General features: G+C 43.4%; 8 protein-coding genes, 1 long non-coding RNA gene and 1 other non-coding gene across 18 annotated transcripts in view; 4 read left to right on the top strand and 6 right to left on the bottom strand.

The window, feature by feature from the left end:
- LOC113833979 overlaps positions 1-7,122 on the bottom strand; it is a 15,080-nt gene extending 7,958 nt beyond the window's left edge. Inside the window, exons 1-3 of the mRNA XM_035438683.1 lie at positions 7,054-7,122; positions 3,261-3,408; positions 945-1,051 (exon numbers count right to left, since the gene is read on the bottom strand). Of these exons, the coding sequence (XP_035294574.1) occupies positions 945-1,051; positions 3,261-3,408; positions 7,054-7,122 (324 nt within the window). The remainder of the gene's footprint in view (positions 1-944; positions 1,052-3,260; positions 3,409-7,053) is intronic.
- Positions 7,123-44,587: 37,465 nt separating this feature from the next.
- Positions 44,588-44,694, bottom strand: LOC113833988. The gene has a single exon (XR_003482219.1). It is a non-coding gene; the product is annotated as a U6 spliceosomal RNA (small nuclear RNA).
- Positions 44,695-67,056: 22,362 nt separating this feature from the next.
- On the top strand, positions 67,057-75,543 carry LOC103163993. The gene is made up of 3 exons (XR_003482211.2): positions 67,057-67,195; positions 67,276-67,377; positions 69,407-75,543. It is a non-coding gene; the product is annotated as an uncharacterized LOC103163993 (long non-coding RNA).
- A 27,696-nt stretch (positions 75,544-103,239) lies between these two features.
- On the top strand, positions 103,240-115,284 carry Slc31a2 (solute carrier family 31 member 2). Its single transcript, XM_027400334.1, has 4 exons — positions 103,240-103,366; positions 109,569-109,635; positions 112,882-113,071; positions 113,898-115,284. Exons 1-4 carry the CDS (start codon positions 103,361-103,363, stop codon positions 114,064-114,066), a joined length of 432 nt encoding a protein of 143 aa, XP_027256135.1. The 5' UTR covers positions 103,240-103,360; the 3' UTR covers positions 114,067-115,284.
- Positions 115,285-115,967: 683 nt separating this feature from the next.
- On the bottom strand, positions 115,968-185,858 carry Fkbp15 (FKBP prolyl isomerase 15). 5 transcript variants are annotated; one of them, XM_027400322.2, is made up of 28 exons: positions 185,667-185,840; positions 181,750-181,865; positions 174,355-174,439; positions 173,788-173,857; positions 161,345-161,419; positions 160,926-161,024; positions 159,220-159,369; positions 157,953-158,021; positions 156,908-157,054; positions 154,384-154,526; positions 153,883-153,940; positions 152,414-152,521; positions 149,206-149,308; positions 148,259-148,365; positions 146,702-146,816; positions 144,775-144,884; positions 143,789-143,896; positions 142,741-142,835; positions 140,959-141,061; positions 133,739-133,910; positions 132,135-132,271; positions 126,368-126,523; positions 125,028-125,180; positions 123,995-124,114; positions 123,128-123,235; positions 121,778-122,490; positions 120,719-120,812; positions 115,968-116,200 (listed from the first exon to the last, which is right to left on the bottom strand). In XM_027400322.2, exons 1-28 carry the CDS (start codon positions 185,717-185,719, stop codon positions 116,186-116,188), a joined length of 3,582 nt encoding a protein of 1,193 aa, XP_027256123.1. In that variant the 5' UTR covers positions 185,720-185,840; the 3' UTR covers positions 115,968-116,185. The 5 variants fall into 5 exon arrangements, with proteins under 5 accessions (XP_027256123.1, XP_027256127.1, XP_027256124.1 ...); XM_027400326.2 differs by lacking the exon at positions 115,968-116,200 and adding an exon at positions 117,290-118,517 and having other exon boundaries at positions 120,716-120,812; positions 185,667-185,858; XM_027400323.2 differs by lacking the exon at positions 115,968-116,200 and adding an exon at positions 117,290-118,366 and having other exon boundaries at positions 185,667-185,839.
- A 25,826-nt stretch (positions 185,859-211,684) lies between these two features.
- Slc31a1 (solute carrier family 31 member 1) lies at positions 211,685-215,161 on the top strand (the record flags this gene model as incomplete). Its single annotated transcript, NM_001244117.1, is given in 4 exon segments — positions 211,685-211,890; positions 212,309-212,381; positions 214,054-214,222; positions 214,924-215,161. Coding segments are annotated over 4 exon segments (591 nt in total). The 3' UTR covers positions 215,126-215,161.
- A 4,943-nt stretch (positions 215,162-220,104) lies between these two features.
- On the bottom strand, positions 220,105-233,056 carry Cdc26 (cell division cycle 26). Of its 2 annotated transcripts, XM_027400332.2 has the most exons (4): positions 232,913-233,056; positions 230,720-230,829; positions 229,321-229,480; positions 220,105-221,383 (listed from the first exon to the last, which is right to left on the bottom strand). In XM_027400332.2, exons 2-4 carry the CDS (start codon positions 230,770-230,772, stop codon positions 221,207-221,209), a joined length of 390 nt encoding a protein of 129 aa, XP_027256133.1. In that variant the 5' UTR covers positions 230,773-230,829; positions 232,913-233,056; the 3' UTR covers positions 220,105-221,206. The 2 variants fall into 2 exon arrangements, with proteins under 2 accessions (XP_027256133.1, XP_027256134.1); XM_027400333.1 differs by lacking the exon at positions 232,913-233,056 and having other exon boundaries at positions 229,321-229,442.
- Positions 233,057-233,114: 58 nt separating this feature from the next.
- Positions 233,115-250,199, top strand: Prpf4 (pre-mRNA processing factor 4). 2 transcript variants are annotated; one of them, XM_027400327.2, is made up of 14 exons: positions 233,115-233,277; positions 233,947-234,124; positions 236,863-237,049; positions 239,298-239,385; positions 239,923-240,002; positions 240,148-240,241; positions 240,913-241,007; positions 242,271-242,329; positions 243,443-243,566; positions 244,895-244,984; positions 247,040-247,162; positions 247,277-247,384; positions 247,465-247,583; positions 248,038-250,199. In XM_027400327.2, exons 1-14 carry the CDS (start codon positions 233,251-233,253, stop codon positions 248,229-248,231), a joined length of 1,566 nt encoding a protein of 521 aa, XP_027256128.1. In that variant the 5' UTR covers positions 233,115-233,250; the 3' UTR covers positions 248,232-250,199. The 2 variants fall into 2 exon arrangements, with proteins under 2 accessions (XP_027256128.1, XP_027256129.1); XM_027400328.2 differs by lacking the exons at positions 233,115-233,277; positions 233,947-234,124; positions 236,863-237,049; ... (1 more) ...; positions 239,923-240,002; positions 240,148-240,241 and having other exon boundaries at positions 242,232-242,329.
- Positions 250,200-252,444: 2,245 nt separating this feature from the next.
- Rnf183 (ring finger protein 183) lies at positions 252,445-259,303 on the bottom strand. The gene is made up of 2 exons (XM_027400329.2): positions 258,973-259,303; positions 252,445-253,603 (listed from the first exon to the last, which is right to left on the bottom strand). Exons 1-2 carry the CDS (start codon positions 259,144-259,146, stop codon positions 252,989-252,991), a joined length of 789 nt encoding a protein of 262 aa, XP_027256130.1. The 5' UTR covers positions 259,147-259,303; the 3' UTR covers positions 252,445-252,988.
- Positions 259,304-269,662: 10,359 nt separating this feature from the next.
- Positions 269,663-288,111, bottom strand: Wdr31 (WD repeat domain 31). Of its 3 annotated transcripts, none has more exons than XM_027400318.2 (12): positions 288,015-288,106; positions 284,064-284,101; positions 283,533-283,628; positions 280,767-280,910; positions 280,238-280,370; positions 278,999-279,073; positions 277,225-277,369; positions 277,022-277,122; positions 275,758-275,825; positions 274,101-274,242; positions 272,671-272,833; positions 269,663-271,025 (listed from the first exon to the last, which is right to left on the bottom strand). In XM_027400318.2, exons 3-12 carry the CDS (start codon positions 283,586-283,588, stop codon positions 270,865-270,867), a joined length of 1,188 nt encoding a protein of 395 aa, XP_027256119.1. In that variant the 5' UTR covers positions 283,589-283,628; positions 284,064-284,101; positions 288,015-288,106; the 3' UTR covers positions 269,663-270,864. The 3 variants fall into 3 exon arrangements, with proteins under 3 accessions (XP_027256119.1, XP_027256121.1, XP_027256120.1); XM_027400320.2 differs by having other exon boundaries at positions 280,238-280,367; XM_027400319.2 differs by lacking the exon at positions 284,064-284,101 and having other exon boundaries at positions 288,015-288,111.
- Between the last annotated feature and the right edge of the window lie 247 nt (positions 288,112-288,358).

Raw genomic sequence — 288,358 nt, 5'->3', positions numbered from 1 at the left:
TGGATAATTCTAATGAGGCATTGTACAGAGCTATTCCCATTGGTCAATGTAAATGAGGCGCTATACAGGGTTATTCAAATGAGGCGAAGTACAGAGTTATTCAAATGAGGTGAAACACAGAGTCTTTCAAATGAGGCGAAATACAGAATCATTTCTATTGGATGGTTCAAATGAGACACAGAGCCATTCCAGATCAGCATATTCTCAAGGTCTGGTGTCTGGTGTCTGGTACAACAGACTCAATTCCCCCCCTCCGCTTCCTGATGGCTGACCTTGGGGGCGGAGACCTTGGGACGGAGTGTTTCTCTTCGGGCGGGGGCTCAGGGGCAGGGCTCCAGGCCGGCTCACTTGGTGTTTGTTCTCGTGCCAGCCCACCTGGTGTTCATTCTCGGGCCGGGCATACGGCGGGTGGCAGGGGAAGTGGAGGCCGCCAGGGGTGGGGATCGGGGAAGCCGCCGACAGGAGGAGGAGGAGACAAACTTGAGAAAGAAAGGGCTAAGGGGCAGGGGTCTTTCAACCGTACGCCACACTTCCAGACAGAAGGTGGAGCAACCAGGACCTCCTACTTCCTCTTTCGAGCAGTAGGGGGGAGGAGCGATAGGGTGGTGCCCTTGCTTTACAGTCGCCATTTTAGGGTGCTGTTTTTCTGATACTTTTAATGAATGTTTTTCCATGAGCTCAATAATATCTTCCTCCTCTTCCTCCATGATGACCTCATCCTCACTTATATCCTGCTCTGATTCTGAATCCTCTCCTGGTTCTTTTAACTCCTTCCTCAACTTTCCTAGAGAAGGATAGACTCGCTTCATATCCCTTTTCTGTTTCTCCTTTGTTTTCTCACTTTTTGACTGTTCTGATCTTTCTTCTTGGAGCATTTCAAGGGCAGCCTGTCCATTTGCTATAGCTTTCTTATTTCCCCCTTTGTCCTCTAAACAGCTGCGCACCAGGCGCCAAACCGGGCGAACACTCGGCTTCAACGTTCCTTGCTCCCAGGCAAAATCCAGGTCTTTCCCTAATTTATCCCAACTATCCACAGTGAGATTGCCCGAGGCTGCGAACCAGGGTGCAATGGTGTCGCATTCATTCAGGAACCTCTGTAATGTGGCTTTAGTTAACCTTAAATTTTTAGAATGAAGCAGCTCTTGAAGAGCCAGAAAAATTGGATGTGATTGTGACGATCCCATTGTGCTTTTGTCTTAGTTAGCGCGCTCCGAAGGTGTGCAAGTCGGATAACACCACCAGAAAACAAAAGCCCACACTGCGATGTTAAAAAGCAGCCAAATCACCACTATAATAGCGGGGTCCATTAACTTACTCTCACTCTGCAAGTTAAAGCAGAAGTGAGGTTTTTTACTTTCGGTTCGCTTTTGTCGTGAACAGTGTTGCTCCTTTCCGGAGACGTTACTGCCTCTTCCCCGAGGGCTTTGGTACTCCTTTACTGGAGACCTATCTCCTCTTTCCTGAGGACCTTGGTGCTCCTTTACCGGAGACCTATCTCCGCATTCACCTCGGACTTTACAGTTCCACTTACCTTGGGAACTTACCGTCGCCGCCCCGACTGTGAGAAGTTCTGATTCCCCGTACGGGCCACCACTTGCGGTGTCCACCCTTGACCAGCAAGAACGACGCCACACCGAGGAATCTTCTTCAACACAGTTTAATCGGGAACCTCTTTGCTTTCACAGTGTATAATGGCGGCGGCCCCGGGTCGAGGGAGACGGGGCCTGATATAGTCTACATCTACCAATCACCTAACCCTACGTGGCGCGCCAGGATAGGTTGTCTCCAAGCAGAATTAAGAGGATACATGACCTTTACCAAATTTGGAGGTGTTTACCACAGAGAGCGCTCGCCGTCGGGCTGGCGGAGGGCGGAAACCGGCGCCATCTTTTGGGTGCGGTATTCTGCAGCTCCCTACAGTATCATACTTGGTTCTTTCCTAAAATGCTTTCTAGAATCCATATGGCATTTATGCACCATGAAGACTATTGTTTTAAAATAAGGGTTTAATATTTAGGCTGGTGAGACAGGTAGGTGCAACCATAGTAATGGTTCCTTCTGCCATAGAACAGATGTCCGACTACGTTTTGTGGGGAGCACATAAGATTCCCATGGTTTTGTATAGTCAATATATCTGATGATGCTGAATAGTCTCCTCTAATTATAGAACTTGTCTACCTTCTTAGTTAGCGGTTTGGGTACATCTGGATCATTATCTCCTTATAGAATCTTACTTAAAGGATTTAAATCATCATTAGATGTTCCAAAAAAGGTACTTAACCAATGAATATTTTATAACAATTTCTAAAAAACTCATTTAAAGATTTTTAAACTATCTTTTCCAATTGCTATTAAGCATTAATTTCTTTAGAATATAACAAATGTCCTTAACAATTTTTCAGACTTATTTAAAGTCTCTGAGTAGCCTTTTCTAATCTAACCTTCGAAGCTGACAAGCTGATAAGACCTCATTTGCATCTTAGCTGACCTGGCTTAAATTGCATTTGCAAAGACAGATTCAGGCTGTGATTCTTAAAGGATGGCTATCTCCTGAGGCTTTTCATAAACCCTTTTTATAATCATGTATCAACTTTTATTTCCTAGATTTTCCTTTTTAACCATAAAAATTTAGTAAGACCTGTATCCTCTCATCAGCCAAATTTTATAGAATCATCCATAGATTCCTCATGTCTCTAAGCCAATGATATAGACTTCTGCTATCAGTTTTATTGACTATCTCCTAGGGCTTAACTCATTAATTTTTCCTCTTAAGATATTGACTGACTGACTGACTGACTGACTGACTGACTGACTGACTGGATGCTCTTTTTGACTAGGTTAAACTGATTTTGATATTTTTTATACTATATCCAAGGCAATGTAAATATCTCTCTAATCATATCCAAGGCAATTTAGGCATTTTCATTCATCTGCATTCATAAATTCACAATCACATCACACATCCAGGTGTGGCCACACCGTTCATTCATAACTTGCATACATCTCACATTTCTCCTTGTTTCTAGGTTATGATCAGTTTGTTGAAAAGAAAAATCCCTAATTGAAATTTCTCCTAACACAGCAGCTAAAGTTAATCCTTAAAATATGAGAATCCAAAATTTGAACAGATCGAAGCTTAAATATGTTGCCCTTTCTTCTCTGTAAGTCTCAAAAACAGTTTTTGTCTGGCTGTATCAATAGCATTTATATACATTGACTAGCCATCAGCCATGGCAGCATCTCTCAAGGCTGTAACTTACCCCCAGTTGGCGGGCTGTCCGCCGTCCCGTCAACATTTTTGTCTAGCCTGCCACAGACACCAGTAGGAGGTGGCACCAAGCTGCTGGCTGAGGGGCAGCAGACTGAGGCCACTGTCACGGCTGGCCTTGGTCTTGGCTCGACTATGCCCTATGGGCGGCTGAAAAATCTACGGCTGTATTTTGGGCACAAGCTTGATCCCCTATTTTCTCTTTTGTTGGGACTCTGTCTGACCTGGTGCCCTTCCTGAACATGTCCAAAACAACCTCTAGCAGGCCCTGTGTATTTCTTCCTCCCTATGCCTTGCTTCCTGAGTAGGAATAACATATTTTTAACTGAAGTTCCTGTAAGGCAGCCACCATCACTAATCCCTGAGTATAAGCTAGGTCCATATCTGAAAAAATCGTAATGAACTCGCCACATCAATCCTCATCCTGTGAGGCCTTAGCGTGGTCTGGCATGCAGTACCAGCATTCACATAAGCTAGCTGTTTTACCATCTAAGTTTTAACACCTGTGTCTCTAACTTTTTTGTATAATGTCCACACAGGCCTAGAAACCAATTCTGAACTAACTCCCTAGGTCCTTGTCTGCTCTCTATAACAAATATCCTCTTCCTGACCAGCAGGCCTTGGTTACCCGCTTTCAGTTTCCTAGGGGTGAGGCTTCTACAGCAATATTCCTTATCAGTCTCTGGGTAAAAATTGCAGTTGGTCCATACTGGACACAAGACATTTTCAGTTCCTTGAGCTTTTTGAATGGTATTGGCACATGTATCCTGCTATGTTCCCCTGAGCCTCTCTCTGTCTGATCCAAGGAAACCTGTAAATTTCTTTTCTCCTGTAAGCAATTTCACTAAAATTTCCAAGTCTCTTAGCTCTTGCTGAATTTTACCTTTGATTATTTGTCTTTGTGTATTCCCAGTTTAAAATGATGGAGGTGAAGGCTCCCTCCATCTTGGTACTTATTAATTCTCTCTCCCTGCTGATCCCAATCATTGGTCCTGTATATTCTTTAGCATCCTGCTGCCCCAAGTTAGGCACGGAGTTTTCTGTACTCCATTACATTCCTAGATATCTCCCGAGGTCTTGTGTGTATGCAAGGCTGCACCTATGTCTCCCAAGCCCCTGCAAAACTCGAAATGCTGCATCATGGCATGGCTTTTGCAAGCAGGAAGGATCCTTTTAAAACTTTTAAACTCTAAAATCTCCTGTACTTGCTTTCACTTTGTTTTAGCTCTCCTGGCTATTAAACTATACCCAAGTAAATAAATATACAATCATCTGACTAACAATTACCTGCCTGATTTCTCTAACTATATACATTTTACTTTCAGGGCTAACTTACTTCTCATTGCCATCTGGCTAATATTCCTGTTTCATATTTACAATTACCTGCACTTTTCATTCCAGAGTTAACACATTACATTTTACTACTTTATCACTTGACTGACATTTCAGTCTTGCATCTTCTTTGTGCATTTTCTCTTACTTTAAGGGTTAAATAATCCACTTTACCTATTTTTGTCAGCTGCTGGCTGACATTTTCCTATTTGTGTACATTTCTGCTTTAAGGGTTGAATAACCCGATTTAACTTTTTTTGTCAGCTACTGGCTGACGTCTTCCTATTTTATACTACATATATCTTTTTCCTATTTCTACAATTATATACAGATTTATTCCTGACTTAATGCTGTTCACTCACCACATTAGGCCACTTCTTTCTTCCTTTTCCTGTGTGAGCTTCTTCTCCAACCAGTTCGAGCGCACGCAATGACTATCTCTTTGAAGTGTCCAAGCCTCTGCTTTGTCCGTTTTTCATGGTGTCCATGGATTCTTCCCCTGTTCTCAGGTCTGGAGTTCGGGTGCCATTTTGTCGTGACCCAGCATGTCTCAGCCTTAATCCATGAGGTTCTACCTGAGTGAGGGTGTGTGGAATTGGAAGCTCCTAGCCACCCACCAGCGATAAATACCAAATACTGGCATCTTGTCATCTTCAGAAAGCTCTCAGTTCCATGTTGTAGAACTAGAGTCATTTCTTTATTAGCAATCTTTTCTGATGTTTCTTAACCATCTTGTCATAACCACTAGGGAACCATCTCCCTTGTTTCTCCTCTCTGCTCTTCCTGCTCCTACCTAACTCTCTTCTTCCCTGGTCATCCTTACACCAAGCATCTCAGCCCAGGTGAGGTCTTATTCAGATGCTTAGGCCCACAGAGATGCAAATAGGAGGCATTTTACCATGAGGATACAGTAAACAATAGTACCCTAGTGGCAATTAACAATATAATGGTGAGCTTTCCAGTGCCCCATGTATACAGGAGCTGGAGGCTGGGCCCCAAAATATTCTATAAGAGAATTTTTTGGTCCCCCACAAAGAAAGAAGGAGAAAAGGCTAGAAGGGAGGTCTATAGTTCCAGAAGATCATTTTGTCTGACCAGGTCTTTCCTCTCAGCACTCAGGAGTCAGAGGCACAACGAAGTATATGAGTAAGAGCCAGACTCATGTACATATCAAATTCCAGGCCCAGCAGAGTCACCTACCGAGACCCAGTCTCTAACATAGTAACAACAAAGTCTACTGAGCCTGATTACCTGATGTCAAGTCTCAGAACACACATGGAGGAAGGAAGAAAATGACACTCAGAACATGGGAAATAGCCCCTATATTGCAAGCATTTAGAATGCACTTCACTCAGCACACCCCCTGCAGTGCATGCTCTTTTCTCTCTCTCTCTCTCTCTCTCTCTCTCTCTCTCTCTCTCTCTCTCTCTCTCTCTCTCTCTCTCTGTCTTTCAGACACACACACACACAAACACCCTCAGACCCTCACACAGACACACACAGATACATACATGCATACCTTCATAACTACAGCACACATACAGAGAAATGAATGAAATGAAATATCGCACATTTTACTTGTAGTTAATCCACACTGACAAATAGTGTACAACCATAAACACTTTATTGCGTGATGAATGTACACCTCAATCTTGCCATGTTGACCAATGAAATCTTGATAAAAACAACCAAAAACCGATGTATGAAGAAGCGTTACAAAATGGAAATGCTTGTGCATCTTCAACATAGCAACAACATAGAGCTCTAATGAGTGGCAGATTTAACACATCACAGATCTAAAAACTACAAGGATTGACTCTCTCCCAAAGGAATATGTAGTGAAGTATGTGCGAGTGTTGGCCTGAATCTCCTCAATAACCCTGACAATATGTAGAAGTTAGGTGGCAATGCATTTGCTAGTGTGATGCATTCTGGATTTCAGGCAGTGTCTAAGAGCCCAGCAGAAAGAAAGCAAGTTCCACCCCCACTTGGCACGAGTGACCCTGTCCGAAGGAGTGGGAGGGTGCCTGTAAGATGTCCCCAGGCTCCATTGGCCCATTACATTCTAAGAGTTGGTCCTTTTCCAGAACATCCGCTAAGCTCTTGCAGGTGGAAATGTAGTTGCCATCAACGAAGGCTCTCACAGTCCAAGTCCCAGGGAGTCTCCCTTCCAGGAGATGGTGCAGAGACAGGCCATGCGTGATTGAGCCAGGCTCAAGGCGCTGATGTGGAGTCCCTCGGCTGCTCAGCTGGGCTCAAGATATGCTGGTCTCTGCTCTGCTCTGCTCTGCTCTACAATGGCTGACTGTCCTAAGGCCATGGGTGTCTGGGCATCCGGGCCTGGTTCACCAAGATGGTATTGACTGTGTGCAGCGCCCAGTGCAGTGCGGCCCCGGTGTGTGAAAGCTCCAAGAGAGCCAAACGCACTGTGAGACCCTGGGTTCTGTGCTGACCAAGGGCTCAGGCAGGAAGGCCTCTCCGGGGCCCCGCAGTTCTTCCAGGGCCACCTCCAAGGCACCCATGTGGGCCCTGACTCTGGACAGCAGTGAGAGCTCCCTGGAGCAGCGGGCTTCTGCAGAATCTTGTCTGGTCCTCTTCGGAGTGTTGCTTGGAGCTGCACGGGTGTCTTCACACCTTTTGCGCTTGATGGGCCTCACAAGAGATCGTGGGTGGGGCCTTCTGTTCTTCGACTTGTGGTTTGATTGCCCGGATTGGGAATCTGTGGCAGAGCGCTCGTCAATTACTCACTTTGGAGACCGGATTGCACTCAGCACCCACCGCTGCACCCGCACACCCACGCCAGAGGCTCCCTTTGGTTAACCCTCCCCAATGCAGGGCACATCCACCACCCTGTCTGTGCTCTCAGCTCATTAGCACTTGAAGCCCCATGGAGCCAGTGAGGAGCTGCCCCGCCCTCCCTCTAAAGTGTTTGCTCATGTCCTGAGGCTCTGGGGCCCTCACTGGCCAGCCAGGACCTACCTCTTGCCCAGTGTTGTTTTGTTGGGGTAGACTGGGACTTGGGCCTTCCTCTGTCTCTGGCGGGAGGTTGGCTTGCCCTGCTCTTGTCTTCAAGGTGACCCGTGGCGCGTCGGTGGTGCGGTCTGCAGAAGAAGCCACCCGAACTTTGCCTAGGTCTCTTCTGTCTGGGTTCCTTGTCCTCTCGACTCTGCCTTTTGTTTTCTGAGGGGAGAAGAGGTGATCAGTACCTGGTTCCTAAGCTTTCTCCTCAAGCAAGTCTGAGATGCCACTTGACAAGGCCGTGCTCCAAGACTGGCTTGAAGATCGCTCTGTTCCTCTGATAGTCCCCATTGCCTGTTTGCCAAGGCCTACAAAAGCTGGAGCTACATGGCATGTTCGCGAGCTAACTCTCCTGAACCTGCAGATGCCAAGGAAATCTCAGCAGCCAGCACAGCCACGGGCAAAGGACCAGAGACTCACCGCCGCCCCACCTCCACACCAACCCGGCCCACCAACAACCCTGGGTCGGACACCAACCTAGTTTGGAATTCCCCAGGGCACCCACAGTGCAGCCTTCCTCTTTCCTCGCCTCCCCCAGACCCGTCCCTTCTGTTTCCCTAGCCCATCAGTCTGTCAAAACACTAATACCATCCAAACCCTACCTTCTCCCCCTGGAGAGACCTCAGAGCTCCTGTCGGCGTTTTCCCCACTTTCTTCTCCAATCTGCTTTACTGGCTGCTTTGTGTCGATTAGAGAAGGGCTGAGGGTATCTGGAAACTTGGATACAGACTGCCCGACTTCTGTTTCAGCCATGTCTCTTGGTCACCAGAGCCTCACCGCTATCTGCCTCTGTCTTGCTGGGAGGGCTCTGGGAAAGGATCCTGATGGCACAGTTCACTCAATTTATAGTCTGAGCCAAGGACTTCCAGGAGCTTTGGCCACGCCTATCTACAGGCCACACCCACTGAAACCATTCAATGTCAATCAGGACTGTTCTTTCTGTTTCCTGAATTGTTTATCTCTCTCTGCCTTTCTCTCTCTTTCTCTCTCTCTGTCTGTCTCTCTCTGTCTCTCTCTCTCTGTCTCTCTCTCTGTCTCTCTCTCTCTGTCTCTCTCTCTGTCTCTCTCTCTCTCTCTCTCTCTCTCTCTCTCACACACACACACACACACAAACACACAGGCAGACTCACACACACTCACACCTGCTTGCAAGGACACACTCAGATACAAATATTGAAACCCACATAATTACAGCACACATACACTGAGAGAACTAATGAATGAAATGAATACTCTATGATTTATTTGTAGTTTATCCACACAGACAACAGTGTATAACCATAAATAGTTTATTGAGTGATGAATGTACACCTTAATCATGCTATGTTGGTCAATGATATCGAGTAAAAAATAAAACAAAAAACACTGAAACACCGATGGATGATGAGGCATTACAAAATGGAAATGCTTGTACATCTTCAAAATAGCAACAACAAAATGAGTAGCCAGACTTAACACATCACTGATCTAAAAACTACAGGAATTGACTTTTCACAAAGGAAAATGTAGAGAGGTGAGTGTGGGTGTTGGCTTGAATTTCATCAATAACCAAGAAAACATGGAACAGTTAGTGCACTTTGCTAATCTGATGCAGTCTGGATTTCAAGCAGTTTCTAAGTGCCCAGCAGAAAGAAAAAGGAAAGACAGAAAGAAAGAAAGAAAGAAAGAAAGAAAGAAAGAAAGAAAGAAAGAAAGAAATTTCAACCCACTGCTTGGCATCAGTGACCCTGTCCAAAGTAGTGGAAGGGTGCCTTTTGGATATCCCCAGGCTCCATTGGCCAATTTAATTCAAAGAGTCTGTCCTTTTCCAGAATATCCTGAAATCTCGTGCACTGGAAATGTAGTTGCCATCAGCCAAGGCTCTCTTTTCACAGTCGAAGTCCCCAGTGAGTCTTTCTTCAAGGGGTTGGTGCAGAGACAGGCCATGCATGATTGAACCATGCTCAAGGTACTGAGGTGGAGTCCCTCGGGTGCTCAGCTGGGCTCAAGACATGCTGGTCTCTGCTCTGCTCTGCAATGCCTGACTGTCTTAAGATCATGGTGTCCTGGCAGCTGGGTCTTGTTGAGGAAGATGGCATTGACTGGTGCATTGCCCAATGCAGTGTAGCCCTGGTGTTGGACTGCTATCAAGATGATCCCTATCTTACACAGAAAATCAGTTTCACTATATTGATAGAATTTTGCTGATTTGTCCAAGTAAGCAGGAAGTTGCAACCATTTTGAAGTCATTGGTAACACTTATGCATATCAGAATATGGAAAATAAATCCAACCTAAATTCAAGGTCCTTCTACCAAATGAAGTTCTTAGGAGTCCATTGGTGTGGGCCTTGCAGAGATATGTCTTCTAAGATCAAGGATAAATTACTGTACCTGGCTCTCTACTCCAAGAAAGAAGCACAACATTTAGTGGGCCTATTTGGATTCTGGAGTTAGCACATTCCTCACTTGTGTGTGTTTCTTTAACACTTACACCAATGGACTGAAAAAATTGTAACTTTCTGTAGGGCCTAGAACAAAAGAAGGCTCTTCAACAGGTTTAGGCAGCTGTTTCGGCTGTCCTGCCACTGGGACCATATGATCCAGCAGACCATATAGTACTTGAGGTGTCAGTGGCAGAGATGCTGTTGTGAGCCTTTTCAGACCACATTGATTAATTAGAGAAGAGATCTTTGGGATTTGGGGCAAGGCTCTGCCATCATCTCCAGACAAATATTCTCCCTTTGAGAGGCACCTCTTGGCCTGATATTGGTCCTCGGAGGAAACTGAACATTTGACAATGGGCTACCAAGTTACCATGAGACCAGAACTGCCCATCATGAAATTGGGTGTTACTGGACCCAAAAACTCATAAAGTGGGATGTGCACACTGTTATCAAGTGGAAGTGTTATATATGAAATTTTACATAAGCAGGTTCTAAAGGCACAAGCAAATTACATGAAGAATTTGCCCAAATGCCTGTTTTCTTCCTCTGTTACAATGCTGTCTGCTGCCAAACATGTACTGATAACCTCGTTGGGTGTTCCCTATGTTCAGGTGACTGAAGAAGAGAAGACTAGGGCCGGTTTACTGATGATTCTGCACATTATACAGGCACCACCAGGAAGTGGACACCTGCATCATTACAACTCCTTTCTGGAATAACTGAGAGATACTGGTAAAGGGAAATCTTCACAATGGGCAGAACTTCTGAAAGAACACATGGTATTACATTTGTTTTGAAAGAGAAATGTCCAGATGTGCGATATTTCACTGATTCATGGGATGTAGCCAATGGATTGGCTGGATGGTCAGGGACTAGGAAAGAGCATGATTAGAAAATAGGTGAAAAAAAAATCTGGGAATTAATTAATGTGAATAGATACCTCCAGATGAGCAGCAGATGTGAAGGTTCTTATGTCTCATGTAAATGATTGTCAGAAGATGTGACTCAGCTGAGGTTGGAGCTCAGTACTCAAGGAGATAGAATGGCCCATTGTGTGGACAGCCAACCTCTTTCCCCAGCCATTCCTGTCATTGCACAATGGGCCCATGAACAAAGTAGCCCTGGTGGCAGAGATGAGGATTATGCATGGGGCTCAAAAACATGGACTTCCACTCACCAAGGCTGACCTGGTGACAGCTACTGCTGAGTGTCATACCTGCCAACAATCAAGACCAATGGTGAGCCTCTCATATGACAATATTTCCTTGGGTGATCAGCTAATGACCTAGTGGCAGGTTGACTACATTGGACCACTTCCCCTGTGGATAGGACAACACCTTCTTACTCAAATTGACAGTCATTCTGGTCATGGATTTGCCTTTCCTGCACATAATACTTCTACCAAGACCACCATCTGTGGACTTACAGAATGCCTTCTCCACTGTCATGTTATTTCACTCAGTACTGCTTCTGACCAAGGAACTCACTTCACAGCAAGAGAAGTGCACCAGTTGGCCCACAACCATGGAGTCCACTGGTCTTACCGTGCTCCCCACCATCCTGAAGCAACTGGAAAGACCTTCTTTTTAAGATCTATTTATTTATTTAGCATGTATACAGTGCATGCCAGAAGAGGACACCAGATCACATTACAGATGGTTGTGAGTCACCACGTGGTTGCTGGGAATTGAACTCAGAACCTCTGGAAGAACAGTCAGTGCTCTTAACCCCTGAGCCATATCTCCAGCCCTAGCTGGAAAGACCTTTGAAGATGCAGTCACAGCACCAATTAGGTAGCAGCTGCCTGGAGGGCTGGATAGGGTTCTCTGAAAGGCATCTATGCTTTGAATCAGCATCCAATATATGGTACTGTTTCTTGCATAACCATGATCCGCAGGTCCAGGAATCAAGGTGTGGAAAGAGAATATTTCCACTCACAATTACCCCTAGTGACCCACTAGGAAAGTTTTGCTTCCTGTTCTCATGACCTTAATTTCTGCTGACTTAGTTTTTTTTCTAATGGGGGAAGAACTCCTGCCAGGAGCCACAAGAAACATCCCATTGCACTAGAAGCTCTTACATCCCCCTGACCACTTTGGGCTTCTTATGCCCTTGGCCAAGACTTAGAAAGGAATAACAGTGTTAGGATGAGTGACTGAAACAGATTACCAAGGGGAATGGGATTACCTCTCCACATGGAGGTAAGAAAGATTATGTCCGGAGTACAGAAGATCCTTTAGGGCATCTCTTGGTCCTATCATGAACTGTGATTGAAGTCTATGGGAAACTACAACATCCTAATCCAGGCAGGATGAAAAAGGGCACAGACCTTTGAGAAATGAAGGTGTGGGTCACTCCTCCAGGAAAAGAGCCAAGACCTGCTGAGGTGCTTTGCTGAGGGTGGAGGAAATACAAAATTGATAGTATAGGAAGGTAGTTAATAAATACCAGCTAAGGTCTCATGACCAGTGTTTCTGTCGTATTTTGTTAAGAATGTGCTTGTACAGATATTTGTGCTATCTTTCCTCAATTTCTTTGTTATGTAATAGAACAAAAATTAAGTGAATATCAGTGGTTATCATGTTTAAGCTTTGATATACCAAAAGAATGCCCCTCAAGGGATATTACCACCTATTCTAAAATTTATAATGCATTTGTGATTGTACAAGGGATAGTTCTATCATGTTAAGCACAATAATGTCCCTGTTAAATACATAATGCTTTTGCATTTGCAAATGAGAAAGTTATATAGGTTGAATTATGACCTGGCTATTATTTCCAATTGGAAATTAAGTATGACACAAGGAAATAGATTGTTTCTCAAGTTGACAAGGGATGGACTTGTGATGGCTAGTCTTGGTTGTCAACTGACTACATCAGAAATTAAAACCCCAGCTTGACACAACTGTGAAGGATTTTTTTTTCCTAATTAAATCATTTAAAGCTGAAAAACTCCTTGTAATCCTGACCTTTTGAGGTGGGAGGACCACCCCTTCTGCCTGTGGGGCTGCCATGGAGGAAGTAAGTTCCCTCTCTGCCTGCTTGCTCTGCTCTCACTGGCAAGTCACTGACATTGCAGCCTACTTCTTCAGGACTCCAGGTGAGACAGTCAGCCTCGTGGAATCCATTGCTGGATTCTTGAACTTTCTGTTGGTAGATAGCCATTGCAGGACTAACTGGACCGCAGCCTATAAACCATTCTAATAAATCCATATATATAAATATATATATATATATATGGATTTATTAATTACATAGAGAACACAGAATATGTATACAGAATATACACACTATATACAGAATATGCATATATATTCTGTAAGTTTTCTTCCTCTAGAGAACTCCAGCTAATGCAATACCATAAAAGCATTTACATTATATTTGTATTGAGGAAGAAGGAATAAAAATATTTGGAAAGAAACTGGAACAGAAAAAATCTTGTAAAGTCATATAAGGAAAGATAAATTGTCTAACACAAAAGGACCAAGAATGAGCCCCTATGGAGAAAGAATCCAGACTATCTAAAATAACTTCAGTAGAAGAATATAACTTCAGAGATAGGGGTATAGCTTGCTGGTGGCAAACACTGAGTTAGCAACCCTGACACCTTGAGTTCAATCCTTGGCACTCAATGAACAAAAAGAAAGAATATAACTCAAAGATTAAAAGAATAGTAAGCAAGTCTTTTAGTTATAAGCTTGAAACTTTTCTAAAGAGATATGAGACTAATATTTAAAAGTGGATTAAAATTGGATCCTCTGGAACTGGAGTTGTGGGTGGTTGTGAACCACCCTGTGGGTGCTGGGAATTGAATCCAGGTCCTCTGCAAGAACAGCCTGTGCTCTTAACTGCTGACCCATCTCTCCAAACCCCAATTTGTCTATTTATAAAATTCTTGAGATTTACTTTATGTGTATAGGTGTTTTGGCTGCATGCATGCCTGTTCACCTCATGCATGACTGATGCCTGAGGAGATCAGAAAAGGGTGTGTGATCTTCTGGAACCGGAATTAGAGATGCTGTGAGTTATCTATCACATGTATGCTGGAAACTGAACTTGGGTCCTCTTCAAGGTCATCAAGTTGTCTTAACCACTGAGCAATCTCTCCAGTCTCAATTTTTCTATTTTTTAAATGACAATAATGAACACAAGTTTTGTGCTCTAGCTTCAAATTATACATTATCAACATAAGTATATATTATGTATACACCAAGCACAAACACTTGGACAGTAGGGGGAAACCCTGCACCTTGCTGCACTTGGCCTCCCAATCTCTTGAGCATCACCAGAGTCCAGGTGGCTGCTGGGAAATGTAGTTAAGATTCTTATTCTTTCATCTGTGGATGAGCCTAACAAAGCATTCTTAATTACAGAAACTGTGGCGGGTTTGGTGTGTCTTCCCTATTATCTCCAGAGTGTTAAGTCAAATGGGCCCCTTTTCAGTGCTTGTTTGGTTTGTCAGTAGCATTTGACCAGCCCCCTCCATGTTTTTATACATCTAGTTACAATTTTATTGCTTATCAGATGGATTTAACTTCATGCAATTAAGCTGAGCACCAGTTATTTAACACTGAATGTCACACAGATTGGTGCATCTCTGCACAATAAAACTTACTTAGTTGTTCCATAATAAATAGATGTCTGACGCTACATTTGGAAACAGTATATTTAAAGATAGGAGTATTTTTAAATATGCATTTCAAGTAGGTCCATTCTCTGTAGTCATTCAAAACCTAAATTTCTTTTGCATCTAAATAAAATCAAAGTGGCAACATAAAAACTGACCTTTCTTTTCAGAAAACCAATTCTCAATCTTACAATGATGTTTATCAAATGAATAAGAACAACAAAGCCAGGGATTGCCATATTATCCATATAGGCACACATAATAACCCTATTTTTAGTAATTTTTGTTACTAAATAATTGTTTTTAGTTTTAAGATTTATTTTAGTGTGTGTGTGTGTGTGTGTGTGTGTGTGTGTGTGTGTGTGTGTATACTGAATGTGTGCAGGTGCATGCAGAAGACTGACAAGGGGTCAGATTTCCTGGAGCTGGGTTACACGTGTCTGTGAGCTGCCTGATGTGGGTGGTAGGAACCTCACTTCGATCCGACCTCTGGAAGCGTCTTTGTAGACACTCGGGCACTGAGGCCTTGCCAGGCTCTTAAGCACACCTCAAAGTATCTAGTTTTACAGTTTTCACATTCATGGCTAAATATTTTTAAATTCTATAATTTAAAACCATTAAATATCCTTTGAGTAAAAAGGAATTATCAACAATAACATCACTACCATTCAGTTAAACCAGATGAACTGCCAACACAATTTATTTTTAGTATATATATATATATATATATATATATATATATATATATATATTCATGTAATCATGAATAGTTTTATGAATTATGCTGGGAACATTCTGAGGGTGAGAGTTCTGAACATAATTCATAAAACTATTCAAGCTAAGACATATAGAAAAGTATGAGTAATGAAGAAAGACGAGGGCAAGAAAGACACAAGCAAGTCTGGCCTACATCAAAAAGGTTCAAATCTTTGTTTGGTATGTGCATTCTAGCACCAACTCTCATTCAGACAGCATCTGTTTATATCAGTCAACAGTATACAAAACACCCTCCATCCACCTGTACAGAACAGCTCTCAAAGCACTGGCAGAAGGGGTTATTTTTATTCTTTTCTCATGTAGACTTTTTGTTATTGTTGTTTGTTTTACCTTCATTAATAACTGTCCTGGTTAGTTTTTTTTGTTTTGTTTCAACTTGATACAAGTCAGAGTTATTTGGAAAAAGGAAACCTCAAGTCAGAAAATGCTTCTATAGAACTGGCATGTAGACAACCCTCTGGGTCTTTTTCAGGAAGGCCCAACTCACTATGGGAGCTCCACCTAGGGCAAGTGGTCCTGCATTATAGAAGAAGTCAGGCTCACAATCCATAGGGGAAAAACCAGGAAGCAATGCTCCTCTATGGCCTCTGCTTTAGTTCCTGGCTCCAGGTTCTCAAATTGACTTCCTGCCCCCGACTTCCTTCATGATGGATGACAATCATTTCTTCTCTAAGCTGCTTTGGTCATAGTGTTTATCACAATAACTCTACATTTTGCTGTCTAGTTTCTTCAGTTCTTTGTATATGTTGGATATCAGAACTCTGACACATGTGGGGTTGGTGAAGATCTTTCCCCATTCTATAGGGAGCCATTTTGTCTTGTTGACCTTGTTCTTTGCTTTACAGAAGCTTCCCAATTTCAGGAGGTCCCATTTATTAATTGTTAATCTCAGTGTCTGTGCTTCTGGTGTTTTAATTAGGAAGTAGTCTCCTGTGCCTATGCCTTCAAGTGCATGTCCCACTTCTCTTCTATGAGGTTCTGTGTGGATGAATTTATTTTGAGGTTTTTGATCCATTTGGACTTGAGTTTTGTGCATAGAAATACATATGGATCTATTTTCATTCTTCTTGGCAGACAGTTATACCAGCACCATTTGTTGAATATGTTTTCTCTTTTCTATTTTATATTTTAAGCTTTGTCAAAAATTAGGTGTTTATAGGTGTGTAGGTTGGTATCAGGGTATTTGATTCAATTCCATTGGTCCACCTGTCTGTTTTTATTCCAATACCAAGCCATTTTTATTACTATAGCTCTATAGTAGAGCTTGAAGTCAGGGATGGTGATCCCTCCAGAAATTCATTTTTGGACAGGATTGTTTTGGTTATCTTGGCTTTTTTAGTTATCAATATAAAGTTGAGTATTGTTTTTTTCAAGGTCTGTGAAGAATTGTGTTGAGATTTGATGGGGATTGCATTGAATCTGTAGATTGCTTTTGGTAGGATTGTCATTTTTACTATGTTGATCCTCCCTGCCCAAGAGCATGGGAGATCTTTCCACTTTCTGATATCTTCTTTAATTTCTTTCTATAAAGGCTTGTAGTTCTTGTCATACAGGTCTTTCACTTATTTGGTTAGAATTACCCCAAGATATTTTATATTATTTGTGGCTAAGGTAAAGGGTGATGTTTCTCTGATTTCTTTCTCAGCCCGTTTATTATCTGTATATAGGGAAGGGCTACTGATTTTTTTTTTGAGTTAATCTGTATCCTGCTACATTACTGAAGACATTTATCAGTTGTAGGAGTTCTCTGGTAGAATTTTTGGGCTCACTTATGTAAACCATCATATCAGCAAATAGCAAGAGTTTCACTTCTTCTTTTCTGAAATGTCTTCCCTTTATCTCCTTTAATTGTCTTAATGCTCTAGCTAGAAATTCCAGTACTATGTTGAATAGTAATGAAGAGAGTGGACAGCCTTGTCTTGTTCCTGATTTCGGTGGGATTGCTTTGAGTTTCTCTATATTTAGTTTGATGTTGACTGTTGGGTTACTTATATTGCCTTTAGTGTGTTTACGTATGTTCCTTGTATCCCTATTCTCTCCAAGATCTTTATCATGAAGGGGTATTGAATTTTGTCATAGACTTTTTTCAGCATCTAATGAGATTATCATGTGGTTTTTTTCTTTAAGTTTATATGGTGGATTACATTGATGGATTTTCATATGTTGAACCATCCCTGCATCTCTGGATGAATCCTACTTGGTCATGGTGAATGATTTTTCTGATGTGTTCTTGGATTTGATTTCTTGGTATTTTATTGAGTATTTTTGCATCTATGTTCATGAGGGAAATTGGTCTGTAATTCTCTTTTTTAGTTGTATCTTTGTGTGGTTTGGGTATCAGGATAACTGTATCCTCGAAAATGAGTTTGGCAATGAACATTCTGCTTCTATTGTGTGGAATAATTTGAGGAGTATTGGTATTAGTTCTTCTTTGAACATCTAGTAGAATTCTGCACTGAAACCATCCGGACCTGAGATTTTTTTAGTTAGGATACTATTGATAACTGTTTCCATTTCCTTGGGGGTTATAGCTATATTTAAGTTGTTTATCTGTTCTTGATAATTTAATTTTTGTATGTGGTATTATCTACAAAATTGTCCATCTCCTTAAAGTTTTACAATTTTTGTGGAGTAAAGGTTTTTGAAGTATGACCTGATGATTCTCTGGATTTCCTCAGTGTCTGTTGTTATGTTCCCCTTTTCATTTCTGATTTTTGTTAATTTGGATATTCTCTCTGTGTCTTTTGGTTAATTTTAATGAAGGCTTGTCTATTTTGTTGAGTTTCTCAAAGAACCAACTCTTTGTCTCATTGATTCTTTGCATTGTTTTCTTTGTTTCTATTTTGTTGATTTCAGCACTGAATTTGACTATTTCTTGATGTCTACTCCTTCTGGGTGAGTTTGCTTCTTTTTGTTCTAGCACTTTCAGTTGTTCTGTTAGTTCACTAGTCTGGGATTTTTCTAGCTTCCTTATGTAGGCATTTAATGCTGTGAGCTTTCTTCTCAGAACTACTTTCATTGTGGCCCATAAGTTTGGGTATGTTGTATGGTCAATTCCATAAAATTTTAGGAAGTCTTTTATTTCTTTCTTTATTCTTCCTTGACCTAGTGGTGGTTTAGTTGATCTTGTTCAATTTCCATGTGTTCGTGGGCTTTCTGAAATTAATGTTGCTGTTGAATTCTAATTTTAAGCTGTGGTGATCTGATAGGGTACAGAGGTTTATTCCAACTTTTTGGTATCTTCTGAGGTTTGTTTTGTTACCGAGTATGTTGTCTATTTTTGAGAAGATTCCAAGAGGTACTGAAGAGAATGTATATTATTTTGTGTTTGGATGGAATGTTCTACAGATGTCTGTCAAACCCATTTGAGTCATAACCTCTGTTAGTTCCCTTATTTCTCTGTTAACCTTCTGTGTGGCAGACTTGTCCAGTGGTGAGAGTGGGGTGTTGATTTGTGATTTAAGCTTTAGTAATGTTTCTTTTACAAATGCAGGAGCCCTTGTGATTGGGGCATAGATGTTCAGAATTGAGATTTCCTCTTGATGGATTTTTCCTGTGATGAATATGAAATGCTCTTCTTTATCTTTTTTGATTGATTTTAGTTTGGAGTCTATTCTTTTAGATATTAGGATAGCTACACCAGCTTATTTCTTAGGTCCATTTGATTGGAAAATTTTTCCCACTCCTTTACTCTGAGGTAATGTCTGTCTGTGAGTTTAAGGTGTACTTCTTGTATGCAGCAGAAGGATGTATTCTGTTTTCATGTTCAATCTATCAGCCTGTTTCTTCATATAGGTAATTCAAGACCATTCATATTAATGGGTATTAATGACCAATGATTGCTGGTTCTTGTTATTTTTGTTTTTGTTGTCAGTGATGGCATTGTGTGTTCAATCTTTGAGATTTGCTGATATAAGGTCATTTATTACCTGTGTTCTTGTGGATGTAGATAATTTCCTTGGGTTGGCATTTTCCTTCTAGTACTTTCTGTAGGGTTGGGTTTGTTGATAGTTATTGCTTAAATTTGGTTTTATCATGGCATATCTTGTTTTCTCTATGGTTATTGAAAGCTTTGCTGGGTAAAATAGTCTGGGCTGGCATCTATGGTCCCTTAGGGTCTACATAATGTCTGACCAGGACCTTCTGGCTTTCATTGTTTCCATTGAGAAGTCAGGTATAGTTCTGATAGGTCTGCCTTTATATGTCACCTGACTTTTCTCTTTTGCAACTCTTAATATTCTTTATTTCGTATGTTTATTGTTTTGATTATTATGTGGCAAGGGGACTTTTTTTTGGTCAGGTCTATTCTATGTTTTGTAAGCCTCTTATATTTTCATAGGCATGTCCTACTTTAGGTTGGGAAAGTTTTCTTCTATGATTTTGTTGACTATATTTTCTGTGCCTATGAGTTGGACTTCTTCTTCTATTCCTATTATTCTTAGGTTCAGTCTTTTTATGGTGTCCCAGATTTCCTGCATGTTTTGTGTTGAGGATTTTTTCGATTTAAATTTTTCTTTAAATGATGAATCTATTTCCTCTATCTCTCTTCTAACTATAATATTCTGTTGTTTATACTTACATTTGTGGCTCCTGATCATTTATCCAGATTTTCCATTTCCAGAATTCCATCTGTTTGTGTTTTCTTTATTGCTTCTATTTCAGATTTCAAGTCCTGAATCATTTCCTTCACTAGTTTGATTTTTCTTGGTTTTCTTTAAGAGATTTTTTGATATCTTCCAATTTTTTGTCTTTCTCTGTTTCTTTAAGGGAATTTTTAATTTCATCTTTAAGGGCTTCAATCATCCTCATAAAGTTATCTTTTAGATCATTTTCTTCTGCTTCATCTGTGTTGGGATGTTCAAGTCTTGCTGCTGTAGAACCACTAGTTTCTAGTGGTGTCATATTGCTCTTTATATTGTTGAGTGTGTTTTCACCTTGTTGTCTACACATCTCTTCCTCTAATGGGTATAGGCAGAGCTTTGTTTTAGGGGGTCTCTCTTTCTCCAATTAGTATGGTTAGGGACTGTGGCTCCATTGACTGCTCCTTCACGCACAAGCAGAGCAGAGCACAGCCTCTGGTGAATGCTCCTCCTAGTGGAAATGGGCCCAAGGCTCAGGTAATCATTCCTTGAGCTCCAGTGGATGTTCCTCCTGTTGGAGGTGTAGGTGGGTCTGAGGGTCCAATGGTCAGTGTGATAGTGGAGTATGTCCATCCAAGAAATGGCACTGGATGCTGGCTGGAACACAGTTGCTCTTTCTCAGAGGAACTTCTTGCAATCGTTTCTGGAAGCTACTGATGGAAACTGCTGCTGTTATCTCACCTGGTGACCACTCCTCGCTCCTGGGCCTGAGACAGGGGCCTCCCTCTGACACTGCTCCCAGGTCTGAAGCTCATGGCTCCCTTCTGACACTGCTCTAGGCCTAAAACTTGGGCCTCTCTCTGCTGCTGCTTCTGGGCTGTGATTCAGGCCTCTGTAAAGAGACCTTTTTACTATCCCAAATTACAGTGGACCCGCTCTCCCTTTTGGGATGTTTCTTCCCTTGGATACCACAGGAGAAGGTATGTCAGAACCACAAGGTGAGTGATATAATGAAGTCAGGTCTTTTGAAAATATAGCTTGTTTGTGGTGTACGTGTGTAGGTGAGTTCCATGTGCCTTAATTTCGTCTTTTGAAATATTTTACTATGAGATAGAGAGGCACATATGTATGGTCAGAGGACTACTTGGCGAAGTCACTTTCCTCCATTCATCAGGTCAGGCTTCTAAAGCATGCACCTTTACCCAATGCACTGTCATGCCAACCCCACTTTAGTTTCAGATGTGTGCTGCTTCAACAATGATTAACCACAGAGGGGCAGCTGGCCATCAAGGGATATAACTCCCAAGATCCATCTTGAATTTTCCTGTTTCTTCATAGCTATCTTCTTGTCTGTGGGGTGGTTATGATGGGGTCCCCGGTGGAATCAGTAGTTTTTCCTACAAAACTTTTCTTACAAGTTAGTCTGTTGCAATTACATTGTTAGAATATGTGAACCTGCAATGATACTTAGCCAGTGTTTCTCAAGAGGGAGGATCCATGTGGCCAATCAGAGTCCACTAAGATGGAGGTCCTCTTTGTCATTTTTTTTTCCTATCAGCCCATTCTTCCTCTTGTCTGATCAGCTTGACTGTCTCATACTCAGCAGCAAGCCCTCTTATTTTTCCTTCCTCAGGGCACTCAATCTGGTTTTAACTCTAATTTTTTTTAAAAAATTGTTTTTATTTCTATGAGTATGGGTGCTTTTCCTGCATTTTTGCACACTACATGGGTGCCAGGTGCCTGGCAAGGCCAAAAGAGGGTGTCAGATCCCCTAAGCCTGGAGTTACAGACAATTGTGAGCCACCATGAAGGTGCTGGGTCATCTGAAAGAGCAGCAAGTGCTTTTAACTGCTGAGGCATCACTCCAGCCCCCCACCCTAACTTTTAATATTCATTTAAAATCTAATATTTGTCTCCAACTATAACACTACCATCAACAACATACATTCATAGAAACAAATTTCAACCTGTTTGGATAACAAACAGTTCATGTTTTTCTGCTGTTCACGCCCCATCCTTCATTCCAGGCTTTAATTTCATCTGATAAAGAAACTTTCAAAAATGCCTAAGAGGCATTCCGCCGACCAACCGAGGAACTAGGTGAGTGAGTCTCTGCCCGCTCCCAACTCCAGCCCAAAACACCATACACCCCGACCACCCCCACCACCACCCTACCCCCCCCACCTGCGCCTGCGGGCTTGGGCCAGACACGCCCAGGCAGGGAGGAGCTCCCTGCGCCCCGAATCTGCTAGCACCCCACTCTTCCATTCCGCCGACCGACCGAGGAACTAGGAACTAGTGAGGAGACTACCAGGAGCGTCAAGACCATCCAGAGTTGTGGACATTGAATTCCTGGCCCCCACACACCACTAGGTCACAAGAGGAGATAGAGAGATTCCACTTGCACCCACTAAAAGAAGATATAGGGAGAAGACAGAATAAGATTTCACCCAACAACAGAAAGACCAATATGACACCACCAGAATCTAGGGACTCCACTCCAGCAAGATCTGAAAAGCCCAACACGGAGCATGAAGATGAGATGGACCTCAAAAATTATCTGAGCAAGATGATAGAGACTTTTAAAGAGGAAACAAGAAAATCCCTTAAAGAAATAGAAGAAAAGGCAAACAAAAAATTAAACGAATTAGAAGAAAAGACAAACCAAAAAATCCAAGAAATAAATAAATCTCTTAAAGAATCTAAAGAAAGCCAAGAAAAAACATCCAAACAAGTGAAGGAAGCTCTTGAAACAGTTCAAAGCATGAAAGCTGAAACAGACACAATAAAGAAAACACAGAATGAGACCATGCTGGAAATGGAAAGGCTGGATAAACGATCAGGAACTAAAGATGTAAGTATATCCAATAGAATTCAAGAGATGGAAGAGAGAATCTCAGCTACTGAAGACTCGCTAGAGGATATACATTCATCAACCAAAGAAAACCTCAAGTCCAACAAATCCCTAACACAAAATATCCAGGAAATATGGGACACCGTAAAAAGGCCAAACCTAAGAATAATAGGTGTAGAAGAAGGTGAAGAAACACTGCTCAAAGGTACAGAAAACATATTCAACAAAATCATAGAAGAAAACTTCCCCAACCTACAGAAGGATATGCCTATGAAAGTACAAGAAGCTTACAGGACACCAAACAGACTGGACCACAAAAAGAAGTCCCCCCGACACATAATAATCAAAACACCAAATCTACAGAATAAAGAGAAAATATTAAGAGCAGCAAAGGAAAAAGGCCAAGTAACATATAAAGGCAAACCAATCAGAATCACACCCGACTTCTCAATGGAAACTCTGAAAGCCAGAAGGTCTTGGATAGATACCCTACAAGCACTAAGGGAGCATGGATGTCAACCCAGACTACTGTACCCAGCAAAACTTTCTGGGTGTACCCATCACTATAGATGGAGAAAACAAGATATTCCACGACAAAAACAGATTTAAACAATACATATCCACAAATCCAACACTACAGAAGGCTCTGGAAGGAAAACCCCAACCCAATGAACATAACTACACTCACAAAAACACTGGCAATAGATAATCTAATTTTACCAAACACAAAAAGAAACAGGAGGGCAAAATCCACACACAATGATACCACCAACAATAAATCCAAAACAAAGAAGAACCAATGAACAATGGACATTAATATCCCTAAATGTCAATGGTCTTAACTTACCCATAAAAAGATATAGGCTAACAGAATGGATACGAAGACAGAATCCATCCTTCTGCTGTTTACACGAAACAGACCACAACTTCAAAGACAGGCGATACCTCAGAGTAAAAGGATGGGAAAATTTTTCCAATCAAATGGGCTCAAGAAACAAGCTGGGGTAGCAATCCTAATATCTAACAAATTAGACTTTAAACTGAAAGCAATCAAAAGAGATGAAGAAGGGCATTTTATACTCATCACAGGAAAAGTCCATCAAGATGAAGTCTCAATCCTGAACATCCATGCCCCTAATATGAAAGCACACACATTTGTAAAAGAAACATTACTAAAGCTCAAACCACACATAAAACCACACACACTTATAGTAGGAGACTTCAACACCCCCTTACACCATTGGACAGAACCACTAGACAGAAACTTAACAAAGAAACAAAGGATCTGACAGAAGTTATGACACAACTGGGTTTAACAGATATCTATAGAACATTCCATCCAAACACAAAAGAATATACCTTCTTCTCAGCGCCACATGGAACCTTCTCAAAAATTGACCACATAGTTGGCAGCAAAGCAAACCTCCACAGTTACAAAAGTATTGAAATAACCCCCTGTATCTTATCAGACCACCATGCATTAAAGCTAGAATTCAACAGCAATACGAATTGCAGAAAACCTACATTTTCGTGGAAAATGAATAACACCCAATTGCACCATTCCTGGGTTGAGGAAGAAATAAAAAAAGAAATTAAAGACTTCCTAGAATTTAATGAGAATGTAGACACAACATACCCGAACTTATGGGACACCCTGAAAGCAGTGCTAAGAGGGAAGTTCATAGCACTAAGTGCTCACATGAAGAAACTGGAGGAAAGTCACATTAGAGAATTGACAGAACAACTGAAAGCTTTAGAGCAAAAAGAAGCAAACACACCAAGGAGGAGTAGACGCCAGGAAATAATCAACCTGAGAGCCAAAATCAACAAAGTAGAAACTAGGAAAACAGTACAAAGAATCAATGAAACAAAGAGTTGGTTCTTTGAGAAGATCAATAAGATAGACAAACCTCTAGCCAAACTAACCAAAAGGCAGAGAGAGAGCATGCTAATTAACAAAATCAGAAATGAAAAGGGGGATATAACAACGGACACTGAGGAAATCCAGAGAATATTTAGGTCATACTTTGAAAACCTGTATTCCACAAAATTGGAAAATCTAAAGGAAATGGACAGCTTTCTGGAAAAATATCACTTACCAAAATTAAATCAAGATCAGATAAACAGTTTAAATCGACCTATAACCCCTAATGAGATAGAAGCAGTAATCAAAAGCCTCCCAACCAAAAAAAGCCCAGGGCCAGATGGCTTCACTGCAGAATTCTACCAGAAATTCAAACAAGAGCTAATTCCAGTACTCCTCAAACTGTTCCACACAATAGAAGCAGATGGGATATTGCCAAACTCTTTCTACGAGGCTACAATCACTTTGATACCCAAGCCACACAAAGATATGACTAAGAAAGAGAACTACAGACCGATATCCCTCATGAACATCGATGCTAAAATACTCAATAAAATATTGGCGAACCGAATCCAAGAACATATCAGAAAAATCATCCACCATGATCAAGTAGGCTTCATCCCAGGGATGCAAGGATGGTTCAACATACAAAAATCCATCAATGTAATCCACTATGTAAACAAACTGAAAAAGAAAAACCACATGATCATCTCACTAGATGCTGAAAAAGCCTTTGACAAAATCCAACATCCCTTCATGATAAAGATCTTGGAGAGAACAGGAATAACAGGAACATATCTAAACATGATAAATGCAATATACACCAAACCAATAGCCAACATCAAAGTAAATGGAGAGAAACTCAAAGTGTTTCTTCTAAAATCAGGAACAAGACAAGGCTGTCCACTCTCTCCATATCTCTTCAATATTGTACTTGAAGTTCTGGCTATAGCAATAAGACAAGAAAAGGGGATCAAAGGGATACAAATTGGAAAGGATGAAGTAAAACTTTCACTATTTGCAGATGACATGATAGTCTACATTAGTGACCCGAAAAACTCTACCAGGGAACTCCTACGGCTGATAAACACCTTCAGCAAGGTAGCAGGATACAAAATTAACTCAAAAAAATCAGTAGCCCTACTATATACAGATGATAAATCCAATGAGAAAGAAATCAGGGAAACATCACCTTTCACAATATCCACAAGCAACATAAAATATCTTGGGGTAACACTAACCAAAAAAGTGAAAGATCTGTACAATAAGAACTTTGAGACTTTAAAGAAAGAAATTAAAGAAGATACCAGAAAATGGAAAGATCTCCCATGCTCTTGGATAGGTAGAATTAACATAGTAAAAATGGCAATCCTGCCAAAAGCAATCTACAGATTCAATGCAATCCCCATCAAAATCCCAACACAGTTTTTCACAGACATTGAAAGAACAATACTCAACTTTATATGGAAAAATAAAAAGCCCAGGATAGCCAAAACAACTCTTTACAATAAAGGATCTTCTGGAGGCATCACCACCTTTTAAGGATAGAGCCATAGTTCTGAAAACAGCTTGGTATTCTGAAAACAGCTTGGTATTGGCACAAAAATAGACTGATAGACCAATGGAATCGAATTGAAAACCCTGATATTGACCCACGCACCTATGGATACCTTATTTTTGACAAAGGTGCTAAATCTATACAATGGAAAAAAGATAGCATCTTCAACAAATGGTGCTGGTACAATTGGATTCGGACATGCAGAAAATTTCAGATAGATCCATACCTGTCACCATGCACAAAACTTAAGTGCAAATGGATCAAAGATCTCAGCATAAATCCAGCCACACTGAATCTTCTAGAAGAGAAAGTGGGAATTACCCTTGAACAAATTGGCACAGGAGACCACTTCCTGAACATTACGCCAGTAGCACAGACACTGAGGTCTGCAATTAATAAATGGGACCTCCTGAAACTGAGAAGCTTCTAAGGCAAAGGAAACAGTCAGTAGGACAAAACGACCACCCACAGAATGGGAAAAGATCTTCACCGATCCCACATCTGACAGAGGACTGATTTCCAAAATATATAAGGAGCTCAAGAAGCTAGCCACCAAAACACCAAACAATGAAATTAAAAAGTGGGGTGCAGAACTAAATAGGGAATTCTCAACAGAGGAATCTGAAATGGCTGAAAGACACTTAAGAAAGTGCTCAAAATCATTGGCCATCAGAGAAATGCAACTCAAAACAACTCTGAGATACCACCTCACACCTGTCAGAATGGCTAAAATAAAAAATACCAATGACAATCTATGCTGGAGAGGATGTGGAGAAAAAGGAACACTCCTCCATTGCTGGTGGGAGTGCGAACTTGTAAGACCACTCTGGAAATCAGTATGGCGGTTGCTCAGAAAAATGGGAATCAGTCTACCTCAAGATCCAGCCATTCCTCTCTTGGGTATATACCCAAATAGGGCATGTACATACAACAAGGACATATGTTCAACCATGTTCATAGCAGCATTGTTTGTAATAGCCAGAACCTGGAAGCAACCTAGATGCCCCTCAACTGAAGAATGGATTGAGAAAATGTGGTACATTTATACAATGGAGTACTACTCAGCAGAAAAAAGCAATGGAATCTTGAAATTCGCAGGCAAATGGATGGAACTAGAGGAAACCATCCTGAGTGAGGTAACCCAGTCACAAAAAGACAAACATGGTATGTACTCACTGATATATGAATTTTAGACATAGAGCAAAGGATTACCAGTCTATAATGCTCTTCACCAAAGAAACTAGGAAACATGAAGGACTCTAAGGAATAAATGGTCCCCAGGAATGGAAGTGGCATGAATTCCCGAACTAATTGGGGGCATGAGGGTAGGGGGGGAAGGAGCTGCTACAATAAGAGCAAGAGAAGAGGAGAAGAGGAGAGGAAATGGAGGGGCAGAAACTTTGAGTTGGGGGAAGAATAGAGGAAAGAGAGCAGGACGAGAGATACCATATCAGAGGGAGCCACTATAGGACCGAGAAGAGATCTGGAACCAGGGAGATCTCCAGAGACCTACAAGGATGACATGATCTGACAATCCAGGCAATGATGGAGAGGATAACCCAAAAGCCCTTCCCCTAAAATGAGATTGATGACTACTCTTTATGCCATCCTAGAGCCCTCACCCAGTGGCTGAAGGAAGCAGAGACAGACATCCAGATATACACTGAGCCGAAATCGGGAATTTAGTTGAAGAGAGGGAAGAATGAAGAACGAAGGGGTCTGTACCAGGTTGGAGAAACCCACAGGAACAGTTGACCTGAACAAGGGAGAGCACATCGACCCCAGATGCTGTCAGGGAGGCCAGTACAAGACTGATCCAGACCCCTGAACATGGATGTCAATAAGGAGGCCTCTGCACTCCAGGGAGCCTCTGGTGGTGGATTAGTATTTTTCCCTGGTGCAAGAAGGGACTTTGAGAGCCCATCCCATGTGAAGGGTTACACTCTGGCCCTGGACACATGGGGAAGGGCCCAGGACCAGCATAGGAAGACTTGGTGGACTTTGCAGAGCCCCAGTTGAGGGCCCTACCTGCCTGGGGAGTGGTGGGTGGATGGGGTGGGGGGACTGGGGGTGGGGAGGAGGGTTGGGGGGTGAGGGGAGGGAGAGGGAGAAAGGACTTGAAATAAGCTTGTTCCCTAACTAGAACTAATAAAATAAAATAAAATAAAATAAAAATGCCTAAGAGAATGAGATAATTAACCCTGTCAACTTGACTAGACACAGAAACACATTTGGATATTGCTATGATGGAGTTTTCAGAAATGTTTACCTGAAAAGAAAGGTCCACTATAAGGACAGCTCCATTATACATCCCTGGAGCCCTGGACTGAAAAGAAGAAAGCGAGCTGTGCAGTGATGGCACACGCCTTTAATCCCAGCACTTGGGAGGCGAAGGCAGGCGGATCTCTGTGAGTTCAAGACCAGCTAGGACAGGCTCCAAAAGTTACACAGAGAAACACGGTCTCTAAAAACAAAAACAAGGAAAAAAAAAAAAAGAAAGCTGTGACCAGCTGCCTCCTGTTGCTCTCACCAAGCCTTCCTCATCAAGATGGCCTGGACCATCCAACTGTGAGCCAAACAAACCCTTTTCCTAAAATTGCTTTTCTCAGATATTTTGCCTCTGCAGCAAGAAAGGTCATTAATACAGGGAGTACTTTGTTGTTGGTTTTGTTTGTTGTGTTTTTGAGATACGGTTTTTATATATAGCCCAAAGCTGGTCTGAAACTTTGTGCCTCAGCCCTCCCAAGTGCTGGGATCACTGATGTGTGTCTTCACCCTCCGCTTGGGAAGCTATTAAGAACACTCGGGAGGCAGAGGCAGGCGGATCTCTGTAAGTTCGAGCCCAGCCTGGTCTACCACGGGGGTGGGGGAGAGGGAAGAGTAGCTATTTTAGGAGGACCTAGAGCCCCCTCCCCTACTCCCAATCTATTTTCCATTAAGTATAAACACGCCCTCCCTCCAGCGAAATGGAGGCGTCGGCGGGTGCCTCCATAGGCGAGCCCTGAAGAGCTTCCCGCTAGTGCGCCTGCCTGTCTGAGGTACCAGTGGCGTTGGGTCGGTGGGGGATCGGGGGTGAATAATGGCGCGACAGGGACACACGCTCGCCGGGGACAGTAGCCCGGGAAGACAAGCACGCAGGGGCACAAAGGGAGCCGAGTGAGCGTGCGCGCCTGGGGAAACCGCCACTAGCCCAGCAGCCGCGGGCACGAGATTCGAGATTCGCAGCGCCAGGACACCCGCGAACGGGCTCAGGAGGGAGCAGGGTGGCTTTCGTGCGCGTGCGCAGAGACGCCTGCCGCCTGCGAAGCGACCAAAGGCAGGGCCCGCGAGGGACGCCCGCGGCGTCAGATCCGCTGCCCCTCCCCACACACTCCACCCACACACAGCAGCCCGGCTCTGGGAGGCATGGCCCAGCTCCTGAGGGCGGGGACCTAGGGCTCCATCCAGCTCGCGCGGGACCTCAGCAGCCAATAGGAGGCAGGAGGAGGCTGCAGCTCTTCCAGCCACAGCCTCAGAATAACGGAGTTGGGGGGGTGGGGGGTGGATGGATGTAAGGTGGGGGTGGGGTGAGGTGGCGAGGCTGGGAAGGAGGGCGCATACCCAGCGAGGGAGCAGATTGGGCAGGGAAAGGGGGCATGGTCATCCGCAGTCCAATCCGAGCCTCGCAGTTGGTCGCCCGGAAGAGTGGGCGGGGACAGAGGGCACATGCTCTTTCCTGGGCGCTGAAGAAACATTCTGTGGGTCTGGCGGGTTGCTGCAGGTTACTGGTGATTTCACCCAGTGCTGAGTCCGGGGAAGAGAGCGGACAGGCCCTGCATTGCAGCATCGGGCAAATGACAGCAAACCACATGTCACTTTGGGTGCTTTGGAGGGACGGGGGTGAGGGGGAGGAAGTGGGGAATGCCGATATGAGAGGGCTCCCCTCTAACCTCCTCTATTCCTCTGGGAGTCCTCCGGAAGGATAGATTATGAAAGATAGGCTTTCCTGGCGCCTGAACTGTGTGTGTGGAATGCATGAAGGAAGCACGTGTCTCCCACTCAACATTGCACTTCTTTCCAGTCTTTTCGTCTGTAAAATGGGACTATAGTATCCAACTCAAAGGGTCTCTGGGAGAATCGAATAAGGTATAATAGCCCCTATGGCCGTGATTCCCAGAGGGGGATCCTCAAAGAACTAGAACCCTGTAAAATGTGGGAGGTTCCCCCTATACGTTAACATCTGTAATGGGGATTACAGCAAGGGATTAACCACAATAATAAAACGACTATGAATATTTTAAAAAGTATAAACACTTAAGAATTTTAACAGGCCCCCAGACCTTAGCTCAACTGATACCATGATGAAAGAAAGTACCATTCAGGCCATAAAAAGCACGTAGACACCACCACCAGCCAAAATGAAGACAAACACCTAATCCATCTAAGTTCATAGTTCTAGGAAAGTCTCTAGATGTACTAAACTTGCTTTTTGACTTCTATAGTTCTGCTTCTGGTTAACTGTTCTTGTTAACTGAAGTGTGTCAACCCAAAACATGGTTTTTGTGCTTAAAGGCTCACCCTGAGGAAGGCTTGGGGTTACACTGGGATCCTGAACACCCAGTGTAGTCACTGGCCAGCTAATAAAGACTTTCTAATGGTGTAAACCTATGTCTGAGTAGTCTTCTTTGGTGGATACCCCACGACAAGAATCCTCATCCAGTAGACTATAAAAATTGCTGTGCACTCCTTTCTTAGAGTGGGGAACCTCATCGTGGTGTTACTGTCTCCACAGGATGCAACCACTATAAAAGAAGATTAATACTAGCCTCTATGCCTCTGCAGAGATGTGGATGCCTTACTCTCCACCTACCTTGTGGAGCTCTCCAATGTGACTCCTGTGAAGAAGGAAACGACATCAACTGAAGGGTATTCTGTAGCAGAATCTAGGCACATTCCCAGGAAACTCATTGGACATTCCTCTTGGATGTGGAACAAAACATTGCATTCCTTGGATCAGTAAGATGCCCTGCCAGTTAAAGCCTGATGACTTGAGTTCTATCCCTGAAACCCACATGACAGAAGAAAAGAATGAAATGACTCCATGTGTGGCGTAGCTTGCAATGCACACATGTACATATTCACACAATAAAAAAGTTGTTACATCTCTTGCATTTTAATTGGAGTCACACGATTGAATTCTTACTAGTATGACAAGAATCTTGTATTTTGGCTTGATGGCTGTTATGATTTGAATCTGACAAGTCCCCCAGAGGTTCCTGTGTTGAATTATTGACTGGTCCCTAGGAAAGCAGTGTACAGAGATGGGGGTGTTAGACTTAACTCTTCTAGGTTCATTGCCTAGGGCTGGGAATGTGGTTCGGTTGGTAGTATCGTCTAACATGCACGAAGTCCTATGTTAGATTCTAGAACTTCAAAGAACCAGGCATGGTGATGCACACCTGTATTCCAAGCATTCGGGAGCTAGAGGCAGAAAGATCAGAAGTTCTAGGCTGTCTTAAGCTACATAGTGTGGTTTGTAGGCAGATTTTTCTGTCCTGCCAGCCAGCTCCCAAATAACCACACAAAGAATTCTTATTAATTATGAAAACTCAGCTGATAGCTTTGCTTTGTCCTATTATTTCTCATAACTTAACCCATTTATGTTTCATCTACATGTTGCCACATGACTCTGGGGTTTACCTGTCCTCCTGCTCCCCCTCCAGCGGGCTGGTGACTCCTTAAGACTCTGCCCTTCTTCCTCCCAGTGTTTTCTGTCCTGAAAATCCTGTCTAGCTATTAGCCAGTTTCCTACCAAACCAATCAGAGTGGCAGATATTCACAGTGTACAAAAAGATTATTCCACAACAGTAACTTGCATGAAGCATTGCCTCAAAAAACCGAAGCCCCCAATTCAATGAGATATTCAGTGATGAGGTGTACTTGGAGAAAGTCTGGGGGAGTATCTTTGAAAAGTATACTTTGACCATGATGCCCTGTCCCCTCTCCTTTGTGGCCACCACTTGAAAGACCCCGAAGAGGCACTTTCGTAGAGGGAGACCCACACACCCAGGAATCAGCGAGGCCACGAACTGGATGTAAAACAAGAGGCTTTATTGGAGACGCAGGTACCTGGGGCGACTTAGCTTCTGTGTGGCTAAGCGCGCCCGCCCCAAGGGAAAGGCGTCCTTATATAGGGAAAAAGGCGCAAGCTAGGAGCAGGGATTCTATTTGATGGTTCAAATGAGGCACAGAGCCATTCCAGATCAGCATATTCTCAAGGTCTGGTGTCTGGTACAACAGACTTGATTCCTCCCTCCGCGCCCAGGTGGCTGACCTTGGGGGCGGAGACCTTGGGACGGAGTGTTTCTCAACGGGGGGGGGCGTGGGGGCGAGGGGTGCTCGGCCCCAGCCCCGGCGCGGTGCCAGGGCAGCCCCGCCTGGGTGAACCGGCGGGGGCAGGGCGGCTCTGCGGGGGCAGGGCGGCTCTGCGGCAGCTCGCCCGCGCTGCATTCTCCAGCCCCTCCCGGGGAAGACAGGGAGGCAGCGGGCCTTTCATTCCCCCATTTCTCTTGTAACTGAATGGAATCTTCCATTCAGAGGTCTCTGGTTAAGTCTTTCTCTAAGCTTGGCCATGCTGTCTCTAACTATTAAAAATAATAAATCTAACCCTCGTCTGTTCTGCAGGACTACCTCAGAGAGTGATGTTAAGGATTTCTCAAGTGCGCTTATTGACTCTTCTAGGGCCTGGATATCGGTATGCATGGCTTGCTGTAGAAGTTTGAAATGACTAGTTTCCTGTAAGGCAACCGTACCAGTTCCTATGCCAGCTGCTATACCTCCCATAGTTATTCCCCCGAATAATAGGGCCACGGTTAAGGACATTGGCTCCCTCTGATGTCGGGTTGACTTCTCTAGTACCCTATAAACACATTCAGGTTGGTGATACGTGACTCTGGGCCAAAGTTCTGTCAATATACGAAAGTCAATGGTGGTGTTGAGAACAGTGGTAGAGACGCAGGGGGTCAAACCAGTACTGCCTATGCATAGCCCCTTTCCTGAGACCTCAGACAATGTGAGCTTGTGCTGCATGGCAGTTTTACAACTGGTAGGCGCTGAGGTCTGGTGACGCCGGACCCAGACAGTGTCCCCGATCTGGTAGGAATGGGGAATGGTAGGATGGTCCCTCTGGGTCTTTATAAGTTTTTTTTTTTTTTTTTTTAAAAAAGATGTGAGCCCATATGGCCTAGGGGTATGCTAGGGGGAGTAGGAGGACCCAGTCTCTAGTGTCCCCATCAGGGAGTGATAGGTACTGGCATCCCCTCGCAAGGAAGTTCCCTTTGACTTAGCATTTCAACCAGGGAGAATGGACGGCGAAATTCTTTTCTAAACTGCTTCCTGCTGACTTTGGGACGAAGTTAAGGACCCCAGAAGGTTGAAATGCTAGTCAAAAACAAAAAGGAATTTAGGCAACGGGGAATCCATCAGGGGCTTCTGGTTAGCAGACACTGTTGCAGAGATAGGGGGTGTCCATATCAGCAGACTAGTTCACATCCATAGCAAGTCTAGGGTTCGCAGTCTACTTAGAACAGTCTGAAGTCAGCAACTGATACTCAGATGTCTGTCAGAAGCAGAAACCTGTTTAAGACATATTTAAACTGGGAACAGAGGTTAAAACTTATTTATTGAAGCCCACAGTGCAGAAAAAGCAGATATCTGGATATCTGTTCAAACAGCAAGAACATATTTATAACTTTGAGTCCTAGCAAGAACTATAGATTTGGGCTATAAGCATGTACATTTCTCCTCTGTCCAGAGAGCCGGGTATGGATTGGACAGGGGTGCCTTTGGCCTGATGAAAAGCCCTTTAAGTTTGTACTTAGATGACAACCAAAATAAACTTAAAAACCTTGAGCTTGTGCCTGAACAGTAGATAGTCATTATTTTATCAGCTAACATACTGACTAGTCTATAGTGGATCTAACTGTCTGATGCTGTCAAGCTGACAACCAGTAATATTTCAGAGATCTGAGAAGGGTATATTTTATCCGAATCTACTAAAAAGGACAGAAGCCAGTCAGAAGCAAGTCCATATACAGTTAGCCAAACCCAAGTTTCTCCATTACCGTTGGAGGCAGCTGTCTCAAAGAACAACAATCTTCGCCAGGCCTATCTGTGAGAGGTTTTATTTTCTCTCTGTGGAAGAGGGACATGGAAAAGACTGACCTTGTTTTGTCTAGGCAAAGGGGTACAATCAATTTTCCAGCGTCCAGCAGCTTTGTCCACAGTCTCGGCCAGGTTCTGGCAGGCGGCAGGTTTCATATCTGAGCATCTGCTCATTGGTCCAGGTGCAGGAACTGAGGTGCCTGTAATCTTCGGGTCATTGTCAGGATCTGGCAGTCTGTCTGACATTATAAACTTTAAAGATAACAATTTAAATGCCATATTCTGAAGATCTCTGAAGCATTAGAGGTCTGTTTGTCTGTTTTAATTACTTGCCTTAAGCACACATTAAGTATACAGGTGGCTAGGTAAGGTCTTATTTCTGTAAATAATTTTTAGTCTGACTGTAACTGGTTTTAACTTAGTAAGATGTTTGAAACAGCACAGCTGAACTTAAAACTGCATAGAGCTACCTTATATTCCTTAAACAGTAGCTTAACTTCTTTCTTAGGCAGGGTTTTTCTGTGACTTTGGAGCCTGTCCTGGAATTCGATCTGCTGGACCAGACAGGCCTTGAACTCATAAAGATCCATCTGCCTCTTACTCCGAGTGCTGGGATTAAAGGCGTGTGCCACCAATGTCTTAAATTTAAAGGCGTGTGCCACCTACACCCTGAGCTTAAAGGTGTGTGTCACCAACATTCTAAACTTAACTTCTGAAAACACAAACTGTACCGTCTTATATAGATCAGCATCTTTCATAAAATAAAAACTTTACATTGTCAGGCTTTGCTCAAAAATAATTTTAAATTGAAGCTCTTTAAGTACAAACATTAATAAAAACAAACATAAAAAAACTGGTTTTAAAAAGAAATTTAAATTCCCTTAAGGTCTTTCTGTAATATATAGAAGCATTAACATTGTAAATCTCAATTGAAAAACTTGTTTCTAAGATGGTACCTCTAATTTCCATGCGGTCATCTTTAGTCAAGATGGCGGTTTAAGTATTCTTTTTTTAATTTTAGCAAAATGGCGACCAGTCAAGTCATATGAACATTTTAAACAAGTATATATAAAACAGAATTAGCTTAATATGGTTAAAATTTTAGACATGAGAAACCATAGCACAGTTTACATTTTTCTCTGACTTATAATAACCTTTTTTCTGACTTTTAACAACTTTCCTCTGACCTTTTGCAACTTGCTTTAACCCTCTGTAACTTTCTGTGACCTTCAACAACTTGCTTTAACCCTCTATAACCTTTTATAACAATCTTTTCTGCTATGACTTGCTTTAATCCTCTATAACCTACTAGTTCATTTCTCTGACTCTCTTAGACATTCTTAGACAAGTTTTCTCTTTTTTTTTTTCTTTCCCTCTTTATTATTTATGTCTCCTATATATTTTTTTTTCTCATTTCTCAGTTAACATCAAAATTTTATCAAAGTCCTTTTTACAGTTCTTAATAACTTTAAGGCCGTTTAGATGTCCGGAACAGGCCAGATAAGTTTATACGCTCGAGCTGAGGAACAAAGAGTAATTCATTTGCGTTTATGCACATCAATTATAAAACAAAGGCCAAACAACACAGAACACAGAACAGGTTTTCGCAGCGCAGTTTTCAAAGTACAAATTCCTCACATTGAGGGCTTCCCAAGTTCAAAATACAAATTCCTCATACAGAGGGCTTCAAACGCTACCAGGACGTCTCCTGGAGCCGCGGTCGGGAGTTCGGACCCGTCAGTCCCTCCTCGGATCCGCCTACAAATGTACACAGCTGTATACTACAAACGCAAGCGCAATTCACAAGACAGACTCAGACCAGACAAGACAAAACAGCGGATCCGCACAACACTTACCTCCCAGACGTGGGTCGGTGGTCCCTGGGCGGGTCTCGATCCCGGACGAGCCCCCAAATGAAAGACCCCGAAGAGGCACTTTCGTAGAGGGAGACCCACACACCCAGGAATCAGCGAGGCCACGAACTGGATGTAAAACAAGAGGCTTTATTGGAGACGCAGGTACCTGGGGCGACTTAGCTTCTGTGTGGCTAAGCGCGCCCGCCCCAAGGGAAAGGCGTCCTTATATAGGGAAAAAGGCGCAAGCTAGGAGCAGGGATTCTATTTGATGGTTCAAATGAGGCACAGAGCCATTCCAGATCAGCATATTCTCAAGGTCTGGTGTCTGGTACAACAGACTTGATTCCTCCCTCCGCGCCCAGGTGGCTGACCTTGGGGGCGGAGACCTTGGGACGGAGTGTTTCTCAACGGGGGGGGGCGTGGGGGCGAGGGGTGCTCGGCCCCAGCCCCGGCGCGGTGCCAGGGCAGCCCCGCCTGGGTGAACCGGCGGGGGCAGGGCGGCTCTGCGGGGGCAGGGCGGCTCTGCGGCAGCTCGCCCGCGCTGCATTCTCCAGCCCCTCCCGGGGAAGACAGGGAGGCAGCGGGCCTTTCACACTGAGACCGCTTGAAGTATTTTGCTAGCGGTTCTTGGACTGAAATTGTGGAAAAGGCAATCTTGTTTGCCCTTCATATGAGCCATCTTGGGCATTTTCTCACAATAACAGATACCATGTGCTGTCCTCATTTTATTCTTACACATCAGTGGCAAAGCTAGAGACCTCATGCTGAACAAACAGTGCTTTCAGATTTTATTTGTTGAGGAGGACTCAGATTATATTATAAATACTACCCAAGTGTATGGCCTAGGAAAAAGACAAGATTGGGAATCCTGTGTTGCAACCTCTGTCTATCAAACCAGGAAAAGTAAACAAAAAACCTCACTCATGAATTTGACTCCAGAAATCCAGAAGCCCAGCTAGTAGCCAGTGAGTATCTACGTTAAAATAAAGATCTTACGTATTTTTTACTTATGCTAAAGCTTGATTGGCTTTTTTGTTGTTGTTTTTGGTTTTTTTTGTTGTTGTTGTTATTTTTAGTTTAAGTGAGGGAGTTCATTTAATGACCTTACGAAGTCCAGTGTCAGTCTAGAATGACAGGTATGCATACTGGCTGCAGAGAACAGTTTTTTGTTTTTGTTTTAATCATCATTATGCAAGCCTCTTCCTCCGTTTCTTCATTGTCTGGTGTCTTGGTTAGGGTTTCTATTGTTGTGATGAAACACTGTCCAAATCAACTGGGGAGGAAAGGGTTTATTTGGTTTATGCTGCCAGTTCATCATCAAAGGAAGACAGGAACTCAAGCAGGGCAGGATCCTGGAGTCAGGAGCTGATGCAGAGGCCATGGAGAGTGCTGCTTACTGGTTTGCTTTCCCTGGCTTGCTCAACCTGCTTTCTTATAGAACCCAGGACCACCAGCCCAGGGATGACACCACTCACAATGGGCTGGGTTTCCCCGCCCCCATCAATCACTAATTAAGAAAATGCCCCACAGCCAGATCTCATGAAGGCATTTTCTCAACTGGAGTTCCCTCCTTTCAAGTTGACATAAGACTAGCCAGCAAGGCTGGTTAATCAGGAAGTGTCCTAATTTGGTTTTCTACTACTGTGATAAACAATGACCCAAAGCAACTTGGGAGGAAGGGGTTTTGTCATACACATCCTGATTACATCCCTTCATGAGGGAAGCCAAGGAAGGAACTCAAGCAGGATAGGAACCTGGAAGCAAGAACTGAAGCAGAGACACAGAGAAGTGCTTCTTACTGAGTCTTCCCTCATTACTTGCTCAACTACCTTTGCTACCCACTGCGGAACCACCTTCCCAGGGCTGGTATTGTCCATAGTGGGATTGGAGCACATCAATCATCCATCAAGAAAAGGCCCAGCACAAACTTGCCCCCAGGCTGATCTGATTGAGTCAGGTCCTCAATGGAGGCTTCCACTCCCCAAATTTATGACGTTTACAAAACAAAGCCGTCCAGCTTAGGAGGGTACACTCTTTTTTATTGACATTTCCTTTCTAATTTTTAATCTTAAAAGATGATATAATAGTTGTAAAATAATTATCATACACATAATCATGAGACAGTTTCTCATTTGTTCCTAAAATTTGTGGCAGTTAATAAGATGTGATTGAATGTGTAGAATGTCCCTTGTCATTCATCAGTACAAAGCTATCATTGCCTTTATTTGAACCTCATTCTTTGGAAATAAATCCTTTTATTTAAAGTACAGTGAACAGCTCCAGGGAAAATCAGGCTTCCTGAAGTTTTAAAATCCAGTGTGGCTTCTAATATGGATTCACACTGATGAATTTTAATTCTTTACTTTTTTCCCACAACACAAACTTCAGATCCCCTTAAACATTCCCTTCAGGGGTACACAATTAAAGACCCAAGACATCACACATAAAAACGTTAATGAATGGTGAGGGCTGGGCTTGCTCTGAGAAGGTACTGCTTATTTGCCTCCTGCAGTTGTACCGTGACCGCCTGCAAACACAGGGAACCCTGTAGAGGAACCCTGCTTCAAAGCTTCAGAGCTGCCGGGATAGAATGGCATTCTGGACCCCAGGCCAGAGACAACCAGAAACACCACTCAGTGCACCCACTATGGCCCAACCATGTCTTTTTCTATTAGCCAAGTATTCACACCCTGATGACTAGATCAGTATGACATTACTCACTCTGACAACACAGGTCTAAGGAATGGTGTGTGCTCTCCCAGTTGCTATGGCAGCAGTACTGATTCCACTCAACCACATGTGTGAAGCACTTGATGCCCCACCAGAAAATAAATGGACTATTTTCCTCTAAGGCCCTTCACATTTTGTCTTAAAATAGGTAAGAAGGCATCATTTTGCCTTTTGTTTTGTCTTAGACTATTTTTTGAGTTTTTGAAACATTTTTAAAATGTTTGAGGAAGTAAGGAAGTTTTACCTCGCTGGGGATTACAGTTGCCACTGAAAAAATACAAAGAGGAGATTCTATCAATTATTTAGGATATAAAATAGGTCTACAAAAATTAGACCACAAAAAGTACTAATCAGGAGAGATCGTTAGCAGACTCGTAATGATCTTCAAAAATTACTAGGAGAGATTTCTCAACTACAGGCTATTATTGGAGTAGAAGGGCATGATTTGAAAAACTTAAAAATGGCCCAAAAAGGGGACAAGGACTTAAATAGTCCACGAATGTTATCAGCTGAAGCTGAAAAAAAAATTGGAATGTGTAGAAAAGAGAATACTAGAAGTACAAGTGGACCATGTGGATTCAAACCTAGACTGTATTCTGGTTATATACCATCTAGAGAATACCCTTCAAGGGATGTTGATGCAGAAGGAAGATGTCATATTAGAATGGATAGTTCTACCACATAAACAGAATAAAAAACTAAAAACATATGTAAAAAAAATCTCTGATTTGACTTTAAAAGGTAAATTAAGACTTTGTCAACTGACAAGAAGGGGCCCAGCAAAACTTATAGTACCTTTAATTAGTGAGGAAATTTCCTCCTTATGGAAAGATAACGAATATTGGCAAAGTGCTTGCAGTAAATTTTTGGGAACATTTAGCAACAATTATCCCAAAAGTTAGAGAATCAAATTCATAAAACAATTTAGATCCCTCCATGAATTGTAAGAAAAACACCAATCTCTGGAGTCCCTACATTCTACACTGATGCAAACAAGTCAGGTAAGGCAGGATATAAATCAGGAAATTAAAGTGAAGTGACCAGCTCCCATTTTGGCAGCCATAACAGCCGAACGCGTGCTTGTCTGACCTTGCCTTAGTCACTAGGAGGTTGATGCCTGCCTCGTGGCAAGGAACCAATCAGAAGTTAGCTGGTGGTGCTATGCTTTACGGCTCTGGGTATGCTTTACGGACAAGTGCACAGCAATGACACACAGAGCATAACAACCACCCTGGGCAGGCCTATGGGCCATAACAACCAGTTGACCAATCAACACAGGGCAAACCCTCCAAGCCTGGAGGCACACCAATCCTGAGCCTGTGCTTACCCCTTATGCTGCCCTATAAGATCCCTATGCAGACACTTCGAGCTGTCTTTCCTAGCCATCCGCCACGGTGGGTGGATGAAAGACCTGAGCTAATGTGGAGTTAGCTCGTTAAACAACTATAATAAAGCCTCGTGCAGTTTGCATCAAGCTTTTGACTCCACCTGGTGATTGGGGTGGCCGAGGTCCTGGGCTGAGATCCTGGAGGCCTGAGCTTGGGGGGGGGGGGCGGCAGTCTTACAAAAGTAGTTCAAAGCCTGCTGGGGCCCAGCTTGTATCAGTCTCATGCTATAGAGGCTATCTATTCCAGACTAATGTCTTTGGGGCTGTGATTGGAGCCAGTCGAATGGTCCCAGGTCCATCCATGAGTCGGGGAGTGCTGGACCGGGAAACTCTTAGCTACCCAATGGCCATAAAGACGAGACACGGGCATCTTGTCATTTCAGGAGGGCTCCCAGTCCATGCTGGAAACTGGAGTCTCTGGTTTATTCAAGCATCCTCTTAAATAGCTTTCCAACAGTGGGGGTGATTGCAGAAGACATCTACTATTATATATAAAGCTGATATCAAAAAAATTCTTCTAATCCTAGCAGCATACCTAAACAGTCCCTAGGCACATAAACAAGCTCTCAGAACAGGTGTGGGGCCTACCTCTGTTGTTCTGCAAACTAGGAGACATTCTCCACTAAGACCAAGCCATCTGATGGTAATTTAGCTGGCATCTGAAAGACAATGGGAGATTCAGGCTCCTGGAAATTGAGGGGAGGTTTGGACCCCAGATCTATATAATCAATAATTTTTGGCCCCGACAATTCCCCCCTCTTAAATTAATAAAAATAAACCCATGCTTCTGCAACAGGACAGATGACTGTGCCTGGCTTAAGTGGCTTTCTTCAACCTACCAGAGGTGCCCATCATCGAATCACGCATTCTGTCATGCATGTTCTGTCTTAGGTTCCCTGGAGGCAAGAAAAACCTTTCCATCTGTGACTAACCAGTCTCTGTAACAAAGAACGTTAAGGGGGATGGGGCATGGTCCAATGCCATATGCTTTTGAACCTGGAAGCTCACCAGGAAGCAACATCTATGCTCTCATGGCTGAAAACGATCTCTTGCAAAAAGGGGAACGGGAATGAACAGAGTTAAAATGGCCTTTTAAAACAGGTATGGGAATGTCTCCCATGCCTAAGTTTGTCCTTCTAAACACACTTTTGCCCTAAGGCTTGTAAGTTACATGTTATATTCCTGCTAGAATGAACTCTGACTTCTTGTTTCCATAAACATTTGCATAGCACATACAGCAAAGGTTACGAACATTAACAATTTCAGTATGAACATACATTAGGGTAAGTTACAATGCAATCAAAAGACAATAAAATGTTCTCACGATTTGTGGAGTGGGAAAAATTCCAAAATTCTAAACCTTTTCCCTGTCTAGAGTTCAATGTCCTGTGAATCTTTTTCTTTTTGTCTAAAGTCCAATGTTCTGCTGGTTGTAAAATTCTGAAATCAGGTTTCCAATATCACGGACCTTGTCCATGTCTCATTCAAACATTGAGAAGGGGCTTTTGTTACTAATCATAGTCTATACTGGTGTCAAATTGTTCTAAATGGGTCATTTTTTCCCCAGTGGGAAAAATGGGCAAAACAGTTCTGTGTCTCACGTTGTGGCAAAAGGCAAGCTGTTTGTCATCTGGTTCTTTGTCGGCTCCGGGATGAGAACTTACAGGTCTGGGGAGGTGGATGTAGCTGGACTGTCAAGAAACTGGAACTCTGGAACTGGGTGTCCCCTTTCCTCCTCTGGCTGTAGATCAGATGGCATCAAGGATCAGGAACACCGGTTCATCGGGTTTCACTCCAGCTGGTTCAGACAGTCTCCCAAGGTCTAAGGTCTGGTTTTTCTCTGCTCCACGCATCTCACCAATCATTCCAGCAGCCAACATGCCTCGTTCTCCTCCTTTGAGAAAACACAAACATGCCCTTGACCCCAGATTATTACAGGGTCTTGTCTCCACCTTTGTCTGGTGCATGGATCTCTCCATTTGACCTGAGAGAAATTTGTTCCAGTTCTGTCATGCCAGAATCTGTCTGCAGCAGATTGCTCACTGGCATCTACAATTAAAATATTTAAAATGAAGAGTAAATGATTTAATGCTTCATGTGGGGACTGGGAACACAGCTCCTCCTTTTTTATCTTTAGAAGTTATGTTTTTGTTTTTTTGTTTTTTGTTTGTTTGTTTGTTTTTTCGAGACAGGGTTTCTCTGTGTAGCTTTGGAGCCTATTCTGGCACTCGCACTGGAGACCAGGGTGGCCTCAAACTCACAGAGATCCACCCGCCTCTGCCTCCCGAGTGCTGGGATTAAAGGCATGCACCACCAACGCTTGGCAGAAGTTATGTTTTTTAAGGAGCCATGAGCATGCTCCACAATCCCTTGTCCTTGGGTATTATAAGGAATACCTGTTTTGTGATCAATTTTCCATTGAGCACAAAATTGTTGGAATGCTTTACTAGTATATACAGATCCACTGTCTATTTTTAATACTTTTGGAACTCCCATGTAAGCAAAACATTTTAAACAGTGACTTATAACATGTTTGGTGGCTTCTCCTGTTTGTGGAGTGGCCATCAAGAAACTTGAATATGTGTCAATTGCCACGTGTACATATTTTAACTTGCCAAACTCTGCAATATGAGTAACATCCATTTGCCATAGATTTTTGGGAAGTAAACCTCTTAGGGTTCACTCCTAAATTAGCCACAGGTAGATACTGCGGGCACACCTCAAACTGTTTGATGATTTGGCAAGCAATCTCTCTAGTTAAGCCAAACTGCTTTCTTAGACTTCTGCTATTTTGATGATTAAAGTTATGAGACTGCTGGGTTCTCTCTACCTTGGACAAAGCAACCAGTTTTGTTAATTTATCTGCAGATTCGTTCCCTTCAGCCAGTGGGCCAGGAAGGTTTGAGTGGGCTCTTTTGAGACCCACACAACATGGCAATTTTGCATTTTGAATTTGCTCAAATAATATTCTAACCTGATTATTACTGGTTCCTATGCACAAAACTGTCTCTATCACCTAAAGAGCCTTAAAGACATAGTGACTGTCAGTGTATAAATTGACTGAATCATTTACTAGGAGCTGAAAGATCACTGCAACAGCTCTTAACTCAACTATTTGAGCTGAAGCCAGAATTGTCTGCTCCACGTATTTCTTTCCGTCAATAACATAAGCTGCTCTCCCATTAGAGGAGCCATCAGTAAAAACTAACATAGCATTTTTTTACAGGACTGCTTTTTACAATTTTGGAGAATATAAATGTAAATTGCAACAGCCTATGAGCTAGAAACTGATTATCAATTTTCCCTGAAAACTGAGCAAAGGCAATTGCCAATGAATCACTGTTCTGAAACAACCAATCAACCTGTTGCTTGGTATAAGGGACATGTATCATACTTGGTTCTCTGCCAAAATACCTCCTAGATTCCACATGGCATTCTGCAACATACAGGCTACTGATTCAAATTAACGATTTAATACTTTGGCTGGTGAGACAGGTAGGTGCACCCACAGTAATGGTCCCCCCTGCCACAGAACAGAAGTCGTACTATGCTTTGTGGGGCGCACATAAGCTTTCCATGGTTTTTCATAGTCAATATAACATATCTGTTGATGTAGAATCGCATCCTCTAATTGCAGAAGGACTTGTCTACCTTTATTTTTGCCTGCTTTTGTTTTTACTGGAGGCTCAGGTGGCACATGACAGTTCATAAAATGGCTTCAGAGGTGTTGGGGGGAGGTCGAAGGGAAACAAAAAATAAATGGGTGGGAAAGAAAAATAATCAGGAGGAGGTTAAGAGCTGGCTGGTTCCTTCTCAGCCTGACTTAGGGGAGGGAGGTGGTGCCTCTGAACAGTAAGGATGGATCCCTTCCTTCAACCCTTGGGCGGGGAGAGGGGGGGAAAAAGAGAAAAAAGCCAAAGCTGTTGCTTTGACCCTCCTGAGTCTCAAGGGAAAAGCCATGTTTTGATGTCATGAATTATGGGATGAGGAGAGGGAGATGCTGGGTAGAGTCAGTTGGAAACTGGCAGATACCAGATGGTAGCTCTGGGTGTCCTCTGAAGTGGAATCATTCCAGCATGGGGGGGGGGGTCCCCACTGTTGATAGGTGCTGAGGTCTAAAGAAAGCGTGGCTAATTAAGACTTGTTACATCCTACTTGCACTTTTCCTTAAAAACTATGGAACCATTCACGAATTTGCATGTCATCCTTGTGCAGGGACCATGCTAATCTTCTCTGTATCGTTCCAATTTTAGTATATGTGCTGCCGAAGCGAGCACAGGACTTGCCTACTGCGGCGTCCACCCTTGACCAGCAAGAAAGACGCCACACCGAGGAATCTTCTTCAACACAGTTTAATCGGGAACCTCTTTGCTTTGTACAGTGTATAATGGCGGCGGCGGCCCCGGGCCGAGGGAGACGGGGCCTGATATAGTCTACATCTACCAATCACCTAACCCTACGTGGCGCGCCAGGATAGGTTGTCTCCAAGCAGAATTAAGAGGATACATGACCTTTACCAAATTTGGAGTTGTTTACCACAGAGAGCGCTCGCCGTCGGGCTGGCGGAGGGCGGAAACCGGCGCCATCTTTTGGGTGCGGTATTCTGCAGCTCCCTACAGTCTACCTTTTTGTTTTAATATTATAGGAGTAGCAGTATCTATCTGTTGTCAGATTCCAGTCATCTCTGTCTTAGGTTCAACCCCAGTGTCCCTATCTTACCCGTCAAAGAGTCACTGTGTCGCCCTCACAGGCTCATGTCTTAGGTTGAAGGGAACACATGTATGCTTATTTGCTCAGCAAGAGGGTAGGTGCCCGTCATTGAGCATGACTGATTCAGATACGCATCACTCACTCAGCAAGGGCGAGACAGACATCTATTTGTCTGTCAGCATGGATAACCATGCTTGAGGGGACTGTCCTGCTTCCACAGCAGCAAAGGCCTGTACCAACATAGCAGCTTGGGATTTTTGCGACTTCCTGATCCTGCATAGGCACCACAGGCAAACAAAAATGGCTAACAGCATCATGGAAAACATAACCCCTACTCCAGCCCATTCCTTAACTAAACTAAAGGCTTGTGCAATCATGGTATTACTTCTCTGCTGTGTGACCCTCATCCTGCAGATACACCATAACGCTATGAAACTAACTAGGATAAGCATTCCTCCCAGGGCACCCATTCCTGCCCACTCTTTCAGATGATTCATGGCTTGAGTGATCCACGCAGACAGTCCTTCCGCAACCGCACTATGGAGAGTCTCAGCTCCTGCATCAGCTTGTCAAAATCCCCAGACCAGTTGCCTAGAAGATACTGTGAAGGTTGTTTAGACATGTTTGCTGCTAAGGAATAATTCTGATAGGAAACAGCTGTTACACACAAACCAGGCATTCTCCATTCACATCCCAACTGTGCCAGTTGCCATAAAGTATCCAATTGTTCCTGTACTAGATCAATGCATTGATTCAAAACCATAATGACCTTTCAATTGAGCATTAAGGATAGATTGGATATCCAAGGCAATCTCCATATGCTAAGTGCAGCAATTTCAACTCCTTACTAGTTAACAGAATGTCATCCATATAGTGGACACATCTCACAGCAGGGTACTTCTCTCTAATAGGAGCAATAGCATGACACACAAAAAGCTGACACATAGTGGGGCTATTGGCCATACCCTGGAGTAAAACCACCCACTCATATAATGGTATGGAGAACAGAAGGTAAAGTAACACTATCCTGCACACATCACAAATCAGGTTCTTCATGATTGGGTAGGGCTGACAGCAACGGTAAACCATGCTGCACAGGCCCCATGACTTGCATCTATTTATTTCCTTCAGCTGTTCTAACGTCTCCTGCCCCTTTTCTACAGCCTTGCAGCATCTTTGATCCTCTAGACAGCTGCGAACCATTTTCCAAATAGGCCTGGTCCCTGGCTTCATCGTTCCCTGTGCCCAGGCAAAATCTAGATATTTTCCAAGCTTGTCCCAGCAACTGGTGGTTAAATTACTGGAATCAGCAAACCAGGGGGCTACCACAATAACCTCTTGGATAAATCTCTCTAAAGTACTTTTCTTTCATTTCAATCCCTTAGACCGTAACAGCTCTTGAAGAGCAATGAAAATTGGTTGCCATGTTGTAGTTCCCATACTTTCACTTTTGGTTACCTCTGCTTTGTCCGAATCCCGGAACTTTGTTGCTCCTCACCGGAGACCTTATTGCTCCTCACCGGAGACCTTATTGCCTCTTTACCGAGGGCTTTGGTACTCCTTTACTGGAGACCTATCTCCTCTTTCCCGAGGACCTTGGTGCTCCTTTACCGGAGACCTATCTCCGCATTCACCGCGGACTTTACAGTTCCACTTACCTTGGGAACTTACCAGCACCGCCCCGACTGTGAGAAGTTCTGATTCCCCGTACGGGCCACCACTTGCAGCGTCCACCCTTGACCAGCAAGAAAGACGCCACACCGAGGAATCTTCTTCAACACAGTTTAATCGGGAACCTCTTTGCTTTTACAGTGTATAATGTCGGCGGCGGCCCCGGGCCGAGGGAGACGGGGCCTGATATAGTCTACATCTACCAATCACCTAACCCTACGTGGCGCGCCAGGATAGGTTGTCTCCAAGCAGAATTAAGAGGATACATGACCTTTACCAAATTTGGAGTTGTTTACCACAGAGAGCACTCGCCGTCGGGCTGGCAGAGGGCGGAAACCGGCGCCATCTTTTGGGTGCGGTATTCTGCAGCTCCCTACAGTCTACCTTTTTCTGTTAACTGTCTAGGTGAATTGGGATCACTCTCTCCCTTTAAAATATCACTCAGAGGTTTCAAATCACCAGTAGGCGCTCCTAGAAAAGGATGTAATCATTGAATACTCCCTATCAATTTCTGAAAATCATTCAAAGACCACAAGCTATCTTTTCTAATTTCTAATTTTTGAGGTCTAATCTCTTTAGGATATAACATATGACCCAAATACTGAAAAGGTGGCTGTCTTTGTACCTTTTTAGGAGCAATCACTAAGCCTGCTCTGGCAAGACTCTGCTGCGGCTGCCCATATGTTGAAAGCAAAACCTCTTCATACTCATGGGCAAGCAAGATATCATCCATATAATGAACAACATAGACTTGTGAGAATTTGTCCCTAACCACTTGTATAGCCTGAGACACAAACTTCTGACACAAAGTTGCACCATTTGCCATGTCGTGGGGCAAAAATCTTCCAATGGTACCTCCTCTTAGGCTCCTTAAAATTAACCGATGGAATGCTAAATGCAAACTTATGACAGTCCTGAAGAGCCAGGGGAATACTATAAAAACAATCTTTCAAGTCTACAATAATCTTATAAGTACCTTTTGGTACAGCTCAGGAATGGGTAATCCTGGCTGCAACACTACCATCAACTGCATGGTTTCATTAACTTTTCTCAAATCTTGTATCAGCCTCCATTTCCCTGATTTCTTTCTAATCACAAAAATAGGAGAGTTCCATGGGGAATTAGAAGGTTCAGTATGACCACTGTCCAGCTGTTCCTGCACTAACTACTGAGCAGCCTGTATTTTTTCTTCTGTTAGAGGCCACTGATCTGTCCATTCTGATTTGTCACTTTTTCATATGATGGGATCTGCATGGAGTGAAGGCTTCTCAGTGACCTCCGCTAAAAATGCCCTAATCCTGCTCTGGGAGGTCTCCCATCAGCTGAAGTGGGATCAACACTCCCCTCATTTTCCTGGCCCCGTCGATGACAATCCTTGCTGAGACACCTGATTAGTAACAACTGTAGTTGGGCTATACAAATACACTCCCATCTGGGCCATAACATCTCAGCCCCACAAGTTTACAGGCAAATGAGGAACAATGAATGGCTGAAATGTGCCTTTATGGCCTTCATCATCTCTCCAATAAAGTTCATAGCTACTCTGCTCAGGATTCTGTGTCTGACCAATTTCCTTGTAACTGCATAATTGTCAGTTTTTGGCCATGTTGAAGGCTATTGACAGGCTGTAATAACTGACCTGTCTGCACCAGTGTCTAAAAGGCTGGAAAAGACCCTACCACTTATATACAAAATAAATCTGGGCGCTGAGGACCGATAGCCTGCAACCAATAAGCATCAGATGAGCCAAACCCAGAATTTTCTCTCTTATCTCTCTTAACCTGGTTGTTTGTTTTTACCTGGGGGAGTAAAATCAATTGAGCAAGCCTCTGACCTGACCTTATCATTGAAATTCCATCCAGAGAATGAATCATAACTTTTATTTCCCCGTCAAAATCAGCATCAATCGCTCCTGGAGCAACAAAACTTCCCTGCATTGTTGTGCTACTCCTCCCCAGCAACAATCCAACCAGTCCACTCGGCAAAGGACCATAAACACCAGTGGGCAGCACTGACATCCCCATTTCTGGTGTTAAAACCGTGTTGGCTGTTGAACAGAGGTCCAGTCTGGCACTTCCTACCATGGCTCTGTAGAGGTCCTGAACAGACTTTCTAGCGTAGGAAACCGAAGCTGAATCGTCCAATAGATTTCTTTTGGGGCCTTAGTTGGGCCTCCTAGGTAGTTTCCCTGCAGGGGACTTCACTGGACATCTCTCTTAGATATACATTTGTATGCCCAATGCCTTCCTCTCATATACCTCGGGCACAAACCCGGTTCCCTGCTCCGCCCGTTACGACACTATCTGACTTGGTGTCCCTTTTGACCACATCCAAAGCAACCTCCAGAAGGCTTCACACCTCTTTTTCTCTATGTCTTGCTTTCTCTGTAGGAATAACATATCCTTAAATGAAGTCCCTAGCAAGGCAGCCACCATCGCTAATCCCTGAATATAAGCTGGTCCAATATCTGAACAAACCTTAATGAACTCATCTATGTCACCCTTCTTCCTGTGAGGTCTTAGCCCAGCCTGGCAGGCGGCTTTAGCATTCTCATAAGCCAGCTGCTTTATGATTAAAAGTCCAGACTCTATCTCCCATTATTATAGATGACACTTGCATTAGTCTAGAGAGCAAAATTCTGAAATAGTTCATCAGGCCCCTGTCTGATTTTTGTTAAGTCCTCCCCTGCGCCCCAGCAGCTGGAAGTCCCAGCTTTCACCCTCACGTTGGACACCATTTTTACTGGACTGCTATCTTTGGGACTTCGAACAGAGCCAGCCATACAGTCCCGGGTCCGATTCTGAGTGGGGGTGGGTGGACCTAGGGAAGCTAATTACCCAATGACGATAAAGATGAGACAGGAAACACCATATCATCTCAGGAGGGCTCCCAGCGGATACCAAGAAGCCACGATTTATTGAAGAGTCCATTTAAATAGTTTAGCAAGAGTGAGGGCAATATCAGAAGACATCTATTATCATGTATAAAGCTGATACCAAGTAATTCTTTTAATTTAAGAGGTACCTAAACAGTCCCTAGGCATGTAAACAAGCTCTCAGAACAGGTGTGGGCACACCCAGGGGTTAGGTCTGTTGTTATGCAGGCTAGGAGGCATTCTCCACTGAGGCCAAGCCATCTGATGGTAATTTAGCCAGCAGCTGAAGGACAATGGGAGATTCAGGCTCCTGGATATTGAGTGGAGGTTTGGACCCCAAAACTTTATAATCTATCACTTTTGGGTCCCAACACTTCTTTCCAGGTCCCACAGGTTCATAGGAGGCGAAGATCCACAGGGAGTCCAAAGCATTAGATTTCAATTCTACCAAGTTGGGGAATGGTTCAAGATAGAAAAATGAGGAATTATAGTGAACTGGCTTGAAAAGAGCTGGGAGAGGGAGGGGGTTCTGCTCCTTGGACCTGGTCAGCTTAAACCACTCAAAAGGCAAGGGACTTCAGACACTAGACACCTCTGCTGAGGACCAAATGGTTTGATGAGACATGCATTCTCTGAGAGGCATCTCACCAAAGACAACAATAAATTAATCTTACTTAGGGTCAGATGAGAGTCCCAGTAATACCACAATCAGTGATGTTCAGGATAGTAGTTAGACTGTGCTTACTTAAGGCTAAAATGATGAATAACCTTCAACTCCCATCACTCCATATTCCTAGACCTTAATAATTCCTTTCATGACTTTGTTAATGGAGAAAAGTTGTTTAAGCTTTGGTACATTCTGGGCCCACCTTCCGGGCCCTGCTGGCACCTTCTGAGGCCTGGGGACTGTGCACTAGGGAAGCCATTCCAGCAGACCAGCCCATCCAGAGACTGCCAGCATCCTAGTCCTGCCTCCACCCACGGGAGGAGGTAAGTGCGGGCCTGTTTCCTGCTAGCCTTCCGGTGTGCTGTTCAGAGCCTCCTGAGGCTTGGGGCCTGCACACGGGGAACCCATCCCAGCAGAACAGCCCATCCAGGGTCTGCCAACATCCTGGTACTAGTTCTGACTCCACCACGGGAAGAGGAGAGCCATCGGAGTATTGGACCTGCTTGCACCCAAAGGAAGAGAAACTAGAACTGCACCCACCAGGAAGAAGGGATGGGAAGAAGACAATTTAAAAACATATTCAACAAGAGAAAAACCAATATGACACCACGAGAGTCTAGGGACTTTACACCAACAATGCACTGAACCTGCCAATGCAGATGAAGCAGAAGAGAATGACCTTAAAAACAACTTCATAAAAATAATAGAGGCCCTCAAATAGTAAAAATCCCTTAAAGAAATGGAAGAAAAAGCAAACAAAAAATGCAAGAAATCAACAAATCTCTTAAAGAAAGCCAAGAAAAAACAAACACATGAAGGAAATAATTCAAAGACCTGAAAACTGAAATAGAGAAAATAAAGAAAACACAAACTGGGGGAATACTGGAAATAGAAAAGCTGGGTCACAGGTGCAAGCATAGCCAACAGAATACAAGAGATGGAAGAGAGAATCTCAGGTGTTGAAGATACACTAGGAGAAATAGGTTTATCAACCAAAGAAAATCTTAAGTCCAACAAATCCCTAACCCAAAATATCCAGGAAATATGGGACACCATGAAAAGACCAAACCTAAGAATAATAGGTGTAGAAGAAGGTGGAGAAACCCACCTCAAGGGTGCAGAAAACATATTCAACAAAATCATAGAAGAAAACTTTCCCAACCTAAAGAAAGATATGCCAATGAAAGAAAAAGAAGCTTACAGAACACCAAATAGAGTGGGCCACAAAAGAAAGTCCACTTGCCACATAATAATCAAAACCCAAACATACAGAATAAAGAAAGAATATTAAGAGCAGCAAAGTAAAAAGTTCAAGTAATTTTTAATGGCAAACCTATCAGAATTACAGAAGGTCCTGGATAGATATTCTACAAACACTAAGAGACCACAGATGCCAGCCCAGACAACTATATACAGCAAAGCTTTCAATCACTAAAAATGAAGAAAACAAGATGTTCCACCAATAAACCAGATTTAAACAATACATATCCACTAATCCAGCCCTACAGAAAGTACTGGAAGGAAAACTCCCACCTGAGGAAGTTAACTGCACCCACAAAAACATAGGCAATACATAATCCCACTTTACCAACAGCCAAAAGAAAAAGAGGGTAGAAATCCACACACAATACCACCAACAACAACAAATCCAAAACAAACAAGAATGAACAATCAATGGTCATTAATATCCCTCTTAACTTACCTATAAAAAAGATACAGGCTAGCAGAATGGATACAAAGACAGAATCCATCCTTCTGCTACATGTAAGAAACACACTTCAACTTCCAGGAACAGATGGTACCTCAGAGTTAAGGGTTGGGAAAAGATTTTTCAATAAAATGAACCCAAGAAACAAATGGGTCTAACAATCATACTATCTAACAAATCAGAGTTTAAACTAAAATCAATCAAAAGAAATAAAGGAGGTTATTTCATATTCATCACAGGAGAAATCCATCAAGATGAAGTCTTAATTCTGACCATCTATGCCTCAAATACAAAAGCATCCCCATTCGTAAAAGAAACATTACTAAAACTCAAATCACACATAAAACCTCACACACTTACAGAGGGAGACTTCAACACCCACTCTCACCACTAGACAGGACCACCAGACAGAAACTTAACAAAGAAACAGAGGAACTAATAGAAGTAATGGCCCAATTGGTTTTAACAGATCTATAGAACATTCCCTCCAAACACAAAAGAATATACCTTCTTCTCAGCACAATGTGGAACCTTTTCTAAAATCAACCACATACTCGGCAATATAGCAAACCTCAATAGGTACAAAAAAATTGGAATAACCCACTTATCTTATCAGACCGCCATGCTTTAAAGTTAAAATTCAACAACACAAACTGCAGAAAACCTACAAATTCATGGAAATTGAACAATGAGCAATTGCACCATTCCTGTGTCAAGGAAGAAATTTAAAAAGAAATCAAAGACTTCCTAGAATCCAATGAAAATGAAGACACAACATTCTCAAACTTATGGGACACTTTCAAGGCAATGCTAAGAGAAAAGTTCATAGCACTAAGTGCCCACATGAAGAAACTGGAGAGTAGTCACACTGGAGAATTAACAGCACAACTGAAAGCTCTAGAACAAAAAGAAGCAAACTCACCCCCAGAGGACTAGACACCAAGAAATAATCAAATTGAGGGCTGAAATCAATAAAGGAGGAACTAGGAAAACAATACAAAGAATTAATGTAATGAAGAGTTGGTTCATCGAGAAAACAAACAAGATAGACAAATCTTTATCCAAACTTATCAAAAAAGGCAGAAAGAGAATATGCAAATTAACAAAATCACCTGGAAGCAACTTAGATGCCCCTCAACTGAAAAATGGATAAAGAAAATGTGGTACATTTACACAATGGGATACTAGTCTAGTCAGCAGAAAAAAAAAATGGAATCTTGAAATTGCAGGCAAACAGATGGAACTAGAAGAAACCACCCTGAGTGAGCTAACCCAGTCACAAAAAGACAAGCATAATATGAACTCACTCATATATGGATTTTAGACATAGAACAAAGATTACCAGCCTACAAGCCACACCTACAGAGAAGCTAGGAAAGAAGGAGGACCCTAAGAGAGACAAACATGGCCCCTTGGAGAAGGGGAAAAGGACAAGATCTCCTGAGCTAATTAGGGGCATAAACGGGAGAGGAGAGGCAGTCAGGAGAAAGAGAAGGGGAGAAGAGGAGGACATGAGGGATCAGGAAGATTGAGTCATGGGAAGAATAGAGGACAGCAAGAAAAGAGATACCATAATAGAGGGAGTCATTGTAAGTTTAAAGAGAAATTTGGCACTAGGAGAATTCCAGAGATCTACAAGGATGACTCCAACTAACAATGTAAGCAATAGTGGAGAGGCTACCTTAAATGCCCTTCTCTGATAATGAGATTGATGGCTACCTTATATGCCATCCTAGAGCCTTCATCCAGTAGCTGATGGAAGCAGAAGCAGACACACACAGCCAAACTCCTGGAATCCAGTTGCAGAGAGGGAGGAGTGATGAGCAAAGGGGTCAAGACCAGGCTGGAGAAACCCACAGAAACAGCTGACCTGAACAAGGGGGAGCTCATGGACCTCAGACTGACATCTGGGAAACCAGCATAGGACTGATCCAGACCCCCTGAACGTGGGTGTCTGTTAGGAGGTCTGGGCAATCTATGGGGCCTCTGGTAGTGGATCATTATTTATCCCTAGTATACAAACGGACTTTGGGAGCCCATTCCGCATAGAGGGATACTCTCTCAGCCTAGACACACGGGGGAGGGTCTAGGTCCTGCTCCAAATGATATGATAGACTTTGAAGGTCCACCGTGGAAGACCTCACCCTCCCTGGGGACCAGAAAGGGAATGGGTAAGGAGGTTGGGGGGAGAGGGGAGGAGGGGAGGGAGAGGGAACTGAGATTGACATGTAAAACAGGCTTGTTTCTTTCTCTTTTTTAAAGATTTTATTTATTATGCATACAGTCTTCTGCCTTCATGCCAGCAGAGGGCACCAGATCTCATTCAAAGGTGGTTGTGAGCCACCATGTGGTTGCCGGAAATTGAACTCAGGACCTCTGGAAGAGCAGTCAGTGCTCTTAACCGCTGAGCCATCTCTCCAGCCCTTTTTTATTTTTTATTTTTTATTTTTTTTGGCTTGTTTCTATTTTAAATAAAAAATATCACAAAAAAAGCTTTGGTACATACTGTATACACTATAAGAAGCCTTGTAAATCAGGGGTGGCTGCTGCTTAGCAACCTTTACAGATGTAACAAGAACTATCAAGATGTCTTAGTTACCCTTCGTAAAGATACTTGACACTCTCTCCACACTTGTCTAGGTGCTCCACTTTACTTTCACTGGAGCACTTTTTACAGTTTATATAAATCCAGCTTCATTTCACATTTGACTCCCCCTGAAATATTTCTCCATCACAACTATGAATCTTGGTTTTGCCTGAGTGGGAGATCTCTAAAAAGAACTTCTCAGGTGGCTGCCCGTGTGGTGTATGTGAAATGCCTCTGTTGCTAGAGACGCTAAGAAAAGCTGGCTGGGGGAATGGGCTGGAGAGGTAGCTCAGCAGCTAAGAGCACGTGCTTCTCCTGCAGAAGACTTCAGTTTGGTTTCCAACTATAGGGTAAAGGGACCAGCCAAAGAAACCCACCCTGACCTTGAAACCAGAGCCAGCGAAAGAAACACACTTGGCCCCTGATGAACTGAGCATGAAACCAACCAATCCCTGAGCAGGAAACCTAGCCAATTTCTAAACTTGTCAAGCTCAGGGGATTGAAATCTGACCGATGCCCTCACTGAAAATCTCCCTGGAAAAACTCTCTCCCTAAGAAGCCCTATGTAAGCCCTATGCATGTTCAGTTGCCCTTTTACACGCTGGGAGAGGCATCCACTTTCCTGGATTCCTCCTTCCCAATAAATCTCTTGAAAGAATTTTGGGTAAAGACCTTCTTTCACTGGAAGGGAGCAGAATCTCTGATGGGAAACTCCGTAGTGGGGCAGAGCAGAGAAACAAAGGACACCTCTGCTGTGAAACTTCCTTAGGGAAGTGGAGCAGAAGTAACAACTTTTTGCTGGAGCCAGAGCAGACTGTTCCATTTCTGCAGGGTTTCCCCCTTAGCAAGGTGAAGCAGAAAAGTAATAACTTGGGCTGGAACTAAGAAGAAATGAACACCTCTGCTGGGTGTCCTCACTTATGGGAGTGGAGCAGAGCTCAGCTGTAAGGGCTCTCTCTTAAATGGAGCATGATTGCACGTCCTGTGAGGAGACCATCAACCACTGGAACCCAGATTCAGGTATAGCCTGACTGAGAGTCAGTATACCTTTCTCTTCAGAGCTGTAGGTATCCGGGATTCCTCCCCTTCACAACTTAAGGTATACCCGTACTTCTCAAAAGTCAGGGTACTTGTCTCCTCACATCTGCAGGTATCCAGGATACCACCCTTTCACAGCTGTAGGAATTACCTGACTTCTGATACTCAGGGTCCCTTTCCCTCCAGAGCTGTAACACTTGCATCAACACCCACATTAAGTGACTGACAACTATCTATAAATCCAGCTCCAGAGACCTGACAAACACTTCTGATCTCAACTGCACATACACATACCTGTACACACACGTACACACACACACACACACACACACACACACACACACACACACACAAATATACGACCTTTGTTAAAACAAAACAAAAAGGACATTTACATTAAAAGATACTCACACTGAAGTACACACTGGTCTCAACCTCATACAACTCTTCCTTCTACACATCAGGGTTCACTTCCTTCTACAAGTGAAACTACCAAAACCATCAAGAACTGGATATTTTTAATATATACTGAATTTTTAAAAAGGAGACATCAGTGTATGACAAACAAGAAAACGCATTACAAGATGTATGGATACATAAACCTTAAATTAAAAAATGTGAGAGAAGCCAGACGTTGGTTGTGCACCCCTTTAATCCCAGCACTCAGGAGGCAGAGGCAAGCAGATCTCTGTGAGTTCAAGGCCAGCCTGGTCTCCAGAGCAAGTGCCAGGATAGGCTCCAAAGCTACACAGAGAAACCCTGTGAAAGTACCAGTTTCTAGAACATCTTAACATGAAACAGACAACTGGGACCTCAAGAGGATCACTGTTCAGCTGAACCGCCTCCACAAAAAACACCCCCATCTAAGCATAATGGAGGGAAGAGTTATAAGTCATGAAATCCTACCTGTCTTCGGCTTCCTCCTGTCCTCTATCAAATGGACAAGAAACAATTCCCCTGACTATATCCTGGGTTCAGCCTGACTTTACGCTGGTCAAGGTGCAGTACTACAATGAGCATCCTCTGAACCCAGAGAGGGAAGGCAGAGGGCCAAGGACAGATGAAAAGGCTGCACACACTGCTGTGAGGAGATTGGAGGCTATGTCGAGTTTCCCAGACATTCACGGTTTCTGTCCCAGCTCAGGACCAAAAGCATTGCTGCTCATCCTGGTTGGACCCAGGCTCAGCATTTGGCAAAGACACATCCATCCCCTTCTCTACTGCCTTCCTCTGTGGCACAGGAAGGACACCCACGATCACCCATGGAGTGACAATCAGTACCTAATGCACCACAGGAGGAGATAATGGGACTGGCAACACAATCTTGCTGAAGGGGCTCGGGGGAGCCACAAAAGTAGTCACAATGACTACATGAGGCTCTAAGTCTTTGGAGGACCGGGTTGTGACAAGAACATGACACAGACCACATTTCTAAGCATGACACTACTGTCCTCCAGTTCTAAGACATTCATAATGTATGCCAGTGCATTAATTTTTGAAAACATGCCTTTTCAAACTGGTATTTTAGGATAGAAAACAGTTCTGGACGAATGTTGAAGCCCCTGTGGGATCAGGTGGAACCCAGGGAGGACTATCCTAGGGAAGACGAGGATCAGTGACCATCTCACTGATGGATTAAACTGTGAGGATGCTGGTGTGTGTGTGCTCGAAGGAGACATTTGCATTTCAAAACTGGTGTGAGGAGTTGGTGGTCCAGTTGTGGAAATGATGAATTATTGTGGGCTGAGGGCCATGGAGTGACTTTCAGATCACGGGGCATTCTTATCCCTTCGGGAATTCTGAACTAGGACTGAACCTCAGGGATGACCCCATGTTTTTTTGCCCATTCAAGAAGACAGAGAAAGACATATGAGGTTGGTGGTTAGAGGTCTGTTGAGGGGGGTCCTAACCTGGGGACTTGGGTCCCTTTCCTTTATTAGACTGTTTGTGTGTGCACTGGGCTCACCTGTCCCTTCACAAAGTCCTGAAGAGGGCAGCAAATGTCCTCTCCTATCACTCTGCACACTCCATCAAAACAGGGTTTCTTTCTGAACCCAGAGTGCACATCTCCACTGGGCAAGAACCAGGAAAGGCCCAGCTAGCCTCTTGTCTCCTAGACCCTGCAGTGGGGCTTCACAACTTCACAACAATGCTCAGCATAGTACACGAGTATGGGCATCTGAGAGCCCCACCTGAGGATAATGATGGAGCAAGCAGCTTTAACCCCTGAGCCATCTCTCCAGCCCTTATCCTGGTTTTACGTTTTCCAGAGGTATAGGCGTCAACTTTCTGCCATGTGACAGAATTCAGTAGCTTCCAATTGGCCGAGCAAGTTGACAACAAGAACCAGACAGTAAGGGAAGCCAGACAAAGGCCAAAGAAGCCAGGGACACAGTCTCGTTGCTTCCTCTCCTCCTCAGAACTTCCAAGAGACTGCTTGCTGGAACTCAGAGACGCTAAGAAAATGTCCCCGGAGACACTGACAGTGGAGAACACAAAAGCAAGCTTGGCAAGACAGAGAGTCCAGGCTCTCGTGCCCAGAGGTCTCGGGACTTGGGATCTGGTGGGAAAGGCTCTGCTGCTCCCTGTCCCTGGAACATGGCCTGACCCCTGTGCAGAGCCGCCCAGAGAGGCTTCAGGAGGAACACTGCCAATACTGTCTGAAGAGCTCAGCAGGCTGGCCCTGCACGTGAGGGCTCCCTCTCCCTGACTGCCTCTGAACACCTCTAGCTCCCAGAGAAGCCTGGCACAAGGCATGAAACCACGAGAAAGGACAATGACAGGCACCTGGGAGGGAGAAGGGAGCATCAGGAAATCTTGGGGCCTGTGCTACCTGGCCCACTACCGTTGTGAGACTGCCTCTGATCTGCTCCCAGCTATAGGGAGTTTCCCAGCTTCTTTGGAAAGTGACTTCAGGAGCAGTAATAGAGCTAAAACCCAAGAGGAGTGAAACACCTGGATGCTCTGTCCTGCAGGTGGCAGAAGAGGAGTCTGCCCCTCCTCCACTCAGTCAGGGCAGTGGCTTTCAATGCTGTCCTGTCTGCTCTAGGGCAAGAGCTGAGGTCCTTGTCACCCCTTCCATATAACTCTGGATTCAGTATGTCAGGGACCACCCCCCTTGCCACACATGCCTTTCCCCATGTCCCAAGGTCACAGACAAAATCTGGAGCCTCTTCTTCCTCAACATGCCACTTTCATTAGGGCATACCATGAGCTGAGAGTTGGTGTCCCTCCAGACTCAGAGGTCACAACCTATCTCTGCAGTGAGAAAGGGACCAGGGTAGCATGTAGGACACACAAAAAATCCCTTCGTGAATGTCACTAGTCTCCTCAGGGATGTAGCCAGATGAGCTCTCCTGACCCTCTTGCCTGTGGAACTCAGCTCTAAGGTGCTGTTCAGGAGTTCGGGACTCGCTCGCACCAGACACTCTGTGAGGACCATGGCCCGGGCCTTCCCAGGTTCAGCGCTATTTTCAAACACTGTCTGCTCTTTATTGAGGATTAACATTTTGTGACAAACCAGTCCTGAGGTTCAACCACGACCCCAGGCAGCACCCACCCTCAGGATCCATCGAGGCACAAATCCTTGCCTATCCCAGGGAACAAAGAGCTAAGAGACAGCTAGACAGGTGAGGGTGAGCCCCTTCCACAGTACTCTAATGTGCTCCCAAGTCCCTCAAGGTGGGAGAAGAGTGACAAAAAAGAAGAATCGATCAGCAACCCGAGAAAAGACCACCGGAGACTTCTCAGAGCCCAAGAGGGAATGAGGCACCCTAACAGGAAAGCGCAAAGTATCCTGGGAGTGAACCCACTGTGGCCTCTGCTTCAGCAGCTTCACCACTGACAAGGAGGAGGGGAAGCAGGAGACCCAGGCCATGAGGCCATTCCAGAACAGAGCTCTGTCTATGGAGGAGAGATGTGACTCAGGAGGGCAGGCCAGTGGCCGAGCACATCACAACTTCTGAGAAGCACAGACAGGGCTTTGCTATGGATAGTAAAAGAACACAGCTAGTCAATGAGAACTGCAAGTCCCAGGCAGGGACCACAGAACCAAGTTCCCACGAGCACAGGGTTATCTGCCCCACAGGAAGGGGGTGAAGTCACATTCTGAAACTCAAGGAGTCCCCAAGGACCAGCACTGTCACCAGCAAGATGAAGGTCATAGCAAGGTCACGAATGCCAAGATACCAAGGCAATCAGGGCAAAAGGCAATGTGTGAGAGGCACCGCCATCCCTGCCACCACCTCCTCTCCTCCTGGTTTAGGAGTCTCCTTGCCTGAGTTAGCACATGACAGGCTAGGAAACGAGGCCAGGGTTTGCTGTGTCTCCATCATAGGAAACAGGAAGAGGCATTGGATTCGAATCCATACGGCCCATAGTGCTTCAGGCTGATGCTGAAGTAGGGGGTCAAAATGAGTCCAACCAGACATTTCATGGGCTGCTAAAGTACTGGTAGCTGGGTGTGGCCCTGCCAGTGTGGTCAGGGGAGCCAGCCCCTGAGGTCAGCCTCTGGAGGCCCTGGTTGCTTGCAGGGCTGCTCTCCATTAGCACCCCAAAAGTTTCTCTCTCCATGACCACCCAGAAGGCAGCTTGTGCAACAGTAGCATGCCACGTCACAGTGACCCTCACCTTGACTAGGCTTTCCAGGATCCTCAGTGGATCCAGAGGAAGGACAGTTCCCCATGCCATTTGCCATCCCTGTGCTGGCTGAGGTCCCCAGTCTACTGGGAGAGCCAGGCTCCACTGCTCCAGGACTCTTTAGTCACAGCCTGCAAGGCCTCCAGCACAGCAGCTCCCAAGACCTGGCTTGGCAACTGCCACCGGACAGTGCTGAGACCAAGGTTTCCTTGAATATCACACTCAGTCTACTTATAGGCTCCTTTGGTGCAGCCCCAGAGGACCAGTTATTAAAACACTTCCCCTTTGCTTGCTGGCTCCCAGGAGAACAAAAGAATTACTAAGCAACACTTAGAAGCTGTATCCTAGGACAATGAACCAAAGACCAGAGACTACGACCTAGACAAAGCAGAGACACTTGCTTCCTCAGCACCTCAGCCCCAGAAGGCAGTGAGAGGTGACCCGGCCCAGGAGCAGTGAGGGCTGATCTCTTAGCAAGTTCCCAGTACCTCCCAGGTGGGGAATTGCTCACCATTTATTTTAAGGACCAGATGGGAGGGGAATTTGGGCTTGAGGATCATGCATTCACAGTGGCAGGACAAAAAGGGCCATTGGTGGCTGACCCTGAAATCCTGGCTGCAGTGACCTTTGGTCATCCTGCCTTGGGCACAAACAACTCCATAGTGTCCCCTGGGGCTCAGTTTCCTCTGTGCCTGGTGTCCACCAGGACAGGAGAGAGGAGCTGGTTCTGGGCTGTATGGTGGAAAGGACTCAGGGATGCTTCTTGGCCACAGAGTGGGCTCCATGGTCCCTTCGATATGCAAGCACTCCCTCTCCAGACCCAAGAGAAGAGAGGGCCTGCCAGGGTGAGGTGAAGGAGTGACACTGATGTGTTTCCCACAGGAAGTCAGCTTTCCGTGGGAGGTCAGCCAGCCAAATGCTGTCAAGACAAACAGGAGGAGAGGGGGCAGTCAAGGAGCCTTTGTCCTTCTTGCCTTTCCAATAGGCAGGCCAAGCCAAGGGAGGGCAGCAAGGATGCCAACCACAAATCAGGAGCAGGAGGAGGAGGAGTGATGACATTATAGCTATGAGCAAGGAATCTCAACACAGTCACACGTGGTATGCAGGGACCCTTCTAACCACTGCTGTGGAGACTGCCTTCCTGGCAGTAACACAACACCAGACCTCTGAATGGGACTTATGTGCCCACCAACCCACACCAGGAGAGGGTCTAAAAAGCACCCAGGTTTGCAGCCTCATGTGTACAAGTGGCCAGTGACCACAGGGTCCTGGGCCTCAGGGTGCAGGTCCAGGAACACATTGGGCACTAAGGATCTGCTAAGCCTGCAGCATAGTGCTTAATGAGGTGGTGAGGCTTCCTACTGAGGCTGTGTGCCCACCAAGGAAAGCTGGTTCTCTAGGATCGCCTTCATGGCTGCAATATCGCATTCTAGCCGACCCAAGGCATCAGCCTGCCCTTGCTGTGTTCACAACTTGAGGCAGAAAAAGCACCTGGGGTAAAGGAGGCAAGAGTGAGCATGGCTGTAAGGAAAAGAGTCACCTGGTGGTCCCCTCAAGGCTCTCTCTTGGGTCCCAGGGGCAAGGCTCTTCTCTTCAGCTAGGAAGATGATGACTGAAGCAGGGGACCTTTCTTTTGGTCTGTGGCTCAAGTCTTCCTCACCTCCAGTACTCACAAGTCACAGAAAATGCTTGTCTTCTGGGCTGATGGTTTTCTTTAAGGTTCCGGAGACTCCTGGCCCCTTCTCCTGCTAGGCAGAGACTCTCCAGGGACAGAGCTCACCAAACACAGGCAGGCCCTGTGTGGACACATCACAGACAGACAGACAGACAGACAGACAGACAGACAGGGGACAGGTCAGTATGACCACTCAGATGGTTCTCTTACTGGGTTTATCCTGTCTACATCAATATCTTTTCTGATGGTCCAGTTTTTCCAAGGTGCCACTTTCACTAGGTGTTTTGCATCCCCTGCCCAAGTTCCCAGCATGTGTGTGTGTGGCCTGACTCTATATTACCTCCCAGGTTTCCACTGCCCATTCCCTGCCATGGCCTATCATCTCTCATTCCTCCCTGGAACCTAGTATTTGACACCAGAATTTCCACAGTAATTGCAGTCATTTCTCTGAGAAAATTCCCCCTGTTGAAAAAGAAAGAAAGAAAGAAAGAAAGAAAGAAAGAAGGAAGGAAAGAAAGAAAGACAGACAGATACAATCCCTTATCTTTGTTTGCTCCAGTTTTGTTTTTGCTTTTGTCTTTAGGCAGGATTTCGTTCAGCCCAGGCTGGCCTTGGGCTCTCTGGGGAGCCAAGGATGACATGGCCCTCCTGATGCTCATGCCTCCATCTCCTGAATGCCCCGGTTACAGGTGTGCCCCATCACATCTGTTTCAAAGTGGCTCTGGGGATGGAACTCAGGGCTTCATGTGTGCTAGCCAAGCAAGCATGCCAGCAGCCAAGCTACAGCTCCTCCCTTCTACCTCAGGAGTGGAGGCCCTTTACCAAAGGGAGTTGCTCCGCAAGGCAGGGCTGGCTTGTCTCTACCTCACAGCAGGCCCCCTGGGTCATGCTCCTGAGAGGTGGGCTAATAGGACCCTGCCACACTGTAGGACTCAGCCTCACTGAGTTAGACCTCTTTTCACCAGAGAGCCCAGGCTCTCCTAAAGTACACAATGCTCTCCTGTCTCAGTCTTTGAGTATCCAGCAGTTCAGTCCTGGGACCCTGGGACCTGGCTTTTAAGGCACTGAGGAATAAGTGTTATTCTGAACAATGAAAATAAGATTGGCGATGGACCTTGGGTCATGGCTGTTTCATCATTTTGAGACCTGGTGTGCAGTCAGCTGAACCCATGCCACCTTCTCAAAACTGTTTCCAGGGCTGTACTGAGAGATCTTAGGGGTGTGCCTAAAAATCACAAGACATTATCCTTTACCTTCCACATGTGGACATATGTTACTTAAAAGGAAGTTAACCGTAACTATTTCAATGTGAGCAAAACATGCACATTTTCAGGGGAGCCACGGCCTTACCCAGTCATCACAATACCCTAAAGGGGTAGGGGTCACCTCTTGGTGGCAGGCAGATTCAGGGAAGTTCCTTTCCCTCTGTAAACTTACTATGCAGCAACAGTTACATTTCCTGCTTGCTATGTCCGGGACACCTCTTTTTTTTTATCATTTATTTTTTAAAAAAATTTAAAACAATCTTTTCTCATTTTACATGCCAACCCCAGTTCCCTTCCCTTTCCTGCTCCCCCATTTTCCCCCACCACACCGCCATCCACTCCTCAGAGAGGGTAAGGCCTCCCACGGGGAGGCAACAAATAGGCACATCTCCTTGAGGCAGGACTGAGGCTCTCCTCCCTATATCTAGGCTGAGCAAGGTAACCCTCCAAAAAGAGAATGGGCTCTGAAAAGCCAATTCAAGCACTAAGGATAAATCCTAGCCCCACAGACTGCCCAAGCCACACAATTGTCATCCACATTCAGGGGACCTATTTTGATCTTAGGCAGGTTCCCCTGCTAACCAGATACCTCTTGCATCTTGCCCAGTAGTGGGTCTTTCTCTCTCCTGCCCGGCTGCTGAGTTTGCACCTTTGCTGCTGCCTTTTCTCTCAACACTAAGGAGTACTTTGGGAAGGTTTGTTTGGCTAATGGCAGAGTGGGAGAAGATGGTCTCTTACAGAAGTGCTCCAGGCTGTTGCCTTTGCTGCTGCCACAGCCAAGGCTCTGCTGGCAGCCTTCCTTCCAGCCCAAGTGTGTGGACAGGAGCCTGTCCCTCAGCTGGACTAAACTGAATTCGTCACTGGACATTGGAGATGGTCTAAATACCCACTTAGCTTGAAGACGATTCCTCCAAAGCGACAACGACCGTTGCAGGTCCACGGGAGTCTGGTAAAGGAAGGACCAGCATCTGCGTTGGTGCTGTCTGTATGTTCTGTGGGTCGGACAGAAAAGTCAGGCAGCCTCAAACCGAAAACTGTTTTGGATATAAGGCTCTCTTTTCACTCACTTTTGACACCACCAGTCTGTTTTTCTATTTGTGACCCATAGTAAAATAGCTGGATATCCCTACTTCTCCCTGGGAATTGAATAGGATGACCCAACCCAAAGACATTTGAGCCAGAAAGGGATCCATGGTAAGTTGAGGCTGGGGCATAAGCGCTCTGCTGACAGTTATGCGTGATGACGCACATGTTTGGTTAACAGCTAATTTTGTCTTAGGGTCACTATTGCTGTGGTGAAACACCATGACCAAATGGGGGAGGACAGGGTTTAAGCTTCCACATCAAAGGAAGTCATGGCAGGCAATCAAGCGGCAGAATTCTGGAAGCAGGAGCTGATGCAGAGGCTGTGGAGGAGAGCTACTTAGTGACTTGCTCCTCACGGCTTGTTCAACCTGCTTCCTTATAGAACCCGGGACCACCAGCCCAGGGATGGCACCTTCCCTGTAATGGGCTGGGCCTTCCCACCTTAATCACTAATCAAGAAAATGCTCTACAGGCTTGCCTACATCCCAACCTTATGGAAGCTTTTTCTCAATTGAGGTTCCGTTGTCTTTGATGACTCTAGCCTGTGTCAGTTGACACAAAGCTAGTCAGGGCAGTTGTTACCTTCAGAATCATGGCTACTCTCTCCACACCTGGTTTTAACTGATGGCCAAGTTTCAGATGCTCTGCTCCATGCATTCCTGGGACCAGTGGGGTGGTGAAGAAGGCAGTCTCTTTGGTTTTAACACATTTGAAAGTGTCCTCTCTCCATCATGTGTGTCTGGCAAGATCTGCTCCAACTTCTCATAGGACACAAGGCATCAAAATGCAGATGCCTTGGGACTCTGGTTTCTATTAGAGTCTTGATCAGTTGCATCTGAAAGTCTTAGGACCTTCTGAATACATCTAGTCTTTATTGAAAACAGGAAGCTTAATATAGAACAGTTGGGCTTGCCTCTCTTTAGGAGTCATTGCTTAGAGGTTCTTAGAACTCTCCCCTCCACATCTGCAGGCAAAGGAATAGAGGCTTTGTACCCCAGAGAGGACCAGATGTGATACTGAAGTATGTTTTGCCCTCCTTTGACATGGTCTTCAGAAAACTATGGGGGACATTTTAAATGTAGCTGATTCACTATCAAGATTGCAGCTTGCCTGACTTTGAAAGTCATCTTGAGGGGCCATTGGACTGCTCAGTGGTTAGGAGCACTTACTGTTCTTGCTGAGAGTTCAGTTATGAGAGTCCATATCAGGTGTCTCACCTGTAATTGTAGTTCCACGGGATCTCATGCACTCTGCTAATATCCGTGAGCACCTGCACCCATGTGGTGGTTATTAACCCATACACACACACACACACACACACACACACACACACACACACAAACATATACATATACATATACATATATATATATATATTAAACCATCTAGACTATTATGTTCAGAAAGGAAATCTGAAGGTACAAAATTCATTGTTCTGTTTTGTATATATATATATATATATACTAGTAATATATATATATATATTATTAATTCAAGTTAGGGAACAGCCTTGTTTCACATGTAAGTCCCTTCTCACTATCCCTTCTCCCTCTCTCTCCCCTCACCCCATCCCCCACCCCCAGCCTACCACCCACCCCATCCACCCACCATTCCCCAGGCAGGGTAGGGCCCTCAACAGGGGCTCTGCAAAGTCCACCAAATCTTCCTGTGCTGGGCCTAGGCCCTTTTAACACCATCTTTTAAAAAGGAGTTATTTTTGTTTTATTTTATATGCAAAAGTGTTCTGTATATGTATATTTCTGTGTACCAGGTGCATGCAGCAGCTGAGGAGACCAGAAGAGGGCGTCAGATCCCCTGAAACTGGAGTTAACAGACATTTGTGAGCTCACATATGAGTAGTAGGAAACCACTGGGAAACAGCAAGCACCCTTACCTGCTGAGTCATCTCTCCAGCCCGAAGCACCATCAAATCATGTAATATATATAATATTATATATAATATATGCTATTTATTATATATATTCATTTATACACATATATACTGTAAATCAAAACTAACAACTACTTCGTTGATCTTAGATATCATTTACTCTTATGTAAATTTGGCTTTTTGCAGTATCTTTTTAAATGGTATTTGTTTAGAGAGGTAGCTGTTGAAAACATAAACAGCAATCAATGGCCTCATCATAACATAATTTTCTGGTTTTATCCTTGATTAGGTCAGGACAGGGATTGTCACCAGGTCGCGTGCAGGTGTGCCTCACTTTGGTCAGCTCTAGAACAGTGATTTGCTCTTATTTTGAGGCTTTGGCAGATTTACCATATACCTAATAGTGTAGCTGTGCTATTAGGGAATTCTGGTACTTTTGTAGGAAGGACAGCATTGTTAAACAGGTAGAAACATGTGTAGCGGTCAATCCAGTTCCAGAAACATCTAGTGGGTCGGGATGCACCGATGAGACACAATCAATACAAAATCTCCCAGAATAGTGTTTTCTTTAATGAGGCGTGGGAAGCAAGTATGAGCGTATGAAAGGGAGGGGGAACCAGAAAAATCTTTGATTTACATAAATTTTATGTACTTCTTCCCCCTTCCTTGAGTTTTGATCACTCATCCCAAAATTACTGTGAACTGTGGGATCTAGGACAGAACGGAAGGAATTCCAAGAGACCAATCAGTAGAAGGACCTTATTAATGCACACCTACGTCGCTTCACGAAAACGGCCAGCAGAGGGCGCGCGTGGCCTTTGACTAACGGTTGATTCCTAGCCCAGGGTCACAAACGAAATGATCCAGGGAGGTGATTTACATTCCTAGCACAGTTCATAGAGAAAACCAAAGGCCAAGCTACATGGAATGAAAATCTCCGATTTGGGCTTATCTCAACGTCACATGTGTGAGTGAAAAGTTCTGAGAACCTTATATCCAAAACAGTTTTCGGTTTGAGGCTGCCTGACTTTTCTGTCCGACCCACAGAACATACAGACAGCACCAACGCAGATGCTGGTCCTTCCTTTACCAGACTCCCGTGGACCTGCAACGGTCGTTGTCGCTTTGGAGGAATCGTCTTCAAGCTAAGTGGGTATTTAGACCATCTCCATTGTCCAGTGACGAATTCAGTTTAGTCCAGCTGAGGGACAGGCTCCTGTCCACACACTTGGGCTGGAAGGAAGGCTGCCAGCAGAGCCTTGGCTGTGGCAGCAGCAAAGGCAACAGCCTGGAGCACTTCTGTAAGAGACCATCTTCTCCCACTCTGCCATTAGCCAAACAAACCTTCCCAAAGTACTCCTTAGTGTTGAGAGAAAAGGCAGCAGCAAAGGTGCAAACTCAGCAGCCGGGCAGGAGAGAGAAAGACCCACTACTGGGCAAGATGCAAGAGGTATCTGGTTAGCAGGGGAACCTGCCTAAGATCAAAATAGGTCCCCTGAATGTGGGTGACAATTGTGTGGCTTGGGCAGTCTGTGGGGCTAGGATTTATCCTTAGTGCTTGAATTGGCTTTTCAGAGCCCATTCTCTTTTTGGAGGGTTACCTTGCTCAGCCTAGATATAGGGAGGAGAGCCTCAGTCCTGCCTCAAGGAGATGTGCCTATTTGTTGCCTCCCCGTGGGAGGCCTTACCCTCTCTGAGGAGTGGATGGCGGTGTGGTGGGGGAAAATGGGGGAGCAGGAAAGGGAAGGGAACTGGGGTTGGCATGTAAAATGAGAAAAGATTGTTTTAAATTTTTTTAAAAAATAAATGATAAAAAAAAGAGGTGTCCCGGACATAGCAAGCAGGAAATGTAACTGTTGCTGCATAGTAAGTTTACAGAGGGAAAGGAACTTCCCTGAATCTGCCTGCCACCAAGAGGTGACCCCTACCCCTTTAGGGTATTGTGATGACTGGGTAAGGCCGTGGCTCCCCTGAAAATGTGCATGTTTTGCTCACATTGAAATAGTTACGGTTAACTTCCTTTTAAGTGACATATGTCCACATGTGGAAGGTAAAGGATAATGTCTTGTGATTTTTAGGCACACCCCTAAGATCTCTCAGTACAGCCCTGGAAACAGTTTTGAGAAGGTGGCATGGGTTCAGCTGACTGCACACCAGGTCTCAAAATGATGAAACAGCCATGACCCAAGGTCCATCGCCAATCTTATTTTCATTGTTCAGAATAACACTTATTCCTCAGTGCCTTAAAAGCCAGGTCCCAGGGTCCCAGGACTGAACTGCTGGATACTCAAAGGCTGAGACAGGAGAGCATTGTGTACTTTAGGAGAGCCTGGGCTCTCTGGTGAAAAGAGGTCTAACTCAGTGAGGCTGAGTCCTACAGTGTGGCAGGGTCCTATTAGCCCACCTCTCAGGAGCATGACCCAGGGGGCCTGCTGTGAGGTAGAGACAAGCCAGCCCTGCCTTGCGGAGCAACTCCCTTTGGTAAAGGGCCTCCACTCCTGAGGTAGAAGGGAGGAGCTGTAGCTTGGCTGCTGGCATGCTTGCTTGGCTAGCACACATGAAGCCCTGAGTTCCATCCCCAGAGCCACTTTGAAACAGATGTGATGGGGCACACCTGTAACCGGGGCATTCAGGAGATGGAGGCATGAGCATCAGGAGGGCCATGTCATCCTTGGCTCCCCAGAGAGCCCAAGGCCAGCCTGGGCTGAACGAAATCCTGCCTAAAGACAAAAGCAAAAACAAAACTGGAGCAAACAAAGATAAGGGATTGTATCTGTCTTTCTTTCTTTCTTTCCTTCCTTCTTTCTTTCTTTCTTTCTTTCTTTCTTTCTTTCTTTTTCAACAGGGGGAATTTTCTCAGAGAAATGACTGCAATTACTGTGGAAATTCTGGTGTCAAATACTAGGTTCCAGGGAGGAATGAGAGATGATAGGCCATGGCAGGGAATGGGCAGTGGAAACCTGGGAGGTAATATAGAGTCAGGCCACACACACACATGCTGGGAACTTGGGCAGGGGATGCAAAACACCTAGTGAAAGTGGCACCTTGGAAAAACTGGACCATCAGAAAAGATATTGATGTAGACAGGATAAACCCAGTAAGAGAACCATCTGAGTGGTCATACTGACCTGTCCCCTGTCTGTCTGTCTGTCTGTCTGTCTGTGATGTGTCCACACAGGGCCTGCCTGTGTTTGGTGAGCTCTGTCCCTGGAGAGTCTCTGCCTAGCAGGAGAAGGGGCCAGGAGTCTCCGGAACCTTAAAGAAAACCATCAGCCCAGAAGACAAGCATTTTCTGTGACTTGTGAGTACTGGAGGTGAGGAAGACTTGAGCCACAGACCAAAAGAAAGGTCCCCTGCTTCAGTCATCATCTTCCTAGCTGAAGAGAAGAGCCTTGCCCCTGGGACCCAAGAGAGAGCCTTGAGGGGACCACCAGGTGACTCTTTTCCTTACAGCCATGCTCACTCTTGCCTCCTTTACCCCAGGTGCTTTTTCTGCCTCAAGTTGTGAACACAGCAAGGGCAGGCTGATGCCTTGGGTCGGCTAGAATGCGATATTGCAGCCATGAAGGCGATCCTAGAGAACCAGCTTTCCTTGGTGGGCACACAGCCTCAGTAGGAAGCCTCACCACCTCATTAAGCACTATGCTGCAGGCTTAGCAGATCCTTAGTGCCCAATGTGTTCCTGGACCTGCACCCTGAGGCCCAGGACCCTGTGGTCACTGGCCACTTGTACACATGAGGCTGCAAACCTGGGTGCTTTTTAGGCCCTCTCCTGGTGTGGGTTGGTGGGCACATAAGTCCCATTCAGAGGTCTGGTGTTGTGTTACTGCCAGGAAGGCAGTCTCCACAGCAGTGGTTAGAAGGGTCCCTGCATACCACGTGTGACTGTGTTGAGATTCCTTGCTCATAGCTATAATGTCATCACTCCTCCTCCTCCTGCTCCTGATTTGTGGTTGGCATCCTTGCTGCCCTCCCTTGGCTTGGCCTGCCTATTGGAAAGGCAAGAAGGACAAAGGCTCCTTGACTGCCCCCTCTCCTCCTGTTTGTCTTGACAGCATTTGGCTGGCTGACCTCCCACGGAAAGCTGACTTCCTGTGGGAAACACATCAGTGTCACTCCTTCACCTCACCCTGGCAGGCCCTCTCTTCTCTTGGGTCTGGAGAGGGAGTGCTTGCATATCGAAGGGACCATGGAGCCCACTCTGTGGCCAAGAAGCATCCCTGAGTCCTTTCCACCATACAGCCCAGAACCAGCTCCTCTCTCCTGTCCTGGTGGACACCAGGCACAGAGGAAACTGAGCCCCAGGGGACACTATGGAGTTGTTTGTGCCCAAGGCAGGATGACCAAAGGTCACTGCAGCCAAGATTTCAGGGTCAGCCACCAATGGCCCTTTTTGTCCTGCCACTGTGAATGCATGATCCTCAAGCCCAAATTCCCCTCCCATCTGGTCCTTAAAATAAATGGTGAGCAATTCCCCACCTGGGAGGTACTGGGAACTTGCTAAGAGATCAGCCCTCACTGCTCCTGGGCCGGGTCACCTCTCACTGCCTTCTGGGGCTGAGGTGCTGAGGAAGCAAGTGTCTCTGCTTTGTCTAGGTCGTAGTCTCTGGTCTTTGGTTCATTGTCCTAGGATACAGCTTCTAAGTGTTGCTTAGTAATTCTTTTGTTCTCCTGGGAGCCAGCAAGCAAAGGGGAAGTGTTTTAATAACTGGTCCTCTGGGGCTGCACCAAAGGAGCCTATAAGTAGACTGAGTGTGATATTCAAGGAAACCTTGGTCTCAGCACTGTCCGGTGGCAGTTGCCAAGCCAGGTCTTGGGAGCTGCTGTGCTGGAGGCCTTGCAGGCTGTGACTAAAGAGTCCTGGAGCAGTGGAGCCTGGCTCTCCCAGTAGACTGGGGACCTCAGCCAGCACAGGGATGGCAAATGGCATGGGGAACTGTCCTTCCTCTGGATCCACTGAGGATCCTGGAAAGCCTAGTCAAGGTGAGGGTCACTGTGACGTGGCATGCTACTGTTGCACAAGCTGCCTTCTGGGTGGTCATGGAGAGAGAAACTTTTGGGGTGCTAATGGAGAGCAGCCCTGCAAGCAACCAGGGCCTCCAGAGGCTGACCTCAGGGGCTGGCTCCCCTGACCACACTGGCAGGGCCACACCCAGCTACCAGTACTTTAGCAGCCCATGAAATGTCTGGTTGGACTCATTTTGACCCCCTACTTCAGCATCAGCCTGAAGCACTATGGGCCGTATGGATTCGAATCCAATGCCTCTTCCTGTTTCCTATGATGGAGACACAGCAAACCCTGGCCTCGTTTCCTAGCCTGTCATGTGCTAACTCAGGCAAGGAGACTCCTAAACCAGGAGGAGAGGAGGTGGTGGCAGGGATGGCGGTGCCTCTCACACATTGCCTTTTGCCCTGATTGCCTTGGTATCTTGGCATTCGTGACCTTGCTATGACCTTCATCTTGCTGGTGACAGTGCTGGTCCTTGGGGACTCCTTGAGTTTCAGAATGTGACTTCACCCCCTTCCTGTGGGGCAGATAACCCTGTGCTCGTGGGAACTTGGTTCTGTGGTCCCTGCCTGGGACTTGCAGTTCTCATTGACTAGCTGTGTTCTTTTACTATCCATAGCAAAGCCCTGTCTGTGCTTCTCAGAAGTTGTGATGTGCTCGGCCACTGGCCTGCCCTCCTGAGTCACATCTCTCCTCCATAGACAGAGCTCTGTTCTGGAATGGCCTCGTGGCCTGGGTCTCCTGCTTCCCCTCCTCCTTGTCAGTGGTGAAGCTGCTGAAGCAGAGGCCACAGTGGGTTCACTCCCAGGATACTTTGCGCTTTCCTGTTAGGGTGCCTCATTCCCTCTTGGGCTCTGTGAAGTCTCCGGTGGTCTTTTCTCGGGTTGCTGATCGATTCTTCTTTTTTGTCACTCTTCTCCCACCTTGAGGGACTTGGGAGCACATTAGAGCACCGTGGAAGGGGCTCACCCTCACCTGTCTAGCTGTCTCTTAGCTCTTTGTTCCCTGGGATAGGCAAGGATTTGTGCCTCGATGGATCCTGAGGGTGGGTGCTGCCTGGGGTCGTGGTTGAACCTCAGGACTGGTTTGTCACAAAATGTTAATCCTCAATAAAGAGCAGACAGTGTTTGAAAATAGCGCTGAACCTGGGAAGGCCCGGGCCATGGTCCTCACAGAGTGTCTGGTGCGAGCGAGTCCCGAACTCCTGAACAGCACCTTAGAGCTGAGTTCCACAGGCAAGAGGGTCAGGAGAGCTCATCTGGCTACATCCCTGAGGAGACTAGTGACATTCACGAAGGGATTTTTTGTGTGTCCTACATGCTACCCTGGTCCCTTTCTCACTGCAGAGATAGGTTGTGACCTCTGAGTCTGGAGGGACACCAACTCTCAGCTCATGGTATGCCCTAATGAAAGTGGCATGTTGAGGAAGAAGAGGCTCCAGATTTTGTCTGTGACCTTGGGACATGGGGAAAGGCATGTGTGGCAAGGGGGGTGGTCCCTGACATACTGAATCCAGAGTTATATGGAAGGGGTGACAAGGACCTCAGCTCTTGCCCTAGAGCAGACAGGACAGCATTGAAAGCCACTGCCCTGACTGAGTGGAGGAGGGGCAGACTCCTCTTCTGCCACCTGCAGGACAGAGCATCCAGGTGTTTCACTCCTCTTGGGTTTTAGCTCTATTACTGCTCCTGAAGTCACTTTCCAAAGAAGCTGGGAAACTCCCTATAGCTGGGAGCAGATCAGAGGCAGTCTCACAACGGTAGTGGGCCAGGTAGCACAGGCCCCAAGATTTCCTGATGCTCCCTTCTCCCTCCCAGGTGCCTGTCATTGTCCTTTCTCGTGGTTTCATGCCTTGTGCCAGGCTTCTCTGGGAGCTAGAGGTGTTCAGAGGCAGTCAGGGAGAGGGAGCCCTCACGTGCAGGGCCAGCCTGCTGAGCTCTTCAGACAGTATTGGCAGTGTTCCTCCTGAAGCCTCTCTGGGCGGCTCTGCACAGGGGTCAGGCCATGTTCCAGGGACAGGGAGCAGCAGAGCCTTTCCCACCAGATCCCAAGTCCCGAGACCTCTGGGCACGAGAGCCTGGACTCTCTGTCTTGCCAAGCTTGCTTTTGTGTTCTCCACTGTCAGTGTCTCCGGGGACATTTTCTTAGCGTCTCTGAGTTCCAGCAAGCAGTCTCTTGGAAGTTCTGAGGAGGAGAGGAAGCAACGAGACTGTGTCCCTGGCTTCTTTGGCCTTTGTCTGGCTTCCCTTACTGTCTGGTTCTTGTTGTCAACTTGCTCGGCCAATTGGAAGCTACTGAATTCTGTCACATGGCAGAAAGTTGACGCCTATACCTCTGGAAAACGTAAAACCAGGATAAGGGCTGGAGAGATGGCTCAGGGGTTAAAGCTGCTTGCTCCATCATTATCCTCAGGTGGGGCTCTCAGATGCCCATACTCGTGTACTATGCTGAGCATTGTTGTGAAGTTGTGAAGCCCCACTGCAGGGTCTAGGAGACAAGAGGCTAGCTGGGCCTTTCCTGGTTCTTGCCCAGTGGAGATGTGCACTCTGGGTTCAGAAAGAAACCCTGTTTTGATGGAGTGTGCAGAGTGATAGGAGAGGACATTTGCTGCCCTCTTCAGGACTTTGTGAAGGGACAGGTGAGCCCAGTGCACACACAAACAGTCTAATAAAGGAAAGGGACCCAAGTCCCCAGGTTAGGACCCCCCTCAACAGACCTCTAACCACCAACCTCATATGTCTTTCTCTGTCTTCTTGAATGGGCAAAAAAACATGGGGTCATCCCTGAGGTTCAGTCCTAGTTCAGAATTCCCGAAGGGATAAGAATGCCCCGTGATCTGAAAGTCACTCCATGGCCCTCAGCCCACAATAATTCATCATTTCCACAACTGGACCACCAACTCCTCACACCAGTTTTGAAATGCAAATGTCTCCTTCGAGCACACACACACACACACACACACACACACACACACACACACACCAGCATCCTCACAGTTTAATCCATCAGTGAGATGGTCACTGATCCTCGTCTTCCCTAGGATAGTCCTCCCTGGGTTCCACCTGATCCCACAGGGGCTTCAACATTCGTCCAGAACTGTTTTCTATCCTAAAATACCAGTTTGAAAAGGCATGTTTTCAAAAATTAATGCACTGGCATACATTATGAATGTCTTAGAACTGGAGGACAGTAGTGTCATGCTTAGAAATGTGGTCTGTGTCATGTTCTTGTCACAACCCGGTCCTCCAAAGACTTAGAGCCTCATGTAGTCATTGTGACTACTTTTGTGGCTCCCCCGAGCCCCTTCAGCAAGATTGTGTTGCCAGTCCCATTATCTCCTCCTGTGGTGTATTAGGTACTGATTGTCACTCCATGGGTGATCGTGGGTGTCCTTCCTGTGCCACAGAGGAAGGCAGTAGAGGAGGGGATGGATGTGTCTTTGCCAAATGCTGAGCCAGGATGAGCAGCAAGAGCTGCTGTTTCTTCATTTGGGCCCTGAGCTGGGACAGAAACCGTGAATGTCTGGGAAACTGGACAGATGAGTGAGTGTGGATGTTTGGACCATAACCTCCAAGCTCCACACAGCACTGTTTGCAGTCCTTTCACTTACCCTTGGTCTTCTGCCTTCCCTCTCTGGGTTCAGATGATGCTCATGGTAGGACTGGGCCTTGGCCAGTGCCCACAGCTCCTAAGTGGCAGAGTCAGCCTGAACCCAGGATATAGTCAGGGGAATTGTTTCTTGTCCATTTGATAGAGGACAGGAGGAAGCTGAAGCCAGGTAGGATTTTATGACTTATAATCTCTTCCCTTTATTAGGCTCAGATGATGGTTTTAGTGTGTGTATGGGGTGTTGTGTTAAACAGTGATAACTCTGAATGTTGCAACTTTATGCTGAATATTGAGATGTGCCTATAGCCCCTGTGCTCTGAGGCTCCCAATGTCTCCTATAGTCAGTCACTGTGACTGGACTCTTGTTTTCCTGAGGCTAACACTTATATCTTCAGCAAGTGTGTGTTACCAGTACAATTGTGCCCTCCTGTGGTTGTATTTGGTGTCAATTGGTACTCTATGGAAGCCCTGGTGTTCATTTCAGATCCTTGTGACCAATTCTGTCATTTGTTTGTATATCCTCATACATATATAGCATATTTACAAAGTGCCATGTATGTTAAGAAGGTTCACTGCTAGTCAGTGGTGAAGAGCTACCTGTAATCCTGGCACTTGGGAAGCTGAGGTGCAAGTTACCATGTGGTATCAGTCTATGGTATCATTCAATAGTAATGAGAATCCAAAAAAGAAATTTTCAATAAACCATGTAAAAAAATCAAAGACTGTAACTAATTTATTTGTTCAATGTCAGGATTTAAAAGTAAGATCTAAAGGATCTAAAGCATGAAACTGAATATGATTTCTTTAGCAATTAAAATGCTTCAGCTGGCTTCAAAAGCATACACACACACACACACACACACACACACACACACACACACACCTACCTCACCTTAACTAAAAACATAGCCCTCGGATTATTTAATTTGGAAGAAGTGAGACACTTATTTTAGGGTTCCTTAAGATGTCATCTGTTCCTGTGTTCCTTGTTCTGGACCTGCATGGTCAGAATCTCCTGGGATCCTTGTGGAAACCCATCAGGGCTCATCCATTACTGCACATTCTCACCCCAAGGCCTTTAGTACCCTGAAAGTCACCATGTAATGTTGCTTCTGCTCCTGAGGCCACACTTCATGGGCTGCTCCCCTTCTTATGTCTGAGAAGCCATGTGTGTCTGTGCTGCTGCTCTGCAGAGAAAAGGAGCCATGTTGGGAGGAGTGTAGCTGCCAGAGGGGCAAGTATCCCAGCTGGCACCCAGCAGGAGGAGGGCAGGTCATTCCTACAGATGTTAGCATCCATCTGCCTACTGTAGCAAAGGAGCAGGGAGCATAATCGAGGTCGTGAGGAGTGAGGTGTATTCTCTATTAATATTAAAAATAGTCCCACATGCATGTATGTATAGTTATTTAATTCTCACAATAACCCTGCAAGACAGAAGCTCTTGTAACTGTATTATAGGTGAGGAATAGCTGTGGGATAGATTCTAAGACACACACATTGCTATTAAATAGCAGGGCTGGGATGCCCTCTCCAGAAATACCGTTTGTCAGGACCAACAGTTTGAGGCAATGGAGTCAGGATTGCTGAAGAACAGCCTCTTGCTCCGTGTATAGATGAAGCCATCTTTGTTTACAGATTCACACAGATTGCCATTTAGGTCCCCTCCTGTCTCAGAACACTGTGGAGGCATGAGAGGCTTTCAGACAGGCACAGAAGGAGCAGGACCGGATTTAGACTCAGGAATGGGTCCACCACATTGTTTCCCAGAGGCCAAGGGATTACTGAGGCCAGGGTTCCTGAGGTAGTAGAGAGAACCTTGTTTCCTTTGGTTTGAGCTGGGTGCTCAGCATGCGGTCCATTTAAAGATTAACCTGCTGGTTACTCTTCCCTTGGCAGTCCTGGCATGCCATGACTTCGAAACAACCCTTCCCAGATACCTCAAAGGCCTGAGGATTCTCTTTTCTCCAAGTCATTGCTCCCAGAAAAGAAAAAGGCCCAGGTTCCATATTAAGGCGCAATTGAGGGAAGGAGCCCACGGCTCCTGCACCGCGCGCTAACGGCCTGCAGAGGGCACTCTGCTCAAGCAGTGTCTCACTGGCTAAAAGCCCAGGCATGGTTTTGTTTTGTAGGTCCTGATCCCGGTGGTCTAAAAGAAATATGCTACTGTAGAGACAAGGTCCTCATACATTAAACAAGAAACTACTACTTTCTGGATTTTCCCATGAATTCTTCGGCTCCTTTTTCCTCGTGTACTATTTCCACAAACCCGAGTTTAAACAAACATCCATCTATTAGGTGTCTGAAGGCTCAAACACACACACACTATGTTCAGTACGGTTTCTGGGGAAAAAAAAATCGCCCACTCAAACTCAGAGGAAAATATATAAAGTTGCAGCCTTCCTGCTGAAGGGGCCCAGTGGGAGGCCGACAGAGGGGGTGGGCATTAGATTGTTATAATGAAATCTGCTGTTTTGTACAAAGAATATACGATTAAGAAGAATGCCATACACGACTAGACAGTGTTGAATGGGACCTACGTTCGAGTCTGAGATGAGGGATAAGAAGCCAGGTGCAGTTGCCAGAGTAGATCTGCACAGAAAGAAGTGGGCATGGGAGCACAGACCCAAAAGCACCTATGCAGGTCTAGGGTTGGAGTCAGAGCTTCAGGATCCAGGAAGGAGATGATGTTCAGAAAAGAAGGGATCCCAGGGTTTCTGAAGAGTTTAAGTAAGAGATGTTGACTGAGAACTCTGTGTGCTGGAATCGGGCTGTAGGCCAGGAACAGACCACATTCCCTTGAAAGAAACTGAACTATTACCATAAAATTTATAAAGTACCTCAAGACCTCAGGAGGGAGGAACTAATAGCATGCCGAGTGGTTGGAGGCAGAGGAGTGAGTGCTGAGATTCAAGGATGCTTCGGCTAAGGACAGACATCATCTGCCCTGTAACCCAAAGAGGAAGTTTGCTAACTCCCAGGACCCCATGGTATTTGTGGGGCTGTGCTGTGCCCCATAGCAGTTTTCACAGGGACGGTCCTTGGTCGATCACGGTGCTAGTGTCTGCACAGAAACTCTCAAGGCCTTCCAATCTGCAGAGGACCTCGGAGTCTGACTGTGGGACCAGTCCTGCCAGGCCATCTTGCCAGTCCTGTTTTACATCTGTCCAGGGTGTGGCAGTCAGATTCCCCTGGACAGGAAGCATGGCTGATGGACTTAGTAAGTGCTTTCCAATGTTTGACCGTATTATGTAAAGTGAAAGAAATCGGGTACAAGAGATCTTACAGGTATTTATATAAGGTTTCCAGCCAAGATAAAATCATTATGAACATCCCCAGAAGCAAGACACAATGTGTACTGAACCATTTTCAAGGCTGATTAACTGATTAGAGCATCAGTGATTATGGAGGGCTTGGAATGTGGCATGTCCAGACTTAATTACAATTAAGTGAGCTGTCTTTATTCCCTAAGTAGCCATTCCTTGCCCACATCTAGTTGGACATAACATCCTTGAGACAGCCTTCTGGATGTGGTATATAACTTTATGACACTGTTTCTGTGTAAAAGATGGAATTTAGAGTCACCTGAATCTGTGTTCCCCAGGTCGTAGTCACTCATATTTGGCTCCAGAATAAGCTCTATTTTACCCCTTTGAGGTGAGAGCTGTGTTTTTGTTTTGTTTTGTTTTGTTTATTGACACCACAAAGACAAAAGGCAGACTAGTAGTTGACAAGGACTTAGGGAAGAAGGAAGTGACTGCTTAATGGACATCAATTTTTCTTTTCAACTGATGAAAAATGTCTTGGAAATAGAGTGATAGTTGAATAACATTATAAATATTTCAAATGCCACAGAACAGTCTCCTTGAAAATGCTTAATGGTTAATCTTATGTTGTTACCGCTCCAAAAAAAAAAAAAATCAATCATCCACCATACACAGGACACATGATCTTGTGATATATATATATATATATATATATATATATATATATATATATATAATTTCACACACATAAATATTTGTTTCCATGTGAGATCCAGATGGAATAAACTCTATTTGTGGGCTTAAAAGAAAAAGTTTGACAAGTATGTTCAATCAGTTACTTTTTTTTTTCTTGCTGTGACAAATTGCCAGAGATGATGAACCACTGAAGGGGGGATGTTTGCTTTAGCTCGTGGCTTCAGGTTTATTCCAAAGTTAACTAATTCCATTGCTTTGGGGCCCAAGGAAAGGAAGAAGACCACAGCAGGCGGTTCACAGAGGAGCCAAGCTGCTCACTTCCGGGCAGCCAGGAAGTAAAGAACAAGGAAGGGGCTTGGCACAGTACACTTCAAAGGCCTCTAACTGCTTCCTCCAACACCCTGAGTTCTACCACCTTCCAATGACACCTTCATATTACAGCCCATCAGTGGGCTGACCCGTTGGTTAGCTGGGAATCTTCATGAGCTGTCTTCCACAAAGCCTCACCTCTGGGTGTAAGCCCTCAAGGCATGATGAGCCTTGGGCTGTAGGGGCTTAAGATGCAAGTCAGAACGCCAGCAGACAGTTAGGGAACCTGAGCAAACCTGCAGCAACAATAAGCTTTGACCTGTGATTCTTGGGTTCTGGGGTTAATGAAAACAGGAACTACAGAGAGGGGGCCCCCCGGGCACAGGAACTCTTCATGGAGAAGCCTCTCAAATAACCTGTGGTCTTTCACTGGAGCAGAGGACGGAGCTATGGGACATTTCACACAAAAGTCCTCCCAGGGGACTCGGGCCGGGGGAGGGGCAGGTGGTAGAGTGGAGAAGACAGAGGACACATAAAGTAAAATTTAAAAGATAATAACAAGATGTGTGTTTTACATTTTTTATAACTATGTTCATCTCGTGTGTTTGGTTTTGTTAGAGACAGAATCTCACTCTGTAGCCCAGGAAGTCCTGGAAGTCACTATGTCGCCCAGCCTGGTCACAAACTCATTACAACATTCCTGCTTCATCCTCTCAAGTGCGGGGGTGGGGGGTAGGGGGGTGTATAAGCATCAGCTACCACCCCTGACTTAATAACTACACTTAAAGGGCCTCTTAGAAGGATACACGTAGGGAACAGGCACTGTGAGCCATGTTTCCTCTACTTTTGACAGTGTTAGCCTTCTTAGCATCTGCAGGAGTATGACTGTGGTGATATGATGAAAATTTCTCTTGTTCCAAGAGACTAGAGCTCTTTGCTGGACCTCACTGCCAGAGTTAATGCACCTCGAGGTCACTTAAGATTTAAGACTGTTATCTTACTGTGTATGTACTCAGCCTATTTGTTTAACCTTCCTTTAAGAGAACAATGAAACAACTAACCTTACTTGTTGGAAAGGTTGTAATCAACTTTTCCAACCTAAGGTAATGCATAGCTGTAATCTTAAATCATGTACTCTTCTATGCCCCTGACCCAGAGCAATGCATGTGTGTCCCAACAGTTGCTTGCTGAAGACAACAAAAATAGAGGCTAAAATCAATCTTATAAAATGAATGGATGCCATAAATACTGAATGCAACATATGGGTACTGCTTGGTAAACAGTGCTTGTTGTCTGGGTCAGTTGGAGTCAGTAGTGTTATGAAAGACCTCAGAAGGAGACCCGCACCCAGGAATCAGCGAAACCACGAACTCTGGATGTAAGAGCAAGAGGCTTTATTAGTAGCGCTGGTACCCCGGGGCTTAGCTTTTGGGTAGGCTAAGCCCCGAGCCAAGGGAGAGGGGTCCTTATATAGCTAAAAAGCACAGTGCAGAAGCGAAAAGCATAGTTACAGGGATTCTATTGGACAATTTAATGAGGTACAGAGTTATCAGTATATTCTCAAGGTCTGCACCTGGTACAACAGACCCAATTCCCCCCTCCGCGTCCAGATGGCTGACCTTGGGACGGAGGTTCCCCATGGGGGGGGGCGTCCTCTCCCCGCTCGGCCCCAGCCCCGGGGCGCGGCGCCAGGCGGGCGGGCCTGGGTCGAGGGCCCCCCGCCTGGGTGAACCGGCTTGGGAGGGAGCCAGCCGCCAGGCGTGTGGGAGTGTGCGCGCGTACGGGAGTGTCACCGAGAGAGAACCAGCCAGGGGGCGGGGTCTTTCAGTTATCCCTTGTAAAACTCTGTTAAAGATGTCTGTGAAGTGCTCCACTCTTTCCCATGTGATGCTTTCTGTGTTGTCCCTTGGTTAGAGACAGGCATACAGAGACAGACACAGAAATAGGTACAGATACACAAAACAGGCTTCAGGAAGGTACAGATTCATATTCATACAAGAGACAAGCATGGACAATGGAAGACAGGGAGAATAAAGCAGAGAATTCAAATCTAGGCTTTCTCTTGGTTAAATGTCACCAAGGAGAAAGGCTTTGATGTCTTTCCTTGATGCAACTTTGGCACATAATAGTGACTGAGCTTACTATTAATGCATTCAAAATGATGCATGTGGCTAGGAAATTTAAGCCATCCCTAAGCTTACCATTGCCAACCTTCAACCCTCGGTAGGATAAAACAAAGAGGTATTTCTGTTTTTGTTTTTTTTTTTTAATGTATACATATGTGTGCAGTATATTGTGATGTGTGTGTGTGTGTGTGTGTGTGTGTGTGTGTGTGTGGCAGGCATGTGGAAGCCAGAAGAGGACTTTAGGTGTCTGGCTCTATTACTCTTTGCCTTATTCCTTTGGCACAGGGTTTCCCACTGAATCTGGAGCAAGCCACAGCAGTCATTTTGAGAAGCCCCTCCCTCTTCATCCCCGATAGCACTGGGCTTACGAATGCATGTTACTATGTCTGCCTTTTTACATGGGTTCTGAGGCTTTGAATTCGGGTCCTCATGTGTGAGCCATGGTGCTCTCACCCACTAAGCCATCTCCCCAGGCCCTGCAGGACAATGAGTATCCCAATCTGGTTCAAGCAGCAGCTTCATCAGCACTTAGTCTAGATAAGCAAAGTACAGATGGGATCTGAACAAGATTTACCTGGGCATTGTCAAGATAACGAAAGGAAAAGGAAGTAAACCATTTTGGTGGTGACATTGCTTAGCATGTGTGTCTTGGGAGTCACTGTGTTCCGATCTGAATGAGTGTGTGTGTGTGTGTGTGTGTGTGTGTGTGTGTGTGTGTGTACACTCAGACAATAGTATGTATGTGGAGGAGGTCAGAGTACAACTTGTAGGAGTCAGTTCTCTCTTTTTAGCATGTGGGACCCAGAGACTGAACTCAGATCATCAAGCACCTTTACCCACCAAGCCATCTCCAGCCACTTTTGTTTGTTTTTTGTATCCCAAGGTGTCCCTTTGCTTTCTTGTCCTGGTTCCCGTATCTTGAACCCTCACTGCCTTCGTTTATTTCCTCCGTTTGTGCAACTGCATCCTTAAGAGCTTCCAGGGTCACAACACATGGGAAATATTTTGAGGTTTTGTGTTTTATTCTAGTCTTGCATTTGATTTTTCAAATTTACCTAAACAGAGAAATCTGAGTTAGATTCATTTCCCCCTGGAATTTGAAAGGCACCCCCATGGTCTTTTAGTTCCCATGTTGCTGTAAAGGATTCCAAAGCTGTCCTGATCCCAAAGCCTTTCCCTGGCAGAGAACACTGGGGAATTTTCACCTAACACCTGACACCTTCCACCGTGCTCCATGTTCTGTTTCTGCCATCGCATGGCTCTCTTAATGGCTTCTTTTAGTAACTTGCGTACTTCATTCAATCCTGGAATTCACTTTGTAGACCAGACTGGGCTTGAATTCATATAAAAATAATTTCAAAAGGATTGCTGCTTCCTTGGGATGGACTTGGCTTTAAGGTGAAGGCATACTTAAACTCAGCCTTCCACAGGGGCCAAGGATGACTCTGCTGTCAACCAAGAGACGGTTTCCTTCTAGTGCAGGGGTTTGATGTGCCGTAGAGAGCCATGCTCCAGCTCCCAGGGCTAGCCAGGCTCCTCTCTCTACAGCATACCTTACACCTCACAAAGATGCTCAGAGTCTCACCCACCTTTTTATATTTTTAGTTTTTTGTTTGATTTTTTTTTTTTTTTTTTTTTTTTTTTTTGCTTTTGAGACAGGGCTCTTGCTCTCTACTTTAGGATAGCCTAGAATTCACTTCATGGCCCAGTCTGGCCTCCTGCTTCTGTCTCCCAAGGCAAGAGACATTGCACACAGCTTTATAACCTTTGTTTTATTATTCTGGAGGATTTTCATCTTTAGTCTTGGAAACACTGAACATTCAACAGCTTGAATTCACTACACGGTCCAGTAGCTTCCATGGTGTCGTTTCAATGTTGTCCTAATAGCCAGTAAGAAACTTGGAAAAAACACTGGCAGTCAATAATCATTTTCTCTGTCTGTTAAGTCATTACTTTAGCTATATTCTTCAAGAATACAATAAAGGGGTTTATAGCCAGGAATTATGGAGCTTTTCTTGCTGATTCTCCTGGCCAGGGTTTGGTCATGGGAAGCTTGTCCCCAGTACTGATTCATGTAGCTCCCCTGAATCTATTCAACACAACTTATTGAGCATCTAATGTGTCAGGTGACAACTTACTAAAGGGGGACAGGTGTCCCACTCTGAATGAGGGCTACAGTATCACAGAAGAAGATGTGGAGAACACACAGTAAGTTGTAGAAGCTGTAGTGGAATGTGTGTGAGATATGGCAGGGAATGAGGGCAGAGGAGAGTGCCAGCTCCGTTGGAGACTGGTTCCAGAACTTTTTCCTGGAGGATGTAATGGTTTAAGCTTTGCCTGGAGGAAATCAATATCCCTGATCCACACTTGACACCCACAGTATTTTTCATTGTGTGACACCTAGCAAAGGAACCTCTGATCTGCTACCATATAGCCAAGTAGTAAAGGCCACTTTGGGGACAAATTTACAGTATTGCCATCACAAGGCACACACTTCACGTCAGAGTAAGGGCAGGGGAAAGGAATTCTGATGCCCACTACCTGTGATGAAAGGGTTCCTTTGACCTGATCTGTTTCTGACTAGCCAGGGTCTTGGGGGCTGTCCATGATACTGATCTCATCAAGGCATGAGCCTTCCAGCATCTGTCTGTGTCCTTGGGCTGGGGTGTGAATCTACTGTCCCTTGCAGTATAACTCAACACATCTCCATCCCTAAATCCTTTTTGAGTATACCCTAGGAACTAACATTCTGTGGTATTACTAATATAAAACAGAAGGGAATACACAGAATACTGAAATGAAAGGAATTAGGAAGAGGACAAATGGTGAGAAGTAAGAAAAGTCACTGCCTTTTACGGTTTGGAACTGGTAGCCCCAGCAGGCTCTTGTGTTTGAACATATTGTCCCCAATCCAGTATCAACCACCATGCCTTCCCCAACACAATTGTCCCTAGATTAGCCTCTCCACCCTGAAATTGCTATAGTTAGGCATTTTGTCATAACAATGAAAAAGGCAACCAGTTGACTACGTGGGTATAATATGCAATTTTATGCAAATATACATACAGGTAAAACATACGTTGTAGATCTTTAAGTGAAGACAGAAGTGGCATGTTCAGTAACAAAGATACAAAACAAATCAAGTCAATGTTCATTGGAATCTCAAGAAACGAATGTTCTGCGATACTCATCTGAACAAACTCCCAATATAGTACTATGACACAATCACAATAAATAAGGCTCTGCTGCTCAGTCAGGTGTTTCTATCATAGTGTAACTGAAGATTAGTTTCACATCTGTAAAAAATCATGGGAACCTAATAATCTAAAAAAAAAAAAAAAATGGTGCTAGATTACCCAGTACCACCACCTTATTTACTAAACAATGAGACAGTGGATTAAATTTGTTTTCAGAATTAGTGATAAGCCCTTTCCATCATATCTTTCCTCTAGCCTCTTAAATATCTTAAGTACCACCTTCAGAGTTAACCCTGGCTGGGGAGCTGTAGAGATTCCAGAAGGAAAGGAGACGCTCCTGGACCATGGGTCCACCCTGCAGGAGAGGAAGGCATAAACCTGTGAGTGCATCTCCTTACTTAGCTGGGATCGGGGAGGAGCTCCAACTGAGACTGTCAGTGTGAATCTTCCTCATTTGCCCTTGAACAAAAGATTCTTTAAAAAAGGAGGAAGAGGTGGAGGAGGAGGAAGAGGAGGGGGAGGAGGTGGAGGAGGAAGTGGAGGAGGAGGAGGAGGAGGAGGAGGAGGAGGAGGAGGAAGAGGAGGAGGAAAGAAGAAGAGAAGAAATTTTTCTTTCAGAAAGCAAAAATGGGAGTTTTCCACCCTGGGTTCGCTGATAAATGCTTGAAGTCCAGTTTAAACATAAAGACAGAGTCACATCCAGAAAACATCTCCAAACTCCTTCCTCTTTCTCCCAATCTGGAATTGGCCTCTATTTCTTAATACTCTAGTCCATTTTTCGTGTCTTGGCAGGTTACAGTATAATTGAGCTTACATGGCACTGCAGAGAAGAAAGCAGCAAGTATGGTTTGGCCAGTTGTGTGCCTGCACTGTCTGGTACAGTACAAGCCACGAAGCACATCTTACTATGCCATTGAATCTCAGTGACTCCCTGCCCCTGTGCATCTGTGTCTGTGTGACTGGGATAGGAACATAAACACTGTTCCTCAGATCAAGGCAAGAAAAAGTTAACCACTGCTAAGTTTTGTGCTAGGCTGGGGTGGAGGTGGAAAGAGAGGATCTTAGATCATACTCTGTGGTGATATTTTGTTTATGATCTAACAATAAAGCTTGCCTGGAGATCAGAGTGCAAAGCTAGCCACACTAATTAGCCATAGAGGCCAGGCAGTGGTGGCACACACCTTTAATCCCAGCACTTGGGAGACAGAGGAAATGGATCTCTATTAGTTCAAGGTCACCCTGGGATACACAAAATTGATCCAGTCTAAAAGATAAACAAAGTTCACACAAAGGTGGTCTCAGCGCTTGAGGTGACATATTTTTAATCTCAGCACTAAGGAGATAGAGACAGGAGTGATATGACTGGGCAGAGAGAGGAATACAGGGCAGGAGGAGACAGAAGCACATGGCAGTATGGGGTCTCATAGAGACAGATGCAATCTAGGCAGTCAGTCTGAGGAGGCAGTCTGAGGACAGGATTGCCCCTTTGGTCTCAGTGTTGTAGAGGTAAGGACTCCCAAGTGGCTGGCTGCTTTGCTTCTCTGATCTTTCCAGCTTCCCCCACCCCACCCCCATATCTGACTCTGAGTTTTTTATTATTATTCATGCTACAGTATTCTCTCTGCTGAGATCCGATGGTCTAGAGAGAAATACAGAGGTTTAAATGAAGTGGCATCTGGAATGGGGTGTGGGTGCAGAGTGGGAAGTAGCCTGTCTTTAAAAATTTTAGATCCTGCTGGGTGTTGGTGGCACACGCCTTTAAGCCCAGCACTCAGGAGGCAGAAGCAGGTGGATCTCTGTGAGTTCGAGGCCAGCCTGGTCTCCAGAGCGAGTGTCAGGATAGGCTCCAAAGCTACACAGAGAAACCCTGCCTCGAAAAACCAAAAAAAAAAAAAAAAAAAAAAAAAAAAAAAAAAATTAGATCCCAAGTATTTCCTTCCCACCTTGTTGTGAAGCTCGTTTTTTCCAAAAGGAAACTGGTAGAATGTCACTCTTCTGTGTCGGTGTTTATTAAAGCCGTTTATCTAAAACACCACGATTATTTGTCTCCTTTTCACAGAAACTTTGGGTAGAGATAATTTTCTTCCCTCAATTTACAGAAACTCTTAAGTTTATTCTCTAGAGAAACATTCCTGTACACATGTATGTAACATTTCCTTTATAATGTCTGTGGTTATTTGATGTCCAGAAAACCATGGACCTGAGGTTTTAACAACTAGAAAAGCAGGGTTTGAACTTCTGAGCATCTCAGAAGCCAAGTTGATGCCTCTCTCCTATCAGCAGGGATGTTCCATTCAGCCCCCACATCAGAGCTAACTATCTGGGGGAATTCATGCTTCTCAGAACCTCCCCTAGACCCTCATTGTACCTCAACTGTTGCAGCTGTGTGGACCCCCAGGCAATGGCCAATGTAGGTGGTAATAAATGCAAAAGAGAACAACTGGAGACAGGTGACCCTTTCCTGGTGATACATTGGGGCTGGCTTGCAGCTAGCCTCGCTAGCAGATGCTTCGGGGTCCTTGACCATCTAAGCCTGGTCTCCAGATTGCAGAACAATGCTCCCCCCTCCCTCTGGTGTGACACAGCAATGGTGCCACCTGCAGTGCAGACTTCTGCCGGGTTGCACTCGAGGAAACAGGCTGGCTCCTGGGAGGGAGTGCAGGCTGACAGCAGGCCACAAGCCACATCAAAGCCATATCAGAGAAGGTAAGTCGTAGGGACTTACCTGGTGACTTCATTCACATATGGTTGCAGGTGTTCTGTTCAGTCCCCATACTGGAAGTGGCCCCCATCAGCTTTTGAAAATTGAGACCCAGGATATCCATCCCCAATGCTCTGGTATCCCAATACAGATACAGATCATATACTGAGTCAGAGCCCAGAAAGTAAGATGCATAAGGAAGGGGTTCTCAACCTGTGGGTCTTAGCCCATTGGTGTTGAACAACCTTTTCACAGGGGTGGCATATCAGATAGCCTGCGTATCAGATATTTACGTATTTACGATTCATAACAGTAGCAAAATTATAGTTATGAAGTAGGTACAAAAATAATTTTACGGTTGGGGTCACCACAGCATAAGGTACTGTATTAAAGGGTCACAGAATTAAGAAGGTTGAGGACCACTGCTTTAAAGAGAACATTTCAACAGATTGAAATGTAAGTACAGTCTATGTCTTCTAACTATTCCATTCAATTCACTTTTTGTGCTACCTATGGAGAGGATATGAATATTCAGAATTTCCACCCATTCACTGTTTTCACATTGTAAAAACAGTGAACTCTTCCGTGGACTGCTCTGTCACCGGGTAAAACTGAGCACACCACATTTAGGGACCAAGGATTCTTACATCTGCAGTACGTTTGTGAAGAGTTTCTGTACCTCTCCACAAGAAAGCAATAAAAAGAATTGCTCTAGTTTGCAAGGCTTGGTTGGGCAAGAATGACTCACAGCTAAAATACCATCTTTTACAGTTGTTTTTTTTTTTTTCAAGGAAACCAGTAGACTTCATGTTTCCTTTCAAAATCCCCTCCTAAGAAGTGGTTCACGGTTGTACATGCTGTCTTCAAATAAAACCGGCAGTATCGGCTGGGCTAGCTAAAGTCCTAGGGACAACTTTGCACAGAAGTTTCCCTCCAGGGAAAGCACCTCTCCGTGTCACCTGGAAGCCTGACAGTTCAAAGGCAGCCGGTTCCATCTGGCATCCCATCCCCTTGTCTGGCTCACACTGCTCCATTGCCCCGGCTACCCATGAGAATCTGAGAAACCACATTTTGTGTTCCAGGAAGTTTGTGTAGGACTCTTTGCAGTACCTTGCAACCAGTCCTCTTGGGGAACAGCGAGTGAGGCAAGAACAGCCTGATGATAATTGCTTGCTTTGGTCTTCCCCTCCCATGTGAGATTTTTCTCAAGTGCAGCTCAGAATGAGCACCAGCTTCACCTAGTGGCCAATTCCCATTTTAAAAAAATGTGGCTTTTCATCAGAGGGGCACTTGACTACCTACTAAGGTAGTCATTAGCTGCATGTGACTCTCTGTTAATGTTACCTTAAATGTGGCTAGCCAAAATTGAGCTATGCCATAAAGGTAAAATGTGTTGTATTTAAAAGGCCTATTATTAAAAATAACCATAACTGTGTTCTCTATAATTTTGTATCAGTTACGTGACTATTTTGGCTACACTACTTATACAATACATTTAATTTCACCTGTGTCCCCTATTGAGAGAGAGAGAGAGAGAGAGAGAGAGAGAGAGAGAGAGAGTGTGTGTGTGTGTATGCTGGTGTTCTCACCCTTGTGGACATATATGGAGGCTAGAGGCTGGCATGGGGATGCCTCCCTCGGTCATTTCTCCATCTTGTTTTTTGAGATGGGGATGTTCATGGAATTGGAAGCTCCTGGCTAGCTGATGAGCCTCCAAGGTCTACCTGTCTCTGACCCCAGCACTGAGGTCACAGACACATGATGACACACGCAACTTTTTTGTTTTTTGCATGGGTGTTAGAGAGCTGAACTGAGGTCACCGTGTTTGTATCTTAACCACTGATCAATCTCCTCAGGACCCCTCCTCTTAGTTTTTAAATGTGACTCTTAAAAAACTTGAAATATGTGTGACTCCAATGTGTGGTTCATGCAGTTGTTTCTATTGGACAGCGCAGCTCAGATAGAGTAAATGTGATTCTGTGTATTTCTAAATATACATAATGTAATCCCCTCTACATCAGGATTAGGGTGAGGAGGTCCACATTTTGCTTATGCTAATCCTTCGGGGGCCCCAGGAATTCCTAGCAAGCCCCACTTCACTCTTAAGCCCCGAAGCTTTATACCCCTCCCTACATGTTGGGGGGGGGCCTGAAATCTTGCAATTCAGAGACTCCTGTGTAATACAACTGTCCAATCCTCAAAGCACAGTTCTCCTTCCCTGTTGAATGTAGCAGAGAAGGACACGGCTGGAAAAGAGGCTGGATCTTTGTGGGAAGGTGAAGGCAGACAGCTCTCCACCTCACGTGGTTCTTTAGCCAAGGCTGCACACCAGAGTCCCCCAGTAACTTAAACAAAGTCCCCATCCCCCTGTAGCATGCCTTTAAATTGCCAGATGTCACTATGTATTTTTAAACACAGTGAGTTATAATTGAAATGCCATAGTTGCCAGCATCTCAAGACTCTAACTTCCTGCATTTGACACACATATACTTCTGTGATTATACATTGCTATACTCAAGACACTTGCACCAAAACAACCTATTTTATGGGTCTAGGACTTTAAGATAGAAAGCAACAGAGACTTCATGCTTTTTGTTTCCTCTTACTCAATTGCAACTGACACTTAACACAGAGGTTGTTTTGTTTTTTTGGTTTTGTTTTGTTTGTTTGGTATTTTTTTTATGCCCACCACTGTTCTATGTACTTCTTCATATCAAAATTCTACAACACTCCCAGGGAGTGTGTGTTCTGTCATCAAACCCATTTTGTTTGTTTGGTTTTTTTTTTTGTTTTGTTTTGTTCTTGTTTTTTGAGACAGGGTTTCTCTGCGGCTTTGGAGGCTGTCCTGGAACTACCTCTTGTAGACCAGGCTGGTCTCGAACTCACAGAGATCCGCCTGCCTCTGCCTCCCGAGTGCTGGGATTAAAGGCATGTGCCACCACCGCCCCCATCAAACCCATTTTATAGTTGAGGAAATAGAGTTTCAGTGGCTCATCACAGTTTGCATAACCAGCAGGCAGAGGAGAAGCAGGATTCAAACCCTGGAAGGGAGTAGTGCCCCAGGAATTATATGGTATGCCCTTCCACACATGGAACCCCTTGATGTCTAGGGAAGAGCTAGCCTAGCATGAGTGAGCCATCTGGCAGTGCAACAGGGCCTCAGACCTCAGCACAACTGACTCCATGATGGAAGTGCCATTCAGGCTGTAAAACGCACTGCCAGCCAAAATGAAAACAAAGACCTAATCTATCAGAGTCCGTTTGGTTATGCAAAAGTCTCTAAATGTACTAATCTTGCTTTTTGACTCCTGTAGTTCCTCTTTGACTAACTGTTCTTGTTAACTGAGCCCACTCCTCACCACTTTCACTTCATATCTGCCTCTGTCCGTAGGACATGAACCATTCTGTCTCTCTTTCTCCCATAGCACACCGTACATTTGTTCATCATAACAGTGCCTCGTCTGCCTGGTGGCTTCTGGATGGGCCCATGTTTTCTCCCTGAAGCCTGAGGGACCTGCTTGAGTGTGGGTCTCTTTGTCCCACTCCCTGCATACACACTGTTTAGAACAAATGGCTTTAGATGGACTTACCTTTGTTTTTTTAAATGTTAAACATTCTCTAATTATAAATGATTTTATAGTTTCTTACTTTAAACAGTATACTCAAATGTGGTAGCATGTGCCTATCATCCCATTACTCAGGAAATGAAGGCAGGAGAATCAAAAGTTCAAGGATATCCTTGGCTACTTGGCAATTTCAAGGCTAGCCCAGGCAACACACATATCTGTATCTGTATCTGTATCTGTATCTGTATCTGTATCTGTATCTGTATATGTATATAAACTTTCTTTCATATACTAAGAACATGAATAACCATAAATTAGATCAGTTTAAAAAAAACAATAGTGTTCATTTGGAAATCAGTGTGACAATTCCTCAAGAAAATGGGAATGAGTCTACCACAAGATCCAGCAATTCCACTCTTAGGCATATACACAAAAGAAACACATTCATACAGCAAGTGAAAGATTTTAGTTTGCTGAGAGAAAAAGTTTTGAAAGATTTTAGTTCACAGAGAGAAAAAGTTTCCCACAGGCCTTGGCCCCAACCCCGGGCTCATCCTATGGTTTAGACGGGGACAATTGCCAAGACAACCCTCTGGGTCACACCTGGCTGGCCAACAGACAATCAAGGACCTTCCAGGGTACATTCTATGGTTTTTCCTTTGTAAAAAAGCAGGTCACACCTGGGTGACCACTCTAACATGAGATCATACTTTGTAATCAATCACTTTGTGCCCCTTGCCTGTATGCTGATCTGTGGTTTTTTCCTATATGAGGAACCTGTAACCCTTGCTGGGGTGTGCAGCTTCCCCGATATTGCTGACACCCGAATGCAATTCGTTCAATAAACCCTCTTGCTTTTGCAGCTCTTGGTCTGGTTTCTGAGTCTTGGGGGCTCCTTGGGATCCTGAGGCCCTTAGGGGTCTGGGGGTCTTTCACAAGGACATCTGTTCAACGATGTTCATAGCAGCACTATTTGTAATAACCAGAAACTGGAAGCAGCCTAGATGCCCCTCAGCCGAAGAATGGATAGAGAAAATGTGGTATATTTACACAATGCAGTACTACTCAGCGGAAAATAAAAAAACAATGGAATCTTGAAATTTGCAGGAAAATGGATGGAACTAGAAAGAAAACATTCTGAGTGAGGTAACCCATCACAAAAAGACAAACATGATATGTACTCACTCATATATGGATTTTAGAGATAGAGTAAAGGATTACCAGCCTACAATCCACACTGCCAGAGAAGCTAGGAAACAAGGAGGACCCTAAAAGAGACAAACTTGATCCCCTGGAGAAGGGGAAAGGGTCAACATCCCCTGAGCAAATTGAGAGAACAGGAAGAGGGGGGAGGGAGCTAGGAGCATGAGAAGGGAAAAAGAGGAAGGATGCAGAGGTCATGAGAGAGCAGAAAGTTTGAGTCAGGGGAAAAATAGAAGAAAGGATATGTGATAGGTGAGTTTTAGTTCGGGGGTGATAGGGGAGGACTTGAGGGAGAAGGGAACTGGGATTGTCATGTAAAACAATCTTGTTTCTAATTCAAATTTAAAAAATCTGGAAAAAAAAGATGTGTTACATTTGTTTATGCTGTGGAACATTTATTTAATGATGCAAAGATGTGTTGCATTCTTTTATGTTGCATTTGTTTTTAATTCTGTGAAGCTGTGTTACTTTGCCTGTCTAAAACATCCGATTGGTCTAATAAAGAGTCAATAGCAAGGCAGGAGAAAGGATAGTTAGGGCTGGCAAGCAAAGAGAGTAAATAGAAGGAGAAAAAGAGAAAGACAGAGGCTGGGTATCGGTGGCGCACGCCTTTAATCCCAGCACTCCTGAGGCAGAGGCAGGCAAATCTCTGTGAGTTAAAGACCAGCCTGGTCTACAGAGCGAGTGCCAGGATAGGCTCCAAAGCTACACAGAGAAACCCTGCCTTGAAAAACCAAAAGGAGAGAGAGAGAGAGAGAGGAGAGAGAGAGAGAGAGAGAGAGAGAGAGAGAGAGAGAGGAGAGAGAGAGAGATCAAGGAGGAGCAAGAGAACAAGGAGAGGAGGACCAGTTACCCAGCTACCCAGCTACACAGCAAGTCACAGAGTAAGAGGGAAAGTAAGATACACAGAAGAAAAGGAAAAAGCCCAGAGGCAAAAGGTAGATGGGATAATTTAAGTTAAGAAAATCTGGCTAGCAACAAGCAAAGCTAAGGCTTGGCATTTATAAGTAAGAAAAAGTCTCTGTGATTTATTTGGGAGCTGAGTGGCTGGCCCCCAAAAGAGCAAAAGAGTAAAAAACAACCAACAACAGTGAGTTCCAGGACATCCAGGGCTACACAGAGAAACACTGTCTCAAAACAACAACAAAGGAACCCAGAAGTCAAGAATCACTAAGATAAGAATGACAAAGAAGCACCACTCAAAAAAGCATATCGTTGGCCCCTGCAATGTCTTCCTGGAGAGTGAGGAAAAGCAAGCATTGAATGGAGTTCACAGACACAGGCAGCATCTGAGTGCAGGGACTGGCTTCTCGTACTGAATGGAAGTGTAACCCTTGCTTCTTGAGCACTTGGGCATGCCTCCTAAGGAAGAGGTAGGCAGACCTCTGAGAAAGTCTTCAGAAACAGAGCACTTGGGGTCTGCTCTTGGGGTGTCTATCAGTACTACCCCACAGTAAAAAAAAAAAAAAAAAAAAAAAAAAAAGAAGAAGAAGAAGAAGAAGAAGGCTATCAGGTGTGGAGAGAACCAGCAAGAAACTTGGAGACAAGAGGACTCTTGCCAGCTTCCAGCTTTATTAAGATAACATGAGCCCTATGTTTAGGGAGGGACCCTGCCTCAAAGGAATAGGTGGACACTGATTGGTGAAGACACCACCTGGCCTCTGAATATGCTTACAGGCACACACACAAACACACACACACACACACACACACACACACACACACACACACACACACACACACACACATCTTTTTCTTAAAGGGGGTCTGGAGAGATGACTCAGATGCTAAGAGAACTGCTCTTCCAGAGGACTAGAGTTTGATTCCCAGCACCCACATGAGGTGGCTCCTAGCCCTTTTCTGCAGCAGTGGGATCTGACAGCCCTCTTTTAGCCTCTGCAGGCACTGCATTCACATGCAACACCCCCCACCCCCCCACCCACACACAACACATGCACACATACATGTAATTAAAAATAAACCGTGAAAACAAAGACGAAAGTCATCGCAGTCTACATCATTGCACCAATAGTAAAAAAACAAGTCACATGAAGTGGCTAACCCAGAATTAGGTTTGAGTAAAGGTTCAATACAGTTAGACAACATCAGTGTGATCCTTAAAATGCCAGAGACTATGTCAAGCCCTGGTTATTCAAAAATAACTCCCTGTTCTGGTAGCAGAGACAGACAGTTGACAGGGCATTGTCATAGGCTGGAAATATGGACATAGAAATACATGTAGAGATTCTATATCATACATTATCTTTATTCTTGATTTCACTCACTTGTTATTATAGAGGCCAGCAGAGGAAAAGTGCCTTCCTGCAGCCTCGGGACAATAAACAGCCCAGTCTGGAGTAAGGCCTCCTGAGTCCCATTCAGGTAAGATGTTCCCGATATTTAGCTCTCTGAAGGAAAGCGTCCTGTATTCTTGCTCCTTCGGGTTTTGTCTCTGATTCTGGCTTTCTGGAAACTATTCTTTATGTCAGTGACTGAAGAGACTGTAAGTGACCTCCTTGTCTGGTTCATGGCTCAACTCATTTCTATGGAGGTGACTGCAGGACGCTTCCGGGAAGCTGTGAGCCCTGCCTTCCTCTCTGTAAAGCAGCAGGGCCTGCAGATGGAGATGGCTATAGAGGAGGGTGTATCACGGCACCAAGAAATGCGAAGAGACTCTTCTAGAGGTGATCTGAGAATAGAAACCCTGTCAGACTAGGCTAGAGAGACTCATTGTCGTCAATACTGCCTCTGAACGGAAGCGGCACCAGCCCTGAGCTCTGCCAAGTGGGGGCTAGGGGTGTGGGTTACCCGTTGACCCTGAAGCAGCCATGCCCTAGATTTGCCTCCCAGGGCTAACCCATGACCAGCAGAGAGAGTGTCTACTTATTTCTCCTTTCCCCCTTCATTGGAAGTGCTGCACCTCCATTCCCAAGCGCTTAGCCATACCCACACCTGGTTCCAGAGCTTACCCACACTCTGCTCACACATCAGTCAGTGTGCACGAATGCAAACGCTCCATCTACTGACTCACAAATACCGAATCATAAACCAGCAAACACATGCAAACGCACATGCACTCACACTTGTTCACACCTGCTCTCACATAAGCACACTCACTCACATCCTTACACAGCAGATGACATCTCACCCACAGCACCTTGCTGGCCCCTCTCTGCCAGTCTCCGAAAGGGAGATGTGAGCATGATTAGAAAGAATGTCTGGACTTCTGGGTACCAAGTTAAAAGTTTCTTCCACTCGATTGCCAACTTCCAGAAAGTTTAGTGTTTTGCAATCCCTGGGACCCAATGACAGCAAGATATCTGTTGTGTAAACAAAATTTCAACTGTTTATCAACGGGCTTTTCATACTTCCCTCTGAGATGCTGCTGTATGTCAATTTAAGTTTGCACCCATCCTTTATCAAGTCAAATAAAGTATTCCTTAATATGAATCCCTGTTTAAAATGCTTATTCTGGGACTGGAGAGATGGCTCAGAGGTTAAGAGCACTGGCTGCTCTTCCAGAGGACCCAAGATTCCCAGCACCCACATGATGGCTCAGAACGGTCTGTAACCCCAGTTCCAGGGGATCCGACGCCCTTTTCTGGCCTCTGTGTGTACAAGGCACACAAGTGGTTCACAGACATAGATGTAGGTAAAACACCCATATACACAAAATAAATTTTGATTTTTAAAATGGCAAATGGGAGGGGGATAAAATAAAGAGGCTTAGTTATCCAGATCTGGTGGTACAGGCCTGCAATTTCAGCTACTCTGAAGCCTAAGAAAGAAAACCAGCAAGTGCAGCACAGCCTGGGCTACAGAGTGAATTCAGTGTCAGCCTGGGTAACCTGATGAGACACAGTCAGTGCATAGGGATGAAGTTTAGTGGTTGAGTCCTTCCTTGTTTAGCACGTAAGAGGACCTGTGTGCAACCTCTAGAACAGAAGAAGTAAAAAGGTCGATCTCTGGGGATTCTCAACCAAGAGTAAAAGGCACAGGTTTAGAATATAACTCAATGATAGTCTGCTTACATTTCCTGGGCAGGGCCTAGGGTTGAACCACCAGTGCCACATAGGAAGGAAAGGAGGGGAGGGAGGAAGAGAAGGAAGGAAGGAGAAAAGTGGAAAGAGAAGGAAAAAGAAAAGACACCCAATGCACTGTCTACCCTATGCCCCAAGTTCTGAGCAGTTTCTGCAGAGTTGGCGAGCATGCTGCCATTTAGGAGTTTGCTGAAAGCAGTCATTACATATGACTTCCTATTGGGCCATCATTTAGCAACTGTAGTCCATCTTCCATATCCAGCAAGAGAACTGTGCACTGTGACTGGAAAGTGGGCTCCTAGTTAGCATAATACTAACCACTGCAGACTTGGACTGAGGCTCACTCAAGCGCTCATCTGATATCCCAGAGTCAAGGCGCATTCAAGGGCTCATCTGGTCCCTCAGAAGAATGCTCTTGCAACCAGGGCTGGACCAGTGCCCCACCCTGCCCCCACCTGCCTCACTCAGATGATTGCTTCAGAGCCAGGGCTTTATTTCTTATCAACTTCCTTCTTCTCAGGCAGGGAAGAAAGGGACTATTTCCAATGCAGGAGAGGGAAGGTCTCTCCCTGCAGGTACTTCAACTCATGCTTGAGCTACATGAAACTGCTATCTTTGAGAGTTAAAGGAATGATCAGCTGTCGGTCATTTCATCTGGTTACTCCTCACACCACCAGAGAACAGGTTTTCCCAGTTGCCTTTGTCCTTCTGCATCAAACAATCACTTGGTTCATGACACACTAGGAGTCAAATCAACCAAGGGGTGCTAGTAAAACACTCCTATTTGGACTTTTCCAGGGCTCTAGGGGGTGAACATCAGTTTTTCTTACCAAGCAGAGAAAAACCTGCCATTGAGCACCATTTCCATTCTTCAGCGGAATCCTGCCTTGACCCATCTTTCCCGGGGGTTGAGAAAGAAAGTCCAGTTGGGCTCAGGGACACATTCTGGAGGCTGTATGCCTCAGGGACTCTGCATAAGGATAGAGCAAGTACTGGCAGTTACAGAAAAAAATTCAGAATATTTTTGAATAAGAACTGGCAGTGCAGAATATATTCTTGATAAAGACTTGCCTTTAGGACACTTGAGTTTTATCCACCTTCATGCACAGCAAATTCATCCACATTAACCAGAAGGTGGAAACAACCCAAAAGTGAACTGACATAGGCGAGTGAGTACAGCAATGGTCGTCCATACAGTAGAATATTATTCAGCCTCAAAGGGTAAGGAAACACCTGCTCCAACTGGGGAAAATCCTGAAGACATTTTGCTAAGTGAAATAAATCACAAAAGGGCAAATGCTATGCAGTTCTCTTTATTTGAGTTATAAAAGTTGTGAGATCCTAAAGATGGAACAGAATGTACAGTGGTAGTTGCCAGGGACTAGGGAAAGGAAGGAATTATGAGTATAGAATTTCGCTTTCACAAGATAAAGAGTTTTGGGGATTGGCTGCACAGTACTATAATTGTATTTGAAGTTGCTGAATTCCATGCTGTGAAATGGTTAACATGGTTAGTTTTATGTGTGTGTGTGTGTGTGTGTGTGTGTGTGTGTGTGTGTGTGTGTGTGTGTGTGTGTGTGATGTGTATTGTGAAGGCATATGTGTTGTGAATGCATACCTGTGCATACATTTGGAGACCACAGGAAGACACTGGATGTCCTGCTCTGTCATTCACCACCTTACTCTCTTGAGACAGGGTCTCTCACTGAATCTGCAGCTAGCCTGATGGCCAGAGAATTCCAGTTATCCTCTTGTTTCTGCTACTCATCACCCAGTGCTTGGTTTTTTTACATGGTTTCTAGGGATTCTAGGAGTTGAACTCAGGTCCTCATGTTTGCATAGCAAGCACTCTTTATCACTAACTCATCCCCTCCAGATCCATTATGTCTATTTTGCTATAATTTAATATTTACTCTATTTTTTTATTTTATTTTATTTTAAATTATGCGAGCATGTGTGGTGGTGCGTGTAGGTGTTTGGAAGCCAGGTATTGGTTCTTCCAGAACTGGAGTTACAGGCAGTTGTTATCGAGCTGCCTGACATGGGTCTCGGAAACCACCTGGGTCCCCTGAAAAGCCAGTAGGCACTCTTAACAACCAAGCCATCCCTGCAGCCCCATAGAATTTTATATTTTTCTTATTTTTTTCTTTGAGACTAGGTCTTACATAGCCAAGGATGACCTTGAGCTTCTAGCCCTCCTGCCTCTACTCCCCATGTGCTGGGATTAGAGGTATATCATCATACCCGGTTCATGTGCTACTGGGGATTGAACCTAGGGCCTCATGTGTGTCACGAGAGCACTCAAACAACTGAGCTATATCCCCGTCCTTCTGTGGTTTTCAAAAGAAGCGTAATTGTGATCTGTTGCTGTTCACTGACTGGGACACGGACAGCTCTGCTCTTCAGGCCAGTCTATCCTACGGATATGTACCACTTTGAGCATCTGGCCTCAGAGCTTGGTGTGGTTTTGGTACGAATGCATGGAATCTCCTCCTCAGGACACAGGCGTGTGAGTCGTTGGTAGCTGCACTGGACAACCTCAGGGTGGGTGTGAAAGGAGTCTGCAAGAAAAGCGCTGGCAGGGAGGGTGCCCACAAGTGCTATCCTTAACCCTGGCCTCAGCAATGAATGGATCCACAGAACTTACTTTTCTCAGCCACACAAAAGCAAAACATTCTGTCTCTCTCCGCTGACTGTAGGCATGATGTTTGCTCTGGCTGAGCTGAAGATTGTTCAGGTGGAAATAAGTTACAGACACTGATGTCCTCTACAGTAGGCTGAACAATGACCCTACAAAAACACCTACACCTAGTTCCTGGAACCAGTGCATACGTGTTAACTCTCAAGTCAAAAGAGGATTTGCACGTGTGCTCCAGGGAAGGATCCTGGGATGGGGAGATGGTCTTAGGTTGTCTGGATAGGTCCAGAAATATTCACAAGGGTTGGAAGGAGGCAGAAGAAGGCTGAGGGAAGGTGTTGTGAATTGCCCCCCCCCAAGTATAACAAACAGTTCATCCACCAGAGCAGCTGAGAATGCTTTCAAGAGAGGGTCAGGACTGAGTCTGTTGAACGTTGATGTACCCTAAAAAAGGGGGTGGGGGTAGAGAGGGTCACTGGACCTTCATCTGAGGTTCTGGCCACATTCCCTCCTATACCTCCCAGGTTGCTCTATATAATTCTGTTCCAATTTCATGGGACTTCATGGCCCTGGGAGGTGCTACAGTAAATACACTGTGGAAGGTTAAATGAAGGGTTGATTTCCATCAATATGGAATGAGACTTCACAGTGATGTAGCTGCTTTGGGGTCCCCCACACTCCTGTAAGTAACTCCTCACCCACACACTGAAGGAAAGCCCAGTAAGAACATTGGCTCCCTAAGTCGGTAGACCATTATTGGTGCACTGAAACAAGGGGGGTGTTTGTTTCTAGCTCTCTGGGGAAAGCGTTCCTGCAACACAAGGCTGTGGGAAAAGTGAAGACGCTGCATTACTGTTAACACTGAAGACAGAGGAAAGCCATTGATCCCCCAAGCCAATGCATGCAAGGAATGTAGCTTTAGAAGCTGGAAAGGGTAGGGACAAGGAACCAGATTCTCCCTAGAGCCTCTAGGGACAATGCAGTCCTGCTGATGGCTTTATTTTACCCCCAATGAATCTGCTTTCAGTCTTCAAATCAACAGAACCCTAAGAGGATAAATACATGTTGCTCTAAGTTGTCAGGAAATCTGTTACAGCAGTTGAAGGAAACTACTACACTACAGAAGGGAAGCTGGCTGGCCCCTGATCTCTCTCATCCCTGCAGACTTCAGAAACTCCAGAGGAAGATGTGTGGACAGTCCAGACTGCCAGGAACACAGACACTTAGGTGCAATCCAAATTCTTTGGTACTCTCTTGAAGCAAGGAGAACAGAAGCCTAGAAGAAGAAGCATGGTGTTTCTCCAGCAAGGAAAGGAACATCAGTCTCTGGCTCCTCATCAACTAGAACATATGCAATAGGGATCCCGAGGAGCTGCCCTTGGGATGCAACCATCCAGGTAAGCAGGGTCATGTTCAGGAGCAAGAAAACACATTGGGGTCCTGATGGTGGCAAAGCCCACACAGAAGATTTGCCTGGAGCTTGGATTCCTGAGCCTCTAGAAAGAGCAAAGTGTCTAGTTGACTGACTCCAGGTGACTCTCCAGGTATACTCTCTGGTGCTGCTGAGAGCCCTCACTGTGACAGTCCTCCACCCTAGCCTAGTGCCCACCCCAGTCTGATCCCCATCCCAGTCTGGTCCCCATCCTACCCCATCCTAACCCTCTCCCTCCCCCACCCCATCATAGCTGCCAATTCCTGAGCACCCACCATGTGCACCATGTCCCTCCCATGGGCTCTTCTGAGTAAACCCCGTTACTTACTTCCCTTCTTTGTTCATTGAGACTTGTTGCCTCACATATGTCACCCTTTTCTCCTTCCTCGACTATCTCTGGGCTGCCTGAAAGGCTTTGTATGAAGCGCGACACTTTAATAAATAAACAAGACCCCAAACATGATGGCTAATGCCTTCAATTTCAGTTCTCAGGAAGGTGGGCAGATGACTGTTGTAAATGCAAGGCCAGCCTGGGCTATACAACAAGAGCCTATCGACAAAAGGCAGGCTGCTGAGGAGATGACCCAGGGAGTAAAGTGTCAGTGTTTGACTGCAATCCTAGTGCCCACAAGAGGAAAAGGAGGCAAAATTCAAAGGCCATCTAGCCTGGAGTGTGAGGCAGTGAACGACAGAGACCCTGCCTCAAACAAAATGGAAACAAAGCAGTTGTCCTCTGATCTCTACATGAACACTCTGACACATATTCCTGCTTCCCCCACCCCCTGTCTCTCTCTCACACAATTAGCAAGAAAGACAATCAAAATGAACAACTTTCTGCAGCTGGGTGTCGGTGGTGCATGCCTCTAATCTTAGCACTCACAAGAGGAATTCAAGTCCACATACACTGAGCCGCATGCCATTGTGTACTGCTGTGCTCTGGGCATGTCATGGCCATTATTATCTTAAAATCAGAGAAGCTGTGGTAAGTCACAAGAGACCTTCACCCTATTGGAACTCCCTAGTAATCCTTCCCGAGGGGGAGGGAGGGCTCACTCCCTCTTGGGGAGAAGGTCATGAGACATCCCATGGAATTCCACCCCTCCACTAAGGAGGATACATGTGGCTAACTATTGGAGGAGTGCAGAGACTGCTCCTCAGTGATGTAGCTGCCCATAAGTAGCTCATGCTCTTGTATTTAACTCCTAACCCATGCTTCTGTAAGTAACCCCAGTTAAACTCACTGGTTCAAGTTGGGCTTGGTTGCAGTCATGTTTTGGGGATTCTATCAGGTGAACACACATTTGTTCATGGTTCCTCAGGAAAGCCAAACCCAGCTGCAGTAGCATGTGTATGTGTGACCCTTCTGTGAGTTCCCGCATTAAACTTCATTATTAAGCAGAGAATAACTAGTCAGATTTCTCCACTGCTAGCTGACTCTGGACAAGCTCAGTGCCCAGTTGAAGGGCCCTTTGCGGCTCTTTGGGAGCTATCATGTTTCCTGCCAAGGGTTTTGTCTCAGGCTCCAGGTGTGTGCTGTGGAGACAGGGAGAAGTGTCCAAAAAGAACCTGGAAAGAATCCTGACATAGATGGAGGTATGGGCAGCTCTGCTGTAATCTTAAGGACTAGATTCTGTGTCTGAGTCAAGTTCCTTTCCCTGGAGCCAGAGAAGGGGCAGCCTCTGGTAGCTCAAAACAAACCAGCAGTGGTAGGACATAGGGTTAAATGCTGTAGCCATAACACCCTCAGGGGAACTAGGACTAAGCATGAAGGTCATCAGATAGTGACAAAGCCAATGAAAACTTTCAAATGAATGAGGCTATGTTGCTAATCTTTCCAGGGGCAGTGAAGGAGGAGGGGCATGCGATGGCACACAAACCTCCTTAGCCTGCTTCAGTGGTTAGGTACAGAGGGGTAAAAAAAAAAAAAAAAATGACCTCGAATCCCCCGACTCCCTCCCCTGCTCAGATGTCCCTCATGTGCCCTGCAGGTATGCTTTCTTTGAGGCTGCACAACCCTCCTTAGCTTTGGCCAGAAGCTGTGTGACCCTGAGCAATGGCTTAACCTTTTGCAGATGGCTTTCTCTCACGGGTAGAAATATCTGTTGTTAATGATGACAATGGCTTCCATTTATCCAGCAAGTTTCCACTGCCAGGTTTAATGCTGAGAATTCAACGCATGTTTTCATTTATGCCTTTCAACACCTCTATGACATAGATTCTATTATTATTTTTTTTTAATCTTAGCAGGAAGCTGAGCCTCATATGTCAAGCTGTTTGTCTGAGGCCCCATGGCTAATACACCAGAACTCAGGATTTGAGGTGAGAGGGCAGACTCCAGTCTCAAGGTCTCAGCTAACCCTTGGTCAGAATTCTTGGAGGAGAATGTATGGGCAGATTGGTCGGCAAAGGATAACCAAGTGTATTTAAGAACTTATATAAAAGATTGTTGATGTTTGGAAAAGAAAGTTTTAATAGTGTTAAAAGTTTGATATACATCCCTAATAAAACTAGGTCAATGAGATGAAAAGGCAGTACATAAAAATGGAAATACTAATAAGAGAAAAAAAAGTCTTTTAACCTGGTAGTAAAACAAATACAAATTGGGATTGTGAGGGGAGAATGAGAAGAAAGTGACCTGAAAGCATAAAGGAGCCATGGGGGACACATGGAATCTGTACCCTGTTTTGGACTGGGAACTGTGGGAAATAAAATCTATAGCTTATAAGCCTTCAATCTTTGATAGTCTGTTAATGAAGCCCAAATGAACTAAGATTTTGTATTACACACAAGGAAGATGAAAAAATGTGCAATATAGAAACATAATCTTAGTGAGCACACAGAAAGAAAATTACAGCTGTGCACTGCTGTCTGCTTATCAGATTGGAGAAGATAAAGTGGCAATAGGAAAGTCGGGGGCGTAATTGACTTAATGTACTCCTAATTTGTTGCTATTGTGTTCCTGGAGTGAACATTTTAATTTTCCACTAACATACGTTAAGCTTCGCTAGGTGTCTGATCAAAAGGAAAAAGCAATAAACATTTTTTTATGATAATTGCCAAGGCAAAGTCAATTGTAGGCGGCCGGGCTTGCTGGGGATTGCGGAGTCCCTGCGTCCGAGTAGCCAGGACCCGAGTGGGCGCGTGGGTCCTCCGCGGGGGGCGTGGCCTGGGTCGTGGGTTGGGGAAGCAAGTGAGAACCACAACTCCCAGGCGCCCGCGCGCCGCCTCTCCCAGGCCACGTGATCCGCGCGACCTGGGCGCGGTAGCCGCAGCAATCCTACCAAGTCCAGTCTCGAACCGCGAGTGGACTGACGCGACCCCGGCGGCCGCCCAGTGCGCACACCATGGCGGTGAGTTCTGAGTTGCTCAGCGGAGGGGACGGAGGTGGGCGACTATGCGGCCCTCCCCGAGATCCTTGCAGCCTCTGGACCCGGGCTGAAGGGGTGGGAGCTATGTCAGCGACGCTGTCACAAGACGAGTAGGGCTGGGGGACTCCGCAAGCGAAGCTGGCTGTAGCTCCGGGAGTTTGTTTGTCCCTTCCTGCCGGGAGTCAGTCACTACAGTCAGGCCAGCCCCAGCTGGGACCGCTGCAAGTGGGTGCTGAGAGTCAGGACAGCTGTCCGCGGGTCCTTCCCGGGAGCTACCCAGATTTGGGGCATAACAGAAAGATTTCCTCCAAGAGGAGGCCCGGCGGGGTTCAGCGCAGCCCACGCGCGCGTGCACTGAGCACACACCCCCGGCTCAGCCTGTCCTGGGCAGGTTCCTGGTTCTGTTTCTTTAAAACTAGCCTGGTAACTTCCCCATCCTTCTTATCCCCGGAATCTGAAAGTATCGTTTCAACAGACGTCTTTTCCTGGCTAGGTTTCCCCCCTTGGATAGAGAATGACAGCTTGCAAGATTGCTCTTTGAGGAAATCCTATCAGTTTCTTCATCTCATTAAGGTTGTCTCGGGATCTAAGACAGGAAGCCTACACAGGCTGTTTAGTGGAGAGGCACTCCGCCTCCCGCGGATCCTACAATACAGGGAAATAGATGGAAACCCCTTGATAAAGGTCCCCAGGCAGTCAAAGACAGCACGCCCGGCCTTCTGAAGTGTCTGGTTAAAACACGAAGGCACTTTTCTTTAAGTTTAACACCTATTTGAGAAAAAAGAAAACAAGTCCTGTGAATGGCTCTGTCTTTGGCCTCGGTCCCTTCTCTGTGAGGTGCTTCCCTTCATAAAGCACAGATAAACTGCCAGAGACACAGATTTATCGCCAGTGGGAACCACTGGGGCCCTGCCCTTAGATATCTCAACACAGACCTGCCAACTGAAAGTTGCGGTCCCTTCCTAAGTCTGGGTGTGCTGGTTTTGGATCTTTTTTTTTTTTTTTTAATTCGAAATACAGAAAGTGTGAGGAAGGCAGGGGCACCAGGGGTTTTGATCTTGGTTGGGAAGTGGAATTGTTCCCTATGGGCACTGCTAGTTGAAGACACCCCGCAGTCTGGCCTCCCAGCTGCCTCCTGCTCCCCAACTGTCCCAGCCACTTGCCTATCCTCCCACAGGTGGCTTTGTCCCCTGCCCAGGTCACCCTGCCTCGATGCTTCTGTCTGCAGTCTCTGTTTGAATATCTATTGTGTCTCCCATTCCCCTGCTAAACAGTTCTAACGCTGCCAGCCTTCTCTCATTCATCTGCATCCTCGGGGTCTACACAATCCTAGCACAAGAAAAGGAGATATTGTTGAGGAAATTTACTGTCTGTAGGGCTTTCCGTGGGCGGCAAAAGGTGTTGGCTGTTTTTTTGCTCCTGAGATAGTTGGCCTGGACCCAAGGATGATAGAATAAAATGAATTGTGGAAACTCCCAGGGTGACTAAATTAGCTACTGGAGACATTCCATTCATGCCTACTGCTTAACTAGTCAGACTGGGTGAAGGAGTGATGGGCACAACCTCCACCTGGCAGAGATGGTTCCAGAGGCCCCTCCAACGGTCTGATGAAGGCAACCTTAGGATACATGGAATTTTGCTCTATTGTTTGCTTCATCATATTATTCTTTTATGAGCATTTTTTCCAGGTCATCAACTATTCTTTTTGAAATTCTAACAAGATGTCTCAGGATGGTGGTACTGTTTTAGCTTTTTATGTTTGCCAACTACCACTTTCCTATTAGGAAGATAAAGTGCTCATTATTCAACATGACTTTGAAGTGACTACTTATTTTCCTTATTGAAGCCGTTATGTAATTTACCTGGCCAGCTAGTAGGCAGGGAACATGGTTGTTCAGACTATTTTTCCAGCCATACCCCTACAGATGCTTGCCCCAGAAATACCCAGAGTGCTTATCAAACATGCTGCAATTTGAAGAGTAGCTCATGCTTTCTAGTAAGTTCTATGACTCTGAACTCATGAGCCTTTAAACAAAGGCTCTGTTAACAGTAGCCGGCAATAGCAGAGATGTTGGGTTGAGGGAGGAGATAAAGAGTAGGAAGTGAACACAGTGCAAGCCTGTGCAGGCCCTCAGAAGACAAAGGGCTGCAGGGCAGTGCTATTCAGTCAGATGAGTTGACTCTCCTCTGGGTCTTCTGAAAGTCAGACCCCTTTCAGAACCGAAAGGTATGTGTGCCAAGTGGGCAGTCATCCCTGTCCCCAGGTCTGGTCGACAGGGTGCATGTCTGCACAGGGGATGAACACCCATGGGTGAGGCATTCCTCTCCACTCACAAATAGAGGCATACTCGTGTTTGGTTTCCTCTTGTCCTTTATTGTGTTTTAGTGTAGGACTGAAGCTCACAATGGGATCCTGTCTGCACCAAGGTCACTGGATCTGAGAAAGTTAAGCCAAACCAGGGAAAAGGCTTCCTCGGGTTCAGTCCCCATTTTACAGCTGGGGAAACTGAGCTCCAGGAAGGGCTTGCTGTGTGGCTTACTCAGGGTCCTAGCAGCAGCAGGAGGCAGATACAGGATGTCCAGCTTCAGAATCTGTTCTGTCCATTAGGCTTCCCTCCTCTGCCCAAACTGTACACACCAAGTGAGCATCAGAACCCTGTCCTCAGATGAGTCTCGTTAAAATCATCTGGCTCTTCCCCTGGGTTCTGATTGACAGGAATAAGGAGGCCAGGCACCTGCATTTTTAGTAAAGCTCTGGGATCTTAAGGGAGCATGATGTCCTTCACTAATCTACTTGGACAGTGTGGGACTTGTTGACAGTCTCTGCACTCAATGGTTCACCTGTAATTCCCTGTGTATGTGGAACCAGGACTATGCACACCTGTGTTCCACTCCAGCATCCTTCCTCCTAACCTCTTCCCACTTGCTTTGCATCCTGTTTTTAGCTGCAGTGCCTTAAACACTGGCTTTTCTTCCCTGTCCTCACATACCATGGCCTTGTTTGCTCCAGTGTGGTTGCATGGAGGTCTTTTCTCCTAATTTTCTCCTTTCCTAGCTTCTTCCCTTCTTTTCTCCCAGTGTGCCTTGTCTTTGCTAGTTTCACATCTTTTTTTGGAATTGTTTGTTGTTGTTGTGATTGTTTTGTTTGTTTTTCTGTAGCTTTGGAGCCTATCCTGGAACTCGCTCTGTAGACCAGGCTGACTTCCAACTCACAGAGATCCGCCTGCCTCTGCCTCCCGAGTGCTGGGATTAAAGGCCTGAGCCACCACTGCCCAGCTTCATTTTTTGGAATTGTTAAAACTAACATTCAGGGACTCAGTTGGTCAAGTGCTTGTCTAGCACACACAAAGTCACAGATTGGATCCCCAGTGCCACAGAAACTTTGAAGTATGGTAGTGCATTCTTCTGCTCCCAGCACTCATAAGGTGGAATTAAGGGGATAAGAAGTTCAGAGTTATTCTCAAGTTCAGGCCAACCTGGACTACACAACACCCTGACTAAAACAAAAAAAAAATGGACTGGATAAATGGTTCAGCAGTTAAGATCGTGTTCTGTTTTTGCAGAGACTCCAGTTTGGATCCCAGAACCCTTGTCATTCTTGAGTAGCGCACAACTGCCTAACTCTAGCTGCAGGGGGAATCTGGTACCCTCTTCTGGCCTCTATGGGCACTTCATTCACATCCCAAACCCCACACAGAGACACACACCTATACACATAATTAAAAATATTTTTGCCAGATAAGGAGTTGGATGCACTTGGGAGGTAGAGGCTGGTAGATCTGGGATACATAGAAAATAAAAAGCATGCACATGGATTTTTCTCCACAAATTAGTGTTCGTTTACTTCAAATGAGGGTGAAGTATGAAGAAGACATGGGCTCTATTCCTGATGCTGCTACCATCTCACAATGTAACCCTAGGCATGCCTTAACTTATTCTTGGGCTTCCTTAAAAGTTGTGTTAAGAGCACAGACTCTGATTCCAGTCTGCCTGAGCAAAAACCTGCTGCTGGCCAACATGCCAACAAATATGAGAAAAGATTAACAATCTTCCAAGGTAGATTCTGTCCAACAAGAAAAGGAAAGGGAAGCAGGCAGGGGACAGGGTTCTAGGGTGTGCCTTCTGGCAGGAAAGAGATGAATTGTTTTGCCCAATTCCAGCTTCTTCCAGACTTGATTGCAGTCATCTCTCAGAGTATGTCTTAACAGCCTGTGGTTCTCATGGAACTCTTTTGAGAAATATTCCTTTAGTTTTAACAGATTTGGGAAAGATGGCCCATTGACTGTCATCTTGTGACATCTCATCGATTGTCATCTTCATGCTGTCTTCTCCCAACTTCCCTGGGGTGATGCTGAGGCTCTAGAAAGCCTTTGATTGACCCATCTGGTTTGCTCCCAATCTAATATCTTTATTTACTTTTTTTGAGGTGATGACTCACTTTACTCCAGGTTGGTCTGTGTCTTAGCCACTGTTCTACTGCTGTGAAGAGACACCATGACCAGGACAACTCTTATAAAAGAAAGCATTTAATTTGAGGCTTGCTTACAGTTTCAAAGAATTAGTTCATCATCATCATCATCATCATCCTCATCAATCATCATCATCATGGCAGGAAGCATGGCACTGAGCAGTAGCCAAGAGCTACATTCTGATTGGTCAGCAGAGAGAGAAAGAGACTCTGGGCCTGATATGGGCTTTTGAAACCTCAAAGCCCATCCCCAGTGACACACTTCCTCCAACAAGGCCACACCTCCTAAAACAAGTCCCTGCCTCCCAATCCTTCTCAAGTAGTCTACTGACTAAACATTCAAATATCTGAGCCTTTGTGAGCCATTCTTTTCTTTCTTTCTTCTTCTTCTTTTTTTTTTTTTTTTTTTTTTTTTTTTTTTTGGTTTTTTGAGACAGGGTTTCTCTGTGGCTTTGGAGGCTGTCCTAGAACTAGCTCTTGTAGACCAGGCAGGCCTCGAACACACAGAGATCCACCTGCTCTGCCTCCCGAGTGCTGGGGTTAAAGGCGTGCACCACCAACGCCCGGCTAAGAGCCATTCTTAATTAAGCCTCCATATTCTGAAATTTATTATCTAACCAAATGGCCTGGAATTCACAACAGTGTGCCTGCTTCAGCCTTCCAGCTGCTGGGGTTATAACTGTGAACTACCATGGCCACTTTCATTCTACTGTTCTTTGTTATCTCCTCTGATGCTCAATTTTGAGAAGTGGGGAGAAGGAAGGGGTAGATGTGTATGATCTGTGATTTAGGACTGTTACCTACAAACAAGTTTGTGGCTCTGGCATTCACGTGGTCAGAGAATGCCCAATGGCGTAACTTCCAGACAAAGTGACAGCTAACCTAATTTTCCTGTCCCTTAACTTACCCACTGAAGCATGTCTCAGTCCAAACTCCCACAGCCTTTCTGAGAACCCACCATCTCTCTCCAGGTCCTCTTTCTTCCCTGGAACACTCATTGAGAGCTACCAGACTTCTCACAAAGCCCACCCAAGGCAAATCCCTTTCTGTCCTAGGGCTCCCCTTACCCATTCACAGATGAGATGGGGTTGAAGGGGCTGGGGTTGGAATGAATCAGTGTGTTTCTTTTTTATTCTTTTAATGGTACTAGGGGGTTGAACCTGGGGCCTCACATATTTGAGGCAAGTGCTCCACCCTTACCCTTACCTTCTCAGTGCTGGCCACAGACTGGGGCCAACAAAGAGTCTAGTGAATGAGTGGATGTGTGTAGTATGCAGACGGGAGACATCTGTCCTTAGCCTTGCATGACAAACTCTGTTGCAGCAGTCCAGGTTCACCAGGAAAGAGGACTCCCTGCTGGCTCTGGGGATTGTGTTCCAGAACTGAGCAAAAAGGCTGAGCCAGTGTGTAAGGCTTGGCCTAGGGCTTCCTACTGAGTTTGGAGTACACAGAAAGGACATCTCCATGTGATCCAAGGATACTGTGTTATCCCAAATCTGGTACTCCCCATCTTCACTTCCACGTGGAGCAGAGCTCAGTTATCAGTGCTATTGACCCACTTGGGCAAGTCCCTCCTCTTCCATATGGCTTTTAATAGCCCTTCTAGCATGTAAGTCGTGTAACCCCAGGAGTTCTCCCAAGGCAGCTGCTGGAGAGCATTAGGAAGCAGGACCTCTGTGCCTACGCCTCCTGTGATGCTGATCTCATCTCTTTCAGATGCATTTCATCTTCTCAGATAAGGCTGTGCTTCTGTTTGATTTCTGGAGAGTCCACAGTCCTACAGGTAAGAATTGGGAATGTCACTTGTAGTTTGGCAAGCCCCATAGTGCTAGGCAGTGGAAAACTTGGGTTCTCTTTTATTTTCTGTGGGCAGTTAAGGCACATTAGCTAGAATTGTGCATTTATCATTCTAAAGCAGGCTAAAAATAGGTCAGATAACTGTCATGGCAGATGTGCACCTCCCTACAACAGATGACCACTGCCCAGCTACCCACTGCAGACTAAGCAGTGGAGTAGAACACCATTTTGTTAGTATCTTACCAAGATTCTGTGGGTTGACTATGCTAAGTGGTCTGTACTCAGGGCCTCCCATGCAATGGAGGCACACAGTGGCTGGACAGTCTTTCTGAAGAGTGTTTAGTGTCTTGTACTGGTTGTGAACTGCAGCCTCAGCTGGGCCTCTTGTCTGAGCCAGTGGCTCCTCCTGTAGTTTGGGTTTCCTCATGGCAGAATGGCTAGGATTTAAGAGCTAGTATCCTAAAAGAACATGGGAGAAATGCATGAGGGTTTGAAAACCTGCCCTAGGAGCTGGTGAGAAGGCTCAGTTGCTAAAGTCCTTGCTGAGATAGCATGAAGAACTTAATTTGATTCCAGCACCCAGACAGGCATGATAGCATGCTCCTGTAATCCCTGCATTGAAGAACAGAGACCGGAGGATTCCTGGGGCTTGCTAGCTAGTCAGCCTATCTTTAGCTTCAGCAAGAGACTCAGTCTCAAAAAGAATAATGTAGAGAGCAATAGAAGGACTCTACACTCATGTGCACCCACACACACATGCATGAACCTGCACACATATATACACACATTCACATACACATACAAAAACAAAACTTACACTTGGAAGTTACATAGCATTATCTTCACCTATTGTTAGATCCTTTGACCCTTCCAGGCTAAAAGGGAGTGAACATGGCTCTCATCTCCTGTTGGAAGGAGTGTGGGTCAGATATATGGGAGTGAACATCTTTAAAAGGTACACTGTATCACAGATACTAGAGGGTAACCTGAAAAACTAAGGTAGATGTGTTTGAACTGAAGGGAGTTGGATGATGAAATTGGATGCACTTAAGAATGCAGACAGAATGTTGTCATTTAGACAGTGAAGGCTGGTACAGACATGGAGCAGCAGAGGCTGCTGCGGAGAGGGGGCTGGATTCTGGGAGTCTGGGAAGACTTGCTGTTTAATGTATACTCTTCTCTCTGACTAAACTTTTACCATAGGCATATAATTGCCTGTGGTTGCCTATTTAAAACAAAAACAAAAACAAAACAAAAAAAAAACTATGGCTTTTGCCTTTGTGAAGGCAAAACCAGCCTTATGGTTTTTCCTTTTTTTGCACTCAAACACTCCCATAGTCAGATGTGTAGTTCTTCTATACCAACCATTTTTTGGGCAGCAGCTAAGTATCTAGCAGTTTGGTTTAATTCTGACACTAGAGTTGGTGCACACCCCACAGATCAAGAGCACCTTCCCTCTCGGACTGTCTCCCATGCTGATGTCTGTACTTCTGACCAATGAGCTGTAAAATCAAGGCTATGACCCCTCCCCACTCCCTACCTCTGCCCAAGCAGCATCAATCATTTGCTGGAACAACTCACACAACTTGACATAGGTATAATTAAACTACTAGCCACTGATGATCAACTCAGCCCGCAGCCTCTGTCTGTTCCCCGGAGCTTAGGGGTGAGGTTGGGTGTTCCAATCTTCTTATCAAATGTTGGTTCCTCTCCAGCCACAAGTCATTGGCACATATAAGCCCCTACTAGCAGGTATTTATTGGATACAGGGTTTCTTAGTATATAGCCAAAGCTGGCTGTAAACTCACAATCCACCTACCCCAGCTTCATCAGGGCTGAGATCATAGGTATACACTACCATTCCCAGTTCCAAATATATTCTTATGTCAGAAAGCTCATAAAATACTTTGAATAGATCATTTATTATCTGCTGTAAAACATCAGAGTTCATTTTGCCCAGAAACACTAGTAAGTACTTACTATTCTCTTTAACATAATGGATTTTTCTCTATAAATACAATACACAAAATACTCCCAGGGTTTTTGGTATACCTACATATGAAAAATGTATGCTTCCAGGAATATACCACTGCATTTGCAAGAAATCTTAATAGAGATGTATGCAGAACATGGGGGGAGGCTGATGGGGATGGTGCTGCGTGGCTTCTTCACCCTCAACCCCTGGCTCTGCCAGAATGAGAAGCCACACTCCAGTATGTCAGAACTACTAAGAAATATCTAGAGAGGCTAAGAGATGATGAAGGTCTAAGCTTAGTGATGGTGAGAAGAGACCGGTGGCTGGAGTGGATTCAGAGTGAGTGGAGAGTAGGCTGTCTTGCCTCCTGGGACAGCCCCCTGGGGGTGTCTGGGGAGGAGCAGTGCTTTTCAGGGAGCTCTACAACTTGGCTTGTTTGTTCTGGGGCACTGGGGATCAAACCTTGGGCCTCACTTGTGCTGGGCAAGCCTTCTGTCTCTGGGCCTTTTTACTTTTTGAGATATGGTCTCACTGAGTTGTTTAGGTTGGCCTGGAATCCACTCTAGTCCAGGCCAGCACCGAGCTGTGATCCATCTCCCTCAGCCATCAGAGTACCTGCAGGTACATACAGGCCTGTGTCCAACATCCTTCTTGCTTTCTTATTTATATGCCTGTATATTTATGTGTGGAGCTGGATGTGCATATGTGTGCATGGCAGAGGACAACCTTGGCTGTCATTCATCAGATGACATCCTCCTTGTTTTTGAGACAGGGTTTCTCGCTGGCTTGGAACCTGCCTAGTAAGCTAGACTGGGCTGGCCAGCAAGCCCAGGAATCTGGCTGTGTTTGCTCTCCCAGTGCTGGGAGTACAGCAGAGGTGGCAGCTGATGCTGCTTCCGCCGCCACCGCTGCTGCCATCACCTCCTCCTCCTCTTCCTTCTCCCCCCTCCTCCCATAAATCTATCTGCCTTTGCCTTTTAATGCACATCACCACACCTGACCACCTTCTTTATTTTTAATTGGCAAAACTGTCCATCTTATGTGGCGCTTTGAGATGTTTCAGTACACGTATAGGTTGTATAGCATTCAAGTCAGGGCCAGTCTACCTGTCTCTTCAAACTTTTATCATTTTTCTTGATGACAACATGTAAACCCTCTCCTAGCTTTTTTGTAACGTGACATGCTATCATCTGCCATCACCGTAGAGTACAGGACATGGCACACCAAAACCTAATTTTCAACTTGACCTCTTCACAGGTATGGCCCTCTCAGTGCTAGTAGTCTTGCTCCTGGCTGTATTATATGAAGGCATCAAGGTTGGCAAAGTCAAGTTGCTCCACAAGACTGTGGAGAACCTGCCTAATACCACCAGCCAGCAGCTCATCCTGGAATCAGACCAGGATTCTACAGGCTCCGTATCAACTGCAGCCAATGGTACCCGCCTCAGGTAAAACCATGGGAGGAAGGATGGCCAGAGCATTCACTCTTACCCTGACAGGTGGTTGGGCCCACAGAACTTTAGCCCCAAGAACAGAAAGATAATTTAGGTCCCAGGAAGTATTTAGTAAGATGAATTAGAGCCTGGGTCTATGGTGTCTGGGTCAAAGCTACCTATCAAGCAGCCTCTTGGGCAGATCCCAAGGACTTCTCAGGGAACTTCAAACCTGTGCTGCAGGCCTGCCAAGCAGCAGGCATGGGTAACTGGCCTTTCTCACCAGGCTCCCAAACACAGGAGATTTACAGATGTACCAAAGCAAGAACTACCATCAACCTAGTATACCACTTGGTGGGAGAGGGAGGCATCCTTTCTGTGCTCCAGTCTCACTCTGATCAGGCTTTACAGGCCTCAGTCTGTCTTCTCTGAAACCTCACCTATGCTTAATAAGCCTACCTGTTATGTCACCGGCCACCTTACCTGGGCATGTCACACCCTCATAACCACCCAGAGATAAGAAAATCAGCACTCAAAAAGGTTCAGAGTTAATAGACACCTAAGTCCCTGTTCTTTTCATGGCTTCTCCACCTCCCACATTCAATTCAGGGGAGAGACTGGCTTCCTGATGATTTCTTCTTATCCCTATCAGACAAAATTGACTACCCCCATTTGCCTAGGATTGCAGGAAGCTCAGAGCTAAATGTGGTAGGAATGTCTTTTTGGAGAGAAATCTCTGCTAGGTAAAATATTTTATGCTGGAACTCAGAGACTTTCTGTCCTTAGTAAAAACACATCTGCTCATCACTGTTTAACTAACTTGTTTCTCTTTTATGCCTAGGTGGTTTTTGTATTACTTTGGCCAGTCCCTAGTCCATGTCATGCAGGTGGTCATTGGCTACTTCGTGATGTTGGCTGTAATGTCCTACAACACCTGGATTTTCCTCGGTGTGGTCTTGGGCTCGGCTGTGGGCTACTACCTAGCCTACCCACTTCTCAACATGACTTAGTGGGCCAGAAATGTGTAGGTGCTTAGGGCTGGAGAGAGCTGGGGCCTCTGCTCCAGGTTATACTTCAGCTGCTTCCAGTTTCGTATGATGGCCATTGCTCACCTCTTTCCCAGTTCCTGGCAGCTTTGAGCTGAAGCCAGCAAATTGTCCCTGGAGCTTAGAGGACACTGGAGCTACCTCCCTTCCCAGCCTGGCCTACATAGGGCCCAGGCCTCCTGTGGTGCCTTAAGCAAGTGGCTGTGACCAAAGGGAACATGGAGAGACTGAAACCTGAAGTGAGGGTAGCCAGGCCTGTGACGATACACCTCAGACTGCAAATTAAAAATGTCCAAAGAGCTTCAGTGAGGAAGGTCATGGAACCTGGATACCCTCTTCTGCTTTGTGCCTTAATGCCACGAGCATCTCCAGTCTTGGGAGACGGACCATGCCACCTCCTTCTCACCTTTTTGCCTTAGAACACATAAAGACGGCCATTGACAAAACAAGTTTTTCACCTTGAACTCCTGGTTGTCAATTTTGCACATTTATACAAAAAAAGTTTCTAATGAGCTCACTGTGTTCATGACGATGGCAGTGTCTGCTGAGAACAGTCTCCCTTATTTAGGTAAGACTGATGCTGACTAAAGGCAGAGAGCCAGGCTTGTTAGCAAGGCTGCAGACATGTCTGCTATGTTCATCACAGAGAACAGCATTTCGTAACAGAGCTGGCTGCCCCTTATTTCTTACTTGCTGCTAACTCCTAATGACCTGATAGGGAGCCATGAGTCAGTCACTGAAGTACTGATTCAGCAGGGGTGTGTTGGGAGGGAGGTGACTGAGGGTGCAATAAGCAGTCAGACCAAAGCCAGGTCATGTTAACAGTTAACTGGACTCCTGGTATTTGAGCCTTTTTGTTTTACAGATAAAAGTTATTAGACAGGAATGGGGACACATACCTGTAATCCCCAGTACCCAGGAGACTGAGCCTGGAGATTGGGTTTGAGGGCAGCCTGGGCTACATATGGAGTTCCAGGCTAGCCTGGGATGCACAGTGAAACACACACACACACACACACACACACACACACACACACACACACACACACACACACAGCAGTCACTGCTACATACTATATAGTGTCTATGTTCAAGTACCTCCTGAACTCAATGAAAAGATGGTTTTAAGCTTTGGGAATTAAAAACAAATACACTTTAATAAATTTCTATTTTTGAACAGTCTGTGGTTGTTGGTCTATTTCTCTCCTCTTTCCAACAGTACACAACTCTTACATGTTACCACTGCTGGAGCTGGGGGGACACACGAGACCAAGGACTAAGATTGCATGTGTTGAAGACCACTCTGTGTGCAGAGAAACTCCAAATGGAAATGTGCCTGTTGGTAGACACTACAGTGTCAACTTAGTATGGTAGGTTCGTGTAACAAATATCTGCTGTAAGAAGAATAACTGTCAGGGCTGGAGAGATAGCTCAGTGTAGGGAGACACCCTAGCCCCGCCCAATAGTCCTGGGACAGGTACCAGGTGGACCCGGGACTCGCCCATAAGGGCGTGGTGAAGGAAAGCCGGGGTGACATAAGAGAGCTTCTTAAGGGGCTGCACGTGGGGACCCTGGCCCCTTTTGTTCTGGCCGCGCTGGCTGGGTTCTATAACCTAGCTCTGGCCTGTGTTTTACCTTGGTGTCTTCTGGAATAAAGAGACCTTAATCATACAGCTCAGAGGTTAAGAGCACTGACTGCTCTTCCAGAGGTCCTAAGTTCAATTCCCAGCAACCTGTAGAGGGCCTCACTATCCCTGGGGAGGAGTTTGGGGATGGGTTGGGGGGGTTGGTGGAGAACATGGGAGGATGGGAGGGTAAGGGAATGGGGGGGGGAAATGGATATATAAATATGAGTAGTAATTAAAGAATTTAAATAAAAATAAATTTTAAAAAAGTAACTGTCACATAGACTATAAACACCCATGTTGGCAGGACAGTTAGCACCTTCCTTCCTGGGGACAGAAACAACACCATAGCCATCTTGCCATTTGAAGTTAAGAAGCAAGAGTCACATTCCCTCTGTTCACAGTGCAGTCTGCAGTCTCGATGGAGTTGTGACACTTATGCCAAGTCCTGACCAGTTTCAGCTCCCAGGGCACTGTTGGGACAGACACACGAGTGACTGGCAGGTTCCTCAACTTGATACTGTTTTATTATAGTCATAATATTATAGTCATATTTGAGGCTTTTGAGGAGTAGTAGTCTTTAGAAAATTTTTTGCCTGTGGTCTATATGGTTAGACTTTGGTAACATATATCCTTATTTTAGCATTCTTCAGGGCCAAGCCACAAAAGGTGGTATTTTTCCTCCTTAATTTTCTTAAAAAACAAATACCTGCATAAGTGCTGACTAAGTGCTGGACAGTTCTAGCCCTTTATGCAATTATTAACTCATTCAATCCTCACTACCATACAGGAACCCTGCCTTCATCTCAGAGATGAGGAAGCTGAGGTAGGAGATAGTCACCTATTGATGAGCAGCAGAGCTGAGGAGTCACTGTTTCCTCATCAGCTCAGATGAGAGGCACAGGTCACATAGTGCCTGTGGTATACATAAGTGAACAGAGACTGGAGATGATGAGTCTGTGTTCTTTGTTTCCACAATGGCTGGAAATTCTCAGATTTGGATGGGGCCAGGAGCCTGAATTTTTCTTTTTTCTTTAGTACTAGAGTCAAATCTAGGGCTTGTATATGCTATACCACTGAGATACACAGCTTTGGGACCTGTATTCCTAGCAAGTAGCATTAGCTCCTTTCCTCTACACAAGGACAGTGGACAAGAGCCCAGCTCTTGATCAGCTGGACAGGACCTGCATGCTAGGTATGAAACTGTGGACAACTTGCTCTGCTCCTCTAAGCCTGGGGATAACAGGACCAATGGTTCAGCAGTTACCAACACTGCTCTTGTAGAGGACCTGGGTTTGGCTCTCAGCACCATAAATAGCTCATAACTACCTTGAATGCCCAGTTCCAGAGGCTCTGCCTCTTTTCTTCTGGCCTCTGCATACACATGGTACACAGACACACACGCAGGCCAAACATCCATACACACCAAATAAGAACGAATCTTTTTAACAATGGGGATATCCATGTCTTCTTCAGTGACTGGCACTGTACAGACTGTCTCATTGCTATCAGCCACCACAGAAGACCCACATTTACAGAGAAAACAGGCTTAGAGGTTGAAGTAACTTGTTTAAGTAACTGTTTAATACAGTCTTTCTCAATGCTTCCTAGATGCAAATGTGGGAGACAGGCACAAAGCCTGTAAGGGTAATGGCCAGATGCAGTGGAATTCAGGATACAGTCTCGAAAACATTTAAAATCATGTAACTTTAAAAAAAAAATTATTCCTTTTGAAGAATGCTGGTCTTTAGAAGATCCTTGAATAAGTAAAAGGCCACATGTATTTCCTCACTGCTCTTCGCTGTAGTAGTGTTGGCCCCTGGGGCTCATAGGCAATGGAAGAACCCCCCAGATATCATGAACAGTGGATACTCAGACTCCTGCTTCCCTTCCCTGCATGGCTCCTTGGCCTGCAGTGTAGACCACAGAAATTAGTACATGGTGGGACTGGCTCTCCAATAACTGTGATGCCCAGAGCCTTATGCGGCTATGGTAAGCTGCAACTGCAGTGTGCGACTCTTTGAAAGCCTTTAAGTTCAAGGTCAGGTGCCAACAGAAATATATCACAGTGCTTTTGTGCACATAACTGACCAAGTTACAACTCCCATCCTTAGGATCCCAAGAAAGAACATGACAGCCCTGGAAACCAAACTCAGTTTCTCTTCAAGGGCCCAAGTCAAGTTTTATTGTAGGCATTTATTTTAGTCTTGTTAATTCCAAATACTTATTGACCTCTTTTATAAAATTTAAGGCAGAGATAGAAGATACATGTCTCAGAGCCACAGGCTAGGCCAGCATGATCTCTCAGTCTCCATGGAGACCTCTCCCCAGGCTACAGAGTCTATTACTGCAGCTCTGGTGAGCCCTGGGAGAGCAGGAGGGCTCACAGGTCAACTTGAGAATGAATAAAAAGACTTGGGAGAAATGGCAGGATGCTTGTGACTGGCTGCAGGTGACCCTCCCAGCCCTTCCCCCATGGTAGGGGTCACTCACTGAGGGCTCTTATACCACCAGTTCTTCAGACAGACTCATGATCCTCTTCACCAGGTCAGTCAGGGCTCAGATGGCAGCTAACTCAGACGTCTGAACCACTGTCCTCAGAATGTCCACCAGGACCTCACCCTGAGGCTCACCTAGACCTGAAGCCGGTTGTGCAAAATCATGCTTAGGGAAGGGCTGGGAGAGAAACCTGCATGCCTGTTTCCTAGGTCTTCACCCCAGCCAATCAATGTCATCGTCATCATCATCATCTCCAAAAAGGGGTGTTGGGGGCGGGCGTCCCTTCATGCTCTGACAAAACAGGAAAGAGAGGTCAGTCCTCACATATCCTTGCCCAGGTGACTTCCTGCTTGTGAGGGGAAGTGGTCCAATGGCTGTCCTGCCTCTGGCTGAAAAGGAGATGAAATGGAGGGACAGGCTTTGTGGCCAGAAAACTGATCCAGATGAAGCTGGGACAAGCAGGCATGGAGGGAAGCCATCTTTCAACAGAGACAAAAGACCAATTGCTTGACTGATTTTGTAATTTATTTGTGAAGCAAGTATTGATTGGGCAGATATGCCAACTTACATATTTTGTGTGGAAAAAGTAGGTTCATTAAGGAGACACTGGAAAGGAGAAACAAATAGAAGCAAAGCATCCTTGGGACAGGAGAATAAGAAGATGACGGAAGTTCAGAAAAGTATAATCACATTCGAAAGCCAGCTGTGGCCTGAGGTGGCCGACAGACTCAGAAAGATGTGGATGTAGAGGCATGTCCACACTCTAACGTGGAGAATCCCAAGACATTAAAGAAAGCCCACAAAGCAGGGCCCATGCTCTCTTTAATTGGAGTGTGGAATAAAGGGGCTAAAGGGTTCTAGGGCCCCTAAGAGTCCCAACCAAAGGACACTGTGTTACAGGTTCAAGTCCTCGGCTTGACCCTGTCAGAGGTGGTAGAAACCTTTTTTGATGGGACCAGTAAGAGGTCTCAGGGGACTAGAGGTCACCCTCAAAGGGGACAGTAGAATTCTGGCCCCTCTTTCATCTCTCTTTCCCTTCCTGACCATTAAGAAAATACTTATTTTCTACACACATTTATGCCATAGACCTAAAAGCAATGGAGTGAACCCATCATGGTCTAAAACCTCTGAAATATTAAGCCAAAATATACAGTCTCTCTTTATACACTTCCTATATCCGGCATTTTGTGCTAGTAACAAGGCTAGCTAACACAAGGAGGCACGTAGGAGGTTCTCCTACTCTTCTCATGATTTAAATTCTTGCCTTTCATTGGCTTGGTAGGGTGGCAGCAGGGCTTGAGGAGACTACAGACTATAGTTATAATGCATAACTATAGGACATATTAGTAGAAGGTTAAACAAGAATGTGAAGTATTTTTCTGAATACCCAAGAAACAGATTATTAACTTAACTTTTTTTTTTTTTTTTTTTTTTTGTTTTTCGAGATAGGGTTTCTCTGTGGCTTTGGAGGCTATCCTGGAACTAGTTCTTGTAGACCAGGCTGGGCTCGAACTCACAGAGATCCACCTGCCTCTGCCTCTGCCTCCCGAGTGCTGGGATTAAAGGCGTGTGCCACCAAAGCCCGGCTTTTTTCATCTTATTTTCTCCTTCATTTTCTATGCAGAATTTGTAGTTAGTATTCTCAAATGCAAACTGAATTCTCAGAAAGGTAGGCTAACGGGAAGAATGTACACTTTCTCTAAAAGCAGGCAGGCAAGAGGGAAGGGATCTGGTTTACCTGAGCTGGATTCCAGATGTCACTGCCTTCTGGCCAAAAGCAAAACTCACTGCAGATGGACAGTAGAAAAGGGCGATAGGCTTTCCCCATCCATGTTCAACCTCATAGTTCTTCCCTGGACTGACCCTAACACTCCTGTCTCCTCCACGCATACTTCATGACAGTGCAATTCCCATCAGAGTCAAAATGGTCAAATGTCAGATCACAAGCCAGGGCTCTATACTCAGCTCTGTCAGAGCTTCCTTTGTGGTCCCCAACTCTCCTGTCCCCTAACTTGAAGCTACACTGTCAACACTGAACCCATCTGCTGCTCAGGGTGTTAAGATGACAAAACAGGCAGCAGATTGGAAGTGGGTAAGTAAGAAAAACTTCTAGAAACAAGTGGCCCAAAAGAAGTCCTATCTACCATCAGCCTCCTGCGAGTGACCCTCTAACCTGTTTCTTTGTCTAGGGAGAAAGAGAGCCAACAAGCTGATCTTCAGAATCTTTCCCACCTTCTCTCACTCCAAATGGGACTCATTCTCTAAGGGACAGAGATTATGGCACCCTTTTAAGAGTACAGTGGCAGCTGGCCATCCCCACTCTGCTTACAGAGCTGCCCACTCTGGGCCCCAAGCTCACTCCCACAGGGTCCTGTACACAGAGTCCAGGAAGTAGGCCACCAACAGACTCCTTTCCTCTTCTCTGAGCCTGCAGGGAAGAGCCCCCACATGGTGGCATGAGGACTCAGCAGAGCCTGAGATTTCCTTACCACCTCATCTTCATCCTCTTCCTCGGGCTGGACTATGGGCTTCGGATCTTTCAGAGTTGCCCCTTTAAACAGCTCATCATCTTCATCTCCAGATAGACTAAAGGAGAATCAAGCCACAGATATGTTGCTGTTTCTGCCCAGGTCACAGTGCCCACCAGCTACGAGGGTCATGGGCTCTGAAGTGAGACCTACTCACCCAATTCAAATATCTCTTCCTACATTGTGCATCCATCCCTCCAAAGACCACACCCTGTGCAATCCCCTCCACAGCCTATACCCTGTATTAGCCCCTCCAATATATACCCTGTGTTAGCCGCTCCGGGCTACACCCTGTGTCAGCCCCTCCTTCAGTCTACATCCTGTGTCAGACCCCCTCCAGTCTATACCATACCTGCATTAGCCCCTCCAGTCTACACTCTGTACCATACAGGCCCCAATCCAGTCTATAGTTAGCACAATCCCTAAAGCTAGCAAATCAGACTCCACTACTCTTCTGCTTAAATCCTTTTACTGGCTTCTCATTGTACTCACATAAAATTCAAGCTTTAACAGTGACATAAAATAATCACTTATCTTGGCCCCTTCTTTATTTTCCAACTTCAGCTTTACCCCACTTGTCCTCTACTAGCTCCTTTTTGTGTCCATCCCACCAGAGCACCTTTGTGTGTGCTCCTCTCTCTGCAATCTCTTCCTGCTGTCAGTCTGGATGACTCAGTACATCTTGGATCATAGTTTAAATGCTACCTTCTCAGATGCATTCCCTAGCCACCTATTTTAACAGTATTCTCTCTCCTTATTCTCAATACTAGCAGTTTCTTTTTTGTTAGTATGTACTTCACTGTTATAATATGTAAGTTAAGTATGCATTTGTTTCCCCCACTAGACTATAAGCTCCTCAGACTCATAAGCCACACCTGCCTTGCCCGCTACACTCTCATGGTGCCTGCCACGGAGCTCTGTAGAGCTGTTGATAAGGAAATGAATGAGGACATCAGCCAGTCAATCCTGAAAAAGAGACCCCTCCCACAGAGAGCCATCTTGTGCTTTCTCAAGAGTACATACCTGCTGTGCTGGGAGTCCTGGTTGTGTCTGAGAGATGCTCCTACAGCTGCAGAAGCAAGTTCTGTGTCCAGTAATGCCTCAGGGGGACCAGAGCTACTGACATCCTCAATTTCTTTGAACTCAGGAGGCTGAGGTTCTCCTCCTGGGCTTGCAGGGTCTAAGGCTGGTGGCTCCCCCTTCTCAGGGTCTAGTGTCAGTGACAATCTCCTGGAGTCTCCTTGCGGCGGACCATCTGAGGCTACTTCCCCAACATGTTCTCCCAATACATTGTTGGGCTGCGCTGCTCTCTGACCATCAGCAAGTGGTTCCTCACACTTAGAGTCTATAGTTACAGTTCCTGGAGGTTTAGGTGGGATTGAAGTTGGGGGGCCCAGGACTCTGGGGGATGGGATGCCAGCTGGTTCAGGTAGGAGGGAACTGTCTTTCATTTCTGAGGGTATCTCTGCTTCTGAGGACTTCTCTTTCCTTGTCTGTGTACCATTCTGTGGAATGGGGAAAGCCTGTGGAGGCAGTGGGTTGGTCTCCCCTACTATCTCTTCTGACAGCACCTTAGGAACCTCCTGGGTCTCCCTACTTGGGGGTGCTGGAGATAGCCCAGGAGTGGCAGGACCTGGCTGCTCCAAGGAAGGTCTCAAAGGCTTGTCTTCTTCCTCCTCACTGCTGCACTCTCCTTGCTCTTCCTCCTGCTGGTTCAACAGCTGCAGGGTCACCATCTGTTCAAAAGCCAAGGAAGAGATGTGGACGAAAGTTTCTGTCTGCCCAGTCCCACAGCTGTTTAGTCCCAAATAAACACAGAGGCTTATATTAATTATAAACTGTTTGGCCTACTGGTCAGGCTTCTTATTGACTAGCTCTCTCTTAATTATTAACCCATTTCTATTCATCTGTTTATATCTAAGTGGTTTTGGCTTACTGGTGATGCTTCCTCGGCAGCTACAAGGCATCTCTCTAGCAACTCACTCTCTGTGTTCTTCCCACAATTCTCCTAGTCTGGTAGCCCTGCCTATACTTCCTTCCTGGCTACATCCTGCCTGTCCATTAGCTAAAACAGCTTTATTCATCAACCATTAAGAGAAACATACATTCACAGCATACAGAAGGACCTCCCTCATTAAGGAGATGAGCACTGAAAAGAAGACAGTGTGCACTGACAGGTGTCACAGCTGCCCCTAATTCAAATGACTATGTTTTTCCCTGTCAGAAGAGGCTGGCCACATCTATCCAGGCATATGTCATTTCAGAGATCCCTATCACCGCTGGATAGTCTTGAGTAACTTTTTAAGTATGAGTGCTTAGATGGTAATTAAAGAAAATGCCCATTCCAATGAACCAATTGACAGCTTTCTGTACCTTGATTGTATGCATGATGGTCCTGAGAATGGTCCTGCCATCATAAGATTCCTCCAGCTCAAACTCTCCCCTCAATGACTGGAACACCTGGTTCATGATCTTCTTGACCTGTGCCAAGATCAAAAGGGTATGCTACCAAAATCAAGTCATTAAGTGATACATTAAAATTACAGAGTTGGGCCGGCGTTGGTGGCACACGCCTTTAATCCCAGCACTTGGCAGGTAGAGGCAGGCGGATCTCTGTGAGTTTGAGACCAGCCTGGTCTCCAGAGCGAGTGCCAGGATAGGCTCCAAAGCTACACAGAGAAACCCTGTCTCGAAAAACCCAAAATAAATAAATAAATAAATAAATAAATAAATAAAATCACAGAGTTGGAACTCTACAGAGGGACACAGATCATCATGAATAGCTGGTGACACTAAGAACTGCCACGGTGGAAAGAACAGTTTCAAAGAAGAATTTCTTGCCAAGGGCACACAAGTGATGATAAGAGTACAAGATTGCCCAAAGATCATTTGCTGATATGATGTAACTCCAACTATAAGTACCATAGTCAGCTGTGTGGCCTTGACCACAGGGACTAGGAAATGTTGGATGCTGGGTGAAGCACCACCCTCCAGCTCTTCCCTGTGATTTAGGGGTACTTTCCATATCTGTCAAAGCTTCAGAGGAATAGAGTCTCTTTGGATTTGCTACCAGAGTGGTAGACTCTGAAGAGTTAGTTTTTATGTCAGACAAGTGATGAATCAATAAGGCCAGAAAAACACTGTCAGCATCACATACAGGCCATGTTTTCTGAATATTTCATAAGCACATTCACTGCCTTGATCTGACAGGTTTTGCTGCTTCTTTGAATGTCAGCTCACCTTCTCTGAAGGGTCAGTAGCAGCTCTAACTGCAGGTGCCTGGGACTTATTCTTCTCCAGTTGCTGGATGTGCTCATTTTGTGCAGTGAAGGCTGCAACCTGTTCCTGGAGAGCTGAGCACTGTAAAATGAACAGACTAGGTTGTGGTCTTGGGAACCTGGGTGACTGTGATAGTCAAGAAACACACAAGAACCATTCTGGACACAAGTCCTGACTTCACCTAGGTCTGCTGGGCCTAGCCTTGGTCCTTACCCCAGACCAGCTGAAGCAAGTCACTCTACTTCCTCAACAATCAACTTACACTTTCTTCCTATCAAGGGTACTTGACTTGTTCCCAATGAGGTGAAGAATATGATGAAAACAAGGGGGTATGAATAAGGGTAGTCAAAAACATACAAATACTCAGCAACCTAGTCACCTCCAAGACTGCCTCCAAGGCCTCCAAGTCAAAGGGTTTTAACTGGATAATTCAAGAAACTGCCCTTTGGACAAGGGACATCATAGCATGTCCCTAAGTCACCTTCTAGCTCTCTTTCACATATAAGTATCCCACCATATCCCACACTCTACCCTTCTGCCTTACCACAGTTACCTGTCCTTGGCTCTGCTCAAAGGTCACCTCCTTTGGGACTCACTCCTTCCCAACAACTTTAGGTACTTCCTCTTCTAAGCCTCTCCAGACCACTTATCTCGGTTTCTTTTCTGTGATTATCTGATTCTTGACAGCAGATTTCTTTGCATGCCTTTTCTCTAACATAGTGACTGGAGTCAAACTAATGCTTAGTAAATATTTGTTTAATAAATGAAGAATAAAATAGTAGGAAACAAGTCCTGGAACACTGGCTGTTTTGTCTTTTTCCAGGTCCCTGACCTGCCACCCTATGTAAGCACATGAAAGATAACTAGCTGCAAGTTACACAAGTCTGGCTGTGTTTTTAGCTGTTAATACTGTCTAAGCTTGAAAGGCTGGGTGGACAGGCCTTCCACAGCCTGGAGGCCTTATGAAACTAAGCTGACTCAGGGAAAGAACTACCTCATCCTGAAGGCGGGACAGCTTCTGCTGGTAAGCATCCCTCTGTGCGCAAACCTCCTGGTACTGCTGCAGGTGCTCGTCCTTCGCAGAGGCCAAGAGATGCTCACACTTTGCTTCCCATTGGCTCTGCAGCTCAGCCTGTGCAAGAGATAGCTGCCAAGGGAAACAATAGCCAGGTGAGAATGGAGGCCCATTCTCCATAGAATTTAAAGATCTTTGCCCATGTAGTAGAAAACAACTGTTTTAAAGATCTTAATTACTTTGAAAGTATCCTTTTATTCCTTCTTGGTCTCTCTATGTGAGTGGTGTATGCACATGTATGTGTATGTATGTTCACACTCATGTCCACACACAGAAACTAGAGGAGGATATCAGGTGTCTATCACTCTCTGTGTTATTCCCTTGAGACAGGGTCTCTCACTGAACCTGGAGCTTTGCTGGCAGCCAGCACATCCCAGGGATCCTCCTGTCTCCACTGTGCACATGCAGCAAACCCAATGTTTTACTTAGGTACAGGAGATTCAAACTCAGGTCCTCAGCCGGGTGGTAGTGGCACACACCTTTAATCCCAGCACTCGGGAGGCAGAGGCAGACAGATCTCTGTGAATTGGAGACCAGCCTGGTCTACAAGAGCTAGTTCCAAGACAGGCTCCAAAGCTACACAGAGAAACCTGGTCTCAAAACCAAACCAACCAAACAAACAAACAAAAACAACTAACAAACAAACAAACAAAAACAAAACTCAGATCCTCATGCTTTCACAGTGTCAGGTCCAAAGTAGACCGCCAAAATGTCAGTGCTGGTGTCAAAGGCCTAAACACGGCTCTGGCTGGGTAAACAGTAACCCCCTTTAGGCTTTCTTTTTACAGTTTCTGTTTATTAGAAACCTCCCTTAATCCAAACCAAAGGTCAACTACTTCAAAGATAATCTAGTTCCCATTAATCTGAACAGCCTCTATTATTAGCTCAAGGTCCCCCACCCTGCTGACTGTCATATAAAATTTGCTTGCTTTTCCACCATTTTGCCTTTCCCTCTCCACTTCCTAGAGTGGTGATTTGAGCCCCAATAAACCTTTCTTTCTAGCCATGGAGTGGTCCAGTTTGGTGGTTTCACTGGACCCTCGCTTACACACAGCAAATACTCCTACCTGCTCAGTCATATCCCAATGTCAAAGTAAGGACAACTGTTCAACACTGAGAGGGAGATGGCACTGGTTGTCAGGCTTTCCATTGTTCTCCTAGGGGTACATAAGCCATAAGAAACATCTTCCTAGGGCAAGTGGAACCTACATGTTCTCTGTGTCCTCCACAGCCTCCTTGTATTTCCAAGTGCTCATTACCTGCTCTGCAGCCACTTGGTCTGTGGACACTCGAGCCTTTTTCAAGAGCTGCCGAAGTCTGTCCAGTTCCTCCTGGTGTGACTTCCGAATCTCATCCATCTCCTCCTCCGCCTGGCAGCGCTCTTGAGCCGATTTCTTTTTCCTCTCTGAGAGGTTCTTAGGAACAAGAGAAGCTCCCTCAGTACTAGCTAAACAGTGTGGATGGAGTGGTGGTCAATGACCTCAGTGGGTCATTTCTAAGAATGGTTCCTTGTTATTGGGTATTTATACACTGTGTGAAGATGTATTGCTATGATTGGTACAATAAAAAGATAGATGGCCAAAAATTAGGCAGGAGAGTATAGGTAGAACTTCCTGGCAGAGAGAACTCTGGGAGGAAGAAAGGCAAGGTCACCAAGGTGCAGAAGTAACAGGATAGGCAGTACAGAGATGAGGTAATGAGCCTCATGGAAGAACGTAGATTTAAAAATATGGGCTAATTTAAGTTATAATAACTATTTAGGAACAAGCCTAATAAAGCTGAGCTTTTATAATTAATAATAAGTCTTGGTGTCATTATTTGCATGCTGGAAGTCCCAAATGAGAAAGTACAACTTCAAATGGTACCCAATATGGGGCATGTAAATCCACATAGAGACTGAAAGAGCTGAAAAATAAGTTCCAAGTAGGCTCAATGCTTTTGGCATACAGAGGCCAGCTCTTTTAGGAGACCCGGCTGTGCAACTGTGCACTTGAGCAGCCAGCACTAGGTACAAATACCTGCCATAGGCAAACACAACAAATTCCCAGAGCTGGGGCAGGTAAATATGGCTCTGGGCTGGTATCTGCCAACATGAGGCCAGGCTCTCACAGAACCAAGGAGGATGAAGCCAGCTACCAGCACTACTCTGAGGCAGTAGCCTGGCAGTTTAAGGTTTAGCTCACTTGGTCAGAAAATACTGCAGATGCACAGAAAACCAGGTATATACTCTCTCTCTCTCTAAAAAGGTGTAGTATGCTTAAATAGGTACTTAGGTATTAAAGACAAAAAAGAAAATGGGTATAGACAATCATAGAAAAAAATAAGCAATTTAAAAATAATAAAATCTTTAAAGAGCGAATAAAGTAATACAAAAACACCATGTAAGGATGAAAAATATTGTAACACAGAGAGTTTGGACCTTATTAGGTGCTTTGTTAATTTTAAATTTTGAATGCTACTGAAAAGAGAACAACACCTGCTGAGAGACATTGGATTATGGAAGGGACTGCTGAATTAAACCAGCCTATGTACTTTGATGTCTTGGCTTCAGAATGGAAGTTGGGAAATGTGTTGCATTAGGGGATAGGAAACAAAAAGCTATGGATCCCTTCAAAACTAATAAAGATCAGATTTGGTGGGGAAGACCACCTGAAAATCTTGGCTACAGACATGAAGAAAAAAACCAAGCAAAATTACAAGACAGGTGATGTATATGCTGATTACTCTACATGGGAATAGCTCCCAGAATATTACATGCCATCTTTTAATATGCCATGAATAGAAGTTTGGTTATACAGTCCAAACAGAGTTATAAGGTTAACAGATACCTTTTACCTGCTCAAACATAAGCCCCCCCCCAAAAAATCATCTTTAACTGACTTGTGCACACTGCATATTCCATACTTGTGTGTGTGTGGGTATGCGTATATATATATATATATATATATATATATATATATATATATATGTTACCTTTAAAAGTTTATGTTTTTAGAAAAAATGGACCAGAAACCAATAAAGACAAATAGCCTCTCAGAGTGCCTCTGTTGGCAGTTTGCTAAAAATTCTGCATCTAGAACAACTTCAAAGCTGCTAGTTAAGATGATCCAGCCTCAACTACAACCAAGAATTTTCAGATAAGCTCTACACTTTCCCATTATACAGAGACTGGACAACAAATGATACAACTAGCTCTCCTAGGACTTGACCATTATTTCAATGTTCTCAGGGTCCCCTGAAGATGCCACTGCTCCCAGACATCAGGAAGTAATTTTAAGAACATGATGCCCATTCCCAAGAGGTAGGATGGGTGGTTTTTAGTTGTTCAGTAGATTATGGATGCTTATCATCATTTAGTGGGGGTTGGTTGCAAATTGTTACTAGTTATGGTCAGGGAGGAAACTAAACAATCTCATTCTGAAAAAAAATGGGAGATATAGCAACGATAGGATAAAAGGATAGATTATTGAATCTACTTTTAAACTAAAAAAGCAACCACTAATCTTAAAGATTTTACATTGGTATGGATTTTTGTAATATTGATACCTATTTAAGGTTGCGAGACATAAAAGCTTAAGTTGGTTATTTAAAAAAAAGTTTTGGGGTTTAAAAAGATATTTTGAGGATGGTAATACAAGTTAGAAAATGGTTTAGGTATAAAACTTTAAATTCATCAAGATAGGATAGATAATATTTTCAATATGCCAAATACAAATGGACTAGACATTGTGAATATAATTTTTACCAGATAATTGTTCTTATTGTATATAGTTTTAATATGTTAAAGTTAAATCCTTTTCTTTTTATTTACACAAAAGTGGGAACTGTTGTGGGATATTTGTACACTGTGTGAAGATGTATTGCTGTGATTGGTGTAATAAAAAGCTGAATGGCAAATAGCTAGACAGGAAGAGTATAGGCAGGATTTCTGGGCAGAGAGAGAACTCTGAAGAAGAACGGCAGGGTCACCAGCCAGATGCAGGAGAAGCAGGATGAGCAGTATGATGAGCACTATGGAGATGAGGTAATTAGACTTGTGGAAGAATGTAGATTAAAACATATGGGTTAATTTAAGTTATAAGACCTACTTAAGTAAACGCCTAAGCTAAGGCCAAGCTTTTATAATTAATAATAAGTCACCATGTCATTATTTGCAGGCTGGCTTCCCCAACAAGAAAGTACTACTACAGTTCCTTTTTTAAGCATCTCCCCTTTTATATTTTGTATCCCTGCTATTGAGCAAGATAAACTGTGACAAGGAAAAGGCAGGCAACAGATTTACTTCTGATCTCTTAAGAGCTGGGGACAGCATAACTTTAGTGTAGATACAAAAGAGCAGACACTCATATCTGGCTGACTGGTGAGAAGATAAATGGACATAGACTCTTTCAATGGTAATACTTTAAAATGCTTCTTAAAATACATCCAGAAATGCTACAAATTGTAAATTTGTAAATCTTAGCCAAAGATTGTAAGGATAGTCACTGTGTTAGTATCTGTAATAAGGAAAACTGAAAACAGCCCAAGATCAGAAGGAACTGCTTTATAAAGAAATGAAAGAGGGCCTGGGAAGATGGCTCAGTGAGTAAACCACTTGCCACCTGAGTATGAGGACTTGAGCTCAGGCCCCCAGAACCCATATAAAAGCAGACTTGCTTTCAGCACTCCTATGGCAAGAGGGGAAGTAGAGACAGGAGCATCTTCGGAAACTCACAGGCCAGCTAGGGAACAAGAGACTATCTCAAACAAGATGGTAGGCAAGGACTGACACTAAGCTTGTCCTCTGACTTCCATACACATGTGTATGCTTCTGCTCTCACAATCTCTCCCTGCCCACTTTCACATCACATGCACACACAATGAGGTGATAAAAACAAAGAAGAGAAAAGCATTTTATAGGTTTACACATAAAATCCATGTAAACACAGATCAGGATTGACCCCTGAAAAGATAATAGTCAAGAGGCTCACTGAAATCCCAGTATTAGTTTGCTCTTTTCATATTAAACACTTTAGAACAAAGAAAAAGATAGCAATGTTCCTGCTTTGTCCAAAAGGGTGATTACCCTGATATTAAAACTTTAAGCATTAAAATTTAAAATAATATATAACACAAAAATAGCAGGAGGGGAGTGGGTTGAGGAGACAGCTCAGTGGTTAAGAGAGCTTCCAAAGAACACAATTTTGGGCCCTAGGTCCCATGTTGGGTGGCTTACAACAACTTGTAACTACAGCTCCACTGGACCTGACATACTCTTTTGGTTTTCTAGGGCACCCATACACAAAGTAAAAATAACAATGAGGATTTGTTGCTGCTGGTGGTTTTTTGGGAAACAAGGTTTTACTATGTATCCTTAGCTGACCTAGAGCTCATTATGTAGACCAGGTTGGCTTTGAATTCACACAGATCCACCAGTCTCTACCTCCTGAGTGGTATGATTAAAACGTGTACTATTATACCCAGCTGTTTTGCTTGTTTATCTTTTTTTTGGGGGGGGGGGCCTCATTATGCAGCCTTGGCTGGTCTAGAATTCATTATGTAAGAATGGCCCTTAAACTCACAGAGATCCACCTGCCTCTGCCTACCTCCAGAGTTCTAGGATTAAAGGCATGTGTCATCACGATCATGCCTGGTAAGTATTGAAAAAATAAGAATAAATTTTTAAAAATATCAAGGTGGAAAAATAGTAATGTTTATGGCTGACAAAGGATTAATGCTCTTAATATTCTAATAGGAAAGAAGATATAGGACTCCAAAAGAGAATTCATAGGAAAAATATAAATAGGTATGAAATATATGAAAGCTTTATTACTAATAAGAATACATAGCTGCAAGGCATGGTAGCACACACCTTTAATCCCAGAACTCAGGAGGCAGGGTCAGAAGTTGGAGGCTAACCTGGTCTATATAACTCCAGGACTATATAGAAAGACCCTGTCTAAAAAACAAAAACAAACAAATCATCAAAAAGCTATTCAGTCTGTGGAGGTCCACAGCAGTTTGAAATGAGAAACCAGAAACATAAATATCCATTGATCCAGCATAGGACAGCTGCACAGTGGGCTAACAGTAGGCTACTGTGCAGTAGTGAGTATAGTGCTCTCAACACTCTTAAAAGCATTAAATATGACCCCAGTATTGTTTAGAAATGTTATCAGGACATGTTTGTATAAGGGGATATGCAATATTTTATCCATACTGAGAATAACCTGGAAGGTTCATGTATTGTTTATAGTTCTTATTTATAACCCTAAAATGAGATAAGGAATTAAAAACATTTTAATTTAATACTTTTCTGTATAGTTTGTACTTTCCCTAATATATTCATACTATATTTAAGGGGTACAGGTCAGGGTTAGGAGATGCAGGCATGATGCATCCCAAGGTTTTAGTACGGGTGCTAAGCCAACACCAGAACAGTCCAAAGCACCCTGTGAGTACACAACAAGGACCTGAGCAGTGAGCGCTGGAGTAGGGTGGTGCAAGTGGCTGCCTGCAGTAGGGGCTGCTGAATAATGAAGTATTATGCTGGCCTACTTGGGTTATGGGGGACCAGATGCCTGGGTCACCATGGCTATCACCAGGTAACCTCTAGGCCAAGCACAATCAGAACAGGAACCAATCATATAATGAAGACAATCTCAAATTTATCCTCATGGGCTTACATGGAGGGTCATGTAGCTGTTACCTGGGTGGCCAGCCTTCTGATTTGTATGTATGCCAAGGAGATTGTAGGCTTTGGAATGCTCAAGGCCCAGGCCCAGACAATTGGTACAGTGCCTGGAGGACCCCTCACCCAAGTAGCAGCTTCATAATAGAGTGATGAAAGCTGAAGTCAGGAAAGGGATGTTGGTTGGGAGGAACAGGGCCCTGGAAATACCTTACTGATCTGAGTACAGAAAGGTGGGATTTTTGTTTTTTTCTGAATAAATTTCAACTCTTAAAAAAAAATGAAAAAAAAAATGTGTATTAATCAGCTATGCCTGGCCACTTGGCTCCAAGAGGAACCAAGCTTTTGGAACTTACTTTTTCCAGGGACTCCTTCTCAGCTCGGAGGTCAGTCAGTTCTTCCTCCAGGGATGTCACCTTGAGCTCCAGCTGTCTCCGGCTTTGTTTTTCACTTTTGAATTTGGACTGTGTTTGCTCAGAGGCTTCTCGGAGCTCTAGGACAGAGGAGCAGGGAGACATGACTGTAGAACCAGAGATGCAGTGGGCACCATGGCATTCCAGAGCTCTTTCAAAGTTGCATGCTCTAATCTCTCAATCCTACCATATGAGCCTCCCTGACATGCAATAAGGATGAGCAAGCCCTACACTGACTCTATCAACCCATGTTTACCCTGAAAAGGTAAACTTGTATATGAATATACCTCCTTGCACACATGCAAAGTGTGAGAGAATGTTTTCTGAATAGTCAGACCACCTTTGATCACTCATGTAGTTCTGTTTCCACTGCCATATGACCACATGGAGTGTCTTTGCTGAGTAGAGCTCAGGTCCCTTCTCATTGCCTGGATAAGACCCTCAACTAAAACATTTGGCTGAGAATTTGCTTTCACAATATCCCTTCTCAAATAAGGTTGGGGGGTGGGAGTTATCATTTAATTTAGTATACTAAAACTTGTTTGAAAACTGGCTCTAGAAGTAATTGTCACACAGAACTATCAGAGGGAACCACAAAAACCAAAGTGAGATAGTTACATGACATTCAAATCAAAAACTGTCCAATATGCTTGTTTGAGGTGGGCCAACTACTGCTCTGTAAGAGAAAGATCGCATCTTCAAGGAATCACCTTCCCGATGCAATCAGTAATTCTGAGCTTTCTCTTAGACAGGGACCTGTGCCTTCATCCACTCAGCTGCTACTTCCTCTGTCCCTGCCCACTGGTCCCAGCTGCCTCCCACACAGGTTTCTCTATACCAAGACAACACGAACCAACATGCTGGCATTCACAAGCTTCTACCTAATCAGCATGCCTTAGTCATGCCCCTTGTGTCAAACACTGAAGTAACCCTCCTATGGTGGAAGGGATCTTACAAAGAGTAAATCACTGTCCTTGCCCTCCAGGGACTTATATTTCAGATGGAAGAAGAGACTTATAAATGGTGCTTATGGACGGCTTTTTGAATGGTCAGAATAATGCACAAAGAGATAAAGGGCTTTCAAGGAGAGATCCAATGGCCCAGAAAAGCTGTGCAACATGCAGGTTTTCAGAGAGGACTGGAGGCACTACTGATGGTGAGTACACCAATCTAAACACAGCAATTACAAGAAAAAGAGCGTGATGAGAAGTAAAACAGGAAGAGCAGTCAGCAGGTCTGCTGTCATGGCAGAGTCCTGGGCTATAGAACAGGAGATGAGCAGAGGACAGGGGCCTTGACTCCAAGCTGGACTAAGTAACAACCTCAAAGAGAAACTGTGTGACTTGTCAATTACAACTGACTGGGGGAGGGGGTGTCTTTCTGTTCTTTATGTAAAACAATCAATAGTTTTTCTACCAGTCCTCCTTGATGCTCAGTCCTTAAAAAGAATCATGAACATTATGCCGAAGGAACTAACAGGAAGGAAGCCATTTAACTCCTTAAGTTTAAATGGCAGTCATGCTGGACATTCTCCTCTGAGAACTTACCTGAGAGGTCGGCCTGGAGTCTGGTGACCTGGCCCCTGAGAAGATCTGTCTCCTTCAAGCTTTCTGTTAGCTGCACCTGCAGCTCTGTCTCCTTCTTCTGGTGAGCTGTCATTTTCAGCTGTAGGTGAGAGACTCGTGCAGTGGCTGCTGCTAACTCTTCTGTCACCTTGGCCTGAACAGTGACAAAGGGGGACATCACTTTAGACACAAGCAATCTAAGTGCTAATTCAACCTCATGTGACACTAAGCTGATGGTATCAGTAGACAGGGATGGAGAAAAGGACACCCTCTACCAGCACTGAGCTAAAATCAAGCCTTGAAAATGTACAAGGCCTCAGGACTGAATTCTGTTGCAGAAATACATTCTTAGGAACTACTACACATGCCAGGGGTGGTAGTACACCCCTGGAATCCCATCACTTGGGAAGATAAAGCAGGAGGATAAAGAGTTCCAGACAAGCCTAGATTGCATAACAAGACCATTTCAAAAGCAAATAAACAGAGAAAAAAAACGTACTATAGGAGATGACAAAAAGTTTGTTACAAGGCTGTTCAGTGCAGCATTAAGTTGTAACAGAATGTAAAAGTAACATAAAACACTGAAAAGATTTAAGCAAGCAAAATAGGAAACATTCTGTGTGTTATCAAAATTATATTTAAAAGAGAATACTCAATAACATGGAATACAGCTAGAACCTACTTCTAGATGAGGAACATCAGTGGATTATCAAATAGCATGTTAAAGATTGTTATAAAATGGGGCTGGAGAGATGGCTCAGAGGTTAAGAGCACTGCCTGCTCTTCCAAAGGTCCTGAGTTCAATTCCCAGCAACCACATGGTGGCTCACGGCCATCTGTAATGAGATTTGGTGCCCTCTTCTGGCCTACAGGCATACATGCAAGCTGAACACTACACATAAATAAATAAATATTTTTAAAAAAAGATTGTTATAAAATGATCCATATGTGAGGAAAGAGCTCCCATTTTTCATCAATGGCTAATCTAGATAGAAACTGTTTCCTACTTTCTTCTTGCTGACTGGATTATACTTTACATGAGTCTTTGAAAGAGATGTTTTTTTAAATTATTCTTTCAAACAATAATGTCCTGTTGCTCAGTCTCATATTGATAATCACATAGAAATATATTTTCAGGAGCTAGCAAGATGGCTCAGTGGGTAAGACTGCCAAGATTGACAACCAGAATTTGATTTCCAGGATTCACATGGTAGAAAGAGAAAATCAGTACTAGAAAGTTGACCTCCACATGTGTACTGTAGCAAATACATGCCCACACACATATAAGAACACAAAATAAATAAATAAATAAAAATGTAACAAAAGCCATATTCAACTTCCCATTTATATAAGAGGATTATATGCATACTGAATCTTCATACCTCCCAGATAAAACAGCAGATAAGCTATAAATTCTTCAGTAGTATATATGGATGTTCTCCTCTCCCTCTTTTTTTTTTAAATTTACATCATATTCTACCATGTGGATATAACATAGTTCATTCTGTATTGTAGTAGACATAGATCGTTTCTGGCCTTTCTCATTACACCAAGGAGCATCTTAGATTGACTGTATGCAATGATCTCCTTTGAATGCAAGAGCCATTTAGAATATCTTTTTAAATTAATTTTTTATTTAAATTAGAAACAATCTTATTTTACATACCAATCCCAGTTCCCTCTCCTTCCTCTCCTCCCTCTCCCATTTAGAATATCCTTAGGTACAGAACTGCTATATCAAAGGAAACCCATGTGCAATTTTGTATATCATTGGTTCTCCTCCATCAGCTTTTCTACATATTTCATCACCCACTGCCAAAATTCCAATCAAGCTGATGAGATATTGGACTTGTGCCACTTTCTAACATTTCTGTGATTGACAAAGACCAACTTTAAAGAGACTAAATATTCTCAGGGAATTTATGATGAAGGTGAAATGACTGAAAACTATCAGGTGGTATTCTGAACACTAATGATGACAACAATGATTATAAGGATAGTCAAGAAAAGGCCAGCTACTGCATCCATTTCCTTGAACTGCCATGCTTCCCATAACACACAAAGTCAGACATTAGGAAAGGCAGTGTGGGGTTGCTCTGTGGATAACCAGGCTGTGTCCGGGGCTGGGCTGGCTCCCTCATGCTATGATATTGCTACCATGATTCCCTCTATACTGTTAATACTTTATGCACACTTTATAGTTGTCTACTTTTGTCTTATTATTTGTAGGTTCTTACGGTATTCACTGTGCACACCTGTTTTTACAGTACTTATTCCTATGGTTGGGGATATATCTCAGTAGTGGAACACTTGCCAAGCATGTACTAGGCCCTAGTATTACATAATCCTTGCCTTACCCTCAAGCATTTATCAACTGTCTAGCTTCCATTTAAAGTCTGGTATTTTGACTCTCCTAACAGTGAGGAAAATGAAACAAAAGTGTATATGAACTAACAATAAATAGGCCATGAATTTGAGAGTACATGTGACCTTTACAGCAGGCAATAAGATAATTTTTATCGCCAGTCGGTGGTGGAGCTCACCTTTAATCCCAGCACTCTGGAGGTAGAGGCTAGTGGATCTCTGAGTTCGAGGCCAGCCTGCTCTACAGAAAAAGTTCTGGGACAGGCTCCAAAGCTACAGAGAAACAAAGATACTTTTTATCTACAACCTCCAGAGTAGGCTTCATCTTCCTCACATGGAATGAAGAATAAAGATCCCTTGCTGTTCTGCTTCACACAGCCCATGAAAACTGAACTAACATAGAACTCAGACAGCACTGCACCTCCATGGAGCCTAGAGAGCTCACTAATTACAACAGAGTCCCTCACAATATCTGACGACCCCTCTGTCCAAAAGGACAGAGTAGGGGACACTCAAAAGTTCTTCCCCACATTTTCTTTTAAAGTGATGTGTCACCATTTAGCTCAAACTGGCCTCAAATTAATGATCCTCTTATCGAAGTACTAAGATTACAGGCATGTGATACCATGACCAGCTTCAATGTTGTTTTTGTAGCAGTTCCTTACCCAGAAAGGCCTACTACAGAAGCATAAAATAGTCTCACTCAAACACATGTACATACTCAAAAACAACAACAACATATTAACCATGGTTATCTTTGAGTGGAAGGATTACCAGTGACTTATGTGTTAAGGCTTTTTTGTTGTTGTTTTTGTTGTTGTTGTTATTTTATTGGAATGAACAGATCAAACTTTTATAAGTTAGAAAAAAGTACATGTGACTATGTGTGTACATGTAGATATTTACAGATATAATCACAATATTTTAAAATTGTCAGGATAGGCAATGTCAAGGGGGAAAGGAAATCAGTGGGAACCTACACAGTCATGGGAGGACTCTGACTCCTATCCGGAACAATGTCCACTGTTGAGGTAGAGAGCTGGGAAAAGAAGCAAGCATTCAAAGACAAGGAAGCATGGACACTAGAAGCAGGAAAGCAGCATCAGAAGAAACAGCACTCTGATACAGTGCTAGAAATGAGCCCATGAGCAAATCTTATCTACCTTCTGGGCCTTGACTTGTTCCTTTAAAAATAAGTTCATTGAGCTCAACTCCTCTAACAGCTCTTCCACTTTGAATCATTACTTCATAAGAAAACGGATTCTTATGAATCAATTCTGTCACAAAGAAAAAGTTCCACTTACCAAATATTCATTGAACACCTAACCATATTTTTTCTGAGAAGTGCTTGCAGGTAGAAATCTGCCTCCTGAAAGAACTGCTGGTCTTCCTTTACGAGAGATCACAGAGAGACTACCAAAGTAGATAAAAGCTGTTGCACACCTCAAATCCCAGCACTCAGAGGCAGAGGCATGTGCATCTCTGTGAGTTCAAGGCCAGCCTGGTCTACATAGCTAGCTTCAGACCAACCAGCACTACATAGGACACCCTGTCTCTAACAGCAAATTTAAAAAAAGAAGTAGCTCATCCAGGGATAGTGACACACACCTGGAAGGCTGAGCAGGAGGTTGAAGAGTCTGCAGCACCTTGGGTTATATACCAAAACCTTGTTAGAGCAAACCTGAGCTACATAGTGAGAACCTATATGAACAAACAAAGAAGAAAAAAACAACTACCAGGGGACAGTTAAGGCTTAAAATGTATCACTGAAATAATGGTAATCAGTGGAATCATGGAGAGGCCCTAGCCATCAGCTGGGAGGTTCCCTGGAGCAAATCTAGGCTCTTAGGATACCAGGCAGGCTGCTGTTGTTATTCTACTCCTGCTGTTTGGCTATTACACATAGACACCTGCTAGGCTCAGTGCCAGGCACCTGAAGAGTTTTAGAATGCAAAAACACAAGCTAAGTAAGAGGTTGGTAGACTATGACTGGTTCATGGGCCAAATTAGATCACTACTTGTTTGGGGGAATAAAGTTTCATTGGAACATACTTGTGAATCCATGTACATACAGCAATGATATTGAACATGAAAGCCACATGCTGAGCCTACATAAAAGCAAAAGTATCCAGATTCAGAGACTATGACAAAAGAAATGACTTTTATACCTGGGTAAGTACTAGAATAGAGAAGAGCTTTGGAAAAGTTATCTTAGATGTCTATACTAAATTAGAAACCCAGGAGGTAAGGCTTAAAAATATGTAATTCTGATCAAGTTTCCCAAGTGATTCTGAGGTAGCTAAACTGCTGTTTGGGTATCAGTGGTCTATAGCATAAGTTATAGTCATCATTTACCCCAGAATAGTAACAGTGAGGATAAACAGTATATTTGGATGCTCTAGTAGGCCTGGGGTTGGAGAGATAAGGAAAAAGGAGAGGGAAAATAAAAATAAAATCAGAGAAAGGAGACATAGTAAGGCACATTTTGTGGAAAGCAGTGAAGTTTCAGGCTGCTGCTCTTGACCAGGTCTTCAGTAGACAGCCACATAAATGAATGGTAGCAATGGGAAAGAAACAGTGCTGGAATTGGACGGGACTGTTCAGGGTAAGGTACAGCTCATCTGAGGTTAAATGGCTGTCTTAGTTACTGTTCTACTGCTAAGACACTATGACCAAAGCAACTTAGAGAAAGATGCATTTAATTGAGGGCTTGCTTACAGTTTAGAGGGTTGATCCATGATCATCATGGTAGAGAGTATGAAAGCAGGCAGGCATGGTATGATACTGGAGCAATGGCCAGAAGCTCACATCTGGTCCATAAGTTACAGAGTGAGACTGGACCTGCTGTGGGCCTTTGAAACCTTCAAGGCCACCACCTCCAACAAGGTGGACACACACCTCCAACAAGGCCACACCCCGTATCATTCCTAAACAGTCTACCAACTGGGAAAAGAACATTGAAATACATGAGCCTATGGGGGCCATTCAAACTACCACCCTGGCCAAAGACATGAATTACTGGATAGGATGGCTAAGCAAACAGAAAAATTAGCTTGAAACATAATAAAGAACCCTTATTATCAGAGTATAAGAAATCAAGTCAAAATCACAAGTTATAATGTTTATTCTGTTTAATTTTGCATGTTTCCAAGGAAGAGTAAATGATAAAATATGAACTGCTTAGAATTTCATGAAAAAATACAAGATAAAGACCAAGGATTTCCCAGATAAGAGTGATGACCTAAAAAAGAAGGAATCTGTTCTGGATAGTGTCCAGTAGGCAAGAGGAAAACTGGGCTCCAGATTAGTTGACCCCCAACCCAAGACACAATAGCATCTTTTTCACTTCTATTCAAAGCAGATCAAAAATCCTGTATCTGAAGGACTAAACTTGCAGTAATTCATGCTCCCCTCTTTCCTTATTTATTTGGTTGTTAATTTATTTACTTATCTATGTATCTGTCTATTTGCTGCAGCAGGGTCTCATGTAGCTCAAACTTTGGCTTCAAACTTTCCACCTAGTAGAGAATGACCTTGAACTCCTTCCTGACACTCCTGCTTCTACCCTCACACTCTGGGACTATACACATGTGTCACCATGTCCAATTCTATTATTTTCCCTTGATTTTGACTCTTGAGACAGAATCTCACTATGTAGCCTGACTGGCCTGGAATTTGCTATGTAGACCAGGCTGGCCTCAAATTCACAGAGGTGAGTTTGCCTCTGTCTCCCAAGTAACAGGATTAAAGGTGTGTGCCACCTCACCTGGCATTTTATTCTTTTTGTTTGTTTGTTTTTCGAGACAGGGTTTCTCTGTGTAGCTTTGGAGCCTATCTTGGCACTTGCTCTGGAGACCAGGCTGGCCTCGAACTCACAGAGATCCGCCTGCCTCTGCCTCTGCCTCCTGAGTGCTGGGATTAAAGGTGTGCGCAACCAACCCCCGGCTAGTAATGGTTTTTTTTTGTTTTTTGGTTTTTTTTTTTTTTGGTTTTTCAAGACAGGGTTTCTCTGTGGCTTTGGAGGCTGTTCTGGAACTAGCTCTTGTAGAACAGGCTGGTCTCGAACTCACAGAGATCCACCTACCTCTGCCTCCCAAGTGCTGGGTTTAAAGGCGTGTGCCACCAACATCCGGCGGCATTTTACTCTTTAAGGCAAGGTCTCACTATGTAGCCCAGGCTGGCCTGGTACTTGCTATGTACCTCAGGGTGAACTTGAACTTACAGTAATCCTTTTGTCTTGGCCCTCCAAGTCCTGGGATTATACACATATGCCACATGTCTGGCTCCAAAGTAGCACTTTAAAATGATTTTGTCAAATTCAAATGAGTAACAAACTAAACACAGAGGAAAGATCAAATTAGACCATCCTAAATTCCATGAAGAACATACAAATTTATTTCATGGCATAATAAAAATTTTCTTTTGATTCTATCAAAAGAATAAATTTAACTTCTTGTAAATTAAAATATCCTCACCATTATCATATTATTAAGACAGGTGATTGGATTTTTTTTTTCTTTCTTTTTTGAGACAGGATGTCACTATGTAACTCAGGTTGCCCTTGAATTATAGATTCTCCTGCCTCTGCCTGTCAGAAGCTGGGGTTACAGGCAAAAAACAGCACTCCTAGTTCAATCATTGTTTTGAGTCAACTTACTGCAGAACATTTAGCAAAACAGATCTAGAAATGATTAATACATGAAAATCTGTTGGAGGATTTCTAGGACTCTCCCTAGAGATGGCAAATATCCTGAATAGAAACTTGGAAGTTCATATGTAGGACTACTTCTCAGCTCTAGATATCCCAACCTGGGCTTTCCTCTGTCCTGCTATTTTACCTTCTCTTGTTCAGCATGCAATACTCTTGCCTGTGTGTTTTCTGTGGCTGTTTGAAGTGAGTTGTTCCTCTTCTCCATCATCAGGTTACTCTGCTCAACATACCTGAGACAGAAATAAAGACAAAAGAAAATATTTACTAAGCACTGAATGACTGAGAGGCACAAGTGAACCCACTCAGTTCTTGTGACATTGCTCTACACCTTCATCAGAGACAATCCGAGGGGAGCCAGAGAGATGGATCATAGGTTCAGAGCCTCTGATATTCTTGCCGAGCTCCTGGGTCCAGTTTCCAGGACCCACATCATGGCTCACCACCATCTGTAACTCCAGTTCCAAGGGATCCAGCTCTGTCTTCTCTCAAGGGGCACTGCACCCCCCCACACACACACACCCCACACACGCACGATGCACAGATTATGCAAGCAAAACATCCATATGCATATTTTTTAAGCTTTAAAAAAAAAAAAAAAACCAATCTGAAAGCACTTTGCTTTCCTGAGACCTGCTGTAATTAAACAAGCTATCTGTAGTAACCAAGGAGGTGGCAAGCTGGGCCACAGATGAACCACTCTGCATAATAAAGGGAGACATTCACAGGGTGTGAGCTAATGAAAGATTTTAGTTTGCTGAGAGAAAAAGTTTTGAAAGATTTTAGTTCACAGAGAGAAAAAGTTTCCCACAGGCCTTGGCCCATTACAAGGAAGTTGGCCCCAACCCCGGGCTCATCCTATGGTTTAGACGGGGGCGATCGCCAAGGCAACCCTCTTTGGGTCACACCTGGCTGGCCAACAGACAATCAAGGACTTTCCAGGGTATGTTCTGTGGTTTTTCCTTTGTAGAAAAGCAGGTCACACCTGGGTGACCACTCTAACATGAGATCATACTTTGTAATCAATCACTTTGTGCCCCTTGCCTGTATGCTGATCTGCGGTTTTTTCCTATATGAGGAGCCTGTAACCCTTGCTGGGGTGTGCAGCTTCCCCGATATTGCTGACACCCGAATGCACATTCGTTCAATAAACCCTCTTGCTTTTGCAGCTCTTGGTCTGGTTTCTGAGTCTTGGGGGCTCCTTGGGATCCTGAGGCTCTTAGGGGTCTGGGGGTCTTTCACTAATGGAAGATGGGGAGGAAAGAAAAGGGGGTAAGAAGACTGTAAGCCTTCTTCCAAGCCTGCCATGTGAGAGACAAAAAACACTAGACAAGAAAAATACAGGGAAAAATGACACTTTCAAGTGAAACTTGAAACTGCATGAAGACTAGCTCTGTTTACCTTTCCACCCCTCACAAAGCTCAGAAGGCTCCACTAAAAACTACAAAATGATTGTGCTTTATGAAATCAGTGAGGTTGATTTCTGGTTGATAAAATAGCCCACACAGATAAGAGTGGACACAATTTTCTCTGTAACACCATTTTCAGAAATGAGGAAGCTAGGCTTGCAGACATAAACAAAATACCCAAAACCACACAATAAGTGAAGGGCAGAGCTGAGGGTCAAACACAGGTAGGTCTTATACCAACCACACCCACATCAGAGTTTAACCCTGAAGTTGTAAACAGGTAATTCACACAATAAGCAGAAACAGAAATGGCTGATATACATGGGTGGATGAATGGGTTGCAGCTCAGAGGAATTGTGAACTTAATTTGTTCAAGGTCCTCGGATTCAAAAACCAAAACAAAACAAATGTAGAGAAGAGGACTGTGATTAAAGCTGCATTTTAGTGGACAAATTACATTAAACCCTTTGCCCACCCTACCCTGGCCTTGTCCCTGTCATTACCTCTGATTTCGCTCAATGAGTTCACTAATCTTGTCATTCTGCTCTTCTATCCGACTGCTTTTCTCAAGTAGTTCCTGCTTCAGTCTCTCATTTTCCTGAATCCAGATACACAGTAAGCAAGGTAAGCAAGTGCCTTAAAAGGTCCCCATGTCTTGACAGTCCCACTTCCTATCCATTCTCTGCTTCCTGGCTGCAGCTGCAATGTGACCAGCCACCTCATGTTCTGCTGCCATGCCTTCCCTGCCATGGTATATTGGATCCCCAAACTATAAGGCAAAATAACGTGGAGCCATGGGTAGCTTTTGAACAAACACTAAAGCTTAATTCCCCACAGATATAACTGATAAGGTAACAAACTGAATTATACCTGATGGATTCTAATCACTAGGCTAGATAGGTTGAGGACTGAAATGGCCAGAAAATAAAGTGAGAGTTTAAGATTGGGTGAAGAGGCAAGTTTCTTTTTTTAGTACATACAATATAAATCATACTGATACATAGCATGTATAGTGTAGTATACTATTGCTTAGTATAACAGGATATAGTATATAGCATATAGATGGCTGTGATTCAAATGTGAAATGCCACCCACATGCTCCCGTGTTTAAATACTTGATCTCCAGTTTGGGGTGAACTGGAGGTGGGGTCCAGTTAAAGTAAGTGGGTCACAGAGGATGGTCCTGAAGGGTTCCAAGCTAGATCCCACTTCCTGTTGGCTCTCTGCTCAATGGGACCATTTGTCTCACCCTCTGCTACCATTCCTACCTGCTATGAGGGGCTTATATGCTCTCAAACTAGGAAGCAAAATAAAACCTGCTTCCTTAAGTTGTTTGTTATCAGGTATTCAGTCACTGCAATGAGAAAAATAACTAATACAACAGTTCAAGTCATAGGACTAAATTAAGCTATAATGGCTTTTACAACTGTGGTATTCAACACATGCTATTTCAGGGGGTGGGGGACAGATTTTCAAAGGATAGCACATCTGATCTGAGGAGGGAGCATGGGCAAGCTCTCCAGCCTGTGCTGTGTGCTCTATTGCCCTCACCTGAATGATTCGCTGGATGTTGCTCATAATCATGCTTGTTTCCATTGTGACTGACATGTTAGGAAGAAGCATAGAATTGCCAGAGCTATGCTTCTGTAACTCTTCAACCTGCAAAAGGGAAGCCAGGAAGACCCTGTGAACATGCTGAAATGTAATTCACCCAGGACCAATCACTTTTTTGAAAGAGTTAATAAATTCCCAAGACAATATCTAAATGTAAGCCTGCTTTCTCCTGCTAACTTGATCCCAAAGTAAAGATAACCACCCTTCTAGGTAAATGACTAAAACTGTGAATATGGGAAACCAAGAAAGAGTTTTATTACAGTTGTGGCTTCTTCTATTTACAGCCTATTTATTGTCTACTTCCTGTCCCAACCCCCCTTTTTTACACTTTCGTTATCTCCTTTTAAAATTAAAAGAATATATACATATATATATATATATATATACACATATATACACACACACACACACACAATTAGACTTATTTATTTTATTTTATGTGTCTTGATTGTTTTGCCTACAAGGATGTATGTGTACCATATGTGTGTTTTTTGTGCATCAGAGATGAGAAGAGGGCATCAGATCTCCTAGAAATGTGGGTGCTGGGAACTGAACTTTGGTCCTCTGCAAAAGCACTCTTAATCACTGAACTGTTTCTCTAGCCCTCTATTTATTATTTCTTTATTACAATTTCATACATCCAAACAATATGTCTTTATCATACCCACTCTCTTTTATTAAAAGTAGTATTTATTTATTCAAAATATTCTATACATTATTATGTGTACATATGATACGTGTGAGTATGGACATGTACACTTGTGTTCCTGTACATGTGCCAAAGTCAGAGCATGATTTGCAGGAGTCGGTTCTCTCTTTCCATGATGAATTTCAGGAATAAAACTCAAGTTGTTGGATGTGTTCAGCAAGTGCTTTTACCTGCTGAGCCATCCCAGCCCAAGCCTCAGCTCTCACTCAGTCACCTTAGTCATGAGATGATCCATTTTATCAGCCACTTTGCTGACTGCCATTCGAATTTCAGTGTTGTGTTGCCGGGCTTCAGTCATGAGAAAGGACATCATGTCACCTGATCCTAAACAGACATGAAAAAGAACTAACTTACAAACCTGGAAAGAGGAAACTATGGGTAGAAAAAATCAAGGGAGGTTTTAGCAGAGAAAAGAAAGGACCCTTCCATGTACTAGGGTTCCCAAGCTAATAATGACTAGGTTATACTACTGCAAAATCTGGCCCAAGTGTACACTGGTCCAAGTTTATATCCACTTTGGACTACTATAATCTTGGCGCTTACATCGCTTCCCCTTTCACCCAACAGCATGCCAGGATTGCACAGGCACCAGGAATACAGCCATGAATAAAATATTGTTCCCGATTTTAGTGGGTTTCATCTGGGAAACTTACATATAAACAAATCATTATAACAGAGTATTTTACATGCAAGATGGACATAGCAGCACATGACTGTAACTCACAAGGCACACATATTAGCCTGGGCTTCATGAGATACTATCTCAAAAACAATTTTTTAAGGGGGTGATTTCAAGTGCAAAAAACAGGCCATGTATAAAGTATAAAAAAGCAGCACCTTAACAACAGTATTAACCTTTTGATGATATTCATATGTAATTGTGTCAATAGGAGCGGCGGATGGAGAGGGGGTGAGCCAGAGGAAATGTCAGGTTGGGGGGATACAAAAGTGTTTCAAAGATAGAGAAGGGACAGGGTTTCAGACAAAGGCTGCATTTAGGAAGCCCTTCCCACTTCAGAACTGCAAATTAAGCTGTTGGATATACTTGGATATACTCTTGCCACTAACAGATGCCAAAGTGATTACCAAGCAAAAGACAGTCTCCCCACCATGGCAGAAAACTAACACATCAGTCAACATTCCACCTGCTTTGTTTACAAAACACACCTATGCTTGCACAAGTGCATAAAATAGATACAAAGTTGCCCAAGCAACTATGAGAGATGCTCTCCTATGGGTAGAAGTTTAATGACAGACAGGACAGTTACCTTTAATTTATTCTGTTTTGTATTGCTTGACACTTTTATTAAAGTGAATTACTTTCATAATCTACAATTTCTAAAGAAATAGTTTTCATCTGAGGCACTCAACACCCAGTCCCAGTGCTTCCTCTCAATCCCCTCTAGTGTTTGCTCTTACACTACCTGCTACACACACTAGTCACTCTGACAGAAGAATTAAAAGGGCTGATAGGAGAGCATGGAAGGAAAAAGACACAGAATGTGGGTACAAAGGGACTTTGGGAAAGATGCAAATACTCTAAAAATGGATTGTTGTGATAGATGTGCAACTTTGAACATTCCCTAAAAAACACAAAATAAATAAATAAAAAATCCTGGGGTGTGAAGAGATGATCAGCTGGTAAAAGTGTTTGCTCCACAAGCTCAAGGACCTGAATTTTAATCCCCAGCATTCACCAAAAATAGTAACAAAAAAAGTTGAGCATGGTTGTGTATACCTGTAACCCCAGCACTGGGGGGTAGATACAGGTAGATCCTGAAAGCTCCCTGGCTAGCCACTCTGTCCAAAATGGCAGATTTCCAGTTCACTGAGAGACCTAGTCTTATAACAATAAGCTGCAGACCAATAGAGGAAGTCATTCAATGTCCAGTTCTGACCTACACACACATGTACACAGGTGCACATACATGTATACTCATTTGCATGCACACATATGTAGATACACAACATGTACTATATATATATTGTATTTAAATATATTTAAATGAATCATATGGTATATAAATTACATCTCAAGCTGCTAAAACAATGAAAAGAAAGAAAGGGTAGAGAGTTGTTGGAGGAAAAATAAAAACAGAATGGGAGGGAGGAGAGACTGGGAGGAGGAAGTTATTCCCTACCTTGAAAATGGGGAGCCTGGGTCAGTTGTGCTGGGTACAAGGGCCGAACAGGCTGTACCTGGGAGGTAACTGAGCATGCCTGGGGATATATGTAGGGTTGCACACCTGCACAGGGCTGAGAAAGTGACAAGTTACTTGTTTACTTTCCTATGACAGAACAAAGCAGATAAACAGGGAGGAGGCTTGAAGTTATTAAAGCTGGAAATGATAAGACAAGGGTTAGGCAGTTGTATATGGGACTTGATGGTACCTGGTCACTCCAGTACTACCCAGAACCTGAGGTCACTATCCAGTCTTCTGGCAATATGATTTTATGAAGTGTTAATTTATTCCCTACAAAGATATCACCACACTACCAGGCCTATTTTTAAGGAAAACTTGAAACTAAGTAAACCCTGTTTAGTTTCTTTTGAAGAAAAATGTTAGTTTTCAAAATTTCAAACTAAGTCAGCCAATTTTCTGGATGCCTCAGGATGCCTCTCCATTGCTAGTCTTTTCAAAATTTGTAAGCCTGTGTGTCTATGCACAAATGTGGAGGAGGGGGGATTCTAACACACCCAATATGGTGGGTTCTTAAGAGCTGAGCCCCTGGACTATTTTGTTTGTGTGTGTTTTCAGACATGGTTTCATGTAGCTCAGGCTAGCCTCAAAAATCACTATATAGCTAAGGATACCCTTGCATTCTTGATGTTCCTGCTTCCAGCTCCTTAGTGCTGGGATTACAGATGTTTGCCACCATGTTCAGTCCCCTTGCTAGACCCTGATGCTTATCTGGGTGACCAGAAGCTCTCATTTTCATTGAGTATCTCACTGTGAAAGGAAGATGTTACTGTTTTATGGGGATTTGCTACATGGGCTAAATGAGGTGATACAGGCAAAGCCCCTAACAACTGGCAAATTAAGTGCCTAGCAAAAGGCAAATGTTCAATAAACATCAGCAATCATTTTGAGGAGAGTCATTATTTCCCCACAGGAAAACTAGCTTATTTCCAAGAATAATATAATAACCCAAACATTGTTTAATTAAATCAAAAGGTCTTAGTCCATGATAGAGGGATTTTCCATTGTGGCAGACTTTCTTCAGTTTTCTCTGTTCAGAATCACCACAGAGGGCAGGCGCTGGGGAGATAGCTCTTGGTATGTTATGTGCACCAACGGGACCTTTGCTATGTGCTAGGCCCAGGCCTTTAATAGGTACTTTGCTTATTCTTCACAGAAACTTGTAAACAGAAAACCTTATGTAGTTTTAGGGATACAAAGTAATAATTTAGGGAAAGGGAAATGACAAATATTGACTTGGGGAACTGCTACTGTGTAAAAAGGAGAGAAAGATCTGTGTTCAGACAAGAAGACCAACAGAAATTATATCTCATGACTGAAACCATTATAAAATAAAATTGTTACCTGAGGGCTGGATGTGGTGGTGTACACCATTAGTGTCAGCTCTCAGGAGGCAAGAGGCAAGCAGATCTCTGAGAGTTTGAGGCAAGGCAAGACTACACAATGAGACCCTGTCCCAAAATAATAAAGAAATTAATTAATTTAAAAAATAGTTACCTGGAAGGTCTGAGTATTTCCAGATACAGCTGAGTGGGAATCAAGGGGTGCAACTTGCATCAAGGCAGAAGAGGGTGATTGGAACCCAGAAACAGATGGTTGAGGTGCTAAAATAAATCAAGATATTTTTACTGTTATCCATCCTTGTTTCTTGTGTTAACACAAAAACACAACTCTCACCTCAAAGGGAATAAGAAATAATTTATTTTGGAGCCAAATATGCATGACCAGGACCCAGGAACACAGATATAGATTATTCCAAATTCCATGTTCCTATGTAGTTAACAGTTTCATGAAGTTCTCACCAATCTAGACACTTTTTAAATACAGTGGTGGGAATATCAGGGAGGTGAGCTCAGGAAAGGCAATTGACTATTAAAGGTGCTAAAGATAGCCCACAATAAATTACAACTGGTTTCTGGACCTGCTGAATCCCTACCTCTCCACAACCACTGGCCTCTCATAAGTTAGTCAGCTCTGCAGAAGGTTTGATGTCAGGTGGGGTCCTTTCCTTCAGGATGTCAGGAACTTTCCTTCACACTCATAAGTCTGGACTAGCACCTGACATTCCCATGCTTTAAACTGGACCACTTTCCCGACTCAATTTCCCAAAGCAGCTCCACGGGCATCCCAGCAACTGACTGAAACAGTGTTCCCTCGTGCATCTGACTCAGATCCCATCTGCTGACACAAGTGCAAAATAACAGAGAGGGACATGTCTCAACAGCTGAGCACAGATTTCCAAAAGGGACAATGCAACACAGCAGAAATCACAACAAACAGGCTGACTCCATCTGAGTCTGAAAGTATTCTACTAGGACAAACTGACAAGTGTTAGTTCCTAATCCAGGCCCTAGAACTAACAACGCAAGCTAATCATCTAAGGAACATTGAAGAAAACTTGAATCCAAATCAAGGGCCGAGCCATAGAGAGGTTCCTTTCTTACCCTGTGAGGCCATCTGTGGTAACACTGGATGGGCTGGCTGAAGGGAAGGCTGGACAGATGGTGTCACCAGGGACTGCCCAGCTCCTCGTAGAGCAGTTGCATCCTGAAAGAGGCACAAGGGTTGGTCTCTATGTGTGGGCCTTTGGCCGAAGACTGAGGCTGCCCATCTCTAACTCTGCTCGCAATACAGGATTTCTGCTCGCAAGCAAGAAACAGGAAGGAAAGGCAGGCAGAAAGCCAATAGTAAAGGATATGAGTAGTACAAAGGAAGTGTTCAATTATGCAAGAGAGCAAGAGCCTTTCTTCCTATAAATCATATCAAATAATTAAATACAGTTCATTTCTGCAGATGTTCTAAACTGTCAGTGTTTCATCGTTTCAACCATATGAACCAAAAGATCTACAGAACACACCATCAGCTACCTGACTGATCAAACCTGTTCCCATAAGAAGGGCCTCTTACACAAGGAAAGCTAACAACCCAGCCTCACTTTCCTGCCAAATCATTTCCCAGAGCTCAGAGCAGACACAGCAAACTGGACAGAGTGGGATTTTCTGCACCTCATTGGCATGCTGGCCTTGATGCTGTCCATCTAGAGTGTTTGCCCAAATTCTTTCATTGTTGTTTTTTTTTTTTGAGAAAGTTTTTTTGAGTCTTTCTATGCAGTCATTGCTGTCCTGGAACTTGCTATGTGGACCAGACTGGCCTCAGACTCAGAGATACTCCTGTCTCTGCCTCCCAAGTGCTGAGATTAAGGGTGTGTGTCACCACACCCAACTGTTTGCTCTCATTCTTTATGTTTTTTTAAAAGAATCATAAAACCGCCGGGTGTTGGTGGCCCATGCCTTTAATCACAGCACGCAGGAGGCAGAGGCAGGCAGATCTCTGTGAATTCGAGGCCAGCCTGGTCTCCAGAGCGAGTGCCAGGATAAGCTCCAAAGCTACACAGAGAAACCCTGTCTCAAAAAACAACAACAACAACAACAACAACAACAAAAAATCATAAAACCAAAGCTGTAACTCTAAGTAAAGCTGCTCCATCTTCCTATTTCATGCAAGGACAGGAAGTTGTGACACACAACTCATGTGACTATAATTCATGTACTATGGTTCAAGACTATCACTTCTTGGTCATTCTTATACTTTAGAGCTCTCCCAGCCCCCAATATTCTCTTCTAGGAAAATCAGCCCACTTTAGATAATTATCAATTTCTAAGTCAACTCAAATGTCTACCAGTAAAGAGAATTATGCTAAATAGAAGGCCACTGAATTGTCAATACTTTATGTATATTACTGAAAGTATTTATGATATAACATTAAGTTTAAAACTAAGTTTATAAAGCAATATAAAGACACAATGCCCTTATTATTAAACATATTCTTTCTTTATAATTTTTAATTATTATGCAATAAAGTAACTTAGTTTTAATTATATTTACATTTTAATTAATTATATGCAAAAGTAATTTTTAATAAATTATATTATTCAAATTTCGTTTGTAGAAACCAGGAAAACAATAACAAAACAATACGTTCTATTTAAAATGTTAGAACTTCCCAGGAAACAAAACAATACTATAAAAAATAAATCCTACTTCAGAGCACATTTTATATCTTTTCATTTTATATCAAATGAAAAACAATTTCAAAAATCAAATCAGTTCATTTGAGAAAGGATTGTTTTATCAGAAATAAGCTAACCATTGAAAAAAAGCTTAAGTTACTTTATGTCCTTCTGGATTACAAATTTAGATATAAATAAATATAAAATAATCATATTTCTGAAAGATATGCCATATTTCTAAAATCTAAAAATAGGGGTGCTTTCTTTTGTATGTATGTGTTTATATGTGTTCATGTGTGTATATAGGAAGGCATGTGTACATCTGTGCACTTTCGTGCATGTGGAGGTCAAAGATCAATACTGAGTGTTTTGCACGATCATTTCTCACCATAATTCTGAGTCAGGGTTTCTCACTAAACCTAGAGTTCACTGACTGAGTAGACTGACTGACTCTCAGGCCCAGGGATACCTCTTGTCCTCGCCTCTCCTCAGAGCTGGGATTACAGGCATGAGCCATTGCACCTGGCTTTTTTGTTGTTGTTGGTGGTGGTGGTTTTTCAAGACAGGGTTTCTCTGTATTGCTTTGGAGGTCGTCCTGGAACTCGCTCTGTAGACCAGGCTGGCCTCAAACTCACACAGATTCGCCTGCCTCTGCCTCTGGAGTGCTGGGATTAAGGGCCTATACCACCAATGCCCGGCTTGCACCTGTCTCTTAAGTGGGTGCTGGAAAACTACTTAGGTTTGCATAGCAAGCCCTTTACCCACTGAACTATCTCCCCAGCCCTGGGGATGCTTTCTAAGTACAATATCAAGAGCAAAAAACAAGGGGGATTAGTAGATATGATTTCAACAAGATTCTTGAACTTCTAAATAATGTTTTTAAAACACAGGAAAAGCATCATATATAAAATCATAAAATGCAACAGTTTGGTATTTAAACAACAGGCATCATTGCTGAGAAGATCAGTATTCCCCAAACTGAGCCAAACATTCAATCAACAAACATGGATGGAAGCCAGAAGTAGTGGCATGTGCCTATACTCCTATACACTGGGAGACTGAGGTAGGAAGTCACTTGAACCCAGGAAGTTACGAGCCTAGGCAACATGATGAGACTCAAAGGGGAAAAAAAAAAAAAAAAAAAAAAGGAAGTAGAATTGAGCACCTGTAGACATGCAGACATGCATACAGGCAAAGCACCCATATGCATAAAAAGATTTTAAGAGTAAAAGAAACTTTTAAAACACAGAATAGAGTGGCAGCTGCTGTGGGTTGTACATCTTGTCCAAAAATTGATCCTTTTTTCTCAACATGAAGCAGATTTATTAACTTCAGATAGGCAGCTAAAGATTATGAGCAATACAGATTCCAGATCCTGGCACATGAACACTAACTAAACCTCTCTAAATTCTCTAGTTCTTGTGTCTGGTGTGCAGAATTACTTCTAAACAGTCCAGTGCTTGTGTCAGATGTGCATGACTTACTCCATTTGGGGAAGGCCTAATCACAGGAGAAAGACATGTACCCACACTGATCTCACGGTGACTCTGGATTAGAAGCAGGAAAGGAACTTAATTCACCCAAAGAAACAGAAGATGGCAACACCTGTATTATGAATTTTAGTACAGTTACAGGGACATACTTCCGTTTCTGAGTCATTGGAATCCAGCTGTGGTGGAAGGATGGGCAGCATGGGCTGGCCCATTTTAGCCATACGAGAGATCAGCTTGGCCTTGACTGTATCAGGACTCTAAAAAGAAAGCACAAACATCACTGTGACTGAGGTTTATTGCTTTCATACAGGTCTACTTCTTTGCCTGTGTCAAAAGCTTTAGCCCTACTATTCCCTATCTGAAGTCATTCTTCTAGAAAGCATGAATTATTTATGATACCAAATACAATGCAAATGCCATGTAAATACAGTATTGAGGAAATAATGACAAGAAAGATGTCTGTGCACATTCAGCTCAGATGCAATTCCTATAGTCCCCCAAAAGGAAGTAAGAATTAAAAATGTCATGCATAGAAGCATACAATTAATAACAACAGTAAAACTAAGTCCCTATAGATCTGGAATGGACTGCATTCATATGCATCATCTCTTTTAAACCATGTGTCCCCACTGTAAAATGAGAGTGCTAATGCACACTTGGTTTAGAGAGTTTTTTTCTCCATCAGACCAATCACTTGTGAAGCACAGGGCTGGAGGAAGGACCTGGTTTCACCCATCATCCACTGTCCCCAGTGGCAGGGGAAGGCCTTGCTTGAACCTGAAGTTTCCCATTGGGGAAACAGAACATTGGTGACCTGCTCAAAGTCAACCAGTGGATGAAGAAGCCTCAATTCCTCTGAGAGAATACAAGCACAAGATGTCTACTCTTTGAGGTTAATGAGTGCTGTCCAATCCCCCTCACACACACACACACACACACTTTTTTCTTTTTCTTTCTTTTTTTTTTTTTTGGTGGTAGTGGCAGTTGCAGAATTTTGTTCTTTTTGAGATAAAATACACATAATATAAAATTGTATTGCACCAATTATAATGTGGACAACACTTATTAAGCACTTATATCAGATATAATACTGAAAACTCAGTAAGTGTTCATTTCCTTATGTCAAGTTACATATGAAGAAATAAACCTGTCTAAAGGTGAGTTCAAGGTCACACAGAATAAGCAACAAAGAAAGCCAAGAATTAACCTCTAATCCATTCCTGTTGGAATAATGGAATCTCTAAGATGGAAGCCCACTTTACTGGAGGGGTTCCCTCCCAACTTCACACCACTCTCCTAGTAGTACCACGGCTGAAAATAACAACACAGGTTCTGCGCTCAGGGCTTTAGGAGCATCTTTAATTCTCACAAGAACTGTAAGTGGGGCTGTGAAAATTATTTCCACTGCATCAATAAAGAAACTGAGGATCTGAAAAGTTAGATCATTTCTCAGGGCATATGCCTTTAATTCAGAACTACTGATGTAAAAGCACAAGGCAATTTCTAATGACTGATTTCCAAGTAGGATAAAATGAATATAGTAATAACTAATTTCCATGCTAAGTCAGTGGCTCTCAATCAAGCACTCCAGGGCTTAGGGGTACAGAATCATACTTACTGTATTTACAGTAAGCTGTTCACTGAGAGAATTAGATTTGGAACGAAGAGCAGGCTCCCTGAAATTAAATAAAACATCCTGAGATAATACAAAATCTATAATCACAAACCCAAATTAAGCTGGCTTAAAAACACTGTCTTTGAAATGCTCAACTGAGTAACTAAAACAGAATTTTAACTCCTCGTGATTTGTATAGTCTTTGAGGCTATCAAAACTGAACAATCTTCCATTCAAATTCATTCCACTTTTTTCATGGGCACGCATTCTGTATTCATGCCCTTTGCCCTTTGCTCAGCTTTCTTCCAGACTTTTGCATATATTCTTATTACCACTTTTACAGACTATTAATCCATTGTCAGAAGAATCTGATGCAGCATTTTCCATTTTCCTGATCCTGTTTACTTTTTTTTTCCAATTACTTAAAATTGATTGCAGTTTTAATCTATATCACAAGAACCATGTTGAAGAATCCTAGAGCTTGTCATGGCCCTAATGTCTTACCCAGATTTGAGAGGCAGTGATATGGGTGGTGTCACCATAGGGTCACCTGAGAGGCTGTCGGCAGCAGGTACGGGGGAGGGGGCTGCAGAGTCCCGGGAGCTTACACTGTGGCCATCAGAACCAGAATCTCTAGCAAATTTCACCTGGGGTGGAACAGAATGTACACACTTACCCTTCAATACTTTCTTTTATTTATTCTTTAGCATATAAGCTATTGCCTATTCAGTAGAGGTAAATCAAAAAACAAAATGCAGAAGACAAAGGAAATGGTTAGTTACAATTCAGCTACCATTATATCATCTGTGTATGAATAAGTGCATGTGTACTTTGACAAACGGAGCTATAGCTTCCCAGCTGTTCTGCTTTTTTGCTTATATTGCCATGTCACTAAATTTTTATCTTCATTGTTTTCAGCTACTGAAGAGTATGTCTAACTTCTAAGTCATGCTCTTTCCTGCTATAATCTACAAGGTCAAGTCTCCAAAGGATTTTTAAAACAGAAGTCATAAATATATATGCTATTATAAAAAAAAAACTAATTGCACACTAATTAGATGATTTATTTCTATCCCAAATAATGCTTTAATGTCTAGGTCTATGCCTAGATCTTTGCATATAATTTTACATAGTTCCTGAGCACAAATTCCTGTAAGTTAAATTATTGGATAAAAGATGTACTCATAGGCCAGGAAGACTACTAAGTGGGTAAAAGCACTCACTACTCACCAAGCCTGACAACCTGAATTGGATTCTTAGAACCCATAGGGTGGAAGGAGAGAAGTGACTCCTGTAAGTTGTCCTCTGACCTTCACACATGCATTGTAGCATATGCACACACACACAATAAGCAAATGTTTTTTAAAGTGTATTAATATTTTAAAGACTTTTATATAAACCATTAAATTCCATTTATAAAATATGAACTAGTCCATAAGCCAAAGCAGTGTATAAACCTTTCTCAATATCCTTGACATGCTATGTAAAGGTTATCTATCATTACCAGCTTTGTCAGCTTAATATGCATGTCAAGCTCCAATTACTTTCTTAAAGATTAATTTCTTGTTTTTAAATTATGCATAGATGAATGTGCCTGCATAACTTTATGTGCAGTGCTTGCATTCAGTTACCTGCTGAGGCCAGTAGAGGGCACTGGAGCCTCTGGAATCAGAGTTACAGGCTGTTTAGAGCTGCCTAATGTGGGTGCTAGGAACTAAACCCTGGTCCTCTGGAAGAGCAGTAAGTGCTTTTAACTACTGAGCCATCTTCCTTTTTCTTTTTCAAACACAAGGTCCTCTTGGCTTTTTGTTTAATCAGCATATAAAATATTAAATATGACAAGACATTTTCAAAGTATATTTTAGTAGATATTCTCCCCATCATTCCCCATCCCCATCCCATTCCCCTTCATCCCCCTTCCAGTCTCTTCTCTCTTCTCTCTCTTCTCTCCTCCCCCCCCTCTCTCTGTCTCTCTTCTCCCCCGCCCTCTGCCCCGACAGGGTCTCACCATGTAGCTCTGGCTATCATGAACTCACTGTGCTCCTTATGTAGACCAGATTGCCTCAAACTCACAGAGATCCACCTGCGCCTGCCTCTCAAATGCTAATGGTGTGTGCCACTATGCCCAGCTCTAATTTCTTGATCACTAGTAAAATAGAAAACTTTTCCTTGTGTTTCCAAGTCAGTATTAATAATTTTGAACTAGTTTGTTGTCTATCATTACCCATGACTTGCTCAAGCTCAGAGAAAAAGTGGTAGAATCTAGAAGATGCATCAAAATAAAAAAGGCAGCTGGGGACTTGGGTCCCCAGAGATAGAGAGAAAGGTCTCCCATCAGGAGGGCCACTTCTCTGTTATGGCAGGCATAATTACTACAGAAAGGTAGCCATAATATCCATTATTTGTATTGTATTTTATACTTTATACTCACCAGAACCATACAATTTCAACCTAGTAATAACAAAATTTTTTGCTATTTCAGTATAGAAATTATAGACATTCAAAGACAGAGTCTCACTGTGCCACCCTGGCTAGCCTGAAACTCATTAGTAGATCAGTTTGGCCACAAACTCACTAAGAGCTGACTGCTTTTGCCTCCCAAATGCTGGGATTAAAGACATGCACCACCACACCTGGCTGACAAGATTTTTATACATTGAAGAAAGACAATGAACTCCAACTCCATTTTCAGTGAAAACCACTCATCATTTCTTCTACAGCTTTCAGAAATTCCTATGAGTGCATGAACATATATATGTCTTTTATGTATGTGTGCATATATATATATATATATATATATATATATATATATGTAAATATGACTATGCATACAAATATGTATGGTCATTACAAACATGCTCCACCATACCAGCATGTTTATGTAGGTCCTGGGAACTGAACTCAGACCTCATGCCTGAAGGTAAGGACTTTATCAACCTTCTCCCTAAACTGCCATTTCTATTTTTTAGAAGCAATCTATATCTTCAGAATCTAATTTACAAGAACAATACAGGTCAGTGCCACTTACCCGCCTAACTTCTACCTCAAACACCAGGATTGAGTCTGTTGGCTGGATCCAGCCTATTACTCCTTCAGAGCCAGCAGCACAGGCTGAAGGAATGATAATTAAACGTTTTCCTCCTTTCTTCATGCCCAGCAGTCCATCCTCTAAGCCCTATAGAAACCAGAAGTAAGGAAAAGCCCATCAGACAAAAAGAACACTACATGCTCACAAACATATACACTTACATATATCACACAGACAAACACGAAGTAAACAAATGGAAAAAAAAAAGAAAGCTGGCATATCTAGAGTTGGGCAAGACATTTATTTTTTTTAACTACTCATATTTTTTCCAGGTTCTATGGTTAATAATTCCACCTGCTTGTTTAATTCCATCTGCTTGTTTAATCCCATGATTGCTAGCATTGCCTTCACTTCTTCAGTGAAAAAACAGGCTTTTGGAGGTTCAATAGCTGGCTTAAAGATCATACAGTCAGTAGATATTAAGCTGATGTTGGACATGAGACCTGTCTAACTTCAAGGAGCATACCTTAACTATTTAACAGAAAAAGTCTCCACAGAATTTGGGAGAAATAGCCACAGGCAATGAAGTGAGAAAACCTTTTGTCATGGACAAATGGACCCAGTACAATGCCCTAACATGCACAACACCATGACACTGAACATATGTATGTCAAAATGCTCATTGATAAGCAAAGTTCACAACTCAAACCTAGAGCAGTGCTCCTCATGCTATATCACATCAAACAGATGAGAACTGAGTACTATGGCAGCTGCTGGAAAAAACAGTGCCATCTCTCCATTATAGGCTGTGGGAACAAAGGAATAATTTCCTCAAAGTCATAGGAGGAAAAAGAAAGGGAGGGTCTAAGAAAACAGATGCACTCCTCTTCAGTATAGCTCCTCACAGGTAAACAACTCCCAAGGTCAACAGTGTAGAACACCTTTCCTCTTCCCACTTTTCAACCAAGTACTTCCAGACTCTAGAAGATAAGAACAGGCTAGGGATGCCACAACATACAAGTTAAATTCCAAAACAGGCTTTTACCTTGACAACTTTTCCTGATCCTAATTTCAAGCGAAGTGGTTTATCTTTGTTAGCTGTAGAGTCAAAAACCTGCCATTTGGTAAAGAAAGTCAGTCAGTTTCAAAAACAATAATCAACATGGTAATAATCAATGACAGGATCAGTACTTCCAAACAGGAAACGACAGGTAAAATAGGCACATAGCTCCCGAAGAAGCCAAAAAGATGGGACTACTTCATGGTCAGAGGTAATCACACAAATACCCCTGGGAACAATGATTTGCCAAATTGAGGAACAGCACACTTGTGGCACCATCAGATGAAGTACTTTTTCATCTATAGCATATATTCAGTAACTGTACTCATCTGGTGCTGATACAATCCTTCCAGGAAAGTAGGTGAGGATCACTAACCTCCATGCACTAATGAGGAAAACCAAGGGTTTAACAGATTTGATCCAGGTCAAACTGGGATACAACTGAGCCTTATTAATCTATCCCCCTCCCCACCGCTGTTTTTTGTTTGTTTGGTTTTTGGTTTTTGTTTTGTTGTTGTTGTTTTTTGATACAGGCTTTCACTATGTAGCCCTGGCTGGGCTGGAATTCACTATGTAGACCTGGCAGGCCCTGAACTCATAGAGATCGACCTGCACATGCCTCCCAAGTGCTGGAATTAAAAACCCAAATGCATGGCCCATACATTCACAGTGTCTAAATCATACAGCTCTTTCTATCATATCACCTTGCTTTTGAGAACTTCACAGTATTAAAAACACAATAATTCCAAAATATTTATAGTGTCTATCAAAAGAAAAATGGTAGCTAGACACAGTGGCATGTGATTTTAATCCCAGCATTCTGGAGAGAGGGCAGAGGCAGATGCAGGCAGATCTCTGTGATCTCCAAGCCAGCCTGGTCTACACAGGAAGTTCCAGGCCATCCAAGACTACATAGTGAGCTCCTGTCTCAAAAAGAAAAAGGCGATAAGAAGGTCTAAAAATAAGATCTATTTCTTAAAGATATATTCAAATTTAAAACTGACAGTGAGGACAAGACATACACATCAATTATCCTTGGGAAACTGTGTCCACCTAGATATGAGATGGGGTGTGGGGGCACTGAGTTCATTTGCATAGGAACATTTCATGAATGTGCCCCAAAAGCAGTTGTGGAGACTGATTCAGCCTCCGCAAGTGTCTACTGACCAATAGCCACAGTTCACTTTCCATGTACACATGGAAGGCCTTATGCCACTTACACAGAAGGAACGTGGAGAGTGCACTGTCTTACCTGGCCCAGCATCTGATTCTGAAGGAGCCAGCCCGTATAGGCTACTTCCAAAGAATCTCCAGTGTCTACAGCAGGACCCTCTGCTGCAACCAGGTCCTGACACAGCACTGCATCCAAGGAAGAACTGCTATTGCACTTGGCCACACACACCTGTAAGGCCCAAATGAGAGCACCATAAGCTTGTTTAAGCTTCATACACACCCATCCCATCACTGCTAATATTGTCTCTCAAATAGCTGCATCAACTAACAAACAAGATTACAAGTTTACAAGTAAGCCATTCCAAAGTCAGTAATCTGTCCAGGAATCAAGGTGCCTCACAAGACAGCATTGGAGTCAGAATATCTGGGTACAGATCCAGGCATTGCCAGTTCTTAATTCTGACCTTTAGCAAATAATTTAATCTCCATATATGTACCCATTCCCACTTGCAAAATGAAAAAGAGCTTTGCAATCTTATAGAATGGCTATGAAAATCAGACAGGCCAACTCAAACAGAGTGCTTAGCAATGAACCTAGGAAATAACAGTAAGTAAACAGAGGCTCTGACCTCATGATCTAATAATAATCACCTCCCAAAGACCTTAGTGATTAGATTTCAATAATATCACCTCTGAAGAAAGGGACATTCAAACCATAGCAGAAAACATCCATAGTACAAGCTTCTAAATAATTTTTCATGAGGTGGAAAGATAAAACACAGAAAATATAGAACTCTTGAAGGAATACACATACTTACACTTATTATGCACATAAAAAAATGTAATATGTTAATATGTGTTGCTCTAGGTAGTAAAGTCATGAGTGTGAGTGTGTGTGTGTGTGTGTGTGTGTGTGTGTGTGTGTGTGTGTGTGTGTGTGTGTTACATGCTTGTGTGTGGGTGCACACCTGTGTTCAGGTACATGTGCATGTGTGTATGTACATCCATGTGGAGGCCAAAGGACTAAAGTGTTGGGATTACAAGTATGCATTCTCTTTATCACACAGTTCTGGGGATTGAACTCAAATCCTCATGTTTACAACATGACAAGCACTTTGCCAACTAGCCCTAAATGATTTTCTTACATGTTTTTCTACAATGAGTTCATAAAATTTTAAGTCTTTTGAAATGCTTCCTTTACAGGTCTCATGTACCTTTAAGAAAACTGTGTAGCAAAACAGATAGGGATTTTTGCATGTATATGTGTTTGTGTGGTATATGTGTATGTGTTCAAATGTGTGGGCACATGGCTATGAAGCTGCATGTGTCTGGAGGACCAATGTTAACATCAGGTATCTCCCTTGATTGCTGTATTTACTGAGGCATTGTCTCTTGCTGAACCCAGAAGCCCTGATTCTGTTAGTCTAACCAGCCAGTTTGTCCCAGGAATCCATCTCTGCCACACCTGTCTAGTACTTAATTTGAGTCCTGGGGATGTGAACCCTGGTCCTTACATAACAAGTGTTTTAACACTGGACCATTTCTCTAGCCCAGCAGAAAAGTGTTTAATCAAATAATCTCATGTTACTCCATTTTTCCCTTTAAACATTTCCTCAAGAAATTTCAGTAAGAACTTCTATTCTTTTGCTGAAACACAGCAAGTTTAGTGGGTCCTTTACCTTGTCATTAATAACACAGAGCAGTTATGGTTTTGCCATAACTTAAATAAGGAAGACTCCAAACAAGTGCTCTGGCTTTGCACAGAAAAGAGTAAGAAGACGTCACCTGTTTATTGAACGCCACAGCAGCCTTCTCTGACTCAAACATGATAGACCAGTTTTGTCTCTGGTCATCATAAAAGGTGCTGTAGTTATTGGACCGAACCTAGGAAAGGAAAAAGAAAGTTTGGGTAATTCAAGCAGAGTACATGGGTAAATCTGACAGTCTCAGTTCACAGAGGAGGACTGATTCAGGGGACTCAGAGAGGTAGCAAACAGGAACACCCCCCACACCCCCACCCCCACCATCCCCCCACTCCCACCCCCGCTGTTAGTCCACATTCCCAAATGGAGGTAGGAGACCTCTGAAAGGCTGCTTACTGCTGTCCAGGCCTGAGCCAATGATCTTTTTCTATCAGGAATGTTCAGACCCATCTTTCCCACAAACCTAAGGGGGCTAGTGATTCCAGTAAAAGGGACTCTTACCATTAGCTCAAAGTTCAGATGAACTGTGGCAACAGCCACTGGCTGCTGCTGACTGATGTAAAGAAGAATCCTATACTGTAGTCAAACACAGCAGGCAGAAAAAGAAAACAGGTTAATGGCAACACAGGATCATTAGTAAGACACACTTTATAGATCATCAGTAAGACATACTTTAAGATTTATGGCTTCATACAGCTATAAATCTTAAAACTGTTCAGTCTATGAAATAAGATTTTTTCATTGCCCATTTAACTAACCTCTTTTTACTCTGGCCTTACTCTTTAACTGTAATTAATAATAGCTTTATTTTGTTGGCATTTCCATTCATATGAGAGGTAACTAAGAGATGGTGAGTGGATGCTTTACAGAAAATGCAAGCCAGATTGGAGGTATATGACTGTAACCCCAGCACTTGGGAGGCTGAGGCAGGAGGATTGCCATGAGTTTGAGTTCAGTATGAGCTACAGAATGAAACCCTGTCTCAAAAACAAACAAAAAACACCACCAATCAACCAAACAACAACAAAGTACCTTTTAAATTTGAGGGGGGAAAAATCACATAAATCATATGTGTACAGCTTAGTGAATTTTCACATGTATATGTGCCCATGTGGTAACCAGCTAGATTGAGAAAAGGCCAGTGTTTCTTACATCCTAATAGCTCCCTCTGCCCCTTCCTATCGATAATGTCTCTCTACCCCAGGTCAGTTTCACTATAGTTAAATAACTATAAATGGCTTATAGATCTTGATTTTTGTCCTGCTTTTTTCATTTAACATAGACTAAGCTTTGTTACTTCTTAATTTACCAGTACTTGGTTCTCTATTGTTCGTTACTATTATTCTATATAAATATACCACAATCTATTCACTCACTTTCCTAGTCATGGCTATTCAAGTTGTGTCCAGTCTGAAACCCTTATGGATAGGGCATCTATGAATTTGCTCCATGTCTTCTAGAGGACATAGACATGTACCTCCTTCTACCTAATGAACTTCCTTCCAAGTTTCCCATAGTAACAATCTACTGACAATGGAGTCTCTCAAATTTTGTTTGTCTGCAAATTTATTTTGTTCTTATTTCTTACCAGTATTTTTCTTGGTATAGGATTACACACAGGGGGTCAGTATTATAGTACAGGGCTACAGCATGGACTTAGAAAGGTCATGGGTAAGAAAAACCATGGATGACCTTTGAGGATACTAAGCTAACAAAGCAAGTCAATCACAAAAAGATGAATGTTGTATGACTTCATTTACATGAGGTATCTAGAACAGGCAAATTCACAGAGACAGTAGATTAGAGGTTATAAAGAGTAGGGGTAGGGGAGAGGGTTACCACTTCATGGATGGTTTCTGTTTGAAATTACGGGGGGGGGGGAAATATGGGAATAGTGGTACTTAGCATTATGAATGTACTTAAAACCAATGGATTGGGACTAGAGAGACAGCTCAGTAGTTAAGAGCACTGGTTGTTCTTCCAGGGGACCAGAGTTCAATTCCCAGCACCCACATGGCAGTTCATAAACACCAGTAACTCCAGTCCCAAGGAATCCCACACCCTCTTCTGTCCTCTTTTGGCACTAGGCACACAAGTGGTACACAAACAGACATACATGAAGGCAAACCACCTACATATATATGTCACAGTCAGCCTCCATGTGCATGGGTTCCAGTCCTGTAAATTTAAAAATACGCTTTTTTCTTATATATCTTAAATAATCTAATAACTATTTATGGAGCGTTTACATCTATTAGATGGCACAAATAGCCCAAAGATGACTTAAAATATATGGAAGGATGTAGGGGACAGTAAGCCACGCCTGTTAGAGGCTGGCTACAGGTGTGCCTGACCACGCCTGTCAGTGCGTGGTCAAGGTGAGGTCAGGATGATGCAGGATGGGTTCTTAAGGGCGGCAAAGCACATGGGAGCCCCTTCTCTCTCTGGCCTGGCTGCCTTGCTGCCCTGGCACACTCTGGCTTGTGTTTGGCTGGTATTTATCTGAATAAAGATATCTTAACCACACTGACTACAATTAACTTCACTCGCTATATCTGACGCCCAACAGAAATCCAAGACCCATTCTAGCTCATTGTAAGCCCGCTAGGGCCTCTGCTTTCGGCCAGGAAAGGCTGCTCTGACCAGGAGCTGTGTGACACAAGAGGGCCTTAGGATACTGCTGGCTTTAGGTTTCGCATTGCTCTGATGCGCCTGTGCACCACACGTGAACTTCCAACGAAAACATGAGTTACTACTACCTCTCCTGTCGCCTGTAGCACATGGTCCCTGCCATCCACCCGGCCGGAAGAGTTTTAAATTTCCCACAGGCTTTTACTTAAATTTCCCTGTGGTTCTTACTGCTCCAGGCAGCAAATACTTAGGCTGCTTCCAACTGTGCGCTCATTTACCACTAGCCACATGCACTCGCCATAACCCTGAGCAGCGATCAACAAGTTTGTCCTTTCTGTGCGGGCCACTACAGTTTCTGTGGCCTACAGCTGCTGGCAGAAAAACCACGCATCCACTGCACTGTGGAGACCACACTTGGCTGTATACCCCTCCCATGCTAACATTCCCAGCTCCAGGTCCCACAGCTGCACTACAGCTCCGCTGCCCGCCACGCCCATCTGCCAAGCTTGGTCTCCACCAGATACAGTTCGAAGGTTTTCCCATACCTAGTAAACACACCCCCAATCGGTTCTTAACACGCTCTGTAGGCTTATCGCAAATTTCAGGTCCAACTCAAAACAACCACTACTGAACACCCGCGCCACCTTCTGGTCAAAAGTGGTTACTGCACCTGGAGTGGAAGCAGCCTCATTCATCTAGCTGAAAACATCCTACCTACTGCGTCTGGAGTAGAGGCTGATTGGTAAATATAGCCGAATATTTATCATTCTCCTCAATTGGTAACAATTTTGCTTCTTATATAAATTCAATGTTCGAGGAAGATGTTGATCTGTCAATAATTGGCCTATATGCCTTGCTAGCTGTTAGCGTGCTAATGCATGCATTATCACTAGCCAGAGGCCTCAGGAACAGGGATAAAGTTAATTTCACCACCTGCCTACAGGACATGCAAGCTTTACGTAATGAGGTTTTGGAGACCAGACTGACTCATGATACGTTTATGCAGCATGTAGAACAGAAGCTAGATAATAGGCTCTGCTATGTCTTATACGATACAGGCAGAACTGTCAGAAGACCGTGATGAACTAAAGAAAATATGTAGCTGAATGGAAACTCAGGCTCTCTGTCCTGTAATCTGTATACTAAGATGCAAGATACCCAGGACAGGGTTAAAAAACAATTGGATAATGCCATTAAATCAATGGCTGAAAAATATGAGAGGGTAGATAACAGAGTTGAATGTAGGTTTGAATGTTTGCAAGATGATTTACAGAACAGAGCTGACAAATTAGAGAGGTCCATCCAGTCAACTGCTGAGGCAAATCACGACCTTGAGTCTAAATTTCAATTCCTGGACGGCAGTTTCCATGCCACCCAAATGCTAGCTAGAGACGAACATATTAAACACCTAGAAAACCGTATAGAAGAGCAGTCACAGCAATTCATGGATTTGCTATCATGCCTAGAATCTTTTATGATTAAGGAGATTGAAACTTTTCATGAGGATATCATTACTAGACTCAAGGATCATTGGAATGACAAGGAGACAGAATCACTCCAATCTAAGGCACCTACTCCACACAGGTATCTTAATCATTCTAAAGTCATTGCATGTACACCATTGGTCTACCAGGAACAATGGTAGAAAAGCCACCAACTAAAAAACACTGCCAAGGACAGGTGGCTTATGTATGGCAACCTATACAGCTGAAGGATCTTAAGCATATTAAAGAATCAGTTGTCTCACATGGTCTTCATAGCCCATACGTAAAACAGCTATTGCATTCTTGGGCAACCTTTAACAGAGTGACACCCTCAGATTGGGTAGGACTGGTATCAGCTGTACTTGAGAATTCATGTCAAATCGAATAGAAGGCATTGATAAGGGAAGAAGGAAAGCTTCTTGAGCGTCAAGCCATTAGAGACGGCTATGACACTCCTCTAGAAAAGATTCTGGGAGAGGGTATTTATGATGACCCACAGGTTCAGGCTGAATATGACGACCATATGCTGTCCCTATGCAGGAAAGCAGCACTAAACGCACGGGATAAGGTTGATGTGGGGGCTTATACTAGAATAGAACAGGAAGCTTATACTAGAATACAACAGGGACCAACAGAACTATTCAAGGACTTCTTAGTCTGGTTGACCAAAGCAGTAGACTTACAAGTAACAGATCCAGCAGTAAGACATTCGATTGTATATACAATAGCTTATAACAATGCAAACCCAATAATATGCAAAAGAATACTTTTGCCTTTAAAGATCAGATCAGCTCCGCTAGAAGAATGGGTTTTGCATACAGCCCACATTGACTATAATGTGCAAGATGCTGGAGTCTGGGCAGGAGAAGCTATCCCAAGAGGTTTTAAAAGGCAGCAGGAGATTAAGAGTCCCAGAGATGATGAGGAAAGGACTTGGGAAGGAGAAACACCTTACAGGGATCGATATAGGTACCAAGAGGCCAGGGTTCAACACTATTATGAACCAGAGCCTCATGTAGGAAAAGCCCACTCCAGGAACCTAGATGTTTTAGCTGTGGTAGAATGGGACATGTAAGGAGAAATTGTAGGCAAAGAAATTCTAACCATACCTCACGAGAAAGGCCACTGCCTTCTGGATTGTGTAGGAGATGTGGTAAGGACAGACAGTGGACTAATGAGTGTAGATCGACCAGGGACATGCAAGGGAACCCGTTAAGGCTGGAAAACTCCAAAGGGAGCCTCAAGAAGGCCCCCACATCAAAAAAGGTCTGGTCTTTTCCAGTAGCAGTGGAAGACAATCTCTCACAGGATGAATAGATAGTTGTCAATTGTGAAAGATGACACTGCTATAGATATTAGTTTGGCTAGCAATAAAGAATCAGATAAGACTGGACAAGACGAAAAGCACATATTTTGGCAGACCTCCATCAAAGATAGAAGACCAAATTTAAAAGTAAAAATTAATAATAAAATTATTAACGGCATTGTAGACACTGGCAAGGATGTCACTATTACACACAAGTACTGGCCAAAGGAGTGACCACTTAGGGAAGCCAATGTACAATTTTTGGGTATTGGAACTCTATCTAGAGTTCAACAGAGCGTTTGCTCTGTGGTCTGCATTGGACTGGAAGGACAGAAAGGGAGACTAAAACCTTACGTGGGAAATATAGCTATAAACCTCTGGGGTCATGATCTCTTACAGCAATGGAAAACTCAAATTAACATACCTCCAGTGTCAGATACGAATTATGTACAATCACTGGATAGTAGAAAAGATCAGGTAAGACGCTATGGGAAATGGTTACCAACCATACAGGCTGTAAAGAAACTATATACAAACGATAGACCTTCAAAGGAACCAAGGGCCCTGCCATTAAAATGGCTTACAGATGAACCTGTGTAGGACAATGGCCTTTGACCTCTGAGAAGCTAGAGGCTCTAGAAAAGTTAGTACAGGAACAGCTAGAGGCTGGATACATAGAGGAGTCTCCCAGCCCTTGGAATTCTCCTGTATTTGTTATGAAAAAGAAGTCAGGTTACTGGAGAATGCTAACAGACCTGAGAACCATAAATAAGGTAATTCAGCCTATGGGCTCTCTACAGCCTGGAATGCCATTGCCTTCCTTAATACCCAAAGGATGGCCGATCATAGTAATTGACCTAAAAGACTGTTTTTTCACTATACCATTACAAGAAAGTGATATAGAGAAATTTGCATTTACTGTATCAACTCATAATAACTCACAGCCAGTTTGAAGATATCAGTGGAAGGTTTTACCACAAGGGATGCTAAATAGTCCTACTTTATGTCAACACTTTGTACAACAACCTTTGGAAATAATTCGTAAAAAATTTCCACAATCCCTCGTTTATCATTACATGGATGATATTCTTTTATCCGATTGTATGTTTGACATTGAAGGAAGTTCTGCCTAGATGGGGTTACACATTGCCCCAGAAGAGATACAAAGAGGTGATTCTATTAACTATTTAGGTTATAAGATAGACTTAGAAAGAATCAGGCCACAGAAGGTACAAATTAGAAGGGATCGTTATCAAACTCTTAATAATCTTCAGAAGCTGCTAGGAGAAATTTCTCAATTACAGACGATTATTGGGGTAGAAGGACATGACTTAAAGCATTTAAAAATGGCTCTTAAAGGTGACAAGGACATAAACAGTCCACAAATATTATCCGCTGAGGCAGAAAAAGAACTACAGTGGGTAGGAAACAGAATATTGGATGCACATGTAGATCGGATAAACCTTGATTTAGACTGTATTCTGGTTATCTTGCCATCCAGAGAATATCCTTCTGAAATTCTGATGCAGAGGGAAGACACCATATTGGAGTGGATATTTCTGCCACATAAACAGAATAAAAAGTTAAAGACATATATAGAAAAGATTTCTGATTTGATTTTAAAGGGAAAATTAAGAGTTCGTCAACTGACTGGAAAAGATCCAGCAGAAATTACAGTACCTTTAACTAATGAAGAAATTTCTTCCTTATGGAAGGATAATGAATATTGGCAAATAGCTCTTACTGACTGTTTGGGAACAATTAGCAACAACTATCCCAAAACTGACAGAATTAAATTCATAAAAAAGAGTCTGGATTCTTCCACATATTGTAAAACAAGCACCCATTTCTGGAGTTCTCACTTTCTATACTGATGCCAACAAATCAGGTAAGGCTGGTTATAAAGCAGTTGAGGTAAGTAAAGTAGTTCAAAGTCCATATACATCTGTACAGAAGGCAGAATTATATGCAATTCTCATGGTGCTTATGGATTTTACAGAACCTCTTAATATAGTTAATGATTCCCAATATGCACAGAGAGTCGTCTTACACATTGAGACTGAAGAATTCGTTCCTGATAATACAGAATTAACCTCGTTCTTTTTACAATTACAGGAAACAATCAGAAACAGAAGCAATCCTCTATACATTACACATATCAGATCCCATACAGGTCTGCCAGGCCCACTAGCACAAGGCAATGATGAGATTGATTGTGTTTTAATTGGAAGTGTGCTAGAAGCCTCAGAATTTCATAAGAAATATCATGTAAATAAGCAAAGGTTTAAAAAAGGACTTCTCCATCACTTGACAACAAGCCAAGGAGATAGTGAGAAACTGTCCTACTTGTTCTTTTTATAACCAAACTCCACTGTCAGCAGGCTATAGTCCTAAAGGCATTCGGAGGAATGAGATCTGGCAGATGGATGTCTTTCACTTTACAGAATTTGGAAATTTGAAATATGTGCATCATACTATTGACACATTCTCAGAGTTCCAATGGGCTACTGCTCTCAACTCTGAAAAAGCTGATTCTGTTATTACACACCTGCTACAGGTGATGGCAGTTACGAGTATACCTGCACAAATAAAAACTGACAATGCTCCGGCATATGTCTCCACAAAAATGGAACAGTTTTTCAAATATTATAACATAAATCATGTCACCAGTATACCACACAACCCTACAGGACAAGCAGTGGTTGAGAGATCTAATAGAACACTTAAGAAAATGCTCTATAGACAGGCTAGTAAGTCAAAAAACCCCAAACATAAGTTGCATAATGCTTAATTGACACTAAACTTTCTTAATGCCAATGAAAAAGGACAAACAGCTGCAGAAAGACACTAGACTACAGAAAAAACTGCTGAAATGAATCAACCAGTATACTTCAAAGATGTACTAACCTCGGTATGGAAGCCTGGACATGTGTTACACTGGGGTAGAGGTTTTGCATTTGTCTCCACAGGAGAAGAAAAACTTTGGATACCATCAAAGTTGATCAAGATTCGAGTTGAAAAAGACAAACCTCTCGACAAGGACGAGTGACAGGTATTTTACTGAGGTATATCTCATAAACTAAATAGAAACCTCCCAAAGGAAAGGGAAGTGTTTTGCTTCTATCTTCACAGGAAAACTCATTTCCAGAAATCCAAGAACACTACATGGGTAGATGCTTAAGAAGAGAAGGTAGCTATAACCATCGAATAAAAGGAACGTGCCATACAGTAAACTTTACAGCTATCTCTCAAATAACTCTATTTCTCTTTATTTCCTAGTCCCTACTCAAGTAAATCAATGCTGGATTTAGAGTTGGATTTGGCTTTCCTCCCCTAAAATCCAAGCACATTGTTTAACTAAACTTTAGAGTTTCTGTATTCTATCAAGAAGCCAATTGGTGTAATACAGAACGAGAGAAGAATTTGGGGACTGTCTTTGTCTTTCTTGGCTCTTTCTTTCAAGGTGTACACCATTTCATAATCATTATTTTTTCACAATTGCCTTTTCCAGCATGCATACATACACAAGCAAACATTTCTCTGCTAACACTTATGTTTGAGTCCCACACAGCCAATGAAAACCCACCTGACAGCAATCTCTAGATGCTCCGGAAAAGAAATTGGGCCATACCTCCTCGACTGCACTGGATCCAACTTACTCCATTTCAACTGACACTCCGACCAGAGCTTTGAGTACTGATTTCAATCAAGTTGAGGACTTCAACCTATCTTCAATCAAGCAAATCCCATCTAACATGGACTGGATATAATCCATTAGAGACTTTCACTATACTAACATTTTCTTCCCACAGGACCCTAAGAGGCTACCATCGTCCCATTTCAGCAGGAAGTAACTTGGAGGATGCTATGCCCCCATCCCTCATTATTATCTATTAGGGTAGTGTTAGCCTAGTTAGGAATAACTTTCTTATTGTTTAGGATTGGGATTGGAAGGAGGTGTTCAGGTTTGGACACTTCTTTCAGACGACTTTAGGGTTTAGCTGAAATAGACATGGTGAGGATGTGCAATAGCAGATTTCTTTTATTTCACCTTTATGATTGTTAATTTTGGATACTTTACACTGTTAAGTTTTAATCCTCTTTTAGACTAAAAGGAGAATTGTAGACAGTAAGCCATGCCTGTTAGAGGCTGGCTACAGGTGTGCCTGACCACACCTGTCAGGGCATAGTCAAGGTGAGGTCAGGATGACACGGGATGGGTTCTTAAGGGGCGGCAAAGTACATGGGAGCCCCTTCTCTCTCTGGCCTGGCTGCCTTGCTGCCCTGGCACGCTCTGGCTTGTGTTTGACTGGTATTTATCTGAATAATGATATCTTAACCATACAGACTACAGATTGACTTCGCTCGCTATAGAAGGATGTACAAGTACAGCCTCAGCCACTTTACAAAAGGATCTTGAGCATCACAGATTTTCTTATAAATGGGAAGGGAGAACCCCAGAACCAATCTCCCAGATTATGCATGTGTACTACATAGCAATTAAACAAACACAAACATCCAAATAATTAAAATTCACCCTCTGGTCTAGAGACATAATGGTTAAGAGCATTTGCTGCTTTTCTATAGGACCTGAGTTCAGTTCCCCAAATCCATGATAGGAGGCTCAAAACCTCTAGCTCCAGGGGAACAGATGCCTTTGGCCCCCTCAGATACCTATGCTCATATGCATGTTCCCACATGCAGACACAAATACTTACACATAACTAAAAATAATTTAAAAAAATATTTGGTCAGGCGTTGGTGGCGCATGCCTTTAATCCCAGCACTCGGGAGGCAGAGGCAGGGGGATCTCTATGAGTTTGAGGCCAGCCTGGTCTACAGAACAAGTTCCAGGACAGGCTCCAAAGCAATACAGAGAAACCCTGTCTCGAAAAACAAAAAACAAAAAACAAACAAACAAAAAAATCACTTTATCATGGTTGGAGGGTTGTCTCAGTGGTTAAGCACAGCTATTGCTCTTACATAGGATGCAGGCTTGATTCCTAGTACCCACATGTGGCTCACAACTATCCTAACTTTAGTTCCAGAGGGACTCAATGCTCTCTTCTCACCCCTGTGGGCACCATACACTCACTTGGTGCACAGAAAAACAATGCAAGCAGGATATTCATATACATTAGATAAATAAATAGATAAATAAATCTTTAAATTTTTTTAAGAATAAGTTTACTTCTGAGTTGTCCTATTCTCAGGCAGGACCTTTCCAAGTTTTTGGCTGAAAGCCTAGACAGTCTCTAACTCCTTGGTTCTTAAATTTCTACTCAACAGAGATTTTTAGCTGAATTCTTTAGCTACTTCCCCATGAAGTTTAAAATCAAGCAAATACAAGGAGGAAGAGAGTTGCTACTTGTGCAGGACCTCTCCCTGTAGAATTGTTTTTCCTATGCACCACAGATGTGCAGAAATTGTTCTGACTCTGGAATAGTGCCTGGACTTCTATACCACCCCTGAATTCAACAAAGTCCCACAGGGAAAAAAACCAATGTAGAACTGCCAGGCTCTCCAGTCTTGTCAATGTCTCTTTTCTTGAGCAGTCTCTCTGGATATATCATACATGCTGCCTAAACTACACCTAAAGTCAGCAATATGCTCAAGGTACAGAACAGAGGCATCTCATTGGTGGTTTTTTCCTTCTAAGATTTTAATTTATCTTCCCTTTGTCATTTCTATAGCTCTCCAGTGAGGTTTTCAGGTTTTTTGTATTTTTAATCCAAAAAACTTTAGAATATAACTGTTATAATTTTTCTTTTTTAAGACAGGGTTTCACTGTATAGCCCTGGCTGGTCTTGAACTCCCTATATAAACCATATCTCCCTTGAGCCCACAGAGATCCTCCTGACTCTGCCTCTCAAGTCCTGGGATTAAAGGTATGTGCTACTACCCAGCTATCATCTTTTTAATATGAATGGGTGTTTTGTCTGCATTTATATCTGTGTACTATGTCTGTACCTTGTGCTTGGTGCCTGTTGAGGCCAGAAGACAGCATTGGATCCCCTAGAACTGGAGTTACAGACAGTTGTGAGCAGCAACGTCGATGCTGGGAATTGAATCTGGGTCCTTTGAAAGGGCAACCAGGGCTCTTAACCACTGAGCTATCTCTCAAGTCCCCAAAATTTATTTATTTTATGTGTTTAGGTGTTTTGCCTGCATGTATGTCTATGCATCAATGCATGCAGAAGCCAGAAGAGGGCATCAGATTTCCTGAACTAGAATTACATAGACAGTTGTGAGCCAACATGTGAGTGCTGAGAACCAAACTCAGGTCCTCTGGAAAAGAAACTGGTGTTCTTAGTCTCTAAACCACACCTCCAGCCCCTTATCTGCTTCTTTTTAATTGCTTCTCCAACCTACTCCCTCTTTCTGGCCATCAAGCATAGTGATGTCTCACAACTAGAGTTCTAAGATCCAAATTGTTACCTCCAATGAATTAATAGGTCCAGATAATAGCAGCAGCTGCTAAAACACAAAACAAGAGACAGCCAGACATCATTTGCTTCCTGTTAGGAGTATGGAAGATTTAAGGGATGAAGGAACCAACTACAATGGGTAACCTGACTAGATGCTGAATCAAATGGATGTACAAGAAGGAAAACAACAGAGCAAAGAAATATGAATACTTCCTGGTAGTGACTGATATTAAGATGTACTTCTTAATACTTTTTTAGTTGTGACAATGACGTGATAGCTTTAAGTATCTCCTCTTCTAGAACTATATACTAAAGCATTCACCACTGAAATTGTATATCAAGATCTGTTCAAAATAACCTGAATGGGAAAAGAAAGAGGTGAGGGTGTGGTCACAGATGAAAAACTAATAACCACTACTGAGAGCTTAGTACTAATACCTGAGGCTTACTATTTAAGACCCACTGATTTGTGTTTCAAATTTCCTATACCTGTTTTTGTGTGTCTACAGTGATGTCCATTGTATCAGTCACTATGGGCACCTAATCTTAGCTTTGTGCTGAGAGAGGCAGAGCAGCAGGAAGCTTGTGTTCTCTGAAATGTGAGAATTTCTTATGTTTAGCTCAATAATGTTTAACTCAATGTTCTATTTAAGCAAGATGTACCAACTCAAAGAAGGCAGGCCTAGGGCCATTTAGTGACATCCACTGTACTTCATCCTGACTAAACTACAGTCATCAACTGCTCAACCTTGTTTTCAGACTTGCAAAGGATAAATATTGGTCATTAACATAGGCATAAAGATGGAATGTGCTAATGGTATGCACCCTTGACAGTTTACTCCAAAGCTTTCCAGTTCTGATACTAGAACCATCACAAAGGAAACATCTAAAGCAAACATTCTGAGCAGCTGCACTTGTTTTAACACATAACAGTAAGCAAACTGAGGTCATCTACTGAATCCTACACACTCAGAATTATCATTAGTAGCCACTCTTTTCCTCTGACACATGAGCCAGATCAGGCAGATTAAAACCAGACCACTGGTACTAACAATACTTGGGATATAAAGTATGAATCAATGTGGGGCTTCTCACCTCTCTGGTTGTGTGGTTCCCCAGGACGGCAGCTCCGAATTTGCCTTGCTTTGCATATTGACCATTTACGCTATTGAAGCAAGAAAACAACAGATATCAGGATCCCTCTAAGCCATGAGGAGCCAGCACTCTGTTTTGATACAACGAGGCATTTGGCCTCTAAAAGAGGTTAGAGGTAGGTAGTTTTTAATCTAAAGCTCTTTTGCAACTTCTTTTCTATCCTTGAGACAAGTTCTCATTGGTATAACTCTGACTGGTCTAGAACTCACAGAGATCCTGAAGTCTCTGCCTCCCAAGAGCTGGAATTAAAGATAAATACCACCTCACCCAACCCCAACTTCTTTATTCTTCAATCATCTATTATCCACAGTATCCCCGAGAACTTAAGAAGCTGCTATGGAGGGCCCAAACACTAACAACATAGACAAGATAATGTTATCTAAGGTTCTGTCCAGAAGGGCTGAGGAACTAGGCTGCAAAGAGCACGGGTTCTGAAAAAGGGCAGGAACTACATCCTATGCTTCCCTGCTCTCCACCAGCTCAGTGCTTTCTCTCCCAACTACTTACTATCGGTATGCGTGCACTGCAGTTGCAAACAGCACGGATGAAGTGCCTGGGGTGGCTGTTGCTGGTTTAGGTGCTGTCTGATTTCCTGAAGATGAAGAAAACAAAGGTGTCATTCATTTTTTTTATTTTTAGCCTCAAAATTCCACTTTACACTTTCTGGTTAGTGTAACAATGCTTTCATTACTGCTATCCTTATTGGATCCAGAGACAGCTTGTCACCTTGTCTGGTGGTGAGCAAACAGGCTCTAAGTGAGAGCTTTATACAATGACTGTAGATGACACTAGACTCACTCCAGCCCCAATACCATACACCACAGACAATTTTGTTTTGTTTTGTTTTGCTGAGCCTGTCCTGGAACTCGCTTGGTAGACCAGGCTGGTCTTGAACTCACAGAGATTTTCCAGCCTCTGCCTCCCAAGTGCTGGGATTAAAGGCATGTGCCACCAAAGCCCAGCCACCACAGACAAATTTTATGTCTAGACAAGAAGCATTATCTAGAAAACAGGGCCATACTATAGCATTCTTTTCTTTTTTCAATGCTCTGTCAACTATATAAAGGTAAAGCTATTTCCCTCTTCCAGTATAGGGAATTTAGGGTGACAGTGTAGATGAAAGTTCCAGGAAGAAACCCCACCTGACACTGAATCCTCTACAAGGCTGATCAACTGACTAAAAGGCCAGTGATCCGGCTGAGGTAAGAATGTTTGCATGTTCAGAGCCTAATTACAACCTGTCCTGGGCTGTCTTCGGCCCCCTTAATAGGCCTCCCTTGACCACTCATGTGTTTAATCTAACATCCTGGTGACTAACAAGCAGAACCATTTGGAATGTATTAACTTATGGCTCCACTAATGCATGTGAAAAGTACCTTGAGTTGTGAATTTTTTTGTTCCATTCTCATAAACTTGACCACACTGTTACCACATTGCAAAGTGAGATTTGGGAAGACCTGAATCTGTATTCCTGGGCCACAATGGCTCATATTTGGCTTCAGAATAAACTCTATCCCCTTTGAAATGAAGGCTGTATTTTTGCATCAGTGTTTAAATCACATCCATTAGTAAAATCTGCCAAAGGCAGTAACACTAATGTTTTAAAATGGCACATTAAGGGTAAATCTCATTCTGTTGTTGTCTTTGTCTTTGTCTATCTGTCTGTTTATGGGAGACAAGGTCTCCTTTGTGTAGTTCAACCTGACCTGGAACTCATGATTCCCCTGCCTCAACCTTCTGAGTGCTAGGACCACCGGTGTTCACCCTCACACCCAGTGGTAAACTACAAGCTAAGCTCACTAAATGAATGTCTTCATAGAAAAGTGATAAAAGAACGCTAACTAAAAATCAAATGAATTTACTTTCATAAACCTTGTTCTCTCTTATTTTTCTGTATGAACACGTTCCCTCAATTTTAGAGTACAAGGACAATGTAAAAGTCAGATAAATATAGGAAAGCATAATAAAAACATAAAGCTCCTATAACCTCATCATACAAAATTAAATACCAGTAAACTGAAGCATTTATTCTGAGTCCTTTCTCTGTACACATAAGCTCTGCAGTAGCATTTTTAGTATTTTAATACAAAATGAAGATTCAACTTGGCCTCTTCCATTTCTCATTGACTATAAGTCTTCTCTATAGTCTCCAAAACAAGCCTAGATGGATGGCTCAAGGCTACTGCCCAAACTGCTTCTTGATAACTACACAAAATACTATGACTGATTCTAAGAACTTACCTAATTCCTTTTTTTTTTTTTTTTGGTAATTTTTTAAGACTTATTTATATATTTATTTAATATGCATTTGGTTTTGCCTGCACATTCTGTATGAGCTACAGACAGTTGTGAACTGCCATGTGAGTGCTGGGAATTGAATCCTGGCCCTCTGAAATAGCAGCCAGTGCTCTTAACTGCTGAGCCATCTCTCCAGCCCCAAGAAATTTCCAAATTTCTTACTGTGCTACATTTCTTTGGGCAGTTATCAAATTTTCTCTGTTATACAGAATACTATAGTGAACATTCCTCAAACACACATTTTTGTGTGTGACCTCTAACTCTTTTCTCAGACTACATTCCTGAAAATGGAATTCTGAGGTGAAGTGGTATAGAGAGAATTTGGTTTGGTTCTACTCTGCCCCAGTATCCTTGGGAAATACTATGGCAATTTACATGTCCATCAGGAGTATAGCTGTGACTGTTCCACATTGCTGCCCATGGGAAACAGCCTTTTAAAATCTTTACCAAGTGAGGGAACAGGAAAGGAGGAGTACCCTCTCATGGCTGTTTTACCTGAATTTACTGATTATAGGGAAGAGGAAACTAAACATTTTCCCCAGGCTCGGGGTCCAGAAGCAGAATACTAACCTAGTTGTGAAAATGAAGTGTCTAATGTGGGAAATTACCAATACAGAGCCAGGTAAAAATACAAGGGAATTTAATAGGGAAAAGCCTTACTTACAGAGCGACCTAGCCAGCCGGTGTGGCAGCAGTCCATACAGCAAGCTGAAGATGAAAGCGAAAGCATCCCACCACGTAAGCATCCCTCACTCTACATCACCCTGACCACGCAGGTACACCTGTAGCCAGCCCCTAAGTAGGCATGGCTACAGCATCCCCTACAAGAGTCCAATGTGTTATTTGTTTATTTTCTTAGTGGTATATTCTTTGTTTCCCTCACTATATTAAGAAAGTTACTTACAGTTCAGTTTAATATGTTAGGGGATATGGACAAGTGTGGAACCCAGAAAAAAAAAATCACTATTTGTGGAGGCCAGCCTGGCACCCTCCTCCAAGTTAACGCAACCTCTTGTAGCACTCTCAGGCTATAACACCCAAGCTCATGCTCTCAAGATGCAACTGCTTCTGCATCTGCCAGGGGCACAAGCAGAGCATGGCCATCATCCTAAGACTCTCATTGCTCGGCATTCCTCCTTCCCTGAAGTCACCATTATTTAGACTCTTGGACTTGGAACTCAAAAGGAAATTTTGCAACATGTAGTCCTGAAAAAAGTTTTATTTTGAGCAAAGTTTCCTTAATTTAGTCTCCTTGTTCAGGGGATGACTAGATAATTCTGTTTCCTTCACTAATTGTTAGTGAATTTATCTTGAGTCCCTTTTTAATTTCTTCATTTAAAAAAGGCTTTCTTTTAACCTACTATCTCTTTAAAGGCAAAACCTGTATTTGTTTACTCCTGTGTACCTTCTAGCTTCTCCTTCACCTGAAAAATAATTTTTCACAGGAAAAATAAATTTCTCTATCTTTATGAAAAAAAAAAACAGAGCTAGGGAGATAGGTCAGTCATTAAAATGCTTGCTAACAAGTTTGGTGGCCTGAGATTGGAACCCACATGGTGAAAGAAGAGAAATGACTCGTACAAGTTGTCCTCTGACCCCCAAACATAGGTCATGGCATGCACATGCCTATATACATACACACAAGCAATCAATCCATTTCTGAAAAGAAAAAAATCACTATGTCATCAGATAAGCCAGAGGTAGTTTGTTTTCCTTCACGCCTATATGCTCAAAGACTTTAAACTGAATCAGAAACACACAGTTTATGAAGAAACCAGGGGAATGCACAATAACACTTGAGCTTAATGGACTGTGGCAGCATACAATTCACTCTTGTTCCCACTTCCTAAGTCCTTTGTAGTTTCCTTAGTGATAACAGCAGTACGAGTGTCTTTTAAGAAATATATTTGGGCCGGGACAGTGGTGGCACACACCTTTAATCACAGCACTTGGGAGGCAGAGGCAAGCAGATCTCTGTGAGTTCGAGGCCAGTCTGGTCTACAGAGCAAGTGCCAGGACAAGCTCCAAAGCTACACAGAGAAACCCTGTCTCGGGAAAAAAAAAAAAAAAAAAAAAGAAAGAAATATATTTGGAGTCTGGGGTAGTGGCACTCAGGAGGCAGAGGTAGGCACAGCCTCGTCTACAAAGCTACACAGAGAAACCATGTCTCGAAAAACCAAGTGTGTGTGTGTGTGTGTGTGTGTGTGTGTGTGTGTGTGTGTGTGTGTGTGTGTGTTTGGCTCTGGAGTTGCTTGGCTCTGGAGTGTTTAGTCCCTTTAGTCATAATTGAGTTTATACACTGTCAAGTTGTCAAGCATGGCAACATATGTCTGTAATCCCAGCCTCTGAGAGGCAGAGACAGGAGGATCTCAAGCTGGAGACTAGCCTGGTCTACATGATTATGGACTCATAATCTGCATGGGGCCCCAAAACCAAAATAGAGTAACTTGTTTTAGAATTCTAGAAAATGAAGATTTTTAAAGTGATCTTTTAAATCAAGAGAAATAAGTAATACCCAAATCCCCAAATTTGCACATGGCTGTGTCATGTCAGAAGCCTCACATAGGCCAGGTTTCATTGCCTATTTTCTTCTTTTACAAGGAAAGGAACTTGAAAATGGATAATCTACTTTCTTGGATTCTGGCTTCTTCTGCTCTTTTTGCTTATATAAAGCCAAGGTCCTACTCTCAACTCATCAGAATGTCTCATTTTATGGGATTTCAAATAAAAAAAACTGCAAATAAAAGCCAGTTTAAAAGCGTCTTAAAGGCTGGAGAGATGGCTCAGTGGTTAAGAGCACTTATTGCTTCTCCAGAGGACCCAGGTTCAATTCTCAGCACCCACATGGTAACTTACAACTGTCTGTTATTCCAGTTCCAAGAGACCTGATGCCCATGGCAAAATACCAATGCACATAAAATAAACAATTTTTTAAAAGGTCTTGAAACTTTGCTGAAATTTTGATTTTTGACATTGTTGCTGAGGTGACCAGGGTAGGACTCCTCGGGATAGAGATAGCCACAAGGAAAACAAAGTATTTACAGGATGAGGGACTATGACCTTCAGCTCCACTCACCAACATTCAGGAAAGATGGGCTAGAGCAAGCTATATAAAAACTCATGAACCACAAAGTTTGAAGGGCTTCCAGGTTGTAAAACACAGACAGTGCTAGGAGGGTGGTACACCCAGAGAGGGAAGGAGGGACACCCAGAGAAGACTCAAAAGCTATATATCTCTCAAACTACTCTGCCAGCCTCTATTAATCTCTTCATCTGGCTGTATGTGTTTCTTTATAATATCTTTTCTAATAAACTAACCAACATTTTTTTTAAAAAGCAACAACGAATTACCCTGAGTTTTATGATCAATTCCTGTCAATTAACTGAACCCAGGAGAGGGTGTCATGGGACCCCTGGCCAGTCAGAAATACATATGACCTGAATAATGATTGGCTTCTTAGAGAGGACAGTCTTATAGAACTAAACCCTCAATCTGAGGGATTAGACTTTATGTCTAGGTAGTAACTTCAGAACTGAACAGAGCCAGGTGGTGGTGGTGCATGCCTTTAATCCCAGCTCTTGGGAGACAGAGGCAGGAGGATCTCTGTGAGTTCAAGACCAGCCTAGTCTACAAGAGCTAGTTCCAGGACAGCCTCCAAAGTCACAGAGAAACTCTGTTTCAAAAAAGAAGAAGAAGAAGAAGAAGAAGAAGAAGAAGAAGAAGAAGAAGAAGAAGAAGAAGAAGAAGAAGAAGAAGAAGAAGAAGAGAAATGAATTATGCAGAACCATCTAGACTGTAAGGAAAATACTACCAGTCCAAAGGTATGAGCAGGAGTGTTAGTGTCTTCCTTTGCATGGCCTACATGAACTATCTGATTCAACTACTCTCAGTAACCTGCCACGGATCCTCAGACTAGTCAGCATCAGGCCTGGCATGTAAAAGGCTCTCCACACTTTGATCTTCAAGTATTTAATTTAATGTCATTCCTACCTGTTCTCCTGGGGGCTCTTATATCACCAATCCCTTATTCTCTTCGGCTTCTTGCCTCAAAATATCAAAGTGTAGAGGAAAGAATGCTGTGGAGTCAGTAAATTCAGAGTTCAAATTTCAACTCTGCCACTAACGTTGACTGATCAAATTAATAAATTGCTCAGAGCCCCCAAAATCTAGAGAATGAAATATGACAATCCATGTAAAGTACCTAAGACAACTGCAGACACTTGAGAATATTAGCCTCTCACTCTCCCTCCTTTCCTCAGATGTCGTTAACAAATGACTCCTGTGTCCTTCATGAGTGGAACAGGATGTAACAATGTATGTTTTGGGCAGTTTTGGAGACAAGGAGCAAAAGAATGTGTCCCCATCAGTTCCCAACAAAGACCTGAGAGCTTCAAAAGGCAATCAACACTGGTGGTAAGCCTGAGTGACGGATGGAGGATGAAGGACTTGGTGTGTGTACTGGTAACTTCATGTGTTGTTATAACAAAATAATTGACAGACAGCTTAAGGAAGGCAGGGTTTGTTCTGGTTCAGTTTGAAGGCACGGTCCATTGTGGTGGGTGTCAGGGCCTGAATATTGGAAATCTATTCCATCCTGCCACAAATGAGTTCAGAGAGCTCAAGTCACTCCTATTATCTTTAAGATATTAGCTTAATGGCTGTAGGATGCCCTAGTCTCAGTAGTGAATGGCTCCTATCTAAATAACAATAGACCTAGGTCAAGGCCAGTTTATACTCTCCCTGAAAGCTAGGTGATATGTGCTGATATGTAGTGCCTGAAAGGCAAGTGGTACATGCAGCTACAGGGTATCTTTAGGATTAAGGGGAGTAATTGCTATTTGGACTTTATACATGATAACAGAAGTCTTCTGCCATTGTTGCCACCTTTGGTTGGTTACTTAAGATGATACATGAATAAACTGGGTGCATTCAGTATGGACTGAAACCGCCCTCCTGACACTATCCTAAGTCTCTGTCTATCCTTTAATGTCTATACCTAGCCTTTCCTCATTCCCCCGCTCAGAAAGACTGGGGGCTGTTTGGCTGGTCTGGTCCGGATCGCAGCCCCAAAGACACCAGTCCGCAACAGGTGGGGAAGGAAAGGAAGCAGGAGCGTGAGATGGATGGTCATTTGCACCATAGACAAGAAGCAGAGAGAAATAAATGATGCTGTTCTACTCACTTTCACCTTTCCAGTGAGCTGGATCCCAGCCATGAGATGGTGCCACTCACATATAGAGTGAGTTTACTCTTTCAGTTAATCCAATATAGGAACTCCTCACAAATATGCCCAGAGTTGGTCCCTTACGTGAGTCTAGATCCTATCAGATCAACAACCAATATCAAGCACCATACCACGTCACTTCCAAAGACAATCAGCCATCCAACCAACCCATTAAGACATGATACTAATACCTTTTTTTTTTTGGGGGGGGGGGTTCAAGGCAGGGTTTCTCTGTGGCTTTGGAGGCTGTCCTGGAACTAGCTCTTGTAGACTAGGCTGGTCTCAAACTTACAGAGATCCACCTGCCTCTGCCTCCAGAGTGCTAGGATTAAAGGCGTGTGCCACCACTGCCTGGTGATACTAATGCCTCTTAACTTACCTGTTGCTGCTACTGCTTGGCCTTTCTTAGGCTGCTTTGGGGCTGTGTACTGGAAGAATTCATTTCCATGGCCTGTAGTTGCTTGATCCAGTCCAAAAAGAGAAGCCAGCCTGGCACTGTTGATGGAAAATGAAAATAACATTTCATCTGACATATCCAAAACTTTCTTTTAAGTTTTGTTAAACTGTGAACATATCCCAAACTTGTAACCACTTTAAATGCTGCTACCTGTAATCTTAAATCTCTCTGATGGTGTAGCTCACCATTCAGTAAAGGAAGTAGCAGCTGAGGCTCTCTGAAATCAAGACTGTATTTGTGATTTGGAATCAACAGCTGAACCAAGTTCCATCTGATTATACTTCCTAAAGATGTCTCAGATGCATTCCCCACTTCCCTACCTCACTGCCACTGCCTCAGCACACTGCCTCCGTTTATACCTCTGAATAGTTTTAATTAATGCAATAATCTCACCCCCTAACTCTTCCCCCACTCATACTCCAGTACTGGGGATTGACCACAGGACCTTGAACATGCCAGGCAAGTGCTCTACCACCGAGCTATATCCATCACCATCAACCCTTTTATGTTTCTTTACTTTATGATGGAGTCTTACTAGGTGGCCACTCTGGCCTTGACCTTTCAACCCTCCTGTGTAGCTGGGAATGTCAACTCCTTGGGTTAGTTAGTCTCTGGGCTCCGCAAACCTTGCACAAGTCCTAAATGTCTTTCTTTAACTACTTACCCAGTTTATTATATTCTGTTACAGCAACACAAATCAACTGAGAAAGTAACTCTCCAATTCAGTCTAGCCCTGAACTCCTTTTCTCCAAAGTTGTTTTTAGTTGGGTGTACAAACTCTGAAGCTTCTCAACAGCTCAATTCTTCTGACTTTTTAAAAGTATAATTCATATGTGTGCATAAATATTTAACAGTATTTCACAAAATACATTCAATGTGGTTTGGCACTATTATTTCCTTTTCTTACAGAATCTAGAATGCTTCCTCTAAGCGTCCTATAAACAAATGTTTAAAGACAAAAAGATTTAGATGAAAATGCAAATGTAATACTTGAGTGAGAGTAGTGCTGACTTAAGTAAGATATCAGCAAACACTAAAAGAACACAGGAGAAACTGAGGTTTTTTTTTTTTTTTTCTTTTAGCCATGGTAACCTAAAGACTCCCTCTCCTTCCTTTCTTTTTTAAGACAATAGCTACATGGCATCTCTCTGACTATGCCTATTCCCTTTTTCTATCGCTCTTCGAATTTCCTGGCTAAATCCTGTCTGTCTATTGGCCAAAACAGCTTTATTCATCAACCAATAAGAGAAACATATATTTATAGCATATAGAAGGACACCCCCCATCAGGTGCCTTTTGATTACCACTTTTAGGTTAACCCTTAAGTTTGGGGAACTTGCTCAGGCTTGGTTAGTCTGGTTAATCTCAGCACTCAGGAGGCAGAAGCAAGTGGATCTCTGAGTTGGAGGCTAGGCTGGCATAAATGGTGAGTACAAGGCCACCCAGAGATACATGGTAGGATTATGTCTCAAAAACAAACAAGCAAGCAAACAAACAAAAAAGAGACCCAAGAATGTGTAAAGCAGCTATCAGTCACTTAAACAACCATCCTAGACATTAGTACTTCCTGCTCTGGTCAGTCTTCAAAATCCTTGATAGGCTCAAGAAAGTCATAAAGTCAAGTCAAACTTCAGAAAGCATTTTAAAAGCAAACTGCAGTTGTAAAAAAGGAACTGAAAGGCAGTGTCAGTGTTCATTGTCAGACGTTTTATTTCCTTAACAAAACCGATGGGGGAAGAGCCAAATAAGAGACTGCTCATAAAAACTTTCTCTAGTCTTTTCTTCTTCATTTTATGTGTGTGTGGGTGTCCTATGCACCATGTGCATGCCTGGTGCCAAAGGAGGCCAGAAGATGGTAGTGGATTCCCAGAGACTGGAGTTGAAGATGGTTGTGATCCACCATGTGGGAATCAAATCCAGGTCCTCTGGAAGAGAAGCCAGTGCTTTTAAACACTGAGCTGTCTCCCCAGCTCACTTTTCCTATTCTTAATCTTAAGTCTGATTCTGTTTTCCTAGCTACTACTGGGGACAAAAATTGTTCTGTAAATCTTTGTTGTTGTTGTTGTTGTTGAGTCTTTTATCATCAAATTGTCTGTTGCTATACTTGGGACCCACAGTCATATATGTAATGAATCTCAAATCCTTAGTTAAGCCTGCTCAGGGAGGCAGACTAGTGGAGTCAGGAAGAACTTATCTTGGGTCAGGAACCACGAGAAGGGCACATGACTGTCATTGTCTGCTTAGTCAGCAGCAGATTCCTTGATGCATGAAAGTTAACAGTCTTAAAAATTCCTTTATAGACTTTCCTCAAATGCTCTCATAGGGAAATATACCTCAAAGCTAGGTGTGATGGCACATGCCTTTAATCCAAGAATTCAGGAGGCAGGCAGGTAGATCCTTGTGAGTTCAAGGCCAGCTTGGTCTATATAAAGAATTCTAGTCAGCCAGGGCTTCATAGGGAAACCCTGTCTCAAATAAACAAACAAACAAACCTTGAAGATATTCAAAAGGACCCATATGCAGACACACACAAAACTGATTTTGGCTGAAAATCCAGCCAACAGCAGCAGAAGCTTTAAATGTTTGTGGTAAAATAGGAAAGAATGGAAGCATTTTGTCTAATCAAAATGGTAAACTCTGATTCAGTGAGAGAACCTGTCTCAAAAAATAAAGTGGAAGGCTACAGAGAAAGACACCTCTGTCCTCTACAAACAATGTTCACAGCCTGTATACACCACACACCACATACACACACACACACACACACACACACACACACACACACACACACACACGTGTGTACACATGCATGCGCACAAATATAAGACCAAAAGAAAGCCAGTCGTTTTATGGTCATTCCTGTATTGAATTCCTACTATACTAGAAGATTAATCACTATTGTTACCTCTCAGGATCTGATAAAATGATGGGATGTTGATGTGTTTGTCATTTCTTAAGTGGGTTCATCTCTATGCACAAAACTTGAAAGCAGATGTTCAAAGAAGGGCTCTGCAAAGATGTAAGCTTTGCAGTTAACAAGTCTAAAGGGAGTGAAGAGGTCCACTGAGACAATGGACGGGAAAAAACTAAGCTAATTGTTAAAAAGAGGGGAAAAATCTTGCCTCCCTTTAAAGACTTCTGTCTCAAGAGGGTATCTATGATATCTGACAGTAGGAGAAAACAAATGTAGTCTCTCCCATTGGCTTTAAGCCTTAGGCCTTACAAAGAAAGTATGATTTCGCAGGCACTTCCTGAGCAATCAGTATGCTCCAGGAGTTCCCGTTCTGAGAGATAGACAGAAATGAGCAGCATAAGCAGTTTTGTCAGGATTTAGATTTCAGTAGCTTCCATGTGCAAAGACTCGTGGGAATAAGGAAGATAAAGCAGTCTATTCTGCCTGGGGCTGTGAAGGCAGAGAATCACCGAAAAGGTAACATCCGAGGTAGTCTTTGAAGGAAGCTGACCCACCTCCTGGTTTAAAGTGTCATGGGGAAGAGAAAGTCTCTTTAATTTACAGCTCATATATTTATAGGAGCTGACTCCTTTAGAAAAAAAAAAAACCCGAGGTAGACAGTCTCTTCAGGAATCATCTCCATTTCACTGGAGACACTGTGATTCATAAAGCAAAAGGGTGTCAGGGAGATGCCAGGTCCTTAATCCAAAGGATCTCACACCGGGGCGAGCTGTGCTCAGACTGCCAAGCCTGGGCAACCCACCGGTGGACTGCGGCAAGGTTCTGGACCCGGAAGTTGAGAAGAGGCCTGAGAAGAGACCGACCCCTGCAGCCACCCACTGGTCTCTCGGCCCTGCGCTCCGGCCACGACTTCTCAATCACTCACCCGCCACTTGGCGAGAGGAAGTCGGTATCATCCTCGTCTCCGGCCCCGAACATCACGTCTGTTTTAGCTCGGCTTAAGAGAGCAAGTCGGATGTTCCCGGGGCCTGTCACAACCGATGTCGTAAAATGCCGCAGCGGCGGAGGCGAGCTGCTTTCCGGCAGGAAAACTCTCTCAGGGTAGCGGGGCCCAGAGGAGACCCGGCGGTGGAGAAGGCGGAGCAAAGGCAAATGAGAAAGTGAGCTCCTGATGACGCAAGGCCTCGCCAGCCCTCCGAGGGGGTGGAGTTCCTAGGCTCTGAGGGAGGATTGGTCAGATAGCTTAGGGGGCGGGTCCAGGGCGGGAATCGGTGGCCTCTGCTGCGGTCGTGGGACACGTCGAGCCGGGCAGAGGTGGCGGGGGCTTGGGACAAGTCCAGACCGGGTGAGGGGATCCAGTTCCGAGAGGAAGGCACAGACGGCGGAGCTTGACCTGGGAAGGTACGGCCTCTCCCCCTTCCTTTCCCAATCCCAGCGTGTTCGCTGTCCTTTGCCCTCTCGAACCAGGACCCCCCGCAGCTCCTCTTGGCTGGGTGGAAGGAGAAAGAGACCGTGACTAGAAGTCTGGAGATCCGAGCCGTGCGGTGGCCTGGCGCCTACAGAGTTATTGCTATTATGACCTTAGGCAGAGTGCTCGGTGCCTCAGTTTCCCCATCTACGTAAATGACCGTGTGTCCAGTGTCACCATGTAGGGCTAACCAAGATTTTAAATCTCAGCGATCGAGTCGGATCCGGGTCTCTTCGTAATCAACGAGTTTGCAGACAAGAAAACAGGAGAACTAACCACTTGAGTGACTAGTCCGAGGTCACACAGAGTAAAGGGCAGATCTGGTCCTTTGTATCCGGGCTTAGAGAGCTGAGGAATGAAGGAGAACCTTGGCCCTTAACTAGACTGTGTGGCATACGGCTTGGAAAAGGACCCCGTTTCTAAAATCCAGACAGGAGAGGTCCAGAAGAGCTGGGATATTCCGGAGGGTGGATGATGAAAATGACTTTGAAGGTAGAAAATCCTCAGCCCACCCTTGCTAGACTGAGTTTTGCTGCCAGAGTTTTAAGTCAACATTAGTTGTTGCTGACTTCTCCGCCTCCAGTTTTCACCGTGTGTGTGTGTGTGTGTGTGTGTTTCTTCTGTATTTCTTGGGTTAACCCGGTATCTCTTTTGAAAGATCATGAACCAGAGTTTTAAGTCAACATTAGTTGTTGCTGACTTCTCCGCCTCCAGTTTTCACCGTGTGTGTGTGTGTGTGTGTGTGTGTGTGTGTGTGTGTGTGTGTGTGTTGTGTGTGTGTGTGTTTCTTCTGTATTTCTTGGGTTAACCCGGTATCTTTTTTGAAAGATCATGAACCAGTCCTGGTTAGCCACGCTGTGAATAAGCAGATAGTGTTTGTCCCAGCGTAGCATCCTTTTCCACAGATGTCATTGGAGTTCTTTCTCTCAGTTTTTCTGCTCAGTCTGGTTGGTCCTGTAAGTGCCCCTTATCGAAATGCTCTGGTCTCTTAAGGTGATATTGAAGGGATGGGAAGCTCTCTCCCAGAGAACTTTGTACCTCCTGGCACTTCCCCTGTGGGGCTCTTTATTATAGTTTTTGAACTACTAAGTTGTTAGTCTTCTTGCCCACAGTGGGTTCTCATTAATTTTTTTATTAGATTGAATAATAGAATTTATCCTTGTTTCCTTGTTCCTTAATTTACTCTCATTTTTTTCTCCCGTGTGACCCGAAGAGCCACCGATGGCTCTTGTCTTTTTATAGGTAGCTTCCAGAAAGATAAAAATGCTGTACTGGCTGTGAACTGTCTGGGTTGCTTGGTCTCTTTTGTTCATTGAAGGTGACTGTACTATTGTCTAAAACTCCAGGGGAGGGGGAAGGGGAAATAGTGTAGCTAGAAATATTATACATTACTTATAATTTTTGTAAGTAAATTATTCCTGTTTGTCTTAGGATAAGGCTGTTGGTCTGCTTCCTGTGTTTATTTTACAGATTAAGATGGTTAAAGCAGTGAAATCTGCAATGATAAACCGGAATCTGTGCAGTAGGACTGGAGCCTGGAGCAATAACTCTGTTTAAATTGTGAACTTGAGTGGGTGGATAGGTCAGGGTTGTAAGTGGTTATAGTTCTAGTCCTGCCCTAGGCCTGAACACTCCAGCACTAAAACATTTCAGTAATGCTTTCTTTCTTTTTTAGTTTTTGTGTTGTTGTTGTTGCTGTTTAGTGTTTTGTTTTGTTTGAGACAGGGTTTCTCTATGTAGTCCTGGATGCCCTGGAACTCATTCTGTAGACCAGGCTGGCCTCGAATTCAGAGATTTGCCTGCCTCTGAGTGCTGGGTATAGGCCACCATTGCCCAGCATGGGTTTTTGTTGTTGTTTGGTGGTGGTAGTTGTTTTTTTTTTTTTTTAATTTTTGTTTTCGTTGATTGAGATGGTCTATTTAAGTAGCCCTGGTAGACCAGGGTGGCCTCAAACGCTCACTGAATCCACCTGCCTCTCTCTTTCAAGTGCTTGGGATTGAAGACTATGTCACAACACTGGGCTAGTAATAAATATATTGTTTTAACAGAAAACAAAACCTAAGAGAATGTCTGAGCTCTTTTCTTGCATTCTTGGGTGGAGGTGTTTTTCTTGTGGGTGTTTTGAATGACCTTTTTAGGTATTCAGTAACCCTAAAACTGGCCTGTTTGGTGATTAGGACACTGTAAGCAGGCATGTCTGATGTTGAATTTCATTTGCAACATGAGGAAGAGAAAGGTGGAAATGGGTTTTCCTCGGTCTTTCTGGCTTAGAATTGGAAACGTAGGATCTGGTGCTTCTGAAAAGCCAATCTTCCTGGATTAGGATATCCAGGTTGGTGCTATGAGAGTTGGAGTCAGGAAACCTGAATTCCTGCCCCAGACTTTATAATGTACTCAAAGTTTGGGCCAGATTCCCTAAACACCTTAAAAAAGGGACAAATCAGATTGTAGATATGTCTGCTGAGAACTGGGAGTGCACAGATAAGTAATAAACACAACCCTGAGCTCAAGTTCCATTTCAGTATGTTTGTTCATTTTCTTAACCAGCTCTGAAATGTGTAGAAAATGTATTGATCATCAAGTGCTGAGGCACACCTCTTTAATCCTAACACTTGGAAAGCAGAGGTAGGTGGATCTTGAGAATTAGAGACCAGACTGTCCACACAATGAGTTTCCAGGACAGCCAGGGCTACATAGTGAGAACTGTCTTTAAAAAAATAAAATTATAATATATACATACATATGTATTAGATTCCCTGAAAATTACCTTGGAGGCAGAAAGTTTAATAATTCCTTTCAAATCAAATTTGTAAAAAGATGACAATTCATATCAGGCAAATCCATATTAATATCCTCCAGTGGTATAGAGATATGGATTGAATGTAGATTTAAAATATGTCTATGGTATTCTATTCATTCAATAATCAGCTTCGATAAAAGCTGAAGATACTATAATACAATTTAAGAAATATTGCTGACAGACTCTGAAGACCCCCTATGGAAGGCCTTACCCTCCCTGGGGAGCAGAAAGGGTATGGGATAGGTAGGGTGTTAGTTGAGGGGACAGGGGAGGAGGAGAGGGAGTGGGAACTGGGATTGACATATAAAATAATCTTTCTAATTCAAATAAAAAAATTTAAAAAAGAAAGAAATATCTCCTTAGAGTCTACTGTGTGTAATGCTAGACTTTGTGTAGATTGGAAGGAAATGGAGCCTCTAGGAAATAATTGTAGAATATCAAAATAGGAGGAGATAATATCTTTTTATCATAGCCTCAATCATTATAATCTAAAGGGAAACTAGGTTGAAGTTTCTAAGATTAATACCAATGCCCTAAACAGTGTTTACTATGCCTTACCTCAGCCTATCTGCATAACCCCACATTCTAGGGATTAACCTGTTCCTACTGAAATTGTAGGGTTACATAGAGGACTTTGAAGGTGAGGAGGATTCCAAAAGAACTCAGGGAGGTAAGGTGTTTTTCTGGATTGAAGGAACAGCTTTGACAAACACAGGCAGATGTATGTTTCCATGGCACAGGAGGATTAAAGCCAGGGTTTTGCACAAGCTGGGCAAGCATTCTACCACTAAGCTATGTATCACCAGCCTAAAGGGAGCTTTGCAAAATTTTCCAAGACAAGAGTTGCCCTTTTACCTGCTGTACTTATTAGGACTATGGCTTGAATAATTCAAGTATGTTAAAGTACGGAATCATACACATTTTACACAGTTTATTACAGCTTAAAACACAAATATCCTCTATTTTTTTGTTTGTTTGGTTGGTTTGGTTTTTTGAGACAGGGTTTTTCCGTATAGCTTTGGAGCCTATCCTGACACTCCCTCTGTAGACTAGGCTGGCCTCAAACCTTAAAAGATCCGCCTGACTCTGACTCCCGAGTGCTGGGAGGGTTTTGTTGTTTTAAACTAAAGCCTCAACTTTTCCTTGGAGTATGATTCTCAGAGATCAACAGACTACAGGCAAATCTTATCTCAGCTGTAGTTCTGCAGTTTTCTTGGAACACAGCCATGCTCATTTATTTACATATTATCTATGGCTACTTTCATCCTACAAGGTTGAATATCTGCAGCAGCAGCAACATGGTCCACAGTGCCTAAATGTTTAGTAATTGGTCCTTTATAGAAAGCTTATCAACCCCAACTTGAATCATGTATGGTTGCTTTCTTCAACATACAATAACTATTTAAAAGTCACTCGAAAAGCATCCTAACTACAAACTTTTTCTAGATGTTTATGACATTTTCTGCTAGCATTTAGAGTTGATTTCTGCATCCAACAGCAGATTGTGAGCATCTATGTGACTTCCTCTTACCTAGTCTAGCCAAAGCATTCAACTTGATTTTCATACATGCAACCACTAGAATGGCTATGTAGACTAGAAGTCATATACTTGAGTTTTGAGGTCAAATTTCTTTTCTCCTTATTGTTGTAATCCAGGCAAACCTGGCCCCACCTCTCACCCACCTGTGAGTGGCAGGTGTATGTACCCTAACCCTTTAAGAGGAAAACTCTACTCACTCTTCGATCTCCCCTTTTCTGCCATCTCCCTGAGGAGCCAGACAGGTCCCCTTCTATTCTGTCTTCCCCCTCCCTTTTCTCTCTCTTCTTCTTTCTCTCTCCCCCCTTCTCTCCCTCCCCCACTTCCCTTTCAAATAAAACTTCTCACTTAAACTCTGTCTGCCTGACATGTTTGTCCCCTGCCGAGGTCAGCCTCACGCAATATTATAATGTTGGCCTTGGGCAAGTTGCTAGATTTTCTTCTTTGTAAAATAGGGGTAACAATAGTGTCCATTTTCTGGAATTCTTATGGAAGTCAAATGAGTTAATTCACATAAAGACAAAGTGCTAAAACAATTCCTGCGGGTAGTAAGTACTCAATTAGTTTTAGTATATCCGACCTATCGGGGATGATACATACCTGTGTCCCACAATTTGGCTTCTGGACTATTAAAGCAGTGGTCCCTGGGTCTCATTCTACAAGAAAAAAGTCCAAAGCCTGGGTGATCCTGAGGAGAATTCTTTCTCCTGCAAAGAGATTTAAACCTGTTAGACTGCCTTAAAAAAGACCCAATGATAGTTGGAACCACACCTTGACAGAGACTGTTAGACACACAATTTACTGAAATTGCACCTTCACTTCAATGTCCTGAAGGTGGACTGTGGGGGAAGGGCCACTGCATTTTTTTCCCTCTTCCCAGTGTGGCCACATTGGATAAATCTCTTCTTTGCCAGTTAAATTGCTTGGGAGTTCTTTTGGATTCTTTCCCGAGAGTTCAAGACAATAATATACACAGAGAATTGAAAAATAATGTGTAAAAGGAGCCCAAAACCATGTTTATTAGAGTCCAACATGACAAGTTTATTAGAGACCAATGTGACAAGTTTCCAATTAGATCAGTGTGAACTGATTTTTACCTAAATGACATGGTTAATATTCTTGGTTGGTTTGTTTGATTTCTAGATAGGATCTCACTGTGTATCCCCAGCTATTCTGGAGCTATACAGATCAGACAGGCCTCCAAGTCATAGAGATCCACCTGCCTCTGTCTCCGCCATCCTGGGATTATGTGCATGTACCACCACGGCATGACATAGTCAACATTTTAAAAATCCAGTTAGTTCAGAGTCTAAAAAAGAAAAGGTTAACCCCTAGAACGTGGGGTTATGCAGATTGGCTGAGTTAAAGCATGGTAAACACTACTTAGGGCACTGGTGTTAATCTTAAAAACTTGAATCTAGTATCCCTTTGGATTATAATCTAAATTTCAAGTTGAAAACCAAGATTCCAGGCTGTAGATAAAATGAAATGACTGTTGTGAAGGTAAAAATTAAATACTAGAAGTCTCTGTTAGTTACATTCCTTAGCTGGAATGGTGGCCTGTAATTCCAGCAGTGAGAGGTGGAGGTGGGAGGGAGGAGAGTTCAGGATCAGAGGAGGCAAATAGATAACAAGCTTGAGACATCTCTCCCTCTCCCTCTCTCTCTGTCTCTGTCTCTCTCTCTCTGTGTCTGTGTCTGTGTCTCTGTCTGTCTGTCTCTCTCTCTCTCTCTCTCTCTCTCTCTCTCTCTCTCTCTGTGTGTGTGTGTGTGTGTGTGTGTGTGTGTGTGTGTGTGTGTGTGTGTGTGTAAGATGTTTCTGCTCTTTAGGTCATTCCTTCCCTTCTTGTTTCTAACTTGGCTCTATTATTGAGTCTTTGTCCCGGTGCTCCAAAAGGGAAAAGACACAATTATCACAGAAAAATGAAATGTTTATAGTGACAAGAGTTCAACTGATGTCAGATAAGTCACTCAGAAAACTCTGCCTTTTAAAGTTTGCCAGGCAAGCATGACTGGGGGCAGGAAGTAGAGGCAGTAGGAAGTTGCTCATGCCTGTATTCCCACATTCAGCTCTTAGCACAACAAAGCTGTTTTTAAAACAGGTCTCCTGTCCATTGTAACTAGGTATGCAACAATTTATCAAAAATCTTATATTTAATACATTACAGTGTGCTGTTTATCACATACACACCTTACTGCAGCTAGAGGGAAGAAAATGCTTTTGAAGTTCCATGGCTTTGAGTTGTATCATTTTAAGATTTAAGTAATATCCCCAAGCAGAGGAGGGGCCCATCCTTAGGAATGCAAACCCTGTGGAGAAGGAAGGGGATGAGAAGGGCCCACCCTACCTCTTTCCTTTACACAATGACCCTAGGGGGTTGTATACAACCTGCTTTTGTAGGCTGAAGACATTATGCAATACAGCATGACATGAAGTCTGCCTCTCAAAAGTAAATTCTGAAAAATGGTGTGACAGTAAAACTTTAGTAACCAGTGACACATTAATGGACCATTTTAGCCTTGTTGAGTCCTTCCCTAAATAGACAGTATAAATGTTAAAGAAACTACAATAAGTATCAATATAATTTTCAAGTAATTCAGAGTACTAGAGTGTAGTTATTTGGTTTATAAAATGAGAGGGGGATGCTGTTAACTGTGAACCCATAGTCTGTACTCCATTGTCACATAGCATTTTCTTTTTCTTTTCTTTTTTTAAAACAAAATCTCACCATATAGACCAGGCTGGCATGGAGCTCAGAGAAGGGTCTGCCACTATCTCCCAAGTACTAGGATTAAAACTGTATGCTACTATGCCCAGCCTTTGTTAGCTTTTTATCAGCTCCCATAAAATCGTTATCTGTAACTCATACATCTCAAATTGTGTTGTGGGTAATTACATGTTTTTCCACCATCTTTGGGATAGGGCTTCATCATGGTACCTTCATTCAGTGCATGAGCAAGCAGTATTGAATGGGGTCTGGAGAGGTGGCTCAGTAGTTAAAAGTACTGGTTACTCTTGCAGAGGACCCAGGTTCAATTTCAAGCACCCTCATGGAGGCTCACAACCATCTGTAACTCCAATTCCAGGGGATCTGATGCCCTCTCTGATTTACATGGGCATCAGGTAGGTACATGGTACATATGCATACATAATACATTAATACCTATAAAATAAATAAATCTAAAAAGCTAAAAATTCTGTGGCTGTGACTAGAGAGATGGGCTCTGTGATTAAGAGCTCTGGATGTTCTTGGGAAGACCTGGATTTGCTTCCCTGTACCACATGGCAACTCAAAATTGTCTATAACTCTAGTTCTAAGGCAGTGGTTCTCACCCTTCCTAATGCTGTGACCCCTTAATACAGTTCCTCATGTTGTGGTGACCCCCAACCATAAAATTATTTTCATTATTACTTCATAATTGTAATTTTGCTGTTGTTATAGATCATAATATAAATATCTGATATGTAGGATATTTGATAAACAACCCCTGTAAAAGGGTCATTCAACATGCCACCCCACCCCCCCAGGAGTCTTGAGAGCCTCTGTTCCAGGGGATCTGATGTCCTATTCTGACCTCTGGACACTATACATGCAGGCAAAACTCTCACATATGTAAAATAAACATAAATCTTTTTAGAAATAATGAATGAATGAACAAGTTCCTCAGGTTCACACAACTAACAAGTGCCTGGGGTCAGGTCTAGAGTTGGGGTTGCACTAGACAATGAAGCCTCTATCTGGGTTTCAGACAACTTGGTTTTTTGAAGGTTTGTTTGTTATTCATTGATTTTGAGACAGCCCCTTACTGTGTAGACCAGACTGGTCTTGAACTCACAGAGATCCACTGTCTTTGCCTCCCGTGTGTTGGGAGCAATTTTCTTGTTTTTAGTTGTACTCTCTTACTACACTTTGATAAAGTCATCCTTTGTTAATTAGTGGCTTAATGGGACATAAGTTCCTATTACATGATATATTTAATTGCAGTTTCCTATTGAATAAAAAGAACAACTCAACTGTTTAGTAATTTCTGTTTCATATCATTCTCTGGGCACATCAACATTATAGCCTGGACAGTTGAAATCCTCTGTAACTAAAGAAAATTTAAACAATGGAAGACCTTGGATTGTAGCAAATACAGTCTGTCTTTTACTACAGCAAGCAAATTGTCAAAAAGTGCTTTCCCCGTGTGTGTCTGAGTAGCTAGGAGTCTATAAATCAAATGACAAAAAGATATATATTTGGGGAAGTGGAGGCAGGAAGATCAAGAATTCAGGATTGTCCTTGGCTACATAGTAAGTTCAAGGCCAGATGAACTGTTTATTTTTGTGTACAGGTGTGGGTATGTGTATTCACAGAGTCAGTTCTTTCTTTCCACCTTTCCTTGGGTTCTGGAAATTGAACTCATGTGGCCAGATTTGCTCAGCAAGTACCTTTACCCATTGAGCCATCTCACTGGTCATTTTCTCTCTCTCTCTCTCTCTTTCTTTCTTTTTCTTTATATCTTCCTTTCTTTCTCTCTTTCTTTCTTTGTTTATTTGAGACAGGGTTTCTCAATAGCTAGGGAGCCAGTCCTGTATCTCACTCTATAGACCAGGCTGGCCTTGAACTCACAGAGATCCAACTTCCTCTGCCTCCTGAATGCTGGGATTAAAGGCGGGTACCACTACCTCCCAGCTCACTGGTGATTTTCTTAATGTTGAATAGCTAATATGTGACAAACTTCACAATCTGTGAAGAATAATGCAGTACTTGGCTCCACTCTGAATACTATACATAAAGCATTCTGAAATCTTTATATAAATTATACTTGTAATAGTTTTGTGCCGCGTGGTGGTGGTGCACGCCTTTAATCCCAGCACTCGGGAGGCAGAGGCAGGCGGATCTCTGTGAGTTCGAGACCAGCCTGGTCTACAAGAGCTAGTTCCAGGACAGCCTCCAAAGCCACAGAGAAACCCTGTCTCGAAAAAACCAAAAAAAAAAAAAAAAAGTTTTGCACCCAGACTACAATGGAGCAGTAAGAGCAGAAAGAAAAAGTGCATCTCATGCTTTCTTGACTCCAGGATGTGGCTTAGCCAGCAATGAAGAGTAGCAGAGAAGTGGAGTACAGTGTCCAGGAAATCCACTTCTCAGTGGACTTGGGCCCTTCTGCCATTGCATAACTAAAGGACCTTTTCAGTTTGTTTGTCATATCAAATTTGAGTTGTGCTATGGGGAAAAAGCAAATAAAAGCTTTCTAAAGGCCTTTGTGAAGAATGTAGCTTTACACTTGATCTTCTTTGTGTGGAAAGGTGAGAGTGTACTAAAGAAAAGAACTTCTGGACTGTTTGCTGCCAAACCAGGATATGTGGGACTCAGAACACATCCCCCCCACCCCACCCCCCACCCCCAGCAAACCATCTAGAGAAATGGGAGGGCTGAGTCTTACAGTATCCCATTGCAAAAGCAAATGTAAAGATGGGCAGAAAGTTAATGTGCATTGTTTCCCCACTGGAAAAATAAAGGGATTGGACCTCATCATTTAATTTTAAAATTGTAAACTATGTGTATATACTTTTGCCCTTTTCATTTTTTATAAATTATATCATACAAGTGTGCTCTGCTCCCTACACCAATTTCATAATATATCTGGAAGATCATCCTATAAAAGTGGACAGATATTTCTCACTCTTAAATGGCTATAAAGTATTCTGTTTTCTGGAAATATGATAACTAATTTAATCAGTGAATACTTGAGTTGTATTTTCAGGGTTTTGTGTTACAGATAGTCTTGTAGTCCTTAGCTTTGTACATGAAACAGTTCATATATTTGCTCTTAGGATAAATACTTTGAAGCTCTTTCAAGGTATTAGTGGATGTATGCATCAGACTGATAACTGAAGACTGACTTATGATTTGCAGGATGGTAATTACCAATGCAAAGTGAAAGAAAGGAGAAATAGTTTTGAAACACCTTAACTTCTGTTATTTAGAGACAAAATCTTCAGTGGAGACCTTGTATAGGTAACTTTGTCAGGTGTGAGGGGATGGAATCAGTGGCCTGAGGAATTCTCCAAAACTTTTAGGAACATTAAGTATATTTTTTTTTTGATTTTTCATTAAGTATATTTTATTATAGGCTTGAGTTTGAAGGTTTTTGTTTGTTTGTTTATTTGTTTGTTTGTTTGTTTGGTTTTTCGAGACAAGGTTTCTCTGTGGCTTTGGAGGCTGTCCTGGAACTAGCTCTTGTAGACTAGGCTGGTCTCGAACTCACAGAGATCCGCCTGCCTCTGCCTCCCGAGTGCTGGGATTAAAGGCGTGCGCCACCACCGCCCGGCGAGTTTGAAGATTAAAAGAAAGAAGCACTCAGAAGACAGACAGACAGACAGATGTACTTGAGCTTCCCAAAGGAAGGAAGGGAAAACGAGATGGGTCCAAATACTGGCATGGGCTTCTTCAAGAGAGTCTAGTCTGTAACTAATTGTCTAGATTAGCTGTATCTCATTTTGGTGACATCTTTAAATGGTTGCTAAGAACCATTTTTCTTTTCTCATTTGGTAAGTGTGGTGGCTCTGGAGATGCCTTGGATAGAATTATGAGCTGATAAGGTAAAACTAGGAACCACTAATATTGCACAAGGGGGGTGTTCAGCTAGCACATGTCCTTTTCCTGTAAATGTGGTTTCTGCTGGGAATTACAAACTTCACTGGGGTTACCTGTATCACAGTCTTAGACATTATCTAATGCTTCTCAGTGTGGTGTTATTTAAGAGCTGATTTACAAGGTGACTATATTATAAACTTAGAAAAAGGGACCATGTTCCTATCATACTTGCCTTACTTACACATAGGAGTCAAGAGAGTCCCTTTTTATTCCAATCCACAGAGGGGTTGAGATTAAAAAGAGTACTGTGTCTTACCCTCCTCTCAGATCTTATAATAATTACGGGGTATGCATGGTAACTCTCTGAAGTGTGTGGCACCTTCACAGATGTGTCTTTTTGAGGTTAGAGACCATAAAGCAGGTCAAAATTGCCAGCTACTATGTAGCTGAGGAACTTTGAACTTTTGACCCTCTTGCTTCTGCCTCTGGAGTCTTAGGATCAGAGGTATGTATGTCATCATATCCAGTTTTTTCTTCATACTTAAGCATAAACTGTAACTTTCTCTTCCTCCTTTCCCCCCCACCTTCATTCTGCTTTTACCTGCCCAGGGCATTTCTGAGATTTGCTATGTGTTCTTGCAGCTTTAAGCCAGAACCCCTGGCAGTTTGTGTGGATTTCCTATGGCCCCTGGGGTAGAGGGTAGTAAGTCAGGTAATCTAGCCTCTGCTACCGTCTCAGGTCACTTTTCTCTTCATGTATTCCAGAGAAATGACCGAAGGTTCCTCTGCCTACTAAGCCATCTCACTCACTGGCCCTTCCAAAGAATATCTTAATCTTAAACCACAGAACACAGACTGAATTGGGGGAGGGGTGTTGTGATATCATTTTATTTCTTTTTCTTTTTTTCATTTTTTTAAAAATTTCATATGTATGGGTGTTCTGCTCTTGAATGTCAGTGTATCATGTGGGCGCCTGGTACCCATGGAGGCTCAAAGAGGATGTGGGATTCCCTTAGGACTAGAGATATAGGTGGCTGTGAGCTGCCATGTGGGTGCTAGAAAGAGCAGCCAGTGCTCTTAACCATTGAGCCATCTCTTTATCCCTCCTCCCTTCCTTCCTTCCTTCCTTGCTTCCTTCCTTCCTTCCTTCCTTCTTTCCTTCCTTCTTTTTTTGATACAAAGTCTCACTTGGTAGACCAGGCTGGTCTTGAACTTATCATGTAGCTCAAGTTGGCCTGAACCTCATAATCCTGTCTTCTTAGCTTCCTGGGTTTATTTTCAGCAGTCTTTGAGAAACATCTGAGTTAGGAAGAAAGTAATTAGCATTTATTATTTACTGTGTATGTTATTAGGGTAGCAGTTGGTTTCATATATTCATTTGCATTTTATTTTTATAATGTAATGTTATTATCCCAGTTTTATGTGTTCATATTTTTCTCACAAAGTTTTAATAACTTGTTCTGAGTTCCAGTGATGACAGAGCTGTACACCAGTCAGCAGCCTGACTCCAGAAGCCACAAAGGCTCTTGCTGTCTCAACTTTGGCAAAATACCTCTCAGAGGAGCTGATTATTTAAAAGAGTGCACTGAAAAGTGCTAGGTAATCTCAGTGTGTTTGATAAGTAAATGTTAAAGACCCTGAGAGGTCAGAACGTCTAAAGCATATCAGCTATTACTCTGAGTGTATTTAGAAGACAGGTGTGTGTTTGCTTTATTAAAACTGCTGTCCACATCTGAACTTTTAAACTGAATAGGCACTAAAGATAAATTATTACATCCCTTGACTAGAGGGATGACCATAAAAGTTAAATTGTGTAATGTATAAGAAAAATAATCAGGGCTAGAACTAAAATTTCTAATGTAATTACAAAAAAGGGTCGGTGGCCCAGGTGGTCATGGTGCCTGGGAATTATGTAGAGAAGGGTAAGTCTGTGGGTGGGAATGGTTTCTAGCTGTCACTGTATGAGAGAGATGATCCTGTAACATGTGGTAGCTTGCAATGAAGGATTTCCAGCTGAAAATGTCAGTGAGACTAAGAAGTATTTTACACAAAATAATTCTATGTGACGGTGTTGGAACCAGCATCCATCTTGTGGACTCAGTCTCATATGTTGTCCATTGTCTTTAAAGCAGAACATTAAAAAATGAACTATCTACTAGTCACTGATGTTGTAGGGGAGGGTTAAATGAGGTGGGAGATTTGTTTTATGTTACTGTAGAAAATGTCCTCGTGTAACACAGTTATGCGGTCCAGTGAAAAACTATTAAACATGTGTCATTTTTATATTCTGCTGCATTCTTTCTGGAGCTTAGTCTATCTACGTTTTGTTTGTTTGTTTGTTTGTTTGTTTGTTTGACTGGCTGGCTGGCTGGCTGGCTGGCTGGCTGGCTGGCTGGCTGGCTAGCAAGTATCAAATTTGAGTGGTTTATCCAAGTGCTATTGAATCAGCACAACTTCTGTGCATGGTACTTACTACAAACCTAAAGACCATGGACTATTCAAAGAATTATCTCCAGGAGCCAGAAACGAACAGAGCCAGGATTTGAATACCATATAACTCCACACTTGTGCCACCCCCTGCTTGCTACTCAGAAATAATTCACAGTTACTCATGAGATACAGTTTATAGGCTCCTGACTGATCAACTGTAAGTTGTCTAACTGGTGGTATTCTTCAGCTTTCTTCATGAGCACTGTTTGAACCAATGTGGTTCTCAACCTTCTCAATGCTAAGACCCTTATATAATGGTTACTTGTGTTGTGGTGACCCCCAACCATAAGATTATTTTCATTGCTGCTTCATAACTGTAATTTTGCTACTGTTGTGAATCATAATGTAAATATCTGATATGCAGGATATATGATATGCAAACCCTGTGAAAGGGTCATTCAGCACCATTCCCAGGGGTTGTGACCCACAGGTTGGGAACCACTGAACAAAGGCCCAGTCACTGAGATCTCATTGGATGCTCTCAATTCTTCTCTTGCCTCCATGGGACACTTTCCTGCTAATTTACCATGCTCTAATAAGTTAGCAGTGCCTAAATGACACCTCCTTAGAGAGTACTCCTCTTCTCTTCCTACATGCCTCACTTTAATTTTGTCTTTCCATGGTTCTTCCATCCATGGCTGTTTACTCCTTCACTTCTCACAAATTGTATATACTTATACATGTTTATTTGCTTCTATATTTAATGACAGTTTTCTCCCCTAAAGGATCTCCCCCCAAACCAATGGCCTTTCATTTTTATCTAGTTCTAGATATTAAAGATGGATATTAAAATCTATGTGAATTTATAAGAATTAATAAATACTTTTGTTTTGGGGAGGTTGGAATGGATCTCATGTGGATTAGCCTTGAACTCACTAGGTCACTGAAGATGATCTTGAACTTCTGGTGCTTCTGTTTCTACTTCCTAAATGCTAGGTATATAGACTTTCACCACTGTGCCCTGTTTATAGTGCTAGGGATAGAGCCCAGGGATTCATGCATGCTGGCAATCCCCCAACCAGCTGAGTGAACTTCATACCCAGCCCACCAAATACCTTTTGAAAGATTGCTTGTAGAGTGTTCTTCCAGAAGCTGTAAGGTAGGAATTAGAAAGTTACTTGCCTTCAAGTAACTTTCCATCTTGTATGTTAAGAACTGTCAGTTCAAACTTCCACAAGTAAGAAAGTCCAAAAAGAAAAGATTTTGTTTGTTAGAAATACAAGAAAAACCTCATAGAAGTGGCATCCTAGTTCTACAGAATGAATTAGAATGTGGTGGTTTAAATAGGTATGGCCCCATAGACTCATGTGTTTGAATATTTGGACCATAGGGAGTGGCACTATTAGGAGGTGTGGCCTTGTTAGAGTAGGTCTTGCTGGAGAAAGTATATCACTGTAGGGACAGGCTTTGATGTCACATATGCTCAAGCTACGTTGAGAGTGTGACACTCAGTCTCCTTCTGCTGCCTGCAGATCAAGATGTAGAACTCTGAGCTCCTTCTCCAGCACCATGTCTGCCTGCACACTGCCATGTTTCCCTCCATGATGATAATGGACTAAACCTCTGAAACTGTGAGCCAGCTCAAATGAAATGATTTTCTTTGTAAGAGTTGCCATGATGTCTCTTCACAGCAATAGAGACACAGGGTATACACTCACAAGAGTTACAGGCTTTGATTTATCCTTAGTTTGGGTGCTCTATGTGTACTACACAATGACTGTAAATAGTGACAGGATTTAGACCTTTGCAGATAATGGGAGAAAAAGAGTTCCAAGAGGACATAGTAAATAAATAAAATAAAAAGTAAGATTCAAAGTGCTAAATTCATTCAGAAAATCTAAGATCTGTCTTAGTGAAACACATCCATGTGAAGATTATTAGAATAAGATAAGAGCCTTAAATGTCCTTCCCCTATAATAAGATTGATGACTACCTTAAATGCCATCCTAGATCCTTCATCCAGTAGCTGATGGAAGCAGAAGCAGAGATTCACAACCTAGCACTGAGCTGAACTCCTGGAATCTAGTTGTAGAGAGGGAAGAGTGATGAGCAAAGGGTTCAAGACCATGCTGGGAAAATCCACAGAAACAGTTGACCTGAGCAAGTGGGAGTTCACCGACCCCAGTCTGACAGCTGGGGAACCAGCATAGGACCGAACCAGGCTCCCTGAACGTGAGTGTCAGTTAGGAGGCCTGGGCAGTCTATGGGGCCTCTGGCAGTGGAACCAGTATTTATCCCTAGTACATGAATGGACTTTGGGAGCCCATTCCCCATGGAGAGATACTCTCTCAGCCTAGATACATGGGTCCTAGGTCCTGCCCCAAACAGTGTGACAGACTTTGATGATTTCCCCCATGGAAGGCCTCACCCTCCCTGGGGAGTGGATGGGGGTGGGATGGGGGCATTGGTGGGGGGCATGGGAGGGAGGGGGAACTGGGATTGATATGTAAAATAAGATTGTTTCTAATTTAAATAAAAATTTATATATAAAAAAGAATGTGATAAGAGGTTCGAGACAGACAAACAAACATAAAAGTCAGGTAATAAATCAGTGTGCCAGTTGAGGGGAAGATAGTTCCTTCTATTGCATCCTAAAAAGCAAATTACAGCTTGCGAAGCAGTAAACGTCTGGAGTAGAGATACTAGTCTAACCTGGACTGCTGGTTCTTAGACCAACACCATCACCATTAAGTAGCATGATTCAGATCATGGTGGAGCTTCTGCATTTGGCTTGCCTGGAAGAGTTCACTTAGGCTTCTGGACATGTTCCCACAGGTGTTGGAACAGTTATTAAAAATACCCATATTTACAGAAGGGTCCATGCTGCAACTTCTGTGTTTCTTTCCAGTTTATTTGTTTGGGGGGGTCCTGATTGCTTGAAACCAGGCTTCTTTCCTTAGCATGTCAAAAATAGTAAGTCTTCAGAAGAGGTTTGAAATGTTTGGAGTTGACGAGAAGGAATTTTGGAGAAATGCCTCCAGTCCACACCATTTTGTTAGCATGTTGGCAGAAATAAGCACAGATTGAAAACGTCATGAAAACAGTTGCCACCTGGTCCCAGTTAGACCACTGGAGAAGGCAAATTTTTACAATGTGTAGCAATCTTAAAAGTAGACCCTGAGCCAGGCGTTGGTGGTGCACGCCTTTAATCCCAGCACTCGGGAGGCAGAGGCAGGCGGATCTCTGTGAGTTCGAGGCCAGCCTGGTCTCCGAAGTGAGTGCCAGGATAGGCTCCAAAGCTACACAGAGAAACCCTTGAAAAACCAAAAAAAAAAAAAAAAAAAAAAAAAGTGACCCTGGAAGCTGGGGAGGATGTGTTGCCCAAGAGATTGAAAAGGTAGACTTTTGATGCTGAAGAAATGATTGTCTGGAGTACAAGAGTAATGCAGGCACAAAGATGGGAACAGAGCTATTGATGGTGAAACCCAGAGGCCAGACAGACAGAGAATGGGCTAGTAGTAAAGATATGCAGGTTCTAGCAAAGGGACCTCAACTTTTTAGTAAAGCATTGAATAGACCAGTGAGGCTCTCTGTGCCTTGGATCCTCCATTTTGAAAAGATATTATGTTGAAAATTTCAGAAAGGATTTTTTTTTAATGTGCATTGGTGTTTTGCCTGCATGTATGTCTGTGTGAGGGTATCAGATCTTGGAGTTACAAACAGGTGTGACAGGTGTGAGCTGCCATGTGAGTGCTGAGAATTGAACCTGGGTCCTCTGGAAGAGCAGTCAGTGCTCTTAGCCTCTGCGCCATCTCTCCAGCCCCCAGAAAGGATTTTTTAAAAAAACATTGTTCAGGTACTATGCAATTATTTATTTAATAAAAGTACTGAGTAAATGTACTTTAAGTTGATCTAATCTGACAGTTCTCTCATTTCCTCTATGTATGTTCATATGTTTCTTGTCAAGCTATAGGGCCCTGGGTTCAGTCCCACCACCACAAAAAAAAATAAATAAATAATGCAAGATCCCTTTCCTAGATTTTAGGTAGGTTTGAAGTAAGGCTAACAAACTTGCCAACATTACTTCTACACCAATTACAGTTTCCTACTTTTTAGGATAAAACTGTTGAATAGTTTTGAGGCATATCAGTTACTAAATAGCATGTGAGACTCATTAAAGTAGTTAAAAGGAAATCAAGAGTGTCCTAGTGTACCCCTAAATATTAAGGAAGCCAGGTGTGGTGTCTCAGACCTTTAATCTCAGTTCATGGAAGGCAGACGCAGATTGATCTCTGAGTTCAAGGCCAGCCAGAAAAACAATTTACTTACACAACTTTTTGTTGTAATTTATTACTGTATTCAGGGTGTTAAAAAGTGGACAGTTTAAAGGTAAATAAGGCAGGGTGCTCCCTGAACTTATAGTCCAGTAGTTAAGGACATTAGAGGCATTTTGTTCTACTAGGTACAAGTGAGAATGGAGAATGAGGCTTTGGCTTTGGGTAGGGCTCCACTAATAATATAGTGTCTTATTTTTACAGTTAAGGAAAATGAAGCTCTAAAGTACAAAACAATTTTCACAGTAAACTAATTACTGTGTCTCGTGTTTAAACAAGTTCTGTTTTTACCCCCTCTCCTATGTTTTGTTGCTTTTGTGGTAGTTGTACCATCCATTCATGTCCAGAAGACATCAGTAATGTAGGAACTGGACAAGAAGGATTTTAAACACTGTTTGATATTAGCATGAGTTCTCTTAAAAGTGATGGCCCTCGGTAGCTATGTAATTCCTCATTCAGTCAGTTCCCCAGCATCTGTCTTGCCCCAACAGGTTTCCTATCTGGTGTGTTCAGTCTGAGCAGCTTAATATGATGGGATGATGTGGGTTGATGAAATTTATGACATGAGGTGACCTTCAGCTAATAGCTGGAAATGGGGTATTTTTTGTCTCTTTCTGATTAGAATCATATCACAGGTTTGCTCTCCACAGACAGAATTAGATTTGGAGTCTCAGAGCAACTGAATTACTGCCCTTGCTGAATAGATATTCCTAGCCAGGAGCCTCCAGGTAGGAGAGCTACTAATTGGTAGCTGCTGTTTTATGATTTTAAAAACTTGTGAATCCATGCAGCATTTCTTGTTTGCCTAGATTATTGGCCACTTTTATAAAGGAAAGCTCTTGAGTCTAATTGTTTGAAGTAGTTTTCCCCTTTATGTGTCTAGTGGTTGGTTACTTTTAATGCACCCTGGGAGTCTAATGTATGAGTAATGCAGCCGCATGCATTCTACTGTTGCCTGAATGTGAACAATGACACAGCCTGGTTTCCTTCCATGAAAAGTGTTTTCAGGGATGCCACAGGTGATCTGAAGTAATGCTTCCTGTGACATGTGGTGAAGAAAGAGAAAATAACATAAAATGGTAATCATTGGAGGTCTGCAAAGAATCACTAAATTAATCCTTAACCCATTCGGGCATCTTTCTCAGCCCAACCGGTTCTGTGGAGAAGCAGGTGAGGATGTATACATGATCCCTTGGACTTTTTTTTATATCAGCCAGCAAAAAGTTAGAGTGAAACTGAAGCATTGTTCCACTTGGGATCTTCATTTTTTATGTTTTGCAACAGGGGTCTCACTGAATAGCTCTGGCTAGCATGGAATTCACTGTAGACCAGGCTTTCCTCCAATTTACAAAGATCTGCCTACCTCTGCCTCCCAAGTGCTGAGATTAAAGGCATGAGCCACCAGGACTGGCTCATTGGGGAACTTTTTAAAATATGAGATGCTAAGAGAGAAGTGTGTGTGTGTGTGTGTGTGTGTGTGTGTGTGTGTGTGTGTGTGTGTGTGTGTGTGTAAGTGTAAGGGGGGGAAGGAGGGAGGAAAGAGAAAGAGAGAAAGGGGGTAAGGGAGAGAGTGTGTGTGTTGATTTTCATGAAGCCATCAAGAGTTTAAAGTTTAGCCATATGAAAGTTTCCCTGTAGTCTTTCTCCAAAGATAAACTATGGAAGAATAGATCGATCCTTCATACATGGAAGTTTTTGAAAGGCACTTAAAAATAAAGTCAAGCCAATTCTCAGTTTATATTCTGTCCCTGTACAGGTCATCAAAAGATAGTATTTGTGCAGCTAAACTGGCTACTTGATCACATGGATATAGTCTATGGACATGAATCCTTATTTATTGTGGTTTAATATGTTTGACCTTGAGTTTCTCATATCTTTTTTTGCCAAAAGCAGGAAGGCTGAGTGTCTGCTTTGTTTGTACCAGTCTAAAAGGAAACATAAATCTAATCGTTTTACGAATAAAAGCCTTCTTTATCCTTCTCAACATGCAAGTCGGGAAAGGCCTAGGCAGTCTATAGAAGAACTGTCCAAGACTCTAGATTACATCTGTCTGGGGAAGAAAGAAGGCCTTCATGCCAAGTATAAGCACTTCCTTATTGCCTTTTGTGGGTCTACTCCATAGTCCAAAGGAGTATTTCTCCTTCATCGTGTAATGCCAGGACAATAAAGGAATGTGAAGTTTAGAGCTCACCTATTAGAAATACAGTGAGTGCTGAGGCTCAGAATGCCATCAGGATATAACTTTCTTGTTACAACCTAGCTTCTGTCCGAAAATTCATTTTTATTTTGCTAGAGATTCTAGGATTTGCAGTTTGGCAGTTTAAGTGTTCTGTTTTACTTGGCTTAGTTTGGCTTTTTTGAGACTGGGTCTCCTTATGTAGCTCAGGCTGGCCGGAAACTTTCCATCTGCCTCCCAAATGCTGGGTCTGTGCTGTGACCTGCCTCAAGCTAATCTTTTAGGTGAATCTTTGTTAGAGAAGATAGGGGAAACTGTCTTTTCTGACAGTTTCTAGGGGTAGACTGACTGAAAGAAAGCTATTTATATAAACACCTGTAGCGAATCTTTCTCTGTCCGGCCAATTAAATATTCCCACCGCAAACACATATGCTTAGATGCAGGAAAGGAGGACACAGAAGAAACAACAGGGCTACCCAGCGTGCACATAGACTCTACAAGTAGAGACACCATTTACCCACCACCAGGGCAGCAGGACCAAGTTCAAATACCTCTAAAACTAAGATACTCCTGAGAAGCTGAGTCGGATGAGCCTTCTTAGCATTTATATGGACTAGGTTCCTTAAAATCTGTGCCATGTGTTGTTCTCTTTTGAAGTCAGTTCTAGACTGTTGTATTTCCTTAACAATCTAAGTTGTCCATACTAGGAGCTTAGGAACTTCTACATGCCTGCAGTTAAGTTGCTTCACTACATTTTCTGATACAAGGCTGTTTCTCTAATATGGGTCCCACTTGAATTCTATTAAAGAAAACTGGCTTAACCTGAATGGCAACAATATAAATAAAAGTACAGTATCTCTGTTCTTTCTACGTCTTTTTTTTTTTTTTTTTTTTTTTTTTTTTTTTGGTTTTTCGAGACAGGGTTTCTCTGTGTAGCTTTGGAGCCTATCCTGGCACTCACTCTGGAGACCAGGCTGGCCTCGAACTCACAGAGATCCACCTGCCTCTGCCTCCCGAGTGCTGGGATTAAAGGCGTGCGCCACCAACGCCTGGCCCTTTCTACCTTCTTTTAAGAAGCACAGTAACATAACCAATATTGCAAGTAGATTTTATCAGTTAAGAATGGGGGATTTTTTGTTTTGTTTTTTTTCTGTTCTTTTCATGTTTTGTTATTTCTTCTTAATTAATAATGTGTGAACCTGATGAAATGATATAGGATAAGGAGCAAAGAGAAAGTTGGATTTTAGCATGGAATTACCATATGCCGTAGTGTGTCCAAATAGAAACCCTTTGAATCAATGCTTTATTGCAGAAATTTTAAGTTCTGCCTCTTACTATCATTGCCCTCCCTCAGGTTCCACTAATTGCTTTCTAATGGAGAACTTGATTCTATAAAATGTCTACCAGTTGCTTTGTGGACCTTGAACCCAATTCTTAGAAAGAGGTGGTAAGGGTGGGGCCAAATTACAGAAAACAGTTCTTAGAGAGCAAGTTGCTGTGGAGTTTGGGAAACATGAATAAGTCAGACAACAACCAGCTCCAGAGTACATGAGGTCAGGCCACACCAGGCTGTGAACGAAGGCAGACAGCCTTGTGTGCCTCTGGATTCTGACTTACCCTTTCTTCCATCAGTATCTATTTCTGTTCTAGAATAAATGATCTTGGATCAACTCAAAGCTATCCAAGGAAAACCAACAAATACCATTTTGCTACCTATGAATAGAATTTCTGTTCTAGAGGGAATGGGTTAAGTGTGTTGATTTTTTTTATCTTTTTTATATATACGATCAGTTACCAGACATGGTATATTACTGAAAAGCTAAGTTGACAGAAAAAAATATAGACTGGCATTTGCTTATTATGATTTAAAGTTGCAGGGGACTGGAGAGATGGCTCAGTGGTTAAAAGCACTGATTGCTCTTATAGAGGACCCAAGTTCAATTCCCAGCACCCACACAGTAGCTCACAGCCACCTATATGTCCTGTTCCAGGGGATCTGATGTGCTCTTATGACTTCCACAGGGAACAGGCACACATGTGGTGAACATATATACATGCAGAGCAGAACATTCATATAGTAAAAGTAAATAAAAACACAAAATATTTAAAAAATAAATAAAATAGAACCTTTGTTTTTGCCATGCTGGTGATTGATCCTATAGCCTCATTTGTGCCTACACAAGTGCTCTGCCACTAAGCTATTAACACCAGCCCTTATTGATTATATTTTCATAAATAAATTTTAAGTTCTTCCTGACACACACACACACACACACATATGTTTGTAAATTTGGTTTGACATAGTCCTGTGGGATTTTCCTAATTTCACCTCTTCACAGTTAAGGGCAAACCCAGAGCCTTCACACATGCCAAGCAAATTCTGTAATTTGCTACAGTAATCCAAAGAAGCCTAGTGAACGAACACAAGGGTTCGTTACATTTACACAGGCTGGAGTTTGAGCTACACTGTTTGTTTGGTGATTTCCTCCCTGTACAAACCCCACTGGGTAAGCCTTGCAGAAGGTTCCCATTACAGAAGTCCATTGTGCACTACAAGAAAAACAAGCTGGTTCTCATCCTGCTCTCTTCACTGGTGTGGTTGAATGTGGAATGCAGCCTCCACACATGACACTGCAGCACAGCAGCTGCATAGGTTAGAGCTTTTCTTGAGCTTTGAACAGATGAATCACTGGGTCGCTGAGCTGTCTCAAGGATTTTTGATAATATTTACCATTACACAGATTTCTCTAATTGGTACATAGGGCTTGAACAAAAGGAAACTGCTAGGTCTTCAAATATAGTTACTGAAAACAGTGTTATCAGAGTTCAAAGAAATCAAGGGTGTGGGGCTCAATAGTTAGTTTGTGGTGCTGTGTTCCTGCATTTTAAAGAGTGCATGTCATAAAGAGTGACTGCTCAACTTCCCCTTCCACTCCTGAGTCTCTAAGGAAAGATTGTGTCTGGTGCATTTCTTTATCTCCCTCTGCCTCTTACAAATGAAGGCCCAATAAAAGGTTCACTGCTTCTCCATGGCCTGGATTCCTGTCGATAATACAGAATAAAATTATGTTTTATGCTTTCCTAATGTTATCATTTTCCAGCCTCACACTGGAAGAAAATAAAATTAACAACTTCTTGTTACCTAGTTTCTCTGGATTGTAGGCTGGTTATCCTTTGCTTTACATCTAATATCCACTTATGAATGAGTACATACTGTGTTTGTCTTTCTGAATCTGGGTTACCTCACTCATGATGGTTTTTTCTAGTTCCATCCATTTGCCTGCAAATTTCATGATTACATTGTTTTTTTACAGTTGAATTACACTCCATTGTGTAAATGTACCATATTTTCCTTTTCCATTCTTCAGTTGAGGGACATCTAGGTTGTTTCCAGGTTCTGGCTATTACGAATAATGCTGCTATGAAGGAGCTTCCTCAAGTTAATGTGCCAGACTTTGTCCACTCCCCATGGGAGCCCTTACCTGTTGGGAGGAGTGAATGGGGGGGCAGGGCTGGAGGAAGGTGGGAGGAACTTTGGTTGGAATGTAAAATAAAATTTAAAACAAAAATAAATTTAATAAATAATAATGTGAAATGCCAGATTTGATAGTTGTTTATCTAAACATTATCCACATCATGTAACCAAAATTTAGTTAAGTTAATGAAAAAGTAAGGCACATAAAAGTCTCAAAAAAATTGATAACTTCTGTTTGTGTGTCTTTATTTGTCATTCTGGCTCCTTTTATTCTAATGCCATTTTATTTGTTTGGTTCAGAATCCTAAATTATAACCAGTAATCCCACCATTACATTGTAATTTCCTTTTTTAAAGGAAAACTGCTAACTGCTAGCCAATTGTCTCGTCATTGACACTTTTGGGGTCACTATTTTACATATTCTGTTAATTGGTATTTATTATAAAATTTTCATGAGCAAAACCTCTGCTCAACATCTTAATACCATAACTCTCAACTCTAGAATGGCAGTTACTGAAGTTGAAAGTGGAACTTTGATTATTCCTGTGTGGTAGAATTATGTAAACCTGCTGTCATAGAGTCATGGGGTAGGAGTTGAGGAAAAGGTGGCTGCAAAATTTGTGTTCTTGAGTTAGACATGTACTTCCTACGAGGTACATCTCTTCTCCACATCTTAGTGATGTCATGCTACCCTGTTTATTTCCTCCATAGCACTAATTACATAATGAAATTATTCTGCTTACTTCCCTGCTTCGCTCCTTGTCAAGTACTTCCCTTTATTTGATGTTGAACTACTAATACTTACCTCCGAGTTTGGCCCCTGATAGGAGCTTGAGTAATCAGAAGCACACTCAGACTCAAGTCCATGTATACCTAATTGCAATTTCTTTTTCCTTTTTTTGAGATAGGGACTTACTATGTGGCCTAGGCTTACCTCAGACTCTGAATATTTCTCACCACCATGCCCTGCTCCTACTTTTAATTTCTTCTACATACTGGAATTGAGGGACAGAAAGAGATTTCAGGAGCTAGCAGGTGACTCAGAGTCTAAGCAAACTTGCTGTGTTCAAATAAGGCCCAGGCTCCACTCCCAGCACCCACAGAGTTACACACCCCTCTGTAACTCCAGTTCCAGGGGATCCAACACACTCTTCTGGCCTCCTCAGACAGTGCACACAAGTGTACATATTCATACATGCAGGCAAAACACTCATACAAATAAAAATACTCCTTAGAGAAAAGACAGGTTTTTCCAGGAAGAGGTGGTGAACGCCTTTAATCCCAGCACTCAGGAGGCAGATCTCAGGGCCAGCCTGGTCTACATAGTGAGTTCCCAGACAGCCAGGCTACACAGACAGGCTAAACCTTGTCTCAAAACAAAGAAAGAAAAAAAAAAAAAAACAGCTTTTATGAACATCTCCCCCTGCACATTATATCCCAGCTTCCCAGTCCCTTGCCCACACAGCAGCTATGGGAGTTACTGCTCCTTGACTCATGTTGACTTCTGCAGTAAAGCATTAACATGGTGCAAAGATACAAGGCTGAATATGCGTCGTCTGAGCTTAATTTAATATAAGACTATTCAATTTATACCTTGTCTTTCATGTTCTTAACTCTGATATCCTAGTGGGACTGAAATTGTGTCTGAAGGCTGGGCACACTCCTTGCCTGAGGCTGCAGCAGACCTTTCTTCAGATTTAAAAGAGCTCAAAGCTGATTGTCCTCTAAGTGGAATCTGAACATCCTGGTTAAGCACAGGCCATCCCAATTAGAATTATCTGAAGTCCTGGCTTTTTATCTACTGATGATTATGATTGGAGAGCCTAAGAGCAATTACATTTTGTTAATGTCAATAGATAATTATTTCAAAAGATCTATTTCCTGCAATCTGAAGAGGCTTCTTTCCTCCATTTATCTGCATTTATTTTAAACCTGTTTCTTAGAGGAGTAGTTCTGCGGAGTAAGGAATGGGTGTCTCAAGCCTTCAGTACAAGCCCTTTGTCCTTTGTCTCAAAGGTGATCCTTAGTAGTCCAAGTTACTTCTGTATCTAAGAAAGCATTTGTTCACTGAGGAAAGTTCTGTGTAGACAAAGTATTTATCAAGAAAATATTTTTATGTCCTTAATAATATATAATTGTTTTTCTTGAAAGACTTTTTGCTGACTCTCATCTTTTTCTGGAAAACTGGATACTTCCAACCATATGGGGATGAACCATATGGGCATGAACCATATGGGGATGAACCACATGGACCACATGGACCACATGGACCACATGGACAACAACAGTACCATGCCACCTCACCATCACCCAACCACTGCCTCACACTCCCATGGTGGAGGAGACATGGTATGTGTCCCAGAGGATGGCACAGGCCCTTGCCCACACACTTGGATAATAGAAACATGGAGTTTTAGCACTGGAAGGTCAAAGAGAGAAACCAAAGCAGATTGTCCCTCCCCACAAGTCAGGTGATCTTCCTGTATTCATGTGGCAACATACAGAATGACACCAGAAACAAGGCTCTCTAGAATTCTTTCCTTAATCCTTTCTTTTGAAATTCACCCTTTCCTGAATTAAGTCCTGTTTCATGTAGAAAAGACAAAAGGACATAAGGTGGGGGTGGGGGAGACTCTTAGTGCCCAAGGTAGTAAAGCCTCCCACTACAAGTATTTCTTGTCTAGATGTGTTATGTCAGCCTCTTTGCCCAAGATTCCCACTAGGGTCTTCAGTCTTCTCTAACTGACTTGTTTTGGTTTTCTGGCAGCCTATGACCTTCTACTTTGGCTTTAAGCGTGTGGAACTATTGTTTTATGGTTTGGTAATCAACACACCTGGAGGTGAGTAACCACCAGATAATCTTTGAAGATGACAACCATGTGAGAGATCATAGTGACAGATTTGGAAATCCAGAGTCTTTTTCTGTCTATTGCCAGATCAATTTGGTTGTGCAACATAATCATCACAATTCCTATTCCCCAATCAGAAGATGAAATACATCATTTTTTTGATCCTCCAGTGAGCTTCCTTTAATTAATATGTATGTTTTGAAGCACTGAAAAATAATTAAAATGCCATATTAAGATATTTTGCAATCCTTTTCTTGTTTGAAGTTGTTACTGGTCCTAGGCCTAAGACTACATAGCATATTCAAATACCACAGCGTAACCCTACATTAAAAACTGTTGATCGTCAGTATTTATCCCTGGCCCACTAATGAACTTTGGGAGCCCATTCCACATGGAGGGATGCTCTCTCAGTCTGGACATGGGGTAGGGCCTAGGCTCTGCCTGGGATGATATGACAGACTTTGGAGATCCCCCATGGAGGGCCTCACCCTCCCTGGGGAGCAGAGGGCAGATTGGATGGGGATGGGGGGGTAAGAGCAGAGGGAGATGGAGCTGGGATTGGTGTGTGAAGCAAGATTGTTACTAATTTAAATTAAAAAATTAAAAAAAAAACTGTTGGTCTTGGCATGTATGGTAGTGAATACCTTTAATCTCAGCACTTGAGAGGCAGAGGCAGGAGGATCTTTGTGAGTTCAAGGCCTGGTCTACATAGAGAGTTTGAGGATAGCCAGACTACATAGACATTGCCTCAAAAAAAAAAAAGTATTGATCAAATAACTGCCTGTTTACAGATAAATAAGCCTCATATAGTGAAATGGTTGCCCTAAATCACACAGTTAGTATGACAGGGCTAAAGCAAGTACCATACTTTCTAGAACTCTCTAAGCCAGTGCTTTCTCTTCTACATCAAAGTATGGTTTCCATGTTCCTGGTACTTGACATATCATAGAGTCACTCTTAGTTTTAAGGTAGCTGTCACCTATCTTTTTGTATCTGTCATTTATTGGTGTGCTTTGCATTTAAATTGTAATTGCATGAGTTTAATTGTCACTTAAACTGCTTTAGGTATCAAGTTTATTTCTGAAATAAACAAATTTGATTTTGGAAAAGGAGGGGGAAGCATTTTGTTCAAATAGTATGTTACATTTAAATTAAATTAATCACATAAATTCATCTTGTCAATTCTTCACTATATATACATAATCTCTTAAAATGCCTATCAAAATATATAGGCAGCACTTTTAAAAACAGGTTGTTTTAGCTGGATATGGTGGTGCACACCTGTAATCCCAGTGCTCAGGCAGTTGAGGCAGGAGAATCTCCAGGAGGTCAAGATCAACCTGGGCTACACAACAAAACCCTGTTAAACAACAAACCAACAGTTGGCTATTCCTTTTTTTTTTTTTTCAGATAAGTCTCTATTGAGTGGGTAAAGAGATAACCATCCAATTATTCACAAACTGAGACTGATATTTTTTCCGTTTTGTTTTGAGATAGTTACTTGCCATGTAGCTCAGGCTGACTGTGCACTCATAATCCTCTGCCTCAGCCTCCTGAGTGAGCACTGGGATCACAGGCGGTGCCACTGTGGCTGGCAGCACACTAGCCGATGATTTTAACTGTGTCATTACCTCCTTCTTTCTTTCCTTCCTTCCTTCCTTAGAGATGGCTGGAGCTTTTGTAGCAGTGTTTTTACTAGCAATGTTTTATGAAGGACTCAAGATAGCCCGAGAAGGTCTGCTGCGTAAGTCTCAAGTTAGCATTCGCTACAATTCCATGCCTGTCCCAGGACCAAATGGAACTATCCTTATGGAGACACACAAAACTGTTGGGTAAGATGAAACAGATCCAAAGGAAAGTTCTATTACGCTGTCTTTAATAATGTAACAAAGCAGGTATTTTTTTCTGCCTGAGTTAGTGATTCTATGTAACTTTAGAAGTTACCAATGGTGGGTTATGGGACTTGGGGTCTGTAAAGGCACATACATGTTATAAGTTACAAGTGTTTGCCACTTTGAAAGAAGTTGAAAGGAATCCAGTTTTTTAAATATTTTCTAAATACTAATGGACATTTTAAGTATGTATAGTCAAGATATAAAAGAATGGCAGAATGCAATTGATTCCTTTATGTCAAAAGTTAGATCTAGTCAAACATGATGAATGCCTATAATCCAACACTTGGTGAAAGTTGGAGAATCAGAATTCAAGGCTGTCCTTGGCTACATAGTGAGTATGAGACCTCCTCAAGGAAAGTCAAAGGTTCTATCTTGCCACACAGAGACAGACAGACAGACAGACAGACAGACAGACAGACAGACAGACAGACACACACGCACGCACGCACGCACGCACGCACGCGCGCACACACACACACACACACACACACACACACACACACACACACACACACACACACACGAGTTTCTAGGAGAGCTGTGATACGGTCCAGTTGAAGGCTGTGCTAACAGCTGCCGCTCTTCTCCTGACAAGCAGACTCTGAAATCTGACTTTCCTGTCTCTGTTTACTCCCCAGGCAGCAGATGCTGAGCTTCCCCCACCTCCTGCAGACAGTGCTGCACATCATCCAGGTCGTCATCAGCTACTTCCTCATGCTCATCTTCATGACCTACAATGGGTACCTATGCATTGCAGTAGCAGCAGGAGCTGGGACAGGATACTTTCTCTTCAGCTGGAAGAAGGCAGTGGTAGTGGACATCACAGAGCATTGCCATTAACGTCAGACTCCAAATGTGGCCTTATCATTTGCTGTAGGAAGCATCTTGGGACCGGAAGATATGATTCCCTCTCCAATCATCCCTTCTTTCTCCTGTCTCTTTATGCACACACACCTACTGAATAGGGGCTTAGTTGACAGTCTCTGAGTAGTGGTATTTCTATTAAGATGAAATTGACATTTCTCTTGAGAAGCCACCTGTGAGATGTCTTCTCCCTCATAATCCTGAGCCTTGTCTAATCCAGGTAGCTTCCTAGTTAATGACTTGGTTATCTGCTTCTTTTTATTTTTCTGGGTTTTTTTTTGGGGGGGGGTCTGGACATTTTTGTTTTAAACAGATTTAATATGTGTATTTGGTGGGTGGGATTCGGGGTCAGTGATAGAAAGGGATTTTAACTTCAAACAGGATTGATGGTAATTAGGAACATCTCACCCAACCTGAAACTTAAATTTCACACTAGAAAATAAGCTCCAGTCTTAACTCAGTGAGTGGGAAACATATTGTGCCTTTCTTTAGGTGTGATGTGTTACATCAAAATACTAGTAGTGTGTGGAGAGTGGTTAGGGACTAAATATAGGCCTAGAGTTTGTGGAGTATGTATTCTTGCTCTCTCATCAACTTGTGTTCCCACTTAACACTTTGATTAGAAATGAACTTACCAATCAATACAAAAACAAGACAATCAATTTGAGACAATAGAAATAGGGATTGTTAAATAAAACCATTGGCATTTTACTTTGACTCAGTACTTTGGTTTGTCCCAACTGAACAAAGCAAGGGTTTGTGTTTTTTTTTTCCTATTATTGTTTTTGTGTGTGTTCCTCAAAACCAATGATTTTCAAACTTAGAGTGTTTCAGAATCACCCATAGGGCTTGTTGAGGCACTACTTGGTGGACCTCAACTCTAGAGTCACCAAATTTAGCATTTCTAAGTTCCTAGGTGATGTTTCTAGTGACAGTCAGATTACCCTAAGTCAACATTAAAATAGCAAAGTTGCACCTGGAAAGGAACAGAGGGTGGGGCTACATGGTGTCGGGCCTGAGACTCTGAATTGCTTGTCAGTAGATGGTATGTCTTAGGCATATGTCACAGCTACATGCTGGTCAATACTTAACTCATTCCACAAACATTTAGCTCCAAATATGCACTCTCTCTCTCTATCTCTCTATCTCTCTATCTCTCCTCTCTCTTGTGGGACTATAGCCAAAGTACACTTAGCATATATAAAGTCTCTAGTCCTGACTTATAAAGACCTGGGGTTCCTTGGAAGTAGTTTGAAGGCCAAGAGACCTTTGATCTACAGTGCAGGTCAGCCAGTCAAAGGCCAGAAGTGCAAAAACCCAACTTTCTGTTTGGAGAGACATGGGGCAGTCTGCTAAGAGCCAAATTTTTCTAAGTGTGTCTATGTAGGTTCCCATCCTCTGCTTGACCACCTTTATTATTTATAGGGATTTACATAGATCACAGTGGCCAAAACCTTTTTCTCAATGAAGAATCCCATTGGATGTTCTGTCAATCATTAGTCTACATAGCTTGTTCCCAAACTACCTCTTTAAAGTGATTCTTCCTATGCTGGTCTGTTAAACCCTGCCCTCTTTGGTGCTAGATCCAGTTGTGCCTCAGCGAAGAAGAAACAAACCTGCTATCTTGTTGGCCCCGTGTTGTGGTTCTGAAGTTTATACTTTCTCTCTATGGGTGCCAATTAAACATTGGAGAACAAGGAATGTGTACTTTGGTGGCTTTGAACCAAGAAGAGGTTATAAGCCTACAGGACAGAGGCTAAAAAATCTAAGAAATTAACTTTAGAGTTTTGCTTTTCTCCTACTTCAATCTTGTTCTGCTGGGTTTTTTTAGCACTGCACAGTGAATGACAGGTACTGACAGAGCCGAACATTATGGTGCAAATAGCCTGTCCTGTTATCTCAGAAGCCAAGGAATAATAAACCCAGGGGAATAGAGAAACCACATTTAGTGGTGACCCTGGTGCTTTCTAGAGATCTCCAGATGAGCTGCCATAAAACACCTTCCAGGGGCTGAGATGCAGCTCAGATGTGGATCACTTATCTAAAACATGCCAGGCCTTGTTTAATCCCCAACACCCTAAAAACAGAGCATGAACTGTCAGAAACAGGACCTTATCAGTAAGGTGAGAATAGGACAAGGTGCTGTGAATCTGAACCAAGAGAAACCTCACTTTGACATGGTTCTCCAGGGTAGTTTCAGGTTAGAAGCAGTCTACTGCAAAGCCTGCACTTGAGATCCTTGACTAGCTTTCTAGAGGGTGTGGTTAGTTTGGGTATAAGGTAAGCTTAAGACCTATGCTCTTGAAATTTAATACCCAGCTTTTTCATTTATCTAAACTCCTTTCTTCTCTGGGAAGACTATGTCTGAATTTCTTTAGCCCTGCCTACTTTTCCCTTTCTTTTATCCCAAGCAGCTTAGTTTTTAAAATCTCTCAGCTTTCTGATACAGTAGACATAACAATGTTGTGGCTATAATTATCTTACCAATTAGAACTTGGTATTTACAAACCAAGTGAGGTTTTAAGTTTGTTTCAAAAAGCAGCCACCCCATTAGAATTTCTAGAAAGCTGGGTAAAGGATTACCTCCCCCAGAGTTACAGATCCTAGGTACTAACTCCAGTCCGAGATAGAAGAACACTCAACAGCCCATTGCCACATACGGAACCTCCACAGCATCCATCAAAGTTTCTTCACTACTATGGTAGGGTTGTCCCAAATTCCCTTTCAGATTGTGGGCTTTGGTTCCTTACTAGAATCAGGAGACTGAGGCAGGGTGTACATTATATCATTTAATCTTGAGCCTGCCCTTTCCAGCCACTTCAGAAGATTAATCTAAATGATGTCTGCATTTGATGTAATGCCTTAATCACTGGGTCTACATTCCTGTTGACTGTTTGAGACTGTAAGCTCCCAGAGAGCAGAATTGCTACAATGGGAATGTTTTAAGTGTTGTGTGCAAGAGAACAAAATAAATATCTTGATTTTGTGATTCTATGCATGTCTTGTCTACACAAAGTAGTCTCCAAATAAGCTGGTCTCTTTGAAGTCTCTGGAGATTCGCCATTATCATGGGCTCTACAATGTCAGTCTCTTAGATGGCATGGCCTTCTTTCTTTCATCTTACTCTACTTAAAAAGCTGGGATAATGCCTGCCAGATCAGCATGACCTTGTGCATAGGACATGGAGTCTTCATAAAGCTGCAGGTTTTTCAGTATAGGAGGGATTGTCGAGTTCAAAAGCTAACTTTTGCCTTTCTTGCATCCATAATTCATAATCTCTATATTCATGCCACCAGGCAGGAGCACTGGGTTTCTAGGAAGTTCACTGCTGGACTTTGCCCATCACTGAGGTAGTGCCAAGGTGTTGCTGTTGTCTTCCTGCTGGCCCCATAGTGCATCTAGTCATTCGTCATCACTCCTGAAATCTCAGTATGCTGTGATAAACGTGGCCTTTGGGGACAGTGGGCTCAAATCTGGGCTCCACCACTTAGGAAAAACTATTCTAACCATCTCTAAGCCTTAGTTTTCTTGTTTATAAAAAGGCAGTTGATAGTCAAGTGTGGTAACACATGCCTATCATTCCAGTATTTGGCAGGCTGAGGCAGGAAGGTCATGAGGAAAGACCTGAACTATCTAGTGAAAGGTCTTCAGTTTGGGGGTACAGGGGAACACAGGTGGATTTTCCTTTTGGGCAAGAATTATTATTAAGAGTTATTAACACCATGAAAATATAGACAGAAGTATGTCAGGGTCTGAGAGTTCGGGCCTCAGCACCAGTCAGGCTATCTCTGATTCTTGATGACTGGTAGAAGGGAAGGAATTCCAAAGGAATGTACCACTCTGGATATAGGGGAAGTGAGGAGGAAGGGCACATACAGGTGGCAGATGTGCCCCCACCAGGAGCCCTGTAGTTGCCTGAGTAACAACCTGGTCTATAAGTCTCCTAGGGAAACAGAATAGAATCTCAGCACCTGAGTATTGTGTTTCAAGATGCTCCACAGCATGTCTGTCTCCCTTTAGCAGCAGGGATCTCAGAACCAGCTATGAAGATGGAGACAGAGAGGGATGAAGATGGGCATAACTTGAGCAGTGTCTGGCCTGGGCTTCAAACAGTGAGAAACCCTGTTGCAAAAACAAATGGCTATGGGTGTAGTTCAGTGGTTGAGTGCTTGCCTAGTGTGCCTTTCTAAGGCTCTAGGTTGAATCCCTAGCATGCCTAGGGTGTGCACTCACACACACAAAGGAGTAATAGCATCTTTTAAATTAAGGGCAATATGGATAAGGTACCCCATACAAGACAGGCACATTCAAGTCATGTTACATTTTTACTATCTACTAGTTATTTTGTCCCTGAAGACTTCAGGAAAATGAAAAGTCACTCTTCTGAATAAGGTCAATATCTTTACATGTTGATAATCTGGAAATGAATAGATCCTAAGGAATGTAAATTGAAACATATTACAATGTCTTGCCCAAAAAAAAGATCAGCAGTTGCAGTAAGTCCTAGTCTACTTATGAATAATTGTCTCATTCTGTTAATAAGACAGTATGGACATTCTAAGAAACCTAAAACTAGAAACCTCTCTCCCCACGGCACACACACAGTTTTCAGCCAAGAACACTAAGAAAGCAACTTAGCACAGGCCACTTAGAAGCATGGGCTTGGAAAGCAGACTGCCCAGGTTCAAATCTCCTACCTACCAGTCCATGGTTGAGCTCTGGTTTCACTTCTGCAAACTCAGAAAGGTGTGCCCTGCATGTATCACTCAGCACTGTCTTACACAACCCTTTGCATGTCAGACATGTTAATACAAAAGACATGTCATGTAGGAGGCATGAAAACAACTGTGAGAACTACTGGAGAGTTGCAGTGGAGAAGAACTGATACAGGCAGAATCTTTTTCTATTTGCCCTTCTGTAAGGCCTTTGCAGGCTGCAATAATATGAGTCCCCTATCTACAGCATGTGTCTGGCTTTTATTGTTTTTTTAAGACAGTAAGGTAACAGGACTTAGGGATCATCAATAAAACAGGAATAAAGGTTTTATAAAAAAAGCTTGCAGAAAAAAAGGAAACTACACATCTCCCTCTATTTCTACCTTTCCATATACATCACTCACAAACTATCCAAAAGCCTGGGTAAAGATCAGCTACGCAGTCTCTTTGAAACTTGATTCAGATGTTCTGGCTTCCACAGCTGGTGGTTCTGTCCCTGGATTTTTATGGTAAAATGGGGCATGGTGCAAAAGTATCCAGAGTTCAGATGGGTTCCGGCTGCAAGAATTCTTAGACAAGTCCCAAGGGAAGAATAATTAAAGTGCCTCATGCTGTTAGAAATTCTCGGTGTTTCCCTCATTGTAAAAAGCCTTTCTGTAAATGGATTTGACTGACATTTTATTCATTAGAATCCAATCTCCATAAGGGTAGAAGTTTTGTCTTGGTTGGTTGGTTTTTTTGGTTTTGGTTTTGGTTTGGTTTGGTTTGGTTTTTAACATTTTGAGAGAAGATTTCACTCTGTAGCCTAGACTAGCCTCCAATTCATGAGACTCCTACCTCAGCCTTCCATGGGCTGGGTTACAGCTATGAGCACACTCATCTGGGATCTCTGTTGCTCGCAGGATGGTCAGCAGTCACCAAATACTGAATAAACAAGTGAAGGGAAAGTCCAGGGCATCAACTGCAAGTGTCCAGGTTTGGGGTCATTTTGTAAAGACAAGGACAATGACATCACCTTTGGTGGCAATTACCTCTCAGAGCTGGGGACTTCATTGCTACTACCTTTAGGGATGTCTCACATTCTTCCAAAAATATATTTATTTTTAAAAAACAAAAATCAGGTAAGCTTTCCACAGTCCAATTTTCCAGAAACAAGCCAGAATTTGGCTTCTATCTTATCAGAAAAGTTGAACAGCAGTAACTTCATGCAGACATTATTTCTCCCTGCAGGAGACAGAAAACATTCTGCTTGGTTGTACACACTTAATTCTCTAAATCTGTTCTGTATTTCTGCCATCATTTTATTCCATTCCAGAGGTCTGGCATGCTAGAGAATCCATCTCTAAAACTCAAAGTTTCCAAACTGAGATGTGCGGTTGTTGGGCTTAGGTTGGGGTTTATAACCAATTCGATCGTTAATCATTTGTTCCCGGCTCTTGGGGTCGCTGCTGAGCCCTGCGGCCCCTTCTCCATCACTGGTTCCTACACCTTCCACATCTTCCTTCTGCTTCTTACGGGTCTGAAAGTACATTAAAAAAAAATTAGGAAAAACATTCTTCCTATTAACAAATGTTTAGCTAGTATTTACCATGTGCTAGGTATTGGGTAAGGGGCAGAGTTAGAGCCTAATAAACAACAAATTGATATCCCAAGTTTAGAACAGATACAAGAAGGATATAGGCATGCAACCTTAGAAGATGTAACTCTATCTTCCAGGATATCACTGTCTAGAATGCAATGGGCAACGAGACTATTTATATATATATTATATATATAGTGAGTTCAGAGTTATAATGGGGAAGTCTACAATACCAAAGAGACACAAAGAAAAGGTGGTGAGGAATTTAGTGTACAATACAAAGGCCCAGCAGGAACCTGCAGTTGGACATAGTAGATATGGGGCAACAAAAGATGTTTCAAGAAACTAATTTTAATGAGAACAAGTGAAAAATGGCATGACTAGTAGTCACCAAAAACCCACAGCCTTGCTGGACATGATGGCGCATGCCTTTAATCCCTGCAGTATGGGAGACAGAGGCAAGTAAATCTCTGGAGTTTGAGTCCAGCCTGATCTAAAAAGTGAGTTCCAGGACAGCCAGGGTGGTTACACAAAGAAACCCTGTCTCAAAAGAAAAAAGAAAAAAATAAGCCTACAGCTTGACTGGTTCTACATAACTATGGTAACACAAGAAGAGATGATGCTACCTGGGGCAGGTCTCAGTTTGGGGGCTTCCTTCTGGCTTTTAAATTTTATAAATTAATTATTTGTTTATTGATGATGCTAGGATTGAACCCAAGGCCTCATGCATGGCAGACAAGCACTCTACCACCAAACTATATCCCAGCCTGTTTTGGTTTTGGTTTTGGTTTGAATTTTTTAGAAAATTTCCTCTTTATTCTTGGTACCACTACTCAACAAGCAATAAACCTAATGCAATGAAAAGAAAATCTACAACAGATAGATGACTTTGGTGTCAATCGAGCTGCACTACACTGCATCAACAGTTGCTACACTTGTGACTAGGGATCTCCTGAACAAGAAGGGTTTCCTACTTCTGCTGCAGAAACCTTCCTGATATGGATGTTACTCCCGCTGTGGCTGCTTTCCTAAAAAGTTTCTTTCAGGCATTGGCTGGACTGTCCTTAAGTAACCTGTAGCTTTCCTGACAACTCTTTCCTAAGAATGGAAGCCCTTCTCTGCTGTGTTTAGAATTCTGCTGCTGGACTGTTATAAGTTCAAAGCCGGCGGGACCTACATGGTGAAACAAGAATTATGCCACATTTCCACCACCACAAGTGACCATTTCCTTCACTAAAACTGCTTACTTACTTCATAGGTCTAGATTTGACTAATTTCCAAAGCCATGATAGTTCTCACCACCACTGTAATTCTTTATACCATTGCCGAATTCCCTTCATTATAGCCTACCATACATTCAATCACTACCATATCTACGCTAGGTTCCACAGCCTGAGCCTGTTTACAAATCTATAGAGCCACCACAGCCTGCTTCATAACAACCTGTGCTGTCACAGCCTCCATCACTGTAGCACTATCTTCTATCAAAGTTGCCACCATGACTAAAGCTACTTCAGCACTTCCAAACTTTTCTTCACAACCTAAAAAAGTCACCAGATCCACCCCTGCCCCTGGCCTCCTTGTTATCCAGTGGATACCCTCTTGTTCAAAAAGGGCCTTTTCCATGTCAAAATGATGCAATCAACAGTGTTATTTCTGAGTCAGCTGTATGATAATTGGCACAAGTTATAAGGACAAATCAACTCTATTCCACTGTTTTCACTACTTTCAATCTTGCTTCTGAATATTTTTTACTATCACCAACAAAAATCTTCACTATTGACGTACACAATGTATCTTCTCCACAAAGGGCTCTTTGGTTCCAGGGCTCTTTGCCTGTCAACCTTGCATGGATGAGCAAACGCTGATTTATCTGAACAATACCATGGTCCATGAACATTTTGTTTGGGGCTTTCTCAAGATCAGACAATTTGTGAGTAAGCCCCACTTTCCAAACATTCTCTTACACTCTCATTTGTATCTTCAATGCTCAGATCAATTAAAGTTCAACCAATCAAGACTTTGGTCCCTCTGATTCACAGTCCTTAATCTTCCTGTAGTGGCAGCAATGGCTGCAATCAGGCCGTAGGAGACCAGACTGACTTTACAGCCATTTGGAAACTGGACTAAGGACTTTCATAAAAGGAGTCCTGCTGTAAGTCACAAGTGAGTACAGATTCCCATAACTTTATAGTCCACTCCCGGATTATAAAGATGGCATTAGATGATTATAACTCTAAAAATGACAGATGCTCTATCTACAGTTTTTTACTGGGAGCACAGCTCAGCTGCTCTGATCACTGAAATTACGATGGTAATTCCACTACCTACTGGTGACCTGTGACTCCTCAAATCCCAGCATCAATGAATTACAGTCAATCAAATAAGGCTGGGTTGAGAATCCCTTCTCCAAAATGCTTGGGACCCAAAGTATTTGAGGTTGATTTTTTTTTCAGATTTTGGAAAAATTATGCATTGGCTATAGAGATCAAGCATCCCTAAGCTAAAAATCCAAAATCTAAAATGCCCCAATATGAAATTTCCTGTAGTTACCTTTCACATAGCAATATAAGGAACTTGGACAGTAAGATGGCTGCACAAACCTGACAATCTGAGTTCAATCCCCAGAACCCATTACTTGTTTTTTTTTAATAAATAATAAAACTGGATGTGGTGGTGGGTAGTTGTGATCCCAGCACTCCTAAGACCAAATTAGGAGGCAGAGACAGCCTAGAAACTCATGGGCAAGCTAGCCCAAAGTACACAACAGAAGCAAGAAGAGACCCTGTTCAACACAGTGGAAAGAGAGAACCAACTCCAAAAGGTTGTCCTCTGACCTCTACGTATGCATTGTGGAAGACAAACACCCTCACTTAACCACATCATATAAACAATAATAATAAATAAAATTGTGTATGTGCTTGTTTGTGTATTGAACTTCCTGTTACTCTCTAGTCAACACTACAAAGAACTACACTGAGCCAGGCAGTGCAGCACACCTTTAATCCCAGCACTGGTGGGGAGGGCGGGACACGGACAGGACATGGGGACAGGACGAGGACGAGGTGGGGACGGGACACAAACGGACCCAATGGGACGCACACAAGACACGACAGCACAGTAGAAAACAGTGGCTTTTCCTCTTTCCCTCTTCCTCTGGTTCAAATAAATAGCCCAGGCTGTCCCAACTTCCCCTACCTCTGCCTCTCAAGAATTAACATTGTAATTGTGCACTTCTTATTTGCTCTGATTTTTTTTTTTTCCCCAATTTTTCAAGACAGGGTTTGTGTAGCCCTGGCTGACCTAAAACTCACTCTGTTGACTAGGCTGGCCATGAATTTACAAAGACCCCCTGCCTCTGCCTTCTGAGTGCTCGGATTAAAGGTTTGTGTCGTCATATCTAGCTCTGGTCTTTTTAAAGAAAATCTTTATGTCATGTAAAACAATCTTACTTCTAATTCAAATAAAAAAAATCTGCAAAAAAAAATATCCTCACCATGTGTGTGCTGTGTCCATGGAGGCCAGAAGAAGGCCTCAGAACTCTTGGAACTGGAGCTACAGATAGTTTTGACCTGCCAGGTGGGTGCTGGGAACTGAACCTGGGTCGTTTGCAAGAGCAGCAAGTGTTCTTTCCTAAGTGAGTCATCTTTCCATCTCTACTCCTTGGTATTTAAATTTTTTTACTAAAGGTATTTACACCTCTGGAATAGCCTGTAGTTGTTCATAACATGAAACTTTTAAAATGATTTCATTCCAGTTGAGTATTTTCAGAGATTCCTTTGCTTCTTAGAAATAGTTTTCATAAAGATATTTGGGGGTGAACTTTTTTTAATTTTATTTACATTTTATTTTTTTCTATTTTTTATTTAAATTAGAAACAAGATTGTTTTACATGTCAATCCCAGTTCCCTCTCCCTCCCCTCCTCCCCTGCCCCCACTAACACCCTACCTATCCCATACCCTTTCTGTTTCCTTCCTTCCATCTTCCTTTTTTTTTTTGTTTTTTTTTTGTTTTTTTCGATAGCTTTGGAGCCTGTCCTGGAACTCGCTCAGTGCAGGCTGGCCTCGAATTCACAGAGATTCACCTGCCTCTGCCTTCTGAGTGCTGGGATTAAAGGCATGCCCCACCACCACCTGGCTTCCATTATGAATTCTTAAAAAGCAAAAAAGAATTGGACTGCCGGCAGGGCATTGGTGGCACACGCCTTTAATCCCAGCACTTGGGAGGCAGAGGCAGGCGGATCTCTGTGAGTTCGAGGCCAGCCTGGTCTCCAGAGCGAGTGCCAGGATAGGCTCCAAAGCTACACAGAGAAAGCCTGTCTCGAAAAACCAAAAAAAAAAAAAAGAATTGGACTGCCAAGACAGCTCTGTGAGTAAAAGTACTTGCTTGCCAAGCCTGAGTCTGAATTAAATCCCAGGAATAAACATGGTGAAAAAAGGGAAATAACTTCTGCACATAGTGCTCCAGCTGCCACATGTCCATGGCATGAGGACACACACACACACACACACACACACACACACACACACACACACACACACACGCACACACACGCACACACACGCACACACACACACATACAAACATGCACGCACTGTAGAATACTCCCTCTTACACTGTAAAGATTTGGCACTCGTTTGATTTAATAACATCCTGATTGACTAGTAGCCAGGCAAAAAGTGTAGGTGGGACAGCCAAACAGAATGCTGTGAGGAAAAAGGGTCAGCCAGCCCCCAAGGAAGCAGGACACATAGAAAATGAGGTAATAAGCCATGAGCCATATGGCAAAGCATAAATAAGAAATATGAGTTAATTTAAATGTAAATTAGGTAGTAACAAGCCTGAGCTACCGGACAAGATTTATTATTAATATTAAGCCTTTGTGTTAGTTATTTGAGAACAGGTAGGCAGGACAGAAACTTCCACCAACACACACACACACAGAGACAGAGAGAGAGAGAAAGAGAGAGAGAGAGAGAGAGAGAGAGCAAAAAAACTGATGTTACTTTATGAGCATTACAGTTGCTGGAATGAAGGGCAAGAGAAACCTAAGTTGTCAGTCTTCATATGAATAATGTAAAGCCAATTGCATGCTGGGTACATGCAAGATGTAATGTCCCCTGCCATGTAAATAAAGTACCTCCTAGAACAGCAAATGAAAATGGGCTTGTAGGGAACCCTTGTCTGGTCTGTGAAGAGTCCAGAGTTTAATATACTAATCCTTGCCTTCAAGGAGCTTCTGGCCCAGCTGAAGGAAACAGACCAACAGAGTTAAAACTGAGAGTGGTGGCACCTGGCAAGCGGTCAACATGGGGTGGTGGGTGAACTTAATCCAGCTGGGGGCTGGCCAGGACCAAGTCAAGATAAGGAGGGATTGGCCTGATGAAGGGATAAGGCACATTAAGCAAAGGGCACAGAGTGCACAGCACTGAGATTAAAAGATACCTTGGCAGATAAAGTGGAGAGATGAGCAAGGACCAGATCATAAAGGACCTCATGTACCATACTCAGGTGTAGCCAGAAGTTTTTGTTGTGCCTGTTCCCACCACCTTTCAGCCCCAAATAAACACACTGCCACTTACATGAATTATAAACTGTTTGGCTGATGGCTCAGACTTGTTATTGGCTAGCTCTCTGGTTCTTTTGTTTTGTTTTGTTTGTTTGCTTTGTTTTTCAAGACAGGGTTTCTCTGTGTAGCTTTGGAGGGCTAGCTCTCTTTTAATTATTAACTCTTATCTATTAAACTATGAATTGCCACGAGGCTGTGGCTTACCCATAATCCAGCATGTTACTCCTTCAGTCACTACATGGCACCTCTCTCTCTCTCTCTCTCTCTCTCTCTCTCTTTTCCTCTCTCTGCTTCTTTCCACCTTCCTCTCCTCAGAATTATCCTTGTCTCACATCCCCACCTATACTTCCTGCCTAGCTACTGGCCAATCAGTGTTTTATTCATCAACCAATCAGAGAAACATATATACTGAACATTCCCCTATCCCTTAGGAATTTGGACTTCATCCTGAAGTCATGGAATAATTTATTCTTATTAATGGATATCTAATATTGTATGGCAAAGTCACATTTAGAAATATATACAGCTGTCAAGTGTGGTATTATATGCCTTTAACCCCACTACACAGGAGACAGAGGCAAATGTTCAAGTTCAAGGCCAGCCTGGTCTACATAATGGTTTCCAAGCCAGCCAGGGCTACACAGTCAGATCCTGTCTCGACAAAAACAAAAACAAAATAAAAAATATAAGCAGTACTCCACTGCAGGTTAGATTCCAGAAATTCAGTGGTAAAGAAAATGGATATGATTTCTTTAATCATAGTTCCTAATGTGAAAGATTTTACAATAAACAACCAAATTATTGCAAGGATCGGGTGAGTGTTCAGTAGGAACACTTTGTTTAACATGCACAAGGACCTAGGTAATCTCCAGCAATGAGGGGAGAAATAATGGTAACTCCAAGTTATAACAAATGCTAATGGCTGTGATGTTGCTCATTTTGTAAAGTGTATGCCTACCATGCACAAACCTGAGACTAAATAGGCCACAGACCTATGGGGAAACATAATACCATTCTGCTAAAGGAAAACAGAAATAAAATGATTCCTAATGACATACTGTTATACCCACAGATCAGTGTCTTCCTCAGCCCCATCAGGGAAGCTTGTTCTTGCACTAGATGGGAATCAGCACAGAGACCCACAACTGGACAATGTGAGAGAGAGGAAGACTTTGCAGCACTCAGTCCTAAATGGAATGTCTTCCTCAAACCCTTCCCCTCAAGGCTCAGGGATCTATATGGAAGAGGAGGCAGAAAGACTGGTAAGAGCCAGAGTGAAGAAGGACGACTCCATGGAAACAGCATCATCCAGACACAACAGAACTGATGCACATATACACTCACAGAGACTGTGGCAACACGCACAAGACCTGCACAGGTTCAAGCCAGACAGGGTCTCAGCACTGAGGGAGTAGACAGACACAGGGTCCCACCCCTAACCAAGAAGCCATCTGCAAGTGACACTCCTGCCAAAGTGAAAATCCGTTTTCTCCAATGTCTCCAGTATCACTAGATATATCAGCCACACTCCTGAGCAGACTCCATGCCCGGGAGTACTTACTTGGCCAACACAAAATGAACTCAATGGTATTTTTGTGGACTATTTGTTTCTTATTTGGGGGATTTGTTTTATTGAGAGAGAGAGAGAGAGAACATAAAGTTAAGTAAGAAAGGAGGTAGAAAGGACACAGGAGGAATTGGGGCTGGGGAAAAAATGATCAAAATATATGAAAGAGGTTAATAAATAAAATAGTAATGTTAAAAAAAAAATACTGGCCGGGCGGTGGTGGGACTAACATGTCGTTAGTCCCAGTACTCAGGAGGGAGAGGCAGCCAGATCTCAGTGAGTTCAAGGCCAGCCTGGTCTACAGAGTGAGTTCCATAACTGGCTCCATAGCTACTGAGAAACCCTGTCACAAAAAAAAAAAAAAAAAAAAAAAAAAAAAACTGTAAAAGGATCATTTTCACCAGGTGTTGGTGGCACACGCCTTTAATCCAAGCACTCAGGAGGCAGGTGGATCTCTGTGAGTTCAAGGCCAGCCTGGTCTACAGAGTGAGTTCCAGGACAGCCTCCAAAACAATACAGAGAAACCCTGTCTCAAAAAAACAAACAAACAAAAAAGGATCATTTTCTGTTGTTTCAGGCCACCAAGTTCTTTGCTATGATAATAACAGGAAATTAATTTTTGTTTTGAGATGCCTGTAAAGCACCCAAATAGATTTCAAATAAGCTGCTGGTAGAGTCTGAGGTCCCAAAGGTAATTACTGTCTGAAATATCCCCTAAGAATCCAAAAATGAATTCTTACCTCCAAGTCCTTTCGAATGCTCTCAAACTCTTCAATGTCATCGAGCTTGAGCTCCAGGCGAGTTGGTTTTCGTCTCAGCATATTGAAATCCACAGTAGGAGTCAGACCCAGGGAGCTATGGTCTATCAAAAACGGTGAGAGGAAAAACTTCGGGTGCAAGCTATAAACAGATAAATTCATAAACACAAACAATAAAATAAATGGGACATTAACTCTTTTAGCTTTCATGCAGACTTCAAAATCTTTAAGCATCTTTATTGCTGGGGGCTAAAGACATGGTTCTTTGGTTAAGAGCATATATTGCTCTTGCAGAAGACACAAGTTCAATTCCCAGCTTATAATTGCCTTTAATTCCAGCTTCAGATGCCTATGCCCTCCTTGGATACCTGAAAGCATGTGCACATACCTACATACATAGACTTAAAAATAAAATCTTTAAAAACAAAACTCAGCAAAGTACTAGTAAAGAGTCTAATCAGCAATCTATCTTTCTTTCCTTTCTGTCTTTCTTTTTTTCTCTCTTTCTTTCTAACACTTTTTAAGATGCTTTATTCAAACCTAGGGGACACTACAGATACAGTAGCACAGAACCTATTCTCTGTCCAGAGTTTTAGGTCAGAAACCAAGCTTGGGTCCCCAGACTCAGGTCTCAAGACCCTTCCAGCTGTGAGCTCCCAAGCATGACCCCCAACAATCACCCTAATCTTGTGTTCCAATTACCTCCAAAGAAATACACTAGCAAAAAAAAAAAAAAAGAAGAAAAAAAAAACAGGCAAGAGTCAAAGGAAGAAAGTTGGGGAGATAATTGAGCAAGTAAGAGCACTTCTTGCCCAAGCATGTGGACCTGCGTTCAAAGCCCGACACCCACATAAAAAGCATAGCCAGACAATGGTGGCACACCCCTTTCATCCCATCACTTGTGAGACAGAGACAGGCAAATCTCTTAGTTTAAGGCTAGCCTGGTCTACACAGCATGTTCCAAAACAGCCAAGGCTACACAAAAACCCTGTCTCAAGAAAAAAAAAAAAAAAAAAGTTGGGCATGATCTCATAGGGGCCTATGATCTGAGCTATGGAGGTACGGAAGATTGCTGGGGTTTGCTGATGATCAGCCTGGCTCTGGATTCAGTGTGAGATCCTGTCTCAAGGAATAAGGAAGAATGGGACAGAGCAGGACACCCAGCAAACATCCTCAGGCCTCAAAGTATATACACCACACTCACAGTCACATACACACAAAGGAAAGGGGGAAATGGCTAACTATCTCATCTTTAATTAAGCATAGTTAGGGAAAGTGGACAAGCCATACATTCAATCTGCTTTCTATAAACATCACCAGAGATTGTGACCATACCTGGATGTTAAAACCATGGCTTAAATCTCATGAAAGCCAAACTTACCAATTCACAGGAGTGTCCACACGATCTAATGAGGTCCTAAATGGGTAAATCATGCATTAATTAGATGCTTTCTGTGCTGACCTAGAGATGTTTAAAGTCACTGTTGTAACCTGTGAAGAAAACAGACAAGACCAGAGACTATGATAATGTAGTATAAAATCGGAACTCTGAGCCCTGCATGAACGCTCAGCCCAGGCTAGGCTGCAGAGGAGTAGCTAGGGATGTCAATTCTCCATGGGAAAAGGTGTGTTTGTGAATTTGAAGGGTAGACAGAGACCAATAAGGCCACAGAAGTTCAAATCATTTTATACATATGGCAAATGAATGCTTGTGTTACCAAAGCCCATGTTTGTTTCAGAACAAAAACTAAGTGGAGCTAAGTACCCGTGGAAGGTATCATCTTTATGTCCTCCACAGTACCCATAATAAGCAGACAACAAGTTTTGGGATATACTAAGCTATCCAAATAGAAAAACTGAAACTAACTTTTTCTGAGTCCTAGACTCTGCTATTATTTTTTTTTCTCTTTAAAAACTTTAAAAACGTTTGCTTTTTGAAAAAAAATATAATTAATTTTTATTGGGTGTTGGTGGGAGCACACAGCTCCCTGAATAGAGGTCAGAGGACAACCTTTGGGAGTCAGTTTTCTCTTTCTACCATCAGGCTTGGCACAGGCTCCTTTTTTTTTGAGACAGGGTTTCTCTGTGGCTTTGGAGGCTGCCCTGGAACTAGCTCTTGTAGACCAAGCTGGTCTTGAACTCATAGAGGTCCACCTGCCTCTGCCTCCGGATAGCTGTGATTAAAGGCGAGAACTGGGATTAAAGACATGCGCCACCACCTCCAGGCTATCATGTTCTGTATGTAACTTTTATCGGAGGCTCATATTGTTAACTAAACTGTTTACCTCAATTTTTAAAGAACGGAATAGGTTTTAAAACTTCACAAGGCGAGGGGCGGTGATGGGCACGCCTTTAATCCCAGCTCTCGGGAGGCAGAGGCAGGCAGATCTCTGTGAGTTAGAGACCAGCCTGGTCTATAAGAGCTAGTTCCAGGACAGCCTCCAAAGCCACGGAAAATCCTTGTCTCAACCCCCACCTCACCCCCAAAAAAAGTTAAATGATAACAATCTAAGTGAAAGTTCTGCTATAGTGTGCATACAAATAAATTACTGTCGTATGGGACAAAAAACTATGATGTATACAAATGAAGAAACATTTATCTTTTTCTCAGGAGGCTTAGCACAACCAGGGGTTGATATAATCAATACAAAACACTGGCCCATGACATTTCAAATTATTTTATTCTAAATCAGCTACCACCTTCTACCAGATCCCTAAGTAAAGAAATGGAAGAGGAATCCAGCTCCAAAGAAAAAGGAAGAAATAATTAGAAGAAAAGTTTTCTACTTGTGTACACACTGAAAGCCTCAACACTAGAGGGCGATATTGAGTGCGGGTTAAAAGAACTGCTCTCCACCCGCTACTTTAGTAATCCTACTACACTATGGCTCCAGAACGACGGGTTAGCTTCATTTCTCACAATTATTTATTTTATGTACTCTGTTGTCTCGTGACTTGAATGACTAAAATAGAATATGCTCCTTGCGCATAATTTAGCATTTAGTAAGCAAAGCATTCGAAGAGAAAGTGTCCCTATGATTGCATTTGTTTGGGGAAGAGGCTTAAGAGTGGGAGTGAGTCTGTCCAGTTCAGCAAACACGAATATTTTGGCAATCCCCACAATCTTCATGTAAGGATAAAAAGAAAACCTTATCTCCGATGGCCTAGCATCAGTGGAGCGAGAGCTGCTGGTATGCACTCTCCCTGGCGCCTCCCTGGCCCCTTTATCTCAAAGACCACATACAAAGAATACGGTTGTAGACAAGTAACCCAACAACAAAGTAGGCCGCAGCTCCCCCGCCACGTCTTTATTTTAGTCCTAGAAGACTCTTCGAGTTTAATGTCTTCTTGAAGCCCAAAGTCACTGCGAAGCCACGCAGTTACGAGGGGCCCCCGGGAAGACTTCCGTGCCGACGTGGACAACAGTCCGCTTTCCCAGCTCCTAAGCTGCACTAGTCTAGGGAGAGATTTCCATGGCAACACAGCCCTCGGCTGCGAGATGACGGAAGGTCTCCCGAAGGAGAGCAGAGACCCTCGGTTCGCTCATGATTACAGTCGAGATCCACGAACCTACCTCTTTTCAGGCCTCTGCAGCTTCCCAGAACCTCAACTCCCACCATGAAGCCATTGCTGTCCTGCCCGAACTACACTTCCCAGGCTGCTCTGAGCCTCTCTTCCCACACGCCTCTTCTCCCGCGAGCTTGTGGAGACGCTCTATGAGGCCACGCCCCTCGACGCCAGCCGACGTTGGGCAACTACGACGACCAAGATACTTCGCGACTACCAGAGCACAGAGTACGCTCCTGGTACGTTTCCGGCCAGTGACGCACTTCCACTTTGCTGGGCGCGCGGTGGACGGTCTGAAAAGGAGAGCGCGGATTTGGTTAGGGCCTCGAGGCTCCAGAGCCCAGCATGGCCTCCTCACGAGCCTCTTCCACGGTACGGGGCTCCGGATCGCAGCTCAGGCCGGTCCTCTCCCAGAGAGGGCGGGGTCCCCGCGGGAAGGGGCCGTTACCTCGAGGGTCAGGGCGGAGGAGGAAGGCTGAGGGACCCTAGTGTGGAGCAGCCTTTTCCTGACTTCTAAACGCTTTCGTGTGCTACAGCTCTTTTTGCACCACTCTCACTTCAGCCCCGAGCGGTGAACACTGTCTCTAACTGCTCCAAAACACGGTGCTTAGAAGTGGAGACATGTCTTGACTTAAACTGTATGACTCGGGACTTAACGATGAGGCCTCCCAACTTCTAATCCGCTCTGGAAGTATTTGAAATGTGTATTCCAGTAACGTGGTGCACCGAAAGCCACCCTGATTGTTTAGGTTATTCTTGGTATTTGTCCAGTGATGGGCAGTTATTTTTGTAAAACCGGAGATTGCATTTCAAATAAAATAAAGTAAAAGGGCCCCAAAGCAAACCAGATACTTCAAACAGAAATTGATTCGTTGTATTTGTCTGCCAAACTTAACGAGAGTCTAAACTCGCACAAAATCAATCTTGACGGATACCCACCTTGTCCTTTAGCTTTTGGAGAAAATAAAATGAAAGCGTTAGTTTCATTCGTTTGGGAAGCATGGTTTACTAGGACCTTAACCAGGGTCTTTGATTTAACAGGCAACTAAAACTAAAGCACCTGATGATTTAGTTGCTCCTGTTGTGAAGAAACCACACATCTATTATGGAAGCTTGGAAGAGAAAGAGAGGGAACGTCTGGCCAAAGGAGAGTCTGGGATTTTGGGAAAAGAAGGACTCAAAGCAGGCATTGAAGCTGGAAATATTAATATAACCTCCGGTAAGACCCAAATTGTGAATCATCTTTACTTTTTTTTTTTTTTTTTAACTGCCAGGGACTCCAACACAGGGTTTTTTTGCATGCTAGGCAAGTGTTCCACCACTGAACCACACATTTGGCTAGTCAGTTGCCTTTGAACTGCCTTCTGCCTCCTCCCGGGTACTAGAACCACGTCTACACTGCCCTGCACCTTTAATGATCCAATTTTCAGATGAACACCTTCCCAGACCAAGTAACATTAAGATTTATAGGGTCAAAACCTTCGATTCTTGGCCTGGGGGTCTACTTCAGGTGACAAAAGGTTTGCTGTGCAACCATTAGGGCTTGAGATTGATTCCCTGGAACCATGTTTTGTTTGGGGGACAGGGCTGAGGGGTTGGAGCTTTAGCTCAGTGGTTGAGCACTTGCCCAGCAAGCACAAGGGTTAGTCCTCATCTCTGAAAAAAACAAGGCAAAATAACAAAAAGGGGCTGGAGAGATGGCTCAGTGGTTTAGAGCACTAGCTGCTCTTCCAGAGGTCCTGAGTTCAATTCCCAGCAACTACATGGCAGCTCATAACCATCTATAAAGGGTTTGATGCCTTCTGACATGCAGGCATACATGCAGATAGAGCATCATATATAAAGTACATAATTAAATTTTTTAAAACTGAATGTGGTGGTAATCCCAATGTTGAGGAAACATTGACTTCCACATCTGCTCATGCACACATCCGTACTCTTCTGTTCTTACCATGGAGTCTTTGGCTTTCGCTTCTTGGCATTATCCAGAGCGTGTTTTTCTTATATTTCATACAGTTCCTGATACAAGTTACTGATGATCTTTGAAAACTTCAGTGGGTGTTTTGATTCATCAGTTGTATTTGTCTTTGGGAGATGTAGAGTAGTTCTGGCATTGATGCATGACTCAAGCTGTTTATAGTATTCTCTCCTTTACTTTTCTAGTTTGTTTCTTTGTGTCTTTACCTTTCAAGACAGGGTTTCTCTGTGTAGCCCTGGACTGCTCCTGAATGCTGGGATTAAAGGCGTGCACCACCATTGCCCAGCTTTCTAGTTATATTTTTTTTTCAAACCTAGATTAAAATAATGTTTTTTAGTATGAAGGGACAGTAATTTTAAAAGATTTTAAAAAATCAACATGTGTCTCTATGAGGTAGAAAATCTATATTGTGAATTGGATGTATTTCTTCTATAAATGGTACCATGATGTGTAAATTGTTTTATAGCCTACATTTTTTCCCTTGTATACTGTTGAGGTTTGTCTCTTTATATTACCGTCAAGAAATGTATTGATTAATTTTGGTTTTTGAGACAAGATCTCCACTATAGCTCAAGCTGGCCTAGAAGTTGTGGCAGTCTTTCTACTGTGCCCTCCTTGTACTGAATAACAGATGGGAGCCACCATGCCCAGCTTAAGAGTTTTATATTTTAAAAATAAAGTTATGCATATTTGTCATAAGCAATTAGATTAGCACAGAAAGGTAAAGTTTAGTGATGAGTACTTGCCTGGCATGATGGCACACACCTGTCATCCTAGCACTCATGTCCTGAAGGCAGGAAGGTCACAAGGACAGGGAGCATCCTAGGTTGCATAGCTTGAGCTGATCCTGTCTACACACCACTCAGGAGGTGGAGACAGGCTGTAATAAGGTGGAGTAGAGACAAGATCTGAGCCCTTTTGGACAGAGGAAGGGGACTGCTAGTTCTCTGATCTTCCAGCTTTTACCCCACTATCTGGCTCCTGGGTTTTATTGATTAAGATTAATTGGATTTACACTTCAGACATATTTATTAATAAAGAATTAAATCTTGCCTGAATATTTAATATTGCAAGACATGGAGCATTTTAAATGTTTTTCATGGTACATTCATTCATTCATTCATTCATTCATTTATTTATTTAAATCAGCAACTCAGATAGTGAGTTTTTTTTTGTTGTTGGCCCTTCCTTTCTTTCTGACAAGGTCTGTATGGCCCATGTTGTCCTGAAAGTCACTGTGTAGCCAAGTCTGACATTGATCTCCTGGTCTTCTTGCCTCCTCCCATGTGCAGATATTATAGGCATGCACTGCCACACTGAGCTCTTCACCATCCTTCTTTTCTGTTTTGGCCAAGCAACAATTTTAAATAATCAAACATTTTAATACAGTATAAGTGAGAGATAAAACTATTTGATACTTGATGCTGAGGAAATTAAATCTTTTTTTTCCCGTAGCTGAATCATGTCTCTATAAAAGCAAACTTTGTAAAAATGTGGAAATTTGGCCAGGCTCACACCTTTAATCCCAGCACTCAGGCGGATCTCTGTGAATTCGAAGCCAGTCTAGTCTACAAAGTGAGTTTCAGGACAGCCAAGGCTACACAGAGAAACCCTGTCTCAAAAAAGCCAAAAAAGGGATATTACAATTCATAACAGGCTTTTGAGGTAGTGTTCCTTAGTGTCGCATGGCATGACAGACTGTAAGTACATTGCAGAGTTGCACATGCTCAAAACCAAGGTTGCAGCAAAGATTCATGATGAGGCCCACAGGCCCTGCCAAAAGCAACCCTGATTTGTTTTGAATTTGATTTTGGATTAATTGTTGGTCACTGCATCTTCAGAAACCCTTCAATATTGCTGAATTCTTCAACAGCCCCACAGTTACATACCTTATGGCACTCTATCCAATATAAGAAGCTATATTCTAGGATACAGAGACTGATTGTTTCTTTCCCCCATGTTGCCTGTCCTTTGCATAGGGGAAGTATTTGAAATTGAGGAGCACATCAGTGAGCGGCAGGCAGAAGTCTTGGCAGAGTTTGAAAGAAGAAAGAGAGCCCGGCAAATCAATGTTTCCACGGATGACTCAGAGGTCAAGGCTTGCCTTCGAGCCTTGGGAGAACCTATCACACTTTTTGGAGAAGGCCCTGCTGAACGAAGAGAAAGGTATCCTTTATAGTTACACTTTTTTTGTTAATGACAAGGTTCTGGTATGTGTTCTATCAAACCCTTTCCTGCTCTCCTGTGAAGTTTGTTTGAAATGCTGGGGGTTTGTTGTTTTCTAAGATGTATTTTTGATTATGTAAATCCGTGTGCATCTGTGTGTAGTATTGTGCACATGAGTTCTGGTACCCTGGGAGTCCAGAAGAGGGTGTCATCCCCTGGAGCTAGAGTTAGAGGCACTTGTGAGCTGCCTGGTGTGGATTCTGGGAACTGAACTTGGGTCCTCTGGAAGAGCAGGAAGCATTCTTTAAAGGATACGTTTTAAAATCCTATTTATTTGTGTGTGTGTGGACATGTACATGCCTTCATACAGGAGTGGAGGTCACAGAACAACTTGTGAGAGTTGGTTCTCTCTCACTATGTGTCACAGTGTTCTGTCTCAAGTCAGCAGGCTTGGCAGTAGGCATTTTACCTGCTGATCCACCTCACCAGCCTGACTCGGTATATTTAATTTACTGTTTGTCTCTTTCATCTGCCATGTCTGTTGTCCTTTATCAAGATGAATGCCTTGAGTCCCAACTGCCACTACTTTAACTCAGGCCACCTCAGTGGCTTGGGCTTGCTGTGATCCTAAAGTCTGGTTTTCTGCCTTTATTCTTCTTCTCCTGCCTGTTGCCATGGCACTCTCACTCTCCCACCTGTTGCCATGACACTCTCACTCTCCCACCTGTTGCCATATCACTCTCATTGCAGACCCTCCTATGTGTAGTGTGAATTGCTCTGGTGACCCAGCCCCCACTTGAATACCAGTTTTGGCAGTCACCAAGCCTCCTCCTGTATCCCATATTCCAGCTCTACTGAACCATTTGTGGGTCTAAGCTCAGTCTGTTTTCCTGACTTTACATTTCTTTAACCCTCTGCCTCAACTGTCATTTTTCTGTTTTGACTCTTTGGCCTGAATGAGCACTTGACAACGCCTTTTCTGTAAAGCCTTCCCTGATACCTGCTCCACACTCCTCCCAAGCCTAGATTCCATACTTCTTCCATATTATTTCACATTCTGCTCACTGCTGTCTAATGCTGGTATAATGGACTGTGTTCTGTAGTCTCTTCAGAATTATTCTTTAGTTTTAGTTTTGTTATTGTTGTTTTCAGTCAGGGACTCACTATATAGCCTTGGCTGGCTGGAGCTCACCACCACACCTGGCTTTTAATTTTTATTTTATTGAAACAGGATCTCAACCTGTGGCACTGACTGGCCTGGAACTCACTTTGTAGACCAGGCTAGCCTAGAACTCAGGACAAGCCACCTACCTCTACCTCCAAATGCTGGGGTTAAAGGTGTGTGCCTTCAAGGCTAGTTCCTTCAGAATTATTTTTCCCCACCTGTTCTTCAAGACAAGATTGTTCTATCTAGCCCTAGCTGTCCTAGAACTCACTCTATAGACCACACTGGCCTGGAACTCAGAGATCCACCTGCCTCTGCCTCTCGAGTGCATCACCATGCACAGCTTGCAACTATTCTTAGTCATTAAATATACTTAGCCCCTGAATTAGTGCCTTGCTCAGCATGGCACTAAGTGGATTCCAGCTGTCCTTAGAGACTAAGTGACAGCTGTGTATAGATACCAGTTGACTCTAAATGGAAGAGAATAATTGCTGATAGCAGCATTTAGAAAGCCTTCAAATAAAGAGGAGTGGAGGGGGTCTGAGAGGGAAGAATAAAGGGTACACAGCCTTCCCCTTTGCTTGTGGTCTTGCTTTTTTCCTTGGTTTCTCTCATCCATAATCATATGAGGCCCCGAAATACTGACTAGGCAAATGCCAGAAGTAAACACTTGATGAATTTTAAATTGCACACCATTCTGAGTGATGTACTGAAATCCCACACCATCCAGCTGTGTCCCTTTGTCTTCTGTGTCCTTGCTGTCTATGCTGCCTTTCCATTAGTGTGCAGTAGAATAAGATATTTTGAGAGTGAGAAAGAAAACAGACCCTGTTCATATAATTTTAAAAATCTGGTTTTTTGTTACTAGCATTTTACCTTGCCTAATTTATGAATTAAACTTTATCATAATATGTGAGCTGGGAAAGACACACAGTATAGGTAAGGTTCATTGCTCCCTGCAGTTGTAGGCATTCTTGTGCAGGGATCTTGACACATCTCTCTCACAAGTGGTGATGGGGTCCTACTGAACCTTTTAACAGTCTTATTTCATCCATATTGATTTCTGACGTTTTTTTGTTACAGGTTAAGAAATATTCTCTCAGTGGTTGGAACTGATGCCTTAAAAAAGACAAAAAAAGATGATGAGAAATCTAAGAAGTCAAAAGAAGAGGTAAAATGTGAAGAAATTGGAGACTAGCTCTTTCCAGTGCCATGCTGTGCTAGGATGAGGAGAGGTATCTAGAGGTTCTGCCATTCTGGAATGGTTGATGGCAGGAATTGGTAATTCTTAAACAACTGTGAATGGTGCTGTAAATTCTCCATTCAAGAAGGCACTCAATGTGACTCAGTAAGAAACCAGAAACTAGTAAGACATCAAAGAAAAAAGTAGGGGCTGCAGAGATTGCTCTGCCCTTAAGAGTGTGCACTGCTCTTCAAGAGTCCAGCAGCCCACCACTGCTAAGCAATCTGATGCCATCTTCTGGCCTCCATGGCGTCTTCGTGCATATGTACATACCCCCACATAGACACATAACACATAGTTAAATAAATGTTTTTAAAGAAAACAAAAGGTAATTAATAGAAAGGACATGTGGCTGCTTCATTCTGTTACAATTCACTTTCTTTGTGAGCAATTACAATTAAGAACAGCCGTGGGGAGAGTCTGTGTGCTTCAGACCTAACATTTCTCCTGTTATTTCCTATTCAGTATCAGCAAACCTGGTACCATGAAGGGCCAAATAGCCTAAAGGTGGCCAGACTGTGGATTGCTAATTATTCACTCCCCAGGTAAGCAGAGGTCCAGAAGAAAGAAGTCTGTCGTTTCAGGGACTGGGGATAGACTCTATGATGGTGGTGTTTATTGTATGTGATTTAGAAGTAGTGTACAGACCCTTGTTGATAGCTCCTTAATGATGATGTTTATGGGTCACAGGGCAATGAAACGCTTGGAGGAGGCCCGTCTCCATAAGGAGATTCCTGAGACAACCAGAACCTCCCAGATGCAAGAGCTGCATAAATCTCTCCGGGTAAGATGCTCTTCACTGTTGTCCAGTCTCTTACGTTATTAGAGATTCTGTTTTGGCCCCACCCATAGGAAGGTAAAGGCAGTTACCCACATGCTACCTGGTAGGTCAGTGATGTAGGAGGAAGGCACTGTCAGCTGTGGTGACAAGAACATTCAGTGTTTGTGCTCACAGAGACAAATGTTTCTTTGGCTCTTGACTGCTCCCTTTTAGTAGGTCAAGCTGTGCTTTGCTTTTCTCTGGTTTTTTGTGTTTAGCTCACATAAAAGCTAATGAGGTACACTGACAGTGGTGGTGCACAACTTTAATCCCAGCACTCAGGAGGCAGAGGCAGGTGGATCTCTGTGAGATTGAGTCTAGCCTGGTTTACAGAGTGAGTTCCAGGACATCCAGGGCTACACAGAAACCCTAGGGCTTGTGGAGGTGATGAGGCTATGATAAACAAGTAACATTCCAGATAAGCCTTGATTCCATTCTTCAATAACATTAGTATCAACTAATATCAGCAAAGCATGAAGAAGTTTTGAGGTGAATTAAACTGACAGGTATAACTGCTGCCCCCTCCTTTTCACTCCCATCCCCTTCAGCCCCCATATTTTCCCAAAAGTGGAAAAGCCAAAAAATCTTAGATTAGCCTTTTAAATGATCACTTTTTTGTTGTTTTTGTTTTTTAGTCTTTGAATAATTTCTGCAGTCAGATTGGAGATGATCGGCCAATCTCCTATTGTCACTTTAGTCCCAATTCTAAAATGCTAGCCACAGCTTGTTGGTAAGTTTCATTTTACAATAACGTTTTCCTAAATTGTGCATGGGTTCAGAAAGAAAAATTGTCTTTGTCTCAGAGATCTTTCCCTCTATCCTCTTCTTCTGCTTCTCATGAGGCAGATGTCATGGCTCTACCTACTTGTACGCTTTGATGGAGCTGTTTGGCAGTTCTTACTACTCACAAAGGTCTCCAGAGATCCATGATATGTAGTGTCTATCATGTTCTTCCACTGGAGCTTTGGAATTTAATAAGCCCAGAATATATTTTCATGCCTTAGACCAGCTTTGCTTTCTTAGTTCTATGGTCTCGCTGAGGTAGGCCACCTACCTCTGTGCCTTTATCTGTATGGTTGGGACAGCAGCTAACATTTGCCGTGCATTTGGTAAGAACTTGGTAAATGTTATTAGTCTTATCTTTGTTTTGTACATATTAACACATATACGGGAAACTCTCAGGATATGTGTTCACTTTGGTTTTGGGGTGCTGGGGTGTGTGTAATTGTGTGTGGGTTTGTGTGTATGTGTTTATGTGGGCACGTGTGCATGTGCAGTTCAGTATGGAAATGCACATGGAGGCCAGAGGCCAATATTAGATGTCTACTTTCCCCAATTGCTCTCCACATTATTTTGAAACAGGGTCTCTTACTGAATTATCACTTCACCTAGACTGACTGGCCCGTGAGCCCCAGGGATCTGCCTGTCCCTGGGCTGGGGATATGGACATTATATACTGAACTTGTACATGAGTGCTGGGAACCTGGGTTCAAGTCCTCTTGTGTTCATAGCAAGCACTTTATTGAGCATGTGAGCCAATTCTTGAATCCTGTTTCATTTTATTTTTACTTTGTTCTGGATCATGGCTATCTAAGAAAGAGGAAACTTAACATTGACTACAGGGGAATTGCTTCAGTAGGCAGAAAGTGAAGCTTTGGTTCAGGAGAAAGCTAAAGGCTAAAGTATTTGGTAGGTGACAAAAAAATGCTTGGATTTCAGGTCCTGCCATTATTGACCCAATTTAGTTTTTCTCCTTCCCTTACAAATTGTCCTGTACATTAAGAATAGCAGCTTGCATTCCATGATAGTGTAGAGGAGGCAACTGGTTGCCTAAGAGCTGCTGTATCTCTCTTTGCAACAAGCCTTTGCTTTTTCTTTTGGCCACTGTTGAGTGTATAGGAGAAAGACAAAATTGTCCTTCAGTAATGTTACGAAAGTGCCTTTTCCTTCCCAGACCAACCCTGGCTGAGATGCTTTCCTTTGTGTTTGATAGGAGTGGGCTTTGCAAGCTCTGGTCTGTCCCTGACTGCAGCCTCCTTCACACTCTTCGAGGTGAGTTACAGGTACAGTCTCATTCTTTTCTCGGCAAACTCTGTTAAACGGTTAAACTCCAGTTGATGCTCAGATACAACACACAGCATTGCTTCTGTATATGTCAACGTTTGTGTACATATATAAGTGCCAGCAGAGACCAGGTGAAGGTGTCTGATCCCCTGGAGCTGGAGTTCCAGGCAGTTGTGAGCCACCTGATATGGGTTCTGGGAACCAAACTCAGGTCCACTGCAAGAGCACAAGATCCATTAACTGGTGAGCCATCTTTCCAGTCCATGCATTGCACTTTCATTTGAGCAAATGTGGGTGGTATTCTCTCCCCACAACACCAGAATATTATGACTTCACATGCATGCAGTCTGTCCTCCTGTCTAGCCACACTGGCTTTTACAGCATCTAAATTAAAAGACAGAAAGGTTTAGTCTTTTGGGAATGGAGTCTTACTCTGTTTCCCAGGCTGGCTTCAATTCAGTACCTTCTTGCCTTAGCCTTCCAAGTCTGGAATTACAGATATAATCCACTATGCCATTTTTTGCCCTGTTTTTTTCTAAATTCCAAAAAAAAATTCAATTTGAGTATTTGTTTAAAACAATTCTTTTTGGGGCTACAGAGAAGGCTAAGCAGCTAAAAACATGCATTACCTTTACATAGAACCTGAGTTTAGTTCCCAGAACCCACATCAGGTGGCTTACAACTGCCTATAATTCTGGCTCTAATGACCTCCATAGCACCTGTGTTCATGTGCACATTCTCACACACACATACATAATTTTAAAATAAATAAATAGCTGGGTATGGTGGACACACCTTAATCTCATCACTCAGGAGGCAGAGGTAGATAGATCTTTGTAAATTCAAAGTCAGCCTGGTCTGCAAAGCAAGTTTCAGGCCAGCCAGAACTACATAAAGACACCCTGTCTCAAAAATAACTAAATGTGTTTTTTTGTTTGTTTGTTTGTTTTTTGGGGGGGTTAGTAGTTAACTAGTCACTTTAATTCTGCCTGCTCACATTCCCTAGTATGTACTTTTCTGTGTTCTTCATATAGTCTCTGTTTGCTCATAGATTATGAAGAGGTAAGAACCCTCTAACTCTGCTCTCCTTTAACTCTTTAGGCCATAACACAAATGTAGGAGCAATTGTGTTCCATCCTAAATCTACTGTCTCATTGGACCAAAAGGATGTCAACTTGGCTTCTTGTGCTGCTGATGGTTCTGTGAAGCTTTGGAGTCTGGACAGGTGATTCCCTTCTGCAGTCCACAGTGCCATCCCTAAAGAAAGTGGTTGGCTAGCCCTTTAGGTTTGAAAATGGGATATTTAACCCCAGACATGCTTCAAGAGTCCAGGGAACTCACTGAAAATAGAAGATGTCTTTCTTAGACCTTTTCTGTTCAAAGAAGTTATACTGGGATTTTCTTTCCTTGCTTACTTTTAGTCCTCAGTTTTTGCCTTTAGCATAATAAGTCACTGATTCCCAGCTCCCATTCTAAAACAACCCAGTTTAATCTACATGGTAGGTTAGCATTAGCAAAACGAAGTTTTGTGGATGGGCTAAAGATAATCATCTTGGCAGCCTCTTGGATCTATGCACATGGCCACAGAGGAGAGGAAAAGTGAGGTTCTATCTGGCAGTACAGGCCACTGGTATCCTTTACCAGTGTATTTTACAACCACAGCACGTTTTCTTTCTTCATATGGATGTTTTTACTTGTCTTCTCAATTTTGGAAACATACTGTGATCTGAAAGACTTTTTGAATGTCCATTTTTCTTTCCTAGAGAAAGCATAGCAAGGTTTTTATTACAAAATTTTCCAAAGCACTAATTAGCATCTACAATCTTTGCCAGATAGGGTCTCAGCTAGTAGCATGGCAAGTTTTAATTGGCTTTCGTAATATTTAGCAACACTTATCCCCATAGGGCCCTGGTTGGGTCTGTGTGTACTCATTGACAGCACTCCCTTCTAATTGCCCTGTTTAGGCTCATGTTTATTTCCTCTCTCTAGAGTTTCAGCCTTTGTGTTGTTGCTAGGTAGCAGAAATTATTGGCCATCCAGAGGACACTGAGTCATTCTAGCTTAGGAGTTCTTTTTTAATTTGGATCTTTGAACGGGATAACGGTTAAATAAGTCCGGAACCCATTGGACCAAAACTGATTTCAGTATCCACACCTCTACCAAAGTATATTTTCTTTTTTGAATCCATGCACTATTTTGAAGCAGTGGAACTATTTTGCTCATCGTGGAGAATTTATTAACGCACTGAATTAAAATAGTGATCACTTTGCGTTGTGGTTGAAGAAATAATCCTCCATGTTTCAGAACCTTAACAAGTAGCTTAAATGATTGTTATCCCTAAGATTGTAACACATTGTAGGTACAGTAACAAAGTTAGCACAGAACCTTGTGCAGGGTGCAGTCAGCCCCCTGTGCTGCTCAGTGTAGAAAGTGCATGGTGATACTTGTGTACAAACTACAGAGTGGGCGTACCTGCACAGCAGCAAATAAACTGAGAGGGTTGTTCATGGCTGTCAAGGTGTTTAACCCCTGAATATATTTGGTTCCTTTCAGTGATGAACCAGTGGCAGATATTGAAGGCCATACGGTTCGTGTGGCTCGGGTAATGTGGCATCCATCAGGGCGTTTCCTGGGCACGACCTGGTAAGCCATCCATTAGTGTCCAGTTTGTGTACAAGCCTGTTGGTTTTGATAATCCTTTTCAGTTATCTGCCAGGTAAATATTTAGAGCAAGGATCTTGATTAGAACTTTCTCAAACTTAAGTAATAGAATCAGAAAAAAAGTCAAATATTTTTAAATATATTTCCTTTTAAATCTTACTGAGTGTGCTACACGTTATATTGAAATCTCTCTCAGCTAGGTGTGATGGCACAAACCTACAATCCTAACACTCAGCAGGCTAAAGCAAGAAGATCACAAGCTTAGGGCCAGCCTGAGCTACATAGCAAGACCTTTTTAAAAAATAAAATAGAGCTGGGCAGTGTGGCAGACACTTTTTAATCCCAGCACTCAGGGCAGAGACAGGTGGATCTCTGTAAGTTCAAGGCCAGCATGATCTAAAGGGAAGCTCAAGACAGCTAGGGCTACACAGAGACCCTGTTTTGAAAAAAAAAAAAATAATAATAAGTAAAATAGAAACACTAATATATAAAATTTCTCTGTGCCAACACCTTGACTTCTTTTTCTGGTTCTGTAAGTTTAGTGAGGCTTAGTTCTACTAAAACTTTTTTCTTTGAGGTTTGAGTAACGTACAATAGAATGGGGTGGTTTTATTGTACAAGTGCCTACTGCTTATGACCCACGCCCTTACCAGTAGTCTCTCTCAGCCAGCAGAGCTCTCTTCGAGCCCCTTCTCACTCTCCCCTTCCAGAGCAGCCGCTGACTTGATTTGTTCGTTCTGCCTGTTTATACCCATTTGTGCTATTAAGCTGAGTGTAGTCTATTGTGTGTCTGTTCCAGTTTATGCGTTCTCCTATTGATGGACACATGGGCATGTTTCTGGGTTGTGGCTAGTCAAGATAAAGCCACTATAAATATTCTCTTGTCTTTTAATGTGTGTCTATGTGCTTCATGCCCAGAAGCTGAGAAGGTGCATTGGATCATCTAGAATTAGAGTTGCACAAGGTTGTGAGCTGTCATGTGGGTGCTAGGACTCAGACCTGGGTCCTCTGGAAGAGCAGCCCATGCTCTTAACCACTAAGCCATCTCTCTATCCCTGACTAATTAAATATTCTTATTGGAGCGTTTTATATTGTTTGGGGTTGGGTTTTTTTTCCCCCCTTTCTCTTGGGTAAATACTAAGGAGTACAGTTGCTAGTTCATAGAGTAAATGTATATTTAGCTTTCTAAAAACATTCAGGCAAGCTGGGTTCAGTGCCTGAACCCAGTGCCTGAACCCAGCAGGGGGATCTTGAGTTTGAAGCCAGCCTGGGCTTCATAGTAGGACCCCATTCCCCAGAATAAAAACATGTGAACAACTGAGTCTATTTCATATCTTTGTCAATGTTTGCTGTGTTGGTCTTTTATCTCACCCATTGTAGCTGGCACATAGTAAACCTTATATTAGTGTTAACTGCCCTGACAGCTGTTGCTGTTGAGTATTTTGCCATGTGCTTTGCCCTTCTTGAGTTTATTTTTTTCTGTATTTGTACCGCCATAGCCTGTTTGTTGCCATCATTGAAGATTTCTATTAAAATTGTTTTAGCACCCTAATGAAAGCTGATCATATATATTTGGGTCTTTTTCTGTATCTGCTCTATTTGTCCATCTGAATTTTTTTTTATGCCCAATAAATATACAAATGCTTGCTTGATGGATGAAGGGATATAACAATAGAATGAGGAGAGGAAAAAAAAATGCAGTCTTTGCCAAACTGTTCTTTAAGAATTTTGTTTTTGTTTGTGCTGGTGGTTGAACCCAGGGCCCTGCACATACGAGGCAAGCCCTGCCCCCTACTATTGAGCCCAAACCCCAAACCAGGGAATTCTTTTTGAAAATACCTGCTAAAGCAAAGTACAAAATGTTCTTGGTCTCCCAGTTGTCACTAAGACATACAGGCTTGAATGGTGAGGCATTGTTTATGCCAGAAAGGAATTTCTTGTTAGTATGACTGAATGATATTTATAGTACCTTGTATATAGTAGACTGACTCAGTCTGCTGTTGATTGTTGGTATAGTTTATTTTATTTGTTTTTAAGTTACGACCGTTCATGGCGCTTATGGGATTTAGAGGCTCAAGAGGAGATCCTGCATCAGGAAGGCCACAGCATGGGTGTGTATGACATTGCCTTCCATCAAGATGGCTCTTTGGCTGGCACTGGGTAAGCTTCCTCCACAAAGCAAGGGTTGGGCAGGTCAGTAGTCTCACCTCTTAGGCATCCCTGCTTCCCTGTGGAACTGGGTTTAGAGTACTCACATGTATGTTGTTTCTTCAGGGGACTGGATGCATTTGGTCGAGTTTGGGACCTACGCACAGGACGTTGCATTATGTTCCTAGAAGGCCACCTGAAGGAAATCTATGGGATAAATTTCTCCCCCAATGGGTAAAGCACAATCAGTGAACGGGAAGGGTTCTGGTCAGATAGTACTTTTTGTTTCTAACTGTGATACTTCTGATCCACAGCTACCACATTGCAACTGGCAGTGGTGACAACACCTGCAAAGTGTGGGACCTTCGACAACGACGTTGTGTCTACACCATCCCTGCTCATCAGAACTTAGTGACCGGTGTCAAGTTTGAGCGTAAGTTTTGCTCTTGTTCTCAGCCTTAACATCAGACCCTTTGCTTCATGGACTACATGCCAGGCATTAGACTTAGACATGGAACCTCTGTTACAGAAGCAAATTTTAATTTCCTTCCTTCTGCCATACCTACAGACAAAGCTATGGCAAAATATGCTTCTTGAGGCTAAGACTTCTGTTCAGGTTCTGTTCCATTTTGTCCTCCATGAATGGTCAGGCACTAAATGCTTGATGTTACTGTCCACCAGGGAAAGAGCACATAGACTTCATTCCGTTACTTGGTTGTCCTCAATCTGCTCGTGACTGTTCCTTAATCGTACAGGGCCCCCTAGGAATGTAGACTCTGTTACGTTTGTCTGAGATTAATATGTTTTGGCAGATCTTTGTGCTTTTTTTTTTTTTTTTTTTTTAAGCCCTTTTTTAATTGCTCATGTTTGCTTAATTTCTCCTGCAGCTATCCATGGAGACTTCTTGCTCACAGGTGCCTATGATAACACAGCCAAGATCTGGACCCACCCAGGCTGGTCCCCATTGAAGACTTTGGCTGGTCATGAGGGCAAAGTAATGGGCCTAGACATTTCTTCTGATGGGCAACTCATAGCCACTTGCTCATATGACAGGACCTTCAAGCTCTGGATGGCAGAGTAGGCAAGACCATGGAAGGACTTGGACCTTGTGCTCTCACCGAGGAGCCATTTTCCTCAGAGGAAAAGAATTGTGTTGTGTTCTATCATGTTTTCTGCCAAATACCATGTGTAGGATTGGATTTTCACAACAACCCCACTTCTGAGTAACCCAGTCTCTAGGTGATGGCAAACCCTTCATGGTTAGAATACAATTCTCATCTCAGGTTCTGCCATAAACCATAAACTGTGTAGACATTGTTTAGACTAATCGATTTGAATGTTCTCCCATCTCTTTCGGTTTCAGTACTCAGGATTGGGATTTTTTTTTTTTTTTTTTTTCTTTTTTGTATTTTGAGACAGGGTCTGTCTGTTTAGTCCTGACTGTCCTGTCTATGACAGGAGGCCTCACATTTTAAGTGACTCTCTGGCTTCTGCCTTCCAAGTGATGGCATTACAGAAGTGTGCTGCTGGGCCTTACAGTTGCTTTTGTAATGCTTGAAAAGTGGCTGGCTGTAACATGGTATGTGCTCTGTACTACATGTGATTCAGCAGGAAGATAGCAGACTGCATTTGAAACTCCCCCAGTTAAGAGGGCATGCCAGAAGGCAGGGACAGGCACTCACAGATCTCGAGGCCCGCCAGGTCTACAGAGGGAGTTCCAGGACAGGCTCCAAAGCTACAGAGAATCCCTGTCTCAAAAAACCAAAAGGCGGGGGCATTCTGCTCTAAGTGCTAGTTGAGCGGGGCCTGAGCAAGCTCCCCTCCTGCTCCAGAGGAGATGTCTGTCAAGCAGTAGACTGCAGCTGCATGATGATGCAGAAGCAAAGAAGATTGGCCTCTTCCTGTGGAGTTCACAGCTATGTTAACTGCATCAGGGAACTCAGAACTGAACATGTCTGCCTTGTTGGGGAAAACCTCTTCCATTTTGCTTTGAAGTTTGGCATCCTTCGAGATAAAACAAGGCCATTGTATCCAGATTCAAAGGAGTTTTTAGAAAACAAACATGTCTGTGGTACAACCTCCTTCCTGTTGATTATTTAAAGGGTGTACTTTATGTATTAAAAAGATACTTCGTGTCAAAGTAAATAAGGAAAAAAAATCCCTAATTTATGTTTGGGTGTTCCCAAACATGATCATTTTTTCTTTATTATACACTTGCTGAGAGTAAAATCCTACCATAAAAATGTCTTTCAAGGAGGTCCTCTTTAAGTTTTGAGAGCTAATGTAATTCCAGGGGTGAATTGTCCAATTTCTGACACTATTCACAGATGTTTATAGAGGGCTTTTTCAGGGGAAAGGGGTAGGGTTTTTTTGAGACAGGATCTTTCTGTGTAGCTCAGATTGGCGTCAGATTCTTAATGCTCCTGCCTCTGCATCTCAAGGTGCAAAGGGTGTACAGCTTTTTTTTTTAATAGAGTTGTTGGCCTAGGGAAGCCAACAGCAGTGAGCTGTGTCTGAGCTCCCTAATTCTTCATCAGTCTTGTGATTCTCTTCACCTTCCCACTGTGGGTATATATCCTCAAGAATTGAACAGTAAAATCCACACAAGACAGTAATGTAAGAAGGTCGTCTATATAGAGAGTAAAACTAGCATGAACTTGTATTCCGTATTCAAAACTACACTCTGCCAGCTTCCTGTTCTGTCCTGCCCCCTTCGGGTTATGGATATGTGGTATAGAGCAAAACATGGTTTGGGGTTTTTGTTTTTTTACAGAGTCTTACTATGTAGCCCTGGCTGGTCTAGAACTTAATGTATTAGACCAGGTTAAGCTCAAATTCAGTGATCACCTGCATCTGGCTTCCAAGAGCTAGTATTAAAGGGGTATGCCCACCACTCCCAGCAAAACATTTTAATCTGATTCCAGTTATAGCTAACCGTATTTCCTCTGTAGTTGTAAGCTTCTCAGGTCTATTCCTTCATTTGGAACTTACCACCCTTAACTTGTTCTATTCCCATAATAATGTGCCATAAAAAACACCTTTTTCTTGACTTTGTCATATTTGTAAAATGATGAGACTGCTGTGCTATCCTGCAATCAGAATCTAGCACTCCAGGTTTCGGTTTCTCTGGTTTAAGCTTTAACAATTTTTTGATTGTTCCAAGAGAGCATTTGAGTTGGAAATGTACTATATAAGCCTTAGAGCAAGTGTCTAGAGGAGGAATATCCCATTTCTTCAACCATTATAAGAGTGGAGCCTGAGCTGGTAGTGGTGGCCAGTGTCTTTAATCCCAGCTCTTGGGAGGCAAAGGCAGACCAGCCTAGTTTACAATGTGAATTCTGTGACAGCCAGAGCTGTAACAGAAACGCTGTCTTGAAAAAAAAAAAGAAGAATCTTGAATGGCAGACCTGTTTAATCACTTAACCCTGTCTAGGTGGTCTATCAGGCACACTAAGACAGCTCATTCTCTTAAAATTGCTGAGGTGTAGTTGGGTGGATGTGGTGCACACCTTTAATCCCAGCATTCGGGAGTTCAAGGCCAACCTGCTCTAGAGAGTGAGTTGTAGGACAGCCAGGGCTACACAGAAGATTGCTAAGATGTACACCCTTTTTATGGGCAAAACAGATTCAAGTGACCTGTTAAATTACCCAGCTAGTAAGCGGTGGAACCATTTGAGACCATGTGAAGTGGTTTCACAGAGCTTTGTGGGGAATGTTGGCCATGTGACAAGGCCAGGACAGCACATGTGGCCTGGCTGCTGAATTGTCAGTGTTTTCAACTTTCTGCCATTGACAAATCACCCCGACTTCATGGAAAATGGAGTTTGTTTTCCCACTCCTGTCTGGACTTGGAGCTTGTTGCTGCTGCATAGCAGACTTCTATCTAGACAGGCAAGGCTATCATGCAGAACAAGCAGCCTCAGGTCTATGTCCCCAACATCAGCATACCCAAAGATGATGTTCCCATGTGTTTCTAGATGTCCTGAAGTGGGTGAGACTGCTTGTTAGGATTTGATTCAGAAATGTCCCCAGCATTTGTCAGAACATAGGACTGGTGCAAAAAGGTCACCAGCAAGAGGTCATTAAAAGTTACTAGCCCAGCTTGTTTCCCACTGCTGTCTGCCTCCTGGTGTGCTGTGATGTGGCAAGCATCTGCAACAAGCTCCTTCCACAAGCTGTCCAAATCGACTTCCCCTCAAGTTGTTTATATCACAGTGACAGAAGTGACTAACACTGCCCCAAGATTAGAACTAACAAATGCAAAATAGAGACTAACATCCTAAACACACTTCTGTCCAATGTAACAAACTTACTAGTTTTGGAATATCCACCATACTGAGAAGTTGTATTCTTACAGAAAGGATGACAACACTTAGTGGATGGGTAACCCTGGCTTCCTTGGACCAGGGGCTCTGGAGGAGGAAAATGCTCCTTCTTGGGCTTGTGCCAGCTCTCTATCTGCCCCTGTCCCAGTTAGAGAATATGGTGAGATAGTTGCCTAACTTACTTGCCACAGTTAAGCCAAAGTAGGTAGAGAAATTAAGTCAGTGGGGAATGTGTCTCAACATCAGTGCAGTTTCCTGATGGGGTCAATGGAGACATTGGCGCTAGTCTCAGGAGGAACACAGAGGTACCTTTCCAGTTTCCGTAATGGAGAATTTTCCTCCATGCTGGAGCTTAAAACTATCTGAATTGCTAAATCAAAATATAGTTTCTATCTTGACCATTTCATAATATCTTGTACCTTGGATCCCCTAAGGAATTTATAAATAAATGATACTTCTGAGAAAATACTATTTACAGCTAATAAAACTGACTCAAGTTCTGACCTCTGACACCTTATTCTATAAATCAAAAAGAAAATAAAGTAGAATCTTTTCCTGATTGTGTGTTAGACACTTTGGGATTGTTTCAAGTCTGGAACCAGAACATGTTCAAACCAGAGAAGCAGTGCTTACATGGCATGGTGGCAGTCTGTCCAGCAGCAGCTGGCCTGGCTGAATTTTAGAATCTTGGTTCCTGGGTTCTGTCATATGAAGAGAAAACCAGGGTCACCCCTGTGCCCCAGGCTACTCAAGCCTGAGGTACAGCTGAAACATTAACCTCTGCCCAGGGGTCTGCCTTACCTCCGAGGCCAGAGTTAGGGTGCTGACCTCAGCTCTGTCTGCCCTGGAAACTAACCAGGGGAGCAGAGAACTTTGTCTCAAACCCCCAGCTCTGCCAGTCATCCTGGCTTCCTTCGCCTTTAGATCCATTTCTTCACACTGCATGCTGAAGAAATTCTGTACGCCCTCCCTTCCACTAAGGGCTACCTGCCACCCCAGGGCCTGTGAATCTTTTCTTCCCTTTCAGTCTCTGCCCAATAAATGATTGTGAAAGAAAGAAACCAATGAATTAAAGAATGCATGCTAGTTTTACTGGGAATGGCAACAAGAATTGGAGAGAAAGCTGAAAGGGGAGACAAATACATTGGCCCACAAATTGAAACACTCCAGAATTCAGTAACACATGAACAGCTAAACACAGCTCCAGTGAAAGATGCCACAAGCTATCTCAACTAGTCAGATGTCTGGACAGTGCTGTCCAGCCCTTTGGCACAACTTGCTATGTAGCCATGGAACCACAGAACTGCTTCTCTAGACTCCATGACCCCATAGTTTACTTTCAGGTCTCAGCTCTTCGTGTTGAGCCATCCCTGTTCTCCAAAGTAGACACATGTCTCTGGGCTGTCAAATGAGCAATACTACAAGGAAGACAACCTCAAAGGAGGCTCCGTAGTCCCCATTCCAGCAACCACAGTGAAAGGCTCTGTTCCTTGTGCTGGAACAGAGAGAGTGCTCACCCCACTCCCCAAAAGAACTGCTTAGTCCAAAAGATGGAGAAGATGAGCAGTAGGGTTACACTGAGGATAACAGCCATCAGGTAGGCAAAGATCCGAAAGTGAGGGTTGCGGATGCACTCTCTGAGAGAGTAGTGGCTGGGGATTGGGATGGGCACAGGCCTGGTGTCAGGGACTGTGTCCTGAGGGGGCCCAGTCTGGCTCCCAGGCTCTGTGCCAAGGTCCAGGGTATAGACCCGAGGCTGACGCAGTAAATAACGGCTCTTGGGTTGGTCCTTGAGACAGAGCTGGTGGCCCTCGAGGATGACATGGTGGGGTTCTAGGCGGAGCAGGGTCAACATGGCAGTGTCTGTAGGCAAGTCAGTGACTGGTTGCCCTGAAGCCAGCACGGTGGGCTGACGACAGAGTGGGCAGAGCAGACGGCGCCTGGCTGGGGCTACCAGGCTGAGGTGGGCCAGGCATTCCACACAGAAGGAGTGACAGCAGTCTAGTACTTTAGGGGTGTGGAACGTGTTGTTGAAGGGGTTCCAGCAGACAGGGCACTCAGCTGTGAGCTCTTGGCCCTGTGGTTCAGCCATCCTCGGATCACATGCAGGAGCTTCACAGGAGATGTCCTGGTAGAGGGAAGAAAGTAAAGCACACCCATGGGGCTCTGTCCTGGACTTGGTCTGCAGCCCTCAGCCCCGAGAGGCTACAAGCTGTCCACCCACATTTTACAGGTGGAAGAATGCATGTCTAAAAGCATTTTGTCCAAGAACACCCAGTCCTGGTCACAGACTTAAGTCTGAAGCTACACAGTTGCCCGTCACCCAGGGTGAAGGCCTGAGCCACCCTATGAGTCACCCTACCGGCAGCACCAGAATGAGCTGGCACTAGAGGGGACAAGCACTGGGGCTTTGGAGATGGCTAAAATTCAGCCTTTGCTCCCTGCATTTGCTCTAGGCTGCCTTGTCTATATGGAGCAAGAGAGTACCACACATTTGGTGAGTTTCCTTCCCTGCAACCTCACATCCCTGACTAGAGCAGAGAGGGACTGTGAATTGCCTGGTCTGTCCCTCCACTGGGGACAAATGCCAGCCCCCTTTCTGCTCCTTCCTTTGGGCCAAAGGTCAACTCTTCACAACAGACTGACCAGTCCTGGTCCTGGTGAACAACTCTTAAGCAGACTCCCTTACTCAGGGCCCCCCAGATCAGCTCTGTATGTTTCTTCCCAGTTCTCACCCTCCCTGGCTCCTCCTCCCTCTTTCTCCCAGCACCCACCTGGGCTTCTGTGGACTGTAGTGGGGGGATCAGAGAGACCACTCTGAAGAAAATGAGTTTCCAGTCTCCCTCTCCTGAATCCGCCTAGCCTTGGTAAAACGCCGCTTCACAGCCAACCCTAGGGCCGTTTCCATGACAGCATCCTCACAGCACCTGGAGCTGCCAGGTGGCCCTGGCTGCAGCCTCAGCAAACACACACCTGCCTGAAGTCAAGGCCAGAAACCTGCCAGAGTGGTGCCTGGGAGACCCAAACCCCCCGCCCCTCCCTCCACACACACACACAATTGAATGATGAGCAGATACAGGTCAGAGGGTGGCTCTTTTCATACCTGAAATCCCTGGACTGGAAAGGTAAAGGTGATAGTTTCCTCTTTCTAGATCAACATGAAGGCAAGTCTTCTGGGGTTCCTCTCTATTAGGCCCTCATTTCTTTTCTAAAATGCTGGAACCTCCTCCTTGCACAAAGGAGTTGCCTGCCATGTGCTTCACTTGCTGCACAAACCTATAAGATCTATCAAATTTCCCAAAGCCTGCTCCTCTCCTCACCTCTTAACTCCTCATCTAGGTAGCTACAACCAAAGCAGGCAAACCCTCAGGACAGGGACAGTCCAGCCCCAGAGCCGGCCATTCTGCCCACCTTGGAGAGGAGCATTCTAGCCCTGCTTCCCCATTTCAAGAGGAAATATTTGACTTTTATCTCTTGCTTATGTTGGCCATTTAAATGATTTGTAGAGTTGAGTTGCTGCTGGGGAAGCGTTTAAAAAAAACTACTTCTCGCCTGGCGGTGGTGGCACACACCTTGAATCCCAGCACTGCAGAGGCAGAGGCAGAGGCAGGTGGATCTCTGAGTTTGAAACCAGCCTGGTCTACAAGAGTTAGTTCCAGGACAGCTTTCAAAGCCACAGAGAAACCCTGTCTCGAACACCCCCACCCCCACCACGAAACAAAGAAAGGAAGGAAGGAAGGAAGAAAGGAAGGAAGGAAGAAAGAAAGAAAGAGAAAAAGAAAAAGAAAACTACTTCTCAGTTGAAACCATTCACTTTACACATGGAAACAAGTAGTGATTCTGGCTAGTTACAATGACACTGGGACACATGTGTTTAGATTCCCAGTCCACCATGCACTGCAGTCACAAAGACAGACGCTGCATCCACTCAGTCTATCTGTAATATATGTGGAAAGAGCTAAATAGGAAGTACTCCTGTTTCCTCTAAGATCCTTTGTGTCAGTTAAGATTCTCTGGGTAGGAACCCAGGAATTGTGCAAAGGAAGACTCCCTTGGAGATTTGATATGATGTTGTATATCTTGAGCAATTGGATACCTGAAGCAAAACCTGTGTCCACCTTTACCCTGGGCTTCCTGGTTTTGTCTAGCCCTCAGTCATTGCTCAAACATGGAATAAGGAGATGAAGACATTCAGGGAGAGATGGCAGAGCCATAACCAAAACTGGGAGTTCTACTAGGATGTGTGCTAATGCCTCATGCAGTGAGTCATTCTTTCCTTCCCAATCACTGAATGCTTACTACATGCCAGGTGCTGCACAACATACTCATAGATAATGGTGAACAAAATCACCCTTATCTTTGTTTTCATGACATTCATAGGCTGCTGAGAAACAAACAAAAAAAAATTTGTGTGTGTGTGTGTGTGTGTGTGTGTGTGTGTGTGTGTGTGTGTGTATCACTGTGTAGCCCTGGATGTCCTAGAACTCACTATGTAGACCAGATTGACCTCAAACTCACCAGAGATCCACATGCCTCTTCTTCCTGAATGCTGGGATCAAAGGCATGTGTCACCACACCTACTGAAATACATGATTTTAAGGAATGCTACAAAGTACACAAAATGGAATGGAAGGTTTCTCCAAATAGGTGGAGGAAGATCATGTCAGGCCCCAGGAACAGCACATCTGGAAGCCCAGAAGTGAATTCTGCCAATGTGAGGAAGTGAAAGGCCAGGATGACTGAGGGGCTGGGATAAACAAGAGTTCAAAGTGCTCAGAGTGAAGGCAGGAAGCATGATCTGTAAGTTCCAAAACTTGATTGAGTTTTATTGATGGGGTATGCCTAATCCTTGACTTAGTTTCATTTTCATTTGTTTGGAGGTTTTTGTTTATTTGAAATAGGATCTTATGCTACAGCTAAGGCTAGCTTGAACTTGCTGTTTGTCCAGACTTTCCTTGAACTCGTGGTCCTCTTGCCCTCTGAATCCCAAGTGCTGAGATTACAGGTGTGACCAACCATGAGGTTCCTAAATCCATTTTATTTTAATTTAAAAATGTGGAGTATTGAATGTATGTCTGTATACCAAGCAAATGCCTGGTGCTCGTGGAGGCCAGCAGAGGCTGTTGGAGGTCCAGGGGTTGGAGTTACAAACAGTTATGAGCTGTCATGCAGGTGCTAGGAATTGAATCTGGATGCTCTGGGAGTGCTCCTAATTGCTGAGCCATCTCTCTGGTCTCCTATTTCCAGCAATAATACAGAGGATTGACTAGAAAGGCCAAAACTGGAAACAAAAGGTCAGCTATCAAAGGGTCAGTTATGGCTACAGCAGTTAGTTCAAGTGTGTGACAGTGATGTCTGATTTAGGGGAGGTGAGGGTATAACTGAAAGAATATAGCACATAATAAATATTTGAAAAATGTTTAGCATCTATAGCCACCAGGAAAATGTAAATCAATACTGTATTGAGATTGCACCTCATCTAGTCTGAATGGCTATCAAGAAAACAAAGAACAAGTGGTGGCCAATCTTGTTTGTCAGTGAGGAAACTTGCCACCAAGCCCAATGACCTGAGTTCCAGGCCCTGGGCCCACATAGTAGAAGGAATGAACCAGCTTCCATAAGTTGTCCTCTGACCTCCCTGTGAGCACAATGGTGCACGCTCCTCCAAATGAATTTTAAAAAGTAAATAAAAATGAAAATAAGTGTTGATAAGGACTTGGAGAAGGAGGAATCTTTGTACACTGCTAGTGGGAGTGCAAACTGGGGAAGCCACTATGAAAATTAGTATGGGGCTCCTTGAACAACTGGAACTACTCTGTGACCCAGCCATATCCCCCCGGTGTGTACACCCGGGGGAGTCTAAATCAGCAGCATGGATATATATGCCACAGAGACATCTGTTCATTGCTGCACTATGAACAACCACCAAGACATGGAACCAGCCTAGTTGGCCATCAACAGATTAGTGGATTTTTAGAATAAGTGTTATATAAACACAATTGAGTTTTATTCAGTCATAAAGGATGAAATTACACTATTTGCAGCAAAGTGGAGGGAACTGGAGGTTACTTTGAAAAATATGTGCACCATAGAAAAATCTCTCCCAAAAGATGACATACCAAATGTTTTTGTTGTTGTTGTTTGTTTGTTTGTTTGTTTGAGGCAGGGTCTCATTTTATACCCTTGGCTAGCCTGGAACTCTCTACATAGACCAGGCTGGCCTCAAACGCACGTTGATCTGATGTCCTCTGCTTCCCAAGTTCTAGGCTTAATGGTATGCACCACCACTCCCAGAAACAACTAAATGTCAATAGTGGCCTTCAGTGTGGGCAAAACCACCAATCTGGTTTATTGCTAGAGCATTTGTTCTTAATTCTATTACTTAAAAATGTTGGCTTTGGGGCTGGAGAGATGGCTCAGCAGTTAAGAGCACTGGCTACTCTTCCAAACCTAGGTTCAGTTCCCAGCACTGACATGGGAGCTCACATCTGTCTGTAACTCCATCTGCAGGGGATTCAACACCCTCACACAGATAGATGTACATGCAGGCAAAGACCAATGCATATAAAATAAGAATAAACAAACCATTAAAAAATAAAGAAAGGAAACGTTAACTTTGTTCTGGTAAGCTTGTCTTCCAATCCCGGAAGACACCCCCACCCCGTCATCCTAGACCAGACCTACATTCTCTGAAGTGCAATGGCCACAGCTATAAATGGATGGTCCGTAAAGAGATGTGAATGTTGGAATGTTGTCTGGGTCCTTGTCAGAGGTGCTTCTCTTAGGCACCCACTGCACAGAGTTCAGTGTCTCTAGGAGACACTCAGTGACTTATGGACCCCAGCTTCCTACCTGGATAACTCGGCAACAGTAAATTCTAAACACCAGATGGCAGTTATTATTAGCAGTAACTTGTCTGGAGCACCCCTGTACCCCCATGTTGTCAACACCCTGCCAGCGGGCGTAGAGAACTGGCATTCTGATGGCACTTGATGGCTTTCCAAGGGGGCTGGTCCTTGCTAGTAGCTGAATATGGTAACACATCTAGAAAACCCAATTGCCTTTTACAACTGTTTCCATTTTTATGAGGCCATTTGATTCTCTAAACCCTGCCTACAAACAAGATAGACAGAGGAGTAAAGAGTCTTCACGATTTGAAACAAGACTCTTGCTGAACGGAATGGATGACTTCATTTCTCTGAACTCCACTTCCCTCTGTTGAAGAAACTCACGAGCCCTCCTTACAGGCTGCTGGGAGGATGGAGTTGTCCTTAGCATGGCACAGTGGGTGTACTGACCGTACAGGAGTTAGCATGATTTTGTTAATGCCCATCTGATAGATGGCGAGACTGGGGCTTGGGGTGTAAAGTGACTTGACCAGGGCTTCAGAGCCAGGGTGACGGAGCTTGAAAACTGACCCAGGATTCTGCCTTCAGGGTCTCAGTTCATACCAAGCAATGTCATCTGCTCCAACCTCTCCCACCCTTACCTCCTTACCAGCTTCAGCAAGCCTTCTTCACTCTCAGCACAGTATCCAGGCGGGTGCTTCAGTTTCTTGCTTCTGTCCTGGCTTCCAAGTTGCTGGGGGCCAGCCTCATTTGCATGGGTTTCCCAGCTCTTGAGCACTCTCTGGCTGGTTTCCTCCTCGGGTGACTTTGGACTTCTGCACATACAAGAGACCTAGACGTTTGCTTCTGTGAGTCACCCTTGCTTTCTCTGAGCGGGTAGAAGGAAGTCCACTCATCCTTGCAAGCTTCTGTTCTGGAACGGGAGGGGCTCTAGCCTTCCTCTTGCTCTGGACTGACCTGTCTGGACTTGCCCTCAGCCTGACTTCAGGGAAGCCAGGGGATCCCTAAAGCCAGATACATGGCTTCTCTGAGGCCCTGCAATGAAGGCACACCAAGAGCTCTTGCAAAATACAAGATAACCCAGCAGGAAAACAAAACAAAACCAAAAAATGAATGACAGTTCAGTAAGCATAAGCCAGAAGTACCTGAATTCTTCAACAAGCCACTGGGAATCCAGAACCAGTGGCTTCTGCATACACACTAGCCATGAGGACAGGACTTCACCTCACCTGCCCTTGGGTTCTTCACCTGAAATTGGAGGGGGAAAAAAAAATCCACCTACTGGGGCTGGGGCTAAGAGTACTTACTATGCAAGTACAAGAACCTGAATTCAAATCCCAAACACTTGAGTAAAAATCTGGGCATGCCTATAACCCTAGCATTGGAGAGGGTGAAGGGTGGAGATTGGCTGGCTGGTCCTGGGAGCCAGCTGGCCAGCCTACCCAAACAGCAAGCTTCCAGGTTGATGGAAGACTCTGCCTCAAAAGAATAGAGCAGAAACATCTGATATCCTCCCCTGAAGGCTACATGCAACACACACACACACACACACACACACACACACACACACACACACACACACACACACACATACACACCTACCTACCTGCAGATTAAATGAGATAATACACAGAAATGTTGCTATATGGTAAATGGCACACAGAAGCACACAGTAAGCTTCAATTAAAAACTGTAACATGATCAAGTAAATAATGAAATACAAATGGAGCACACACACAGAAGTTCAAATGGAGACTGGAAGACTGGCCCTGTAATCTGTCCTATGGCCTCACCATCTTACAAAATGTATTCCATATGGCCCATTTTTGCTCCCTTTTGCCGGGGGGGGGGGCAGTTTGAGACAGCATTTCTCTGTAACAATCAGAGCTGTCCTAGAACTCACTTTGTAAACCACGCTGTCCTCAAACTCACAGAAATCCTCCTTCGTCTGCTTCTGCAGTGCTGGAATTGAAGGCACATACTGACACCACCCGGCTAACATTATTTTTGAACAGGGTCATTCATGTGTTTATGAAAGGCTTGATTTTGTAGCAAAAGCTCTCTTTTCCCAGCCATTTAGTTGCACCCAAAATTAAAGTATTACACTATATGCTTTTTGTGTCTCTTTTCAAAGATGTCTTGTGTGTGCACAAGCAAAATGACTGGGTTCTTTGTTCCTTCTCATCCTTTTCTCCACATGTGTATTCTCCAAGCTGCTTGACCCCTTGCTGCAAATGTCCTTACTCACTGGTCCTCACCATACCTACTGTTCTTGTTTTTGTAATGGCTATATTGTTTCACTGATGGCTGTGCCATCAATTACTTAACTAATCGCCTAATAATCTAACCCTTAATAGAAATTCGTTGCTGTTGCTTTGTTTTGATTCAGGATGTCCTGGCAACCCAGGCTAGTCTCAAACTCACTATGTTGCAAAGGCTAGCCTCCACCTGGTCATCCTCTTGTCACCACCTCCCAAGTGCTAGAACTAAGGGCATGTGCCACCCACCATGCCTGGCAGAACCCTTTAAATATGTAAATACTACATGGAAAAATAGATACAATAGTAATAATAGATTTTAGATTAGCCTGGAGTTGTATGAAATGAAACTGTGGACTTTGGGGTATTTTATCTCTAAAGACTTTAAGCATCAGGGCTGGAGAAATGGCTCAGTGGTTTAGAGAACTGGTTGCTCCTCCCAAAGGACCTAGGCTGCATAACCAGTACCCAGTAACTACATGGTGACTCACAACTGTCTGTAACTCAGTCTCAGTGGATCCAACAACTTTTTCTGGCCTCTGCAGGCATGCACATAGTGCACAGAGATACATGCACGTGAAACACCCATAAATATAAAATTAAATGATTTTTTAAAAGACTTTAAAGCAAAGTAAGTAGTATAAGTAAGAAATCAGTCAGGCCATTGCAAGAAGTGAAGAAAGCATAAAATATGCCCTGGCCCTTCTCTGGGTCACTAACTGTCCTGTGAGGAGGTCATCGTCTTGATGTCTGTGGGTGGCCAGGCTAAGAAGTTCTTTGTAAACAATGGAATTTTTTTTTTTTTAAATCTGAGAGATACCCAGAAGAGAGGGTGAAGCATCTCAGGAATTTGAGAGTTAAATTAATTTAGTTCATGCTTGGGGGGGCCAGGCCAGCCAGCTGGAAAAGTACCTGCCCTAAGCAGTATCTTGGAACCTGTGAGCCAAGAGTCATAAGACGAGGTGGATCACAGCCAAGATGGGGGACCAGCGCTAAGGAGAGATTGACTATCTCGGAAGGAAGCAGGCTAGAGGATAAAACATCATAAAGAATGTTGTTACTGGAGATGAATTGTTCTGTCTAATTTTGTTAAAAAGAATCAACCTAGCCAGGGAATGGTGGCACTTGGGAAGCAGGTAGATCTCTATGAGTTCAAGGCCAGCCTGGTCTACAAAGTAATTTCCAGGACAGGCTCCAAAGCCACAGAGAAACCCTGTCTCAAAAAACCAGCCAAACAAAACAAAAGAATCAACCCAAAATCTTCAAGTATCACCACTTGCAACTGGAGTCACAGTTACTCTAAGGCAAGCAGAAGTCTGTAAGTAACCCCCCAAAACTCACTGGTTCACCAAGATAGACTCGGGTAGAACCATTTCTTTCTAGTCAGTCACTGGTGTCTTATCTGGGGTGTCCTAATTAGGATCACTATTGCTGTGATGAAACACCATGTCCAAAAGCATCTTGGGGAGGAAAGGGTTTACTTGAGTTACACTTCCACATCACTGTCCATCACTGAAGGAAGTCAGGACAGGAACTCATTCAGGACAGGAACCTGGAGGCAGGAGCTGAGGCAGAGGCCATGGAGGGATGCTGCTTATTGGCTTGTTTCCTCTGGCTTGATCAGACTGCTATGACCACTAGTCCAGAGACTGCCCCACCCACAATGGGATGTGTCTTCCCACATCAATCACTAATTAAGAAAATGCCCTACAGGCTTGCCTGAGCCTAATCTCATGGAGATATTGTTCTCTAGATTTCGGCTCACTCCTCTTCATTGATTCTAGCTTGAGTCAAGTTGACATAAAACTAGCCTGAACACTAGAGTGAATAGACATTTGTTCATGTATCCCCAGGAAAAGCTATACAATATAAAGAAATAACAGAAGGAAAAGGCTGGATGCTAGCAATCAAATATTGTGACCAAATACTCTGTAAACAAACAAGGCAAGTGCTCTGAAACAAAGGCAGGAACATCCAACGACCAGCTCAGAAGGAACCAATGGACCAGTGACTGAAACAAGAAGGTCCAGGCCCAGCCTTATATAACATGGCTCATTCAGCATGAACATCCCATAATAGAGCTTGACACTGATCTTGGTGACCGTTCTAGAGAAAGGGGTCATCTTGGCATTAAAGCCTCTTGACACAAAGCACTGCAGCACCTTGAAAAAGTAAGAGTGTTTACTCTGAGCCAAGTGTGAGTGATCACAGCCCAGGAGTGCAGACTCGGGTTGTCCTGATGACATGTTCTGCCGTGGAAGTGATTACATAGGTTTCTTTTTAAAATATGTATTTATTTATGTGTGTATGTGTTTGCCTGTGTGAGCTTGGCATGTGCATGCAGGAGCCCATGGGAGCCAGAAGAGGTCTTTGAATCCCTTGGAACCAGAGTTATATTTGGTTATGAGCCACCATGTGGGTGCTGGGAACAGAACCCAGGTCCTCTTAGGCTCTGAGCTATCCCTCCACCTCCTACATGAGCTTTTATTAGTCACAGAACAGAAGAAAGTCATAAACCAACACATTTACTAAACACATTAGTGAGGGCCATATGTAGGTGGGTTAAGCAGAGCAGGGGAAAATATCTACTATAGGTTTCCAATGTTGTCTGATGACATTCTTGGGCTTTGAATTGGTAGCAGCTGGTGGTCTCCTAAAGATAAATTTTAAATGTTTACTATTGGATCAGACACAGATGGACAATGAATGACTGATATGGAGACTGAAGATAACTCAAGATAATTTTGACCGTAGATCAGCAAATTTAAACTTCTCATCAGGAAGTTCTGATTGGCCAGTCATCCTTGTAGGCACTTTAACTTAGGTGTGGCTTTTTCCTGTTCTGTGTGGTCCAAGTTCTGGCCATTAGACAAAAGCCAGCATTCCTCAGGAACTGGTGAGGCAGGTTCCCCTCTACCAAAGGAGCCAGTTTCCTTATTGTTGGCAGAAGGGACAGATGGCTATCTGAGGTGCCTATTAGCATACCAAAGTACATGCCAGCCTCCAGGTTCTCCCAATATCACAAGAACCTAGTTCTTCTCATCTCTACTGTAAACTACTCCAGTTCAGCCTTTCCATCCTGCCCCAGCTTCTCAATAGCAGGACACCCTGCTATTTTGGCTATACTCTTCTTTTTTTCCCCCCTCTCTCTTGGATCTCATCTCTCTTTGTCTTCTTCTCTCACTCTGCCCTTCTCTCTGTTCTTCCCCAATCCAGTCTGCTGGCCATGCTCAATCTACTACTTTCTCTCCCTGCTCTGGACTCTTCCAGGTGCCTCTGGCTGTACTCTCCCTCAATCTACAATAAAATCCTTCCACTTAACCATAACATAACCAGTCATGTCATCAGTTTAAACATTGCCCTCCCCACCAAGTCTTGAACGATATTCTACAGTTTATTATGAATACTGATAACAGAAGAATAAACGACACCTTATACAACATAGTATATGAAATAAACAAAGTATATGAAATTTTGGCATCAAATTTAATGAAAAAGATCTTGATTTTTGGAGCAAGGGATTTGGAGATTAAGGATAGGATTTTAGGCTGCCGATCTCTTTACTTTACATGTAGACTGTGTCAGTTGAATGAAATTGGAAACAGCAGAGCAGCTTTATCTTCTAGCCCTTTCTGACCCCTTGGCTGATCCAGATTATCAAAACAGCTCAGCTAATACAGATGCTAATTGTCAGAGCTGAGGCTGGAACCCAGCCCCTCAAATTTCCCTCCCTTTCCTGAGGACAGGGGAGTTAAACTCTTGGGCACACCCTGTGCTCTCTGGGGCCTCCTGGTGTGTATACAGAGGATGAGAGCCAGCTGAGTGATGAAGAGTGAAATGCCTCCTGAAATGGTGGCTGCTATTCCAGACACTCAGGACCTAGGGGGCAGATGGCTTATGTCACCCTTTTGGAACAGGAGTATATATCTACCTTATGTTGGTCTTGACATTGTGTTTTGGATGTAGAGAACTTACTTTGATTTCACAGGCTGATAAATGGGACTTTGTACTTTACAGCTGGTGCTGGAACAAAGTAAGACTTTTGGAATGAACTTTGGAACAAGTTAAGATTTGGAAATGGAGTATTTTACATTGTGAGGAGGAAGGGATGGGACACTATGCTTTATAGCTTGTCCTCTCCCAAACCAATCTTTGCTGTTTGCTTGTGACAGTGCTGAAGGTAGTGACGACATTAAGAGGGGATTAGATCATTAATGCTTCCTCTGGATTGCAGACTCATTGAGGAGACTGCGGGCTGTCATAGAGCAATCCGGGCTGCCCTTCCTCTTTCCAGTATGCACTGAAGCCACAGAAGGCCCTCACTAGAAGCCTGTACCATTCTCTTGAAATTCTTAGCCTATAATTCTCCCCGGTCTCAGACATGCCCTTATAGAAAGAATGAACAGTGGGAAGTCTTTCCCATGAGGCTCCCACAGTGTCGAAGTCCTCACGTCAGCATCCCTATGCCTCTGGGGGTGCAGGCTCACTGCTGGTCTCCAGGGCCTTCAGGACATTCACTCTCCATGGCCACTCCCTCCCTTTCCCATTTGCTCCCCTATCACTGCCGCTTGACTTGTATTATAAGATACATCCAGGACAGAAACATGAAACTCTGGTAAATACAATTGTTGACACTTAGGAATGACAGGCACATCCTCCAGGGTCAGTGGATTTCAGAACTTGACCCTGATGATGCCCTCTCACCATCTTCTCCATTTTTTAGACAAGGACATTAATGCACAGATTAAACCACCCCTCAACTATCAAAGCCATACTATCGCCTGGAAGATGGAAATAAACTCACCCTAGATCCTACATGCAGAGCTAGTCATTGACACATCTGCACATGTGTATCCCTCCATCTCTTTTCTTTGTATTTTAAATATAGAAATGTATTTCATAAATTGTTGTGCCATCTGGTAGTTTTTTTTTTTTCTATTTTGCCATTTTTCTATATTATAAAATCATGCAGGCTGGAAAGTCTTTACTTCAAAAACAAAGGCCCTGAAGGGGTTGGAGAGATAGCTCAGCAATTAAAAGCACTGGCTGCTCTTCCAGAAGACTGGGGTTCCCAGCACCCACACAGCAGCTCACAACTATGGGTAACACACACCCGAGTAATCTTACGCCCCTTCTGGCCTCCGTGGGTACTGCATGAACGCAGTGCCCTTAATACAAAGGAACAAAATGTACATACACTTTCCGTTCTACCCTCCCATTCCAGCAGTCTTTCCACTGTAAAAGCTATTTCTGTACCTGTCCATAAAATAGGATGCAGGAAATGTGGCCACACTTTTTACCTCCAGAGGGAGCCAGATGGATTTCATGACAAAACTCTCTGCACTTTTTCTTGTAAATACCTGAATGTATTACCTATTTCAAAAGTAAGTTTACAAAAGAAATCCGATATATTCCAATCACAAAACTAGCCAAGGCAGAAGAGAACATATGGCTCAGCTTACACTCAATACCCAGATAAACCGGGGTCAAGATATCTTAAAGATTTTATTTTAGCTTTTTGAGACAGGATCTCTCTATATAGTCCCAGCTGTCCTAGAACACACCATGTAGACCAGGCTAGCCTTGAACTCACAGAGATCTGCCTGCCTCTGTCTCCTGAGTACTGGGATTAAAGGTGTGTGCCATCACAGCCTGGTGATACTGTACTTTTCAATCGTCTGTGTGCAAGACTTAGAATGGACAGGTGACTGTGTTCCATATCCAGGAAAGATCATATTGGGAATGAATTGGGTGTTCTGTGTGTAATGTTTAGACATGCTGTCACTTATTCCCAGCCCTTTCAGCCTTCAGACAGACTACCATCATAAAACCACTAAAAGCAAGAGGGCCTTGCCAGGAAGAACCAGCCTGTGTGTCCAAGACCTGAACTGGTGTCTGTGTCTATCACATGCTGTTGGACCTTGGGCATGCCACTCTTCTATAGAATGGAGATACTAATTTCCATGCCATCTATCAGAGTTATTTTCTTAGAAGGTACACAGGGGGTTGTAATTGTGAGAATGAAAAATACCAGGTACTGTCTACACATAAGATTTTTGTATGAAAATTTTACCTCTTAACAGGAAGTGTTAGGGACAAGAGTAGATGGCCAAGCTGGTGGGTCCAGCCTCTTTCTATTTTTGGCCCCTGGAACTCACTCCTGTAGTGCATTCTCCAGCATCAGCACTCTTATTTTTACAATGGAAGGTTGTAAAGTTCAAAGGCACCAAGGGTGGGCAAAGGTGAAAATTTGGAACTCTGACTCTCCTGCTACCTGCTCCAGATCCAAGCCATACAAATTCTTTGTGGAAATATCAAGTGGTTTGTAAAGCTGTAAAGCTGGCTGCATGGATTATGATAGCCCAGCAAGTTCTCTGCTTGCTCTAGAGTGGGCACAAATACATGCATTTGTTCTAGGAGCAATGGCACATGAGTCCAGAACTAGAAACCACCAAAGAACCAATTCCATGCACAGATCTGTGTATCTCCATACAATAGACTCCTACCCAATAGTGAGGATGGTGTCCAAGTACATGAAAGCCCTATGTCCATGTCACAAGCATGCTGAGCAAAAGCATTCTACCAGTCCATGTATGTTTAAAAGTCTCAAAGCACCACAAACCACCCACAATATAGTCTTTTTGTTTGTTTTTTGAGACAGGGTTTCTCTGTATTGCTTCGGAGTTTGTCTCGCTCTGTAGACCAGGTTGGCCTTGAACTCACAGAGATCCACCTGCCTCTGCCTCCTGAGTGCTGGGATTAAAGGTATGAGCCACCAACGCCTGACCACAATATAGTCTTAAAGCAAGAGTGATTTACCATTTCTCATGAATCATGGACTGGCTGCTGAGTTCATGTGCCAGGCTGTGTTGAGCTGAGATTAGCTGGGCTTGGATGCCCATGGTGCCATCATTCATAAGACCTCATTCCTGCAGTGTAACTTCTCCTTGAAGCCTAGACCACCCTCTTTACCTGTCGATGCAGAGATCCGTGAGGATGAAAGGGGTGCTGCATAGCTGGATCCAGATTCCCGCTAAAACGCCACAGGGTGTTCCTTGTCACAGATGGGAAAGCTGAGGCTGAGTCATGCAGCACTTTGCCCACGGTTACATACATAGGAAGGGGAAGGGCTTAGCTTTGATTCTGGGCCTGCCCGACTTGATCTGGAACACAGAAGCCTACTGGTTCTAAGGCCTGCACACGTCTGCAGCCAGGTCTTGGTTTCTAGGGTCTTTTCAATTTATGAAAAGTCAGAACTTTCAGCTCAAACATTTGAAAATTCCCTCATGATTACTAAACCTAGTGAAATGATTATATAGTAGATTAAAGAGGCTCATTTCTCTTCCAGCAACAGTGTGGCCAGGCAGGCTGACAGAGTAGCTCAACTCAAGGTGACTCGGGGCCTTGGCTTCTTTCTGTCTTGCAGCCTCATCTGGGCCACTGAAGCAGTTACCAAGTGCCGGAAGTCCTCAAGTGGGGGTGGGGCTGAGGGGTCATTCTTTTAAGCTAGTTAGATGAGTATAACGGACATCGTTTCCATGCTATTCCCATGGCATACCTGGCTGGAATAGAGAATTGGCTGGCCAACCCGTGCCAAAATGTGCCAACTTTGGGGAAACAACTAACAATCATCCTAATTATTTTTTGTGGGGGGCAGGTGGAAAGCATGGTGGCCTCATTGGCCTGTGCTCACTGTATAGAAGAGGTAGGTGATGATGACCTTGAACTCCTGACCCGCTTGCTGCCCTAACCCCCACGTACTGGGACATGGCCATGAACCACCACAGCCAGCTCTTGTGATTAATGATGAAACTGCTCTTTGGTAATTGCCTTCGAAAGGCCACTCAGAAATAGCCAAGGTCCTGCTGCTGGGAGCCTAAAGGTCACTCTCCAAGCAACCTGAGTTCTGCACTTACTGCTAACCCTGATCTAAGTGAAGATCACTATTAATCACCACCATTCTCCTTAGTGTACATTTATTCTATGATAAATGTTAATATGTTTAAAATTTAAATATATAATTGACAAGATTCCAATGGCTTACACACTTTCCTGGAAGGAAAAAAAATTAACTGTCTGGAACATTTCTTTATATGAATGTATAGGATAGCCTCTAAAATGAAGAATTCATGACTTTAGCACCCAGAATCTTCGACACCAAGAGTATACTAATTGGGGTCCAAAATAACTTTTTCTTTTGAGATAGGGTTTTTCTGTGTAGCCCTGGCTGTCCTGCAACCCACTCTGTAGACCAGGCTGGCCTCAAACTCAGAGACCCACCAGCCTCTGCCTCCTGAGTGAGTGCTGGGATCAAAGTCGTGAGCCATCACTGCCTGGCAACTTTTAAAAGGCTCTATAACTGTGAGCATTTGCTTGTCTTTCTGCTTCTTAGGCACAAATAAGGAAATCTGGCATCAAACACAGGTGGAGTTGAGGAAGGAGTGGGCATTGGTGCAGAATCCTCTAACTCACCAGAGGGACCCTCCTGACCTGTTCCTTTATTTAACTTACTGTCTCCTAGAAACTGCCAGCTGCAGCACTAGGCATCCAGCACACACTAGGGATTTCCCTGTCCTAAGAGGAGACCTGTCTACAGCCCCAGGTACCCACCAGAAGGGCTTTCCTAAATCCAAAAGTTAACTCAGGCCTAGGGGATATTTCAGTGGCAGAGTTTGTGGCCTGCAGTAATGATATCCTAAATTTAATCTCCAGAACTAGATTAACAACTAGACTCAAAAATAAAAAAGCAATGTCATGGTCTATGAGTGTCTAAAACAGCAAAGGCAAAAGGCAGCAGAGGACTCCCCAGTTTCAAGTGGGGCAAACCCAGATACAAATCTGCCCTTCCTCTTACTATGCTTGTAACTGTGGACAAAGTGATGTATGTCTCTGGACCTTGGCTTTTCCATCTGTGAAATGGGAACATCTTTGGGAGTTTTAGTGAGAATCTAACTAGCCTACTGTAGGTGTTTGATGAAGTAACTTCCTATCACACTACTCCCTTGTCATTCCAGAGCTCAAAGATCCATAAATTAGGGAGTTGAAAGGCTAAAAGTTTAGAAAATAAGACCAGACAACAGATGAAGGAATGGTAAATGTTTATTATGAAAGAGCATTCAGTCCAGACAAGATAATGAGTGACTGACTCCCTGGTAGCTTGTCCTGACACTGAGTACCATATTACATGTGAGGAACCGGAGATTTCATAACTTTCTCAAGGTAAGCCCCCATGGAACTTCACTCAGGTCATGCCTTCAAGAACACACTCTCCCTCTGACCCTGATAGCAGGAGGGAGAGAGAAAATGGTGGCCAGCCCTGAACACAGACAGACAGGGGCCAGCAGCTATAAAGGCAGTCATCCCTCTGTGCTCCTCGTTCTATGTTCCAGAGATGACTTCTTGCCTCTGGCCATCCCCAGGAGTGGGAGGTAGGGAGAATGTGGGTGTGTAATGTTTTTTATATGAATAAAAATATTCAAATTACAAATGCATTATCTCTTGGCCATAGTCTCCCATCCCCTCTGCTTTTTGGTACATGGGACAGGCTTAATAACTCCTATAATATGGGGCAGTGTCCTTGTGATTGCTTTCATGACCCCTGGGCAACACTGGCCCAGAAAGGTAGATGGTGGGAGTTCCTACCTCCTGTTCTGTTGCCCAGGACAAAGCCAGGGCTTGTACTCCCTGGCCCTAAGTGGCTTTGGGGTGACTGCGTTTAATCTCACTGTCCACCATACACTTCCTCTATGAGACAACACTACTACCAGCTTGATCTGTCTTGAAACATTTGTCCTTCATGAAGACATGGAGAAAGTCATGACCCCAGCCCATGTTTTCATTCTCACAGAGGCCTCCAACTCATCATCTTGAGCAATAAGTACATTTGTTTTGAAGAGTAGTCCCAAAAGCTCACTAAAAACTCCATTCAGATTTACCTGAGATCAAGAACTTTATATTGAGTCCATGTTTCTAAACCTGAATTTTCTTGGGCATGCTGGCTCATACCTTTATTTCCAGCAGTCAGGAGACTGAGGCAGGAGGGTTGCTATGAGCTCAAGGCCAGCCTGGGCCATAGAGTGATCCTGGTACAAACAAACAAGATAAACACCCTGATTTTTGAATCACTGGACTTGAACCAACATCTAACCCTAACATGCCTTCTAAGTGGCCCTAAGAAAAGAACACCAGCCCTGCACCCCACTTCCCAATATCATGTGGAAAAACACAAAGCCACACAGAAAAGAAGGGCCATGGTTTGATATTGTCCAGTCAATGTCTTGGCTTCAGAAGGCTGCCACTTCCTGAAGTTCCAGCCCTCGGCTGTGGTCCACTCTGAGTAAATGAACTCCTTTGTAGAAACTGGCACATAACAAGGAAGTGATATCACCAACAGCCAGGGAGGTCAAGGGTCCTGATCCATCCAGGGACAAGGTGAAAAGGCAGGCTGGGGAAGGAGGAGAACCAGTCACATGCACAATGCTGGAAACATCTTTGAGAAACGCATCATTAGGCAGTGTTGTCACTCCATAACGTCATGGAGTGCGCTTATGCACTACCACACATTTAAACTACTGGATGTGGTCTGTTATTCACAGAAACATTACACAGAACTGGACTGTATCATGAGAATAAGAAACATTGCATGCCCTGTACCATCTAAGCCATAAGAGGGTCCTGCTTCTCAACAAGGTACAGTGAGTGCACCTGAGTGGGAAGACTCCATGACTTCAACTGAAGAGAAGGGTACACAGGCCCAGTAGGATGTAGGCTACCAAGCAGTATTCCAGACAACGAGGGCCATATTTAAAAGGGGGCAGAGAACAAGACAGGCTAAGTCAGGGGAAAGAGACAGGGACACCGGTTTGAGCTGCTGGCTCTCTTCATGATAAGGAGAGGGTTGGGCTTCACTCTTTTGTTTTGTTTTGTTTTGTTTTTTGGATTTTTTGAGACAGGGTTTTTCTGTGTAGTCTTGGCTGTCCTGGAACTCACCCTGTAGATCAGACTGGCTGTGAACTCACAGAGATCCGAATTCCTCTGCCTCCTGAGTGCTGGGATTAAAGGCTGGGCTTTGCCTTTAACTGGGCCATCCCTTCATCTGCATCTCTGAGGCAACTTTTGTAGGAATGCCAAGAGCACATGCAGGGCAGGGGTGCCATGTGTTTGGGTCTATGCTCCCCACTTGCTCCCCACCTTGACACTTGTGGTCAGTACATCTGAACCATCCACTTCTCCTCACCCACAAATGTTACACCTGGGAAAGCAGGGAACCCAGCTCCAGGTGAGGGGATGGCAGGCTAGTCTTCACTATGGAAGGTTGGTTCATGGCCACAGCTGTTTACAGAATGACACTAAACACTCCCACCACTTTTCTCTGGAAGGTGGTTTCTCTCCCTGAGGGGAACTGAGTTTCTGGCGAGTGACTATAGGAAGATTTTGAAGTTTTCTAAATTAATACTGTTCCTGTCTCTAGCCCAATCCACGTGAAACAGCGTGGAGGCAGTGCTGGGAAACCAGACTCCAGAGCAAAATCCAACACTTACAGCACTTGGAAGTCTCCATGGATACATGCCCCACCATTACTGAATTCATGTCAGAGGCACTAGGCATTAGGCCACGGCTCACAAAATTCCAGGTATCCACCATTTGACTTGTATGGCTCTGCACATAGAGAACTCTGGGAAGCCACAAGACAGGGATTTTCTGTGGTGATGAGGAGCCTTGACCTTACTGTGACCTCAAACACAGCTCCAGAGTCCAAACAGGTGGAGCCTTTCTGAGTCTGGTCTCATTTCATCACAGTCCCAAGAAGAAAGAGCTGAGGTTCTAACTGTACCCTTGAAATGAGAACTCAAAAGTAGCATCCTTTACCCCCTTCCAGACATCGCTAGCATCACAAGTTAAAATCTGATGAGGAACTTCAGACAGAAAGACTGTAAGAGCCAAACATGCTCTCTCTGAAGTCTTAGGAATAACTCTGTACATTATGGTGTATGGGAAGCACGGTGCTGGCTTAGAGCTGGAGGGGAGAGCAATGGGAAAGTCTGCAGGCTGCATCAGCTTTTGAGAAGCATCGAGAGCGAACTGCTTACCTCCAGTATCTTGGTTCCAGATCTTCACCGTAGAGTCATGTGCTGAGGTAGCAATCATAGGCATCAAGGCCATGGATTTTGGTAGAAAGACACAGGATGCAACTGTCTGGAAATGCCCTTTATACTCACACATTCTGTCTCTTGTCTGCCTTAGGTCCCATAACTGCAAAGTAATAACACCAGCCAGCTCATACATACAGATGTTCATGTGACACGAATATCCATCTTCCATTCCCCACGACCCACTGATCCCTTCCACTCATGCATTCAGAGAGCCAGGTAAAGCCCCTATCTTGTCCATTATATCCAACCACCCATCTATCCAGTGACAATTGTAGCATCAATTATGTCTCAAACAACATTAGCTATGGCTGTGGAGGAAGAGTGCTGCCTCTTCCACGACTAGGGAAGCAAGAGCTCACAATGCTGTGGGATGATGGAACAGTATGGGGTGCCTTGTTCTCATGCCTCCTGGCATCTGTGGGTCCCATGAGGGCCATACATTAAGGAACGCCTTCTCATGTGTGCACACAGGTGCAAATATTCTGAGTTGATGTCTAGTGCCTCTGACAAAGGATGTGACAGTCCTGTCAATCCCACTTACACTGACACAGGTCATATCTAGAAGGTACCATTCAGAGATGAGAGAAAACTGAAAGGTGTCAAAAAACAGGGGGTTCACAGGAGACCCTGTTATCCATCAACTTGGACAAGAGATGCTTGCAACATGCTAATCTACCCCTCCTAAGAGTATGTACCTCGTATGAGATTCCAACTTGCCATGTCTCCATTCCCTCAACTGTAAAATAGGCATTAAAACAGCACCTAACTCACAAGCTTGTCTTAGGGAGTAAAGAAAATGAAATGATGCATGCTTAGTTCAATACTTACCATGGCATACATATCTGATAACTCAGAAATATAATTCTTTTATTTGGAAACTAGATAATTCTTTGTACCAATAACCTGCAATTATGAATCTAGGAACTTTGGAGGGGCCTAAAGAGAGTATGCTGCAATTACTGCAAGGAAGGTGTATAACTGGATAAGGGGTGGGGTGGGCCCTGGACCAGTTGTGGAGCTCCACAGTTCCTCTCATGAGCTAAGCTTCCATTAGCATGGCCGCATATACAAAGAGCATATATCTGGCTCTTCAAGCAGTCCCTACCTGTCTAGGCTCCACTAGGAGCAAGGACATCAGCACCTGCACTGTTTGGCCCTTCTTCATGTGATTCCCATCCTGTTCCTCTTGTCTATTACCAATTCAGACAGCCCCACGCTAACAGATGTTTCTTAAAGGAAGCCTCTGGAATGCACGGGTTGATGGAAACTTTGCCTGTGAAGCAGGCCAGTGCTGTTGCAGAGCCTGTCTGTATGCCTGGTGAGGAGAGTGAGGCCAGAGCAGCCTGCTCATCAATATGGGCTCTTACTGTGGCTTCACAGCCTTCACCCCCAAAGCCGCTGCTGCAGGAGATACACGTGTGTCCGTCCACGCTGACATCACAGTGGGTCTGGATCTGCTGCTTTGTGGGAAACATATGAGCCATCTGAAGCCCCCGACTATCCCATAACCTGAAAGGAATTGGAAGCAGAAATTGGCTTTGTAGTAAATGGGACAAGATGCCTGTAATGTCACTGACAGGAAGAGCTTGACTCTTTGCTGCCAGTCAGAACAGAATGTCACACTCTGACAAACTCTAAAGCTGGCAGGAAGTTACCAAATCAATGCCATCTTGATTCTTTCTGTTTTGAAATCAAGTCATATGGACTTTTTAAAAAATGACACCTATTTATATGGGGTGAGTTGCTGTACTTACCACAGCATGTGTGTGGGTCCCAGGGACTGAACTAAAGCTGTCAGGCTGGGCAGTACGTGTCTTTATCTGCTGAGCCATCATCACCTTTTCATGGAGACTTTAGAACACACATCTTTTTGTTTGTTTTTAGAAACAGGGTTGCCCTGTATAACCCTGGCTGTCCTGTACTCAGTATGTAGACTAGACTGCCTAGCCTGAAACTCAGAGATCTGCCTGCCTCTGTCTCCCAAGTGCTGAGATTAAAGGTGTGTATCAACACCATTTGGCTAGAACACACAACTTTCTTTGGTTGGTTGGTTGGTTGGTTGGCTGGGTTTTAGTTTTTCAAGACAGGGTTTCTCTTTGTAAGCACCCTGGCTGTCCTGAAACTCACTCTGTAAATCAGGCTGACCTCGAGCTCACAGAGATCTGCCTGCTTCTGCCTCCTGGATGCTGGGATTAAAGGTGTGCGCCACCACTGTTCATCTGGAACACACATCTTAATTGTATAGGCTATCTTGATCCTTTAGACACTGCTTTCAATGGACAAAGGCTAGTTTTGCATAATTTTTTAGAAAAGATACTGTGTGCTGTTTTGAAGCAGGTCTTACTCTACAGTCCAGGCTGTGATATTCCTCAGCCTCCTCGGTGCTCAGACTACAGTCCAGACCCATTGCTACAGAGAAAGCATCCTCACTAGAGTGTCGCCACCACTCTAGAACCAGACCCATGCTGAGGCTGCCATGCCAGCCTTGGCCTAGGAGTCCAGTTGAGGGTTTTGTGTAGCTTCTTACCTCATTGTTTCCTCCCTATTGCACACCTCCCATTTTATACTAAAAGTCTTTTCAGAAATCCAGAATTTTGAGGCATGCTCCCCTTTGGTGAACTCCTGACTTTATCTGAACCCCTGATGTAGATTCTGATCCTTCTTTCCCAGGGAGGCTCTGGCTGAGGGCTAAGTGCCTGGAAATCCCAAGAATCATGCAGGGCATGACAGCAGGGCCAGGCTGCCTGGCGGGGTGGGTGAGCAAGTGAGGCTGAGGCTGATCTGGACAGTCACACTGGAAGTAACAAGGTCAGCTGCTTCACACCATTCAGAGCAGGACCTTAGCTGGCCCTGATCTTGTTCCCACAAGCTCCAGGTCAGAGAGTCCCCATAGCAGCTAGGAGTGAAGGGGAAGAGAGCCCTAGGAAGGGCACAGCAGCATGGAGAAGCAGAATGGAGAGTCATGTAAGCAGGGGAGCCACAGACCTTCACCAGAAACACCTCCACAGCGGCTCAATAGCCCACCTGATGGTCTTATCCTCTGAGGACTGGAGTACATATGGCTCTCTGGGGACCCAGCACAAGTGAGTGACCTGGAGAAAACAACCAGTAAGGTTATTCCTCTACTGAAATTCCATCGACTAACTCATCCCTCATCCTTCTCAAGTGAGTTTGGGTTAGCAGGATCATTGTCCCACAGTTCACAATCAGTCCGCTTCTGCCTGCGTCTCCTTGGTGCCCAGGAGCAAAGGTACCAGCAGGCAGGCCTTATGGTTAGCCTTGGAGAACTGAACCCCAGCTGGCAGAGATGAGCAGAAGAGCAGCCCCTGTGCTAAGTGGGGACCTCTGAACCCTGCTGTAACACCTCAGGAGCTCCTAAGAGTAACAGTAATCCTAGCCTTGCAGCCCTGGCTAGACAGGCATGAAACAGGTCCCAGGGTAGGAGAGTTGTCCTTTCTTCAGCACTGTCCTCACAATATGGAGGGCACTAGGCAAGCATATACTACCATCTGCAGTTGACTTCAAACTAGAACAGTAGGTGACTAAACTCTGAGGAACATCTGCCACATGCCAAGCACAATCACATGTGTTTTATGTTATATTTTATCTCACTCAGTCATCCAAAGAATCTTGCCTAGTGACATGACTCCCATTCTATAGATGGAGATATTTAGAATCCAAGATTAAATAGCACAATATAGCATTCATGCTAATAAGTGATAGATCTGTGGTTTAAAGGCAGGGCTGGGAGTGGATGCTAGAGGCAGAGTGTTTGCTTAGCATGTACAAGGCTTAGGTTCAACCCCCAGGATGAGAAAAAGCAAAAGAAACCCTCCCCCAACAAACACAAGTGTGGAAGCCAGGTGTGACAGGGCCCAAAGGCTGTGCAAAGTTTACAGCAATCAGCTGTTACATAGTGAATTCTATAAGCAAAGGGCACACTGTTCTCTGCATAATGCTACATACTCAAAGGGGCAAGCAGCCATCTTGTATCACATTCTATACACATACATTGTGAGCTCCTGCAAGACAGGACACCATGTCCTTTGCTATATTTCTATTCCTAGCCCAACCAAATTATGCTAACAGTGTATTCTGAAGAAAACAATGAAAATACCACTCTCTTTTCCTTCCTCCCCTCTTTACTCCCAGCTGCCCCCTCTCAACTGAAACCAAGCTAAACCCCCATGCTAAACGCACTATCTACTATGAGCTATGCCCCCAGCACGCATCCCTTACTCCACGCTCCTTTCCATCATCCTGTTCTACACCAAGTCTGAGTATGTACCAGGTTCCTGGAGATAGACGCTCTCTCCACACACTGTCCAGTACCCAGATCCCACAGAAGCAAGCTGTTGTCCCGAGAGCCGGTGCACAGCTGTGATGAGTCTTCAAAAACAATGGTGAGAAGACACAATGGCCGTGAGCTGGGATGTGAACAAGCATTCTGGGAATACACCCAGGTGCTGGCAAGAGATCTGCTTCACTTACCTGGACTTACAGCCAAGCCAGTGACTACCATAGCATGGCCAGAGAGCTGCTGTCTGGGCTGGGAGGAGCCCTGCAGGTCCCACATCATGACTGTCTTGTCTCGAGAGGCGCTGAAAAACTGGTTTGATTTGGGAATACAGGCTATCTGCTCAAAGAACAAATTAAAACAGAAATAGCTCAGGTGTACATGCTAGACAGGACTTCAAACTAGCAGATGGCTTAGTGTACTCCTCCCCACATACACACTTTTTTTTGGGGGGGGGGGTTGAGGGAGGGTTTCTCTATGGCTTTGGAGGCTGTCCTGGAACTATGAGCAGGCTGGTCTCGAACTCACAGAGATCCACCTGCCTCTGCCTCCCAAGTGATGGGATTAAAGGCGTGCGCCACCAATGCCCGGCCCCCACATACTCACTTTTAACCTACCTTTCTCTCTCTCTTTCCTTTCTCTCTCTCTTTCCTTTCTCTCTCTCCCTCTCCCTCTCCCTCTCCCTCTCCCTCTCTCTCTCTCTCTCTCTCTCTCTCTCTCTCTCTCTCTCTGTCTCTGTCTCTCTCTCCCTTTCTTTCTTCCAAAAGAATTTCTCTGTATAGATGTAGCTGTCCACTATATAGATCAGGCTAATTTGTTTTGCTTTTTTTTTTTATTCTTTTTTTTATTTGAATTAGAAACAAGATTGTTTTACATGTCAATCCCAGTTCCCACTCCCTCCCCTACCACCCCCTTTTTGTTTTGCTTTTAAGAGGTTTATTTTTAATTCTTTCTCTCTCTCTCTCTCTCTTACAGAAATGACCAACCACTTTAAAATTTTAAGTATATAGCTCAGTGGCAGCAAGTACATTTGCATTGTTGTACAATTTCAACACTCTCCAACAGTAGAACTTTCATCACCCCAAAGTGCAATTCCACTATTCTCTCCTCTCTGACCCCTGCTCACCACTGTCTCACTGTCATGTCAGTTAAGCCTCACTGTCCTTTTGTTCTTTTGTTCTTTCACTAAACATGCTTCCAACATCCGTCATTGTTGTAAGTAACACTTATCAGAGTATCACCTTTTCTTTTCAGTACTGGGGATCCAATCCAGGGCTTCACCATGCTAGGTTTTACTGAGCTATACACCCAGTCCCAGAATTTCATTCCTCTAAAAAGTTTAAATTACATTATTATTACTATTTATATGCATGCGTGTCTTTGCTTCATGTATGTCTATGTACCACTTTTGGGTCTAGTGCCCTTAGAAGCCAAAAGAGGATGTTGTATTCCCTGGAACTAGAGCTACAGACAGTTGTAAGCACCATGTGGGTTCTGGGAGTTGAACCTAGTTCTTCTAGAACAGCAGCTAGTGCTCTTAACTGCTCAGCCATCTCTCCAGATCCTTTTGTTCCTTTTGAAGACTGAATAAGCTGGGTGGTGGTGGCACACACCTTTAATCCCAGCACTCAGCAGGCAGAGGCAGGTGGATCTCTGTGAGTGTGAGTCCAGCATGGTCTACAGATCAAATTCCAGGAAACCCAAGGTTACACAGAGAAACCCTGTCTTGAAAAAAAAAGACTGAATAATATTCTACTGTATGTGTACTGTGGCATGTTTTTACCCACATCTCTGCCAGGTATTTGGTTAATTCCATGTTCGGAATTATTTGTTCTGCTCTTCCTGGCATCAAAGGAAACCTTTGCATTTTTCCTTCAGACTAAATATACAAGCTCTCCAATAGCTATAGCTATTGTTATTTCTTGATGCACTCCTCAATTCCCCTCAGAATAAGCAATTGACAATTACCTTAGTGATTTCCCGCTCATGTCCTCTGAACCTTTTCACCATGTGTCCAGTTTTCCAATTGTAGGCCACAGCGGTCTGCAGAGAGATGGAATTACATATATCACCACCATGCTGGCTCCTGAGCAGGACCTTAAAGCATTTCCTTGCTGAGTGTCTATGGTCATTGCTACAAAGGAGCAAGGATGACATGGCCCCAGTAGCTGTAGCACTTGACCTATCAGTTCCCCAGTCTTCATAACAGAACAGACAGTCCTGCTCAGTTCTCACAGGTGTGAGAAAAGGCCACATGAGTCAATAAAATTTCTTACGTCTAAAATAATATAGACATTAAGACAACACAACGCTGCTGGGTGGTCGTGGTGCACACTTTAATCCCAGCACTTGGGAGACAGAGGCAGGTGGATCTCTGTGAGTCCAAGGCCAGCCTAGCCTATAGAGAGAGAGTTCCAGGACAGCCAGGAATATACAAAGAGAAAATCTGTCTTGAAAAACCAAAAGAGAGACAGACAGACAGACAGACAGACAAACAGAGAGGAAGAAACATCACAACATTACATTACTAATTAAGTATTGATACTCAAGTGTATCCTGATTTGAAGCAATAACATCCAAAGTAAATGCATCTTACAAATGGTGAAATATAGTTTGCAAATAAAATTTAATGATTCTGAAAGTCTATTAGAAATGAGCAACAATACTAGTATTATTCCCTTCAGGAAGAAGCAGTAGTGTATTGTTGCTGAAGTTGCCAGCAGTGACTGACAAGATAGCTCTTAATATAAGGATAGAAAGCAGTTAAGTTCAGGGTAACAGCAAGAGGAAAGACCGAAATATAAAAGGTCAGTGAATGCCAGTGTGAATTTTGGAAAACAAAACATAAAGCAACCAGAAAATTCTTTTTGCTGATTTTACTGTAAAGAATGAGGCGGGTGGAATAGTAATGCCCCCATTTATAAAAGTGTGCAGGCGGCCTGGCACTGGGTGAGGTTCTCATTGGATCCTCAGGACTGTTTTAGAACACAGGTGTTACTGTTTACCCATGTAACAGACTAAGAAACCAAAGCTCAGAAAATGTAAAGACTTGCCTACAGTGATAGGAAGTGGCAGAGCCCAGGCTTAAACTCCAGCCTTCAAACTTTGAGCCCTGTTGCAGTGTAGAAATGCAGTGTCAGACTCTCTCTCAGGACATTTTCCCCTTCCAGCAGTGAGTTGCCTTCTTGGGAGAAATGAAACCCTCACCTTGTCTTTTCCTCCAGAGACACAAAGGTCTGAGTTCAGAGTAGCAACCACAGAGACGGCATCCACGTGAGCAGGGTTGTACTCTTGGGACGCTTTAATCTGAACTCTCTCTTCTGTAAGTCCATCAGGCCTGCTACAGAGAGGATGGAAAATGAGGCCCACTGCCGGGGAATGGAGCAGAGGGCGGAATAACGTGGGCAATGATAGCAATTCAGGCCAGGCTGAGACAGAAAAGAGACCCACAGTTTTGTTTGGGAAATACCCAGAAATAAAATAGTGCCGTTTATTTGGGTTATTGAAATTTGATGACGGGGAATCCTGAGGCAAGGAGTCTTTGTTCTCATTAGAGATGACTCCCAAAGATACAGGACCCCAGAGTGTGCAGTGCAGGTAAGAAATGGTGAGGTGACCATTTCTTACCTAAGACAGTACATCAAACCAAGGGGAAGAGAAGAGAACAGTTCTTCCTTTCCTTAGTAGAGAACTGTAAAGGAACGTATAAAAGTGGGGACCCCAGGATGTGATCTACCTGTATTTGTAAGTGCTGTGTCTGAGTTTGCTCTGCAGTTTCCCCATCACAGCCCAGAGCATACAGCAAACCTTCTGAGGAAGAGCTGGTTTCAACTGGCAGTTCAGTAATAGCATCCCTTGCAGTCTCTGGGAGGTGTGTTCCCTGTGGAATGGAGAGAATGCATAGGCTGAATGTCATTAGGTACAACATTAGTAGTGTGATTAGCATCGAGGTGTATGTGACTGCTTCCTAAAGACAGTTTCCTTTGGAAGGAACAAAAATGTCATGCAACTATATAGTACTCTACCTCAATAAATTAAATACTATGAACATGTAATTAAAAATAAAATGTAATCTGTATTAGCAAAGCTTCTTTGACAATTAAAAAGTCATCTCTCTCTCTCTCTCTCTCTTTCTCTCTCTGTGTGTGTGTGTGTGTGTGTGTACATGTGCATACACATGCATCATGGTGCAAGTATAGAGGTCAGAGGACAACTTTGTGGGGTCACTTCTTTCCCTCCACCCCCACATAGGTTCTGGGATTGACCTCAGATCATCAGGCTTACATAGCAGTGTCTTTACCTGCTGAGCCATCACACTAGCCCTGGAAAAGCTTCTTAAAAAAAAAGGGCCCAGTTGCTCTGAGAGCTATCCCCTTTCTTACTTGCCATCTCTAGTCATTTCTTTGCATCACTTCTCTAATACTGCACACAAACATCATGAGGCTATTATGAGATCATGGAGCTAACTACCTAGACCAACAGTTCTCAAAGCAAGGATGCCGGGGGCATTTCTGAGCCTCTCACAGAGCCCCAAGATCTCCCTTCATCTTAGTGCAAGGCCTGCTTTTCTTTCTACATATTTTATTTCAATATACCATGAGAGACAGAATGAAGAAGTTAGTGTGATAATCCAATTGTCTTCTCTTTAAATCACATACTAAAGAGACTTAAAAACTCAATACTACTTTTTCCAACTAAATATTTTTGAAAGTTTATTTTTAATAAATCATGCCATTTACGTAGCCATGGCTGGCATAGAACTCACAGGAGTGTGCCTGCTTCTGTCTCCCGACATTGGGATTAAAGTCATGTACCACTATACCTGGCCCACAACAGGCTTTTGTTTGTTTTTTAGACACAGAGTCTCATAGCCTGGCCTGGAGCTTACTCTGTAGCCAGGCTGGCTTTGAATTTGCAGTCCTCCTGCCTCTGCTTCCCAAATGCTGTTAGTTTAGTTGGGCATTACCACACTGTGCTGTGTAAGAGCTTTATTACTTTTAGTTTTAAGTAGGAAATATTTTTAAATTTCTCAGCTTTATTATCATATTCAAAATAGTTAGCAGGAATCTAATCCCAATAAATTACATAAACAAAAGGTCTCTGGGATCCTCAGTAAAATTTAAACATGAAAAAGAATCCTGAGATCCTGAGGCCAAAGAGTTTGAGAACAACAGCCCTAGAAATTACATCATTACATTAGTATTGAATATTATATTAAGGCTAGGAAGAATAGAATTTTTTTCAGATTTACTTATATTTGCCTTCATTAGCTCATAAGGCTAGAACTAAAAAGAAAGGGTGAATTATGAATTCAAAGTAGCTCATGTTAGGGGCTGCAGTTTTAGTAGCATGAGTGGCTGCAGGTGGCAGAGTGCATGCCTGGTGTGAGCAAGGCTTGCCTAGCATGATCAAACATGGGATTGATCCCCAGTACTGAAAAAGAAGAAACAAAAGGAAAAGAAACAAGGATGCCCATCTCATGTCTTCACTCATTCAGGGAGCAGGGCCTGAGCACATGATGCTCCTGCATGAGCTGCTGGTGCCACAAAGAACAAGAGCAAAATCTGAAGGGGTGGCCAGCACCAACATTTATAGGAATTGGACCAGGAGCCAATCTCAGCTACCCCATGGCCTGTGTCCTTCAAACTAACTGTTCCCTGAGATGTTGACGAGCCAAGGGAAGTAAAAGGGGCAATGAGAGGGGCCAGTCCTCATTTCTTCCAGGTTTCTACTTAAAGAAGTTCTGAAGAATTTATGTGTCACAGACACAAACAGCCCAGCTCCAGGAGGAAATGTGCATAGAGAGAAAAACAACTAAGAGCTGCCAGATCCATACTCTTATTCACACCACCGCCCCTAAAATGGACTTGCCCAGGAGAGCTCCATCCTACTGTTTGAGGAACTGCATGAGCCAGCATGCTGCAAAGAAGAGACAAACAGCTCATAGGCACCGTGCAGTGCCAAGAATGCAGTGTGTGCCACTAGAGGTCTGGGATCTGGCCCCATCTCTGCCTCATCTCACTCAGTGCTCACTGTGTCCTCGAGTGGCACCAGTCCCCACTTCTGCATCAGCCTTCGTATCTAAAGCAGCAGCACACTACTGAATGACCGTGTTCGATAAGGACTCTTTTTTGTTCCCCAAATGGCCTGCATAGTATGACACAAGCATTTGTTGCAGGCTACTCCATTTGCAGTCTCTTCCAATTCAAACATTCTAGGATGGTCTGTGATAGGCCACAAGATATATTGAAAGGGAAGATTCTAGGATGAGGTCCAGGAAACTTGTGATATGTACTGTTTATAGATACACAGAAGTGCAGGGTTGCCTGTCTGCCAGCCTAACTCATATCCAACACTGTCATCAAAGTGCTGACAGGTGCTGCCTGTAGATCTGGGTCACTGGAAACCATGGAGGCTATACAAGTATTTAAAATCAATTGATTCTTATTGGGTATCTCCACTGAGTAGACAGTCTAACAAAGGGTAACTTGGCATTACTTACCCCCGAAGCAACAGGTCTTCTTGGAGAGTCGTTGTATTTGATGATCTGTAGTTCATTCAGACTCTGGAAACTAGTCTGACAGCTACTTCCTAATCTCTGTATTAATGAAAGGATACTCAAGTTAATCTCCCCTCTGTCTAAGCATATGTTTGCACAGAAGAGATTTACAACACAAGTGTAAATGGGGACCTTGTTAATTGAAAAGATTATTCGTGTAGTGTATTAATAAATAGCACACAAATTTCTGAGAGTATGTAAGCCTCAAATTTCCATCAATGAGGTAGAGTATAGCATGATGTTAACCACACACTTATTTGGTTTTTGTTTATTTGTTTTGAAATAGAGTTTCATGCATCCCATCCTAGTCTCAAACTCACAATATAGCCAAGGATGACCTTGAACTTGTGGTTCTCCTGCTTCTACCTCCTGGGTGCTAAGATTACAGGACTTGCCCCTGTGCATGATTTATCAATGCTGGGGATGGGGATGGAACACAGAGCCTCATATCTGCCAGGCAAGCCCTTTACCTACCAAGGTACATCCCAGATGCAATGTATTTACTTCTGAATCTGCAAAATAGAAACACTAAATTGTAACAGTAAGCATTTTGGTTTTGCTTGCAGTATAGCCATCTGTCCATCAAAAATCTTCAGAGTCAATTGCTTTATTCAGAGTTCAATGTTTTTGCAAAAAAAGGTAACTTTTCAGTTTTGAATTAAGTGTGAATAATAGGACTTGTGAACAAAGAGCTTTTTAAAAAGTACTCCTTATTTAAAGATCTGGAGATTGCAGGAGGATTATTTGTTCAAAATTAAAACTTGACAGCTCTCTCGAGTTTGAGCCTAGAATTTCCCCACAAACATCTACACAGAAGCAGCTATTTTAACCACTCTACTTAAAGCATTCGAATAATTTCTAAGAGTTTACACTAAATACATCATAGAAATAGTCAAGTGCACCAGTATTTGATTAAGCGAACTAGATTGGACTAGGCTTGGAGTACCATTCTCCTCAGACAAGTTGCTGAACTTCTGTGGATTTTCACTTCCTACATGCAAAATGAGACAGTAATTCTTTTTTGACTTTTTATTATTTTATTTCTGGAGATTAAATACAGTGAGGAAATAGATTCACATTTAGTATGTCAATGATTTTTCCCCCTCCTGAAAAGCTAACTCTTTCTGGATCAGGATTTTGTTCTGCAGAAGGCCAACTCCTGAGAGGCCAGAATCACCGGAGACAGGACAGGACAGGCAGGAAAGTTGTGGCCCTGATGTCATTTGCAGAGGAAGAATTTGCTGTTGTTTTCTTTTAAAACTTAGAGTTTGATGCATAAAAATTACAAATGCTGGGCTGGAGAGATGGCTCAGAGGTTAAGAGCACTGACTGCTCTTCCAGAGATCCTGAGTTCAATTCCCAGCAACTACATGGTGGCTCACAGCCATCTATAATGAGATCTGGTGCCCTCTTCTGGCCTGCAGGCATACATGCAGGCAGAACATTGTATACATAATAATGCACATATTTTTTAGTTGACCCACAAAATCAGGTCATAATATCTGTTCTATTTATAAATCTACCAGACTGATTATCAGTTTAAGAGTTTAGCAGTTAACTTGACAAATTCCAGTTCTTTATGCATTTTACTCTATTTTGTTTTTTTGATTTTAAGAATAATTTAATACATTAGCCTCAAGATACAACTGTATCCTAAGACCATTACTGTAAAGGAATGGATCCTTACAAGGCCAAAATAAGCCATATACCATGAGGTCTGTTTAGCCTTTCTTTTTTATCTCCTTCTTCTTTCAACAAATGTGCACCACGATGTTCCAATAGCAAAGCTGATGCCATAAATACAAAAGCTGTGATTTGCAATGTACCAACCACATCTAGAACCAGGAAGACCAATCAGACAGAGTGAGCATCTCATTGGTTAATTCTAATTAGACAATCAGGTGACATCACAACACTCTGGGGTGCAGCACTGAAAATGTCCATTAAGTTTCTTTTTTCTTGATGGTCAGAGGTCCCACATTGTCTCCACTCTCTTCCTTAAGTTTTATGTGAGCCCCATCGAGACAGTAATTCTATTATCAGCTTTCTGTGAAAGCTTTAAAAAAGGGCTTATGGTGTGTCAGAAAGGTCTCAGAGTGCTCTGCGTTTAATTCGCATACTGTACTACACAAGCCTCCCAAAGAGCTTACAGCCATTTGCCGTCGAGAAGAGAGAGGCACAGAGGTGCAAACAATTTACTTGTAGTTGTATTATAAACAAGTGACAGGGTTAAAATCTGAATCCAGATGATACTTCAGAGGCCCTGCTTTTGACCAGAGTATTGCACTGCACCTCTGCAAAAGGTAGTTCCTGAAGAACCTCCAGCTCAACCTGGCAAGCTGTTAAAAGTGACTGATGGTTGCCAGCCTGACTGTAGTACTAACAGTAATATTACCAGAACCATCAATTTCACACTTATTAACACTGCTCATAGTATACTCATATTAATCATATCCAGCACGCACAGACAGCATCTATAGATGGATTTATGAGTCTGGAGGGTGTTAAGTAAAGTCATTTATGTCACTTAACCAGAGTGACAGATCAAAATCAGGCTAAAAATTATGTTATACTTTAAGGTAATTTTTGAGAAAAATATATATTCACCATATAAAGACTAACCTATTGTTTATATTATAATCATGTGACAGACTTGAGAGGAAGGGTAATGTTTTGTTCATTTCTGCATCTGTGCTTCCAGCCTAGTATGGGAGAATGAACTTGAGGCATTTATCTGCTGAATGAGGGAACATCGTACTAAAATGAAGGGTCAGATTAGCTGGAAGCATTTTATAAGGGCACAGAATAACACCCTCTGGTTTTTGAGTATTTCTTGTTTGTTTTTGTTGAGTTTTTTTTTTTTTGAGACATGATCTTGCTGTATTGTCCAAGTTGGTTTCCAACCCAAAATCCTCCTGCCTCACAGGCACATCTGACCAGACTTCAAAATAGTGGTCTTTTAAAACTGACTAACGCCGGACATTGGTGGCCCACGCCTTTAATCCCAGCACTCTGGAGGCAGAGGGAGGCGGATCTCAGTGAGTTTGAGGCCAGCGTGGTCTACAGATTGAGTTCCAGGACAGGCTCCAAAATAATACAGAGAAACCCAGTCTTGGAAAACAACAACAACATCAACAAAACCAAACTGACTAACAAGACTGTTCAACAGATTTCTGAAGGCACATCGCCCTGCCTCAACACTCAAAGGCTGGAAGGACTTGGTAAGATTGTTAAAGGACATTATGGCTCCAGATGTCCCCCTTGGTTTCTGATGGAAACCAATATGTAGGTCTACACCTGAACCCTGGGACTATCTCTGCCCAAATCTGCTTTCAAAAGGCCCAGGGGTCATATTAAATAGAGCACATATTTAAAAAAAGCCTATCCTCTTTCAGTTATATAGTGCAACATTCTTTTACAGTCTTTAATACAACTGGGCTCCATTAGGATTGACTTGCTGTCACAGGGGTAGAGCTTAGTGAGCTGAATAGTATTTCCCTGGATTTTCCTGATTCTGTTTGTAGAGACAAAAACACAAAAAGAGATTCAAAACAAAACAAACTCTCATATATTAACATGAGACCCTAAATACTTGGGGCTGGCCCTAGTGACTTGTGATATCTTATACATTTAGTCTGATTCTTAGTTACACTATCCAAACAGCCAAGACTCATGGTGTTGTAAAATTTACTACTTAACAAGGAAAGGAGATGTTCGCCTACCTCTTTATCCAAGCAAGTTCCCTATAACTGTTTTTTAAAAGAACTATTCCCTCTCAGGGGAATTTTTCTGTCTCTCTGTCTCTCTCAAGAATCTGCCCACTAGGCCTGTCTCTTCTTGCAACATATTATTTTCAATAAATCATCTCTGTGTTTATGCTGGTCTATCACCGCAACTTCATCTTGTCACCACTGTTGCCAGCATGGCACTATTCATGTAAATGATTCTTTTATCCTTGTTTCTTCCCAAATCTCTTTCACTTGTGTAAGACTCTCTGAGACCAAGGCATCTACACCAGTGTCCAAATAGTAACAAAACTACAGGCAGAAGCTCGTAGGAGATGGTCTGGTTTTACTGTCTAATGATAATGAAAAGGAAAAGGTTCAGACAGAAAGAGGATTTACACTCAGAACTCCCAAGGCTGAGGACAAATCAGTGTGCAGTTCTTTGGGCTTTTTTTTTTTTCTGGCCCTTCAAATTATAAGTGCTACCGCTGTCCGTTATCCGAACAACTAAGGATTATTTTTGAAGTGCACGTGCCCTGCGAGGATTCCGCCAAGATGGAAGCACGGTGACACTCTGTCCAAGACAGCCCCTCCCCAACCCTCTCCTCGTTTCAGGTGAGTAGGTGGCTGCCGCCGGGGACAGCACGAGGACTCCCACCTCCCCGACACTCCCCTCTCCCACCTCAGGTTCCATACCCACCGGCGGGCTGGCACCAAGGCCCGCAGGCACGAGAAGCTGGCATCTGCAGCTTCCACCGGCTCCCGCGCCTCTGCCCCTAGCAACCAGGCGCGCGTCGCTAAGGCGGGAGTCCCAGTTAAACGTTTCCGGCGCCCACCGCAGTCTCGGAACTGAGGTTCCATCTGCTGGAAGTCTCTCAGGGTCCTAGCCAAGAGCGCCTATTTCACCTTCCTAATTTAACGGTATATGGCTATTCTGCACAGAGAAGGTTTGTAAAGAATATATATCATCAAGAGAAAAACGGTAATATCTCTGTCATAGCCACAAAGGCAATTAATAAGAGTCATTTTTGTAATTATTATTCG

This window comes from Cricetulus griseus, chromosome 2, assembly GCF_003668045.3.
Source record: "Cricetulus griseus strain 17A/GY chromosome 2, alternate assembly CriGri-PICRH-1.0, whole genome shotgun sequence".
Lineage (NCBI taxonomy): Eukaryota > Metazoa > Chordata > Mammalia > Rodentia > Cricetidae > Cricetulus > Cricetulus griseus.
This window is presented reverse-complemented; position numbering and strand designations above follow the sequence as displayed.

Bases quoted from the DNA above. Each gene is read 5' to 3' on its own strand.
- Slc31a2 (XM_027400334.1), top strand. The intron at 109,636-112,881 runs GTAAGAATTGGG...ACCTCTTCACAG, and splicing joins GAGAGTCCACAGTCCTACAG to GTATGGCCCTCTCAGTGCTA. The intron at 113,072-113,897 runs GTAAAACCATGG...TTTTATGCCTAG, and splicing joins GCCAATGGTACCCGCCTCAG to GTGGTTTTTGTATTACTTTG.
- Fkbp15 (XM_027400326.2), bottom strand. From the start codon at position 185,719: ATGTTCGGGGCCGGAGACGAGGATGATACCGACTTCCTCTCGCCAAGT. The intron at 161,420-173,787 runs GTGAGAAGCCCC...GTTTGACTACAG, and splicing joins GGAACCACACAACCAGAGAG to TATAGGATTCTTCTTTACAT. The intron at 123,236-123,994 runs GTGAGCTGACAT...ATCTTGGCACAG, and splicing joins CTACTGACCCTTCAGAGAAG to GTCAAGAAGATCATGAACCA.
- Cdc26 (XM_027400332.2), bottom strand. From the start codon at position 230,772: ATGATTTACCCATTTAGGACCTCATTAGATCGTGTGGACACTCCTGTG. The intron at 229,481-230,719 runs GTAAGTTTGGCT...ATCTGTTTATAG, and splicing joins GTGGACACTCCTGTGAATTG to CTTGCACCCGAAGTTTTTCC. The intron at 221,384-229,320 runs GTAAGAATTCAT...ATGTACTTTCAG, and splicing joins GCATTCGAAAGGACTTGGAG to ACCCGTAAGAAGCAGAAGGA.
- Prpf4 (XM_027400327.2), top strand. From the start codon at position 233,251: ATGGCCTCCTCACGAGCCTCTTCCACG. The intron at 247,385-247,464 runs GTAAAGCACAAT...TCTGATCCACAG, and splicing joins ATAAATTTCTCCCCCAATGG to CTACCACATTGCAACTGGCA. The intron at 247,584-248,037 runs GTAAGTTTTGCT...TTTCTCCTGCAG, and splicing joins GACCGGTGTCAAGTTTGAGC to CTATCCATGGAGACTTCTTG.
- Rnf183 (XM_027400329.2), bottom strand. From the start codon at position 259,146: ATGTGCAGAAGTCCAAAGTCACCCGAGGAGGAAACCAGCCAGAGAGTG. The intron at 253,604-258,972 runs GTAAGGAGGTAA...TCCCTCTACCAG, and splicing joins AAGAAGGCTTGCTGAAGCTG to GACATCTCCTGTGAAGCTCC.
- Wdr31 (XM_027400319.2), bottom strand. From the start codon at position 283,588: ATGAACTACAGATCATCAAATACAACGACTCTCCAAGAAGACCTGTTG. The intron at 274,243-275,757 runs GTGGGCTATTGA...AATTCCTTTCAG, and splicing joins TCAGAGGATAAGACCATCAG to GTTATGGGATAGTCGGGGGC. The intron at 272,834-274,100 runs GTAAGAGCCCAT...ATTACTTTGCAG, and splicing joins GTGAAGGCTGTGAAGCCACA to TTATGGGACCTAAGGCAGAC.